The sequence below is a fragment of the Bactrocera neohumeralis genome, chromosome 2 (genome assembly GCF_024586455.1).
Source record: "Bactrocera neohumeralis isolate Rockhampton chromosome 2, APGP_CSIRO_Bneo_wtdbg2-racon-allhic-juicebox.fasta_v2, whole genome shotgun sequence".
Lineage (NCBI taxonomy): Eukaryota > Metazoa > Arthropoda > Insecta > Diptera > Tephritidae > Bactrocera > Bactrocera neohumeralis.
The window spans coordinates 49747837-50036194 of record NC_065919.1 but is presented as its reverse complement, the minus strand read 5'-3'; the positions used below and the strand labels follow the sequence as shown (position 1 = coordinate 50036194).

Here is a 288358-nt window from a genome sequence, read left to right as displayed (position 1 = left end):
GGAGAAGGACCTGGTTTCGCTTGAAATCTTCCTATTGGCGCCACGTTGCGAAAAGAAGAAACGATTGGCGCGCTGTTGTAAACTCGACTATAACCGCGTAAGCGGTGTCTACGTCAATAAAGTAGAAGACGATCTAACATTTACTTTTCTTATTCATAATTAACGATTATAGATACTCTAAAAAATGTGCTCGCACCATATCAAATGGCACATATTAATGCATTAACCAATGTGCAAAATGGAAATACTATTATGACGATGAGAAGAAGTGGTCTAAGGCTCAATTGTATAGCAGAAATTTGGTTAGTTGCTTACAGTTGTTTTTTTGTAGTTGTAAAGTGACCACTCAAAACACAAATTGCGATTATTAAATATTTAATAAACATATGGCAAAAAGGCAGCATGTGGTTTAAAACAATAATATTTTCACAATATGATTTCAACCAAAAAATACTTAAAAAGAAAAAATATAAATTATTATGGAAACATGAATAACATAAAATTTAGCAATTTCACTGCCTAAAACTAGCAAAAGAAGGTCAAAACAACGGGGAAATATACTTAGCCAAGCAAAAACATTAGGGTGCCAGCTATGCTTATATATTCTGTAATGCGGTGACTTTTTCACAAAATACGAGTAAACATATGTATTTGAGTAAAAAATAGAACGAAGCATGTACATTTAACAAAGTAAGTCTCGGACTAGTGCATACGCATCCATAACTTATTTTTGTGTGTTTGTAATGTGACTCACTGCATCCATATGCGCTCATACAAATTTCCATTTGCCATTGCAGCTGCGTTTGCTGAAGCCACGAAGGTTTCGGCTGTGGTCTCTGCAGCTATATAATCTACGGTTAAATCTGCAACAAAATAACCGGATAAACAAAATGGCACAGCAAGGGTTGCGAGAACACGGTGTAAACTTTCAGTGGCGCAAATACATATGTATATGTGGCTGCAACGTGCCTGTGCGAACATGGGATTTAAAAAATATAAAAGAAATTTTAGTCACATTTTAAATTTGAATAAAAAATTATTGAGCACATTTAAAAAAATTAACAGAAACTCTTGAAATATTTTTCGATTTACTAAAATCGTATTTCCAAGTTAAAAAAATAAAATATCTAAACACGAAAAATATATTTTATTTCTCACCTATTCAAAAATCAACGATTTCCATTCGCCTTCGTGCAATTTGGCACCCAACTCGCTATGCTCGCTCATACCCACGCTGCCATAACGCTTTCAACTTGCTGTGCATATGCCACAGTCAACCGTTTTGAAAAGCCTAAGTAAGTCAGTTGTAAAAGTTAATGTTTGTTGACACTGTTTGTTTCGCTCGCCGTTGTTAAATATGTTAAAATGTTTACCGTTTTGCTCTTTGCTTTTGTTCGTAGCAAAAGACACATAAAACATAAGGGTACCACAGGTGGTATGCGCAACATTTATTTGACTTTACTTATTTACCATAAAAGCATGTGCATTTGTGTGTATTATATAAGTAGTTGCGGCGCAGTAAAAAAATACATTTGGTGCACAATATTGACTTAGCGGGTTAGATTTGCGCGTTTTAGTTGAGCAAGTTGAGGCCTTTTAATGCAATTTAAAGTGGTTTGAGAGATTAAAGTCATTTCAAAATGGACGCTAAGACACAGCACGAAGGTACTGAAAAACAAAAAAAAAAAAAAAACAAGAAAAAATGTTAACTTCGGCTGCACCGAAGCTAATATACCCTTCACAGGTGCATTTATTTTAGTAACTATGTGTCCAGTTTGTATGGAAGCTTTATGCTATAGTAATCCGATCTGAACAATTTTTTCGGAGATTATGTTATTACCTTAAGCAGTAATCCATATCAAATTTCGTGAAGATACCACGTCAAATGCGAAAGTTTTCCATACAAGCTCTTGATGCCAATCGTTCGGTTTGTATAGCAACTATATGCTACAGTGAGGCGATCTGAACAATTTCTTCCGATGTTATATTATTTCTATAAACGATAGCTCATACCCAATTTCGTGAAGATATATCGTTAAATGAGAACGTTTCACATGCAAACACTTGATTCCGATCGTACAGTTTGTATGGCAGCTATATGTTAAAGTGGTTCGATATCGCCAGTTTCGATAAATGAGCAGACTCTTGAAAAGAAAATGACGTTTACAAAATTTCAAAACGATATCTTAAAAACTGAGGAACTAGTTCGTATATATACAGACAGACAGACGGACATGGTTAAATCGACTCAGCTCAACATACTGATCATTTATATATATACTTTATAGGGTCTCCGGCGCTTCCTTCTGGGTGTTACAAACTTCGTGACAAACTAATTATACCCTAGAAACGTTAAATTCGGCAGCACCGAAGCTATTATAACTCTTCACAAATAAAAATGCTTCCTTACAAGAACTTGATTTCACTGGTCTACAAAATGTAACTTTTTGTGTGCCTTTCAATTGAATGCTTTATTTTTATATTGCTTTGAGGTTACTTAATAGGAAAACAAGAATATGTTTTTTGAATTAGCTCTTATTTTGGAAATATACCTAATATACAAAATTTGGCTTTTAGTAACACGTTAAAGTACAAACATTTTATAAAAAAAAAACTATAATAATTATTTACTATTATTTTTTTGCTTTTTACTTATATAAAATTGGAAATATTACAATTTAAAAAAAAAAATAAAGTATTTGATTAAGATTTTCTCTTCTTGTTCGTCACTTACATCACCGCAGTTAGAAGGGAAAAAATCAAGATGAGAGTGAAGAAAATGAATTTTTAGGGACATATTGCAACCCAACTGTTGATACTTTTGAAGGAGATTGTTCACAAGTTCAACATAATTTTCATGGTTTTTTTCTCTTATTACCCAAAAAACCATGAACGACTGCTCTGAAACATTCCCATGCTTCTTTTTTAAATCCCTGTAAAACTAAAACAAAGTTTTGGTCCTTTAGAATCTCTCTTATTTGAGGTCCGATAAAGATGGTATTTGAATGCTAGTCCATCCTTGTTGTAGAGGAAGGTGCTGGACGTTCTTTTCTCCAGCATTCAGGCTTAGTCTAGCATTCCAATCTTTTTTTATGTAATGTAAAGATCTAGCCCGACTATCCCACTCACACAAAAAACAACAGTACTTGATATAGCCCATTTGTAAACCCAACACCATTGCTATGACTTTTAGATCACCACAAATCTGCCATTCGTGATCTGAGTATGATATAGCATCTAAAATTAATTTCATATTTTCGTATTTTTCTTTAGTAGTACGAAATCGATGGTTGTGTGTTACCATTATGGAGAAGAACAGCTTTTAAACTTAATTTTGAGGAGTCTATGAACAACCGCCATTCCTGTGGATGGTATTCAATGTTCAAAGCGTTCATCAAGCCATTTACGTTATTACAGAATGCAAGCTGGTTTTCGGATTTGAAATAGGGCATCAAGTTCTTCTGACGATATCTGTATAAACTGATTTTGACATCCGGTTGAAGCAAATTCCATTGCTTAAGTCTCGATCCTAGTAATTCCGCTTTATCTTTTGGCAAATTTAAATCTCGTATAAGGTCGCTGAGTTCATCTTGCGAAATTCTATGAGGTTCGTCACAAAAATTATTGTCACCCACAAACTGTGGCGATTGTGAGGTTGTAGGCTCATTGTAGTCAACTTCCATTGAATTAATCGCTTCTTCAGAATCTTGCTGGTATTCTTCGGGAGGTCGAGGAACAGGTAAATCGATTCCATGTAGTACAGCTTCGTTTCTTTTTCGTGATATACCGTGCTGGATGGGTGGAGTCAAGCAAAAGTAACAGTCATTCGCATGATTGGTAGGTTCCCTCCACATCATTGGTACACCAAAAGGCAATGAACGTTTCTTTTTGTTTAGCCACTTAATCAGATTTGTGGAGCAAGTTGTGCAACTAAAATGTGGTTCCCACGATTTGTGTTGGTTTTTAATTTTAATTCCGAAATAATGGAAGTAAGCAGTTTCTAAACGTTGTGTTATTGAGCATCTTTGGTTAGTAAGGGTCACCTTACCACAAATGTAGAAAAAATTGTCTGCACTATTAACACATTTACGCGACATAACGAAAACTGTAGATTTTTCACTAAAAATTACAAAAAGACGGTAACAATTTCACGTTTTTACTGTTGAACAAAACACAGTCAACGTTAAACACAACAAACAAATGTGAAATAATAAAATTTCCGCGGGTAATCACTAAATATTTTGAGTTATCATCATTAATGTGATAAATCTGTCGCGCTACCCTCTATTATATTTATAAGGAATAAATGCACAATAAGAGCTAATTATGAATTTTAACTTGTATATTTATGTTCAATTAGTGAAATACAATCAATATAGTATATTTTCATATATAAGGCAATTTTGATGTAGACCAGTGTTTTCAGCGATCCATTTGTACGGCAGTTATATGCTATAGTGGTTCACTATCGGCGATTCTGAGAGTTTAGCGGCTTCTTGGAGAGAAAATGTGGCGTATTACAGATAGATATTTCGAAAACTGATTGAGTAGTTCGCATATATAAACACAAATGAACAGACAGCTACATCGTCGTTTTATCTAAAAAATCTCAGCTTGTCATGCTGATCCCTAATTTCTGTGTGTTATAAACGTTGCGGCCAATTTAATGTACTCAGTGGGTGTACTTAACAAGTCAATTGAAAAATCCCCGCCTTACAATAGTAAAACACATTTTTTTTTTTTAAATCGATTTTTTGTTTTTGTTTGTTCAACACAGTTATCTTCAATAGTGATACGCTGATTCTAGCTGCCCTCCAACTTTTCGATACAATGGTTGTAGAACCATTTGATCTTTGCTTCCCAATAGGCCTCAGTTTCGGCGATTACCTCTTCATTCGACGCGAATTGCTTACCAGCAAGCATTCTTTTGAGACAGAAAATAGTCGTTAGATGCCCAATCTGGAGAATACTGTAAATGCGGTAGTAATTCAAAGCTTCATTCACGTTTTTTTTGTAATGGTTTTCACTGACCTGTGACACAGTGCATTGTCTTGGTGAAACAGCACTTTTTCGTTTTTTAAAATTTTTCTGTTTTTCGGCAATTTCGTCCTTCAAACGTTCCAATAACACTATTTATTAATCGCTGTTAATGGTCCTTCCTTTTTCAAGGTAGCCATTAAAAATTCTTACATGTGCATCCCAAAATAGAGACGCCATAAGCTTGCCAGCCAACTGTTGCGTTTTTCCACGCTTTAAAGCGGGTTCAACGTGTGCAGTCGGATACTATCGATTGAACTTCGGAGTGAAATGGTGGAGCCATGTTTCATCCATTTTCACATACCGATGCAAAACGTGGGTTTATTGTACTTGAACATCTCCAAACACTGCTCCGAATCATAAACTCGACGTTGTTTTTTATTTAAAGGTGAGCTCCTGCGGCACAGAGATGGCATGATGTACACGCTCAGTTGATATCTTTAGAGTGCCTGCTTTCTCGAACAACTTCACTTTACGGCCATCCAAATTATTTTATGGACTTTTTGATGTTTTCGTCGGTAACAGCCTTTCCATGTTGTTATATTAGACACTAAAAGATGTTGAGAACAGCTTATTGTAAGGTAGGTTTTTTACAAAATATATTCCAAATTTGTAATTAATTAATTAGTTTAAACATCCTCCTAAATGTATGCGATATTTAGACAAAAACAGAATGAGCGATATGGCCTCGCGCAAACAGTAATTAATTTCTGTATATATTTGGTATATTTATACACACTCTGAACGGTATTTTTAACTTTCGTCCAACACCTCAAATAAAAACCAGAGTTCTTATATAACTGCCTGGTATTAAAAAAATGCTTGAATTGTTGCGCAAATCGCAAGATAAATGTGATTTTGGAAATTTTAGAAATTAATTTTACAACAGTTATCATCACCCGTTCCAACCCAGTACGTTTGCTTCGTCACCTTATATGAAAAGGTGTATGACTCGGATAAATTATCAACAGCGTGCCTAAATGTAGGCAATACACATTTATTTATTTATTTATTTAGTTAAGTCTATGAACATTAAGTCTTACAGACTAATGAAGAATTCGGATGCAAATTAGAATTCTAAAACAATTCAATTACAATTACATAAGTAGATAACTTAAACTAAAAAACAGAATTGAGAGTATTATTGAAGGATACCCTTGAGTGAGAAAAATCTAGAAGAACTTTCTCGGAAATCGAGTTAAACTCACGCATAGCACGCTTGAGAGGAGCATATTCAGCAAAATTAGTACTTTCCTTTTTATAATAAAATGGGGAAATAGATCTGAGACAACGCTGAGGAGTATTGAAGTTAATTTTCCTAATAAATAGGAACAGTCAATATATCCATTAATTACATTGAAAACAAATGAAAGGCAGAGTACGGACCGTCGATTTTCCATTAAACGAAATGTATACGATGGTATTGGGTCAACAAACTTTAAGGAGCGGAGAGCAAATTTAAGAAAAATCTTTTGAACACGCTCGATCCAATTAATTGACGATTTGCAATATGGTCTCCAAATGAACACTGCGTACTCCAAAATGGGCCGAACAAAACAAGTATACAGTAATTTTAACGTGTAGGGTTCGGAAAAATTTAAAGCATTTCGACGGACAAAGCCGAGCACAGAGAATGATTTAGGAGCGATGTAGTTGATGTGATTACTGAAAGAAAATCTGTTGTCAAAGATTACCCAAAGATCTTTGATTTCAGTAACGCATTTTAGGACCAATTAGAAATATTGTAACTTGAAGCTAAGATGTTACGTCCCCTAGCATAAGAGATCTGAGAGCATTTATCTAGATTCAGAAAAAGCTTCGATTTCAGGCACCAATCATGAAAAGTATCAATATCACATTGAAGTTTGAATACATCTTGTGAGTTTTTGATTATTGCAAAAATTTTTAAGTCATCTGCATATAACAGAAAGTTTGCGAAAGAGAAGCAACAGGAAATGTCATTGATAAACAGCACAAAGAGAAGTGGACACAAGACGCTTCCTTTTGGCACTCCCTTCGGGATGAATGAATTCGCAATGAATGAATCAGATTTAATCATTTAAAGGTAGCGTCTTCGAACATCCAAGAAATATAAACGAGTATTCAGATAAAACCAGGTATTTTTTTATTTATGATTATACCCTGAACAGGGCATATTAAGTTTGTCACGAAGTTTGTAAGACCCAGAAGGAAGCGTCCCCTTAATACCCTATAAAGTATATATGTATATATATAAATGATCAGTATGTTGAGCTGAGTCGATTTAGCCATGTCCGTCTATCTGTCTGTATATATATATGAAGCAGGCCCTCAGTTTTTAAGATATCTTTTTGAAATTTTGCAAACGTCATTTTCTCTTCAAGAAGCTGCTCATTTGTCGGAACGGCCGATATCGGACCACTATAACATATAAACTAAACGATCGGAATCAAGTTCTTGTATGGAAAACTTTTGCATTTGATAAGATATATCCACGAAATTTAGTATAGATTATTTTCTAAGGCAACAATGTAATCTCTAAAAAACTTGTTTAGAACGGATTACTATAGCATATAGCTTCCATACAAATTGAACACATAGTTACTAAAATAAATGCACCTGTGAAGGGTATATTAGCTTCGGTGCAACCGAAGTTAACGTTTTTTCTTGTTTTATACTATTTTTGTTTTTTTTTTTTGATTGAGTACTTGCCTAAAAATCAAATCATAAATACTGCTCAAAATTAATTGGACATCATATGGAAAAGGTAAAAATAAATGGTTATCAATATTTGAAATTCAAATAAATTGCAGTTAACTTTCACACATGCCAACATAATAGCAACGCAATGCTTAGAATAGAGGGGTGAAGCGGATTTTATTAATTTAGCGTTAGAATAAATCACGCTGCAAACAAAGGGCAACATGTGCAATTTTTAGCAAAAACAGAAGGCACTAAAAAACAAAAGCGCTTGCGTAAGTGTCTGTCTGTGTGTCTGGCAAAGCTTTTAGTATGTCATGTCACTGTCACACTCACCGTCAGCAGCAGACGTCGCTACTGTCACTGACAGTGGACATTTTCGCCATGATTGCTCTCTCCATTGGCTTTAGCTGTTGTTATGCCTGTTCGGGCCACCACTGAGGCCGTCAATGTTGTCAGCTCAGCACACGGCTCGGCGTAAATAAACGGTTTTCGCTGACGTCACTTGTTCCCGGTTGCGGCTGGGACGCGTGATTGATGGAGTCAAATGCGTCTAATAAAAAATAGGGTCCCAATTTTATGCCATTGCGCCGCACAACCTCAATGCACGACTAATGAAAAGCATAAAAAAGGGACAACCGTTATTTTATATTCCTTCTATTCACATTCTATTCAAATTTGTTTGCCTTTAAGTTATCGTTCAGTTGGCCGTTGACATTTTTATTGCAAAATTTGTGATAAATTTCTTACAATTTGCCAAACAAATTTTTTATTTGTATAATTTTGCTTATAAAGGATTTAGAGGAAACTCCAAATAAGTCACCTTCATCAATTTGTATATTTATTTTACAAATTTATCGATTATAATGAATGATTATTCAGGCAAAAGCTGGTTGTTTGGTATAAGAAAATTAATTGAAATTAACTGTATGTGGGATTAAGTTAGCTTTAGATAGCTGCGATGGCATATGATAAGCGTTATATAGAGATGTGTGAATGAATTTTTCGATATCGATATATTCTTTGACAGATTGTCAATAGGTCTCAGATATTTATAACTGAAAGGTTAAAATTATGCTTCGCAATCAAAATCAAATTTTGGTAATATTTTCTGAGTCCACTCAAAACATATTCGTTTCAATGTTGGGCATTTTTCAAAGTTATCGATCAAGCATCAAGTCTTGCTTTATTTTTTACATAATTACATACTTGGTTACGACGCTGACTTTAGAGTAATCTAGTTTAAAATGATCGGTTTATTATATCGACACACAGACTATATAATTGTCGATGTGTCATGTGCACTATTCGTTAATCTGGTAAAAAAGTTATCGATTTATCGTGTTACCATATATTAATATTATTCCAGTTTAAAAAGTATATATATAGGATATATTTTTTTCTTAGTTTCATAGTAATCAAGCACAAAGTTATCGATTTATTGCAATGACAACACTTTAACATCAAATTTATCAATTTATGGAAGCCGATCATTGATTATCATCAACAGAAATTATATTAAATTTTACTGCCATTATATCATTATCATATTATTAATTTAAAATTTATCGACTTAATTGTTTTTAGTCGAACAATTAGGAAAAGGATAGGTAGTTTAAAAATATTGAAGAAATTATCGATATTTTTGCGATATTTTCTATTTCACTAAAATTTTAAATGTTATTTGAAAATGAAATATAAAAAGTATCGATTTAAGTATATCGATATGCGTTTATTTGTTTACTTTATTGATTATTTACAAGCAACCATTAGGGCCAAGGTACAAAACAACTACCAAAAAATTATTACCGTAAAAATAATATAAAATTTATCGATTTTAAATTTGAAATGTTATTTGAAAGTGAAATAGAAGAAATATCGATTTCAAAATATTGAAATATGCTTATTTGTTTTCTTTTTAATAATTATTTACAAGCAACGACAACTATCAAAATATTTTTTTGTTTAGAAATTATTACCGTACTAATAATATAAAAGATATCGATATATCTAATTCGATTATTTAGAAAATACTTAAAAAACTATCGATATATTTGCAATTTTTTTTTATTTGAAATGTAATTTAGAAGTGAAACGGAAAAAGTGTCGATTTAAAAATATCGATTATTGTTTTATTGATTACGTACAAGCAACCATTAGGTCCACGAGACAAAACAACTATCAAATTATTATTTTTTGCTCAAAAAATTATTACCGTACTATTAATGTGAAATGTATCGATATATCGAAATCGATTATTTAGAAAATACCTTAAAAACTGTCGATATATTTGTATTTTTTACCGAAAATTTCTACAAATTTAATATTTTGTAATTTCGCCATAAAATTATTAGCATACTGTTGGCATAAAATTTATCGATTCAACGAAATCGATGGATTGGAAATAAGTCGTTTAAAATTATCGATATTTTTAGGACTTCTACCCGAATGTTACTAAAATTTAAGTTATATATTAAACTTTAATCAGAACAGTATTGATGTATAAAAATCGATTTTCCCTTTTTTACTGAATACATGACAGAAATAACTTTCAACAATCGTTTGGTTAAGGATACAGTATATAAATATATTTTGTACTCTTTGAAAGAATGTAAATACTACTGTGCCCAAAAAATAAGGTGACATTTGAATTTAAACTGCGCGCGTCGAAGGATTTGGAGAATTATTTTTTTTTTTTAGGTTGGTAGTACTGTCAGTCACATTTATGTCAAATTTCATGTCAAAATATTCATTAGTGTTTGAGATACGTGTCATTTTGTGAGCTGCTAAAAGTGAGTTTTTCGTTTTTTGCGATGTCGAAATTTGTTGAGCAAAGAATTTGCATTAAATTTTGTTCACGGAATCAATGCGGATACGTTGAGGATGGTGCAAAAAGCCTTTGGTGATGAGGCTATGTCTAAAAAAAATGTTTACAAGTGGTATAGTGAGTTCCAAGCCGGCCGTGAACGTGTCGAAGACGAAGAGCGTCCAGGGCGACCATCAATCTCAACCGACGAAGCTCACGTTCAACAAATCAAAGATTTGGTGTTGAAAAACCGTCGATTAACAATTAGAGACCTTGCTGATGAAGTTGGCATATCGAAAGGCTCAGCCAATACCATTTTGAAGGATGTTTTGGGCCTCAAGCGCGTCAAATCTCGACTGGTACCGAAAACATTGAATTTTTTGGAAAAAGGCGTCGCGTTGAAGTGTGTGAAACGATGCTTTCCGACTACCAGGGTGTCATGAAACGCATTATAACTGGCGATGAGACTTGGATCTATGCTTACGACCCCGAAACAACCGATCAATCGAGCGAATATCGTACCAAAAGAGAGCCGAGACCAAAAAAATCGCGCCAAAGTCGCTCAAAAATCAAGGTCATGTTGACTGTTTTCTTCGATTATCGTGGTGTTGTGCATGATGAATTCCTTCCAACCGGTCAAACAGTCAACAAGGAATTTTATTTGAACGTTATGCGTCGTTTGCGTAACGCTATCCGCCTAAAAAGGCCGGAATTGTGGAAAGACAATTCTTGGTTTTTACACCACGATAATGCACCATCCCAAACTGCCCTCGTAATTCGTGATCATTTCGCCAAAAACTCAACCCATATCGTTCCGCAACCACCGTATTCACCTGATCTGGCGCCGTGCGACTTCTGGCTGTTCACCAAACTCAAAAGACCGCTCCGGGGACACCGTTTTTATACGATAGAGGAGATTCAAGCCGCAGCGAAGACGGAACTGAAGGCCATCCCGGAAAGTGACTACAACCAGTGTTTCGAAGATTGGAAAATCCGCTGGCATAAGTGCATTGCATCGGGAGGGGATTACTGATTACTTTGAAGGGGATGAAATTGATTTGGAAGAATAAATAAAGAATTTTCAAAATAAATATAATGTCACCTTTTTGGGCAAAGTAGTATAATAATTTGCTAAAAGTATTGTATTATCAAATCTATGCATAACTATAATAACAATATTAGAAAATCATCATAAAATATATGTATCATTACCTACATTGCTCAGCAATTTTGAGCTTTACTACCTAATAGAAAACAGTCCCCCACATTCCGGAGCGGTGATGAAATATCTGTTTAACCAGGGAATACCCACAACTGGATTAAAGTATAACTCAGAGAAACACCTACAAGCAAGCGCACCTAAGTATGTAAATATGTTTACATACCCACGTACATTTCATATATACATATGTATATGTATTGTGTAAACACATAAATATTTTTCATAGCATTTTCTGCGATTTTTACTTCTACTACTTGCAGCCTTCAACACGACTATATATTTCATTCGCACCACACACCACCACAGTTGATACAGCTACTATATAAATTTCGCCATGCACATATGGCTACCCACGAGTCTACAGCTGTTTGCCTTCGGTCGTCAAGTCTGAATTTATTGCGCTGCGTATTTATATTTGTAAATATTTGATTTACTCTTTCGGCTGTAATGAAAGTCGTTCGCTTTAAAGGCTGCAAGCGTTTATTGCTTGTACAAAGTGTTTTATTTATGTGTTTCTACTTATGTACATACTATACTATATATCATTATGCTTATGTGAATTAAGAGGAATTAATTAAATTTCAGAATAAATAATTAAAAATGCATAAATATGGCAACAATCCATCATTTTACTCATTTTATTTTTACAAGAAATATACTAATTATATTCTCTCTTAAAGGATTACTATTTCCCTCTTCTAGGTCAAGTTTTCGCCCAATTTTATCTAGCTTAGACACAAAGATACAACGTTATGAGTAAAAAACGTTGTGTAAATTTCATTGAGATAACTTGCAGTTCGATTAAGTCCATTTTTGATTGTTACATAGGAATGCTACGTGCTAAATTAAGTCGAAATCGGTCGGTCCGATCTCCCTTTTTGTGGATTGGGCAGATCACACTTAGGTTCCAATCGTCGAGTATGCCATTGCCCCCCGACGCTTTGTTGTACTTCACACTGGTAATTGCTATTCGAACTTCTTCATAGTCGGGCAATGGAACGTCCGCTCTATCGTTATCGATTGGATAATAGGATTCGCATCAGCAGGATGGAGAAGTGTTACCCCCAAAACTTCAGTATGCTCTGAACCTAGTGTGTGATGTTCAGAGCATACTGAACTTTGAGCCCTACAAAAATATACTCCGGCATTGAAACCTTCTGTTAGTCGCCGCATCTTTTCGAGCATTACCCCTATCGGCCAGCTTCTCATACTCTTCATATTCACGCATTTCGGCCTCTCTCTTTTTTGTCTGCATATGCGACTCGCTTGCCTCTTTAACTCTCGATATCTATCCCATTCCGCTCGTTTTGTGGCCAACCGTAACCGTGCGAGGTAGGCTGTCCGTTTTTTCTCACGTCTCGTCCCGTCCCACAACTCACTTATACCGAGTTGCTAATGAGTGCTCCCAGAGAGCAGGAGTGCAAGTTGAGTAGAAAACCGTTTAGCTGTCGGTTGTGATAGCAGTTTCTCGTACGTATGTTTGTTGACGGGCATGATTCGCTGTACAGAAGCGGGCGCGTACCTTTGTTACAACAAGATAGTGGTCCGATATTAGGTCCTCGGAGCGTAAGAAAATCAGGAACACTGGAGACATGTCGTCCATCTATCACAACATACTCGATCTAGTTCTGATGCGGATTGTGACTAGACGCTCATCCACCGGAGAGAATGCCAAAACTCGACGACTGAGTCTTTCACCCACCACGATTTCAACACCGAATTTGCTCTTTTTTATGTGGCCGCTGTAATAAACGTCACAGAGGACTTACTCGTCTTCGTCCTTGTTCCGTCCGAGACCGGACATTCCAGGTGCATGCCTTTAAATTATTATCTTCTATACGTTTACTATGGTCCTCATTAAAAGTGGGGTCTGGGGGTTTTGTTTATATTTCATTGGGAGTGGTTTCTACGTGACGGGTCTAAAACCCAGCTTACAACCTCACTAAGTTTTAAGTTTTTTACACATTTATATAGCGAGCCGCTTGTCTAATGAACGACACCCGCTCGCACCCGCACCTCTGGTGAACAGATGCCGAATTTAGACTTCAGTGAACCCTTAAACCTTAAGCCGAATGTGTGAAAGTGACCTCGCTGAGGCTTCCTCTCTTTTAGCCGTGACCCCGGGGTCCACACCGGTTGGCAACCGCATCTTACATAAGCGTTGTTTACATTTCCAGAGTGCGCGGCGAGGACGCAAGAGAGAAATTGGATATAGCCCTACGAACGCAACTGCTTACTCAGAAGCAGGATTATACCCCATCGCACCCCACACAAGATTTGGTTAAGTTAGAGACGCCTGTCGGTTGAGTTGCTTACAGTTACAGAATACGGATCGAAACACCTCGAGCTTATTTAAAGAATATACGGCAACCGAGAAGCTTCAACCTTGGTCTGACGAAAGCTGATAAGAAACAGTTTTCACATCATCTTTTTCATTGCAACTTTGACAAGTTGCGTCTGCAAAAACTAAAAACAAAGCATCATCGTGTAAGTGGCAATAGAACAGTATCCAGTGAAGTCACCTATCGTTGCGGCCATGTCAACCTTGTTAAGAGCTGGCACGTTCTAGTAATAGAATATTGTGCTACTCCAATCAATCATTAATTTCGGTATGCCATCTGTAAGCATTACAAGTTTTTCACTAGATTTACTTACATATATGTTCACTTGAATTTTTATGTTCATACGCCAAATATCAATTAATGTGTGTTCAGCAGCTGTCTGCTTACGACGTGAACAGTTTCTCTGACGATTTTACCATAGAATTATTTAATAGCGAGTTTGCTTGAAAATTTGAGTTTCCAATGGAATCACGACTATGAAATCGTTGAAAATATAGCATAAGTGTTTTGAAGAGTCATAACATTTGGTAGTTTATCACGATCACAAGTATTTGAGTGGCATAAAGCATTGAGTGAAGGTCGAGATGTCATCGAAAATTTGCCTCATACGAAGAAAAATATCTCTGTTAATGACGCTGACATCTTAAAAGTTTAAGAAACAATACTTGAATATCGTCGCGTTGACATCAGAGAGATAACACAGGATTTCAAAATCTCTTACGAAATGACTCAATACATTTTGGTTAATGTTTTTGATATGAATCGCGTCAACTCTAGACTCGTAACAAAAGACACGAATCTTTTTTAACAATTATGTCGAGTACAGATCGCAAAAACGATGCTCGACAATGTAACTAAGAATCCCATATTCCTCACCAGCAACATTATTGATGACGAATATTCAAATTTATAAAAACATTTAGAAGTGGCAAAATAACTGAAGTTTTGTTAACTAAAAGCAACATCAAACTTTATTTTTTTAAATTATTATATATTACCACACATAACAGTGACGTGGTGCCTTTTAAGCCAATGATAATAAAAAATAATTATTATTAGGTTAAAGGCGGAGTGATTGAGAATCGCATGAACCAGATTGAAATGACAACTGGTTTCAAAAGTGCTCAGTGCCGAAAATACGTGGATAATTTTCTATAATATGATTTTTTCACGCAGAGCTTCATTCAACTAGCCTCAAACACCCATATAAACAAGTTTGGTTTCCGAAAATTATATTCTTGAGTTTGTACGCTTTAAAATATATAGAAAAGTCAACTATATGCTATCATAATCTGACATCAGCGGCTCCGATGGTTTGACAAATTAGCAATTTTGAGAGAGAAATAGACATTTGCCACTTTTCAGACTTATATCTCACAAACTGAGCAACTGGTTCGCGTATATATAGATAGGTAGATAAAAAAATCTACTCAGCTCGTCCGCTGTTCATTTATATACATATATACTTTATATGGAATCCGAAGTTTTCTTCTCAGTGTTACTAACTTCGTGGTGAACTTACATATATGCCTTGTTTGCAGTACAATTAGTTAATGGTTATCCTCGTCCTGTGTAAATATTGTGTTAGTATCTTCATAAAAAATTTAGTTGGTCTTTAAAATTGCCACGCAATCATTATTGTCGATGCAGTAAAGGCAAAACAAATAATTAAGAAGAAAAGTTACAAATTTATCGCCTGTCAGCAGATTTCAATATTTATGATCGCTTGACAGAAATATCGAAAACAGTTGGAAATCGAGAGCGCACACTAAACAGCGCCTTGGCTTTCTCATAAAGACGCCAGCAAGTAAACGAAAAATGTACAAAGCTGAAATATATAAACTGCATGCACCACATGCCACAAACCAAAATGCAACAGAAAATATGCCGAGCCACACAAGCATGGCAGCATTTTTCTCGCTGAACGCCGGCGCTCAACATACCAACAGCCATACTTAGTTACTTTCAACACATACATACTTACTTATATGCTATGCTACGTATGCGGCATATGTTCGTTTGTGGGCATGGGTTTGTGCCTGCAGCTATGTATGTGGCTGTAACGGTGCGCCGACAAGCAGTCAGGCATAAAAACATGACCCAAATAAACTAATATGAAAGCGAGTGCAGCAAGAGTGTAGCTCTTCAGCAGCCAACAACGATATATGTAAGTGGGGTGCAATACCCCTCTCTCTCTCTCTATACGCACAGCAGCCCAAAGGGTAGCAGCGGGTGCTAGTAGGTTGACTGCTAGCCTTACTGCCGGCCTGTATTTTTCGGCAACTCCATTACTGCGCATCAATGTGCAGCGATTTTCTTCATTTTAATTTTCCTTTTATTTGGCTCAACGCCAGAAAGTATGCTACCCAAAAGCCTGCGAGTAAGACTACAACTGTTATATACACATGTAACTTACACACACACACATGCTCAACGCTCGCCTGTCAGATATATCGCTGCATGTTGCCAACATTTGTATCCTGTGCTCTGTTGCAAGTAGCTACCGCCTTCACTTCCGTTATTTTCACAGTTGAGCTTATGCTGCTTATTTCTAAATAAACACATACATACATACATATGTATAGGAATAAGCACTTATGTATGTACCTTAGTTAAACAAAAAAAAAAAAAAACATTTTGCTGGTAATTGAAGAAGCCCTTTTCTCTCCTCCCGTCCTTAGCCATTTCACTTTGCTTTGTTTTGCCGCATTTCCAATTATCGGTTATCGTGTTGTTGAAACCGGCATTTCGGACAACCGGTAGGCGATCTCTGCAAGTAGCAGTTCTAAACAATGCAAGGTTTTCTTCAATTTCATAATTGCCGAAAAGTGCTGAGTCAGCACACACACATTTAATTCAATAATTTCTGGTGTGCGAGCAAAGAAGTTGGACGGCTTTTATTGCACCCCGTAAAACGGGCCTATAAACTAATGCCCAAAATAGGAAAATGTGGTTATTGATGGGCAAACATATTGTATTTCAATCCTTCATCACACCTTCGCCCTGTGCACAACAAACAAGGCTATGACGTTCAAGCGTAGGCGGTTTAATCTTGTCATTAGCGAGGAGAGAACTCCTACGTTCCTTCCGGAATAGAAACATTACCAGCAGCCAATCACTTACTCATCATAAATCTATCGATTACCGAAACCGAAATAAGTAAAGATGATACAAAATGAATAAAAAGAAACTGTTATACATAATTAGGAACCAATAACGTAACCTATTTCAAAATGATTTCACACAAAAATAAAAGATCATTCAAACCAAGGGAAAATGGAAAAGTCTGCTTTCATTTCAAGAATAAGAGATGAAAAGGTTAAAAAGTATACATACATATATTAAATCAAAAAATAGTTGAATATCCAAGTCTTTTAATGACTTCTAATGGACGCAACTAATTTAGCTGGATTTTGCTTATCCCGTGCGGTTCCACTTTTCCTTCAAACAATCTTACCACCTTTTACATCAAAGATGTAGAACTTACTATCATCTGAAAAGATAACGCTTTTACAAAACTCTGGAGACTTGTATGAGTGTTCTTTTGCAAATTCAATTCTCTTAAGTCGATTTACTCCCGATATGAAGGGCTTTCTAAATACCACTCAACCGCAAAATCTAAGGCTTTTCAGAGTTTTTCGTACTGTATCTGGACATAACTTCTTTTAGAATTTAAACTCTATATCTTTTGAAATTTGGCTCGCTGCCAATCGGGTATTACACTTCACAAGTATGATTATGTTGCGCTCTTCACTTTCAGTTAGTTTTTTAGACGTCCAGAACGTGCCTTGGATTCAAAACATTTTGTTTGTTATAATTGTTTAGTACTCTCTGGACTAAGGAGTGATGTCTTCCAACAGCTTTGGCGATTGCTCGATAACTTTTGCCATTTATAGATCTGAAATCTTCACATGTTCTTTTCTCTCCAAGAAGCTGCTCACTTCGTTCAATATTAAGATCATATTTTTATTTGACAAGATGTCATCACGAAATTCGGTATAGATTGTTGACCAAGACAGCTCACATTACTTTTTTACTAATTTATGCTATAAAAAATTGCCCTGTGAAAGGCTTCCGTGCTGTCGAGTTTAACTGTTTACCTATTCTCTTGAGACATTCCTAAAATTTTGTTTAGACTGTGTCTTCTTTACGCAACTGATAGGTTATGTTATGTGTAGGCGGCCAAATTAGGATACAGTAATTTAAACGAGAGTAAAATGTTTAATTTGTTGGGAAGAATGACAAATAAATGAATACTTTTAAAGAACGAAAAGACGAAATTATTAGAAGGTAAAAATAACTACAATGGAACCCGAAGCATAATGCTTCTTTGATCCACATTACTATGGGTCGAGTGCTAAATACTCCCTAAGAAATAGTCTCGAGCTCATCCTAACTAACCTCATCATTCTTACAATAAATCAGTATTCTGCTTTTTTTACAAAAACCGTCTGTAATATGTTATCCTCAGAAGCTCTTCAGGAACACAGTAGACCGCTAAGCCTTTATATAGCAGCTAAACAACACTGCTCCAGGAAAAACAACCATCAAGGATTGATAAAGGGTTGGTATGCTAATTTTAGACGTGGTAAAATGAGCGACGAAGACGGAGAGCGCAATGGACGCCGACACCGGGTTGTTACCGTTGAAAATGTCAAAAAAGTTCACAAAATAAGCCTGAGAAGATGTCGCTGATGAAGGCCGGAAGAATAAGCAAATCCAAAGTGAAAATGATGCCCATTGTCTGTTTTGACATTAAAGGCATCGTCCACCATGAATTTGTTCCTCCTGGACAAACCGTCAACGCCAAGTTTTACGTGGAAGTCCTGAAGACACTCAAACGAAAAGTCAATCGGGTCCTAAAAGACATCGCAGGTGATTGGAAGTTTGCTCCACGACAATACCCCGGCTCACACCGCCTTTCATGTGAACAGCTACCTAAAAAAGGCTGACATCTCAACGCATTCCTTGCTTGAAAATGCCGATGAATGGCAAGCATTTCGAGATGACAGAGGGGAACCAAGCAGCATCCACCTCGGCTTTCAAGACTATTCCGGAGAAAGACTTCCGTAAGGCCTTCAATGCTTGGAAATAGCGCTGACAGCGCTGCATCGACGCAGAAGGAGCCTATTTTTTGTTTTTTAAATAATTGTAACGATTGGTTCAATAAATTTTTAAAATTGACTCAGTGCTATTACTTTCCGGACAAACCCTGTATATCATATCATTCACGAATAAATGGGTATGAGAAATCTCTGTGCAAAGTGGTTGTCGCGCAAGCTTACTTTAAAAATTTTATTGACTACTTTCAAAAAGGAAGAACCATCAACAACGACCAATAAATAGCAATGTTGGTTCATTTGAAGAACGAAATCTCCGAAAAACAGCCGCTTTTGAAGAAAAAGGCAGTGCTGTTTCACCAAGACAAAGCACCTTGTCACAAGTCACGAGGGCAAAATTGCGCTTCAAACTGCTTCCGCACCCACTATATTCTCCAGATCTGGCTCGCAGCGTCTATTTTCTGTTCTCAGATCTTTCCTTATGAATCTTAAGGTCTGACTCTCTACAGGAGTTTTTTTATTATCTCGAAATCTAACCCTAGTCTTACGATTCAACAAATCCTTTATGTACAGATAAATTAAGATCTTTCGCTAAGTTTTTGAGTAATCTCAAAGCCTTTTTATATAGAAGTGAGTGATTGATTTATTGAAATTAAGCCTTTACTGCTCAAAACTTAATCAAATACTATAACAGCTTTACATATGCATAAAGCAAATTGTTAATATATTGCATAGCTTGACTTAACCCGTGTTCAGACTTCACAAAAATGTCGAAAGGCTGAAGCCAACATTCACGCTGCGCAATTCAAATAGGAAATTGACTTTCGTGAATATTCGACAGTTTCTAAAATTCTGAAACTTTTTTTTTTCAAATTCACACCTATCTTTTAGCGGCGAGCAACCCAAAAAGTACTGTTATGCAGGTGGCTACAAAGTCAATCCACACACACATAGACCATGTACACATTCCATTTAGTTAGACATGCTGACCCTTTTCACAAATATTATATTTTTAGGAACTTTTTTCGTAGAAGCCATCAACTGTTAACCACTGCCACATGTTCATAGATATATCCACATATGTATATATATACATTTATAAAACTTTGTACGCGGCATATTCAAAGCTGTCGAAAACTGACCAACATTTATTTTTCATGAACTGCAAAAGCTTTCAACAATCCAAGCGAGTTATCAAAAATTCAATGCAACAGTTATTTCGACAACAACATGCTTTTCCCATTTACGTATATGTATGTGCATATGTGTTTGTGTGCGGAAATATAAATATAGCGATATGTGCCAGTATTTGTATAGGTTGGCTGCATGACTTTCAGAGCTTTGTGGTCGCTCTGCCACTTAGCCGTTTGATCAGTCATTTTTTTTACAAAAATAAAAGGTTGCCTTTCCTTTTGTGTGGAGGATTTCGATTTGGTACATTTTTAATAAGAAGAATTTATTTTTGTTGTTTATTAATTGACTTTTAGTAGCTTGTAAAGGAAGTATTTTTTCCCACTCTTTATTATTGATGTGATGGTATTGAGGATAGACGCATGAAGTTCACGCAAGTGAGGAAAGTTTTCCAAGCACCATACACTTGGAAGGGGCCAGAAACAATTCTTTTATATATGGCTCAAGCAGCTCACGACTTCTGGTCTTAGACCAAGTATTCTCTAGGTAGCCCTAAAAAATATCCGTTTGAAGGCGAGCTAAAGTGAGAAGGCGAAACATTCCCTCCACAGGGTTGTGCGCTCAATTTAAAAAGAAAAATATTGTATTATGAAACGTTGAAACGTTGACCATCTGAACCCTCACATCAACAACTACGATCTCTTATGTGTTAAGGCGCCCCATATCTCGTGTCATCATTTTCTAACTAAACACTCACCAATTTATATGAATTTGGTTCAGATACTTTTTTCATTTGACATTTCTTAACAAGAATTTTGCTTTTTTACAGAAGATTGACAAGCAATTGCTGTTCTGAATATTAGTGAACTTGTGAAACACTTCAATTTCTCATTCATTCTGACCCTTACAAATTATATTGCTAGCTAATTTGAAGAAGTGAATACTATAACATGTAAGGAAAAGCGGCATGGCATAGAAACCGAAAGTTGAAGTGGAATGCGAGACGCATTTGCAGGCAAAACACGAAAGAGGCCGAAATGCGTGAGTATGAAGAGCTTGATAAGCTGGCCGACAGGGGTAATGCTCGAAAATTCTGCGAAAAATTGCGGCAACCAACAGAAGGTTTCAAGACTGGAGCATATTCTTGTAGAACCCCAGAGGTAATCTAGTGACTAATGCCCAGAGCATACAGAAATTATGGAAGGAACACTTCTCCAGCCTACTGAATGGCAGTGAAAGTATAACGCCAGAAGAAAGTGAACGTGATTCCCATATCGACGACGATGGAGCAGAAATGGGCCAGATTTTCACCATGCGCCAAATCTTGGAAAAAGCCCGTGAAAGGAAAATCGACATACACCAAAGCCGCCTTCGACAGCACGAAAATAACTATCTTCATGTCCATATGTCTGCACTTGGTATCCCCGCAAAACTTATACGGCTGTGTAACCTAACGTTGAGCGATCGGGAAAAACCCCTCTGAGCCATTCGATACCAAGCGAGGTTTTATACAAAAATGTACGCCGATGATGTTGATATCGTTGGCCTCAACAACCGCACCGTCAGTTCTGCTTACTGCAGACTGGATAAAAAAACAAAGCGTATAGGTCTGGAACGAAATACTAGGTTGTCAAATAACGCTCTTCGCCACTTTTCACAAGCCTCTTTTGAGTTCAATTTTATACCAACAAGGGCGTTCACCATGGACAGGAACAGGTGGTAATCACTTGGCGCTATGTCCGGGCTATATGGGGCTTCTATCCGAGCTCCCGTAGCTTCTGGAGAGTCATCAAAGAAGTGTGTGGTCTGGCGTTGTCCCGATGGAACACTACAACTTTCCTGTTGGCCAATTCTGAACGCTTCTGGTCCATCGCCTGCTTCAAGCGATCCAGTTGTTCGCAGTAGATGGTAGAATTAAGCGTCTGGCCAAATGGGAGCAGCTCATAGTGGATGATTCCCTTCCAATCCACAAACACACAGCAAAACCTTTCTGGCCGTCAATCTCGTCTTGGCCACTGTTTGGGACGATTCACGGGCCAAAATGGGTTGAGTTCGTTCCGTTTTCACTTGATATTGCCGTATGTGATCCATTTTTCGTCGCCAGTCACCATCCGCTTCAAAATGGGTTGAGTTCGTTCCGTTTCAGCAGCATATCGCAAGCGTTGATTCGGTCCAGAAGGATTTTTTGCTTCAAATAATGCGGCACTCAAACGTCAAGATTTTTTGTGTATCCAGCTTTCTGCAGATGGCTTAAAATGGTTTGGTGACTAACTCCCATCTTCTGGGCGATGTCACGAGATTCCAAATGCCGGGCTAACTCGATGTTTTTCATGATTTGATCGGTATTCGTCGTCACAGGTTTTCCGCCGGCTGGCTTATCCATGCTGTCGTTTTCAGCCGCTCTGAATCGTCGAAACCATTCCAGCGCAGTTCGAAGTGATGGAGTACCATCCCCCAAAACACCATTAATCTCACGGAACGTTTCTCTAGCGGATTTGACAAGAACGAAGGAAAATTTTAGAATACGCGCAAATTTTGGCGTTAGTGAACTCCATGTTTACACGTCTATAACTGTTGAACAAAATATCCAGACTAATCATGCATAACGTCGTTTAGTAGGTTAAGTCAAGACCTTTCAAAGATGTATAGAATTGCCAGACACGAGTTCTGTAGCGCTTTAAACTTAGCCGCAAAGTTCCGAAGATAAAACGGCGGAACAACCTAATATCTCCTATCATCAAACAAGCAGTCGTCGCACTCGCGTCCACAAACAAACACCAAACTCTATAAGTCACTATATATACCTATCTTCATATATGGTGCAGAGGCATGGAAGATGACAACAAATGATGAGTCGACATTACGAGTTTTCGAGAGAAAGGATCTGCGAAAGACTTATGGTCGCTTGCGAGTTGGCCACGGCGAATATCACATTCGATGAAAAGATGAGCTGTACGAGATATACGACGACATTGACATAGTTCAGCGAATTAAGAGACAGCGGTTACGCTGGCTTGGTCATGTTGTCCGAATAGATGAAAATCCTCCAGCTCTGAAAGTATTCGACGCAGTACCCGCCGGGCGAAGCAGAGGAAGAGGGAGACCGCACTTGGAATTTGCAATTGGCGCCAAACATCGAAAAGGAAGAACGATTGGCGTGATGTTGTAAACTGGGCTATAACCGCGTTAGCGGTGTCTACGCCAACAAAAAAGAAGAAGATGCCAAATGGCTAACTGGAAAACACAAGTAAAGGTAGTAAATCGGTTAGCCATTGGCAATCTTCTCAACCCGCCTAATATTGATATGCTCCAACTGAAGCAAATGTTCCGAAATCCCTGACTTCAATGAAAAGAGGCCTCAGAGCAAAAATAATAATAATAATAAAGAATCAAAAGCAATTTTGTTTGAAAGTCCAAAATAAATTTATGAAAATCTACTCTAGCTTAAAGCGCAACAACAGCAATGCCACGCGTGCAACATGCCATATGCAAAATATCCATATTTATATTCTTGTATTTCGACAGCAAATGAATGCAACACGAGCAGACGAGCAATGTGACCAGATAAAGTGTGTTGCCAGAATTTTACAAATTACTACGAAGTTCACAAAGCAAAACGTTGCAAGCAGCTAGGTGTTCTTCCCATTCGCTTGCACAGCCGAAAATTGCCGGTAAAAAAATAGCAACAACACAGCTGTGTTGCCTTAACGAATGCAGGAAGCTACGAGTGGGAATAAGAAGCACAGTAAGAAGCAGTTGAGCGCATTTCGTGACGCACATCCGTGAACAGCTAGTTTTATACGTATGTAACTGTATAAGCACTTAAACAATATATATAAATATGTAATTTATAAGCGACGGATATGCTTGTAAATATGCCACCGCAGTTGGCTTAACTTAAAGACGCAAATCCACAAAATAATTTGCATGCAAGCTTTGTTTATTTGCAGTACCAAATCTAACCACAAATACATATAATATATATAGTATATGCATAATATACATTTATATATACATATACTTATATGTACATTTATTTATTTTCTATTTTCAGTGCCACACATACCACTGAGCATGCAAATTGGTATGGAGGACTCGCAAAATATCGTTTCAACACACCTGCGACGCATGCAAACGAACGTGTTGTAGTAAAACAACAACAATAAAGCTGCAAATTCTTTATTATCCAGGCCAGCGCAGTTAGACTTCAACGTTAACTTTTTGCGAGCTTTATTTGGTTAGCTGAATATATGTATATATGTGTGTGTGTGCGTGTGTATTAGGGTGTGCATTATTTTTCAAATTGACTTGTTGTTTTTGCACTGAAAAAATACATCAACAAACTCTTTGTTTTCATTTCAAACTGCACTTTAATCATTCTCATATAGTTCATCCCCTTCTTAATCCCTTGCAATAATTTTTTTAACTCCAAAGCAAATAAATATTCAACTTTGAAAAAATATTTTTGTCATACAAAATTTTCTGCTCTACCGAGCATGTCTCAATGATTTTTTCCATAAAAACATTGTATTAAAGCTTAAACGTAGTTAAAGTTATACTAAGCATTCATGTTGCTCATACGCCATGGTACCTTAGGCATGCTCTATGCACTTGCTATATAATTTTAACTGTGTATAATTGTTAAAGAAAGGGTTTTATGGGAAAAAATATTGAGACCTTTTTTGTAGAGCAGACAATTTTGTACTTGACTCCTGACTTCTTTGATACAAGCTATTAAAAAAACTCATGTTATTTACTTGTGAAAAGAAATATGATTTAGACACGGCTTGCTTCGAAAAAAAGATTATCCTGCGCTGCACCTAAGCTATTATAGCCTTCGTAGCTACATTCCTTATAGCATAAAAGAGTATAAATATATCCTTATATTGACTTTGTTCGGGTAGTTTGTATGGCAGCTATATGCTATAGTACTCGGATCTAAACAGTATCCACACACTTGACACAGCACTGGCTCCTTTTATCTTCATTGTTTCCGCCAGTTGTTCGTATTCAAGACACCTGAAACAACTCCCGAGATTTTGCTTCGCCCTTATTCTGCACACTATCCAACATATTTTAAACTTGTCTGCATCAAGTAGTAACCTTGCCTCCAACGCGGATGGGTTTACCACAGCAGTTTAGGTTCCTAAGTAAGTCGCTCTGATGTAATGATTCTTAATCGAATTTTCATCTAAAATGCTGAACTCATTTACTTATAGACGTATAACCTCGGCAACGTGCTCTTCACTTGTGATTTCTTCGAGATCACGTTTTTCTTGCATAACCTCGTGAGTTAAAGCCTTTATCTGCGCATTTTCTCCCAGCACTTTGCCTATTTCGGTCTTCAAGATCCCCGTGTTCTTCATCTGTGCCTCTTTCAGCTATAACAGAATTTGTCCTTTGAACGTCTTCTTGAACTTTCACACATTTTTCCCTAGTTTCTACAGAGTATCATTTTTACTAACAGTCCTTAGAATATCGCTATATGACATGTCACCAGTTTCTCCTATTGCTATAACATTGGGTCGAGGTGGCGGCTTAAGCAGTGTCTTTTTTGGCGGCTTACTTTTGACCTTAATCCAATCATCTTGTTTCGCTATATCTTTCTCAATACCTTTGACGGGGTTATGGCATTTTACTTCCTTGTTCAAGGGAATTTCAGTCATACCAGCTCAGTCCTAATGGGTAATTTTATTTTTCTTCGGCAGTGTTATTCTCTTTGGCTGTACTTCATCGCGAGGCCGTGCTTCCTTATTTGCAATGTGCTAGCACACCGAGAAGATCTCTAATGGTGTTGTCGAAAGACCGCTGGTGTGAGCGCATAGTTTCGATCAGCTTCTAAGTCGCATCTTCTAGTTCAGTTATACAGTCTCCACGAGATTGTATCACCTTTGCCAGGGGAGTAGTGTCGTCCAAAATTGGTGGTGATGATTTCTCTCGGTTTGTCAACACCAAGGTTTTTCATCGGGGACCTACCCAGTTTTGGTGTCCTCTTAAAGGGTACTGTTTCCGTCTTTTGGGAAGATTTTTGCACTTTATTAGCATCATCGCTCAAGTTTCCAGTGCTGCTGCTTCCTATGATATCAAAAATGTTGCTGCTGTTGTTGTTATTATTTTTGTTTCACATATATTTGTTTTTACCAGCGCATCGTTTGCAGGGACGGGCCGAAATAGACAGGTACGGTGGAGACACTGCCCCTACCTCAGTTCTCTGAGGCCTTTCCTTCGCTTTACTAGTCCCGGAAAACCCGAACGGATCGGCTACCACCCGGGGAAGCGTATGCTACTGCTCCTGCGTCCAATGCACACTCCTTGACCAGGACCCGAAGCAGCTGGTTCCTGATATACACCGCAGCGGACACATTGGCAGAGCATGCTTACATCACTCTCTCCATTCCGCCAGCAGAGAGGTCGCTGTCGACACTTTTAGAGACTCCCAGTTCTTGATGACACCCGCACCTAACATGGTGAAGAGACGCTGACCAGGAAGACACCCATTGTGGATCCAACGCACCAGCATTTTTATTATTCATCATGTCCATACATGTTGTTAAGGGTGACAACGTCCAGTGTGTTTAACGTGGGTACCTGCTGACGACAGCCTTACCCCACGGCGCTCAAAAGCACAGCGGATCAAATCAATGCATTGATCAGCGCCCTGAGAATGCTAGGCATTTTCAGTACCAATTGGCAGTGTGGAATGGACACACTAACCACCTTAGTCGGGTTCGAGGCCCATATAAAAATTCTGGAGTGCTTTGGGTCCGGCACCCGGTTGCAATGCAACTCCACATTCAACTGACAAAGTCAGTTCTTCCCGCATTTGGGTTTTAACCACAACCACCACGATACTCCCCGAGTGGCCAGTCCGCATGAGCAGGTTGGAGCAAACTCCAAGGGCTCCTGCTCCCCGTGGTACCAGAGTTAAGTCTCCGGTCAGACCTCGTAGCCGAAGCTACTACCAGTTGAGCTTCCATACAGCTCTGGACTGGTGGCCACGGTTTGGACCCCATACACACATCACATACACACAACTGTCACACAAAATCTAACCCTAGTTCCCAGCTAAACGCCTTCGCCGCTTAAACAACTCACTCAAAATGACCCTAATTGTTCGGCATTCTGAATGAATATCACACCGCTAACATCTAAGCGTCTATCAGTCCAGTTGATCGCCACACCACCCAAATCTTTAATGTCCGAGTACATCGGACATTCTGCAATTATACGCAATCAGTCCTCTACTCCCGCCAAACAAAAACAATCCGACCTATCAGATAGGTGCCTCTGATGCAAAAATGCATTCAGAGGTCCATGCCCCGTAAGCAGAAAACCCAGACTCAAACAAAATCTGAAGTCTGGGTTATCCTAAACGAACCCAGCGTCCCGAATGTACTCGTAGGTCACTCGGCCGTGTTAAGGGAGACACATATTTCTATGAGACGGTGTCTATTCGCCACAGCCACAAGAGCTTCAGCGGATCTGCTGGCTTTTTGCCGCATACTCCACTTCTGCCATTCAACGTCGGTGATTGATTATTCTTTTAAACTTATTTCGCTACTGACCTGCTACTACAGGCAGTTCGGCAATCCGCGAACTGCCGACCTTACCGGTAGCTTAGAGCCCGGCTAGAGAGCCAAAATTCAAAAGGACAGAACACTCTGGCCGGAATACCCTAATGTGTATGGATCTACAAGTATATGTGAATGTAATGAACAAGCGGAAGCGGTGCGACGGTTACTTACGAACACTCGTATGAGCCGAGAGATACTCAAATTATGATTTGTATGACATCTTTCACAGTAAAGTTCTGCACTCTAACCTCAATTGCTTGCGTACTCACAACTTTGCATACAATTGAATTTTGCGCACTCACGCACACACAAACAGCCCACATGTGAGTGCTTTAAAATGGGGTTTGTTCGCCACTTTTGTGATTTACAAGTGTTCCGCCACTCGACGCTGACACTTTTTCTTGACTTCATTCGGGTCATAGACTTGCAACTGACAGCATTACAATATGTGGCGGTGAGTGAAGACAAACTATTGTTGTTGGTGTTTTCTGGTGTTGCTGTTTGTTATTGTTAGTGTTGTTGTGCTTTCAGATACACTGCTCGTACATCAAGTTGCTGCTTTCTTCATTGCGCTTCCTTCGCTGGCCATATTATGTCACGTGGCTTGAATGTGTGTGAGTGAGCGTATGTGTGTGTGTGGACAATGCGCTCCGCCTTTTTCTACTCAGTTCACTGCTCAGTTATTTTTAAGTCGAGTGTCATTATTTTATGCTGCTTTTGTTCTCGGTTTCTTCAGGGCACAAGCTCTAGTTCACTAGTGCCTTAGTTGTCTTACTGGCAGCAGTTCTTGTTGTGCTGCCACAAAAAAAAGGTTAAATAAATAAATAAAGATCACACAAATGACAATAAAGTATGCTGGTAATGAAAAAATTATTGTTGAAAGAATTTCGAAAACTAATTTCGAGCAACTGCGAATTTTAGTGTCTAAGCTGTTCTTAATTGATAATGGACAACGAGCCAGTCGTTCTTCCTTTTCGCTGCTTGGCGCGAATTGAAGATTCCAAGCGAGGACAGGTCCTTCTCCACTTGGTCCCTCCAACGGAGCGAAGGTCCTACTCTTCCTTTACTTCTTCCGGTGGGTACTGCGTCGAACACTTCCAGAGCTGGAGTGTTTTACTACATTCGGACGACATGACCTAGCCATCGTAGCCGCTGTCTTTTAATTCGCTGAACTATTTCAATGTTATCGTAGAACTCGTAGAGCTCATTGTTCCATCGACTGCGGTACTCGCCATTCCCAATGCGCAAAGGACTCTATATATTCGGCAAAACCTTTCTCCCGAAAACTCGTAACGTCGACTCACTCTCATCCGAGGCTGTTTGTAATTTTTCAATGGACCCTGCGCACAACCCTGTGGGGGGATGTTTCGCCTTCTCACTTTAGATGGATGGACGGATGTTCTTTGGCTACCCAGAGGATACTTGGTCTAGGACCGGAAGTCGTGAGCTGCTTAAGCCATATGTAAAAGAATTTCTGGTCACTTCCAAGTGAATGGCAATCGGAGAACTTTCCTCACTTGCGAACTTCTACACATACCCCATCCTCCGGATGGATACCGGATTAAGTTAGGTAAAAAAAATCGATCTTGTTACATGCGTCAGCAGAAATCTCATTTGGCCGGCTTAGAAACACCGATCTGTTTTGGTACCTAAAACTGCTATATAGTGATCATAGAGACCCTCAGTTTAGGCTGTGTATCTGGTTCGCTGAAATTATGAAAGCCGAAATGTTGCAACCTCGGTCATACAGTCACTCAGTTCATGCTAGGCAATGGAGGAAAAAATTACTGGATGTTTCAATTTTAACTTCTTTCATAAACCTTTTACAAGTTGCATCCAATAAGTTAGCTTAGCCTATTGGACAATGTCTTGGAATAACTCCAACAATTGCGACAAGATGAACATTGCCAAGTGCTTCTGCTTTCCACTTTAGTCTCGTCTCACATCTGCTAAGCATGCGTTTGATCCACAGGTCCAGTGGTAGCACGCAAGAGCACAACGGAGATCCGACTCTTGCTCATTCCGTTGTGAGTGGGGTAAAGGTGCCCCTCATCGCTGGTTCATACATTTCCAGCTAGCCAGAATACTGATTGAATACCAATAATCTATAACACATTATATTCTTCTGTGCAAAAAATGCTATAAAAAGGTTCAAAGTAAACATAAAAAACGATAGCTGGCGCAAAGGTATGTAAGCTATCCGCAACACTCTAAACATCTTTACGGATGGCGGACTTAGGCATAAGGCAACTTTTAAGTTGCCGGACAACTGCAGTATGCTGCTCTAATGCACCTGCAGGTAATTCAATCGAGGCAGTAAGGCAGTAAGCTCGTATCGCATATTGGACAGAAGTATCTTGGGAAGCGGGGCTGCAATGGAAAGTGTTGCCAGAGCAAGCAACTTCACTTGTACTGGGTGTCAGGCCACAAAAGGAATCGAGGGCAATGAAATAGTTGACGAGAATACCAAGAATGGTGTACGACTAACATCCGAAAACGTAATCAACTTTGGGAAAACCCATGCATTGTCTATACAAAACCTCTGGAGAGAAGCATGGTAAAAAATCAAAACTCGATGGAACGAGCTATATTGGTGCAAAATTGCAAAAGTCATGTGTAAAACGATAGATCCGAGGTACCCAAATTTTCTATTGACACTCGATAGAAGAGACTGTGGGAACATGTTCGGAATACTAACTGGTCACTGGTGACCCATGCCCGCATAATGGAGCTGGCAGATCGAGAAGGAAAACACTGGAGTATCTCTTGCGCACTTGTCCCACATTGGACAACGCTGTAAGCATCTGATGTCACCACGGTATGATACACTGGAGGAGGTATCGATAGTGAGGCGACAGAGTCTGTTAAAGCTGGCGTCTAGCGCAGGCTTCCTAAAAGTTGCCTATCCTCATGGACCTAGTAACTGAACTCTATCTGGATTCGCAAAGAACCATAACTGGTTTATGCGTGACTCATTGGTCTATCTGATTACCAGATATCGGTCTTATCTTCATCGATAACTCTTCACCTTCACTCACTTGATCTTTGCCATTAGTGGCAATCGAATTTCCGAGCCGGATTGTTATCCTTCAATCGGGCTACATACGGCTTATAGTAGCGCAATATCGTAGATTCTAGTCGTTTCCGTGGGGTGCCAAAACTCCTCGCTGTGCGATTTCGTCCACGGTTTCGCACCATATAGAAGAACGTGTATTATGATTGACTTATTGATTATTAGTATGGTTTTGTGAGAGAGGATTACTTTTCAGCTCCCTGCTGAGCTCATGACATTACTTGTTGGAATCTCAGCTAGATGTCGAGGCTGACGTTGATATGGGTATTTAAACAGGACCCTATATATGTAGACGAAGTATGGTAGTAGTAGTACTTAGTAGTAGTATGGTAGTGGTTTTGTCAGATCTTTCTTCGCTGGCAGAAGGTGCTTTGTATTGTCCTCTTTCACCACCAGACCCATCTGCTTAACTCCTTTCTCTAAGCTTGAGAATGCTACACACACGATCCTGTTCTTAAAGCCGACTCTGTCGATAACGTCGTCATAGGCCAATAACTAGTGACTCTTGAAAAAGAAAGTGTTCGTCTGCACAGCGAATTATTATCTCAAGCAATAGATTAAAGAGATCGCTCGATATGTGTTCGCCTTGTTTGAACCCTTGTTTGGTATCGAACGACTCGGAGATGTGTTTCTTTATTCTGACAAAGCTGTTAATAGCGCTCAACGTATTATTATTTCTGTAATTATGGCTGAAGTATTCCCAGTTCAGAATCTTTCTGTCATAAACCTTTAAAAGTTCACCTAGAAAAGCTCTAAGTAACTAACGTAGGTCATTACTCATTAATTACATTAATAAACTTGTCATTTCATAACTCATTTCAATAGCAAATACAAAGTATAAAGTAGTTAAAGTCCTGCTATTTTACCGTACGCACCGCTAACATGCCTGTGGGCTCAATTTTAATGCTGGAGCAAGTGTGTAGTTAACTGCAGCTGCAACTGAAGATGCCCGCAGCACACGAACAGCACTGTGAGCACATGAAAACATAATTTCAAAGCACGAGCAAGTGCTTGAGTTTAATTGTTGCAGCGCTGTTGTTGTTGTTAGTGATGAGTAGAAGACACTTGACTCGTTGCCAGTTTACAATTACTGAAAGGAGGCGCGTCAGGCACGCACTGTAAGCAGCGCAGAAGGATGCGAATAACTGTGAAATTCAGCAGTGAACTCAAGAAAAGCAAAGAGAGGGAGATACAGCGACGCTGTAGAAGCATTAGTTACGTAAATATTTGGAGATGTTAAGAAACAAAGTAAAAAGGCATTTTCTTCTATTTATTTCTGGGTACAAAGAGGTGGAGCTGACTACAGAATGTAAGTAAATATTCATAGAATGGCAAATTTTCCATTGAGTGTTTTTGTGATTCCTTAACGTGGCTTAAGTTTTACCGCATTTGGCTGAATATATGTATGGATGATGCTTTAATAAATGCAATAAAGTTTGCCATGAAGTATATAGCACTCGGAAGCAAAGATCGTACTGCCTATATTGTAAATAATATTGGGTAGTCAAAAAAGTATTTTCGTATTTTTAATCAAACTTCAACTTATTTTTTTTTTTTATATTTATACTAATAACTAAATAAACATATATGTACCATTTTTGTCCACCATTTTTTAGCACTTTTTCGCTAGAGACATTAACTCAATGTAATTGGTAGCACTGAAGAAATACGAAAAGACTTTTTCGTCTACTCAATATAAATGATCAGCGTGGCGAGCTGAGCCTATTTGCCCATGGCTTTCTGTCTGCACACGTCGTTTCGTTCGTTGGACGACTATAGCATATATGTAGCTGCCATAGAAACTGAACTGTCAAAATCAAGTTCTTGTATGGAAAACTTTTTTCTTTGATAAGATAACTATAAGATCGGATAACTATAGCATATAACTGTCATTTAAACTAACCGATCAAAATCAAGATAATAACCTAGAATAAATACACATGAGAAGGGTATTAAATATTAGGTGCAGCCGTTGTTAAAATCTTAAAATAGGTGGTCTTCAGAGGTATGCTATATTTTCTTGGAGGAGTCAAACGGTAAAACATATTAAATATATTGAAGTTAAATTGTAGACACATACATACATAGCTTGCTTTCTATATTCTTCTTCTTCTTAATGGGCGTAGACACCGTTTACGCGATTATAGCCGAGTTAACAGCAGCGCGCCAGTCGTTTCTCCTTTTCGCTACGTGGCGCCAATTGGAAATTCCAAGCGAAGGCAGGTCCCAATGGAGTGGAGGTCTTCCTCTTCCTCTGCTTCCCCCGGCGGGTACTGCGTCGATACCTGTTGCAAGAGCAATCCTGCGTTGGATTTCCAGGCTGACATTGTTGGTGGTGTTAATACTGGTTCCTAAATAGACGAAATTATCTACAACTTCAAAGTTATGACTGTCAACAGTGACGTGAGAGCCAAGTCGCGAGTGCGACGACTGTTTGTTTGATGACAGGAGATATTTCGTTTTGCCCTCGTTCACTGCCAGACCCATTTTCTGTGCTTCCTTGTCTAGCCTGGAGAAAGCAGAACTAACGGCGCGGTTGTTGAGACCGATGATATCGATATCATCGGCATACGCCAGCAGCTGTACACTCTTATGGAAGATGGTACTTTCTCTATTTAGTTCTGCAGCTCGAACTATTTTCTCCAGAAACAGGTTGAAGAAGTCGCACGATAGGGAGTCGCCTTGTCTGAAACCTCGTTTGGTATCGAACGGCTCGGAGAGGTCCTTCCCGATCCTGACGGAGCTTTTGGTGTTACTCAACGTCAGTTTACACATCCGTATTAGTTTTGCGGGGATACCAAATTCAGACATCGCGGCATAAAGGCAGCTCCTTTTCGTGCTGTCGAAAGCAGCTTTGAAATCGACGAAGAGGTGGTGTGTGTCGATTCTTCTTTCACGGGTCTTTTCCAAGATTTGGCGTATGGTGAATATCTGGTCGGTTGTTCCAGGTCTGAAGTCACACTGATAAGGTCCAATCAGTTTGTTGACGGTGGGCTTTAATCTTTCACACAATACGCTCGATAGAACCTTATATGCGATGTTCAGGAGGCTAATCCCACGGTAGTTGGCGCAGATTGTGGGGTCTCCTTTTTTATGGATTGGGCATAGCACACTTAAATTCCAATCGTTGGGCATGCTTTCGTCCGACCATATTTTAGAAAGAAGCTGATGCATGCTCCCTATTAGTTCTTCGCCGCCGTGTTTGAATAGCTCGGCCGGTAGTCCGTCGGCCCCTGCCGCTTTGTTGTTCTTGAGGCGGGCAATTGCTATTCGAACTTCTTCATGGTCGGGCAATGGAACGTCTGCTCCATCGTCATCGATTGGGGAATCGGGTTCGCCTTCTCTTGGCGTTGTGCGTTCACTGCCATTCAGCAGCATTTCAGCCTCTTTCTTCTTCTGTCTGCAAATGCGTCTCGCTTCCCTCTTCAACTCCCGGTATCTATCCCATCCCGCACGTGTAGTGGTCGATCGTAACGTTCCGAGGTAGGCAGCCTGTTTTCTCTCCGCTGCGACACGGCACTCCTCGTCGTACCAGCTGTTCTTTTGCACTTTCCGAAAACCTACGGCTTCGGTTGCAGCTGTACTAAGGAATTTGAAATGCCATCCCACAGTTCCCTTATACCGAGTTGTTGACGAGTTAGTGCAAGCCGAGTAGAAAATCGTTCGGCTGTCTGTTGTGATTGCAGCTTCTCGACGTCGAACCTTCCTTGTGTTTCTTGGCGTGCGTTTTTTGCTGCACAGAGGCGGGTGCGAATCCGGGCTGCAACAAGACAGTGGTCCGAGTCGATGTTAGGACCTCGGAGCTCACGCACATCTAAAACACTGGAGACGTGTTTTCCGTCTATCACAACATGATCGATCTGGTTGGTAGGTTTTCGATCCGGAGACAGCCAGGTAGCTTGATGAATCTTCTTATGCTGGAATCTAGTACTACAGATAACCATATTTCGGGCCCCGGCGAAGTCAATCAGCCTCAACCCATTTGGGGATGTTTCGTCGTGGAGGCTGAATTTACCGACCGTAGTGCCAAATATACCTTCTTTGCCCACCCTGGCGTTAAAGTCGCCAAGCACGATTTTGACATCGTGGCGGGGGCAGCTCTCATAAGCGCGCTCCAAGCGCTCATAGAAGGCATCTTTGGTCACATCGTCCTTCTCTTCCGTCGGGGCGTGGGCGCAGATCAGCGATATGTTGAAGAACCTCGCTTTGATGCGGATTGTGGCTAGACGTTCATTCACCGCAGTGAATGATAGTACTCGGCGACGGAGTCTCTCTCCCACCACGAATCCTACACCAAACTTGCGCTCCTTTATATGGCCACTGTAGTAAATGTCACAAGGACCTATTCGTCTCTGTCCTTGCCCCGTCCATCGCATTTCTTGGACGGCGGTGATGTCAGCCTTTATTTTCGCGAGGACATCAACCAGCTGGGCAGCGGCACCTTCCCAATTAAGGGTCCGGGCATTCCAGGTGCATGCCCTCAAATCGTAGTCCTTATTTCGTTTGCCATGGTCGTCATCAAAAGGGGGGCCTCTCATCCAAGGCTTGTTGCTTCCTTTCATTGGGGGTGTTTTTTTACGTGGCGGGTCCCAAACCCAGCGCACAACCCTATGTAGGGGATGTTTCGCCTTCTCACTTTAGCTCGCCTTCGAACGAATGTTCTTAGGCTACCCAGAAAATACTTGGTCAAAGACCGGATGCTGCTTGAGCCATGTGTAAAAGAATCGTTTCTGGCCACTCCCAAGTGAATGGCGATCAGAGAACTTTCCTCACTAGCGTGAACTTCTACACATGAGTCCATGCTTTTTACATTGGGTAGGCGAAAAAGTCTTTTCGTATTTTGTCAATAGAGGTCTTTGCAGTCGTATATCTCTAGTACTACCTATGACATTGTATCGTACTATATAGTGTTGGAAAGGTGAGATTTCAAACTTCATTCAACCAAAAACAATTAAATTCGGGGAAGTAAAAAAACATACGAAAAGACTTTTTCGACCACCAAAAAAGTTTTACATTATTGATACTAAGAACGTTTTAACATATAATCGCTATTTGTGTGGTTTACACTATCTTAAAATATTCATCTCAGTTAAAAACATGTTTTTGGAAAAATTTGAACACGTTGCAACCACACTATTGAAACGACGCATAATATCAAACGCTGAATGGTATACAACCATTTGTTTGCCAGTTGTCTTTCAAAAAATAAGTAACACCCAACCCCGAAGGCGGATTTGAGCACTCAAAGCATCGCTTTGATGAATCTACTATCGTATAGTCCTGACTTTGCACTAAATTACTTCTTTTCATTTCCGTACTTAAAAAATAAATTTAGAGGTAAACGGTTTTAGGTACCTTCAGAGACGGTTGGGACATTCAGAACGCATGATTTGGAGGTATTTCCAGCAAAGTATCAAAAACGCTTAGACAAAGGCATGTAAAATGTATACATCTTTTAGGTTAATATTTTGAAAAACAATAAAGCGTTTTTCTATTATTAATATTTGTTTTTGTTTTGTAATCCGGGAGTATTGAAGGCAACCCTCGTAATCGTAAATCTCATCATGAAAAATCTCAAATCACTCTCATAGGGTGATAAGCTGCTATAACAGGCCACTAGTTTGAGCTCATTACAGCTGACATTCATTTTCCTGTCTTTGGTTTGGAATAAGACTGCGACACCTCAGGAGTTTATGAAATCCAAAAATACTTTCAATTAATAATTTAAGTAATTATCGTTATATCTACGAGAGAGGTTTAATTCAACTTCAACTACTTCTTCTACTCGCAATCCTTCATTTGTTGAAAACTCCTTTGAAATAATTTCGGTCACCAACACGTATTGACTTGAAATGTCGTTATTTTTTTTATCTTTCATAACAAGCCTAATGATGGAATCTTCTTGTTATAATTTTAAATATACTTAAATACTCTTATTGCAGAACAGAACGACTGAACTGAAAATAGCAGCATATTTCTTGTTTGGATTTTCTGACATCTTTCTCCACTTACTACCCCTCTTCGCTTGTTTATAAGCCATTTATTTTCATCATATACACCGACTCACTTATTTCATTTGCGCAATCGTTAAGCACTTTTTGCTTATATTTGACAACTTCAAGCGCTTTTTGCTTGCCCTTCGCCCAAAATTGTGTGGAGATATCTTTTGAAAAACACACACACAAAAACATTTATTTTCGTATGTATGCGTGTTAGAGTACGACTTAAAAACATAAACACCATTAAGTGAGCATAAAAAATATTATAAAAAGCTGTGCAAACCGTTGCATGTAATTAAAGTGCCAAAAAGGTTACTTATACGCAGCGGCGACCTTTTCACAGGAAGCTTACATCGCTAAATGGGGTTGAATTTTTTCATGGCATTTGCACAAACATTTAAACTTATTATGAAGAAATGGTTTTGATACTTTTATGCGCCGTATACTTTTGTATAAAGCGCCGCAGTTTCCTCAGACATTTCAAGCAGCTCAACAACAGTGGACTTCTGCTGCAAGAAAACCGTAAAAGTATTTCTAAATACACACGTTATACACATTTGGGTGAACTTATGCCGTGCTCAGCTTGTCGGTTAGTGCCATTGTTACAAATGTTTGGTAATTAGCTTTTACATATGGCAACTTTTTTGACGGCAATCATCAACTCACAATCAGTGTCAAAAACAGCTCAGGCACTTACAAAAGCGCAAACAAGTCGACACATAACTTTATGCATAAACTCGGATGAAAATGCTTGCAATTGTATGTGTGAGCCACAAAAAAGGGGAGCGCACAATAGAAATGTCGGAAGTGCCGCGGAAATTTCATTAAACATTTAACATTGGGTAATCATATTCCATTACCGTTTAACCGCAAATTACACCACATTAAATATACAGCAGTAACGGCAAAAAATAGGGAGCGCAAAGAATGGGGAATACGAGTAAGTGCAGAAGTGTTGAGTAGCCACAAACACATGAACTTAATGGGGTTGTAATTACGCTAGTTGGCAACATTCAAGGAGCAACACAGCAGTGAAGCTGCTCGGCTGTTCCGGCTACATTTATAAATGGGTGCTGTGCATGGATTGGACATTTCCTTTACGTTATAGGCAGTTCATAGAGGCTTCTGCTTAATTCATAACAACTGATTAAAAGTCTTAATATGTACCTTTGTTTTGCGTGTTTCTCTGAGGCGAAGGAATTCAGTGTCTATTCGAATTAGTCGCCTAGTTTTTGAGATATCGAACTGAAATTTTGCATACACCTTTTTCTTACCAAAAACTAGCTCATTTGTTGGAACGACCGATATCGCATCACTATAGCGTATAGCTACCATACAAACTGAACGATCGGTATCAAGTGCTTGTATGGAAAACTTTTTCATTTGACGAGATATCTTCACAAAATATGGTAGGGATTATTGTGCAAGATAACACTATAATTTCATAACATATTGATTGTTCAGATCGTACTACTAGAGCATACAGCTTCCTAGCAAATTGACCAATCAAAATCAAGATAAAGACCTTCGCCTACTTCTTTATACTATAACACAATGCTTCGTTGCGGCCGAAATTAAGGTTTTTTCTTGTTTCTTTTTCTTTACAAAAGATAGTAGGTAAGAGGATAAGCGATCTTGGATTATGAAAGGTGTTTTGAAATACTATAAATTAAATTTTTATCATCAAATACAGCAATCATTTTATAAAAGCCCTCAATCTTGGAGATTTCATAACAATATAATTTTTGTAAGGGCTCATAAAGATGCTACAACAACAACAAAAAAATATTATGCAAAAAAATATCAGAAATTCATAATATTCTCAATAGCCAAAGCAAACCAGTCGAGAGATGACTTCAAAAGCAATAATTTAGCTTAAGGGCACTTCGAAAATAAATACCACAAACCGTAATACAAAAATTTTAATAATTGCATAATTTCTCAAATTAATCAATAATATTGTATATTATTTTAGTGCTTTCCTTTTTATTAAGAGCAACCAAATGTATTTAAAAATGTTACGTATACGCAGTGATGGCATATGATTCAAAATTTTCTTACATGCAAATAAAAGCAATAATTCCACGTTTCATCTATTTTGGTCTAATAAGTTTCAATAAAACTATTTTCTTGTATTTATCAACACAAATATTAAAGACAGCCAACCAAAAACTAATGTCGCCAATACAATTATATTGCAACTGAAAATTCATCCAAAAATAGCATTCAAAACAGCAACTCAACGTAATAACTTATACAACTTTCTATACCAGCATATTTTCAGTAATCTCTTTTCTTAAACAATATACTTTTATATGTACTTGCCAGTAATGATCGCAGCTTTCTCCTTCCCTTGTCTAATGTGGTTTATATTTATGTTTTATTTTCGTCATGATTGATGCCAATTTAAAGTTATGAGTAAACTGCTGAACATATCATTATTTGTACCCTTGTCAAAAGTATAAGCTATCTTGTAGTCAATCATTTTGTTGCCACCACCTTGATTTCACCCTTTTCATGCCAGCCTTTGCCTTCAGCTGTCAATCAACTTTGAAAGTTACAGGTAAATTTAATGTATTGGAAAAGGATTCTAAGAACTTTTTATTGAGTTTTTGTTCTTTCGGTTGCACAAGAGTGCTGAATTGTAGAGAACTGAATTATAATGCGTCACTGTTGGCTTAGTGACTAATGTAGATTTCATAAAAAATATGCTATGATGGGAATAAATTTTTCCTTTTTGTAGATAGACCCAACTATAGCGCTCACAAAGTGTCTAATTTTGAAATGAAAAAGGATGGAGTTCCTCGCTAGAAGGATATATTAAAGAATTACTTGAAGATATGATAAAAAAAACAAGATTTCAAATGACGCTTGATAAGCCCATCTTTATCGTAAAACTTTCGACCGATAAAAACTGTTATATTACGATGTATGGTATAGTAGATATGCATACATATCGTCACCCAAAATGCAAAACTACGTATCATCAAAAAAATCGACATTGAGTTTTTTATTGCTTGCAATTCAATGCATCATCTTCTTATACAAGGTCTGTCGCAAAAGAAACAGGACTTTAAAAAAAAAACAACAAAATATTAATATTTTTCAAAAGTTATATTCTTTTATTCAAAGTAGTTACCTTGTGCTTCGATACAGCTTTTAGCCCGGTCAATTAGTATTTCCAATGAGTGTTTAAGGTCATTTTTCGGAATGTTATTGAGAATATCGGTCGTCACCTTTTGGATAGATGAAATGTCCTCAAACCATGGGCAAATGAAGATTTCCAAATAGGTAAAAATCACAGGGTGCCAGATCAGGTGAGTAGGGTGAGTGATTAATGGTTAATATGGAGTTTTTTGTAAAAAAAATCAGTGACAAGCGTCGACCGATGACACGGCGCATTATCGTGCAACAGGCGCCAGGACCCTGCCTCACGGTATTGTGGTCGAGCACGACGAATGCGTGACAAAAGACCCTTCATAACACCAAGGTAAAACACGACATTAATCGTTTGGTCAGGTGGGACGAACTTTCGGTGTACAATACCCTCGGAATCGTAAAAACAAATCAGCATTGTCTTTATTTTTGACTTCTGAAGACGACTTTTTTTCGATGATGGCTCATCTGGATGCTTTCATTCGGCACTTTGACGTTTGCTTTCGGGATCATATTGAAAGCACGACGTTTCATCACCAGTCACAATCGAATATTTGTAGTTTATGTCCTTTCTCGACTCCTTAATCAAATCCTTACAATGTTGGACTCGTAGCAATTTTTGCTCTTCAGTCAATTTGTGCGGAACAAACTTGGAGCACACCTTCCGTAGACCCAATTTATCTATCAAAATGCGATGAATGGAGTCTTTGGTGATATTTAACTCCATTTCCATGTAACGCAAAGAAGATTTCGGCTCATTCTTAATAAATTCCTGCACTTTTTCAATATTGTTTTGGGTAATCACTGATTTTGGCCGGTCCGACTTCTGATCGTCACAGAGGTCCTCACGACCTTCTTGGAATCGCTTAAACCACTCATGCACATTACTACGGGATAGGCACTGATCACCATAAACTTTTTCAATCATTTGAAATGTTTCAGTAAACGTTTTCCCAAGTTTAAAACAAAATTTAATATTTGCTCTTTGTTCAAAAAGCATTTTACGACCGATGACCAAAAGCTGCTGTCACTTTTTGATCGATAACATCGATTGTAGTTATCCAATTGTCTTAAAATTTTTACGAAATGCCAACAAGAGATCAAACTTTTTATTTCATGTACCCACCAATAGGTGGTGCCACTAGAAACAGTTACATATGTATGTATACATATTTAAAAAGTTCTGTTTGTTTTGTGACAGACCTTGTATATAAAAATAAATCGCAAACTGTGTTGCTAAGCGCATAACTCAACAACGCCTGGAATAATTTGGCCAATTCTTTGTTCTAAATATTCGTTGAGGTTCAAAGATGGTTTTTATGGCAAGAAAAATTCGAATAATTGCCAGACAACCCCTAAAAACAGCCATTTTCTGTTTCCCATACAAACGAATGAATGCTTGTTTCTTAGTAAAGGTAATGCTCGAGAACGGCTGAACCAATCTTAATGAAATTTTCACAGGTTGTTTTTCGTGGAAAAGGTCGGAAAATTGGATAATTCCAAAAATTAACTCTTTTTCATACAATTTTTTTTTTCAAGTTTTTTGTTTTGTTTTTCAATTATTTGAATCGTTTAAATTTGTCGTTTGCTTTCTTTATTAAAAAAAAAAAATATTGAAAATTATTCAGTGAAAACGTTATGTGTATTTCACACAAAGTGATCATACATTGCCTTACATACAGTGCCATACATTGGCAGCCCAAGGCACATGACCGAGTACTCCCAGGAAGCGATGACATACGTACGGTATTATGGATCGCGGTCAATCAGCAAGCGTTTGTCACGTTGTCACAGCACGACTTTTTAAACAAGGTTTGCCGCACGCACAGATTCTTCTTTGGATTATGGTTACACCAGATCAAATTGATGAAACCATTTCTGCGGAAATTCCTGATGCATCGAAAGAAAGATCCAGTATTATGCGAAGTGATGAAATCCAATATGGTTCATGGATCTTGAGGACACCACAATCTCACTTCGGTTTGTATGTATGTCTGACAATAAACGCACGAAACACTATCCACGTGCTTTTCTTTCGGAAACACAAACAAGAAATGATGCATATCCACTCTATAGGCGTTGCTCACCAGACGAGAATGACTGAACTTTCAGCATTCAATTTAGAAGAGTGAATATCGAAGTTGACAACTCATGGATCGTACTATATTCACCATTATTGTCTAATTCACATTCAAAACTCATACCAATGTTTGCAAGTACGTCACCAAAGGAAGCAACATGGCGGTTATTGGTCTTGAACGATATGGTCGATACGTGAACTGCAATAAAGGGTTTTTAGGATTTTTACTTTTGCAATTCATGAACGTTTATCGACTGTTGTGCGTCTCGCAGTTAATTTAAAGAATGGCCAAAGAGTGTACTTGTATTTCAACCCAGAGAATACAGTACAGTCGGTGGAAACATTGCCAGCAACAAAATTAACATTTACGAGTTTTTTTCTCAACTTTCGTCAGTGATCCGTTTGCGAGAACACTGCCCTATACGGAAATACCTTGATATTATACATGGAATGCATCGTACCAAGAAATAGTTACGCAGAAAGCAAGGCCAACCAGTAGATGGACAACTAATGCATTAGCACGAATTTACACAATTCACCCGAAAAACGGCGATTGCTTCTACCTTCGGTTGCTATTGATTAATGTACGCGGTTCAACTTCATTTGAGTCATTGCGTACTGCGAATGGTATGGTGTGTGCACATTTTGGAGAAGCAAGCCAGCAATGACATTTGCTGGAACATGATAATCAATGGAATCAAACGATAGACGATTCGATGGCTACTTCGCATGTCATTGAAATTCGCATACTTTTCGCGATGATCATTTTGACATATCAGCCTTCAAATCCGCGTCAATTATGGGATACGAACAAAAATTACATTGCCGAAGACTTTTTACATCGTATTCGCTAAGAATTGGAAATGGGTCAATTCCGGTTGATACTTCCGATGGTTTGATATCAATTCCATCTGCCGTTTATCAATTCGCGAAAGACGAACTCATCACGAATATTCGGACAGTGCACGCGCAATGTTTGCTGCCAAAAATACCGATGTTGTTGATCCAAACTGCAAGATTCAAAGTCGAATTCCCGGAGACTTGCGCTCACACAAATCGATCGATCGACTTGACAATGAAAACGACGCCGTGAATTATCGAGTGGAGTTTCTAAATTTTTTGGAGAGGCTTGGTATGCCACCGCATCATTTACGTCTGGTTGGATCTGTCGTTATTATGTTTCGCAATCTTCATGCGCCGAAACTGTGTCTGATTGTGACACACCTATTGAATACAAGGGGTGCAGAATGCTTGATTCTACGAATTCCTTTGAGTTCTAACGATTTGCCATTTCAGTTCAAACGTATTCCGTTTCCAGTGAAAATTGCATTTGAAATGACAATCGACAGGACACAAGGATAGGCGCATAGTGTGTGACATAAATTTGGAAATGTTATGTTTTTCACATGGCCAGCTATACGTGGCGTGCTCACGAGTTGGAAAACCCATCTTTTCTGTACACCGGAACAGAAATCAAAAATGTTGTTTATCAAGCTGCGTTACATTGAAAAAAAAAATGAAATGATAAATTCAACTTTCTTTTCATTTCAAAACACATAATTTCACGCAGGACAACGGCCAGCAGTAGTCAGCTAGTATTAAATATATTTAGCATAAAATTTTCAGCTTCCGCCGTCAGATACAACTCATATATAACCATTTTATAACCAAAACTCATATTTTGTTTCACTATGAGTGGTTTCTATTATAACGTTTTGTCTGTAAACTTATGAAAAGTGATGTTACGTTATTTTTCACTTTAGGTGATGGCTCGTTTTCCTTTCTCAACATACTTTCAGTTCAGATTGTTCGTTTCTTTAAGTGTTGTCTTCCAACATGTGCAACATTTTCTACCCTTCCAAAACATGAGAGTGACAGTGGCCCCGTGAATTTTTATGTACGGTTTCGGAAAGTTTTTCAAGTATTTTTCAAGTTTTTAGGCGGTGTGCCCTGAGTCGATTAATTTTATTAAAATATTTCTGGGAAAAACTTAGTAAGCATTTTTCATATATGTAGATGCATGTATAAAAGTTACTTATATAAAAATATTAAAAAATATTTCCATAAATTTTTCTTAAATGTACTTCATTTTCTTAAAGAGTTTGTTTACCGTGGAGCTCCTCAGCTTTGTACGTCATGCTCCAGATTAATGACACCTAATTTTGACTCTCTGTCGTTCTCATCACATTCAGCTCACTCAGCATCTGGACAGGTCAATTGAACAGTCCCCGTTCTGAGACATAGATTTCGCTATTAGACTTAAATCCATATGATTTCTAGTTAGCGCGTGTATATATTTGACCGCTTACGTATTATTGATTTGTGAATTACATCATTTTGAGTGAAGCAACTTAAGACATCGTGCAAGCATTGGATAATTGATTTTTGAAGGGAAAAAATACAGTTGAAATAAAAAATTGGCTTGATGACGAGTTTCCGAACAGTGCCCCTGGAAATTCAAGGATTGGTGTGGTAATTTTAGACGTGATGAAATGAGCACCGAAGACGGTAAACGCGCAAAAGTGATTGTTACGAATGGCAAGGTTATGGCGTCTATATTTTGGAATGCGCCTGGAATAATTTTTATTGACTACCTTGAAAAAGGAAGACCATCATTAGCTGACCTTACTTAGCATTATTGAACCGTTTAAAGGATGAAATCGCCGAAAAGGGGCGACATCTGAAGAAAAAGCTAGTGCTGTTTCACCAAGACAAAAACCGTTTCACAAGCCAGTGAAAACGATGGTAAAAATGCATGAATTGGGCTTCGAATTGCTTTCGCATTCACTATACTTTACAGATCAAGAAGTTCACGCAAGTGAGGAAAGTTCTCTGATCGCCATTCACTTGGGAGTGGCCAGAAACAATTCTTTTACATATGAATCAAGCAGCTCACGACTTCCGGTCTTTGACCAAGTATCCTCTGGGTAGCCTAAGAACATCCGTTCGAAGGCGAGCTAGAGTGAGAAGGCGAAACATCCCCAAGGGTTGTGCGCTGGGTTTGGGACCCGCCACGTAAAACGCTCACCCCGATAAAAAACTACCAACAGCCTCGGACGAGAAACCCCCCTTTTGATGACGACCATGGCAAACGAAATAAGGTTGAGAAGCAAAGTCCTCTTTCGACAAACAAAAACCAAACTCGTATAAGTTACTCATAATTCCCGTCCTGCTATATAGTGTAGAGGCCTGGACGATGACATCAACTGATGAGTCGACGTTACGAGTTTTCGAGAGAAAAGTTCTGCGAAATATTCATGGTCCGTTGCGCATTGGCCACGGCAAATTTCGCATTCGATGGAACAATGATGTACCTGATTTACGACGACATTGACATGGTTCATACGAGAAAACAAGTCACATTTTCCATATCAGCTCTTGTTCGATACCCGCCGGGGGAAGCAGAAGAAAAAACATCTAGTAGCGGGAATGTGGTTCATCCTACCTATTATGGAATACTACTAATGCGCACACGTAGCGAAAAACCAAAACGACTGGCGCGCTGTTGTTAATTGGTTTATTCACATAAATTTCAGAAGCCAATTAAGAAGAAGAAGCTGACCTCATGCAGGGCAGTACCATACAAGCTTACATTATGTACTTAGTGTATGCCAGGGCGTATGAGTGATGCGCGATGCGGTGGCTGGCAAGTGCTTGCATACTTAGTATACGGGGAAATTAAAATGATAATTGTAGGTAAACTAGAGCTGTCAGCTGACATCTAGTAGCGGGAATGTGGTTCATCCTACCTACTATACCAAACTATGCGCACAGAGCTGCACCAAACCAAAAAATTTTTTTTGTAGGCCAGTGTAATCATTGTATTACTCTTGAAGGGAACGAATTTGAATAAAAAACGAATTTTCCAAAAAGTCTGTTTCTATGGCAGGCCGAGGTCTTTTCAATTGACCTGTTTAGTATCAAAGTCATATATATATATCAATCTAAACGAAACTGAAGCACAGCATCTGGTGTTTATCATATAATTTTGTTTTTTATACATACATACATTAGCCTAAAAACATGTGAAAAACGTAAACACATATTTATATCGTCGCAGGTGAGTATTGAAATTTAAACAGATCATATGCAAAATACCTATAAACATACAAATAAGTACATATACGTACGTATATCATATAAATACATGCCGATAAATATGCTGAAATGTTTGTTAACGTATGAAAAATATCTGCGAGCGTCCTTTATGCAAATTTGCTGCCTAAGATAAATACCTGCCCTATAAACGTACACACAATTGTGCATATGCAGGTGTGTCACAGGCTTTGTTTCATGCCAAATTTGTGCAACTTCCGAAAAACATTTCGCATACATACACTTCTGTGAAAGCCTGCCATTACTCACTGCAAGCGCCATCCTTAGTTGCAAATTTATCAAGCGACTTTAAGAAAAAATGGCGAAAACGTGACTTCTAAGCCGAAGTGGCTTTCCAAGCAGGAATAAAATTTGGTTATCGTACATATATATGTTTGTTTGTAGTTTATAAATTTGAGAGGCCGCAATGAAACATATTTAGTCTTGTGTTAAAATTCTTATAGAAATTGTTTTGCTGAACTGTGTTGCTGAGTGAATTAATTGCACTAATTTTTGATATTCGTACCAACTCTTTTATCACAATGGCTAAAGCTAACTTTATTGTCGTGAGATCGCTGAAAGCTCGCTAAATCCGTTGCTTGTGAATTTTGTTTAAATATAGAATTTATTAGCATAAATATTAGGGTGAGGCAAAAAAAAATATTTTTTTTCCTCACTAAATCTTTTGTTTAAAATAAGATTTTCTGAAAAGTGTATATGTTTTCTATATTTTGTTTAAATATAGAATTTATTAGCATAAATATTAGGGTGAGCCAAAAAATTTTAATTTTTTTCGTCGCTAAATCTTTTGTTTAAAATATAATTTTCTGAAAAATGTATATACTTTGTATATTTTGTTTAAATATATATTATATTAGCATAAATATTAGGGTGAGCCAAAATTTTTTTTTAAATTTTTTTCCTCGCTAAATCTTCCGTTTAAAATAAGATTTTCTGAAAAGTGTATATGTTTTGTATGTTTTTAATAAATATAGATTATATTAGCATACATATTAGGGTGAGCCAAAAAAATTTTAATTTTTCTTCGCTAAATCTTTTCTTTAAAATAAAATCTTCTTAAAAGTTTATATGTTTTGTATATTTTGTTTAATAAATGTTATCTGACTATAAATATTAGGGTGGGCCAAAAAAAATTTTTAATATGTTTTTCTTAAATACCGTGAAGATAATATTTATTTTATGATTTTGAGGCATTATTTTATTAAAAATATAAAACAGTGTAAAAATTAACCTTCATGATTTAAGATTGGACTTTGAGTTCGAATAACCTTTAAATTTTGAATGAGTCGACTTAGTAAAAAGGCAAATCATACAATTTTTGTAAATCACTAAATTTTCAACAATTTTTTTTTTTTTTACTGTAAAATAATTTATTTATATGTAGTGAGCTTTCAACCAAATCCAAAATCACAATATTCCACCTGTTAATGTATATATTTATAGAATTATCTATACCACCTTACTTCCTTATATAATATCAAATTTTGTGGCTTATGCCAGTTCATGTTCGGTTCACTAGTTTTGTTTCCAATGGATTTAAAGTCTCTTCGCTTCATCGCCTTTTCATTATATCAGTCTTTCTAATTTATCCCAGTTTTTCTATACCAGTTTGATAAGATAAGGAAAAAAATTATAAACCCTTTTCCGGTAGAGAACTGTGTATACCACTTTACAACCTTATATTATATCACATTTTCATTATACCAGTCTTTATAATTTATGCCAGTTTTTTATACCAGTTGCTTGTTCGATTGGCTAAGAAAGAATTGAAAAGAAATGTATGGTATACCACTTTACAGCCTTATATTATATCACATTTTGTGGGTTATACCAGTTAATGTTCGGTTCGCTACTTTTGTTTTCAATGAATCTAAAGCCTCTTTGCTTACTCACTTTTTCATTATATTAGTATTAATAATTTATGCCAGTTTTTTTATTTATATCAGCTGCTTGTTCGTGGTCTAATTAAATTATTAAAAAAAGTATGGACCCATTTGCAATAGAGAATTAAATATTTTTCATCATTTCAGCTGATATTTTAGTATCATCAAGTATCTGAGCAAAAACATTTAAAGTTGTTTTGTTGCGCCCAAGTAAATGTTGGTTATTAATTATTAATTCTTATACGCCAAATTTACTTTCGAAAACTATTATTATTCGCTTCAGAAAAGTCATCATGAGTTTATGGTAGTTTCACTAGTAAATATGTTGACAAAGCAAAAACCCATCCGCACCCTTTAAAAGTGTACACAAAATTACATTAATCATTGACATGCGGCTATTGACTTAAAATTGGGTCATTTTGAAGACATTAATAAAGGTTTTCGCTCTTCATAAAAATTTAAAGTCATCCCCATCTGATAGTTGGCAAATCAAGCTCACACTATGCTTGAACGCTGCTAATGCAAGTCATCTAATATAATGCTTAGATACATTTTAGCCGTCCATGCTTTTATTGCAAAGCGCTCTATGTACATATGTGTGTAAGTCCTAAGTTAGGGTATACTTTTTAGTGTTTTGCTTCAGTTTATAGAAATTTCTTTACCTTTCTTGCTTTTACCTAACGGTTCAATGAGTAATCAATTAGTTTCGTTGTAACAGTTTGCATACATATACATCATCTTCATCTCTTTTTAGTTCCTCTGGCTCTTAGCATAGGGCCACGGTAGCAAATTTATTGCTATGTATACTAAGATCATTTCCAATTGAACGTGAGTTTTTCAAAACCAATTCCGATGTGCCTGCTTCCAGGGCAGGTGGATTCCTTGAAAGGATTGGCAAGCAACTTGGTGACATTCATTATTCATTTGAACTCATTTTTTGATAGTAAGAGAGTAGGAGCCCCATGGAAAGGTTACAAGTCAAGGGTTGAGTCTTGTAATTTCGATGGAAGATTCTCCCACCTGGTCTCGGTCGACAGAACTTCGTTAACAAGGAAGCCAGATAGTAGGTGCGGCTGTGAGTTCCATAGGAGAGGCCATATGCTCGCTTCACTACTCACATATGTTTGTATGTATGTACTTAATCTAATGACAACTCTTTTAATTTTTGTAACTAAAAGGAAATTTTACTTATCATTATCTATTTCTTTCATATTTTTAAAATGAATTTTATAATAAATTCTAAATTTTGGCATTTTAGTACTTCTTTACTTTGCCAACTTTCAAATTTCTTCTTTTGCACTTTCAATTATTTCAAAATTTCAACTCAATGTACTACTATAGCATTTTCACATTGATTTCAATGCATATGTATATATATATATGTATATGCAAGGTCGATGTAGATGTAACCAATATATGGTACATCAGTATGTCTATGTATTTGTACCACGTTTTCCACATACTTTAACTACAGACGTCAGCTGCGTTGGCATTTCAACCATTTTGCCATCTGCAATGCCAGCGCTGGAAAAACTAAGACATGACCGACAAACGGCTTGCCGAAAGTAAAACATGTTCCACATTCGCTGCCTGCGTTGTTCAACTTACCTTCCACATATTACACGTTCCAGTTAACATTGCCTTTCCAGTTTGAATCACAGTGGTTTGGAATAGCAGTGAAAGTGGCTACCAAACTGTTACTGGTGATGACGAAAGCAGCTGTATAACAGTTTAATACACGAAAACATTCGGTGCGTTAACCCCTAGATGGGCGTATGGGCTAATTTGTTATTTATGCGTGTGCACACAGAGGATATTAAAAACAAAATCTAAAATGACTTAAAGCTATATTTTGGATGCAAATTTAGAAATCAAAACTGAGTGAGTTTGAAAATTACTTTTAACTGGATTATATGGGTTTCACGGCTTCAAAAAATAATTTTCTCTAGAATATTGTCCTAAATTGTAGTAGTTTTGGAGAGCCTTAAAAACTTGAGGTCAGCTATATAGTCCCTTAAAACTTTAAGCGTATTACACTTGTACATCTAGCATCAAATTTTCAGTTTCCACTGTAATACAACACTAACCATTTTATAACCAAAACTATTTTTTTTTTTTTTCAATAAGATGGTTTATATTATACCGTTTTTCAATCGCCTGTAAACTTATGAGCAGTGATGTTTCATTATTTTGCATCTTAAATGACGATATACTAACTGTATGTGTGTCGAAAATATTATGGGGTATATCTAGGCCAATGACAAGTCTGAACTGATTGCATTAAATTTTGAAATTACTTAAGCTTACTCGAGAACATGTTTCCATTTCATGAAGTAGCTATCGCGCTTACCGACATTCTCGGCATAAGGTCTTCTTGAATAACGAAAATCATTATATAATACCTACTATATGCGGTATATGGGTCCTGCGGCAATTCGTGGACCAAATATCGCCATTAAATATTATATTAATAAAATATCCAATATTATACTTGTACCTAATTTTTCTAAGATAACCAACATATTGACCGAAATAGGTGGTTGAAAGTCAATCTCAAGTTTGAAACTCTTTATACAAGATATATGTGTATGGTATGAGAACTAAAGGAAGTATTGACTCGATTATATAAACTTTTGACACAAAAAAACTTTTAAAAAAAGTTTCCCTCCGAATTTCAAATATAAATCACAAAAATCAATTGGGTTACTCACACCTCGTCGTAAAAATTATAAATTTTTACACTTGTTTAAAAAAATTGTTGTTGAATTTCATACAAAAATGAGCTTACACATTTACAATTCTCAATGCTATGTTTTCGAATCGTTATAACTTATAACTTTATGAGACTTGTGAAAACCGTAAATGTATTATCGCAGTGAAAAAATCAATAGTTGTCAGCCCATATTTCGGGCCTCTTTTTACGAATAGCTTCGCGCAAACGACGCATAACTCTCAAATAGTATTCATTGTTGATAGTTTGGCCAGTCGGAAGAATTCGGAGTACAGCACACCTCAATAATCGAAGAAAAATGTCCCCATTGCCTTGACTTTCGACCTTCTTTGACGTGGTGTTTCCGGATTCGGCTCACCTTTGCCACGGTATTCGGTCGATTAATCGTCTGTTTATGGGTCGTAAGCATAGCTCCAAGACTCATCACTGTAATAAAACGTTTCATGACATCCCGGTAGTCGGAAAGAAATATTTCACAGACGTTGACGCGCCGCTGTTTTTCGAAAAAATTTAGTGATTTTGGAGCCAATCGTGTTTCCACTTTTCTTAGGTTCTAATGATCCTTACAAATGGTTTTCACTGATACTTCCGATATTCCACGATACCAGTAAGATCTCTGACCATTAATCATCGACTATCATGCGGTCTCGACCCTCTTTGAATAATTTTTACCAATCATAAACACTTGCGCGCGACAAACGATTATCATCGAAGGCCTTTTCCAACATCCTGAACGTTTCGGCACCATACATTTGATTTCGCACAAAAAAATTTTATTGAATTTCTTTGTTGAATAATTTTACTTATCGTAAGAATCGCCGAATGCACTTTATGTACTTCAGGAAGACAAGCGTATATTAAACCCTAATGTTTATTTGGATATGACATTTGCCACAGATGTCGCTGTCAAAACTAATTTGGAGCTAAGCTATAGTACTGCAAAATTTTTCGAGCAACGGCATTTTGTGGGCGTGGTTGTGATTTCATACAACCTAGTTCATACCTTTGCCACTGACCTAATCTCCCCCTGCGGGTACGGGGGACCCCCTCAGGGTTCGGGGGGAAACCGAATATACCCGCGGTAAGGCATGCCTGTCGTAAGAGGCGACTAAGATCCTGGCCACCAGTCCAGGGCTGTATGGAAGCTCAACTGGTCGTAGCTTCGGCTACAAGGTCATACCAAAGACTTTAACCTGGTAACACGGGGAGCAGTAGCCCCTGGAGTTCGCTCCAGTCTGCTCATTGGTGGAGATTCGTGGTGGCTGTGGTTAAAACCCAAATCGCGGGAAGAACTGACTTTGTCAGTCGAATGTGGAGTTGCATTGCAACCGGGTGCCGGACCCAAAGTACGGCAGAGGTTTTAGATGGGCCTCGAGCCCTACCAAGGTGGTTAGTGTGTCCATGCCACACTGCCAATTGGTACTGAAAATGTTTACCCAGTTTTCAAGGCGCTGATCGACGCATTGTATTGATCCGTTGTGCTTTTGAGCACCGTGGAGTTAAGCTGTCGACAGCAGGATCCCACGTTAAACACAATCAGACGTTTACTTAAAAGAACCGATAAAGATTATAAATTCGGAAAAATGTGAGAATACTTCAATATTAGTTTATTGATAAATTAGTATATGTATATTTACAATTTACATTAGATTTTGTTATGCTATTATTTTATTTGAAATATATTTTTCCTTTAATCTATGCGCATGCGTCAATAAGTAAAAATAATACAATTTCCAACATTTTACTAATAATTTTATAAAATTTAAAATAATTTATTTAAGATTTGAGCTAATTTTCTAGAAATTCCAACCGTTTGACTTACATAATGCAGCGAAAGCCAGCTTTGAAATTTACAACAACTACAAGTAATTTGCGTAGTAAAACAATATTTTGGAATAAAAAAGGATGCTTAAGTTAAAACATATAATTTAAATAACATTTTAAGCAATTGAAGTGTTAAATAAAATTTTCTTAACCTCAAAATTTCCATTCTCCTGCTCGTCTACACATTTTCGTTTCAACTTTGTGCAACTTGCAACCTGGCAAATCGACAAAATTTCGCGCGCCACGACATTTCGCTTTCGTTTCGGTAAAAAAAAAATAATGCATACTCACACACATACACATACTTCTGTACATATGCATGTGTATATGTATGTGTCTGCTTATGCAAGATAAAGTCTGATTGAAATTGCATAACTTTTGCTAAGTAACCAAATCTTTCGAACAAAAGTCAATTTAAAGTGTTTCAGTGTTCTTTCGCCTCTCTCTTCTTCGTGTGCTTATTCCTTCCTCCTCTCCGCGCGTCACCGCGAAAGCGGTCATTGCACTAGATTTGCTTTTTATGCCGGCAACGCTGTGGCAACGCTACTCAATTCCAGCATTCGTTGCTGGCGCCGTAAAGCAAATTGTCCAATTTCTGCTTTGCCGTTACCTCAACGGGCGCGCCGTGCCCTGGGCGCCCCCAGAAGGTGTCGAAGGTTTCGAAGTGTTTGCTACAGAGTTCGCGCTCGTTTTGCTGCTCCGCGCACGTAGTCTGCCGCTTCACGGACATTTGTGTGTTCAAGTCGTGCAGATAGCGAATGTCTTGTGCGGTGGCAAGTCTGCTCACACACACGTACACCCATACCATATACACGGCGAACACATGCCACACGTACATACAGGGAAACACATGTCGGCGCGGCAGTGATTTTGGCCAAAAAGGAAGTCATCGGAAATCGATTGAGTTCATTCGAATCGTTGTGTTGTTGTTGGTAGTTATTTGGTGTTGTTTTGGTATTTGTTGGCGTTTGGCGTTGGCGAGTACAGAGAAGACGGTATATATGTAGTTTGCATCAGTGCTTTGGCTGTGTCTAGCTTTTAGTTTTGTTTTTGTTTTATTTTTTTTGCATTCTTTGCTTTGTTTTTGCATTTTTTGTTTGCTTTTGCTTAGTTATTCTAATTTTATTTGCTACCATTTAAAGTTTTCATTGCAGCTAAATTAATTGTTCTATATTATTTTATACTTTCACATTGATTACAATTGAAATTGTTCTGTTTTGTTTTTGTTGTTGTAATTTTACGAAAAATTAAACAAATGAAAAAACAAACCAATAAGCAACGCTAGTTTTGAATATTAAGAAAATTCATAAGTCAAGTTTTTTCTGTGCAAATATTTGGTTATGTGTTGAGCTACATGAGTTGGGTATATGCTTTTAAGTATAGTATATGTATGATAATATATATAAAAGTGATGGGTTAATGTAAAAGTATGATAGAAGAGATTTCTTATTATAATGGCTACAATATTTTTTAACTCTTTTAACTGTTCTCCTTCATTAACATCCACTGCTTGAAAAGCTTAAAATAAGCGTTCAAGGCAAAAGCTCTACTATTAGTAATTATAGGAATTTCCATAGACAAGAGTCTGCGTCAATTGTAATATAATTTGCAATTATATCTTTTTATAATATATAGATTTAGACGGGTTTTAATTACAAATGCTTGAAAAGCTCTAAAAAAAAAGCACTGTAAGGCAAAAGCATTTTCTTATTTATTACGCAAGCGTAATCGAAGTGAATAATTATAAGCCTTTATGCGCTAAGTCTGCTGACCATATGCAAGCAAGACTTGAAGAGAGTATTAGTAAAGCTACAAAGCTTTTTTTGTAATATGCTTGTCAGCAATATATGGCAAAATCTCTATTATATAGCAGAACTAAATTCATTTTAACTTGGTTTTAATTTTCATAGTTTGAAAAGCTTAAAAAAGCTCTGATCGGCAAAACCTGACATTTTATTAATTATAGAACTTATGCAACAATTGTAATCTCACTTTCAATAATAATTACTATTATAGAGAGTTTTTAGGTTTTTAATTATTATATAGTAATAAACTTTAAAAAAGCTCAATTGAAGCTCTGGTCGGCAAAAGCTTTGCATATTTATTATAAAAGCTTGATCGAAATGGATAATTATAAGCCTGAATGCTATTAGTCTGTTCACCTTAAGCAAACAAGACTTGAGAGGATGCAGAGCTTTTTTTTTAACCAACTGGTCTGACATGTAGTATGTCAAAATCTCTATTAATTATCGAAACTAAGTTAATTTTACCTTGACTTTAATTATAATTGCTTGAATAGCTTTAAAAAAAAATTAAAATAAGCTTTGATAGGGAAAAGCTCTACTAATATTATTTATAGAACTTTTCAGTGATAAAAGCCTGCGACAATTCTTATCTCATTATCAATACTGATTATTATAATATTTAGCTTTAGAGAGCTTTTAATTATTATGTGATAAAAAGCTTTGAAAACGCTTAATGTAAGCTCTGATCGGCAAAAGCTTTTGCATATTTATTACACAAGTCTTACTAAAGTGGATAATTATAAGCTTGAATGCACTCAGTCTGCTCGCAATATACAAACAAGACTTGGAAAGGGTATAAGTAAAGCTTTAAAGCTATCAGCTGACCACTTATGTATTTAAAAATATAACTTCAAAAATTAACTAACTTGCTTAGCCAAGCAACTTCAAGGTTCTAAGTGAAAAAAATTTCAAAAAACTTTTATTTTTTTTACATTTAGTCAAAAGTTTTGATCACAATCGTAAAAGCTTTTAACCCTTGTTTAGGTGGAAGTATTATTTGCAAGCTGAGAAGTAAAGAAGCCGAAAGGGGTTGTGAAAATTCAATATAAAAAACTTTTTTAATAAAAGCTTACTCGTTCTTTCTTAAAAACAATTATATATGAAATTAATTTAATGCTCGACTAACTAATAAATATACTTTAAAAGTTTATTATTTCACTAAATATTTAATTGAAAGTATAAAAGCTTACTATAAGCTTATATAGCTTTAACCCTGGAACTCTATACGAAAAAAGAATGGAAGCCGTTTTCGATAACTTCCATTCCATACGTAATTCAACTACGCCCAAAAATTTAGTCCCTATTACGGCTATGATAATACCCCGAAAACAGGTTAAGCCAAAGCATAAACATTGCCTTCATAGCGTTAAAAATCTTAGCGAAAGCTCAAGCATAACTCCGATGTTATTAAAAAGCTTAGCGTATATGCAAAGTGAATTTCTTTAAGCAACATGAAGTGTCGCTGCTACTATTTTCATTACTATTGATGATATTAATGTCATTGCTGTTGTTGTTGTGGCTGAGCGCATTGCTAAGGTTACAAATTTTGTTGGCAATATTGCGTTTGATTTTGCATTTGCTAATGCTGCTGCTAGTCTTATTATTATTGTTGTTGCTGTTATTCATATTGTTGATATTGATATTATTGCTATTGTTGCAGTGTAGTTGTTGCAAATGTTGCAAATATTTGCTACGACTAATCATGTTGCATGCGTACCTATCTTTGGAGGCGGTGCGCTTGGTCACATCCGTGCTGGAAAGGCTAACGGGGCGTGCATTGGCGCGTCGACGTGCCAACAACGGCACCAATTCCACCCCCTCACCACCCGTATTGGCACTGGTCGGCTCGGTATTGTTCGTGTTGCTCGTGCCCAAAGTTGGCGCTTCACAATGGCGTACAAAGCGTGGGCAGTGTTTTTGTTTTATAGCGGCAGTTGTTGTTGTAGTTTGTGGATTTATTGCAGTAGCATGGCTTTGGCCTTTGTTAGATGAGCTTTGATGTGGTTTTTTCAACGCTGGCATGGCAACGGCGCCACCACCACACCCCTTATTGGTAACCATGCCGGGGCAGGTGCAAATGCAGAGCTCACAGCAACGTTGCACCTTTTTGTTGGTGCGCACTTTACGGAATGTTGGCTTCTCAGCTGGCGTAACGGGATTATCCTGATCGAGATCTTTCAGCATTTCCTTGTTCGTCCAACCCTGCAGAGAGGAGATTTTGGTGAAATTATGGGCTTTTTAATCACTTTTAATCAATTGAAATACAAGCTTGAGAGCCTTAAGAACTTTTGCTAACCGAGTTCTATGTATATTTGTTTTAAATTTCTAAAAAAAATTATGACGGAATCGGTTGTTACGTCTATCGTATCGTACATATATTACTTCATATGACTTCAGCTGTTTTTCATGAATGCTTCAAAATTCGGAAGCAAAAATGTCACAGTGAAAAACTCTTAAATTTCAGTTTAACAGAGCTTTTGTACCACTAAATGGATAAGCTGGATAGAGACTATCTCAATCAATCAAGAGTTGCCAACTATTCCACGTCTGCATCGGTCCAAATTCACTATTTAACATTTTCAAAACCTAAGAGCTTTTTAAGAAAAAAATGTGCATAAAAGCTTCGAAAGCTTCTCGGAAAAATACTCTCTAAAGTTTAGAAAAACTAAGAACTTTTAAAGAAAAAGTTGTTTTGATGAAGCAAAGACGACCTTTCATCTTCCTTCTTATGTTAAATAGATCCAGATTCACTCACTAAAGCTTAAAAAAAATTAGATAAGTTTTAAGAAAAAAGTTTAACAAGAAAGCTTCGAAAGTTTTTTAGAAAAATACTTAAAGCGTAAAAAAACTGAAAGCTTTTACAATAAACTTGTTTTGTTGAAGCAAAGACGAGTTTCTATCCTCCTTCTTCGGTTAAAGATCTTCAAATGCACTCTCTAAAGTTTAGAAAATTTGAAATAATTTTTAAGAAAAAAGTTTAAACAAAAGCTTCGAAAGCTTCTCAGAAAAATATACTCACAGCATTTTTAGATAAATGTTGTATATAAAAGCTTCGAAAGCTTCTAAAAAACCATTTTGGTGGTTTGTTGAGTCGTCAAATTCCTTCATTTCCTACTCTTAGATAGGCACACATATTCACTCCAAAGTTTAAGAGCTTAGAGCTTTTTAAGAAAAAAGTTTTGCATAAGATTTTCGAAAGTTTCTCGAAAAAAATGTCGAATTTTGATGGAACAAAGACGAGCTTTTATCTGCCTACGTATTTTCGAGCTCTGAAGTCTTAAGTAATTTGCCTATCCTGTTAACTGGAATATTATGAATGTCGTTTTCATAAATAAGCTTACCAGCGATTTCATAAAAGTGCTACCCGCCGCTTTCGGACTGCGCCACGGTTTACCGCCAGGTCCTGCCTTACCCCAGGGATCTTTACTCAGCTGAAATGAGATAGAAACACACACACAAGAAAACCAACCAATAATATCATTGCATTGTAAGTTTAGTATCTGCAGCTCACCGGCTTTTCCAGCTTGGCGACGAGCCTCTTCTTGCGTGGCGAACCCTTTAACAACGGCTGCGTCTGTACACCTTGCGCCAACGGGCACTTATCGCTATCCGATACCACAATCTTTTCTAGCAATGGCTTACCCTTACCACCCGCAGCGGCGGCACCGGGTTTGTAGCGTACCTCAATGTCGAGATGTCCTTTATTGCGAAACGACATAGATGGGTGATCTTTGAGCGTTATATGCAAAGTCTCACCGTTTTTTGTGGCGCCCAGACCAACACCAATGCCACCAACGCTGCTGCTGCCGGTCACATTGCTCTTGGTGGCACCACCAACAAATTTTGCGCCAACGCCAACATCGCCAACGCTACGCTCGCAAACGGTCAGCACGCCGCCGGCGCCGGGATGACAAGCATCGCTGGTGGTTTGCACCGTGTGTGTATGGGTGGTGACGTGCGGTGCTGGCGGTGGAGGTGCAGGCGGCAATGGTGGTATGTGATGATGTAGATGATGATGATAGCAGGTGGCGGGGTCATGGCATTTTTTACGTTGCGAGAAGTAGTCATTGTAGCGACAGGGTTGCCAACAGTTCAGGCGATGCATGGTGCTCTGGAACGAAGTAGGAAAATATATTTATATTTTATCTATTTTATTATTTAAAAAAATTTATATTTACAATAGTAGGCGTGGAATGCAGGCCAACAGCTGTGATGTCCTTGCGTCTGATATCCAAATTAGGCGCGCCGCCACCAGGACGACCCCAGGGATAATGCTTAACAAACAGTTCGTAGTACTGCGTTGAGAGAAAAGTTCCATTTTTAGTAACTGTGTGTGTATGTGTGCGTGTAACTATGCGAAATAGCTTAACTAGGTCAGTGATACACAATTTGTTGTTGTTTATTTTATTATTTATTTTATTTTCTGCATTTACAGCGTGCGCAAAGTTCTTACCACCACAACAAGATCCCAAACACACACCCATACATACATACTACAACACAACATTCACGAAAACGCGCAAAAGTCTGCACAACTCTTTTGTGGCACAGGCAAAGTCGGAAAGCTCTCTGCCAGACACTCTCACACTCCAACGTCGCGACTTTAATGAGGAAATATGGGCACAAGCGCAAAGTTATTGTCTGTTTTCAGGCACGGCAACTGTCTTTTGCAACGCGCGCCATATTTAACTACCACATACCGTTAGTATCACAAGCACGTGCTTTCTCCACCCTCATCCAGCTCTGCTACTTTTCGCATACTTTCTTGCTGACTTTGTTTATTCTATTTTGCCCAAAATGAAATGCCAAAATTGGCTTCGTTTGTAGGTTGTTGTTATAGTTGCAAATAAATAACAGCACAACAACAACAACATTGAAACTAATATTTTTATTTTTTGTTTTTTTTTGCCTACCTTTATACAAAAAATATTATGTATACTTGCCACCAGTCAGTTCGTCACTGATTTGCCTTTAGCATGCCGCTCCGCAACTTCATTATCAACAACCGTTACAAACACCGTCTCTAACAAACAACTAGGAAGTAGCGCGCAATTCGTAGTCACGCGATATTTGCCTGAGTTCGTTGCTCGCCTTTCTTGTGGTAGGCTGCTCGCGCTTGGCTCTTGGCCTACGATTTCTGCCGACTTTCATATTTGGGTAATTTGTACGTTTGCGCGCCGCTATTTATGCTAAACTATTCCAATCAGCAATGCCGAGACAAGTCAAGTGAAATCACATTGTCAGCCACTGACTTGGCAGCCACTGACTTCCTGGTTTTATTGCTTGCAAATTGCATGGCAATATTTCATTGCTGAATTCGCTGAAGCGCTTGGATTTCCAATTATTTACATGCTTTTATATTACTTGTATATTAATTTTCATTTGGATTGGGGTTTCTAATCATATTGGGTCGTTAACCTCATTTACTGAGACAGATTGTTGCTTCGTTATATGCAAATGACATTAACTGTTAATAAATACATATATAAATATTTAAATAAATATACAAAGGGTGCATGGACTCACTATATTGTGGGTAGACTTAGCGAGGACACCTACCAAAAGCGCCACTGGCACTCGGTCTTTCAATAGACTATTTTTATCAAAATGTTTTGTTGAAAAAAAAACATAACTGACACCAAAAAGTGGCTGAACCCATATTGCACGGGCTTTGTGCCAGACGAAATAACCATTCAAAAGCGGTTTACTAAATTCCCTATTGACCATATATGCTCCGAATACAAGGACTTATTGATTATTCAAAAAAAGCTGTTAGAAACAAAATGAAAATAATCAGAATAATTTTGGAAAACTATAAATTAAGACTAATCAAGGTAGCTAATACTACAAAGAGCCTGTTGGACACAGCGTTTAAGAATATTTGGATATGAAAAAGGTATGTGCCCAAGCCATCGGCTGGAAATTTGAAATCGATTTGAAATCGACTAACAAATTGATTACTTTGGCAAGTTTTATATATGAAAATGGATCCATCATTTCAATACGAAGTTCATACCACAATTCCCATTGAACCGAATACAAGCAGTAGAATAACACAGGAAGGAACAATCCGCCGGTCCGCGAGCAAAGCATTTGTATAATTTTCATTGAATATCTTCAAACCACAGCCAACTGTCGTTGAAAAAACTACCCCTTCTGAAACAAAACACAATAATTTTAATGTTGGTCTATCGAGATAATATTTCTGTATCATTCGTATTCGGCCATAAGTAATCTTGACACTCCCTGCATTTTGAGAAATTGGTCATCTTGAAAATGTAATCATCAAACGAAACTCAGCTCTATTTAGAAGCAAAGACACATATGGTAATCGTACACAGTGTGCCCTTAAAATATCCGATTTTTTTGGATATATAATCAAATCTACATTATGTTATCTTTGAAAATTATTATTGATACAAAATAGGTTTCATTAGACTCAATACAAAGCTTGGAATGATTAACCAGCGCAAGTATAGATTTCTTAGGTGATTTATAGGCATGTTCTTCAGCACCTCGGTTACAGTAGCTGCATGGCTGGGGTATTATCACGTTTTTAGTCTTCATTTATTTAATGTGGAACAAAACACAGAGATCTTTCTTTTCTTTTATTCTTCAAATAGTATTTTTTACTTGTTTATAATCCTTCAGTAAACATTCTCGTAGTAAAAATCGCATTGATGGTAAAAACTTCAAAACCTTTTTTCATGAATTCAGCACGATTACTAGCTTCTGGGCGACCTGGTCTCTAGTCGCTATTCAAATCTCACCAATCACAACCATTTTGTGGGCAAAAAATAGTAAGACTTTGTTCATAATTTTAAAATTCCTAATTTATTCTACAAAAGCTATGTCGTTCCCTTCAAAATAATCTCCATTGGCCTAAATACATTTGTGCCAACATTTTTGCCAATCCTCTAAACAATTATTAAAGTTTATTTTCGAAATAACTTTCAATGCGCTTAGCGATTCACGTTTAATGTCTTCAAGTGACTCAAAAAGGTTTCATGAAATCCTGACAGTCGAAAAGCATTGTTTCACAGACGTTATAGCGAAGCTGTTTTTCGAAAAAATTTAATTATTTTAGAAGATCTCGAACTGTTAATGGTTCATCGTCAACGCGTTCCCGACCCTTTTTTAATAATTTGTACCATCAAAAACACTTGCCATCGAAGGCCTGTTCCAACAGCTTGAACTTTTCGGCGCCAGAAATTTGATTCCGCACACAAAATTTAATTGAACTTCTTTGATGAATAATTTCACTCATCGTAAAAATCTTCGAATACACTATATGTGCTTCAGAAAGACATGCGTATACTAAACACTAACGATTATCCAGATCCAGAAAAAATATTTTTCAAAGATTAGATTTTTTCGCGAAATTTAAATTAAAAAGGCAAACATCTTAGTTATACATATAGCCTCGTTGAAGTCAATCACTAACTTGCTCAAGAAGCGCGCAAACGTGTCATGAGTGAAATACTACCCGTACAGACCGACTATTAAAATTGAAAAGGAATGACAGTGAGAACTATACTAGGAGTGCTAGCAGGTCACTGTCTAATAGGCATACATGTCGGTACACAATGACTATTCTAGAAGCTGTCTGAAGGTAACAGAAGAGGAGACTATAAAACCTCTTCTATGTGAATACAATTCTTTTCAGAGAAAAATCATTTTAACTAGAGGTCGAGGGTTTCTTGGTGTTATTTCGGAGGTTTCACACATAAAAACTTTTGTACTAATGAACTTCAGCAGAAGCACGCATAGTAGAGTGAGGATATTTTAGTGCCGGAAGTTTCACAATGAGGTTACAAAAGACCTAGGTATATTCTCAGACAGCCGCTCTACCTACAAACCTGCAAAGGTGAAATTGAAAGAGAATGAATTTATTTTTTAATACTGCAAATTTTTTATAGATTTCAATGCACGTTTCAAAATTTAAATATAAACTTGAGTTATTTTTGGTATCATGAAAAACGTATCGAAAAATTGGAGGCCAGATGAAGTTTATTTATGACCCTCTATTTTTATTACTCAAAGATATTTAATTGAGTAAAAAACCTTAAATTATATGAATTTCATTTACAGAAGTCTTGACTTTATTGAAAAATGTTAATGAGTACTAATTCATTTAATGGCAATATTCATATTTCTTCCAAATGGAAAGAAATTAATACGAGAGAATATTTTTTTTCTGGAAATGTTTAATTAAGCTTATGATTTAAGGAACACAGACAAATTATCTGAGTAGATCCTTATACCACTCTGTTTTTTAAGATGTAATGGATCTGTAAATCAGCCTCTCAAATTAACTTTGAAGCAATATTTTACTAATTCAGTCATTTAACGAAATGACTGCGCTTTATTCTTAAAAAAAAATTGCTAATTGACTCAATTAAAGCACTTTCTGAGACAATTTTCAAAACATTTATTTTGAAAGTGGCATAAAATACGTTTTTTTGCTTTAATAACCATAATCGGAAGCTAATTATTGAAAATTTAAAAGGTGTCCAAAATTTTCAACGATTTTCTCGCTTTCTTTCAAATTTTCATCTTCAAAATTTTGACACAAAAAAAAATTACCACTACAAATTCACAAACTTAGGTAATAAATTACTCACCTCAGCTTTGTCCTTCTCTTTGCGCGCCACTTCCTCAGCCTTGCGACGCCGCCACATACGCATACTCTCCTCCGCGTTTTTACGCTCCACCAAACGTTTCTTGTCGTCACACCACAATAATGGATGCTCATAATGATCGCGGCAAAATTCATCACTGGTAGTCATTTTGCCAACTGCGCTCACATACACACAACAACACACACACACACAAGTGCACACAGAGTCTAGAGACTACTGCGGCACACTAGGACGCAGCTGGTGCTGCAACACTTGAATCTATGACACTTCCACACTAAAGGATTATTGCACATTAAATGCAGCGGAAACCCTCAATTCAAACCGTGTGTGACGATGCGAGATGCGAATTTCGTGTGGAACGAATGGCTGGCTGAAGGGCTTACGCTGCGCTTACGACGTTCGCAGGAAACAAATAAATCTGCCGGAAATGAATGCTTTGCTCAAGTGTTGCCAAACAACAACTGGCGCTTCGCAGGCAAAATTGCGCGCCGCCAACCAGACAAACTAGGAAATTCCGTGGAAAAAGTCAGCAGTCAGAAGCCAAACATGAATGCGCTGCCTGGTGCCTGGCACGGCGCTTACCATGCCATTTATAATCGAGCGCTAATACACACACACTCACACTTACGTTAAAAAAGCGCACCGTGTGCGCGCCTGAAATCAATACCTACCCGTAGGCGCACCACCTATTTACGGTTATTTAGGTGCTAACGGAGTTTTCGAATGCGGCGCGCGTTGTCTTGGCGCTGAAAGCGGTTTAGCGTTCGGTACGGCGCTTCACTGCTGCAGGTGCAGCTCCTGCGACAACAACTCCACTCGTGGCCCTACGGCACTCGCCTATTTATAGTGGCGTTTTGGGCGCGCGCGCGCTCGCTTACACAGCAAATTGGCATATATTGACATTACACGAAGCGCCCCTATACACACACTCATCGGCGCTTATTCTTGTTGTTGCTGCAGTGTACTTTTGCTCAAGTTTCGACTTCCGTGCGCGTTTGGCAAGCGTCCTTGAGGGCACTTGTTTTTTGCTCCGCTGAGATACACATTTTTGTTTGCCACTTCGCTTACACCGCATCGCAACACATCGCACTCGTGTGTTTGCCTTATTGTTCGTGCGTTTGCACTGCAAACTGGCTGCACTAAAAGCTCTGGGTTATCGGGCCAGATAAATATTTTCCCATTCGACTTTGCACACGCTCGTGCATTCTGCTGTGTTATTGTTTACAATTTTGAAAGTAAAATTTTAAAGTGTTTAATTTGTGTATGTGTAGTTGAAAACCGCCAACTTCACCTTCCTCGGAAATATGAGCGCTTTCGTAGGGGGTATTCCCATTTACTGTAAACTCGTATAAAGGTGAGCAAAACTTATCGAAAACATACAGAAGCTAGAATTATATTCGTGTGTATTGAGCCCCAACGAATATTATTATTAACCAGGTACTAATGATTTTCGGAATCACAGATTACCAAATCAGCTTCTCTCTTGGAGTAATCGAAATTAGTTCGACAAAAATGATTACAACAAAATTTTGAGAAATTATCAAAATAATCGTTTTGCAATTGCAACTTTTCGTGGGCTTTTGCTATTTTATGGTCCTAATAATCATCCACCTGTGCTCGCTATTCATCCAAAGAGTGAATGAGTGAATCTCGTCTGGCGAAGTAACTCTCGGGTGTATTTCTTCTTCTTCATGTTTAAAATCTATTTTCGATTTGAAGATTTCAAAAGCTTTAAGATCCCCACTTTCGCCCGGTAATTATAATCTGTATAAATATATAGCTCGTCGTATAGCTCGTACTCGTACTCTTAACGAAATTTCCTGGAGGGTGTTAAAAACTTCCTGGCAAACAAATAAAAACAATACCACTTTGAAAAATATGATTATTTAAAATAAGAGAAATGAGAATCCACGAGATTTTTTGAAGAAATATAAGGTTGTCAAATATCCTTCTTCCGCCCTTTTTTCTTTTGAATTTCGCGGCTATGTATAAAGCGCTACAGAGCTCGTATCTGGCAATACTATACATCTTTGAAAGGTCTAATGGTGTTTTGGGGGTGGTACTCTATCACTTCGACGATTCAGAGCGGGTTAAAGTGACACCATGGCTAAGCCAGCCAGCGGAAGACCTGTGGCGACGAATAACGGTCAAATCATGGAAAACATCGAGTTAGACCGGCATGTGGCATCTCGTGACATCGCCCAGAAGATGGGAGTTAGTCACCAAACCTTTTTAAACCATCTGCAGAAGGCTGGAAACACAAAAAAGTTTGATGTTTGGATGCCGTATGATTTGACGCAAAAATCGAACTCGACACATTTTTGATGCGGATTGTGACTAGCGACGAAAAATGGATCACATACGACAATATCAAGCGAAAACGGTCGTGGTCGAAGGCCGGTGAATCGTCCCAAACAGTGGCCAAGCCGGGATTGACGGCCAGGAAGATTTTGCTGTGTGTTTGGTGGGATTGGAAAGAAATTATAAGCCAGTCGCTTAATTCTACCATCTTGCGAATAACTGGACCGCTTGCAGGCGATCGACCAGATGCGTTTAAAATTGGCCAATAAGAAGGATGTAGTGTTCTCCTGTCTTCAAACAGTCGTCGCAGTCGCGACTTGGCTCTCACGTCACTGTTGACACTCACAACTTTGAAGTTGTAGATAATTTCGTCTCTTTAGAAACAAGTATTAACACCACCAACAATGTCAGCCTGGAAATCCAACGCAGGATTGCTCTTGCCAACAGGTGCTACTTCGGAATGAGTAGGCAATTGAGAAGTAAAGTCCTCTCTCGACGAACAAAAACCAAACTCTATAAGTCACTCATAATTCCCATTCTGCTATATGGTGCAGGAGCTTGGAAGATGACAACACCTGATGAGTCGACATTGCGAGTTTTCGGGAGAAAAGTGCTGCGAAAGATTTATGGTCCTTTGCGAGTTGGCCACGGCGAATATCGCATTCGATGGAACGATGAGCTGTATGAGATATATGACGACATTGACATAGTTCACCGAATTAAAAGATGTCGTCTTGTTGCCCGAATGGACGAAAACACTCCAGCTCTGAAAGTATTCAACGCAGTACCCGCCGGGGGAAGCAGAGGAAGAGGAAGACCTTCACTCCGTTGGAAGGACCAGGTGGAAAAAGACCTGGCTACGCTTGGAATATCCAATTGGCGCCACGTAGCGAAAAGAAGAAACGACTGACTTGTTAACTCGGCTAGAATCGCGTAAGCGGTTTCAACGCCAATTAAGAAGAAGAAGAAGTGTTCCACCAACGCCAAACTACACACTTTGTTGATGACTCGTCAGAAGCTGCTGGAGCTCGGATGGGAGGTTTTATCGCATAGCTCGGACATAGTGCCAAGTGATTACCACCTGTCCATGGCGAACACCCTTGTTGGTGTAAAGTTGAACTCAAAAGAGGCTTGTGAAAAGTGGCTGTCCGAGTTCTTCACAAATAAGGAGGGGGCTTCTGCGAAGGGGGTATTATGAAGTTGCCGTCTAGATGGAAACAGATTATCGAATGAAACGACGCATATTTAAACTAAATCCGATCACTGTAACACTTTTTATAAAACATTGAATGAAGAGCAAAAACGCGGAAGGGAGATATTTCACAACCTTATGTTTCTTCAAAAATCTCGTGGATCCTCATTTCTCTTATTTTAAATAATCATATTTTTCTAAGTGGTGTTGTTTTTATTTGTTTGCCACGAAGTTTGTAACACCCACCAGGAAACTTCGCAGACCCTATAAAGTGTGTATATAAATCTGTACATGGTATATACGAACTAGTTCCTCAATTTTCAAAATGTCAATCTGAGTAGATTTGCACACGTCCATTGCTCTTCAATAAGCAGTTCATTTGGCGGAGCCATAGATCAGGCTATTAAAGCATTACAGTTCAACTGAAAAGGCCCGGCCTGCAAAAACTCAGTTTTTGGCTAAATTTTTCCTTTATTCAAATTAGTTTTCTTCAAGGGTGATAAACTAGGCCACCTTTTCATTCGATCAAAATTTTTCCAAGCGATTATTCTTTTGAGATCTGAGAACGAAAAATGAAGAATATAGTGGATGCCGTTTTTCGACGATTTCGTCGTTTACATGGTCCATTAACACTATATAATATACAGTAGGTATTGATTTTCTTCCTTTTTCAAGGTAGTCCATAAAAATTATTCCATGCGTATTCCAAAAATGCAGAATCCAAAACCTTCCTAGCCGATTGTTGCGTTTTTCCACGCTTTGTAGCGGTTGCATCGTGTGCAGTCCACTCGGATGACTGTCGATTGAACCTCGGAGTGAAATTATGGAGCCACGTTTCATTCGTTGTCACATATCTATGCGAAAACTCGGGTTTATTACGCTTGAACATCTCCGAACACTGTTCCGACTCATCAACTCGTCGTTGTTTTTGGTCAAAAGTGAGCTCGCGCGGCACCCACTTTGCATAGAGCTCAGTCATACCCAAATATTCGTGAATAATTTTATAAAAGTACACATTCAGCTGCTATATTGAACATCCAAAAATAATTTGTTGACTTTTTCGATATTTTCGTCGGTATCAACTTCTTTTGGGTTCAACGTCTTCTCTGCTCATTTCTCATTTGACCTTTTATACTTCCCCAACAACCCTTCTCACAATTCCGCACCTCCAGGGTGTCATTTCGTCCCATGCCTCTCCGAAGGTATGTGAGCAGAGAAACGATAGTCAGTGCTTGGCTCGGTTACCTGATAATCCTAGTATTTTGGAATTAAATTAAAGTGTGCGAGGATTCCAGAATGCCCAGGCTCGCAGATTTGCCAAGTCAGAGGGTTTGCGGCCATACACGCCACGCGCTTTGAGCGGCGCTATAGTTGGTGCGATTCATAATGTGCCACAAATATTGATAAGAGCAACGGGTCAATATTGTCGTGCATATGGTTGTTTTTGTTGTAGAGGAAAAAAACATTTCTGAAGCAATTACGGATAAAAATCCGAAATCGTTCCTGTTACTTATACCTGCCTACAGTGGGAACGTGCATGGAGTTTTTCCAACACCCTTCACTATAGAAGGATATAGGTTTTCTTTAGTTATATTGCCGACCTTTTAGCAATGGATACACTGCAGCCATACAGAGCAACTGATCCCATCCTTACCCCTTCCTCGATGTTGGGTTTACAAGAGAGATTTCTGTCTAGGATGAGCTCTAGGAAGTCAACGCTGTCAGCATACCTAACTCGGGTTCCTCTCATGAATGATATACTCGCCTCCGGCATTTTGTACTGTCTAGTGAATAAAACCAGTTCGGTTATGCTGGGATTCATGGAGAGAACGTTTTTAGGTGCCCAGTTGCTTATAATGCAAAAGTACCCCTGAATTAGCTCAAACGAGGAAGGTTACCACCCGAAAGTCGGTTTCCTCAAGCTTTTTGAGAGGATCGTTGACAACCATGATCCAGTAAAGTGAACTCCCCCTTTTGAGGGTCCTTACTCATATTCTGTTAAGTTAGTTAATATTTACTAAATTCAAGACAGAATCTTCTATTTTCTATTTAAATACTAAAATCATAAACCCCATTCATATACCCTTGTGTCCAATATTTTTCCTCTTTGAAACGTTTCCTCGCCTTCAGCTAGTCCTGCGATTGCTCTACTTCCGATTGCTTCATTTTATATATCCGCAACATTTTATTGCCCCGAGCACTTAATTGAATCACGCCATCGACACACACTTGAACAACTGGCCATCTACTTAGTTAGCTGCAAGATAAACAGTACTTGTTGATATTTAGAGTGCACACAGCCACACACGCACATATCTTGGCACATTTCAATAATTACCCGCACACACGCACACATCTACGAGTGCATATGTGAATGTATGCATGACGAGTTAAGCACTCTAAGCCGGCATTAAGCAGCGAGTGCGGACAGTAAGTAGGACTTCCGGCGCGTTGTGCTCATCCATCAATGCTCACGAGTCAATAACTACAACATCCTGTACTAAGAAATGAAGATGGTAGGGGGATTGGGGGATAATGAGTTGAACTATTGCGCGCTTGTGCGCTGAAGCGTTGACCCACATTTCCAACCATCCACACAGGCTCTTAGCTGCCTGACTTGTTCCTACTGCTGCCTTTGGCGAGAATGTAAAAAATGACTCGGGGAGTTTTCGAATGGCTTAAAGCTTTTTTACTCTTAAAATACTGTATATACACTCTTACATATGGTACATGCAAGGAGACGACAGAAGGCCGTTTCATAAGATAATATAACCGAGACAGAGATTTGTTAGACTTAGCAACAGAAAGTATAGGTTAGTTTCCATAATATGATTTCAATTTATTAAAAATTCTTGTTTTTCTTGCCCATTCCCCATCTATGTATATTTGTGAATTTTTACAGATAAGATCTTTTCTTGGAGACTTCTGCAACATATTAATTTTCTTAAAACTGTTGAAACACGAATTCTTGAAAAAAGCATTCAATTCAATTGAAAACTCCGAGTTCATATCTTTTTTTGGTTTTACTAGCGAAATTCGAAATATTCCTTTTCTTTAACCGCCTTCATTTAAATATTTCTTTTTTTAGCTGCTGAACCTCTTTGCTATTTGTATTTCCAACGAAGGTATATTCTCGTCGGGGAATGTTGAACCGTAGGCGCAGAGAGCAGGAGAGTAAAAACATCATATATTTTATTTCTGGTGTTAAGATTTTTTTGTCTGCTATAAGCCGGATATATACCGATAGTTGAAGAGGGAAGCGAAACGCATTTGCAGACAAAAAAAACGAGATAGGCAGCTTGACAAGCTGGACAACAGGAGATAATCTGTAAAAAATTTATTGAAGATATATTGTTCATGCTCAAATGGGGAAAGATGCATTTTCAGTTTGTATTTCCAAAAAAAATGAGCGAATAACAGAATCCTTATAATATATTTCAAAACCGACAAAACAGTTAATGATTGACTAAGTACAGTTTTTATTGTTCCCCAGAGATGAAAAAAAACGAGTAATATATGACCAGCTCATACTAAAATTGCAACAACTAAGAAACATTTTCCAGGCTGCTCTATGGCAGTGAATGAAGTTCGAATAGCAATTACCCGTCTGTAGAACAACAAACCGCCAAGAGCAGATAGATTGCCGGCCGAACTATTCAAATACGGCGTCGAAGAACTGGTAAAGAGCATGCATCAGCTTCTTTGTACAATATGGTCAGACGAAAGCATGCACAACGATAGAAATTTAAGTATGCTCTGACCAATTCACAAAAGGAGATAAGCCTCCTAAACATCGCATATAAGTTTCTATAGAGCGTAAAAGATTAAATCACACCGTCAGCCAACTGATTGGACCTCATCAGTTGTGCTTAAGGTCTGGCAAATCAACAGCTGATCAGATATTCACAATGCGCCCAATCTTGGAAAAGACTCGTGAAAAGAGGATCGCTACAAACCACTGACTTTGAGCATTACCAAAGCTTCCGTCAGAATCGAGAAGGACCTTTCCGAGCCTTTTGATATCAAACGAAGTTTCAGACAAAGCGACTCCCTATCGTGCGACTTCTTCAATCTTCGGTTGGAGAATATATTTCGTGCTGCGGAACTAAATAGAGTAGGTACCATCTTCTATAAGAGTGTAGAGCTGCTGGCGTACGCCGATGATATTGATATTATTGGTCTCAACAACCGTTAGTTCTGCCTTCTCCGGATTGGACAAAGAAGCGAAGCTCACCTCAATGTTGACAGTCATAACTTTGAAGTCTGGGTAATTTCGCCTATCTTGGAACAGGAGTCACGTTGGCTAGGTCATGTCGTCCGTATGGATAAAAACAGTCCAGCTCTGAGAGTATTTGACGCAATACCCGCCAGGGGAAGCAGAGGGAGAAGAAGACCTCCACTCCGTTGGAAAACCAGGTGGAGAAGGACTTGACTACACTTGAAATCTCCAATTAGCGAAAAGGTAGAACGACTGGCGCGCTATTGTAAACTCGGCTATAACTGCGTACGCAGTGTCTACGTCATTAAAGAAGAAGAAGACGATTTCGGCAAGTGCTTTTTAATGTAGAAAAGCAAAACTGTGCGGCAAGTTGTTGATCCGAGTTGGATTGGGTTCTGGTAAGGTATGTGCGTATCAAAAACTGTATATTTCCAGAATCCAGAAAGAATTTAGTTCCATTTATTACTAACAAGGTTCAGCTTGCTGTGTTTTGTTGGATTGCGGTGCCGTAAGAGAATTTTTCCTATACCGCCAAAGATTCCTTCTCGTCATTCACACCTCCCGAATTTATCGGTCACAGAAGAAAGTCTGTAAAATACAACTCATTGTAAAACTTGACTTATCAAATAGCTCTCTTTTACAACAACATAGCAGGCCCATGCACTATCACGAGTCATTCCTTTCAATCTCGACACCGGCAGTCTGTTTGTTTTTAAATTCATCTCGTTCAGTTTATAGAGTGCCAATGAGCTGCTAGTGCTGCCTCTGCGCGTTTTACTGAAGCCTAGAGCTATTTGCCAACAACAAAGAAGTTGTGTTTGAAGAATTCGCAATGCTCAACAAAAGCGATAGGGCGTCAGCTACATTCTAGACTCTTGCTTAAAACAACAGCTGCCATTATTTGCTCTGCTTCAGCGATGGACTTGGCACTTTACTCGTAATACAAGCACACATGCACACATGCATGTCTCAGCGTTACGTTGCAGGGCTTTGAGAGCAAACAACGCATGTCATTCTTTGTCGGAATCGCACTAAACAAAAACAATAAGCACACTTAAGTGATGTGGCCTTTTATGGAAAGGATTAAATATATGAAATATTCAGTTGAACAAACGGCAGCTGCTGCCAACTCATCGACACTTTCCACCATTTTAATACACTCACACACAGGCATGCGATGAAAGCGCTTCGTGGAGGAAATGTATTTGACCTCTCACACTGCTGCTTTGTACATTAACTGGGGCACTGGCGTATGTACTTACAGATCAGTCATGCGGTCAGGCAGCCGTTGAATGTAAATAGTATGCGCAACTTATTTTGACCCTTTTCTGTAACACTTTTTGCTTCAAATTACGCATTGCAATAATCTTTAATCCTTTGGAAAATATACTTGAACTATATGTGGTTTTTCAACAAGAATGATAACAGATGTGAAAATAGCGGCCAACGTAATTTTATGACGTCCAACTAAATGGCATTTAGGGGCACTGGCCGACATAAGGCAATCCCGTTTTGCTATTACTTCTCGCCGCAGTTGACGTTTAAAGTGGACACCGAGACACCGACAAGAGCCTGCAATTTGAGATTACAAATTTGTATTGATTATTGGATTGCATCATGGCTGACTATGAACGACTTCATAGTATTCATAAGTCCGAAGAATAAACCAAACACCAGAAAACCAGGACAGCAGAGGCCGTAAAGGAGCTGCTCTATCGGATCAAACGCAGCTTGGCAGCATCTGGTCGAAATTATCTTGCATATTTTTCTGTAAGTCCTGTCGTCTAATACTTCCTTCGCCATGTCTTCTGGCCCATTTTGCAATACATGGTTCAATTTGGTCATTTGTTGTCTGTAGCGATTAGTTTCACTAGGTTTTAGACCACCTGGCTTATGATATACCACACTCTTCTGATCCCACCAAACACAGAGCATTGCCTTCTTACCGAATCGATCTGTTTTTGCTGTCGAGTTTGATGGTTGTTCCGGAGTAAACCATGATATTCTTTTGACATTTTCAACACAATGAAAAAATATGTTTCTGTTTGTTCATTGACTGTAATGTCATTGAATATGTTTAACAGATGTCATGCCAACCAAACCGAAAAAAAACGAATGCCTGTTCACAACAAATGTTCCCTACCAACACATTTGTATCCTAAAGCTCACTACATACCGGTACACTGGTAGTTCCAGATGATAGACAACCTACTCATAAAATAAACAGAGAGGTCAGCACCATCACTCCATAAATTGATGTGATAGTCGACTCTATGTATGTATATTTGTATATGCAGTATTTTTTAAGTGATGCTGTGATGATCAAATCACCACCAAAATTAGTAAATGACTCAGGTCACCTTACAAGACTCGATTTTTGCAGATCAAATTACAATACTCGTAGAGACGACTTAAAGCTAACCACTGGTTACTGTTAACAGGCCATTTCACTAGTCTGCCAACAGGACTTCAACTGGTATAAGTTTAAACTGTTAAAAACTTGAACTGGTATAAATTGGAACAAATAATTAACTCATATAAGTGGCTATATTAACTGGTACAAATTTTATATTTAAATACCCATTAACTGCTATAAATTTTAACAACTAATAAACTGGTATAAAAATGTATAAACTTCAATTGGTACAAATTTTTATATTATTTGCTAATAATATACTGCCATAAATGTGTATAACCTTCAACTGGTACAAATTTGGCAACTAGTGAACTGGTATAATTGTGCATAACGTGCAAGCGATACAAATTAAGCAACTAGTGAACTAGTATGGACACTTACTGCTTTCACCTAGTGTGAAGTTTAACAATTATTAAACTGGTATAAACATTAATTTCCTTAAATTGGTGTAAAGTTTAACAATTAATAAACTGGTGTAAAAGATAGAATCGTTAACCGAAATAAATTTCAACAATTATACCCAGAATTACTTTTTTAATAATTGAACTGGTCTAAAAGTGCATAACTATCAACTAGTATAATAATAAATAATTTTAACAATTTGTAATCTGATATAAAGAAGTATAACCGTTAAATAGCAATAAATAAATAACAATTAATAAACTGGTATAAATTGGTATGATAAATAGTTCATCAATTGGTATAAATAATTTCAATATTTAATAACCTATTAACCCTATACACCCATTCTTACCAGTAAATAATATTAATAATAAACTGGTATAAAGTGGTATAATAAATAATGAATAGACTGGTATAAATATTTTCTAAATTTAATAGACTAGTATACACCTACTTTTATGAGTAAAAATAATATTAATAAACTAGTATAAATATTTTCAGTACTTAATAGTCTAGTATACACGCATTTCTATCAGTAAAAACAATTGCTTTTGGTTTTAAAAACAGTTTATTATTCTTTAGTCAGCATAACAATTCGTACATTTTATTTATTTTGTAAAAAACAATTATTTGTATTTTGCACCTGTCATGCATACATACAAACATATATTTAGATATCTTAATATTTTGTGTAAACATACATACGTCACGTGCTTGTATAAATTTACGCGCAATTATAAAATTTTCCTTTAATTAAATACACTTTTATATAGACATTTGATTTAGTTTTGTAATTATTTAATAATTGTAAATTTTTCAAAATATCAAAGAATATCAATATTTCTTAAACAAAACTTTATTTGGACATACAATTTTATTTAATTTTTAAACAATTTAATTGCAGTACAATAGAAAACAAATTATATTTTTGACTAAATTACAGTAATGTGCGCATGTCGAAAGGTAGCTTAAAAGCGGTCAGTTGGAAAAATTTATGTATTTGAATGTGGTTTTTCGAAATTTGATGTTTTATTAAATATTTAATGTTTGTTTTATTCACAATTTTGTATGATTTATATTTTTTTTTTTTTTGAAGTGAAATCGATGATACAAAATTAAAAACTAAAATTTATTTCACATTTATTCAGAATTTAATTTTTTAATTTTGTGTAATATATGTACATACAAAATTAAAAAATTAAATTAAAATTTATTTCAAACTTATTTAGAATTTTATTTTTTAATTTCGTATATGTGATTTCGCTTTCCATGTGGGCTCTAAATCTCTCCCGTCTGCCATTTTTTCTTCTCAGCCAATGTTTCTGGTTGTAAATAGTTTTTTATTATTGTTCAATAGTTTCAAAGATTTTTTCTTTTTTTGGTGCGCACATTTCTTTCATTACTGATTTTTATTTTATTTAATTAAAATTGAACTCAAAGTTTCACTTATTTTACCGTACACTTGGGATAGTTGCTCTAATAGACGAGGATTGCACCGCGACCTTCGGCCTGTTGTGCCCTCTTGCTCCAAACAAGTAATAAAAAAATATTTTTCGCTTTAAGAAATCATGAAATTTGTTGCATGCTATATATATAGTTCGTTAACATTATATATACATATAAAAATCTATCAAAATTCCTCCTCAAATATCTTTAGTGAGTTTTTTTTAGTATTTCAAGAACACATTCGTTATATTTGCTTGCATAATTATACTTTCTAAGTTGACCGCTTCAACTCGCTCATTTGTACAATAGTTATGTACATGCGTGTGTACAGTTATTTCTTGTCTCTCTACATATATAATTATTTATTTTCTTTTTTTTTTTGCTGCTTTTAATACAAACTAAATTCAGTTTGCACCAACCTTTCTCCCGTTTTGTCTGTTTGCTTGTTTATTTGCTGGCCTTTTAAGTATGTCAGTTGCTGTTTTTGTTGTTTTGTTTTTTTTTCGCATATAATATATAAACATTACTATTTATTTAGTTATATACACATTAAATATTTTCCGTTTGGTTTAACTTATTTCCTGCGCATACATTTTGTTTCAATATATATTCATATATGTATATATTTATTTGTATTTTTTCTGCTTTTCGAACTCCTCTTTACATTACCATAAATTATTTACAATGTCAACAAGACTTACAAACTAATGCATAAAATTATTAAATAATATTTCTGTTTGTTTAGACTATATTTATGCTTTACACAAGTTAAGCAAAAGAAAAAAATAATAACAACAATAACAATGGAAGCATAGTTTTTGCTACGCTTTGTTGTTAACTGTAGTTTTGTCTGCAGTTATCCATGCAATATACACAGTTATCTTTATATAACACGCATACAATTTTTTTTCTCATTTTTTGCGCTTTAGTGTGTCTACAACAACAATTATTTACTTAATTTGTGTATTTTACAGTATTTTTTTTTGTTTTTTTTTATAACATATTTTTCAATTTGCTGCATATGTGCATATAAAATCTATACATAATTTATTTTGGACTTGTTTTTATCGTTTTATAATTATTTTTATATAGTTACAAATTATATATTATATGTGTGTGTGTGTATATTTATAAAAATGTATATAAGTATATTCCAATTATTTAACATTTGTTCTTTTTTTGACAAATGTTCTTTTTTTGAGTTGCGTATGTTGTTTTTTTTTTTTTAATTTTTGTGTTTTATGTTATGTTGCACTATTATATGTTGCACCAGCTGCCCCCTGCACCCGTAACTTAAGCTATTATTTCATACGATTAATGACTAAATCCGCGACCACTTGCAGACCCTTCTGGTATGGCGACTCGGTCAGCTCCTGCGCCAATCGTATCGCTTCGATGCAGTGCTTCTTGGCCAAGAAGCGCGTCTGTTCGAGTCCGTGCGATTTGTGGACTAGTTCGAAGGCACGTTCAACATCGCCGGGTTCGCTGAAACGGCGCATTATCATCGGATTGAGTTCGGGATACTGTCGGAGAGAAGAGAGTTAAATTTTATTTTAATACAATTGCTATTTTCTGTTTATATTGATATTACTAGAAGTGTATATGTTTTATTATGCGGCTATTAAGCAAAACACCAATTTTATAGACTACATGTAACTAGAAGAACAAAAAAAAACAACAAAACTAAAATAAAGCAATATTTTTCCCAGTATATGCGGTCAGCATCTGTCAATTAATATATATTTCTTTTATTTCCCTCATACGAGCGTAATATCAGCGGGTTTACATACATGTTATTATCATATTGGGTGTGAAACTTTGCTAAATGGTTCGCCTAAAGGTAGGCAACATTTTTATTATTTTCAGGAATAAAACGATAGCAGTACTTTGAAAAGCGGAATACCACCAATCACTAGCAAATCGTAAAACTTAGTTAAAATATTTTATATACTCTAGAATTTGCCGAGTAGCTTACTAATATAGACTTGATGAGTTAAAAGATTAAAGAAAAAAGTATTTTTAATACGATTTAAGACCTTGTCAACTATAATGAATTTATTTTGTTCTCTACAACATATTTTTTTGCTGAAACAAATTTGGAAACTTCAGCCAAAATACAAGATTCGCCTAAAGGTAGGCAACCACTTTTATTATTTGCAGCAATAAAATGGTTGTACTTTGTAAAACGTAATATCATCACTCACCACCAAAACGTAAAACTTATTTAAAGCATTTTAAATACTTTAGAATTGACCGAAGTTTATAACTAATATGGACTTGGTTAGGTTTAAAAATTAAAAATAAAAAAAATGTTTAATATGACTTAACACCTTGTCAACTATAATGAATTTATTTTCCACAACATATTTCCTTGATCAACTATTGGGTGGGAAACTTGGAAATATAAGTTTAGCCTAAAGGTAGGCAACGATTTTACTATTTTCAGTCATAAAATGCTGCTATTTTATAATATTGAATATGATCGCTTACTAGATGATTGCAAAACATTTTTACATGATTTTCAAAACTACAGAATAAGTCAAAATTTACCACTATTACTGCTTCAGTTAGATGCAAGAAGTAAAAAATCAATATTTTCACAAAAGTAAACTGGTATATAATCGCGTAAGCGGTGTCTACGCCAGTAACGAAAAAGAAGAATTTGGTATAAGGAAGTATAACCGTTAACTGGCATAAAAATTAACAATTAATAAACTAGTTGAACTGGTATAATAAATAATAAATAAACTGGTATAAATATTTAAGAGAATAGTATACACCCATTTTTATCAAAAGATATTTGAAAACCAAAAAAAAAAAAAAATAGTACAGACTATCTTAATCACAAAACAATTATTACATAGATGCAAGAAATACTAATTTCATGATTTAGGGCGTGGAACTTCGCTACAACTTATGCTTCGCTTACAGATAGGCTCTGTTTTGCGGCAAAAAAATCCTTTTGTTCCTTAATAAAGAGTTAATTTTAACTTAAGCCAACGCCAAATTAGAACAATTTCAAATTTAAAGTAATATTCACACCAGCGAATAAAATCCTCCCGAAGCGTCATAACATTTTCCACAGAACACACCGTAATCCGCCACAAACATAAGTGATATACCTAAAGCGCCTAAAAGCAGACAATTTTGGCGGCAATTCAGTGGCAGGACTCGATTTCGATAAAGCGACAACAATGAATAAGCGCAGTGCAGCCATCAAGCAAACAATGGTACGACCGGAAGCGGCGCTTAACCACAAAAACACGACAAACTCACAGGCATATTGAGGTGCACAATAATTGACGCTCTGATCAAATGTATAACTACACCCATTGAGCGCCCCCAAGCACAGACAGAAATCACAGATTAAACTGAACCATTTCACGCCGAATGAGTGACACCCTACAATGCTCTAACAGACATTGTCATTGTGAGCGATGCGCTACCGGTGTTATTCCATTTTTATAACTGTCACAGCGCACCTGTCACAACCGTCACAAATGTCAACGGTTGGCACGTACACATACCCACACACACATGCGCGCAATTCGTTTGACGCATAACACAAGTCGCTCCTGCCACTCTACTGCCTCGCTTCTATTCGGCGCTCACCGGCTGCGGATTAACAACCGCCTCACGTCCAAACAAATTGCTTCGCATATCAATTTTCGAAAAACTATTCAATTTAATTGCGTTGCGTGGTGAGTGGCACAGCAGAGTGTTAGCCCCGTAATTAGTGCCAAAGGAGGCAAGGCAGATTTTGTGGCGGTGTTAAAGGGGTGTTGCTGCAAAATTCCTTAATATATGTACATATGATGCCAACTAAGTAGCTTTATGATGCACTGCTGGTTTTGGATTTGCGTAGCATCGGTTTTTGTTTTTTTGTTTCGAGTAAATAGGTATGCACATATTTGATTTGAATTTGAGTCATTGCTATTTTAATGCTTTATTATCTGTTTCAACTTGAATTGCATTTAAAGTGCCGCAATGCCTTGTAGGAATTTCTTTTTGTGCGTGTGAGAGAGAATATCATACGATTGGGTTATGTTATGTTGATCGCCGTTAGTAACAGATGACATCATTATTTTACTAACAGTTGTATGTTGAGCACAGATTAACTGACTGTTATTAACAGCTTTTAACCACGAATAGTCAAAATTGTGAGAAAATATGTATAAAAGATTTAATGTGACCTTTTTCTTTTCGAAAGTTTTCTGCACTGAACTGTAAAAATGCTTAAACAGTTTCAGCTGAACTTTAGTTAAAGAACTGAACTTTAATTTGATTACAGGTAAGAGCTATACCGTTTGCACTTCTTTATTATATTATTTTTCTTTTAATTAAAATTTTCTAACAGGAAACTGGTTACAGGCAATGAAAAGTGGATCATAACTGAGTCGCAGTGAGGCGGCACAAACGGTGCCTAAGCCAGGACTGGCGGTTATAGCCTTGACAGACAGCAGCGTTAATCCGGATTAACTGCGTACTTAGTCAGATCTAAATTTGTAGTTGACAGACGGCAGCTATGCGAGTTTGAAACTCTCGTACACAGCTGATTGTCATTTTTGTAATATTTTCAATGAAAATGGATAGAAGATAAACATTGCGGTTGTTAGCCGACCAATTTTTATAAAACCATTTTTTATTATAAAAACATATTATTTTTAAAACAATTATTACAAAAAAATATTATTTTTAAAACTGCATCATAACATAACATAAAACCTATTGTTTTATTATTGAAAATTTGAAAAAGAGCTGTCAGAGTTGCTCGTTTTTCATTCACAATAGATAAAAATTGGCAATTTTTAAGAATTTTGCCAACGAAAATGCAGCTAACTCTCTAAAATTTTGAGGATTAAATGGGAGTTAGCAACGGAGTTATGATCACTAACTCCTGAATTAATCCGGATTAACACTGCCGTCTATCAATGCTATTAGGAAGCTCTTGCTATGTGTTTGTTAGCATTGACAGGCAATCATCTGCTATGAGCGGCTCCCCTACTGCAAAACTCTTAGCTCGCACTTATGCTGTCAACAATTGGATTGTATGAAGGAATCAATAGCCCAGAAGCGGCGAGCTTTGGCCACTAGGAGAGGGATTAAACATCGATAGGTAATCACAAGAAGTTCAGCGAGCTTCGTTGTGACGCTCTTATGTATCCAAATCATAGACCGAACCTTGCTTAAAGTGATTACCACCCGTTTCCGTCTATGAAATGTCTAAATCTGTATAGTTTGAATATAATAAATGAAACCTTCACAATACTGAATTCCTTTTTAATATAATTACAATATATTGATATAACTTAAGAGGAGGCAGGAGTAAAGAATGTAATGATTTCATCCATAACTGGCAACGTTTAGTTTCCTATATATTTCGGGATTTGGCCATTTTCGGTGATAAAAATTTGTTTTTTTTCTCGTATAACGTATCGTCACATTTCAGGTTCACCCATTTTTAGTACGAGGCCAAAATTTAATGTGTGACAGGTTTTGACATCTTCATCAATTTTTAGTATCAAAACACAATATACCAATGAAAATGGGAAGACAAGATTTCATTAGGATATCTTCTAAACTGACTAATATATATAAATATATGGTATAAAATCGGCTGAAATGCCGGAGATCATGGTAATCAATCAATGAAGCATTTGGAAAGGTATTAAGAAAATTATACAATTTTTGGTTCAGTACATCAACTAAACAACCAAAACATATTCTAACTTATATTTATAACTGGATCGAGTATAAACTACAGGCTAGTAATTGGTTGTCTCAAGCTTAACATCATCTTAAAATTTTTTTCTTCGCAAATGAAGATCGATAGAGGCTACTAAGCCTCCTCTACCTCCCGTATACTTACATACTACATTCTACACACTACAAATTTTATTGCGTACAAATTAAACGTCATAAATCTTAGCCCTCACCGCAACATTGTATTTAGGTACATACATATGTGTATAAATATGTGCAATGAGACAATAAACGCATTTAAGTGCAATAAAGTGCAAAATTCAACGATCAATATGCGTCTGACAAGCCGAGCTAGAGAACATAAGGAACTGTCTTATGGCGAGCATGAATGCAACCGTGCAAAAGTGCATAATTAAGTGTTTATGTCGAGATTTATTTGACTAGCAGCAGCATTAATCTGTCATTTATTTGACACTTGTATGCAACGCGTAGCGGCTCATAAAACGAAGGCGTGTTGCATGCACTTTCGAGAGAGTGTATTGAGGGAACGGGAGCTGAATAAATGCTCTGATGTTATCACGCAATAAACATGATTTGTTGTTGTCAAAATTCTTGCATATAAAACGCGTAGAAATAAGAAATAAGGAAATGCCATTTATAGCGCGACATTGAGATTGATGTGCATTCAAATATTTGCTTTTTAGTTGTTTGTGCAATTTCGAATTAAGCAAATGAAATTACTCGGGGGTTGTGATCATTACGAAAATCGTGATGGTGTGCACTTCGAAAAAATGTGTGTATGTCTTTTGAAAAAATTATATCAAAGTAATATCTGCTAGTTAATAAGAAGCTCACCTTTTCGCATGCGAAGAGCACCGGCGCTGTGGCGAGGCCCAACTTCAAATCGGCAGCCGTTGGTTTACCCATTGTTTCGGCGGTTGAGACAAAGTCCAGCATATCGTCGACCAGTTGAAACGCTAAGCCCACATTACGTCCATATTGGAATGCCAATTCGGCGATGTTTTCATCTGCATCAGCGATTACAGCCGTCTGTAGGTAAAAAAATACATGAAGTTAAACATTAAATACATTAAATATAAACAATAAATGTTTGAAAGCAAATGAAAATCAGAGAATTTCGATAACAAAAATTTCATATTTTTAAAATTAAAACCAAAAAACCAAAAAAAAATAAAAGTAATTCAAAAATATTTAAATTAAAACTAAAAATATTAAAATAAAAACAATATTAATAATTTATTAAAATAAACAAAAAATTAAAATAGCATTAATTAGTTATTTAAATAAATAAAGAATTAATTAAATATTAAATAAATGAAACAAAAAAATGAAATGAAATAAAAAAATTCACCACAGCACAAAAAGCAAGTATAAACTGCAAATTCGGTTGTTTATTACAAAAAATTTTTTTTTTTTCAATGATGGCCTACGCTTGACTGCAACGTCGGTATTTTCGTTACTAGTTTCGCTACATTTCAAGTGCTTGTTCAAGCAACGATTTACCAAACTGCAGTGTAAATATGTGTACGGTATATACATATGTACATATATGTGTATGCAAGCACTTGTGATCACCGCTTTGTTGCCTTCTGCATGCAATTTTTTAGTGGCTATAGCGCCGAGTTTACCGCTTGCCCGCGACCCTTGCAATATACTTACCGCTTTCAGCGCGTTCGCTATGAGCGAGGCCGTCTTCCTGTATGTCTTCGTTAAATAGTGCGCGAATCGTTCATTTTCAGTTTCCTTTGAGCCAAGTTGCATGAATTCGCCTTGAACCAGATCGGTTAAAATCTACAGAAAGGTAACAAGGTGAATAAGTGAAAATGTGTGTAGCTTTTGATTGTACATATTTGCAAATTATGTACATTTTAAAATATATAAAAAAAGGATGGTGTGTTTGCAGTAATTATTAGTATGATAGTGAAATATAGTTATATTAGATATTGAAAAAAAATATTTACTAACTAAAAATAGTTAGTTATATTGGATATTGAAAAAAAATTATTATATTTAAATAATAATATTAATTTAATATTAATTAAAAAACAATAATAATAAATAAAACAAAATATTATTTTCTGTGATACTAAGTAAAATTAAAAAAAAAATAAACTATTTTTATTAAAAAAAAAATATTTCTTTAGTATTGTACTTTAAATATCCATAAACATATTTTTATTTTTATTTAAAGAATATAATAAATAAATATATAATATTAAAAACTTTATAATAAAAAATATTTCGTTTTTATTTAAAAAATATGGCTATTTCTTGGATATTTAAAATAAAATATTGAAAAAACTATTTTCTTGGTTAAATAAAAAATACATTTTTCTTAAATTTATAATTAAAATCTATCCTTTAAGTAAAAATATTTTGAAATTTGTTTAATTATATTTTTTTTTTAATTTTATAAATCTTTTAAAAAAATATGTAAATAATAATAAAAAAACTTTTGTCTGGGACATAAAAAAATATTAATATATATTTTCAAACATCTATTTTTATTTAAAGAAAAAAATTCTTTTTAATATTTTATTTTAAAAAAACAATTTTCTTATTTAATAAAATAATAAAAAATTATAATAAAACATATTTTTATTTTTACTTTTATTTTATTATTATTTATTATTTAAAACATATTGTTATTTCTTGGATATTATAAAATAATAATAAAACAAATTTACAAAAAAAAAAATTATTTAAAGAATAAATATTCTGTTTTAATAAACTTAAAATATTACAATTTAACATATTTTTATTTTTATTTAAAAAATATTGTTATTTCTTGGATATTTAAAATAAAATAATAAAATAAATTTACAAAAAAATATATATTTCAGTACTTCATTTTAAATAAAAAATATTTTTATTTTTATGTAAAAAATATAATAAAAATAATTTATAATAAAACATTTTTTTATTTTTATTTTGCTTTAAAAGATATTGTTATTTCTTGGATATTAAAATAAAATAGTAAAAAAATAATTCATGTTCAAATAGAATTTTTTTTAATTTTATAAATATAAAAAAATGTCAAAAAATAATATAATTTATAAAGGAATATTGCTTTCTTGGATATTAAAAAAATATTGTTGTTCTTATTTATACAAAAATATTTTTTAATATTGTATTTAAATAAAAAATATGTTTATTTTTATTTAAAAAATGCTTTTATTTCTTAAATACTGTAAAATACAATATAAAAAAATATAATTAATTTATACAAAAATAAAATTTTTTTAATTTTTTAAATAATTGTTTAAAAAGAATATAAAAATATAAAAAAAAAAAATTATTAAAAAAATATAATAAAGAAATGTATTATAACAAATTTTTTTAATTTGCAATAAAAAATAGTTTTATTTAAAAAAAATACTAATTTTCTTTGATATTTAAAATTAAATATTAAAAAAAAACTGTTTAAATAAAAATATTATTTTAATTTTTTGTTTGTAATTTTTTCTTTAATTTTCTTTAATTTTTTTAAATTTTTTTAAATTGTTTTAAGGTAATAAATATTAAAAAAAAAATAATTTTTCTTGGATATTTAAAATAAAATATTAAAAAAATTTAATTCCCAAAGTTCTACATGTTGAAAACAGTATGAACGTGTGGTCAACGTATTCAAATAAATGATAATTTTATTAACATACTAACAACATTAATGAAAGGAGTTCTCATTTATATTGCATTAACGACTGAAATAACCACAAAATTCAAAGGCATTATTAACAATTACATAAAAATCTACAACAGTTTCATTGCCACTGTAGTGCATACATACTTACAATTAATTCGAAGATTCAAAATTGCAATATACTCCACTCAACGAGTGGAAGTGGGTTAATGAGCACAAATTAACTGTTTATTAGCATATTTACAAGTACATAGAAATCCAATGAGTCACATTACAACAAATATTTGAATATTTGTGTAGCTGTGTGTGTAGAATTAAGCAATTAGCAGAGTAATTAAAACTATAACTTCATTATATGCGGTACAACAAAAGTGCACAACAACAACAATAACAAATTAACAAGCACAAACTCATTACAACGTGTCCGAATTCGCCAAGCCACACGCCAACTGAGCAAGGGCGTGGCGGCTACTACCCACTTGGAGGCGAGTGCGTAGAAACTTTAATGCCAAACCATCATAAATCTAAATTTGTAAATATATACTTACAAAAGTATTACAAGTGCATGTAAGCAAGATTATTTGCACATTACTACAGGCGTAAGTGTTGCATGCACACGCCAAAATGCAGCAAGAGCGCTTAGGCTGCAATCAATTTTTATTGTCTTCGCCTTGAAATAGAAAAAGTTCGAAGACAAAACGCAACGCACGCAAAAACACTTAAGTAGCTGGGTTCTCCTGCAATTGGTGGAAGAACAAGGTTCAACGGGGCATAAACTTGCACGCATGTACAGACATGGTCATTGCAATGGACACCACACAACTAGTAGGTGTAATTGACCGCTTCAAGTACACAACTAGTAGGTGTAATTGACCGCTTCAAGTTCATGTGGAATGAAAAGCAGCCTAAGCTTCGTCTGTTTGCTCAACGCAATAACTTTTTTGATTAATATTTGTTTAACAAATTTTGAATATCGTGGCATTGTGCCTACTTAAATGACTGTATGTGTATTCAAAGTTTTAATATGCTAAGTATTTTATTTGCCAGCAATGCATTTCAATGCTGTTTACAAACTTTTAGATGCCACTGTAAGTTTTAAATGCAAAAGTTCGCACCACTTCGCTGTAAGTTCTGACAAAAACATAGCTAGCTGTCACCCACGAGTGGAGAGAACACGTTAGGGAGCGTACAAGAATAAGTGGATCGATTTTTTTTTATTATTTTTAGGGGAGGTACTAACACTAAATTTGAGCGCAAAAAATAACGCTTAATGAAATTAAATTCTAGACAAAAAAAAAACGCATAACAGAGAAATGAAATTTAACGATTTTAAATGATAAGAGTTCAAATTCTCCAACGAAACATATTAATAAAGTCAACAAAATTTGTTTATTCATCCTTGTTTGTCTGTCTATTCTTCTCTGTCTGAAGTTTTTTCATGGAATAAATGCACAACTTTTAACACCAGGGTCTTCTCTGGGATGTGTGTATTATTTTCGTGTTGCCAGTATTAGACCATCAGTTGGTTTTTTCTGCCTACCAGGGATTTTCTCTACTATATAATGATTATTGTCATGTTTAGAAAGTTTTTTTTACACTAGATGAGGTACAAAATAAAACTACGGCGCCAAAATGTAGGCAACATATTGAACTCATGCCGAATAATTACATACATCAAGAGGTGTAGGCAATTGATAATATATTTTTTTTTGTATAATATGTGCTAAAAAATTAATTGTCATGTTGTAAAAGTCCGCTTAAAACAGGTGGCATATAAAATGAAAACTACGGCGCCAAAATGTAGGCAATGTTTTGAACTTAACCCGAATGCTTTGCACACATTAAGAGGTGTAGGTGTGTATTTCTAAGATATTTTTAGGTTCAAATAATTAGGAAAGCGGATGCTTAAAACTTCAAAGTTTTAGTATGCTAAATACTAAGCTTTTAAGGATTTATATGCAGTAGCGAGCCCGACAAACCACGTTTATTGCGAATTTTTATTTGTAGAGACATTTATTTAATAAGCCTATAAAAAAATATATATTTATGGTATATAAAATACGTTTTAAATTATTTTAAACCTGAATTGGTGATGTTGTCACTTAATTAAAAAAATATTAAAATAATTCCATTTCATAATTGATTGATAATTGGTATATAGGAGTTGAATAAATATCTTTATAAAAAATATCTTTATAATAAAAGTCTTGTGCGTTATTTTAAATATTAAAAAAGCGTCTAAACTTTTTAAAGTATTGATTACAATGAAATAACTGAAAAAATATGTATATATACCTATCAGTTTATTTTATGTGGATTTTTTTCCTTAATTCGATTTATTCATTAATAAACTGGCACAGCATTAAGAAAACAAATTAAAAGAAAATAAAAAAAAAGTAATGAATTATTTATTAAACACAACAACTGTCAATTAAATGTATTTTCCTACGTGTTTCTGTAGACTACTTTTTGCTCTTTTACAAAACGCTTCCTTTATAAATAAAGCGCTTATCTTAACATTTGCCGCACATGGAATTTATATCATAAACAAATCACAGGCAATTCACACAGCATTTTAATAGCTTGCAGCTTGTTTATAGCTGTGCAACTATTTGCAGATAAACATACATATGAACCTATTTAAATAATTTATATATATATGTATATATAATATATATTATATGATAGCACGGCTTCACAGAGCAAATACCCTTTAAATCACAGAAAGCGATCAAGCGTAAGTTAAACAGTAGCATTCTAAGCTTTACGTGAGCAGCATGAAATCAATCAAGCAAATATCTTTTGCTACTCTTTTGAGGAGGGTGAGCTGTTTTTATTAGATATATGCTGAAATATACACAAATAAATGTGTATATGAGCGCCGTTATACCATGAACAAATATAGCAATAGATGTATATTTCTTAAAAAACAAAAACGAAAACAACTGCGAAAAAAATGCGAAAACTAAACAGTTAAATAGCGAAAACTACAAATAAAATTAAAAATTGTAAACAAATAAGAAATCATAAGTTATTTAAGTGATTTTTTTGGAAAGTCCGTTTCTCAATTAACATGCCAACAATGTCGCTTTCCGTTGTCAATGCGAGCATAACCACGCCTTAGATGTCTGGCCATAATCTAAAGTAGCGAAGAAATTAGAAATTTATTTGTCAAAAAGCAAAAAGGTTTCTTACCTACAATATTCAAATTAAAAAAAAATAATAATGGGAAATAAAAATGTTATTAATCAAAATTATGAGAGCAGAAAGCATTTAGAAGAAATTTGAATTCCGTAAAAGTTGCAAGCAGAGAGCACCTTTTGTGAAAAATATTTTACGAGATATGAAAGCAAAAAATATACTGAAAAATATTTGTAAAATATTCACCAGCAGTTCCGGTTGCTGATATGATATGCAATAAATATTATTATAATAAAATGATTAATAAAGTGAAAATATTACTTGTAAATAAAAGCGAAAATGTTATTATCGGTATATGAATCGAAGTCAATGTACTTGAGCTGTAATTTTGAACATTATTGATTAGTTTTCTATTTGGCTATTCATTCAAAAATATAATTGTTATTAACACATGCACAGAAAAATATTATTTTTATTTATGAATTGTTTTGACTTTCAACATAAATATTGAGTTATAAACAAACCTATATTCTAAGTTGGATCAAACTGAACACAGTATGCTAATTTTGGTTACAATCAGTTTAGTAGTTTAGGAGTTTATCCCGGACAAAAGGTGGTACGTAATTCTTATACGTGCAAAACATATTTATTTCCACAAATTTGTATTGAGTTAAAAAAATGTTAGGATTTGCGTACCTAATAACAAAATTCCCGCGCTGCTTCTACGAATTTCCGTTTAGATATGAAATAAGAATGTTTATTTTTTGCGTGGACAATTTCTGGGATAGTTATGCAAATAAAATGAAGATTTAAATTACATTTAACACCTTTTAATAGTCAAATCATATATGTATGCATATACAAGCATACCCAAATATATAAGCGCAGACGCTCATATACTTGTTTGCAGAAGATATAAACAACTCTGGGTACTTTGGCTGGGGATTTACCAATTTAATTTATGCTGTTCTAGGTATGTACAAGCAAAGAAAAAATAAAAGCCTACACGCAGCTGTGTTGGAGACACATATCCATAATTTCTACGTAGACGGTTATATAAGAAGTAGAAAGATCACTTTGAGAGAATGAACTTTAAAGTCAAAAGGGTTGTCATATTTACTTAACTCGTCAGTTAACGAAGATTGAATTTAGTGCGTAAGCTTGCAAACTGGATACAAAAATAGCAAATGCTAATTTTTCCAAAATCGAAGACTGTTACTTGTCATATGACTGATTTAGAAGAAAAAACAAGAAATATGATTCGGAAATTAATTTAGAGACATCAGATTTCATTTAAGAGATGTTTCTTATGGATTCAGATCATTTTTTTCTTCTGTCTATCTTTTTTTTATATTTCACTATTATGATGACGAATAAATTTGTAAAGTTTGAGAACAAGACGTACAGAACTTTGGGATACTACTCGAATGCTGGAATAATGTCGAATAGGGCAACACTAATGAATATTCAAAAATCAAAATATTTTAGTTTAACTTAGTTTGGAAAGCCCAATAAAAAGCATCACCACTAGGAAAGGAACTATAACATACTAACCCCTTAAGTGCTCGAAATGATCCCTAAAATCATACAAATTATTGACGCTGAAAATCTTTCATGGTATAGTGCTTTAATGAGACCTATCAGAAAATAGCCCACAAATACTAAAATTTAAATATTTTTTTTAAATAATCAATTATTGTCAAAAATTTAATCGTAATACATCGTTTATGAACATAATTTAGGGTTTTATTTATGAATGAATTGTGATGTTTATCCAAACATGAACTTTGAACTCGACAGCATTCGACCAAGACTATCAAAAATTATTTATGCCACTACAAAAACAACAAGTATCACATTTTCAACATTTATGAGTCTATAATTAATTTCAGCGCACGTGTCTCACTCAATTTTTTCCGTAAATATTGAAAAATTAGCCTATAACCGATACTATTTGATAGACCAGGGCCAAGATAAAGTGGTCCTATTTTCTTGTAACATATCTATGTATTTGAAAAAACTTTGGGTTTAAATTTGTTTAAAGTATAAATAATTAAATAAAAATAAAATAAATAAATAATATAAATTTTTTCCGATATTTATCGATAATTTTATATATATCGATAACATCATATTTATCGCAAACTTTAGATTAACCGATAAATTTGTATTTGTCGATAACTTTAGATTAATCGATAAAATTATATTTATCGATAAATTTACAATTACCAATAATACATATATGTAACTATCGATAACAATGCGATTTTCGATAAAACTATATTGACCTAGCGCATTACATTTAACAATAATACAACGTTTGTCGGTAATATAACATTTAACCGATGTTTAATAGACCAGGGCTTGTGAAATAGTGGTCCGAATTTCTTGTTTTATAACACCGAGTATTTGGGCAAAACTTTGAGTTTAATTTTGTATAATGTCCGTGTATCGATATACCTATATTTTTCGATAATTTTATATTTATCGATAACACCATAGTTATCGATAACTTTTTTCATCGTAATTATCATTAATATTATATTTATCGATAACTTTATAATTACCAATAATATATTTATCAATAATATTATATCTATCGATACATAAAATCTAAAAATAAATGTAGTTTAATAACTAAAATTATTGAATATCCAATTCATATTTTATTTTAATAAAATTCGTAGTTTTTATACTTTTGACGAAATTTTTTCTACCCTTTTTTTACACTTTTGAGAGTTTTGTGAGCGGGTAGCTGAAAAATTTTATTAATAACTAGCAGCACCGCTCGCTTTGAACTGCAACCACAAACCATAAATTTCTTTTCAGTTATTACACGGTTACAAAAAACATATTTGTTGTAGCAGAGTGTCACCGCAGGGCAGCATTTAATATAATGAGCTTCAGTTTTAAATTTTTACTTAATATTTGCTTGTATGGTAGGTTCACATATGTACATATACATGTATATACATACATATATACAAGCCTAAGTTATACATTATTTATATTCGACACGTGTTATGCGAAAACCATAATTTTAGTGTTTTTTAAATCGCCCCAAACAAGAAAACAATTTATTTTATGCGATAATAATACCACTCGTAGGCATATGAAAATTTTCCAAACTAGAAACAAGTCAAATATTTCATTATGGCTGAATAAAATAGCTTTTACACACATTTCAAAAAAAAATTGCGAAAATTCGCAAAAGTTCGCACTCATTTGTGAAGATGCTAAGCGCTGCTCGCACACGCCCACAAACAATAAATATATGTATGTAAATACACGAACACTCAACGTAAATCATCAAGCCGGTATTACATAATGTTTGCATTTGAATCACGTTTATCGACTTCTAGAACACAATCATACAACCCACAGGCACAGCAAACACCACACTTATGTATGTTCTCGCGCCTTTCTCAGATAATTTTTTTTTTTAATAATGCTCCAAGCGACAGCGAGAAAAATCCCCGAAACCCACAATATGAATGCGCTAATTTGGGTTTTTCTTCACAACAAAGAATTCAAATTTGTTGTAATTTTGTAAAGGAATTATTTTTAGGCATTTTTTAACATAAAATCTTGTGGTTTGAGAACTTGTTGGTCAGAAGCCTTATTTGCATAAATTCTAATTTAAGGAAAATAACCGAAACGACTTTGACAATAACCTAAGCATGAATTTGATTATCGGGAATCAGCCGGAAATTCTAGTTAAACTCTTATACTCGAAATGGGAAAAATGGAATCATAAAAGAAAACCTGTTTCTGCGCTAAAGCATTCCAAAAGGTCATGTGATGTATACATAAGTGAAATGATGGTCAACGTACGCAGTGAACTAAGGAACCTGTTACTAGTACTTTTATACCTTTGGCGTTTTCAAATTCGCTTGAATGTATAATTTTACAAAAATAAAACAATGAATTTTAAGTAATTTATTTTAATTGCAAAACTTAATTATATTTACACAATAAATTTGGCGATTCTTATTTTGAATAAATTTTGTAAACCTAAGTTATTTAAGCTTACGAAATAAATAAAACGTTTGATTGCTAGTGCGAGTAAGAATAATAACAAGTAACAAGCTCTAAAATTCAAATATTTGATCATTAGTATTTTTATTTTATTTTTAAAAACTTTTATTTACTCTATTCATCAATTCGCTGTTGTGTATATTTAACGCTTAACTACTTCACTAAATCGAAGTATTTCGAACTTAAGGTGTTAATTAGTTAAAATTTCCGAATTCTAGTGATGCCTAAGTTTTTGGAACAAATCAATTCATTCATAACAAAATTTTGTTTTCCGCTTGGTGATTGAAAGCATAGCTTAGTCAGCAACAGATGTATGGTGACCTTTGGATTTGCCTAATTTTTAGTGACAACTTAACCAATGTATTAATGAACATCTTTGCAGACTATGTTCTATATAAAGTTAGGTTCCAATCAGCAGCTATGAAACAGAAACAATAAAGTATGAAAGCAATATTTTGTTATCGATATAAAAATATTGATTACCGAATTATCGATAACACTTTGTGATTTTTTCAAGAAATTTATTTTAATTCCTTAAGGTCATGCTTAGAAAAACGTATACACATACATATATAAATTTCGTCCGATATTTATCGATAATTTTATATATATCGATAACAGCATATTTAAGTAAATCTTTAGATTAATCGATAAATTTATGTTTATCAATGGCATTATATTTATCGATAGTTTTTAAATTACTAATAATACGACTATCGATAAAATTGCGATTTTCGAGAAAAGTATATTTGAAGTGTGATTTCTCCTGGCGTATTGCTCGTATTGTTTTCGTTAAGGAAAGGAATAAGTACACGTAGCATTATTCATTAATGGGAGTGAAATGATATGATCAGTTCCAGATATAAATTTTATTTTTAAATACTTATTTGAAAAATAATTTGTAAACGTATCCATAAATTGATATTTTTCGATAACATCGATAAACATGTCGATATATTTCGATCTTAATTTTTCGCTTTAAGTGAGTCGATCGATAACTGCTAGCTGTAACAAAATCAACAAAGTCAAAAGCATTGAAGCCTAATTTTAATATTCTGTATATTTCAATGTTTCTTTCAATTAGTATTCTTTTGTTTTTACCAATACGAATAGTACCGCGATAATCATGCGTATATTGGATTAATCTTGACATCGCTAACTCAGCCTTATTTTATATAGTAGATTTCTTGAGAACAATTACCTTAAACAATTTAGTTCAAAGAAAACTATTGTTTAGGAATTTGGCATTTTTTGTGTTAGTAAATAAAGCCAGCTATTGTTAGTACAGAACTTATTTATTATTTTTCTTTGTGTTATACATATGTACTATATACTATGTATGTACATATATATGTGTAACTCTATACAATGCGAATATTGTTTATTATTATAATTTTAACAGATGGCTGCATGAGAACATTTGGAGCTAAACAGTAATTCTGTTGAAATTAATCGGTTATCGATTTTATAAATTATCGATAATTCGATAATTTTATTTTTCCCATAATTAAAATAATTCGATATTTTTGCTTTTACCATTATGTTTTTGTTCTTGTGTCGGTTTTAAAATTTACCGAATAATATATCGATAATTCGATATTTTTACTTGAACCACAATGTAGTAGATAAAACGAAAACGAGCTACAATTTATCAAATATCGATTTTAAAATTTATCGAATGATATATCGATATTTATCTTACTTTATAACTATTATTTATATTTTTTTTTTACAACAGCTTATTGATGCATTTTTAAATTCTGAAAAACAAAACAAATCAAAGAAGAACAGAGCTATAATTCATCAATTAACGATTTTACAATTCATCAACTAAAATATCGATAAAATACGATTTTTTTTAAATCAATTACAAAAATTCAATTATTTTGACGACAGTTTATTGCAAACATTTTAACAGTTCATTGATCGATTTTTTCGATTATAAAATTTATCGAATAATATATCGAAAATTCGTCTTTTTTATTTTAACCCCAGTGTAAACCAATGACAAATATTCAGTTATCTATTATCTTTACAACAGTGTAAAAATTTAAATTTGTAAAAAAATTTTAATTAAGCCCCACCCTCACTCTCAAAACATGAAAGAAAACGAAAAGTACTATTTAACAATTCCCGATTTTATAATTTTTCATAATAAAAGATCGATAAAGTACGATTTTTTTAGTTTAACCACAATGTAAATATTAAAAAAAAAACTTTATTAAAAATTTTGATTTTCCAAAAAAAAGTTAATCAAAAAAGAAACGAGCTACTAATTACCGATTCTCGATTTTATAATTTATCGAAAAAAAATTGGTAAAATACGCTTTTTTTTCTTTAACCACAATATAAGCAACTATTTTTAGAACAGTTTGTGAAAAATTAAAAAAAAAAAATTAACAAAGATCATTTGAGAATAATAATAATTTTTTTTTATTTAATTATAAATTAAAAATATTTCTGTTTCATTTATAACGCAATTTTGAAGATTCTATGAAGGCCGATGCTTACTAATCTGCTTCTAATCTTACTAATTACTACAATCAATTACCTGCAATGAATGCGCAATGCCGAATGTTACGTATACGCAATGACGCATTCCTAACAAACAGCTATCAGAAAATTCGTATTGATACACCACTTTACTTATTTGTAGTTTAAATTTAATAACGCTTACGCATATAAACTTTTTTCCGCCATAATATTCCAAAAAGAAAAGTCTGTCTACCCAACCCTTACAAAAACAACAATGTTGACACCCTTCCAACGCAACTTTTACCGAACACAAAAAGTGTTTTGGCCAAAAACTTGATTAAGAAACCAAATTTGTTATGACCAACCAAGCAAATCGCATTTGTGATGCCAAAATCTTTATGTAAATATGCGGAAACAAATGACGAGACAACGAAACTGCGTAAGAAATGCGATGAAGAAACCAATACACAAACACACGTGGGCAATAACTGAGCAAAGCTTAATGAATATTTGGAAAATTTTGCAATAATTTAGTGAGCAATGCTTCTGAGGCGCTGCTAAGCGGTGTTAGCGCGTGGTTAATAGCTTAAAACTGTGAAAAAACCAATAGACAGCGCTACTAAGTTCACAAGAGTTTGTGTATGTGTATGTCTGTGTTTGTGCGCCGAAGATGAGTGGTTTTAACGGTGTTGTCGGTAATTTGTGCATGCAAATGAATGTATGGGGACAAGCAAGCGCCGATTTGTAAGACGTAAAATATGTAAACTTAATTTTGGCACACCCTTTGCACTAAACGCGCATGGCATTCCAACAACAACGCCAACAGGGATTATGTTGTAGACAAATATGCGTACACATATGTACATATGTATATGGATATGAGGCTAAAGCTCAAACTGTCAGCTAGCAGGGAATGAATAACTGCACCTACAACAACAACGACTACTACTGCACTAAAAACAACAACTACAGGCCCAACAACTGTATTAACGCGCCGCTTGCAAGGTAAATAAATACAAATAAATACGACAAATCATAGGAGCAGCAGCGCGCCATCGGTATTTGTGGTCAACAACTGGCAGAAAACTGTAAAATCGACAATTTTAATGGGATTTACAAAACGCGGCGACAGCCAGAGTCACTTAAACACATGACACTACACATGTTCGCAGCGATGAGTGTGCGCCGCGATATTTACATATGATGTACTATATATATATATGTGTGTGCTTACAAACAGTAATAACAAATTGGGTGAGTAGGGCAGACATCAAACGGTGTAACCAGCATGGCCCCAAAAACCTCAAACGCACACACACATACGGGCACACATGCATGTATTCGTGTGTTGTTTTGCGAAGCGCTTGGCTGCGCTTTAAACATTGACCAAGTCGCCAGCGCCGCCGCAGCCACCGCCGCCACCAATTTACAGCTGCAGCCACAAGCCATTTCATTACATTTTATTTCATTTAATTTCATTTCGTTGCGTTGCGCTTTGTTTGTTTACATTCGTAAATTGTCTACACATGCAAAATTTCATAGCGGCCGAGTGTCATTCAAATTTGATGGGATTTTCGATGTTTTAAGCAAACAATAGAAACACACGCACACGCGCACGCACATAGATAAACATACATACAAATGTATATGCATTCAGTATATATGTATGTATGTATGTAAGGCATTTTGAACGATTTCAAACGCACGGAAGCGATTTTCGGCACTAAAATAATTTCATTTTCATTTTTATATTTGGATTTTATTAAATTTGAAAATTTACTGCTATGCTACTTAACAACAAAACTGCATGCATATCACACACACACACACACACGCAAGCATATTTGTACTAATTTCTAATATTGACACGCTGCTGATAACAATTACTATTATTTGCATTCGATTTTATTTGTGAGTGGAATATTTTTTTTTTTGTAATTCATTGCCGCGGTGCTTATGTAATTTGACGCTGTTACGTGCTTGACAAATTAAGAGCAAATTTATTAGAAATATATTATTCGCGCTCATTAATAGGCATGTGCGAGTGCTGATTGCGCTGATAGTTATTTGCTTGCATTTATTTACAAATATGCATAAGCCACTCATACTACCAATAATTATACATACATACATTCAATATTTACATATGTATATTACGCTTTGACTAAAGGAAAAATGTGAAGGTGCAAAAACAAAATGCAAGAGTAAATATTATACTACATTGCAATGAGAGACAAGTGTTTCTTAAAATCAATATGAATTTTATTATTTGAATAAAAAAAGAATTAATTATTAGGCAGATCTGAACAAAATATACTTAAATTCAAAAAAACGTTTAAAATATATCGAAAAAAATTAATCTGTATTAAAATTATATTATTTTTATCAATAAAAAATTGTCAAGACTAACGATAACTTATACAAAATATGCTCACATTCAAAAAATGTTCAAAATGTATCGATAAAAATTAATCGATATTAAAATTATATTATTTTTATCGATAAATAAATTGTTAAAAGTATCGATAACTTCATACAAAACATATCTAAATTCAAAAAACGTTACAAATATATCGATACAAAAGAATCAATATTAATAATATTAATTATTTTTATCGATAAAAAATATTGTTAAAAGTATCGTTAGCTTCATAAAAATATACTTGCATTCAAAACACGATAAAAATATATATATCAATAAAAATTAATCGATATAAAAATTATATTATTTTTATCGATAAAAAAATGGTTAAAAATATCGATAACTTCATACAAAACATACTTAAATACAAAAACGTTACAATTATATCGATACAAAAGAATCAATATTAATAATATTATATTATTTTTATCGATAAAAAATATTGCTAAAAGTGTCGTTAGCTTCATAAAAAATATACTTACATTAAAAACATGATAAAAATATATATATCAATAAAAATTAATCGATATAAAAATTATATTATTTTTATCGATAAAGAATATTGCTAAAAGTGTTGTTAGCTTGATAAAAAATATACTTACATTCAAAAAACGATAAAATATATATATATATATATATATATATCAATAAAAATTAATCGATATAAAAATTATATTATTTTTATCGATAAAAAATTGGTAAAAAGTATCGATAATTTCTTACAAAATGTGCTTGAATTCAAAAACCGTTCAAAATACATCGATAAAAATTAATAGCTGTTCAAAAATCGATACTTTTTAAATAGATAGAGAAATAGTGGAAGCTACTTATTATCAATTTGTTTCATTTTATGAGTTAGAATAACATAATACACCACCGTTTCTAATTAAAACGAAATTGACCATATATGACACGAAAATTTGGAATTATTATTAACTTATTTATCGATAAATTTACTTATCGAAACGTATCGACAACTTTTTAGCGCACAAATACCCTTTTATAGAAATTTTTCTAATTTTTTTTTTTTGGAAAATTCTAGCTTTAAACAATTATTGATAAATTTACTTATCGAAACTTATCAAAAAAATTTTAGCTAAAAAATAAATGTATATATAAAATGTCTTAAATTTTTGTTTTTTAGAAAATTCTAGCTTTAAACAATTATTTTCAATACGAAGAAGAAGGATCCAAATGACCAACTCAGTTGAGAAAACAAGAGTTAATGTGCTACAAGAAATATGCATTACTACATATGTTCTTCTGAATTCATTTGTAGTAATATATTTGATATTCAACTTTTCGCAATCGCAATAAAACATGCATTACACAAACACTTCAGGTAAAATCAGGCAAAACGCACAAATGACATCGAGTAGTCGTAAGATTAATGAATCGAGACAACAGCAGTAAACGAGAACATATAACGTATAAGTAGAAACTGATCGGCAAAATGTCTTTTATCGTTCGAACACACAAATTGTAAATCAAGAGATGATTTAATTATATATGCATAAAGTTTTTGTATTTTATTGCACTCCGACTGCAGCTTGACTGAGGAACGCATTCATAAGGTGCGCCAACAAAACGAAAATAATAGCAAACAAAATGCTGTGAGAACACCGAGGAATAAAAAATAAAGGATCACAGGCACAAATAATGCCAAAGGAATACTTTAAAGAAAACACAATGACGAGCAGTCGAATAGTTGTCAATCAGGTAACCCACCCATGAATGGCCTCCAAAAAGTTCAATAACAATGAACTCGTAACCCTTTAAGATATTTTTAAGGCATGTCCGGCAACAATGTGTCTTTTTTTTACAAAAAAAAAAATAAATAAAAAATATATACATATATTATTGAAGGAATAATTCTAAAGTCTATGTTTACTCATGTGTCTACGCTTGCAAGGTGCAGTTGATAAAGCAATATTGAAGGCTGAGAGGACAACTGCATTTTCGGGTTTACACAGGACAGAATCACTGAAGTGTGAGCGAAGAAAAAGACGTAGAATTCAACACTGCGGAAGTAATGCAGCAAGCAGGCGGCATTTCAGGTTTTTAGATCGCAATCGTCGAGACAGATAAATGGCGCGTAATGCACTTGATGCTATTGTCTTACAGAAAACAAGCATAAAGTATCATTTTAATAGTGAAGAAATAAAAAATATATATTTATAGTACAAAGGGAATCACAAGCAAAAAGGAATCACAGATAGCCTTTCTGCAAGATGTTTAATTCGCAGAAAATTTATCGGCGATCTTGTGAGGCAGGAGCATATGTAATGATTATAATCTTACACATACAAGTATAAATACAAAGGTGTATTTAATTTCATAAAATATGATGAAATGTAGAAGTGCTGGCAACGTAGTTAATTGCAAAGTATTTTTGTATTATCGTTTAGTAAAGATAATATAATTTTTATACATAAAAAGATGAAGAAAAAATTATGAATAATCGAAAATTAGTAAAGACAAAGAAATCAATATACTTTTAACGAACTGCTGAGCCAAAAACAAGACTGACGGAGAACATTTTTTTTAATGCTTTGCAATAAAAACAACAGCAAATAGTAAAAAAAATTGATATTTTGTAATCGAAAAAAATTTAAGTTTATTTTCGATAGATTAATAATAGAAAATTAATCAAATATAAATAAAGAATACAAAATTTGCGTGAAGAAAAAGTAGACAAAAGAGACTTTTTAAGTTTATGCGATAAAAGATCATCGAAGTATAGAAAATATCAATACTTTTTAAACGAAATTTAAAGAATAAAATTATTGCGTAAAGAAAATAAATAAAAAACCATCGAAATATAGTGAAAGAATATCGAAGTATTGTAAAAAAAATTCAATAATTTTTAACTTATGCGATGAAAAATCATCGAAATATAGAAAAAATAGATAATTTTTAAGCGAAAATCAGGAAAATAAATCGATATAATTTTGAAGCAGAAAATTATTGCGTCGAGAAAAGAGAATGATAAAATATTTTTAAGCTTTTGCGATAAGAAATAATCGAAAAAAAATTAAAAAACGATATTTTTCACCGAAAATTAGTAAAATAATTTGACTTACTTTTACGGTTAGGTTAAGCAAATAAAAACAACTAACGAAACTTAAAAATTTATCGAAATATAGTACAAAAAATCGATAAATTGATAATTTTTTATCGAAAAACATATTTTTTTGTCACAAAAAAAAGATATACATAAGTAAAAAATTGTATGCGGTGAAAATAATCGAAAATACTAAAAGTTCGATATCTTTATATCGAAAAAAATAATGTTGTCAAGAAAAAAATGTTATGAGTTTTATAATAAAATCCGCTTAAAAAGCAAAAAACCTACAATAAATTTTTGTTTTTCATACTACAGTCATAAGTCATTTTTCATACATACAGTCTGGTTCACTTGATTAGAGGCAACAATTTTTGTGAAAGAAAATGTTGACTAAAGTTTCTATATTTGATCTTTCATCAAATAGTTTTCTGCTAACTCAAGCTAAGACTGTACTGGTTTGAAAATACAAACACATCGAAATATTATTTCAGCTAACGGTATTTCGTAGCGGTAAAAGTTCGGCAGCTGCAATTCTCTGCTTGATTTATTGGTTCACTTGAATAGAGGCACTTAGTTTGCTTACATCATTTGCGCAATAAAGGTGTGAAGCTAAATATTTTTTTAAGCATTTATTGTGTTAAGTCGTAAACTTGTAAATTCGAATAAAATGGGAAAGCGGAAAAGTTTATCAGAGCGAGAAAAAGGACAAATTGATATATTGACCTCTGAAGGACTTTCGAATCGCCAAATTGCCAAAAAGATTGGTCGAAGTCCAAATGTTGTTGATCATTATGTGAAAAAGAGTGCCTCCTACGGTAAGAACTACAAAGGTAGGACTGCGATGGCTTTAACACCAAAGGAAACCCGGAAAGTCCTTAGGATTGCATCCAATTCCGCACTTTCAACATCAAAAATTATAAAATTAGCTGATGTTGCAGCTAGCAAATCCACAGTTAGAAGGGCTATTCTGAAAGCACCACATCTGAAATATAAAAAATTACAAAAAAAACCGCCTTTGAATAAACTTCGCAAGCAAGGTCGCCTCGATTTTGCAAGAGACCACATGGCTTAGAATTCTGTCACAAATAACGACCCTGGTGAATGGAAAAAAGTTGTATTTAATGACGAAAAGAAATTTAATCTGGATGGGCCGGATGGATACAATTACTATTTCCATGATTTAAGAAAGGAGAAGAAGTACTTGAGTCGCCATCACAGCCGTAAAGATGGAGTTATGGTATGGGGAGCAATATCGTACTATAGCGCGTTCGAGCTGAGAATTGTAGACTCCAGAATTACGGAAAACAGCTATAAAACGATATTGGAATCATCTTTTCCAGAGATTCGGGAAACATTTGGACCAATTCCATGGATCTTTCAACAAGATAATGCTCCTGTTCACACTGCAAGATTGGTCAAAGCTTGGATGGCGTCCCAAAACATTGAAACCTTAGCATGGCCCCCGTATTCCCCAGATCTCAACATTATAGAAAATGTATGGGGATGGCTAACTCGTAAGGTTTATGAGAACGGACAACAATTTGAATACAAAAATGGTTTAATTCGAAGCATTAAAGCGGCCTGGTCTGAAATTTCGGTAGTCTATCTCGAGAGTTTGTTCAAATCCATTCCCCAACGTGTTTATGAAGTAATTTACAAACAAGGTGGCAGCACAAAATATTAATATTTAAAAAATAATGGTTAAAAAACTTTGTTCTTGTATCTTTTAATAAATTTTTTTAAATTTGTAAGTGCCTCTATTCAAGTGAACCAATAAATCAAGCAGAATATTGCAGCTGCCGAACTTTTACCGCTACGAAATACCGTTAGCTGAAATAATATTTCGATGTGTTTGTATTTTTAAACCAGTACAGTCTTAGCTTGAGTTAGCAGAAAACTATTTGTTGAAAGATCAAATATAGAAACTTTAATCAACATTTTCTTTCACAAAAATTGTTGCCTCTAATCAAGTGAACCAGACTGTAACATCTGTATCCACTTTATTGGTTTAGAACTCTTCAATCGAATTAAATGACTGGAAACAAATATTTGTTAAGCAAATTACTGCAGGAAACACACACTCCCTTCAATGACGACATTATCGCTATTTTTCTTTACTCATTGTTATTTTTTGCTCACCTGACTTAGAATAATTGTCACATCATCGCTCTTGAGACGAGCAATCATAATCGAAGCTATGGAAAGTACATAATCACCAGCCATTGTAACCTGTAATGAATAATAGTAAATGAATTAGTAAAAAACAATAACAAAAAGAAAAAATATGATAGAATGCATTTCCACTGTCATGTCGGTAAAATAATCAATCATTTTGGCAATCAGAATAAGTTTAAATTTACGAAGTTAGTTGACGGGTTTCATGAAATAATATCCTGTATACCAATATCCAATGTCAGAGACCAAAATGGCTGAAGTTTAACATATGCAACCGTGCAATAGATCATAGAACATATATCATATCATATACTATATATCTACTACGTTATTTTTCAAAGAACAAAATTGTGAGGTTAGATGAGAATAGATAGAATAGGTTAGGTTTTTTTTTATAACGGGTTTATCAATAAGAGCGCTACTAAATAAAACAAAAACAGTTTGGGATATCACTGAAATTCTTTATTCCTGTGAAAGTACTTTCGATGCCATTATGCATGGAAATCGATTTCTTTTGCATGACCACCACGAGCACGCTTACAGAAGTCCAGATGCTGAACGAAATTTTAGATGGTTTTCAAGCATAAATTGGCCGATACTGCGGCAATTTCACTTTCGATATTCGTACGAAGTTCATCAATCGTCGCTGGCTTGTTGGTCTAAACCATAGACTTGACGTAGCTCCACAGGAAATAGTCTAACGGCGTCAAATCGCACGACCGGGGCGGCTAATTGACTGGGTCATTTCGTAGGATAGCACGTTCGCCAAACTTGGTTTTCAATAAATCGATTGTGACATTCGCTGTGTGACTTGTGGCGTCATCCTGTTGGAACCACTCATTGTCCAAGTTCATATCATCTAATTCAGGCCAAAAATATTCAGTTATCATTGAGTGGAAGCGATTTCCATTCACAGTAACATGCTGGTCTTGATCATCATGGAAGAAGTACGGCCCAATGACGTCGCCGGCCTATAAACCGTAATTTTTTCAGGATGCAATAGTGACTCATGGAGTACGTGTGGATTGCCGCCTGACCAATAACGCATATTTTGCTAATTGACAAAGCCATTCAGCCAGAAATGAGCATCATCTCTGAATATGATTTTTCGGGAAAAATCCGGATCTTTTTCAAGTTGTTGCTCAGGCCAAGATCTTTTCGCAAAATTCGCCACGACGAGATGATGTTAGGAACGACGTGTGAGAGACTGATTTGGGTCTTCCGCAATCGATGCGCCAGCGGCAGCAAAATTCTCGACACTACGGGCACTTCTTTGTCCAAATTGGACGTAGCGCTCTTAAAGTTGAGGCCACTGACTCCGAATTTCGGTAGCAAATTTTAATAATTTCAACTCGTTGTTGGATCTTAATCTGAAAGATTGTATAAGCCTTAGAGTTGGGTATAAAACACACTATGACTTGATGATGAGTTTCCGGACAATGCCACAGGGAAATCAACCAGCAAGAATTGGTATGCTAAGTTTAGACGTGGTGAAAGGAGTATCGAAGACGGTGAACGCAATGGACGTATCACTCTTGAAGGGAGCTACGTTGATTAAAACCAAAACGAATTTTGCCAAAAATATGCGTTTGATTACCGTAGGCCGGAAGTCTTCAATTGGCTTATTATGTATTTATGTCAAAAAGGTTTCTATCAAATTATCGACGAAAAAGTTGCATACATTTCGGCGCCATGAACATAACTTATGATAATAGAGGATTTATTTATAAAAAGGAAATAAGCAATGACAAGTATGCAAGTGTGAAATTCATTATAATGTTTTCAACGCTTTACTAGCTTATTTTATTTATTTTTTTCTCTTATTGTAAATACCAAAAATTTCGAGCTAACTAAGCCGTCATAAGACACGCCAGCTTTTAAGCGCCTAAACACATAAATTTGTCAGTATTCACGTAATGCTAAACGTAATCATGCTGAACGAATGCTGCTGTTGGTCACTGTCTGCCGCCTGCTGTCTGCTGGTTGTCAGGCCGTCAGCTACCGCTATTCCGCCCTGTGCGCTCGCCGCTAATTCGATTTTGGTATGGATAACGCTGGCTGTGTTGTTTACACGCATTGCGTAATTTGCGATTTTGCTATGCAAAGTGCAAACTCAACGTGTTTTTTCTTTATCTTCTTTTTCTTCTCGATTTATCTTTGCGCGGTGTTAGGCCATTTTCGTTAAATATTTTGCACATAATTGATATCTGTCTATTTTTTACTGTGTCTTCGACTATTTGAGGTTAAGCTATATCGGATTTAAGTTCAACACTCATTTAAAGTGTTAAGCAAGTTGAACATAAATTGAAAATTGCGGAAAAATATTTGGTTTTCATGTCAAGTGTTCGACGGCTTTATCGGTTTTGGTGAAAAAAATTTAACAGTAAACCAATGGTTTTGTAAACATTATGTACTACAGTTATACGAGGTGTGGCTTGTAGGTAATGCGGTTGCAGCCCAGATTTCAGAATGTGGCAATACGCAGCCCTAAATTCATTGAATATTTGCAGTTTAAGAAAACATTATATCTAAAGTCGTGGTTTCTTGAAAGTGTACTTCGAAATAATTCTAATTAGATTATTAACTAGAAAATTTCTTTTTTCTATAAAATATAAAGCGTTTTTAATCATATTTTAACCTAGCTACCTTTAGCTAAAAAGTCGAGTTTTGACTCTCAAGTGTTAAACACTACTAAGAAAATTGGAGTTAACCATATTTTGGTTAACATTTTATGAGCCAAAGAAACACTTAATAATCGTAATAAAGACAAAATGTTTAACTCGAGTTTATTGACTTTTAAATATTAAACACTACTATTAAACTCACTACTATTAAACTCATAGTTTTTTTAGAATAATTATTAAACTCACTTCAATTAGAGTTTCTCAAACATCCAAACAGAACATGTTAGTTGTTAATAAACACAAAATGATTAACTCGAGTTTATTGACTTTTGAATATTAAACACTACTATTAAACTCAGAGTCTGCAATATATAAAATATTAACTAGCTTTAACTAAACACCCAAAAGGAAAAGTTGTTGATTGTTTATAAACTCCATATATTTAACTCGAGTTTATTGACTCATGATTGTTAAACACCATTAAAAAACTTGGAGTTTACGATACAAAAATTTGTTAACCGCATCTTTTGTACATCGAAAAATGAATACTTGTCAATAATTCATAAACACACAATTATAAAATGGAGTTTATGGAATTTTTTTAAGAAAACTCATTAATTAATAACCAACCCTCGTACATGCAACACTACCTAAAAATTAATTAGCTTTTGACTTGGCAGTCACTGTTTTTATCATAGATTCTAAGTTATTATTATTAAAACTGAATGACACAGACGTTACGAAATAGCCGCTAAATATTCGAAATATGGATTTTAATAGATTTTATGGAGTATAACCAGGGGCTTATCCAAAAACCACATCTCTTATGGATCAACTCAACACATGTTGGTTAATTTTTCAAGAAGTATTTTTTCCCTCAGTCCGGGTCAAATTTGATCGCATGTCATATCATACATTAAAAAGCTTTAAATTTCTAATGGTAAAAAACACTTCTAAGTGATAAACACCGTAAGGCTCGATAGGAGCTCGTCAAAAAATTTGAGCATTTCATCATCGAGATTATTGCAACAAAATTACTGGCTCCGTTAAAACCAATATTAATCGAATAAGATTAAATGGGCTCGCATAGATATTTACTGATAAACATTTGGTGTACAGGTCGCAACATATGCCCAACCATGAAATTTGGAGGTGAGTCACTGAAGGATTCTGAATGTTTTCGCGGAAATGAGTTGGATTTACTTCGGCGGATCGCTGGTATAATGCGCGTCACAACTTTCATTAATATTCTGGAGAACTCATATCTACTAAGCCTGGATTTTTCGGACTCAAACGTAGACAAGGATATATTTTCATTCAGAATAACGATCCGAAACATACCGCAAAAATTATCAAATCGTGGTTTTGGGATATTGAGATTAAGCTGCTCGACTTGCCCCTCCCCACCCCACATATTTTAACACCATTCAGTACCTATGGGTCATTTAAAAATGGAAAATTTTAGCCGAAAGGAAAAATTCAAAGACTATAAATGAATTGTGGAAACGAGACCTCCTAGCCTGTTATCCAATTATAGAGAACCTTATAAATAGTATGCCAAAAATGATGGAAGCAGTAAAAAGTCGTCTGCTGACTACACAAAAAATTGAAAAAATGTGAACCGAAATTTTGTTTCAATGGACATCTTTTCAAAACACAGTATTTTAAATGAATTAAGTTTGAGTTTTGAGTTTTTCGTTTCGGAATTTTTTTACATTATAACAAAAAAGTACTCGGAAATTGTAAATAAGACGGCAAATATTTAATTATTAGTCAATATTTATTTTGCCGCCTTCAAAGTATTCCCCAGCTGATGTAATAAACATACGCCAACGATTTTTTCAGTCTTCGAAGCACGTTTCTTAAACACTTTTTGTGATGGCCTTCAGTTCCTTCAGCGAATTTTGATGTCTTCGATCGATTGGAAACGAGTTCCACGGTGCGACAATTTCAGATTGGGGAACAAGAAAGAATCACACGGAGCCAAATCTGGTGAATACGGTGGTTAATAGATGGTATTCATTGGGTTTTTGGTTTTAAATTCGGTCACAACCGAGCCTCAATGCCCTGATGCATTATCATCGTGTAAAGTCCATGAATATTTCTTCCACAATTCCTACCCTTTTCGACGGATGTTCTCACACAAATGCTTTAATACGACCAAAATATACCGCTTATTGACCGTCTGTCTCTCCAGAACAATTTCATGATGCACCAAACTACGAATATCGAAGAAAACAATGGGTATCACCATGAGCATAACTGTGTTTTTTCCCCTCCATTCCCATGATTGTTGACTTGTTTGCATGTCAAACTCATAAGCCCATGTCTCATCGGCAGTTATAATGCTCTCCATGAATGTGGGATCGAGATTCGCACGATCAAGCATGTCCAAAGGTACAGTCGAGTCTACGTAACCGGAACGGACGCGGATTTTTATCCGGTTAAGGACTCTCAACAGTCAAAAAATCAACCAAAATCATTCGAACGGACTCTCAAGAGATGTCGAGCTCTCTTGCCATCTCTCACTTCAAATTTCCGGATGCATTTTTGTCACAATGTATAACAACAATAATACAGAAAATTCAATAGTACCTAATAAACATTGTTATTATTTTTCCACCCTGCTACTAAACATACTATATTACCATAGTTTTTTTTTAATAATTTTTTAGATGTAAGAAACATTATGCATCTTTCGCGTGGCAGAGAGACAAACAGCACAGTAAAACCTTAATTTCCATTACCTAACACCAGACACTTTTCAGCTGCAACAAGGTAGGCAACTTTTCTGTAGAGCTCCAACCAAAACAAATCACTTTTAGGTATATGGTCCACCACTCCTAGAGTATAACCTGCTTAAGCACACTATTTAATGCCATCAGTATTATGCATAGCCGAATTTCGTAATCGCTTGCGATAGCCATGGAATTGACAAGACAGCCAAATTTATAAATATGTCTATGGCTATGAGTATATATCAAAGTAAGTACATATGTATATGTATATGTATGTATGAATACATGTATGTATGTATGTACATACCCACTGCTTTCCGCTTTTTGGCAAATTCAGGCGAACATGAACACCGAGTTGAACACGAACCCGTTTTTAGGCGGCTAAATTGCACATTTTCGATTTGTGGCACATGTACCAACAACAACAACAACTGCAGCAAGTGCAACAAAACGCTTACACATGCAACGTTTGGCGGCAGCAATAAAACAGCTAAATAATCGACTTGCCAAAAATGAGTGCAATTATTCCAAAGCGAGTCGGTCCACATATGGCCCCGCCAATCGAAGACTTGCTATCAGTACCGCCGTGGGTAGGGGCATGGTGACACCAGCGGCTACCGACAATTTGTTGCAACATCGACGTAAACTTGTTCTCATTTCCCATATCGGCACGGCTCGACTCGACGCAGCAGCTCAGCTCGGCCAGGGACCTTCAGCGAACGTTTAGGAAATTTCTGCCAACCGAAAATGGATACTTGCGGCCAAATCCAGCAAAGATCGGACGAATTAAAGTAAATAATAAATAAATCGTTGAAAGGCCTTAAACGCCAGTTGCTTGACCACGCAATTGGCTGACAGTTAGTCAGTTAACTCAGCTTGTTGCTGGCAGTGACAACGAGTTTGCCCATTTTGACGTTGATTTTCAGGCGGTCAATACCACAACACTTGGCTAATTTCGATGTTGCAACCAAAAGCGACGTGGAGTAATGAAAACGTTTCGCGCAAAAAAAAACCAATAAGCAAAACCAGTCCAAAGTAAATTGAGAATTTAGAAAAATTGTTGGTTTGCAAATGGGACGTAAATGCTCGTATAATCTTACACTATTAAACAATTACGAAAATAACTGCACTTTTATTAACAGCAATTAACACGAGCGCTGAAACGGTATTTTAGACAATCGCTTTTTGATTGGCTGTCAATTGTCTCCTTGAATTGAGTAATAATATGCACTTTGTTTGGAATGGTGTTAATAACGGTAATATAGAAGGTTTGAAATCGGGTTATAGCCCACTCAGACTATCAAGATGTAAATTTTGTTACTGTCTGCCGAAATGGCGATGTGGATTCCATCAATAATGGTAGTATTTAGATACCATGATGACCATGATAATGTCTTTGCAACGTTTTAATGAATTTCCGTTCGACTTTCCGAAAATCAGTTCATATCTAGGAGGTTATGTCAGCTAAAATAGCAAATTGAGGATAACAACTTAAACGAAGTATCAAGTGTTTGCTTGAAGATAGAGAGGAACGTATACAACTAAATTGTGCTTACTCTTTCCGAAAGAAATCTAGCAAGAGTTCTTATTATTTTTAGTTTTTCTACTTACATCAGGTGGCAAGGCCAAAATAAAACTAAATTGAAAAATTTCCGGTAACTCGTTATGTTGGGCAATCTGTAGTATTTTTCACAGATTCACTTTCTGAATAGGTGGCAACGCTATTTTAAAAAATATTGTAAATTAAGACTATTGGGAAGCTTTTCTTAAATTTCTCATGCTTGGCATACTGTAATAATTTTTTTCAGTTTTACCTGTAACAATAGGTGGCAACTCTGTGCCAAAAGATATCTAATTTGATAATTTTTCGGAATATTTTCTTAAATTCCCTTATATGTATAAAAAATAAAATTTTTATCTATTTTTACTGTTCTCAACAGATGGCAACGCTATGTAGATTTTATTGTAAATTCAGGACTTTTCGAAAGCTTTCTTAAAATCCCTATGTATACCAACATTTTGTGCTACTTTACATTTTACTTTGCATGTACAATATTACATGCTTGGATATATGGCAACACTCTTCTAAAAAACTTTTAAGTAGAAGCTCATCTCAGTACTTTCTGAAGCATATTTTTAAATATCGTATGTTTGATTAAGCTTTCGTAATGTTTTCGGACTTTTCTTACCTTTTCTGATAGATGGCAGCATAGATGGGCATACTTTAATATGTTTTCAGTTTTATTTTTATCGATGGGTGGCAACTCTGCGCCAAAAAAATTTAAATTTGAAGGCTTTTCGGAATGTTTTGCAATTTCTTTTATATTTTACACAATGTAATTTTTTTCATGTGCCACTATTTTCGATAGGTGGCAACGCTATGGCGATTTTTTTGCGAATTCAAGACTTTTCGAAGGCTTTCTTAAAATAAATACCGATACACTTTGTGCTACTTTTTCAATATTACTAGCTTGAATATATGGCAACTCTATTTCAAAAATTTTTTTAATAGAAGGTCATCTGAATACTTTCTAAACGATATCGCTAAATATCGTATAACTGATTAAACTTTCGTAATGCTTCGAACTTACTTTTTTTCTATAGATGGCAGCATTGATCTACATATCGATCGAGTATTTTTTTCAACGTGTGGCAACCCTGTGCAAAAATATATCTAATTTGAAGAATTTTCGAATATTTTCTTACATTTTTTATGCTTTATTTTTCTCTTTTTTACTGTTTGCGATAGATGGCAATCCTACCTAGAATTTGTATGCCAATTAAAGACTTTCCAAAAGGCTTAATTAAAATGTTTGGTATGTATGTATCTGATGTTAATTTTTCAGTCTTACATGCTTTAATAGATGGCAACGCCATTCCAAAACATGTATATGGAAAGTCATTTAAAAACTTAACTTCCAAATATTATTTTTCAACATCTTGTGCTTGACTAAACTTTATACCCCATTTTATAGGTGGCAACCCTGTACAAATATATATTTCATTTCAAGACATTGCTTTACTAATATTTTGAATTCTTTCTGTCCACAATTACTTTGCTGGATAGTTGGTAACTCTGTTTCGAAATATGTCTAATTTGATACTTTTTGAAATGATTTTTCAAGTACTTCATGGTTGATACAACATCTTTCTTTTCAGAAATTTTTTTAAGATATGTAACAAATATATTCAAAATTGTTCCAATTCAAAAATATCAGCTACGTTATCTGGCATTTGACTATTGATTACCATCTGTTCTGAGCTGTGTCCCTCTTGATCGGTTCCGCGGACATACATAATATTATATCTGCCTCGAATTCATCTAGAGAGGTTCCTGATTGAGCGAACATATCTGTATTTTTTTTTTTTTGCCGAAAATGTTCCTGTGGCCGAGAACTCAGATTGTGGACACGTGGAGTTAACCTGTTAGTGAGCTTATAGCCTTCCTATATTTTTTGACTACGCTGCTAATAATCTTTGACGACGACAAGGCTAGCAAAGCTATCTCGCCAGCTGTGCCTTTGATAGCTTTTTGAATACTTCCGTGGTTATTCAGTAGCACTCCTCAGGACTTCTCCATGCTTTATACTTCCGCTTGGAAGATGCCAGCTGAGTTTGGTATGCAAATAAAGTGAGAGATATCAAAATACTATGCCATAGCCCCGTCTCTACTCTGCAGTCCATTTTGGGCCCGTAATAAAGACAGCGATAGTATCTCCGTGCACTACTAAACCTCTTTTTCATTCCCGTCTAGCGGGTGTGCTGAGCTGTGAGTAACCATTAAAGTCCAACTTTGGTACCCAACTACTTAATTTTTATAGCTAACTTAAGCAAAATAGTAGTTATACTAAAGTGTGCTGTTCAGAGTTCTACGAAACTGCGAAGCTTATAGCCATATTTCGACGGTTTTAGACCTCTAAATTAGTTTTAAATAAGGTAGTACTCCAAATCTCAGCGTGTGATGTAATACCGCCTATACAAAAGATTTTCCAACAAATTGTTGCTTTTATTCTACGCAAAAATATTAAAAATACTTTAGAAATACCACAAAGCCACAACAAAATTTAGTGTATGTCTTTTTAATTTGCCAAGCCTTGAAAAGGCATACCATTATACCAATGACCTTCACTAAAGGGCAAAGCAAATCCACGCAAAAATATTCCCCTGCTGCAAAATAAATAGACAAACAAATGCTGACTGACATTAGCGACTCACCTTTTTGTGATTCCACAGCGCGTTCACGCTTGGCTTGCCGCGACGAATATCCGATTGATCGATGACATCGTCATGCACCAGACTTGCCGAGTGGACCATTTCCGAGAAGAGCGAGATGAAACGTTGTTTGTTCACTAAATTGCTAAAAAAAAAGACATTAAATAATAAAATAATAAATAAAAGGCAACAAACAATGGCGGAGAGCCGCAAGGTAGCAGAGAGGCACACAGCAGCGGCAGCTGCCAGGCAACAGTGAAATGAATGAAATAATTTCTGTTTAATTAGCACCGTTACGCTTAGGCCAAACTAAAAGCGAAATCGCGCACAACAAACAAACAAAGCCGCAGCCAGCGCACGAACACACTTACACGTGCAAGTGTGCAATGGTGGTAAAAATCGTTAGTAATGGTGGTGTTGGTGCCATTGGCGGCTTCGAGGCGACCGTGTAACCTTTCGCAAACACCTTCAACAGGCGCTATTATAGCCGGATTTATTGGCCGATGCGCATTTACGCAATGTTGCACACGTTGTAGTTTTTCTTTGTTAACAACAACAAACATGTAAATGTTAACTAACAGCAAAGCAAATAAATGCTACCCATTAACAGCATGAATTTTTCGGCAGATCACTCATACGCCCCGCGCACCAAACTCAATCGAATGAGGCTTTATGTAGCTTTTCAGTGCTGTTGCTGTGCTGGTGGGTGCAAAAATGCAACAACAAACTGCTTATTAATACAAGTCTTGAAATTTCAAAATGAATGAAATTTTTAAATGTGTATTTATGGTACTAAACGCGCCAAAATGAATTGCAAAGCGCATTAATTGCGCATTTCATCGAAATAAATTGAAATTATTTATTTTCTGCACATTTTCAAGTAATTTTAATTTAATTCAATTATTTGTTGTTGCTAATTTTTTTCCTTTTTGCGGTTTTATAACATTTTATCATATATTCAGTGAAACTCTTTTAAAATTTGTGCCTTTATTATATTCAATCGCTTGAGCGCTTTTAATTTACTATATTTTCATTTAATTTGTTCCGCTCTGCTATGCCACAAGTACACTGCCGCATAAAGTACGCTTTATGTGCGCGCTTACCTTGATTCCTTATTCAAATGGTAGTTGATCGCTCTGGCCATCAGCATGGTAACCATTGGCCGCAGCGCTTTGCCCTGGCCGTCGAAGTAGTACGAGGCGATCTTATCGAGTTCCGTCTGACTCGTGCCCTGCCGCAGGAGCTGCACAAAGAAACAACAATAATATGAGGTGAATGAAAATGAATAATAATAGAAAAATATATATATTCATCACATGCCCCACTAACTAGCTAAATTTTATTGACAATTAAAAACTCATTTTGCATTTAGTTAAGGGGCAGCAAAATTGCGTAGTAAAAACTGCAGTTCCTACACTCAAGCAACCAAATAATTCTCAAATTTGAATTTCAACTATTTGCGTATGCTAAATTGCGCTTTCAAGGTGTTGCGCACACATAAACACACATATACATATGTACATTTATGTGTATAAGCAAATAAACCCAAAATGATTTACTCATCCGTTTGAGGTCTAAATAACTTCTTACCATATTATAGCGCGACAAAATTCCCACAACCTCACATCGCATTCATCAAGTCAGCAATTTAAAAAAAAAATCAGTCATCTAAATGCCGAAAGCGTCCTATGTTGTCGCTTTTGTGCGCCAACTATTGCCGCACTTGGCGGGTGTAAATAAACTTAAACTTAAACTTAAACTTAAACTTAAACTTAAACTTAAACTTAAACCTAAACTTAAACTTAAACTTAAACTTAAACTCAAACTTAAATTTAAACTTAAACTTAAACTTAAACTTAAACTTAAACTTAAACTTAAACTTAAACTTAAACTTAAACTTAAACTTAAACTTAAACTTAAACTTAAACTTAAACTTAAACTTAAACTTAAACTTAAACTTAAACTTAAACTTAAACTTAAACTTAAACTTAAACTTAAACTTGAACTTAAACTTAAACTTAAACTTAAACTTAAACTTAAACTTAAACTTAAACTTAAACTTAAACTTAAACTTAAACTTAAACTTAAACTCAAACTTAAACTTAAACTTAAACTTAAACTTAAACTTAAACTTAAACTTAAACTTAAACTTAAACTTAAACTTAAACTTAAACTTAAACTTAAACTTAAACTTAAACTTAAACCTAAACTTAAACCTAAACTTAAACTTAAACTCAAACTCAAACTTAAATTTAAACTTAAACTTAAACTTAAGCTTAAGCTTAAACTTAAACTTAAACTTAAGCTTAAACTTAAACTTTAATTTAAATTTAAACTTAAACTAACTAAAGCCCACAAAATACAGCTTGTGCAAAAACTGAAGCGCTCGTCCTTCCAAAACGACATCGCTTCGCTCTATGGGCTCTTGAAAAGTTTCAAGAAAATCCGACCTTTTCGATTCACCTATGAGGCCCCCCATTTCTGGCTCAACGGCTATATAAACAAACGAAATAGCAATAGCAAACAAACAGGCAACGGTTTGCTGCGGTTTGTTGGCCGGTGGAATCATAGGTGCATATTTCTTCAAAATGATGCCAATAAGAACGTAACCGTCAATGGTGACCGTTATCGCGCCATGATAATCGAATATTTGAAGCTTGTTATCTCGCTGGCATTTGGTTTCAACAAGACGGCGCCACTTCCCACACATCGCAGCAATAAGTGGATTTATTTAGAGAACACTTCGGTGAGCGGATTATTTCACGTTTTGTGCCGGTCGATTGGCCACCAAGATTGTTTGATATTACACCGTTAAACTTTTCATGTGGGAATATGTAAGCCTACGCGGACAGTCTCGCTTCGATTCACGCGTGTCATTCACTATTTACCAGTCGAAATGCTCGAACGAGTCATCGAAAATTGAACTCAATGAACGGACCATCTGAGACGTAGCCGCGGCCAACATTTGAAAGAGATAATCTTCAAAAAATTAATGCTAAAAACTGTTCTTTCGAATGATAATAAACTTTCCCCATTAAATGTGAAGTTTATGTATTACTTCTTAAAAAAAAAGTAGGCAGCCTCGAAATAGATAATTATTTTTATTTTTATGTTATGAGTTGCCAAATCCCGAAATATAAGAAACAACCCACGTATTAAAATCAATTGAAATTTAAAAATTGTATACTGTTTCTAATAAAAATCAAATATGCGCAAAGAGAAAAAAAAATTTATTAACTTTTACTTCGTGCAATTCGTTACATGTAAGGATCGGCCGAGATCCAAAAATTAGTTCCTAAAAGAGCCAAAAATTATACAAATAAAAAAAATACATAAAAGGAAATATTTTCAAAGAAATTATTATCTGTAGACATTTAGTTTAGTAAGTTCATAAACATCTCAGTAGAATTTAGCCACTAATTGGTGGGACGTGGTGGGATGTAGTGGGCAATTGATAAAAGAGACAGAACATATTTACAAATAATTGTTTATAAACAATTTAAAGTTAATTTCTCCTGAGTGGTATGTGGTAAATAACTTTAGTTATATAGAAGTAAGTACTTAATAGTAAGTAATTAATTCGAGTCATTAGTATACTAAAACTCATGCTCATTTCTTCATTTCACACACACTTAGACGCCTAATCATCGAAATGAAATTGCAATAAATCATTACATCATGTTACTAGAAATAGCTGAGGTACATTTCTCGAGAAAGGGAGTGATTCATAACTACACTTACGTCTCTGACGTCATCGTAGAAATACTTCAGATCGTCTTCGAGTATGATGTACGGATCGATTTGGATCTCTCGCACGGGACCAGCCGGCTGTTGTGTGTGCACCGAGCTGTATTGGCGGCAATTTCTTGTTATTATTGTAGAATTTGAGCTTTTATTATTTATATTTGGGCTGCCAGTGGTTGTTGTGCTGGTGGGGCTGCTGCTGCTGCTGCTGTTGCAAGCTGTATTTGTGTGCTGCAGAAAGAATGAAGGAAGTCAAAAATTAAAATTTATATTAAACAATATTTCAATATACAAGTATAATACACATATATAGATATACGTATGTAAGTAAGTGTGTAAATAATATGATGAATGCTAAATAAGGCTATTAGCAAATAAACAAATGTGACACGGGTGCTAAAAAGTTACGAAATTACTTTAATTTGCCGCAAATGAGAAAAGGTTAAATAATTTCATTTGCTGCCGTAAACTCGACGGCATTGCGACAACAAGGAATTAGCAACACGCCAAGCCCACAATTTGCAAGTGTGTACAACAAAAACAACAAAGCTGCCGATTAAGAAATGACACATCATCTTGGCGAAACCATAAAAAATCGGAAGATTTTGAAAAGACTAAAACAAAAAAAATCGCACACATACACACCCACAGCGCTTTTTGTTGCCACAACCGCCGCGCAAAAGCGTGCCAAACTCATTGTAGTATTGCAAAGGTTTTTTTGTTGCTTTCAAAACACACAACTCCGCACAACAGCAACAACACAAACAATCAGTGCCGCAGTTAAGTGTTGACGAATTAGGGAAATTAGTTTGGCATAGCGAGATTAATAACTGGAAAATTGCACCGCGTCACACACCCAACGCAACACCCACCGCTACACCCATGCCTACCGATGTACACACCTACATATGTACATATTTTGCCGCTAAGGGCATTGTGGTTGGCAATTTGACGCACATTCTCTTTGCGACGCAAACACAATTAGCGAGTGGTACACTGAAGTGGAGAGTGGTTTTAGTCTAAAGGCAGGTGCACAAAGAAGGCTTTAAGGAATGAAGATTTTATAGATACACAAGGTGTAGTATGTAACCATTTTACTCGACTAGAGTGGCAAATCCAGAGGCTGTGAGTCTATACTAATACTATAGGCATGTAAAGGCTGAACCACTTCAAGGTTTCCTACTTTTTTAAAGAGAAAACAAAAAAAACTTCAAATTTAATGGGGAATGTTAATTAACATTCGAAAGAACATTCTTTGGCATTTCACATCACATGATGTTGGTGGCCAATCGACCGGTCCAAAACGTAAAATTATCTGCTCACCGAAGTGTTCTCTCAATAAATCCATTGATTGATGCGTTAATTTTGAAGAAATATGGACCGATGATTCCACCGGCCTACAAACCACAACAAATCATTGTTTTTTTTCTGGATGAAATGACAGCTCTTGTATCTCTTCAGTTTGCTTTTCATCATAAATGCGTTAATTTTGTTTGTTTACACACCCATTGAGCCAGAAATGGGTCTCATCGTTGAACAAAATTTGGTTTGAAAACGCCGGATCTTCTTGGAACTTTTTTAGAGCCCATAGAGTGAAACGATGTCGTTGGGGAATGTCGAGCGGCTTCAGTTCTTGTACTAGTTGTATTTTGTACACTTTCAAGATATCTGCGAAAAATGCGATAAGTCGTTCCATACGTCAGTCCAAGTTACTGCGAACGGCACCAAATCGACTCTCAACGATTCACGCATGATCTGTCAGAAAAAGGCTATTGAAGAAGTACCTATACTTGGATCACCCGTTATTTATATGCATGTTTTCATTTATCAGCCACACGACGACCTTGAATCAAATTTGCCAATCACGAATATATATTTATTTATGAGGCTGACGCGACTAAAGGTAGATCAAAGGGTTACTGTAATATTGGCAAAAGTAAGAACAGTTCCGTTATAAATTGCTAAATTATGGATAACCAAATGTAGAAATCAATTCCATCGAGCAACTGAACAACTTATTCAAACTCTATAAGGCTCCGCGTAGAAGGCTATAAACGCCTAGACTCAAATGATAAACAACCTAAAGTCATCTATATGACATGGATCCATTATACTTGTTCAATTTTTATTGATTTTCCGAAAGTTCAACGAAGAGCAGCCAACTTAGCATGAAGTACTTAAGACTTAAGTAACGTAAAATTAGACTAGAGTTGTTTAATCTAATAGCTCGATTGAGAGAACGCTAGCACAATTTTTTGAATAGATTGCACAGAAAACCAGTGGAATGTCAACAGATTAATTTACAATCATTATAAATGTCAGCAATGATCAATAAATACTGATTCAGCTAAACGAAGAAAGTGTGTTGAGATAGTGGAACAGCTTTGCAACATATACAATTTAGCAATTAATAAAGAATTGTATAATACAACTTTTACTAAATACAATTTATTGATTGTGACAGAAAATCAAAACTGTATTGTATTTTTTGAGATTGAACAAAATCATTTTTTTCGAGAGATCGAGTCATCAAAAAAAATTGAATTTCCATTTTTCGAAGTTAGCAGCCAAAAGCGAAACATTTGTCTTCGATGTTCGAAATTTGAAATACTGAAAAGCGTTATTATTATCAGACTGGACAAGGAAGCAATGCAAATGGGTCTGGCAGTGAACGAAGGCAAGACGAAATATCTCCTGTCATCAAACAAGCAGTCGTCACACTCGCGACTTGGCTCTCACGTCACTGTTGACAGTCATAACTTTGGAGTCGTAGATAATTTCGTCTATCTTGGAACCAGCGTAAACACCACCAACAATGTCAGCCTAGAAATCCAAGAGTTATCCTGCGCTTTTACCAACAGGTGCTACTTCGGACTGAGTAGGCAATTGAGAAGCAAAGTCCTCTCTCGACGAACAAAAACCAAACTCTATAAGTCACTCATAATTCCCATAATAATATGGTGCAGAGGCCTGGACGATGACAACAACTGATGAGTCGACGTTGCGAGTCTTCGAGAGAAAAGTTCTGCGAAAGATTTATGGTCCTTTGCGCGTTGGCCACGGCGAATACCGCATTCGATGGAACGATGAGCTGAACGACATATACGACGACATTGACATAGTTCAGCGAATTAAAAGACAGCGGCTACGCTGGCTAGGTCATGTTATCCGGATGGACGAAAACACTCCAGCTCTGAAAGTATTCGACGCAGTACCCGCCGGGGGAAGCAGAGGAAGAGGAAGACCTCCACTCGGTTGGAAGGACCAAGTGGAGAAGGACCTGGCTTCGCTTGGAATATCCAATTGGCGCCACGTAGCGAAAAGAAGAAACGACTGGCGCGCTGTTGTTAACTCGGCTATAATCGCGTAAGCGGCGTCTACGCCAATAAAGAAGAAGAGAAGGAAAGCGTTATTATTGATTACAGCAAGAAGGTCCTAAGAATGAAATATGGATAATATCAATGTTTTCTTCTTATTTCGATTGTGTATAACATTTTTCGAACAAGCTTATAAGACGCACACTAAAAGCTTTCAAAGTCGGACCGGTATTATTGAAATAAACATTTTTTGATCGAAAATCTGATTTTAGAATAAGAAGAAGAAAGCGTTATGCGTTTGAATGAGAGAGTGTAAGCGGCAACTACAAATACAACTTTGATTCTTTGCCATAACTGTCAATGGTGTATAACCTTTTTCGATCTTATAAATCGGACTAAATTCGAGCTTCTAAAACAGATGCTACAAGGTTTCAAAGACGCAACGGTATTTTTGAAATAGTTTTTTCTAAGAACAGATTTTGTTTCCATAGAATTATTCTCACATAAGTTAGACCCAAAAATATTAAATTCGCACTGTTTCTACTTCATTCACCGATTCGCCTGTTAGTTAAAATTTTATAATTTGTTTGTCATTTCCGTTCTGGTTATTGCATTTTTTATTGCAACCAATCAATGTGGTCACATTTATATGGCTACCACCTGTAAAGGCATAAAATTAGCAGGCTATTTGTCTGGCTGTGCGCCGCCATTAAATGCAGCAATCAATACAAATCAAAGTACTTGTGCGCGAATGAAATGAGGAAAACGCTACCAACAACAACAACAACAAATAAGAGCAACACAAATCGATTTCGGTTACAAAAACGGCGTCTGGGTCGCTCGTGGTGCGCGGCATGCATGGTAACGACTTAATTTGCACCCACTTTGTTGATAATCAATGTTGCTATTACTGTTGTTGTTGTTGTTGTTATTAGAGGCATTTGCAACAACTTGTATGGTGAGTTGCCAACAACTTGTTGTTTTTGCTATTAGCTGTTAGCATGCATTTTAAGGTTAACACACACACATGCACTTGAGTGTTTATTTGTTTTGCTCATCTTCTATGTATTTGTGAGTATGTATGTGTGTGTGTGTGCTCGCTCGTGTGCATGTGTTTATCACACTGCTTGGGCAACAAAATGCTATGTAGGCAACTAAACAAAAGCCCAATGAGCCTACCAATAGCTATTGCCAAAGTTTGTCCAACAACAGCAACAACGATAACAACTCTAGATATTAATGGCAGCAATTTCATGTATTTTCCATTAATCAAAACGCCAAATGATGCAAGCTTTACATTATCTATGCAAAGCATCGTGTTGTTATTATTAGCTTTGTTGTTGTTGTTGTTAGCGCTTCTGTAGTGTATTTCGTTATTTTCTTTGTTGGCGTTGCATTCAGAAATTAGTTTATTTGTATTTGTTGTGTCAACAGCCCAGAGCGCGTGCACGCATGCGCAGCAGCCCAAAGGCAGGCGGCCAGGCGGGCAACAGGCAGCAACAAATGTACGCAATCCGTGTTAATTCATTCATCATTTACATTAGCTATAACATTGGCAATATTAGCATAGCAGCAGTGGCAGCAACAACAAGTTTGACGATCGCATAAAATGTGTGACAACATCATGATCACAGCAGCTGGAGTGTATATTTCTTCCTTAAATAAATATTTGCGCCCGTGATTCAAATTTGGGGAACACATACATAACTACAGACATACATATGTTTATATGTATGTAAATGGATATGTAACAGATATTTAAAAGACCATCATCTAGATAAATACAAATGCAATCTCGGACCATTCCGTAAAATACCAATTTCGGGATTTTATATAATCATTTTCAGGATCCCGAAAATTTCTCGATTTCTGTATTTTATAAATATTTCATATCTATCATTCAGGTATGTACATACATACATATATCAGATCATTCTCCAAAAATGTAATTTTGGTATGTATTTTATATGCTCATTTTCGTGATTCCGAAAATTTCGGAATTTTCGTTTTTTCTACTTAAATATATGATCATTCAGATAAATACAAATGCAGTATGCAATCTCAGACCATTCTCCAAATATCATTTTCGGGATTTCATCGGACCACTTTCGGGACCCCGAAAATTTCGGGATTTATTTTTTTTAACTTGATTATAGCAAGAAAAAAACTAATTGCGAAATTTTTTGGAACTTATTTTTTATACTTAATTATAGTAAAAAAAGCCAATAAGAAAATTTTAACAATTTCGAAATCATAAAACTGTACGCTCTCATCACCAAATCAATGTACATATGTAGTACATACATACATACAATGTCTAAGACGTTTTTGCTATTTTCTCCAGCTTTTTCTATGACTCTACACTATATCATTACAAGCGTGGCCAAACTAGCACACATACATACATATGTACATACATACATACACATGTATGTCCACACATTTAACGTTTGGTGAGACGCTAATCAAAAGGACCTTCATCACTACGCGAAGAGATCACAGCAAGTGTAGTGAACTCAATTAAGTTTTCTATTGCGTTGCGCGCGCATGTCAACTAACACTCGCATACATATTTATATGTATGTACATACTACATACTTAAGTATGTGCCTCTGTATTACATGCTTAAACAACAAATATTTAACTTTTAAATTTGGCAAGAGCAACATGATTAGTTGCACAAACATAAAAGACCTCTAAATTCCACTAAGATGCGAAAGAGAATACATACAAGAGCGTATATACATATGTACATATGTATGTACATACATATGGATATATATTTATAGTTATGAACGTATATACATACATGTGTATGTATATAACGATTGCAGTAGTTATTCATAGCTTTTATTTTCTGGAATATTCATAATTAATTGACAACAATTTAATAGGTACTATATAAAATTAAAAGTAAAATGTCATTGTTTCTTTAGAAAATTTTCAATATTCGACATACAAAAAACAAAAAAAGTATATTTTATATTTACCTTTAACAAGAAAAATTGTGGATTTTTTTTTCCGGGATCCCGAAAATTTCGGAATTTTTGAATCCCTTTTACTTGACATACAGAGAAAACAAGAAATAATATTTAAATTTAATTATAAAAATTGTAAATTTTTTGGTTTTTTTCGGGATCCCGAAAATTTCGAGATTTTTAATATGTACTTTTAATTATAATAAATTGGCATACAGAAAACATATTTTAAATTTGATGTTAAAAAAATTGTGACATTTTTTTTTCGGGATCCCGAAAGTTTCGTTATTTTTAATACCCTTTAATTACTTTTAACTTAGTCTTAACAATATAATTTTTCGCATTTTTTTTTTTTTTTTTTTTCTCAGGATCCCGAAAATTTACTTTTAAAATAAATGTAGAATCACAATGAACAGGCAACTACATGTTTGGGGATCCAATATACAAGAATATGTAATATATAAGAAATACAACTTTATTTTCATCATCATTTTCATCGCTTTTATGTTTGTCAATCTGGTCTCGACTACTTGATTTATCATTTAGAATGAGCGGATTCTTCCCGCCAAGTATGTAATTTAACTTGCGCAGTAAAAATCGGATTAGCTTATGCATAAGAATTACAACAACAAAGTTCCAACCAACCTTGACCGAAAGAAAGTCTGCACTTACATACATATGTATGTATGTATGTACATACATATGTATCTTTTGTATTACACACCGGCTTTTGGGTTTCATGTCTTTGATTTGTGGTATTTAGTGATTCAGAAGAAGCGGAAATGCGTGTATAAGGTTTACCATCTGCATGAATCAATGTCTATGACTCACAGCTTAAAGATAAAGTAGCAGACCAAATAATTATGTGTAAGAAAGCGGTGAATATTTACCGGCAACTTTACTGGTATTATATTATATAAAATGAAAAATCCAACAACTGAAGATAATTAATTAATTTTACAGTAAAATGTGTAGTGAATGAATCTTTAAAGGGCACCACCGATATGAGGCACCGACCAGTTGTTAAGAGCAATTTAATAATATACAATAAAGCATTTTTTTAGTGATACTGGGTGTTCTCAAAACTCAAACTAAGTCACTGCTGTCAAAGCAATTGAATTTTGACAAGTAGAGGTCAGAAGTGGAATGACAAGCGATTTTTAAGGTGTGATAACTTTGTGTATAGGATATTAATAACTGAAAGAGTTAAAAAGCAGTTGAATACAAATATGGGATGCAACGTCAGACCATTCCGTTAATATATGTATGTACATCCGATTTCGGTATTTTATTTGATTTTTAGGGATCCCGAAAAGGTTGAAATTTTTGTTTTTGTTCTTAATCATATTTAGAGAAGCAAATTTTTGCATATGACCACTCTACGAAAATTTGTTTTCCGGATTTTATATAATTTTTGCGTTATCCCGAAAATTATGTGACTTTTGCTTTTGTGCTTAATCATATCAAGTAGAAGCTAATCTATGTATGTGCTCAAGAACATCTCACTCTCATCTTTTCGGGATCCCGAAAATTTCGGTATTTATGTTTTAGTTCTTAATTCTATCAAGTAGAAGCTAATTTTTGCATTTGCACCACTCTACGAAAATTTAATTTCGGGACTTTATAAAATTTTTCGGGATCCCGAAAATTATGGGACTTTTGTTTTCGTTCTCATTCATATCAAGAAGAAACTAATCTATGTATATGCTCAAGAACATCTCAGGAGTATGCGATTTCGGGATTTTTTATGATTTTTCGGGATTTATCAGAAGTATATCTATGCGGAAGAATACTTCAAAATTTGAATTGCGTAAGTTTCGATATCACAAAGTGCTCTAAGTTGTAGCCAGAGCTTATAGTTTAGTAATCATTACATATTTGATAAGTTGCGGAGCATCATATAGAGTTTATGTAGTTTTTACTAAGTTCACATGCAGACTGCTATAAATCAACTTTCATAATTCAATTATCAAGTTTCCGCATTCAAAAGTCTGTGAAGTAAAAATCTCAGCAATTCGAAGAGTATTGCAGTAATTAATTACATATTTTTACACATTTCCAATCAAAAAATGCTAAACGAGTTTTTTTTGCCACAAAATGCATGCATCGAGTGCCACATCTACACGTGACCCACACCGTGAATCGCAAAAAGTATGAGAAAAATTCCAAAAAAAAAAACAGTCTATGGCAGCAGCTTTGCAATTCGTTGAAAATGAGCTGTCTTCCATGTTCCATGCTTTCCCGTAGCTGAGACAGGCAGTTTGTTAGTAACCACAAAAAAGCATTTCAACTGGAGGGCAACAAAGGCGCAGGGATGCTGAAGCGCATTCCATTGTAAATGCTTGTAAGACCGGTTTTGGTCACATTTTTTGCTTTTTGTAATTTTTAAATTTTTGTTTTGGGTTTTTTTTTTTAATATTGTCTTTTGAATTTCGAATTTTTTTCGCTTTCTTTCCCTCTTTTTACAAAACAGGTCTGCAGAAATGTAGCGAATTTATTTCACAACCGCATTGTCCTTGGTATGAATGGTTCAGAGACCAGTGGCCATACCATGGACGGCATCTTTACGCATAATTGGTTTGAGCAACAACAAGAAAAACAACAGCAACGCTGACAATGAAGGAGAACGCCAAAGCAAAATTATAGCCCTATAATAGTTAAGTGTGCGGAATATAATCAAAAATACAATGGCAATCGCACCAAACCGCGACACTGAGGATAATTACAACAACACTAAATCATGTGGACACACACACACATACATATATACAAATGTATATGTGCATATAAATAACCGGCTTGTGTACACATCAGAAAGGGGCAGGCTGGCAACTACTTGACCGCCACTGGCACCAACAAATAGGCCAAGCCAAACCTAAAACGAAGAAGAAGCGCACGCTACAACATAAATTACAACAAAGGCATAGGAGGCGAAGTACAGCCTCAATAGCTGCAAAAGATGAAGCGCAGCTGCCTGCGTGCGTGTGTGCCTTTGCATGTTTTCACACTGTCAACGTGCGTGAGCGTGAACGTGTGTGTCGAACATCATCGGCTGTCTACATACAAGTTGTGGGTTGGCCGGTTGATTGCACCGCAAAGTTTTCATCTTTCTGCCATTTGTTGTTATTTATTTATTATCTTAGCATTTGGTCAGTGTCAAGCGCTTTGACTTTGCGCGCGACACCAACACTTGACTCTCTCTGTCTCATCACCAAACACAACATTGAACTCAGCTCAACTCAACTCCAGCCTACGACGACTTAACCTGACTTGACGTGACTTGACGCTGGTCGGCCAGTTGACTGCTTGAGACGAGACGGGACGTGACTGAAGCGATTCGTCCTTGAGAACACAAAGGCCTATCAGTACACATATATGTATATGTACATATATGAATGCTAGACAATGTACTCGTATGTATGTAAATATATGGCTTCAAGTGAGACTGAAATTTTAGTACCCAGCCGCTAAGGCTCTGATGTGTCGTAGTTGTCTTGCTATGTGGGGAAATTTTATCATTTATTTTTCTGACGTTGATTTAGTAAACGCTAATAATAACATAATTCCCTCAATATCTCTAGCTCATCAACGGCAGTAGACAAAGAATTAAACAATGTATTCCAAACGACCAGCCGAATCAACTTAGCGAAGTCTAATTTTATTAGAAACTAAGATATTTGCTTAGAGTCCAAACTAAGCTATTTGCATTAAGTCTAAAGTTCATAAAGAAAGACTGTCGAGTTCATACTTTAGTCGAATATAAATTCGGTTTCCGTCATGATCAACGTCAAAACCCGGTTGCGTGGGAATGGTATACCTTATGAAGCTTTATGCTAATGAGAAATGTCTAAGTAAGAAAGCTCAAATGTAGCAAATATGATCTTTTAATAGACTAACTTATGGGTCATATAAAACTAGCTGATCAAATTTCACCCGGACTGGTCGATGCAAATTTTTTGGTTGAATTGATACAATCTTTTTTTTGAAGAGCATTCAATGGAGGGCGGGAGGTCATCGAAAACTTGCTTCGTCCGACTTATCCAATCACGTCCATTAATGAAGATAATATTGAAAAAGTTAGAGAAAAATCGACGTGTTGGTATCAGAGAGATAACAAAGGATCTCAACATCTATTATGGATCGACTCAACACATTTTGATTAATGTTTTGGGTATAAAGTGTATCAATGCTAAGCGACCAACTTATGGGTCACATAAAACCACCTGATCAAATTTGACCCGGACTGGTCGTTACAAAGTTTTTGGTTAGATTGATTAATCTTTTTTGAAGAGCATTCAGTGAAGGTCGTGAAGTCATCAAAAACTTGCGCCATCCGACTCGTCCAATCACGTCCTTTAATGAAGATTACATCGAGAAAGTTAGAGAAACGGTGCTTAAAAATCGTCAAAGAGTTAACAGAGGAACTCATCATCTATTATGGATCGACTCAACTCATCTTGTTTAATGTTTTGGGCATAAGTGTTTCAGTGCTAGAGGCGTCTAAAAGACCTTAATCTTTTGCAAAGTCGAAGTCGAGTAGAGATCCCTAAAGAAATGCCTTTTTTAAGCCCATAAGAAATATTTTTATTAAAATGCGTGAAAATGTTCTTTTTGTTCGGTTCTGGGCTTTGATCAGATGGTATATCGATGTGTTATCGGACCGAAGGAGGGCCTTACAAGTCAACTTGGAAGCGCAGATGGAGCTTTCAACAAGTTTTTGGCATTGCCGACAGAACGTCTGCAACTATTGGGAGAAATGCTTACCACATATGTATGTATGTCTGTAGATCTTCGGTTAGGCATCTTGTTTTAGTACCTAAACCGCCGTCGTTACTATATTAAAAAAATTTCTCTTCTTGGCGTTTTTAAGCAATTTAACGCGATTTTCACTCGCACGCGCTTATTTTTTATATTTTCGTCTTTCTCTGATTGAATGGAAATTTTGATAATCGTCATTATTATGCTAACACGTTGCTTTGATGCTGGCGCGGCGGCGTCATACGTATTTCTTTTGTTCTATGCCTCTTATAGGCACTAATTTTTATTTTATCGTTAACTTTTTTATTTGTAACAAAACCATTCAGTGACTAGTTGACACTTAATCTTTAATCAATTCTTAGTTGATTCTAGATTCCAACCATCTAGACTTAAGCTCATGTAGATTAGCGTGCCGGTGAGTCTGCGTCTCTTGTCAAGCTTATAAATGGCCGCTGGTTAATATGCTGAAATACACACACTTATTCTTTTTTTGTGTGCGTGCCTTTGTATTCCATTGGATTTTTTATTATTTTAGTCTTTTTCTGCTTGTAAACAATAGGCAGCGCAGCGCTCTAAGCGACTAGCTGTGGTTCATTAATTATTTATGAGCGACTACTTAACAGAGATTGGCCGTTTTATCTGTTATTTTTTCACTTATCCACAGACAATGTGGCGACCTCATAAAATAGAAGCAACAAAAATTAAAATCTTCAAAGGAAAAAATCAAAGCTTGACGTACTCTCGTTGCATGGCTTGAGGGAATATTTTTTTCGATTGATTGTTAGTTTGAAAACGTAACTTGCATATTAATTTTAAAATTTTGTAAAAAAGATAAAATAAAATTAGCTTTGAAGTGAAGTTAAGTTCTCAAAAAACAACTTTTGTGTAAAATTATAGTTACTCGTGTCTTATTTGGACCCTTTCATTTTGAAGTCAGTGTAGTTTGCTAGCATATTCAGTTCTATTCGCCTAAGTTAGACACAATCCGTATATGAAGAAAACCTCAGCCGATAATTAGCGTATTTTGGAGTAAAGTGAACATGAGCTAACTGAACAAACGTGTCAAAAGTGTTTTGCATGGTTTGAAAGTTGCGATTTTAACCATCCATTCAAAGACAAGAAACTTTAATGTATATGTACATACGTCTATGCTCAAGACCATTTCAGCAGAATTTTATTTCGGGATTTTATATGATTTTTCAGGATCTCGAAAATGTCGGGATTTATGTTTTTCCTCGTAACCACATCAGAAGAAATTAATGTATTTATGCAGATAATATTTCCAAATTTTTATTGAGTAAATTCGATATCACAAAGTGCTTTAAGGCTTTAAGCATCAGGTGCCTTATGAATTGAAGCCTAGAGACGTGGAAACCCATTTTGATTGTCAGAAATGCTGTTTGACCGCTACAAGTTTCAACGGATTTTGTGTGATATTGGCAATTGATTACATTACGACAACCGCAAACTGAAAAAATCTTATGTGAAACGTGGCCAAACTGCCAAATCAGCGGCAAAGCACAATATCTGTGACGCCAAGGTCGCAGGTTACGCTGTATTGAATCGCATCTGAAAGGCGTGCTGAATTATGAAATTCTATAACCAAGTAAAATCAATAATGCGTAACCGTATCGACAGCAACTCGTCAAACAGAAACGAGCGATTGCCAGCACGGAATTTGCCACTAAACTTGAGGCAATTATATTTCGTCATCAGAACGCTCGACCTCATGTTGCAAGACTGGTTGAAAATTCTCTCGAAAACAGTGACTGAGAAGTTTTGTCTCAGCCGCTTTATAAGACAGAACTTTTTTCTTCTGACTGCCACTTTTTATGGTTATTGCAACACAACCGCACTGGAATATGGTTCACATCATAATAGGGTACCAAGAATTGGCTTGATTCATTCTTAGCCACCAAGCCGACGTAGTTCACTTGGGATAGAATCCACAAATTGCCATAAGGATAAGGAAATGTAATAGCTTCAGATGGGCCATACTTTGAATAATGCTATTGTACAAATTTTTAAAATAAAACGCACGAATATAGTTACAGAGCCAATAGAAAATAGAAAACTCAAGAGAATATATAAAAAATAATAGTTCAAGTAAGTAAAAAGCAGCTATTGACTTTCAATCATTGGCTCCTAACCATAACTGTAGAATAAGCTATAATGGAAAGTTAATGAGAGGGTCTCAAACGTTTTGTTAGGCACTAAGCGCTCAGCCAGCTGATCTATGCTAATGATTTTATAAAATTTCCAAATATAAAAAAAAAACTAAAAATCAAGAGTAAAGGTAATGGAAAAGCAGTAATTACATCTGTAGATAGTAGATAATTACAAAGAGTATTAGAAATAAAAAATGCAAACAGTAAAATCAGCAAAGTACAAAAGTGTCTGCAATAATGAGCACTTTACCAAACAACAACAATAAAAACCTCTTTAAAAAATATTGTCTTTACAAAAAATTGACAGAAAAACAAGAACAGAGAAGCGGCAGTTAGTAGTAAATAACAGTAAATGCCACAAAACACATTTGTAGTTTATGGCAGCGAATGGTGGATAACGGAAGCGTAACAATAAAATAACACGAAATATGCGCAAGTGTAGGAAATGGAGGAAAAACATAGAAAATAACGGAAAGTACTTTAAAATGTAGCAAAAGGTAAAATGAAAATATAAATAAATATAGTAATAATGCAAAATAAAATAAAAAAAGAAAAATGCTTAAGAAAAGTAAACACAAATGAAGTTGCCACAAAACATGTTCAAGGTAGTAACTCCCAACCATAAGCTAAAAATAAATCCGCTAACTGGAAAATAGGAAGAAAATGCACTCGCAAATTTGTAACGCTTCGCCGATTTGGTGTACAACAAAAAAAAACATCGCTGCCACCATTTTTCATATATTTCATATTTTTTTTGTTTATTTTGCTTTCTCGTCTGCGCAACCTGTTCCTTACCAGCCGCACAACTTGTCAAAGTGGCAACACAGTAATTTGGCGATACTTTTCCGGCTAAATTGTACATATTTTTTAATAATTTTCACTTGTTTGCGGGTTTTTTGCTTAAAAATCGACTGTTGCTAATGGAATATTTGCGCAGCTCTGGGCACTTTACTGTTATTTCAAATTTTTGCTAACTTCATTTCAGTTTAGTTATGTTGTCTGACCCATTTTTTATTTTTTTTTAACTTTTTTTTTCTTAGTATGTGTTATTGTTTTTTACTATTTTTTCAATATATTATTTTCGTCACTTCGTTGTTGTTGTTGTTTTTTCGTTTCTTTGCGCACATTTGTTTGCTTGACATTCGGCAATTTGTTGGCTTTACGGTTAAAAGTTTAAGATTTGCTTAAGTGTTTACAATTCCTTGAGACAGTTCGTCAGCCGCCAACCCGCTGCGATGCATTCAACCGAATTTCAGCGCTCAATTACCTCGTTTTCAGCAAATTCAACGTCTTCGCCCGCTTTGTTGTCAACACTAACGTCGTTTGGAGTGTTTGTGTGGGTTGTTAGTGCTGGCTGTGCGCATGTATGTGTGTGTGTGTGGGCCGAGCGCGTTGGGTCAATGCATTTTGGAGGATTTTCAAACGACTATTGGGGCTTTTGCGACAACAAAAGTGTATCATTGAAAATGAATTACTTTTGTCAGCAGTAAACTAATGACCCAATAGCCTCATGACTACCTATTAATATACAACAATAACAAATAGTTTATATAACAAAAAGACAATAGCAAATTGGTTTAGAGTAAGAAAAAAAAATATGCTAAAAACTGTGGTAAAAAGTGGTAGCAAAAAAGTTTTCTATGAGTGTCATAGAAAAGTTGCAAAAAGAGATTTTTTGGCATAAGAAATTCTTAAAAATTTAAAGGAGTACGAGATTAATGAATTATAATAAAAAATTACAGAAAGGCTTAATTAGATGAACAATTTTGGAATTATCACGACGTATTATATAATTCAATGAGAGGAACTTATTCTTCGTCTTTTGAATGCAATATCTTGTATAAGCTGAAATTATTGGATTATTTAAAATTTATGAAAAATTTCTTTTCATAGAAAGACATATGTATATGGCGCAGCTAAGTCTGACGACTAATAAGAGTATCGAAAATTTGTAAACAGTTAACACAATCCTCGCCATTTTGAGCTTTTAAAACAATCAATAAAAATAAAAATATAAATAAATAAATAAAAAGTAACACAAAATTAAAAAAAAAAATAAAATAAAAAAAGAAAATTAAAAAATAATTAAAAATGAAGAAAAAATATTAAAAAATAAATAAATAAGTAATACAAAATAAAAAAAAAGGAAAAGATAAAAAAAAAAAATTAAAAAATGAAGGAATTAAAAAAATGGAAAAAACAAGAAAAATGTTAATTTCGATTGCAACGAATCGTTAATACCCTACACAAGAGCATTTGTGATAGCATAAAAGGTTTAAATAGATATTTATCTTGATATTTATCGATCAGTTTGCAAGCAGCTATATGCGATAATGCTTCGATCTGAACAATTTCTGCGGATATTATTACCGTTGTCTTGGACAATAATCCATACCGAATTTCGTGAGGATATCTTGTCAAATAGAAAAGTTTTCGATGTATATATATGTATAATATAAATATGAATAGAAAATGACATTTTTGAGGCAATTAATTTTTTAGCAATTTCTAGTGAAAGAAAAAATCAGCTATGTGCTTAAAGAAAACTTATTTAATTTCGATTTTTTATTTTATTTTATTTTCCTTAAATTTTGGATTATTTTGTTTTATACAGATTAATGTTTTTGACTATTTTTCAATATAATTTTATATATTTTTAAACATAGAAAACTTTTGGCAAATTAATATCTGTAACATATGTAAAAAAAATATGCATAGAAAATGACTTTTTTTTTAGGCAATTTTATTTTGTTTAAACATTTTATTTTATTTTATTTTAAAGAAAATTTTATTTTATTTGATTTTATTTTATTTCATTTTATTTGATTTAATTTTATTTGATTTTATTTTATTTTATTTTACTTTATTTTATTTTATTTTATTTTATTTTATTTTATTTTATTTTATTTTATTTTATTTTTTTTTTTTATTTTATTTTATTTTATTTTATTTTATTTTATTTTATTTTATTTTATTTTATTTTATTTTATATTACTTTATTTTATTATATTTATTTTATTTTATGTTATTTTTTTTTATGTTTTTTATTTTATTTTTTTTTTATTTTATTTTATTTTATGTTATTTTATTTAATTTATTTTATTTTGTTTTATAAGATAAATGTTTTTTACTTTTGTTTTAAATATTAATATTAATTTTTTTTAAATATATTAAAGATATAATTATATTTTAAAGATAGGAAATGACTTTCAGGGGCAATTAATTGTTTATCGATTTCTAAAGAAGTAAGCTGTAAGCAAAAAAAATAATGTATTTAATTTCGGCTTTATTTTATATCATTTTATTTTATTTTATTTTATTTTTATTTTATAGCATTTTATCTGATTTTTTATTATATTATTTCCTATATTATTTTTATTTTTTATTTTGTTTAAATTCAATTCTTTCCTTAAATATTGTTAATCATTACTTAAATATAAATAAATGACAAAAACTGTTTATTTTAGTGTCTTATTTGCTTTTAAGTACGTTTAAAATGTAAAGTTTATATAAAATAATATTCACATATATTTGTTAATCTATTTTAAAATTTTAATATTTTATAAAACTACGAATTTTGAACTTTTTTATCTCTTATGACCCACAGTGTTAAAAAAGATATCAAGCTACTTGCATAGAAAACAAAAACAATCGTTACTGTATTTCACAGTTATCAGTGCTTTATTTTTTTGTTTTCATTTGTCTATTTTTTGCTTATTTTCGCAATTACTATTGTCATAGACGCTTTACCGCATATTCTGTTGTGCCACACCGCACTTCCCATTTATTTTCTTTATTAAACAAATTTGGACGGTTTTACTTTCACATTGACTTTCAGCAGCAGACAACAAAAAAACACGAACAACAAAGTATTTTACTACCATAATGACACATACATATGTACATACCCACACACACACACTCACAAATATTGCTCGTAAACAAATGTAGCGGCACTTTTTGCAATGTCTCCGCTATTATTTTGATTGCACGAAATTTCTTTGAACTTCAAACTCCTTTATGACTGTGATTTTTTGCGAATGCCGCAAAGCAAATTATTTCGCTAATTTGTTTATTGCATTTCTTCTTGTTCGCTGCAGCGTGAACTTTAATGAAGCTTTGCTGCGTGAACTGTATTGTTATTTAAAAAAAAAAAAAAATCAGCCCGTCTCTCAAAGCTTAAACATAAATACAATTTCTTCCTAAGAGTTCTAAATCGACAGCCCAACAACAAAAATCCCAAGTCATCAATCCACTTCGGTGACTGCTCTGCGATCGATCACTAAGTCAACGCGCTAATCCTCCCGTGCTCGCTACTCCGCACTCGTCACTCATCACTCGTAACTCGTCAGTTCATCAGTCAGTTATTTAATTGGCCAATTTGTGTGTGTTTGTAGTTAGTCACTTTAGTCACTTGCGCTTTCGTTTTGTCCATTCATTGATTCATTCATTTGTTATTCACTCATTCAGGCATTCAAACGATCGATTACATAAGCGCCGCTGCGCTATCGGATGTAAACGGTCCGCTGCAATCGAATTGGGCAAACAAAGCCAAATTCAAATCCGTTGCCGATTTTATAATACGGTTGATAATAATGATGCTACTTTTGGTTAGATATTTATTCATTGTTTTTTTTTTTGTTTTTCATTTTTTGCACAGCATTTGTTTATACAAAAATAGATATGTGCATATGTAAGTGTTGACGGCATTCAAAAGTTTCGGTATGTGTGAAATAAGGCTTATATTCATGTTTTAAGTTTGATAGCTTTGAATAAATATTTGCGTTGAAAATTGTGTAAGCCTTAAGTATTACCGATGTAATAATTTGGAAGTTTTCCATAGGAAATTTTATAAATAGGGTAGATATACACATGCGTATATATTATATATAAAATTTATTTTAGTCGTTAAAAAATAAATTTAATTTCACTTAATTTGATTTTGATTTAATTTAGTTTAAATTAATTTAATTTAGTTTCATTTAATACAATATAATTGAACTTAATTTAATTTAAATTGAATAAAAACTGGAACGACACGTGATTTTGGAAACGACTTCGAAGCTTTCGGTAAAATAAAGCTTGCAAAGCGACCGACTGATTTTTAAATCAAGAATTATCACCCAAAAAATTAATAAAAAGTGGAACGACTCGTGATTTTGGAAACAGCTTTAAAGCTTTCGGTAAAATAAAGCTTGCAAAGCGACCGGCTGATTTCTAAATCAAGAATTATCTTCCGAAAAATGAATAAAATCTGCAACGACACGTGATTTTGGAAACGAGCTTAGAGAGAATTATCACCCAAAAAATCAATAAAAAGTGGAACGACTCGTGATTTTGGAAACAGCTTTAAAGCTTTCGGTAAAATAAAGCTTGCAAAGCGACCGACTGATTTCTAAATCGAGAATTATCTTCCGAAAAATGAATAAAATTTGCAACGACACGTGATTTTGGAAACGACTTCGAAGCTTTCGGTAAAATAAAGCTTGCAAAGCGACCGACTGATTTCTAAATCAAGAATTATCTTCCGAAAAATTAATAAAAACTGGAACGACACGTGATTTTGGAAACTACTTCGAAGCTTTCGGTAAAATAAAGCTTGCAAAGCGACCGACTGATTTCTAAATCAAGAATTATCACCCAAAAAATTAATAAAAAGTGGAACGACTCGTGATTTTGGAAACAGCTTTGAAGCTTTCGGTAAAATAAAGCTTGCAAAGCGACCGACTGATTTCTAAATCAAGAATTATCACACAAAAAATTAATAAAAAGCGGAACGACTCGTGAATTTGGCAACAGCTTTGAAGCTTTCGGTAAAATAAAGCTTGCAAAGCGACCGATCGATTTCTAAATCAAGAATTATCTCCAGAAAATTAATAAAAACTGGAGCGTCTCATGTTTTTGAAAATGGCTTTAAAGCTTGTGACATTTTAGCTTTTATGCACTCGAAGACAAATTAGATTGTTATGGCGCTAATTTTTTGGACATCTTTCTAAGAGATCGAACGAAAAACTCTAAATTTTTCAAGGAGTTAAAGGTTCCAGCCGGACATTCGTATATTCTAGAAACATGTTCGCCAATAATTTGCACTTGAAGCTGCTTAACATATAAAAAGTGCAAGAATTTTGACTTCACTGAAATAAAGCTCAAACGTAAGCTTTAGAAATGTCTACTTTTGCAAGGTCAGAACACTTTTTTCTCCAAGCAGTCGGTACTCTTTACTTAACTGAACAAATTTTAACCATCAAGAATGTTTGATGAAAACTTTCTGCAGCATCAACAACAACAATAATCAGCTAATTATACAAATTATGTGCTTGAAAAGTTTGTAAAAGCAATACAAGCCGGGTCACATTGGCTAATCTAATCATGTAATTTTCCAAAAAAAATTCTTTATTGCCGATGGTCGATAAACCAGTCGCTCAGTCAATAAAAATGGTATTTTATAATTTAAAATTATAATCAAAATTAGTAAATAAATTTTGAAAATGTCCTCAACAATCTAACAAACATTTTATGCTAATAATGTTTTGCTGTAAATAAAATACACGCTCATGAATACGTTTGAGCAATGTCAAATTTACATACGCCAAACCAGTCACAATAGCCACACTGTCTGCACGGCGCTGGGAAACTCAAAGCGAGGAAATGCAATACGCTTATGAATTTGGAATGCGTTTGGGCAGCGATTCGGCTTTTTGTAAACAAGTTAATAAAAGCGGCGGCTTTAATGGGACGTCAATGGCAACCGGGTCATAAAAATGGCACAACCAAGACTGAAGAGGCATAACAACAACAAACAACAAAAACAAATGCAATCAAACTAAAAAAAAATAATAATACATTTTTTTTTTAATACAAAAAAATATTAAAAAAACAATATAAATAAAAAACGCTTGACACTTTGGGCGGCACGAAGGGTGTGCTCTTATGTGCATGTGCGTTAGTGGTGCACCTGCAATAAAGCCCACTATGGATGCTTAAACCTAAAAAAAGTTAATAAAAAGTAGAAAATATTACAACAAACACGCAAGCATAGGCATTTCATAAACTCTGCGCCATATGCAAATGCGCAGGCGCGCACAAAAGGAAGATAAATAATGCATTGCAACCACAACTAATTCGATTGAAAGCGTTGAAAACGAAATGGAAGCGAGAAAAATTTAACTGAACTTGAAATACACAACAAAATCGATGTGTAATCTAACGTTTGTAGGTATGTGTGTATGTGTGTGTGTATGAACAAATATGGTTAAATTAGCATGACCATTATTGGATTAATGCAAGCGACCACACATCCCGAGCATTGATTAATGGCAACTGCGCCACACTGCAACAGCAGCAAAAACAACAACAATAACAACTGAATGAAGACGCTCCCAACTGGCCATTCAGGCTAATGTTCGGCTGATTAATGGCCGCGGCCGCGGCCACAGCCGCAGATGCTGTGATTGACTTGCAGCGCCGGTTGCTGATGCAATAACGGCATTGACGTTGACGTAGGTAAAGGCAAAGGCGAATGCAAAGAGAAGGCGAACCCGTTGCGGTTGAGCTGTGCTGAGCAGCACTGCGGCGCATTTCCCCTAAAACTTGTTGTTGATGCAACCAATTTGTCGGCGGCTGCAAGTGTGCGCGCGCTGTTGTAATATGCAAAAACAATAACAAAAACAGAAAAATAAATAAAAAACATGTCAGCATGTCCAAGCGCGGAAAATGCAGATGACTTGCTGCAAGAGCACCAGCTTTTGTTGTTATTGCTGTAATTATTATTTTTGTTGTTATTGTTGTTTTTACTTGTATTATCATCTAATGCAGCCGCCGCACATTGACCATGATCGGCCATGAATGACTTCAAAAACGCAATGTACGTGAATGCGTCACAAGGCTAGCGTCAAATGCTGGTGCTGCTGCAACATGTTGCTGGCTGCCTTAAATGTTGCGACAAGTCGTAAATGTTGCAATGAAGTTGCGCGTTGGCATGGCGAATAGTGACAAGTGATAACGTTTGTGTATGTGAAGATGCGCAAATTTTCTTGTTGTTTATTGCACTGTTGTTGTATTTGTTGTGGCTGTTATATTGCTGTGCGAAAGTAGCAAGGTGTCGTTATACTATAATATGTGGTAGCTTACGCAATCGCTTGGTGGCCAATAAAGAAAGTAACAAAAAGGTAAATTTAAGCTTAAGTTAAAATAAACAACAGCAACAAAAACAAGTTAGGCGTAGAAAAAGGAAAGATGATGCAGAAAACGAAGAATAAAAAGCAGAAAAAAGATGTATCAATGGGTTGGTTGAATGAAAATATTGTTGTTGTTTTTTACTACTTGTGTGTGTGTGTGTGTGTGACAACTTTGTTTTATTTTCTTGCTGCCAATAACCAATTTTCAATTTAACCGCTTTTTAGGCTGCCACTTTGTACATCTGCTTATGGCACTTCTTTCGCAATATTTTTCACTTTTTTCTTGCTTTGTTATGACATTGATTTTTCTTAGCGATTCTCATAAGCTTTGGTGTCTTTTGCTTACTTTTGTAAAAAAAAAAAAAAAGCAAACAACAACAACAATGTATTGAAATGAAAGGTGATGCAAATGTTGTCCTAAAGAAACCTGTTTAGGCATAAAGCAACAACAACCAGCCAACAGCATGTATGTATCTTCGTCAATTACAACAACAGCAGCAACAATAAATGTAACAAAAGCAATGGCAACGACATCGTTATCTTGGAATTGGGTCAGCAAGTACATACAATCCAGTTCAAAAGGCGTTGCTCGAAATTGTTTTTTTTTTTGTTTTTGCTTTTTCCAAAATTTATTGAAATTTTGGAATTTTGTAGCTTCTTATATATAAAATGCACACATATACATTTCTGTGGTATGTCTTGAACGCAAGCGGACAGGTGCAATGTGAAAGACGAGCCAGCGCATATGATTCGCACACACACACACAAACATACTGACATGCACATGCATATGTACATATACATATCTTCATACACAAAATTATGCTGTTTGTTGCTTTGTGCACACTTTGGTATGCGCTTACCAGCTTTCAGCCAAATATAGTTTTACTGTTTCTCTTTGCGTTATTTTAACTTTTTTCAATTTTGTTACTCTTTTTAATTTTTAACTTTTTTATGGCTTTTTTACTTTTATTTTAATTTTAATATTTGTTGTTTTTATTTAACTGTTGCTTTTGTTCACTTGGCTCACAATGTCGCGTCGTTGTCTTGCTGCGCATACGCATGCGCAACGGGTTCGAGTTCGTCTGCACGCTCTGCTACATGTACATGTAGCTTATCTGCGCGTATGTGTGTCTGTGTGTGTGTGATTTGTTGGTTTTATATTTTCTGCGCGTACAATGCGGCGGCGAAAGTGGTAGAAACGTACATCGGCGCGCGATTCAAATGCGCAAATTCGAAAAGACAACATATGAAAAGAAAAGCAACAACAACAACCATAATAAAAAGCATAACAAAGAGTTTGGCTTGTGCTGTGAGGCGAAATGTTGCCAACTCAATAAAGCCAAGGAATTTGTGTAATGAAATTATTTTTAAATATTCATAGATACCATACACACACACATATGTATGTGTATGTGTTTGTTTGCATGCCTGCACCACAAATACCTGCAAACAATGCCTTCGGCACGCAACTTACAATTCGAATTGTTGTGTCCGTCCATTTTTGTTGGCATGCAAATCAGAACTCGTCTATTGCGTAATCAAATAAAAATCAGAAACAATGTTCACTTTGACTGCGGCGAAGCTATAATACCCTTCACAGGTGTATTTCTTATAGCATATAAAAAACTTTCTTTTGAATTGTCAGTTTGTATGGCAGCTATATGGTTTAGAACTTCAATCTGAACAATTTGTTCGCAGCTTACACCGTTGCCTTGGGCAATAAACCACGCCAAATTTCTTGAAGATATCTCAACAAATAAAATAGTTGCCCATACAAGAACTTGCTTTTAATCGTTCAGTTTGTATGACAGCTATATGCTACAATGATCCGATATTGACGATTCCGACAACTAAACAGCTTCTTGAGGAGAAAAGCACGTGCGCAAAATTTCAGAACATTATCTTAAAAACTGCGAGACTTGTGCGCGTTTATACAGGCGGTATTGCCTACAATCAGGCGCTTCCTCAAGCTTTTCAACGCATTTTGCTTTTCAGCGAATGTTTAGGTAGCGAGCTCGGCTATTAATATTACAACCAACAACATGCAGATTCGCATTCCAGCACACTCGCATTTTCATCTGTTTGCATTAAAACTTTTAATTCGCCTGCTTGGCGTGATAAGCGATCACTTCGACTGGCGTTTTTGACGCGCGACTTGTCTTCCTTGCATTATTCGTCGAGAGATGCTTGCATTATTTATTATATTCATATTTACATATATATGCATGTATGTATGTATGTATATTTAATAAGCATATAAATAAATACGTCAGTCATTTCACATGGATTTTAAAGGCAAAAAGTGAAAGTGTTGACAGTTTTGTGGGTTTTTGGTTTAGCAGCCAATTAAATGCAAAAACTCATTACAAACTAATTTTCCCACAATGTTTCGCGTCCAAAAACTATATTTATTACAAAATAAAATATAGTTGTGCTAATTCACTTGTATGTATGTATACAGGGAATATGTGTTTAAGCGCTGTGTGAAATTTAGTGCAACAGTTGTGGAAATCGGTGCTTATAAAGGGTGTTTAAGTAGATGGTTCTTGAATTACAATACATAATTTGGTATTTTATTTAAATTGCTAATAGTTAATGAATGTTAAAAGTGCAAAAAAAAAGGTGAGTTGCTGAATTTAAACGTGGTCGTACAAGCCTTGAAGACCATCCACGTGGTGGACGTCCAAAAAGCGCATCAACACCAGAAATCATAGCAAAATACAGAATATGGTTTTGGAAGATCGTCGATTGACTGAGATTGATTTAGTAGAGGCTCTACACATTTCAGTAGGCTGTGTGAGCCATATTTTAAGTGAAATTTTGGGTCTTAGAAAGCTGTGCGCCCAATGGGTGCCGCATTCGCTAACAATGAAACAAAAACACATTCGAATGCGACTTTCTCAGCAACATTTGGAGCGTTTTAAAAAGGATAAAATGGATTTTGTGCGTCGATTCGTTACAATGGATGAGACTTGGGTTTATCACCATGATCCTGAATCAAAACAAGATGCTAAAGAGTGGTGTGTACCTGGTTGTTCGGCTTCGAAAAAAGTTCGTGTCCGGAAATCGGCCAAAGAAGGTTATGGCATCAGTTTTTTGGGATGCGAGAGGAATTTTGTGTGTGGATTACTTGCAAACTGGTAAAGCAATTAATTCTGAATATTATTGCAACCTTTTGGACCAGTTGAAAGAAAAAATTATTGAAGAAGACCCGGTTTGCAGAAGAAAAAATCCATTTTCATCAGGACAATGCACCGTGTCACAAGAGCATTTTGACAATGGCTAAAATCCATGAATTAAAGTTCGAATTGTTGGAACATCCACCATATTCACCAGATTTGGCCCCCAGCGACTTCCATTTGTTTCCGGTACTCAAAAAATTTATGAGTGGCAAGCGTTTTTCATCAAATGAAGAGGTCATAACGGCTGTTAAAGCGTATTTTGCAAACCTTCCGGGTTCTCACTTCAGGGATGGGATCCACAGAGTGGAAGACCGTTGGAGCAAGTGTATTAAGGTTCAGGGAGATTATTATGAATGGTAAAGTGTATTTTGAATCAAAAAATTGTGTTTTTCTTATCAAACGATAAAACTTATTGAACAACCTGGTACTTGAGGACTAATTCAAACCGAGCAACAAACCGCAATCAAAAACATGCTCACTATCCAAAAAAATATATCAAAACTGCCAATATCGGAAAAAATATATGACGTTGCGTTAATCAGAAGAGCCTCTTGTGAATCCAAAGACTGGTCTTTCAACAGTAAGAAGTAACTAAAACCCGTATTTAACGAAATGAAGCCACGAAAAAATACTCCTTGGAGTCTTTCGGAAATGCTGTACTCAGACCTTCTAGGCGAGTGCAGCTTTCTTTTTTCTTGTCACATTCAAGGGCTTCAGACCAATCAGTCTCTCCTCATTTCAGTATTCATTGAATTGTTTTTGTGGTAAATAATAGATTTAAATACATTAGGTAGAAGTAATAGTCCTATTCTTTCAAACGAAATATAACGGTTCTCGCTTATCAGGACACACACACAACTTGATCCATATATAGTTCCGACTAATGAATTGTTCACAGATGGATTCCGACTACTAGATGCTGACAATCGTGTAGTTCTACCTTTAAATTTAAATTTTATATGAAAAAGAAGCTACATTTACAACACTTCTGAGGCAGCTCGAAACAAATTTTAATAAAACAGACAATATCCTCCCAAGATTGGATTTCAATAGTTACTTCCAGGTAATACTGTCTAGACCTGAATGGATAAGAGGTTTAGTAGGGGACTGCCGAGTAGGGATGGGAGTATACTCCAAGAACCTTGAAAGCGCTCGCTCAATCCGAAACCAAACTCAACTAGAATCTTCAAAGCGGTATTAGTAGGCATAGAGAAAGTCTGTGGAGTTGTGCTGACAGCTAGCTAGTCAGCTTTGATAGCCTTTTCCTTGCTATAGATTAATTACAGCGTAGTTAACAAATGTAGGTAGGCTTTCAGCTCACTGGCCCGATCACAGGAACATTTTCGACAACTAAAAAGCAGATGAATTGGCTAAGTCAGAAGAATCTCTAACGAATCTGAGGCAGAGATAATATCATGCCCGCTGGGATCAATAAAAAGGGAGCTCAATACACAATTGGAAAAAATCGCTCAGAACAGATGGTAATCTATAACCAAATGCAATATAGCACAGCAGATATAAATGATCAAAATATGACAATGTAAGAGCTAAGGACTTATTGAATAGGTTCAGCAAAAGTATACATAGAGTTACAGCTACCATAAAAGGGAATAGACCAATTGAAGAACATGCGTTTAAAAGTAGTTTCATTGAGGGCACCCAACGGTTTGAACACAATGATAAAACACTAATTGAGCCCGAAGGAGTCACATCACATAGTAAATATAATTCTCAATTTTTACTGCGCGCTACGACTTGAAGTTAGGTGCTGTGCACAGATGTATCAAGCCAAGCTATCAAACATTTAACTTATTTGGATAAAGCACGGATATTCTACTTATTGTTATTTACTTATTTGCTTAGCTTGTGCTAGAATAGAAGAACTTTGAGCTAAGCCGACTGGGAAAAATTTGCCATAACATATTATGCTTTACTATAGAAAAATAAGTGGAATATTTCAGCTAAGGAATTCTTAATTCTTTTTCTTAAAATTTCAAAACTCAAAAAGTAACAAATGAACTATACAGTCGAAACTGGTCATATATCCACTGCAGTGCCCAACTCTTTTACCATTTTTTCTTCTAATTAAGATTAATATTTTGTGTGCCACTTTCAATTATAACGGCGATCAAATGCAACCGTGCGTGAATATTTCAAAAGTTCTGCACTTCACTAACATAGTGATTAACGATTTATGATTCAATTAGGTTTGAAAAATAAAAACCCAAAAGCAAATAAAATGAAAATAAAATGAATTTTGCGAAGAAAAAATATTGAAAAAAATACGAAAATCAAGGAGTGTGGCAAATAAGCATCCGCAACAATTATATTTGCTCGTGAACAGACGAATGAGCTTGCAGGCAACATATAATAAATGCATGTGTGTGTGGCAGTGCAGAATGAGCGCTTAAAAAGCTCATAAAATAATAATATCGTTAATAACTCACAATTTGGTGAAAATGGTACTGACTATTACAACAACAAACATTGGCCACAACTCAAACGATGAACGAATGGGAAATAACTGAGTTCATATAGATATGTACATATGTACATATGTCTGCATAAACATATACAATTGTATGTACATATGTATGAAGGAGTTTTCGTGCGTTCAAGTTGCAAGTGTAAAATTTGTAATTGAAAATTGAAAGCGAAAAAAACCAACAAAACGCGTAAATACCCAGAAAACTAAGATAATAATGAGAGTAATCATTACATGAAATGCAATAAGAAGAAAATAAACAATTGTGGAAAATGCGGTGTCGTTGTGGAAACCAGTCCAGTCGGCGAGCTTTATCAACAACAACAAATATGAGAGTGGCAAATTTACAACAACAACAATGATATTCGGAAAATATAACAAAAAATTCATAAGTCCGAGAAATATAACAACAATAACAATAAATATGTTGCTAGCAACTCTACAACAACAACAATAATGCGAGTAGCAAAATTACAACAACAACAAGAACAATATTATTCGAAGAAAATATTACAAAAAAATCATTAGTCACAGAAATACAACAACAAAACCAACAACAACAACAAATTTGTTTGCAGCAAATCTACAACAACAACAGCAGCAGCAACAACAATGTCAGTCGCGATCTCCTACAACAAAAATGGCGTTAGTCGCAGTAGCACAACAACAAAAATGTCTTTAGCAAAAACAACAACAAAAACAGTTTTTACCAAACATATTTGTGTTAGCCGCTTGGCTACTTGCGGCACTGCCTCTCGACCGTCACCGTGCACAAAGTCAGTAATGACCACAATTTGCAATAACGCTGAAAGCTGACTGCAACACTAACTTGTGGCACGCGCCAAACGCGCTCGACACACGTTGCAAGCTAAATGCCAATGGAGGGCACTCGTGCGCGCAAGCAATAAACAGTCACACACACACGCAGGTGTATATCTTATTTTTACATGTGCACATTCATCTACATGTATGTGTGTGTGTATGTGTTGTTGACACTATAATAACTAACAACTGTTAAAATTGTCGACAACGCGTTTTGAGTTTTCATTTATTTTTTCCTCTTCTTTAATTTCTTCCTCGAAACTCGATGCATTTGAGCGACACATGCGCACATTGACTTTTATAACAATGCCAGTACACACACACACATACCATACAAGTGCACATTTTTTGTCATTTTAAGTAATTATCAAAGAGTCTGCAGTGCCATTCGTCTTTTACATTCGCTAAAATGCTTTTTATTAAGCCTTTTTATGCAGGTCTGCACGACAGTGTATTCAATAATTAAAATTTTAAAATGAAACAATTTAGTTTTTCAGGTAATAAATCATTATGTGTGGTATGAAAATGGTGCTTTTAATGCTTTAACGTTGAATGGTTTGGCTACAAGCAAAGAGAACCAAATGTTAACAGTATTTATGTACATATATGTTTGTTTGCTTATAGTCACCGTGGCAATATTTTAGTTATTACTTCTTAAGTTTTTATTGTCATAACTTCATTACCAAAAGTTCTAATCAACGTAATTTTAATTTTTAAAAATATTTCATGAAATAACCATTCAAAAATTTGGCATAAAGAGCCACAAGGCTATGCACAAGTACTTTATTTCTAAAATTCTTTTATGAAGGGAAACCACTTTAACATAATTAAGGAAATAGTAAAACTTATTTTGGCATTAAATTTGGCAAAATAATTTAACAATTTAGGACAGCTCTAGAATATAACAATTTTCTATATATACCATTTGATCAAATTTGACCCGGACTGGTCCATTTAAACTGTGCGTACAAACTATGTCGATAAATGTTTTTTTTCCAATTTAGTACAATCTTTGAAGTTTGTTCTTCATATGTCAACATTTTTCTGTATATACCATTTGATCAAATTTGACCCGGACTGGTCCATTTAAACTACGCGTACAAACTATGTCGGTAAATGTGTGTTTTCCAATTTAGTACAACCTTTGAAGTTTGTTCTTCATATGTCAACAATTTTCTATATATACCATTTGATCAAATTTGACCCGGACTGGTTCATTTAAACTATGCATACAAACTATGCGTTTTTTAATTGAATACAACCTTGAAATTTGTTCTCCATACGTCAATTAGTGTGCTCTTTATTAATGAAGCGATAAGTCTAATGTGGCGATTTTTACAATAAAAAATAAAATTGAACAACGAATTTGAAATTTTGTGCTTTCAATGGAATTACGGGTAGGAAAATCGAAAATGTTGAAAATATTGCAGGAGTGTTTTGAGGAGACCGCTTTATCACAAACACAAGTATTTGAGTGGCAAACCGAGTTCAGTGAAGGTCGAGACGCTCATGCGTCCATCCACCCCCTTCAATGACGATAACATCGAACAATTTAAAGAAACAGTGCTTGAAAGAGAAATTTCAGAGTATCTCAACATCTCTTATAGATCGACTCAACACATTTTGGTGAATGTTTTGGGTATGCTAGACTCGTACCAAAAAAACTGAATATTTTGCACGAACGACGTCGAGTAGAGGTCGCAAAAAAGATGCTTGTCATAGTGGATTCTCAACTATGGTAACGAAAAGTGGTTTTACGAACATAACGTTGAAACTATTCAACAAACTCGAGAATGACGCTCCAACAATGAGCCGGAACGGAAAAAAGCCAAAATTCACTGAAAGCACTGAAAGCCCAGCTCCCAGCTGAGGCTTCTGAAAAATGTAGGGAAAATTAGATTAAAAGTTGACATGCTTGTTTTGGCTTAGGCGCTTATTTTGAAATCGTTTATAAAGATTTGTAGCAAAATATGTAAAATTTTTTTTTCGAGTCTAATTTGCTGAGACTGTTTACTACTAGTACTGATAAAAACTTTCAAATTTGTATATGAAAACATTGTAATTTCGAGTAATGCATTAATTTTCAAGTTGTCAGTGCATCTGCTATAGAATTGCATTACCAACTACGCAATATAAGAGTGTACCAAAGACTTAATTGTTTCACCGATTTCATAACCGATGCGTGCCGTGGTCGTTGCGTGCAGACATGTGATCAGCAAGCAAAAATATGGAACCACCCACACAATTAAGTTGGCCAGCAGGCATTACAACATTTTTATGCTCCGATTTTTAATTGTTTTTTCTATTATCGATAATCAATGTTTACTCTTCATTCGCCCGCCACTGCTTTGAAAAAATCTTCCGCATACCGTTAGATTGGCAAAGCAACCGGTAAGTATTACGCAAATTTATAGGCAAAGACAAACGAAAATTAAGAAATGACGAAAGTAAAGGAGACAAAAAAATAAAAAATATATATGTATATTTATAAAAAAATTAAAAAAAAAAATATTTATATTAAAAATGTAATAATTTCATTTTGTTTTTAATTTTGAAATAGATATGTATATTTTTAACTCTTTTTCTTTAAATTTTTTGTATTAATTTTTTTTAAATTTTGATAATTTTTGATTTTTTTTTATATAAAGTTTTTTTTTTAATTGTTTTTACACATTTTTTTTTTAAATTTTGTTTACTTTTTTATAATATTTTTTATAAATTTTTATTATTTATTATTTTATTAATTAACAAAATAAAAAAAAAAATATAAAAACAAAAATTATAAAAAAATTTAAATAAAAAAACTTTAAATAAAAAATTTTAAAAATTAAATAAATTAAAGAAATTTAATAAAACAACAAAATTTTAACTCTTTTTATTTAAATTTTTTGTATTAATTTTTTTTAAATTTTGATAATTTTTAAATATTTTTTTATATAAAGTTTTTTATTTAATTGTTTTTACACATTTTTTTTTAATTACTTTTTTATAATATTTTTTATAAATTTTTTTTATTAATTAACAAAATAAAAAAAAAATATAAAAACAAAAATTATAAAAAAATTTAAATAAAAAAACTTTAAATAAAAAATTTTAAAAATTAAAAAAATTAAAGAAATTTAATAAAACAAAAAATTTTAATAATAAAAATTACATAAAACCGAAGAATTAAAAATATGTATAAAACTTTTTTCTTTAATGGTAATTATTCCATTTACAAATATAAATGCTGTCCAAAATTATATACTATGTACATATGTATGTATGCAACACCAATACTTGTCATCGAAAAAAAAATATTGCTGCTGTAAATAAATGTAAATTCGGGCACGCGCAAACACGTAAGTATGTACACGTGTTATTACGTTTGTAAATGGCTTTTTAATTGCAGATTGCAGCTTGTGTTTTGCCATGTTGTTGTTGTTGCACCTTACGCTTGGATATCCAAAATTTGGCTTAGCTATCTTTTTCACCACTCTTTCTTTTGATTATTTTCGCTTTTGGCAGAGGAACAATAATAACAGCGTGACACGACGTTTTTCGACTACAAATCAATCGATTTTCGATGTGAATAATGTATTGGGTTTGTTTGTTTTGCAACAGACATGGGGCGCAGCGGTAGCGCATGCCACAAGCGCCAGCAAAAAAAGCAACAAACAAGTATAAAACAGAGAAATTATGAAAAAAATTAGTCGCTGTTAGGTTTAATATTTCGCTCGTCTGCAATTTCAAACACGTGCAAATACAAAAACAATGCAAGAGGAGATGAGATTTAGGCATTCGAGGCAGAAAAAAGAGCTTTCATTTTTAATTTGATTCCTTCCAATTTGCAAAAATATTCACATTTACATACATGCATACATACATAAAACTTTAATAAAAAATTTCGGGATTAAAAAATTAATATTTGTAATTTTAAAATTAATATTTTTTAATCCCGAAATTTCGGGACTATTAAACAGTTTCTTACACCACAATTTAATTTTAGTAATAAATTTCGGGATCGCGAAATATTTGTTTTGTAATCCCGAAATTCGGGACTACACCACAATTTAATTTTAGCAATAAATTTCGGGATCACGAAATATTAATTTTGTAATCCCGAAATTTCGGGACTATTAAACACTTCATTACACCACAATTTAATTTTAGTAATAAATTTCGGGATCACGAAATATTAATTTTGTAATCCCGAAATTTCGGGACTGTTAAGCATTTCACTACACCACAATTTTAGTTTAGTAATAAATTTCGGGATACCGAAATATTAATTTTGTAATCCCGAAATTTCGGGATTAATAAACACTTCACAACACCACAAACATCATAGGATACACACCCTTATTGACTTAAAAAACCGCCAAAAATTCAGAATTCAGCTGCCATGGTATGTGATTAAGTCCAAATATTTACATAGAAACTAGCTTCACTATAACTTGGCTAACTAATAAAATATACATAAATGTATGTAAATATGTACTGTGTGCATAGGCACAAGCCGTAGCAGTTAAAGTTGCTACTCAAGATCTCGATAAGAGAGAATTTTGTGAATTTAAATTTATACACACTAAATATTATGCAAATAAATTTTGTAAACTTGGGTGTGTTGATGCTTTAGCGGATCGCATTAAATATTTGAAAGCGAAATCAATATGCCATGTGCTATATTTGATATACATATGTACATACATACATATATAAAACTTCCATTTGAGTGTATTTAATGAAGAGCTGTAATTTGATTGGAAGTCTGCATTTTTATGGCGGCAAATTCAAGTTCACATTTTCATCCTAAATAAGGTCATAAAGTTGGCATTTACAAAGCCATCAAACCAAAAACTTGTTAGTGATATAATGTGTTGATTGAATTTAGGTTATATGAGAAGAGTTAGGTTATGTAACTAAATGCAATGGACAGAAATGTGTTTATCACTTAAAGGTTTGTTATTGACCAAAAATTATTCTATCGTAAAATATTAACATTTTATTTTATTGATTTTTAATTGAATACATATAAACTTTCCGTACTTCCAAATTGAAACATTTTTATCTTATAAGATTGAGATTTTCAAAATTATCTAAGCAAATGTCTGAGGTTTAATGGTTGACAATTTCATGTTTTGATCTCATTTATGTAAAAGTTACTATCGACATATTCAGTCGGGTGCGCTCCATGAACTCTAGCTTCAGGCTACCACTCCACTGTAGCGTCACACAAGCGAACGTGGTTGCCAACAATGTGGTGGTTGCCAAAGATGTACTGCTCCTAAAGTGCACCTGCTTTCGGAGAGTTGTGCATTCACTTCGATTGCAGCTACACTGGTTTTGAGTCCGCTGATTGTGTGCTTAAAGCGAGTCAAGTGCATGATCTTATTAGCAATAGCAACAAGCTGCTCCCGTATTAGACTTGTTTTTGTGTCCGGTCACAATGGAATCGCTAGAATCGCTGTAAAGCCGATGAACCAATTTCATGCAATTAGAAGCGAGTCGGTTCTCCATTGTCTTCTTACGTTCTAACGCTGGACTTTAGGATCTCTCGAGCGCTGATTGAGATTCAGTACTTATGCGACTACAGTATCCATCTAAGTTTCTAATAATCGAACATATTTATCAATGCAAAGATTTGTTGTGAAAACCATCAGCTGTTCTGAGGCGACTTGGTATTTACAAAAGCCTGACTCTGTTGATGAAAATAAGAAACACAAATGGAAGAGAAAATCTACCCAGTGAATATTAGCATCTGAAAGTTTAAGCTATGCGAATGAAATGGATTCCGTTGTTTTGTTTTTATGTTCCGATTTCAGCTAAGAAGATAAATGGAGATAGCAACCTCTAGACAGTCGAATTCAGTAACCATAATATTATAGAATCTGAACAGTGCCTTACAAATCGGTTATGATACGTGAGTTAAAGAGAGGTATTCTAAAAAGTAATTAAAGATAAAAAGTTCGATCCAATAGCCTTTTTGCGGAACCAAAAACCAGTTGATCCAGTTGATCCAAGTAGAATTATCTTTTTAATTAGCCATATTTTGACAGATCACGCGTGAGTAGTGTCAAGCTGTCATTTTATTTTTGTTCAGTATTGTTTGACATTTCATCATGGAAGGACAAATTGTTCAACTTCTTTTACGAAAATTCACGTTCTGTTACGAATGTATTTCGCGCGCTTCGTACAACTTGTAGTCAACATAATCGGCTTAGTGAGCGCACTATTCGCAACACCATCACCCATCTTGAGACCCAGCGTCCATTATTGGAAAATGTTCGAACGAATAGACCACGTCCAATACGCAGTGAACAAAATATAGCTGAGAGTGTACACGAAGACAGTGCAGAATCGATTCGGCGTCGTTCGCAGTAACTCGGACTGAAGTAAGGAACGACTTGGCGCATTTTACGTCGAAATCTTAAATTGAAAGTGCATACAAAATACAGCTTATGACCCTCCAAAGCGGCATTGCTTCGCTTTAATCGCTCTTGAAAAGTTCCAAGAAGATCCGACGTTTTCGAGTCAAAATTTTTTCAACGATAAAGCTCATTTCTGGCTCAGTGGGTATGTAAACAAGCAAAATTGTTATAATGTATTTGGGCCGGTGGAATCATCGCTCCATATTTCTTCAAAAATGATGCCGGTGAGAACGTAACCGTCAATGGCGACCGTTATCGTACCTTGATAACTGACTACTTCATACCTGAAATTAAAGCTCATGATCTCGGCGACATTTGATTTCAACAAGACGGCGCCACTTCCCACACATCGCATCAATCAACGGATTTATTGAGGGAACACTTCGGTGAACAGATAATTTCACGTTTTGTATCAGTCGATTGGCCACCAAAATCGTGTGATATCACACTGTTAAACTTTTTCTTGTGCAGATATATATAGTGTAAAGTTTATGCGGACAATGCCGCTTCGATTCATGCCTTGGAGCAAATATCACGCGTGTCATCACTAGACGGAATGCTCGAACGAGTAATCGAACAATGGACTCAACAGATGGACCAACGGAGACGTAACTACGGCCAACGTTTTGAAAATGTTCTTTTGAATGCTAATAAACATTTCCCATTAAATTTGAAGTTTCTGTTTTTACCTTTAAAAACGTAGATAACCTCGAGTGGATCTCCCTTTATAATCCACTTAACACTCTCTTCTGAATACCGCTGGTAAATCATTAAAAAAAAATTAATTTTCAATAAAGAAAAATGCAAACAATTTAACTCAATTAAAAGCATGATTAACGACAATTCACGACAGAAACCGTTATTACAAAAACAATTGCATATAATAGGTAGTCGATATAGTAAGTACATATATAAATACTTTTCAGATTAATTACATTAACAATTATGTACATATGTAAGTATGTAAAGTATATATTGGTTTGAATACTTTTTGGTTTTTGGAAATGTTGAAATGCGCAACCACATGCATACATAATTAAATTAAAGCGATTAAAGTGATTTGGAGGCATACCCACATACACACATGCACATGCAGGTAAATAATTATATATTTAATGTCAGTATGCAGTTTGCATGAATGAGTACGAATACAGGGTAAAAAAAAAACTAAAATAATAATAATTTTCGAAAATCAAGTGGATTTTTGGCGCGTTCGAAGCCAAATTGAAATTCAAATTGCCAAACGTGCCAAAAATATGTGCGCAACGGTATTTACGTGCCGATTTCTTCTACTTACACGCAAGCGACAGTTGGACAGCGGCTTGACGTAAAACACCAAAAACTGACACGAAAAAGCAAAGAAAATTTTATTTAAACAAAAGTTTAAAAAATAGTTACAGTTAAGAAGCCACAAATGCCAGCAGCGAGTCATCAATGGCAGCAAGAGCGTTATAATGTAGTAAAACAACAACAGCAATGACGGAGAAAAAAGCTAAAATGAAATAGCGTTCGATTGTTATGTCAGCAAAAAGGGAAAGTAAGACTCATCCACATTCGTGGTATGCTGGTGTAAATTGTGGACGCAGCCAATGTCGCTGGCCATGTCGCTAGCGTGCTGATAAAGACGAAGCCAAGAGCGGTGCGGCGCGCTAGCTTGGCTGCCAAGCGAACTGAGGAGTGGTGAGTAGCGACGATCAGAGCTGCGCAGGGCAGTGCTGGCTGAGTTTGGCGCGGCTTGTGTGGTCAAGTGGTGAGGTGTGATAGGAAGACCACAGCTTAGCATGCATTTCTTCTTCTTCTTTTTTGTGTGTGTAAATTTCAATCAATGAGTGAGAGCTTCGCGCTTTGTGCCAAGCGCTGCGAATCGAGCGCGACGACAACGCCACCAACGCGGACAGCGCCGTCAACGCGCTGCGAGGCCAGTTAGATATTTGCCTAACTGACATTTAGTGGCATCTGCATGCGGTGTCGTATGTAAACACGCTTTGGATTGATTTTTTGGCAGCCGAAAGTCTTCCGAAAAATACCAACAAGCGCGTGATATCAGAATGAAAGTGGCAAGTGGCGGGAGCTTTGGCCAGCGACTGCGGCCAACAAAATCAGCATGAAGTTGACTTTATTCGGCGCTAATTGTAATGCGCCGTGCATGCGTCGTACTGTGCGCGTTGTGCGCCAGCACTGTTAGCGTTTCTAGCTGTTTTGTTTGTTTGTATGCTTGTGTGTGCTTCAATATTTATTTTTTATTAATTTTTCGCTTTTTCTTTGGCACTCGGCACTGACGTGCTGCTGTAGCGCAGTGGAGTAGCGTGAAAGCAGCAGTCAGCAACCGGCGAAGAAATGAGAAAGACACACACACACACAAGCACATACAAAATGGCAAAGGTGTGTATAAACTTTTTCAAATACTTGAGACTGGACAGCGTTGGTTTATTGTATAGTTATTTAAATTGAGTTATATGCCAGATTGTGTGTATGTGTGTGTGTATGAGTGATTGTGGTGTCGAAAATGGTGTGCAGCGGTTCCGGTTCGATTTGATATTCAGAAAAGCGCGTCACGTTTAGCTACTGTAAAAAAGCCTGAAACCCACAATTGAATTTAATTTATTAATAATGCAGTTAAGGAAAGTGTGCAATGAGCGCATTTATGCATGCGCAATGGAATCGAATATGATTTTTGCTTTAACATTTTTTTAGGACTTCCAAGTGGTTTTTTTTTCACCGCTAACTTTTTTGTTTGAATTTTCAACATTTTTTTTTAACTTATGTTTTTACTAATATTTTTTAATTTTAGCTCTTTCTTGCTTGGTTTATTTTAGTTTAATTAAAAAAATTAATTGTTTTATTGCGTAATTCTTTTATTTTTTTTTAAGTTTACTTTTTGTTTTTTAAACTTTTTTATTTTTTTAATATTTTTTTTAATAATCTTTTTTTTAATTTTTTCTTTTTACTTTTTGTTTATTGTGTTTATGCGTGCGCAATGGAATCGAATTTGATTTTTTTCTTTAATATTTTTTAGTACTTCCAAGTGGTTTTTGTCACCGCTAACTTTTTGTTTTAATTTTCAACATTTTTTTTTAACTTATGTTTTTACTAATATTTTTTAATTTTAGCTCTTTCTTGCTTTAGTTTAATTAAAAAAATTATTGCTAATTCTTTTATTTTTTTTTAAGTTTATTTTTTTATCTTACTTTTTTTTTTTTTTTTATATTTTTTTGTACATACGTATATTTATTTTATATATAAATTTTTTTTTTAATTTTTTCTTTTTATTTTTGATTATTGTGTTTATGCATGCGCAATGGGATCGAATTTGATTTATTTTATATTTTTAAATGACTTTAATTTGTTTATTCTACGCTAATTTTAGTATTTTAACTTTCTAATGTTGTTTTAATTTTTTTATTCAATTATTTTTTAAACTTTTTCTAAATTTTTTTAATTAAAAATTTAATTTTTTGATATTTCATACGTCATTCATTTAATTTTTTTTTTTAATTCAAAAGTTTTTATTTAAACTATCCTTAATTAATTTATTTATTTTTTAGCTTTTTTTAATTTTTTTAGTTATTTTTTATTTATTTTTTAGTAATTTTATTTCTATTTTTTATTTTTATTTTTTGTAATTTTATTTTTTTGTTATTTTATTTTTTATTTATTTTTTTAGTTATTTTTTATTTATTTTTTGTAATTTTATTTATTTTTCTTTTTTTTGGAATGATATTTTTTTGTAATTTTATTTCTTTTTTTTAATTCCAATATTTTATATTATTTTTGGATTTGTTTTTCAGTTTTTTAAATTTCTTATATTTTTAGGCATTAATTTTTTTTTAATTTACGAGCTAGCAACCGAAGCACCAAGCAACGTTTTCGGCACTTTCAAAAAGTTTTAAATCATCTCAGGTACTTGTAAATATCACAGTTACAATATAATTTTATTTCGGCCAAACAGTAATTACACACATGCACAACCTTGCCAACACAACTGGGCACTAAAAAGCTCAATAACATTCGCGAATTTTTACATACATACATATACATATGTACATATATACGAACACAGACGTGATTTGCACATGTGTACACATTTATATACTTATATTATGTACATATGTATGTACATAAATGGTGCAAACATAAAAATGACTACACGTTCCAAGCACTCGTCATTCCGTTCATTGCCAATTGCAAACGCTATCAGCAACTAATTGTAGACTTTTACGGATTATGCCGCACTATGTTGCATACAAGTGTTTGTATTATAGCATTGTTGTTGTTGACTTTTTTGCTGGCTTTATTTATGTTGTTATAATTTGTTGTTATTTTTGCTTCAATTTTGGCGGTGTCCACTTGAACTCTATGGCCAAAAGCTAACATACATACATACATGCACTATATACAGTTATGTACACACATTTATACATACATATCAAACTCATGCCAGTTTCAAATTTCAATAAAGTAGCTTGATCCCGAGATAATGCAAATCATTACACTCATTCATAGGCATTTCAGTTAAAGCCACAAAGAGATACGGTGTCTATATATTTATATATAATTTATGTTTATTGTATGCGTTCGAATTCGCAAACTTTCGAGCATCAATACAATTTTAACCGAATTCCCATCGCATTCCATAGCATACGTGCACACTCAGCTCATCGAGGCCTACTTCACAGCTGGCTTTTGACACCTGTAAACTGTTTTCGTGTCTGCGGCAGGCTTTTAGCTCACTTTTCATTCCAATTGTACGCGATCGTTTGCAAATATGGATGAACTTGTGTTTGCATTTCTTCAAGCCGTTACTCTGCAATGTGATTCACACTTGACGTCTAATCTTTTGCACACTTGAGGCTCCGCAATTACTGCACGATTACACCCATTGGAGCATACTCAAACCACAAATTTTTTTCAGGCATTCGCTGAAGATTACAGCTTTTATTATCACTTATTTGTTTGTTTTTCAGATCAATTACAGCTGAAATGTGTTGAGTTTTGCAAAGTGCGCGGTGTTCGCCTTGAAATGTCGATTATAATTTAATATCACTTGAGCTATCATTATGTTTATTGTTTACAGACATTTCTATTACATTTTTGATGGATTCACACTATGTTAAATGTATGTTGCATTGATATTCGTGTGAAAGTTGAAAGTTGTCGGAAATTTCATTTTTTTTTTACAAAAAATTAAATTTTTTTGGAGGAAACCAGCATTATATTTATGATTTCCCAAACAATAGTTTACGTTGGCTCTTAAACTGTTGCATGTCAACTGAACGATGTGTTGGAAAGAGACCAACTTGTCATGCATCAGCTGATAAATAGAAATATAAATTAATCAAATTCTATTTTATTAGTTTTTAGCCACATTATTCATTTCTCAAGTAACAATCTTAAGTAAAACAATTTGTCGGTGCAATTTCAGCTTTTTCGTTGGAGTTAATTGCATTCAGTGGAAATGTGTTAAAGTGGAAAAGTTATTTGTAGTTTTTAGTGAATATCAAACAACGCTTGTTATGTTATAATATTTGAGCGTTTACGGATTTCATTTTTATAATTGCTATTGAATTTTGCCTACCCTTATATTGTAGTGTGTTCAAACAATAGGTCTTTTACTGAACGTTGCTTCGAAACAGCACAGCTGATGCTTGCAAATATAATCGAGAAACCTATACTATATCGACTTAGTAATATCACATATAATTAAAAAATAAAAACTTTAACTTCTCTTACATCGAAGCTATAAAAAAAAAGTTTTCCATACACGGACTTAATTTTGATTGGTCATTTCGTATGACAGCAATATGAAATAGTATGAATTAAAAAATATGTTCGAAGATTGTAGCGTTTTCTTGAACAGAAACACATGCCAAATTTTGTGAAAATACCTTGACAAATGAAGAAGTTTTCCATACAAGCACTTGATTTTGCTCGGCCAGTTTATAGGGCAGAAGCTAAAGTGATCCGATCTGAACAATTTCTTCGGATATTGTAGTGCTGCTTTGAACAATAATCTATGCCGAATTAGGTGAAGATATCTTATTAAATAAAAAAGTTTTCGATGCAAGGCCTTAATTTTGAACGTTCAATTTATATGGCAACTATACTTAGTAATAACTGTCCAATATCGGCAGCAGGATGAGCAGTTTTTGTGAAGAAAAGACCGTGTGAAAAATTTTAAATCGAGATCGAACTAGACAGACGTTTCCTTCTGGGTGTTACAAACTTCGTGACAACCTTAATATATCCTATTGAGGGTATAAAAATGGCAATAACACCTAACCAATAATGTTCTAAAATTGAGATATTTATAAGAACTAAAAAGGGCAACAATACTAGCCAAAATAAATTTCAATTTTGTGCAATAAATTGTATTTTAACACCCAAATAATTATCTAATTAACTTCATACATATATACATACATATGTACATAGACAAATTATTAGTTCGACAAAGTGTTGTAATTGAAGCCATGAACAACTCATTAAAATAACCACACAGTTCATGGAGTTCGAAAATGTTGTAATACTTACATACATATGTATGTTTGCAGTTTATTTATGTATGTACATAAGTGAACTATATGCAATGCATTTGCATATATTAAAATGAGAATCAAATATGCATATATCCACTAAAATGTTATATTATGATGCCACAGCTGTCGGGCAACTGTAAACACTATTAACATTTGAACTAAATGATTTGCAAGAACAACAACAATAGCAACATATACACATATACATATGTAGATTACAACTTGACAACTTCACTAACTGATGATGATATGGACACCTCAGTGAACTCCGCTGCAAGCAAATAGTATACACACACATACACCTAAGCTCAAATACATATGTATGTAATGAAGTGTTAACACCTAAAAGCGTACAGCAAAAAAAAATAATTTGAATTTATAATATAAATGATGTCAACCACAAGTTACACATGCGCACAGCAATACATATACATACATACATAAGTACATCTAAATAAAAATGCGTGTCTTGCAATGTCGGTCACAATAACCAGCAGTCAGCGACACAAAAGTTGCTTGTAAGAAATATTTAATAGAAAAAGGCAACACACATACACGTACGCATGCGCAGTTAACACAACAGCGAAGCACTTTCATTTTTTTAATAAATCAAACGCATAAATACTCAGCGCAAAGGCATGTCTTATGTTTATATATGCATATATACTTACTTACGCATACATATGCATGTGTTTAAATGTGTGCAATAGAGAGTTTGGCCCCATCGTGCCTAGAAAGACGCATTAAAAATGTACAGCCAAATGTTTGGAGAAGCGTTTTTTTACAGAAACGCTATGGAAACAGCAGCAAAAGCAGTTAGAAAACGCAAATAGATCACAAGCATACATAAATACATACAAGCGCAGTAGCTGGCACTATAAGCATACAAATCGTTGAGGAATTCAATTCACACATAATTGTTAATATGAACTAATTTTAGTTATTGTTGCTTTTATTTTTTTGTTTTTTACTTTCCAGACTGACTTACATACATATATATTTTTCACATTTTTGCCAACCTTTAGTGGGCGCAACCAATAAGTGAGCTGAACGTTAGACGAAATCGAAAGCTATGGAAAGAAGATGGCAAAGAAATCGGCACAAATATTCCAAAAAATATATAAAAACAAAAAACATTAACTTCGCTTGCGCCGAGCTAGGATACCCTTCACAAATACAAAAGTTTTGATACCAGAAATTGATTTTGATCAGTCCATTTGTATGGCAGCTACATACATACATTTATGCTATAGTGGTCCGATATGAACAAATTATTCGGATTAAAAATATATATTAAAAAAAAAAAATTATATTAAAAAAGTAAATTAAAAAAGCAAATTGTAAGCCAAACCAAGTTAAAAATTAGTAAATAAAAATAAAAATATTTTATTTTTCCGCTCAAAGCAGCTCAGCATTAATGGATTTTTGTGGCACTTAACGCACTACTGCGATTAGAGAAATCAATTTGGTAAAGTGTGGAGAAATAGTAGTTGCATCAAGGTTCCGGCATTGAAGGCCGCTGATTCATTGCTTTGGATGACAAAACTATTCAATTTGCTAACGGCTGACTGTCTTTTAAGTTACATCGTTCTTTTATTGGCAGCGAGCAAATAACCAAATTTGTTGTTTTTGTGCAGTCAACGCTTTCTATTTGCGCTTATATACATACGCTTTTGTTATTTGATTTTTAATTTTTTTATAGACGAATTTAGTTTGATAACTGAAATTTCTTTTCTGTTTTAAGATGCATGCGAGGAGTGTTTGTAAATATATATTTGTATACATTAAGACACATGCATACATACAAATATGAAGGTCTCATTCTTTGAAAGTAAAAATTCATCAATTGCTGTGAGATCCGCCAATTTGTATGCGCCTGCGCGCGTTCACCTGCCAGACCCACAACACGCTGTACAAAAATTTCATACAAATACATTTGTAGGCATTTACTGTATGTACATACATACATATGTAAGTATGTTTGTATATTGGCACCACCCTCAGCATACATATCGCTCATTTGCTGCAACGTCGTCATAACTCAAAAAACGTGATTTTTGAGTTAAGGATGCAGAATTGTTCGTTATATCATACTTCATGTTGAGTGAAAAATTCATATGAATACCTCTTATATGCTCCGCTTGAGAAGAGAATATGATTCCTGTCTTCCGTGTAAGGTTGGAGTCAGTTGAAAACTTTTAACGCGTTTTCTGGCAAATCGATTTTTTTGACTTATGCCGGTCTTGCAGCAAATGAGCGATATATGTACATATATATGGGAGTGTTATGAAAGCGCTTTTGAGTTTATTGCTGCATTTCTTATTGGCTTCAACATTTATTAACAATGCTTCATTGATATTGGTATACTTGTATAAGCGTTTATTGATGTTATTATTTCGGCGTTTATGTCCAATACAGTTTTAATTTGAGTATACTTTATAATACCGTCCCAGGATTTCGAGGATAAAATGGGTATGGGCGGATAGAGGAGTTATTCCAGATCAAGAATATAGATCTAGTCGCAGGAAACTTATAGTTTTTGAGATATTTGCATTTAAAGTTGAAATTTTTACTTTACTTTTTTAAAAAAGTATTTTACAATTATATTGATCACTTTAATACACTCTAATACTTCACCAATCTGTTTGTAAACATTTATTTTAACATACATAGGTTGTGTATATTGTTCAATAATTTAATAAATAAAAATTATAATATTATTTTCATTTTTCGTATGAATTTTATGTATCTTTGTATTCCTTAAACAACGAAAAATGCAGCATAAAAGTTTTGATGCTAGCAGCAAACTGTTTGAATAGCACTGTATTAGCAACAATGTAAACAAAGCTACAAGTGCAATTGCACCACAGGCAACCACACAAACGCACATGCTTTCTAAGACACGCTCTCTCGGCAGGCGCACTCTCTCAATTGTTTGCAAACCTAATGGTAAACAAGTAGAACAAGAATCCATGCACCAAAACAAAAATCAGCTGTTGACAAGAGACAGCGTAGTGAAAAAACAGAAAGTAGAGTATGAAAGCACATGGTACATTTTATTTTTAAGAACTTAAATTATAAAAATGAGAAACGAAGTGAAGATGGATGACAGCCGCTAGTATAACAAAAGTATAAATGCACAAAAACCATATTTTTATGGCAAATTTAAACTTTTTATATTTTGAAGCGGTTACCAAAATGTTAGACAATTTCAAAAGTGTGTGTGTAAAACAAAAACAAAAAATAGTGGAAGCCGCAAACACACCTGTCTCACATTTGGCCAACGACTTTTCTCACGTCATTATCACCGTTTTCATCATCAACACGATCGTTGGTAGACAACAACAGACAGTGCATTGCTTTTCGTTGCTCCATTCACACGCAAACACTGGCATACAGATGTATGTACATACATATATACTATGTATGTGCGCACTTTCTTACCAAGAGCGCCACTTCATGTCCACACTTTTACGCTTAATGCACAAACAAACCAGAAAACACCAGGCAAACGCATGAATTAACAACAACCGTCAGCCAAACTATCATGGCCAACGAAAGCGAAGTTTGCGGCAAAGAAAGATGCCAAAGCGAATGAAATAACTGCCAACAGCAATAAATGAACAAACGATAAAATAAACCAAGACAAAGTAAAATTAAGAAAAAAAATAGTCGTTACCAACTTAAAAGCCAGAAAGCAACAAGCGAGTGCATTAATTTCACTTTCGTTTGCAGCAACTTTTGCGCACAGTGTGTGGTGATGGTGGTGGTGGAAACTTTGTTTGTGTGTATAATGCTGTAAGTTACTACCGCACCAGCGCAGCAGCACCGCAGCGTAAGCACAGCAAACAACTTCCCAACCGCAGGCAATGCACTTTGCCGATGAGGAAGCAATGCAAAGCGACGTCATCGCACACAATATTAAGGATGATAATGTTGTTGATGCACACGAGTCGTTGATAATGATGACAAATGCTCTAAACCAACAACAACAACAACAACAACAGCTCCAACTTACTAATGTAGATACATATACAAATGCATGTGCATTTGAAGGAATCAATTGAGCATGGCGCAAAAAAACAGCTAGATAAACCAATTGGGAATGCGCGCCGTCGACGTAATGCAGTGATACATGCTACTTTATATAGGATTTTGAATCACAAACTTCAAACGACCGCAAAAAATTGGCAGCATGTGGTAGCAATACTCTCTAAAAGGTAATAATCGAAATGGATTAACGACTTCTTGCAAATGAGTGCTGACATTGAGACTTGTAACTGTTGAAATTAAAAACAATTAAATATATTAGTTTATAGATCTACAATATTGGAGTTTACAACGTTACATTGTTGTGAGAGAAGAAGTAAATACGAAATTCCCTGGACATATTGGAAAGTCGTAATGATAAAAACACAAGGAAACCAGATAATATAAAATGTTTTTCTGAAAAAAACTGTCTTGAAATATATGAGTATAACCATACATATGTACTTTGGAAGTCCAAGCAGTTACTAGCTTTGAAAAATCCGTTAATTTGAAATACACATATGTACATTACAGATTTTTTAAATGCAAATACACAAAATCATTAATTTTTGCACAACAGCTTACCATATTGGCAAAATAATCCTGTCCTGTTGTTATGGCCGTGTTACGTTGCAATAATATGCCCACTCCGTGGAAGTTGCGTTGTGGCAAAAGCGAGGACATGCTGTTCGCATTATTTTTGCACAGTAACGCAGCTGCAATGGCTGCGTTTGAGCAAAAGGATCTGCTAATTTTTTGTTGCCAAAACAATTTGCAGAGATGTTTTTGCGTTTGATGGTTCCGTGTACCGACGACCACGTTAAGTCCTTTACGACCGGAAGTGCTTAAACAGGCCATTTTTATGTGATTTTTTTTTTTGTAAATTAACTGTTAAATTAACAACGATTTTTGAATTATAAATTAGCACTTTTGAAAACACTTTCGTATGCGTTTTTAAATACTTTTGTATTATTGTTGATCATAAACTTTGTCAAGTCAAGAGGTTTATTAAATAAAATTTGTTTGCTTCATTGATTTACACTTTTTTGTTTTAATATAATATATAAATTTTGGGTATGATTATGAAACGCCCGATAGGTCCTGTATATGTTATCGACTTCAGTATTATATATACGAGTATATCTTTAAATATTTTTGGGAGGAAACATGTCACTCGCTTTTGTTTTCATTGATTTTAAGCCAAGCTTATTATTATTTTATTTTTTTTTTCAATTTAACTTGGAAACTCACTACTGGTTTATTTTTCACAGATATTTAATTGACTGGACACGCACAACGCTGGTTAAGTTAAATCAAAACGACGTTATATTAATTTAATTTGATTTAGTAACTGAAAAACGGCAAAGACAACCACGGAACGACGATAACTTACGTCTGACTCCAGCAGCTCCAACAAAGTGTCTGTTGTCGCTGTCAACGATAGTGGCTTACGCAGGTTATTACAATGTGGCAGCAGCCAAGTATTTAAGCAGACTTGAAGAGAGCTTAAGAAACGACTGCAGCGACAGTGGAAACTCGTTCACTTAGCTCGCTGAGTTATGTATTGACGATGGTTACGGCTGCGCTGTGGTGAATATATGTGTATTAGAAAATCATTTCGTACTCGGAACTGCATATGTGGTAGTGCAATGAAACCGCGCACGTCGTGTTGGGTTTCTAGCGCTTCATTTGAACACAACTATTTTAAGACTGGCTCTAATTTGAACGAAGCTATTGCCGCATTCAACAAGTATTTGTCCTTATACAGTTTGCACCGGCTTATCACGTAGCGATTAAGTTATTATTCAGCTAAGATTACTGTCATGGCTCATGCTTTCGATCCATCAACCTTAGAAGCACCTTAGAAATAACACAAAGGATTAATTAAGTTTTATTTACAACAGCTCCAACTGAGCATTGTCACTACAAACTACTTTTTGCTAAATTTTCTTTATGATTATTTAACTATTTTATAAATGAATTGGAAATTGATTTGACGTAACTTGCATGTTTTTTTTATTTTACTTTCACAATATGCAAAACATCTGTAAGAACAGCTGATTGACGTTGCCATCCATAGTAGTTACGTTTTAGGAGCGCCATCTACATGTAAAGTTAGGGAGAACTGGTAACGAGATATAAACTTGCAAATGGGATCATAATTATATTATACAATTTCTTTTTTAGTTAGCAAAATCGATTTATAGAAACACGACATTAATCAATCGATACAATTTAGTATTTCGTTCGTCAACTCGAAAATTCACATTATACAAATTGTTAGCAAATTCTTCATAACTTGGTTCGATTTCTACTTGGTCATTATTGTCAAATCGCAGCATGCATGTTGCCGATGAACAAAAAAAATACAGAACAGCTGTTTGTGCTGTCATTCAATTTTTCATTTACTGCTTGAATTTCTTTGAAAAATTGTGTATATTTTCTCAAAATAAAAATATTAGTAAAAATGTCGCGAAATATCTATCAAAGTCTAAATTCCTTCCTAAATCGCCTTGAAAGGTTTATATTTTTCGGACACCGCGGCCAACCGCCATGTATGTACATACAATTGGAATACGACAAATTGTTGGTTATTTAATCATGTTTTTCTTACACAGTGGAGTTAGCTTTAGTCGGCATGCCTAATGTTGGATTGAATGCACCAGTGGATACATCAGACAACAAGAAATCTGATAGATTTAGCCTTAAGAATCTGTTAGGTGATGGCATTTTGTGGGCTGTGCCGAAGCATCGTCGTACCATTGAGAAACGATTAAATCGAAAATTTGGTTTGCCTGGATATAATTGGAAGCCGTTGGTTGCTAAAACCAACTTGCGCTCATGCAATCAATGTGGTCATGATCACGAACTGGGAGTACTATGTCGTAAGTTAAAACTATTTGATTATTATGTAGGAAATAGATAAATAATATTTAATTCTAGCTCACTGTTACAAAAAAGTTGAGCAGGAAACACGATTAATGCAAGAAAAAATTGAACAAAAGTTGGGACTGGAGCCAATTGAACACGAAGTTGTGGTACTTTACCAAGGTGAACAGCTCGATAAAAATGAAAACGGAAGCAACGATCGGAAAGTGCGCGTAGTGGAAATGGAAAAGCCACGTCCTGTTTGGTTCAGTAAAAATCTAATGCAAAAAACTACAGCGCAACCGGCAGATACAAAGGAAGTTAAACCCTCTAATCTAGGTTGAATTTCGCACATCTTTATAAAAAGCAAACTGATACACTATGTAGCAACATGTTGCAAGAGTATAAAAAAAACCTATTATCGTCAAAATTGTTAAAGTAATAAATTCTTGTTAACAAGTCAAATGAACTTTATTTACTTGTAAACGACAGTATTTTAGTGGAATTTATTTGTTTCAGGAATCCGTTATTAAATTCTGTTGCAGTCATAATTTTTTTGCCTTCGACACGTAGTTGATGTATTTCCAAGTGTGTGCTGTCGGCACAACGGACTGTAAGCACACGTTTATTTCGATCGTACAAAAACGAGCCACATTCCACATTAGCTAAAGAAGTAGGGATCTCTTTTACAGCAGGTAGTTTAACATCAATCAATTGAATGTTTTTATTCTGAAATCTCGTATTTAAGTGCTTAAAGCCAAAAAGTGCACGAAACCTACGATGTACTTGTTCTGCGCTCAATTGAGACCAATTCACATTCGTAATGGCCGATGTTATTTTGGGTGCTATAGAAAAACAGTATTCGACATTAATAGAAAGGTTCAACATAATATTGAATTATTACCAAATGTAACAAGCTCATTATTTTGCTTTGTTGCAGATTCCAAACAGCTTGAGAAATTATTTAAAGTATTAATCAGCAAGTTAGCGCCTTCTTGTGCGAGTTTTGTATGAAGTTCCGGCATAAGAATATCTGCTCTTATTGGTATTTCACGTTGCGCCAACACCTTGAGAAAAAATCTTTGAAATATAAATCAGCTGGAATAACCACGCCGAAAAACTTACATCACCGACGTCGAAGTGTTTTGGTTCAATTTTCATAATAGACACTCCAGTATGTGCATCTGCTTGCATTATAGCATAGATAATGGGCGCAGCACCACGCCAACGAGGTAATAAACTGGCATGTACATTAATCATACCACTGAAAATTAAAAAAGGTATTATTTTACTAAATATATTTATTTCCTAACCTTTTGTTTAAATATTCTTCGGCCTTCTGAGTGACAAAACTAAGCCAAAAGGAATATTCACAGTTTTAAATCATTTTTTAAACACTTACTTTGGAAAAGATTTAATGATCTTCTCTGGTATTAAATGACCAAATGATACTACAACACCTAAATCATATCCTTGACAATCTTCTGGAAGTACCGGCCAACGATAAAGTGTCAGCTGCTTCTGTTCTGCATAAGTACGAACACAATTTGCCGGATTTTTAAAAGATGTCACTACGCCCAGTAAGTTGCTTTCTGTTCTAGAATAACTATTAAAAACTATTTATTGCAAATATTCTTTTAAAACTAATGTTTTAGCATACTAGTTATTATGTAGCGCCTGCAGACTGGGTAATGAAAATGTGTCGGTGCCGAAAAATAACACTTTCAACTTGGAGTTTTTTATTAACTGTGCTGACTGTGACTGTTGACATTTCCATCTGTTTTGACTGAGAATTAAATTAACGCTTTCATTTATTTTTCTTCGATATTTAAAGAAATTTAGTTTAAAATTATTTATGCAAAGCATATTTGACTAAAATTAAAAGTTACACAAACAAACAACTAACAGCTGACCATGGTTTGGCATTTCCTATTAAACACAGTCGATTACCTGTGTTAGCTTAACAGAGTTGTTAAAAACGATATAAAGCAATAAAATTTTCGCTTTTAAAAAGATTCTTCTTTCTAATTATACTTTTTGTACGTAACCGTTCAGATTAAAATAACTAAGAAGGGTTTTAGTTTTCTTTTATTAAATTTTTAGTGTTTTCCGATCCGGTTTGCATATTAAATGTTAAGACCCTTCTGTTATTTTCACTAAAGAAATATCTAACATATATTACTCGCAGGCAAATTTTGAAATTTGGAATTATTAGACCCTTCTGAAAATCGAGAATGAATCATATTATTAATTATGATTTTAACATTGATAAAATATTTTTATATCTAATGCTTGACAAACCACCTTAGTAGGTGTTTATTACGAATGGGAGATACAACGAAATAAAGACAATGCTATGTGTCAAAAATGAATAACAGTTAGTGCATTTTGTCTCACACTCAAATTCTCTTAAGCTTGTTTTCTTATTGTATTTAATATTCTATGTTTTACTTAGATTTTAATATATGTTTAAATCATAATCTGCAATTACAAATGGTAATTTAAAGCCGAGAGCCAAATAAACATCACCACAAAACAACAAGCAGCAATGGAATCAGGGCCAAACTCTAGCAATGTACTTGCTTCTGAATATGCACTACGAGTTGCACTACAAACTATGAAGGAAAGATGCCTTGCACTGCAACGTCGATTGACTGAGCTGGAAGAAGATAATGAAGAACTACGTGCACGTTCTGACCGAGCTAAACAAACAAACACAACACTAACTAGCAATGGCAGTGTCAATACTGAGGCGGGTGAATTGCTGCAATTGCGCGTGCAGGTCGAGGAGTTGAATCGCCAAAAAGAACAATTAAGCGAACACATCAATATGGTTTCAAATGAAAATCGAAAACTATGGTCGCGGCTGTCACAAATAGCCAAAGATAAAACCGGACAACGCGGTGCTACTATTGAGCCAGATTACACAACCGGCAATGAGCCAGATGATAATCCAACAAGCCCCCGTAATGGTAGCGGTTCAAATCAAAATCTTATACGTTCCAAAACATTTACACAACATTCGCCAAATCCTAATTTACGCCATAAGCTAATACCGAATGGTAAAGAACTTAGTATGGAGGAAGTTGCGCTTGAACAGAAATGTGACGTGGTCGAAGATAATGATTATGTACTACCAGCAGATGGTGACTTGGGATTCGCCTACTTAAATGTAGACGATAATAATATCGATGACGCAGACTTCACGTCTGTGGCTAAAAAGTGTATGGAGGGGTTGCAGGAAATGCAACGTGAGGCGCTCAAGCAGCAACAGGAACTAAATTCTGCACTTACTGTTATCGAGACTAGAATTGGTAAACCGTCAAAAATTTGATTTGTAACAGCACATACATTTATTAATACATTTTATATATACTTACAGCACTGCAGCCGTGCGCAGATTGTGCGAAGAAATCGCAGAAACCCGAAATGGCTGACAAAAGTCTAGAAACTGACGAAAGTCTTAGTGAAATAATGCATATAAATAAGAATAACGTGTCCAAAGGCAATAAAGCATGGTCCGGATCTAACGAAGCAGTAGAAGAAGACCTGTCATGCACCAATGAAGCGGAGGAAGAAGAAACCTTCTTAGGCGTTGATGCATATTATGACAAAGTACAAAATGTACTCAATATGGATGCCACTGAACGTGTGTGTCCAATGTGTGGCAGAAAATATGACGGTTCAATTGCGTGGGAAGCATTCCAACAACATGTCGAAGCGCACTTCCTCGACAGGGACGATATTGAATTCTGACAAAACCCGAAAATCTACTTTTCCTCAGAATTATGAGATGCACAGCGATTTAATGAAGTTATACTACTGCGTGCTTGTGGCTATAATGGACTGATTTTGTTGAAGAAATTCATTGATATAATAAATAGTGTGTTGTTTTGTACGAAGCCAATGGTGTAATACATTTACAATATTAATTATTTAAGTATTTTATGTAATATTATACGATGAAAATTGCTTTAAAAAATATATGGGAAACCGTCTAGTATTCAATATGAAGTACTAAATTATTCTACATAAATTTAGCTAACTCAAATAAAATGAGTAAACATATGTTATTAGAAATAAATTACTTATCTGTGCATTAAATATGATTGGTATGTTATGTAAAATTACACGAAATTTTTAAATATATACATATGTATTTAAACATTTATTTCTCTCTCAAATCTAAAAAAAAAGTGTTTTTTTTCTTTAGAATATTAATAATTTATAAAAGTTATATAAATTTTTATATGAATTCAAGGCCAAAATGAAGTCGAAACCCTTTTGGGATCGGTAAGTAACAAGTAACCGAATGAAAAAAATACGTAAATGCGAAGACTTTGAAATGCTGGCAGTCAAAACGTGGAGCTCATAGTATTGAATGATATATGAGAAAAGATTTTCAAAATTCGGAGCACACTTTTTTAGGTTATCGAGAGAACAGTTTTTTCAATGTACTCCATTGAGATCGGAGTGAAAAATCCAAATAAGTAAGTTCAGAATTCTTGAAAAAATATGTAAAATATAATTTTTTTAACCATCCAAACGTGGTTAGATCTTCAAAATAACAGCCTTTGACTGAATAAATTCCGGGTCAAATGCAGTAACGTAGAACCGGCTGTTTTGGGAATTGAAGTGAAAAGTATGTATGGATGTATGTCTTAAGAGGGCGCTCCGATACATGCTTAAACTGCAAAAGTGGGAAGTTTTGTAAAAATTGCATTTAGTTCGCAACACCAATTCTTCCTTTAGCACAATACACTTGTCTCAGCAATACGCCAACTTTTTTAACTCGTTTGAAAAATATGGTTTCTGGCAGTATACAAAGTAAGCTTTCATGGCGCCGCTACTCTCCTCATTTGACTTAAATTTCTGACCGTCAAGTGACTTTTTCAAGTTTTCACAAAACAAAAAGAATGGAGAATTCGGTTGATGAGTTAGCACTTCGTAGTCTACCATAATTCGATCAATTTAGACCTTGCGACAAAGTGTCGGTGTGTTGTCATGAAGGCAGAGCAAGTTTTTCTGCGGCTTTGCATGAACTTCATAATTTTTTGACCATGTTGCCTTCGTCCAGTTAGTCAGTGTAGATCACACTTTGAGTTCATATTTGACATATGTACATTGAGAACCACAGAAAAGGTTGGGCATCACAATTTCTGACGGGTGGAATTTTTTTCGCATTCTTTGGAAACGGTTCTTCCGGTGAAGAAGATTATTGGTCTCTGGTGAGATAAATACTGTCTCAGCTTACTCTCTCGCATCTTCAATCGTTCGTTTGTCAGTACGAAATCAAAGAAATGGGTCAATTTATTATCCGTGCTAGCCGTATTCAGGGCAAAAAAATCAATACAAGATGTTTTATGATCGCCATCGAAGGGCAGAATACCCATATATGTATAACATCCAAGCTTAAACCACTTTTACACGAGCCAAAACTCATATTTTATTTTATAGAAAACTGATTAACAAATTCAGTGAGTAATAACGAGTTTCTAAACACAATTTACCAAAAATTATGCGTGTCTATGATTAGGCTCCCATGACTAAATGGGAATAACCCAAAGATGGCCAGCATGACCATCGGCATTTTTGCTTTGTAAAATATTGAATGAAAATTTTACCAGCCAAATGAATAGCAGGGCTATTTAGTAAGCTAAAGTAAGTTTTTTTTAATAAAAAAATACATACATATGTACATACACACATAGTATATAGGCCCACATGTATGAACACACATTCTTAAACCTTAGCAACTAATTGTATTTGCTACAATTGAGAATACACAGCATTTTTTACTCTTAACATTTGTGCTATTTTGTCATAAATTGTATATTATTAGCAATTAACCGGTTTTTTTTTTCTTTATATCGCACCAGAAAAACTTTTGACCAAGTGGTTGTTGTTGTTGTTGCTACAAACGCAAGAATTCTCATAATTATATCATACCTTTCACTTATACGCGCTCACCTGTGCATGTGGGTATATACATATGTATATGTGTGTGTGTGTGAACTGATAAGACAAAACTCGGCGGCTTGAGACGCCTACTTTTCGGCTACCGGAACCGCTGCAAGCAATAACCGCAGGGCTACAACAAACACACACAAACAAATGTAAACACATTTCAGTGTATGCATATATGCGCATATGTGTGTGTGTTGTACATGAATACGGTAAACCACACCATTATCTCCGCATATTCCAAAACAGAATCCGTGCGGCGGCGCAAAAACAATAAACACTTCCAGGCGTTTTTCGGCGCTCATACGCACACACACATGCATAATCTATGTATGCGTGTGTATGTGTAAATGCCTATGAGTTTAACTAGGCACACACTTGTTTTTATGCGCATACATTTGCCGGCTTCGCAGCTTGGTCTGATCTCTTGCAAATTCAGGTGCTTCCGGCCACTTGCGCGCGTGTGTGTGTGTGTGTTCGCTCAAGCAGCGCTTGGCTAGCCGGCTTGGCGTTGCTCTGTTTTGCTTCTTGTATATAAATTGATGCAGTCGCCAGAGCAGTGCTTTAGTTAATCGCACCAATAACCGATCTGCAACGCTCGCTGGCATGATCGCATTTTAACTGTATTTAGTTTAGTTTCGTCGATGTCAACGCGGTCACAGCGCTATTGAGCTTCTTAAGCAAAATTAATTTTGAAGTGAAATTCTAAAAATTCGAAAGTTTACAATTATTTTTTTATAAATAATTTTCGCGTTAAAATGGTGCTAAGAAAACCGTTGTTGCTGTTTCTGCAGCTTTTGGCTGGTAATTGTTGCATTTGTTTTTGAAGGACTCACACAAATTGAAAAATTGCTCATAGAAAGGATAATTATATATGGAAATGGTGATATATAGTTATGTGTGAATTAAATAAATATTTAAGAATATTAATATTATTAAAAAAATATTAATATTAAAAAATAGTTTGTGCTAAACTAAAGGAGCTGGAGCTTGAATAATCCCAAAAAATTTAAAAAAAATATGTGAAATGAAATATTACAAACGAAAATAAAATAAAACAATAAAAAAATTAATAATAATAATTACCCTATTTTGCAAACAAAAAAATTATTAAAAAAATAATAAAAATAACATATAATAAAATTTTTAAGCGGAAAAAAGAAAAATATGTAAAAAAAAAATAATATATTTATGTGTATATTTTTTTAATTTATATATATACATATGTATTTAAAAATAATACAGGAAACTAATAAATATGAAATGAAACTTTCGAAGCGACAAAACATAAATAATAACAAAAAATATTTATTTTAATTTATTTTTTTAGTATTTATTTAAAACAAATATTAAAAGTTAAATGTGAATTATATTACAACTTTTAAACAAAACATAAATAATAAAAAAATAAAATAATTTGAAACATAAATAAATTAATAATAAAAAAAATTAATTAAAATTATTAAATGTATACATAGATTATTTAATTTCCAAACAAAAAAAATATGTTAAAAAACATAATTACATAAAGTAATATTTTAATTTATATTTATATAATAAAAATTATACATACATATGTATGTGAAATGAAGTATCATTACTTTTAACGAAAGAAATATATTTTTGTTTAAAATTATTAAATATTGAATATGAAATGAAATATTATAGTATATATATTAATATCATATAATATTATATAGTTATAAAAAAAATAAAAAAAAAAATTACTTACAAAAATATTTTTAATTCATATATGTTTTCAAACAAATATAAAAACTTAAATATTAAATGAAACATTATAACTTTTAAAGCGAAAAAATAATAATAATAAAACTTAATTAACACATAAATTTTTTAATATTAAAAATTATATGTGAAATTACATATGTATGTATTATAAATTTTAAACGAAACATAAAGAATAACAAGCAATTAAATAAAAATATATTTTTGTTTTTAATTTATATTAAAAAAATGTTTAAAATTTAAAATTTTATATTAAAAAAATGTTTAAAATTTAAACGAAAAAGTTAAATTAAGCACAAGGAAATAATAATATCTTTTAAAATTATGTTTATTTTAAAAATATAAGAAATTATACGTGAAATGAAATATTATAGTAAATGTATATAATTACATACATAATATTATAACTAAAAAATTTAAAAAACGAGGAAAAAATAAATTTAATTTACTAAAACATAAATTTTTTAGTATTAAAAAATATGTGTGAAATTAAGTATTATAATTTTTAAATGAAACATAAATAATAATAAAAAATTTAATAAAAAATATATTTATGGTTAAAATTTAAACAAAAATATTAAATAAAATTAGTTTTTGTTTTATTAATATATATTTGGTATATAAAATTACATATATAATATAATATTATAGCAAAAAAATATTAAAAATCAAACAAAAAAATATTCTTTTTTAATTCATCTTTTTATAAAACAAATACGAATGATTAAAATTTTAATGAAAAAATAAAATATATAATATAATAATATAAAAGGAAATAAAATACAATTTTTAGTCCATTTTTAATTAAATTGTATTAAAAATTAAATGTAAAATTAATCATTATTGGACGTAGGTGCGCAGATGTAGCAAAACAAAAAAAAAAAAATTAATCATTATAATTTGTAAACAAGAATGAAATAAAAAATAGTAATAATTAATTAAATAAATAATTCAATTCCTATTTATTAAATAATATAACAAAATGAAATTAATAATAATATTAGAAAAATTTTGCAAACAAAAAAAATTTGTAAATTTAATTTAGTAATATTTAAATAAGTTTTGAAATTGGAGGAAAAATTACAAACAAATGGCCATAATATTAAATATTACATAATAAAAAATTTTAATTACATACATATGTAAATATATCCCTGAAATAATTTTTAAATGATTCTTGTATAAAATTTTAAATTATTATTAACTTCACATTAAAAGTTCATTTTAAATATTATAACGTTTAAAAATAATAAAAGGAAATAAAAATAAATAGTATATATTTATATTATATATATTGAAAAATATTAATAATTAAATTATAAAAAATATATATGAAAAAATCAATTATTTAAATTTATTTATTATTTTGCAAAAATAGTAAAAGGAAATAAAAAGAAATAAAATATGTATATATTTTTAATTAATATACATACATATATTGGAAAATAATAAAAAATTAAATTAAAAATCGTAATTTATAAAATTTAAATAATTTTAATCTCTTATAAAACTGCTCGCAAAATTTATAAAAAATAGCTATTATATTAAATATTGTAAAAAATATAAAAGTTATATCCATAGGACGATTTTTAAATTTTATTTAACAATACATGTATCTATTTCTATTCTTCGTTTACACCGCAGCCATAATACCCTACATAAGCAAAACAGTTTTCCATATAAGGATTTGATTTTGATCGCTATGTTATAGTGGCCGATCTCAACAATTTGTTGTAGCCTTGCCTTGGACAATAATTCATGCCTAATGTCGGGAAGATATTTGGCAAAAAAATTAGTTTGTAGAACAACTCGGTTTCGAGAAAAGGGCGTGGACTAGCAGATTGACTTAGCTAAATCGACTCAGTTCGTCACGAAGATCATTTACTATATATATATAGTTTATAGGGTCTCCGACATTTCCTTCCGAATGTTAAAAACTTCTTTGCAAATTTTTTATTAAGAAAAAGCCCTTCATATTTACAAATACCCTACATATATACAAATATATTTAATTCCGGCGATAATAAAGGCTGATATGGAAGTTCCCTACTCTTTTAAAGAAAAAATACCGAAACTTCAAATTTAATGGTGAATGTTTGTAATTATTCAAGAGAACATTCTTTGACATTTATTTGTTGAAGATTATCTTTTTCAAATGTTGACCGCGGTTACGTATCAGATGGTCCATCCGTTGAGTCCAATTTTCGATGACTCATTCGAGCATTTCGACTGGTAACTGGCGAATGATACGCGTGATGTTTTGCTCCAAAACCTGAATCGAAGCGGGAGAGTCCGTATATACTTTAGATTTTACATATCTTTATAGGAAAAAGTCTAACGGTGTGATATCACACGATCTTGGTGACTAAAAGAACCGGCTCATAACGTGAAATTATCTACTCACCGAAGCGTTCTCTCAATAATTAAATTGATTGAGGCGATGTGTGGGAACTGGCGCCGTCTTGTTGAAATCAAATGTCGTTGGAATCACGAGCTTCAATTTCAGGCATCAAATAGTCGGTTTCGTAGCACAATTTTTTACCGACATCATTTTTGAAGAAATATGAACTGATGATTCCACCGGTCCACAAACCATACCAAATCGTTATTTTTTCTGGTTGAAATGGCAACTCTTGAAAATCTTCAGGTCTCTTCGTACCAAATGCGGCAATTTCGCTTGTTTACATACCCATTGAGCCAGAAATGAACAAAATTTGACTCGAAAAATGTCGGATCTTCTTGGAACTTTTCAAGAGCCCATAGAGCGAAACGATGTCGCTTGGGAAGGTCGAGCAGCTTCAGTTCTTGCTGTAATTTGTACGCTTTTAATTTAAGATTTTGACGTAAAATGCGCCAAGTCGTTCCATACGTCAGTCCGAGCGAACGGCGTCGAATCAACTTCCACGGTCTTCGTGTACACTCTCAGGTACGGCTGCTGTATTTTAGACCGATTATGTTGACCATAACTTGAGCCAAGCGCGAAACACATTCTCTACAGAACGTAAATTTTCGTAATAATATTTAATGTTTTCTAAAAGTTGTTCAGGCGTAAGTCTTGCCATGTTAAAATGCCAAACTAGACTGAACAAAAAAAACATGACAGCTTGACACGACCCACGCGTGATCTATCAAAAAAAGGGTATTGAAAAAAGTACTTATACTTGGATCACCCGTTATGATTATGCGAAATGAGTTGTGTATAAATAACTAAGTCTCAAAGCGCAAAAATATTCATTTTCGATTCGATGCTGAAAATTCATTATCTTTGTCATAATCAAAAATTTTGATTTATTACTTTCAAACACTTTGGTATCTTAAATTGAAATATTATTTTTAAATTAATTTTATTATTGTTTTTTAATTATAAGCACTTTTTAATTGATATTTTATTGAATTAAAATGAAACATTGTATTATGTCTGTACAATATTCTTGCATATCCGAATTTAACTCCATGGCAAGGAATGGTAGAACACTTAATAATTATTTCTAAAAAATAGTATCAAAGTAAAATTCCATATAAGGTATCCCAACTTTAAATTTGCTGAAATGAAAATTGTTTGCTCGGTGTAATGACCCCGTTAAAACTTGGTCAAAAGAAATGTAAATAAAAAGCTGGTGCCCAAAAGGTTTGCTTTGGATTTTCCAAGTCATCATCTCAGCTTCGTAATTTTCAACCGGCCACGCGGTGACTGTGTAATTTACCGGCAAAAATGTTTGGTTTTCGTTTTGTTATTGTGTTCTCGATTAGCGGTTTAATTGCCAAAAAAAAGCTTATCAATATGACATGGGTTTTACCAAACCGCATGCTTTTACCGATATGAGCTATGGAACGAGTTTCGAAGCATTGTTAATTATATTAGACAATAATTTATTCAATAATAATTTTTTTTTTGTAATATTGTTGCGGTAATTTTCTCACGCCTCAAGGTTACTTTGTTTTATTGCTATTTTGGTGGTTTTGCACTTGAGCCAATGTTGTAATAAAGAAATGATCTTTTTTTATTTTTTTATACTGGTTTTGGTAATACACTTTTATTCTACACTTTTTTTTGATATTTTTAAATGGCAAAGAATGAAAATAAAATTATTTTTTACTGTAATGATATTTTTCTATATCATTAAAAAGGGTAAAAAGGGACAATTGTCACGACCCACGCGTGATCTGTCACAGTTTGTTATAAGTTATACGTTATTAACAAAATAATGTGAAGCGGCAACACATTAAAGCTGTCAAACTTATTACCAAAAATCTTTTCTTTTAATTTATCATGACGTCACGAATCATAGTTTATTGCTGTCAAACGCACACCAAAAAAGTACCGGCACGAAACTGTCGTGATCCATATTTCATACTTTCTTCTTGAAGACCTAGTAAACATATTTAATCATTTCTCAGCTGATCGTTAATTTATTGCTTGTTTGAGAAAATCCTCTTAGCCAATATAAACGCAACTCCACACACTTTCACTTCCCTATTTGTTATCTTTTTCGAAAATATCGTGACCTACAGTTACTACTAAGTCACTTAATCTATAAAAATAGTAAACATATTTTACATTTCCGCACGAAATCGCTTCGTGCCTATTAATTATTTAATAAACCTTTGAAAAATGGTCAAAACCCGTCAGTTAGAGTTTAATACCGTAAAAAAAAATATATATCAATGTTAATCATTTACTACGTTTTACAAAAACCATCAGCAACTTTTTTGGGCATGGAATTCCATTCATAAATATGCAAATATATTCGCAACTATTAAAAATTGTCCAACTAGCTGAAACTAGTGCTAAAATACCTTTAGTGTCATCGTAATACGTTGTGACAAAAACATACCCGGAATATGTAAATAAGAAAATATTTAATTATTCATCAATATTTATTTTGTCGCCTTCAATCAATCACCACCAGATGTAATACACTTATGGCAACGATTTTTCCGGCCCTCGAAACACTTTTCATAACCACCATTTGGGATGGTCTTTAGCTCCTTCAGTGAATTTTGTTTTATATCTTCGATCGACTGAAAATGGATCCAGGGTTCAACATGAAAAAATCACACGGAGCCAAATCTGGTGAATACGGTGATCGATCGATGGTATTCATTGTATTTTTGGCTTTAAATTCGGTCCATTTCTTGACTCGTTTTGCCCTCCCTCACAAAACTCCTGCCTCATCAGCAGTTGTAATGCTCTATATGAATGTGGGATCGGAATTCGCACGATCAAGCATGTCCACGGTACCGTAACTCTTTTCCAAAAGAATTCAGAATCGAGCAAAAACGCGTTTCATACCCAAAATATTCACCAAAATCACTCGAACGGACTCGCGAGAGTTATCGAGCTGGCAAAAGAATCTCTCTAACACTTGCCTGACGATTTTCAAGCACCCTTTCCTTCATTTTTTATTGAACAGGGTATATTAAATGCGAAGTTTGTAACACCCGGAAGGAAGCGTCGGGACATTATAAAGTATATATATAAATGATCAGTATGTTGAGCTGAGTCGATTTAGCCATGTCCGTCTGTCTGTCTGTCCGTCTGTCTGTATATATACGAACTAGTCCCTCAGTTTTTATACTCTCGCAACAAAGTTGCTAAGGAGAGTATTATAGTTTTGTGCACATAACGGTTGTTTGTAAGTCCTAAAACTAAAAGAGTCAGATATAGGGTTATATATACCAAAGTGATCAAGGTGACGAGTAGAGTTGAAATCCGGATGTCTGTCTTATGTCCGTCCGTCTGTCCGTCCGTCCGTGCAAGCTGTAACTTGATAAAAATTCAGATATCTTGATGAAACTTGGTACACGTGTTTCTTGGCTCCATAAGAAGGTTAAGTTCGAAGATGGGCAAAATGTGCCACGCCCACAAAATGGCGGAAACCGAAAACCTATTTCAAAAGCCATAAATAAAGATTCATGAAATTTCGAAGGATCGCATTAGGGAGGGGCATATGTGGACGTAATTTTTTTGGAAAAGTGGGCGTGGTCCCGCCCCCTACTAAGTTTTTTGTACATATCTCGGAAACTACTATAGCTATGTCAACCAAACTCTATAGACGTTTTCTTCAGGCATTTCCATATACAGTTAAAAATGGAAGAAATCGGATAATAACCACGCCCACCTCCCATACAAAGGTTATGTTGAAAATCACTAAAAGTGCGTTAACGGACTAACAAAAAACGTCAGAAACACAAATTTTACGGAAGAAATTGCAGAAGGAAGCTGCACCCAGGCGTTTTTTAAAAATTGAAAATGGGCGTGGCCTCGCCCACTTATGGACCAAAAACCATATCTCAGGAACTACTAGACCGATTTCAAAGAAATTCGGTATATAATATTTTCTTAACACCCTGATGACATGTACGAAATATAGGTGAAATCGGTTCACAACCACGCCTTCTTCTAATATAACGCTATTTTGAATTCCATCTGATGCCTTCTCTGTATAATATATATAGTACATTAGGAACCAATGATGATAGCGGAATTTTACAAAAATACGGTATTTGAAAAATATGTAAATGACGTATAATGAAATCTCGATTATCACTTTATCATGCGAGAGTATAAAATGTTCGGTGACACCCGAACTTAGCCCTTCCTTACTTGTTAAGAATCATTTTGAAATTTTGCAAACGTCATTTTCTCTTCAAGAAGCTGCTCATTTGTACGGCGATATCGGACCACTATAACATATAATGTCATATAAACTATCGGAATCAACTTGTATGGAAAATTTCACATTTGACAATGTATCTTCACCAAATTTGGTATAGATTATTTTCTAAGGCAACAATGTAATCTCTGAAGAAATTGTTCAGATCGGTTAACTATAGCATATAGCTACCATACAAACTGAACGATCGGAAGCAAGTTCTTGTTGGTATTTGACAAGATATATTTACGAAATTTGGTATAAATTATTTTCTAAGGCACCAATGTAATCTGTGAAGGGTATATTAGCTTCGGTGCAGCCGAAGCGTTTTTTTTATTTTTAATATTTTTATCAGTTGAAGAGATCGAAGGTCGTCCAGAACGAGGCATGTCTTCGACGATCTCTCAACCGTCTTTGAACAATTTGTACCACTCGTAGGCTTGTGTTTATGATAAAACTGAATCACCGTAAGCCTTTTCCAACATTAACAACGATTCCGCACACAAAATTTGATTAGAAATACAAAATTTGAGATAAAATTACAATTTCCGGGTGCTTTTTGTCACAATGTGTATGAAAAATGTTTGCATATTTAGTTTGTTCTGTTGTTGTTTCTGCTAAAATGAAGAAGCTTTTTTAAATGTTGACAATTATGGCTCTTAATGGATAATAAATAACTGTATTTACGTACATGTGTTCATCATATTACCGTAAATAACTGCTTTTATTTATTCTTGAAATATTCTAATAAAGAGGCTTATTTAATTTCCACTTAATCATGCAACATTTTTTGGAATAAAAGCGCGTGCCACACTTTTTCCAAAATTCGAAATTGAAACAGATTTCTTGGACAAAATTGCGTCACTGGCTGACTAAGCACAACTAAGTATTGCTCAAGATAGTCACACATTCTATAAATATTAACAACAGATATGCATATACCATACATATGTACACTTGCGTATAACGGTATACAAAATGAGCCAAATTTTTATTGAAATCAACTTGGAATTGTGCAAAATTGAAATCAAAACCACAAATAAATCTCAAAAGAATGAAAATAACAATTCTTCCAGAAAAATATTATATGTGCGCATAAATTATAAATACCTATTGTATACGAGTATATACATTCGTATGTATAAATAAATATTAGTATGTAAAAATGTATGTTCATATGTCGTTGAGCATAACATAATTTATATTTTGGAGCGATCTTCTTTCTTGACATTGTTTTTGTTCGTATACATTTACTTTTCTATGTGCCATACATAGGTAGGTAGTGAGATACAAGTATATGGTTCACTTTCCATTTCATGCAACAACAACTCGCACTCGCGTTAGTGATCTACAACAGAGCGTTACGTCTCATTAGAAATGCATAAGTAAATGTTTGAAGATGCTCCAACTCACACATAAATTAATATAAACCGAGTCAAACGTCAAACTCGCAGCTGTTATGTTAGGTCACGCTTAATTTATTTCCACTTTTTTTATTGCAAATTTTTTGGCAAACTACTATTGCCTTTATTAAGTAATTATTGTTAAACAAGTTTTATTTATTATTTATGCACATGTTGTTTCTTCTTTTCAATTGCATTGCATTGTTCAGCCCGCCAAATAGCGGATCAGAGTGCGCCACAGTGGGATTACCGTGATACAAATAGATGGATCGCAGATTATCCAACTTGTGGTGGATCGCAACAGTCGCCGATCAATTTGGATCATTATACGGTAAGTTTTGTGTATTGGATACTTTTGTAGCTGATTCTTAAACGTCATTGTACATATATACCATATATTCAAATATACCATAACTAGAACTTTGTTGATAGCAAACCACAATTTAAGTGGTTTTATACAGGCCGAAAAAAGCGAACGTTCCAGAATTTTTTCTGAGAAAACCTTTCAATTTATTAATCCAAAAATGTATACAGATATTATGGTATCTTTTAACTGTATTTTAAGACTTAATATTGTAAAAATATTTATTTGGAAAGGAACTACAGCTTATCTCCCGGAGCTCCACTCAAAAAAATCCTTTTGCGGCGATCACTATATGTCTGAATTGCATCCTCTGATATTAAAAAACCGAACAGATTTCGTTAAAGTAATGTTAAAACTAGTAATTAATCTAATAGTAATTAATCTAATAAAATAATAAAAATAAAAAGCAAAACACAATTTTTGGACAAAATGGCGGTTTCTCAAAAAAACAAAATAGATTTTTGACTAGAACTTCGGCCTTAAATTGTTTATAAAAATATTTATTTTATATATTTAAGAAACTCGTGTTAAAATTTGAAATTAATCGGTTTAGCTGTTTTCGACTTTGAAAACACCATTTTGAAAAAAATGCGTTTAAAGTTTGAAATTCACTTCCAAGCACTCTCAAACGCCTTTTTTGTACGTATTCTTAAATTTATGTACATTAAGAAAATATAATAAAGAATAATCGATTTTTCGAAAATTCTAACTGTATATAACCCTTTAAGAAACATCGGCTTAACTCAAAAGTAAGTCTGCTTTACCTTTGTATAAGTCTTCTAGATTACTACGACTGATTCAGGTTGACTCTTTGCATTATTACACTGTTCAATTTCCCACATTCCCCATCGGATAATGTGGCGAATCGAATAATTTTGAATAATCCGAGTACCAAAACTTAAGAAACTCCGAGTACGATGCATTCCGAGTACTCGGATTATCAAAGTTTCATCATTAATCTAGAGTTACCTGAATTTATTTTATGGTTTCCCAAGTACTTATGTATATTATTTTGAAAACTCTAGAAATTAGCCACGAGCTATTCAGAAGTAATACACGACGTCCTCGATTCGTCAGTTCTCTACTCGCTATGATTGCGTTCTGCTCTCTTATTAAAACGTTGACAGCAAAGTTATCCATTTGAATTTAATATTTTAATTTTTTGTTCTATTCGCTCTTCAAAACCTTTGGCGAGTCGAAAAAAGTCATAGCGTTTTGGAAATGTTTTTTTAATTCTGTTTTGAGAAAAGGTTAGCATTACGGCTTCGGCAGATTAATATTGATCTGATTTGCCAAACACCTAATTAAGCTATTCTATAGAACCGATTGAATCTACCGATGACTTCGATTGACTCTGAAACATTTCCAATAATCTGTGCCTTCAGAAAACTCTATAAAAAGGACAACAATCATTGTGATTTACGTGAGTATCTACCGTCGATGATCTAACCTCACGGTGCTTAAAAGCACATAAATCAAAACAATTATTTGGTTCCAATTGATCGGGTGTAAGGTACACCTTTAACGCCTTGACCGCGTTCGAGGCCGATCTAAAACCTCTGCCGTGCTATGAATCTGGCACACGGCCGCAGTGCGACTCCACACTGAATAGCATTTTCAATTCTACCTGCTTTTAGGTTTAAACCACATCCACCACAAATCTCCACAAAAGGCCAAAGCCAATGAGCAGATTGGAGCGAGCTCCAAGAGCTAACTACTCACCGTGGGACCAGATTTAAGTCTCTGGTCAAACCTTGTAGCTTTTACAACTAAACTAACGTAAAGACTGGTGATATTTGCCGCTTGAATTTCAAATGTTTTTTCATTAAAAAGAATCTCATTCAAAGTCTATAATAACAATTCAAACTGAGTATTACAGCACTAGACAAGACTATGCTGAAATTTCGAGATAAGCCCAAAAACAGACATAGTGCAAATTTTTCACGTTTTCTTCTTTTCTGGCGCTATGGGTTACATTATTCACGTTTTAATAATAGTACAAAAAAAACTGCATGAGATCTATTTTCTCCTATCTATTTCCCAACTCAAAAATAGAAAAAAATTACTGAATCCTAACTAGATGACAGGAAACATGACATTATTTCTAGACCCGTTAGCAACTAAGCACTGCGAAGTGATATCAATATAACAAAATGTCTATCATTAAACTACACGTAGGTCATAATTATACCCTGAACAGGGTATATTAAGTTTGTCACGAAGTTTGTAACACCCGGAAGGAATCGTGAGAGACCCTATAAAGTATATATATAAATGATCAGTATGTTGAGCGGAGTCGATTTAGCCATGTCCGTCTGTCCGTCATCCGTCCGTCTGTCTGTATATATACGAACTAGTCCTTCAGTTTTTAAGATATCGTTTTGAAATTTTGCAAACATCATTTTCTCTTCAAGAAGCTGCTCATTTGTCGGAACGGCCGATATCGGACCACTATAGCATATAGCTGCCATACAAACTGAACGATCGGAATCAAGTTCTTGTATGGAAAACTTTCACATTTGACAAGATATATTCACGAAATTTGGTATATGTTATTTTCTAAGGCAACAATGTAATCTCCGAAGAAATTGTTCAGATCGGATTACTATAGCATATAGCTTCCATACAAACTGAACACATAGTTACTAAAAGAAATGCACCTGTGAAGGGTATATTAGCTTCGGTGCAGCCGAAGTTAACGTTTTTTCTTGTTTTTTTTTTATATAGCAGTATCTCACCCTCAAAATTAATTTCATTATTATCTTCAAGAGGAGGAGCCTCTGAAATAATAATTAGAGATATTTCATAATTAAATCAAATAATTTATACCATCATAACATCTATACAGACTATTATTTTTATTGTCATCACGTATGACATAATTAATTCTATGTCATAACATTTGCATAAATCTGTCATATTTGCTAAAGCAAATAACTCAATTTCAAACACAACCAAATGAAAACTTTAGTGTACCATAGATCTATGGTATACATATATAACATACCGACACATAGTGAAGTGTGTTCGTTTCTTAATTGTCAAATTAGCAAATTGCATAATTAATATACTTACGTGTTACCAGTTTTGCGTTGATATATTAATTCTAATTACTGACATATTAAGTGACGATATGGGATGCTTCAATTCTTTTATAATTTTATATTTGTATCTCATATTTCATACTTTTTGTTTGTGTTCACTTTCAGTCTATCGGATCGCTTAAGCCGGCTTTGAAGTTCAGAAACTATGCACAGCCGTTCGCTGGCCGACTGACGCTCGTCAATAACGGTCACACAGGTAACCCATATACATACTTACATACAAATTTCTTTATAGCAACAACAAATTCCAAGACTGAATTGAATAACACTCTGTCATACTTAACAGCTGACATAGCACTGCCGGAGACTGTACGTGGACCGCGACCAACTATCACAGGCGGTCTGTTGGATGGCGTCTACGAAGCGCAGTCGGTGCATTTTCATTGGGGTGCGCCAGGTGGTGCTAGGGGTTCGGAGCACACCGTAAATGGTTACCGTTACGATGTGGAAATCCACATTGTGCATAAAAATATGAAATATGGCAACGCACAGGAAGCAATGCAACATCCAGACGGTTTGGCTGTGTTGGCCGTTATGATTAACATTGTGGACGTAAGTGTGGCGTGTAGCTGGAAATGTTTATTTCTTACGCATAATAAATGTCTGTGCTTCATAGATTCCGCAAACTTATTACCCAGGCCTGAATATAGTTTTCAATTCATTACCCAGAGTGCGGGCGGCCAACACGAACACGACTATCATTAATCAACTTAGCTTGAATCACTTTCTGGGTGATGTGGATACCCGAAACTTTTTCGCCTACAGAGGTGCCTGACACACATACATACATACGTTTATTGTTTAATGATAATTTGATACCAAACATTTTCAGGCTCACTGACCACACCGCCCTGTTCGGAAGCGGTTACCTGGCACGTTTTTCCCAGACCGCTTTTGATATCACGTGAAATGGTAAACAACTGTACATAATGCTTAATTTCATTTTTTTCTTAATGCCCCAACGCTTTTGCATAGATCCAAAGATTCTTCGAACTGAGACAGACCAATGGTGCACCGTTATGGAACAACTATCGGCCATTGCAAGCATTGAATAGACGCCAGGTTTATCGGCGTAAAGGCGGCATTTAGCGTGCTTTACTGAACTGACCACTACAATGGCATCCATTGTTGAAGACTAAAGCCGAATCTAATTTATTTAATTTAGTTTTAATTATTTAGTTTTGAAACCGATTTTTATTGTAATAAAATATACTTATGTAAGTGCACATCTATTTTACCTCACAAAAACTTTGTTTTTGTTTTATTAACTAGAGGGTATTTAGTGGATTTGCAAGAGAGCTCGCTGACTAGAAGCCAGTCTGTATTTCTTCAAGGGATGTTCAAGGAGTTTGTACTTTCAAATACATATATGCTTTATGTACTGAAAACGCTAGTAAGTTCTAATTAACGTTTTTGTAAAACTCTGTACAACGATGGTCTTCGTTCGGATTTCTAGAATTATTGCCCTTATTTCGGTGAAATGAAAAATTCTTAAAGGGATTTCCTAAGCCGGTTGTAACATGTGAGGAAATATTTTAACATGGCAACAATCGGTGGGCACTTCCTTATACGGTAGGATCTTTAATTTCTGGAATCACATAATAATGCAAACAAGAAGCAAAAGAAGAAGCCTAACGAAACACTTACTATTGGTGCAAGTAGCAAATATTTCTGGTATTGTAGGTTGAATTCTGTTTCAGCTTGGACGCTTTGCGCCCGAAGTGCAAAACCTATAGAAACTTCAGAAATATCAATTGACATCTGTAATGCAGGAAGGTTCGATCAACTTTTCCAACCCCAAACGACATGGAATCTATCCTATCTGCGTGTGCGATTGATGAGGTTTTCAGCTCTGTGAGTAGAACTACTCTTGAAAGCTACTGCCTTTGAAAGCTCAGAAAGGTAAAGGGAAGCCTCTTTGGTGGGCAACGTAGATTTAACGGAGATCAGATCTTCGAACAGAAGACTATTCAACAAAGCTCGTATAAGTGGCTCTTTCCACCATTGCAGATAGACAGTGAGAGCGTATTTTGATATTTTATTTTAAGAAGAAATTGTAAACCTGTGTGGAAAATTTTAAAAGAATAATTATTATTGAGCGGCTAGCCTTAGTACTTGATCGACCGAAGGATTCCTGTTGCATCCAAGAATATAATTGAACTGTATCTTAAAAACATGTCTAGATTGCATCGAAATTCTTACAAATTTCTGTTCTTTGTAAAATAATATTTTGCGTTTTTGAAAGATTTACTGATATTAATTAACGACGAACCACATCCAGGACGGTCTACAAAATCAACTGATGAACAGCACGCCATAAAAATAAAGGAATTGGCGCTTGAGAATCGACGATTAATAGGCAGAGATCTTACTGCCATTGTTGGAATATCGGAAGGATCAGTGAATCAGTGATTTGAAAGATCATTTGGGCCTAAGAAAAGTGAAAGCAGCGTCGCGTAACGTCTGCGAAACAGTGATTTTCAACTACCAGGATGTCATGAAATGTATTATTACAAACGATGAGTCTTGAATCTATGCTCGCGACTTGGAAAAAGACGAATATCGTGTAAAAGGTGAGCCGAAGCCAAAAAACCACGTCAAAGCTGCTTTCTTTGATTTTCAAGATGTGCAAACTGTCAACAAGGAATACTACATTATTTATTTACAACAGTTTACACAGTTATGCATCATGTTTGCGCGAAGCTCTTCGTAAAAAGAGGCCGGAATTATTGCGGAAAACTCTTGGCTTTACAGCACGATAATGCACCGTCGCCGCCGCATTGATTCTTCGAGAGTTTTTCGCCAAATTTTCAATCAACATCATGCCGCAACCATCGTATTCGCCTGACTTAACTCCGTGTGACTTTTGGCTTTTCAGCAAACTTGAACGACCGCTCCGGGGAAACCGTTTTTAGTCAGTTCAAGGCATTAAACGTGAATCGCTACGCACATTGAAGGCTATTCCCGAAATTGACTTTAACATCTGTTTCGAGGATTGGAAATAACGTTGGCACAATAAAATAAGTTTTTGCCAAGGGGGTTTACTTTGAGGGGGCCGACAAAGGTTTTGAAGAATAAATTAAGAATTTAAAAATTATGAACAAAGTCTTACTATTTTAAAATGCTATAAACTATTGAATTCGGTGTAAATATTATTAACAAATAAAGACGAAAACCTTATTGCTTCCTGCTGGTATAAGAATCTAGGAGATTCAACTTGGGTAGAGATTTGTAAAAGATTCATAAAAAATTTTACCCATAAGAAAGATTAATTTTTAAAATCTAAACCGCAAATATATATTTTTGGCTTTGAGACTTATTTATAGGCATTGTGAAAGTTGAAATAATCGAAAACTGTAGCCATTGGAAGGGTAAGGTAGATTCATTGAAAAGGAATGCAATAGCAACATTTCTCCATTGAACTTACCAGTCAAAATGATTGCTTCAAAAATATTTCCGGTAATATTTTTGTTAACCAAACGTTTTCTGTTAAGATCTGTCTGAAAAAATCCGACAATAGTCTGACAGCAACACCGAAAAGTTTATTGTTTAAATTTTCAAGATTAAATCTTGCATTTCTCTAGGCAAATGTTCACTCATCTCAAAGTTTGATTGAAGTTTTTTGTAATATTGCATCTATACCGCAATTACTTAATCTCTTGCAATATATACTTATATGACATGTAATTTAACCTTTAATAGAGCGCAAGCTACTTAATCCTCAGAGATAATTACCTTACATCGCCATCTGTTAGACTACCTTTTGTCATATAATAAACAAATAATTGTCAATAAAATAATTTCACGCCTTCATATTATTATATAACATTTCTTATCATCTGAGTTAGAATAAGTACGCTAGAACTGTTTATAATAGGTTCAGGGCTTAGGAATTTACTGCGAACAAACAATCGACAAGTAGGTTTTGTAATATTTATATATATATTTATAGATAATAAAAATGTTTAAGATTATTTTATAATATAATATAAATTCGCGTAGTTGGACCACAGCCACGCCCAGAAAACGCTATTAAACGAAAATTTATAAAGTGTCCTAACTAAGCACTAAATTAAGTAATAATACTAAGTTAATTTGACACGTATCACGGTATTGCCATCCCAATAGGCAATCTAAAAGGTTGAATGTACATATCTCCTAAGCTACATATAATACAGCATCCAAATTTGCTCAAAACAAATCTCTTGGGGCGCTTAGCCAATGTGGTAAAACTGGATGAAATCGGATGATAACCCAGCTCCCTCTCCATATTACAGTTTCCTTAAGAGCTACTAAAAGTGCGATAAATCCATAAATAATATAGTAAATAATAATAAAATAGTATGTTACAAGAGGACTTTATGGAAGACGGCGTCAAAATGCCACCGTGCCACCGCCCACATTTCAGTAAAAACCCACATTTCAGGACCTGCTCGACCGTTAATGACCAAATTTAGTATATAGTATAATCTTAACATTACTGATTTTTCAATTCCATCTGATTCTTTGACTTTCCAGTATGTGGATCAAAGTTCCAATTGCGAACTTATTAGTCAATCGGTGAGATATATAATAGACATTCAAAGAGAATCCTTTTCTAATGTTTTACTTTTAACATAAATGAGATATAAACTAGTTTGTCTCTTTTGTTGAATCAAACTGTACACAGTGTGCTAAATCTTACTACAATCGGTTCAGTAGTTTATGAGTTAACCCCGGAGAAACATGACACATACATAATTTTTATACTCTTGCAAACTTTTGCTACAATGTTCGGTTGCACCCGAACTTAGGCCTTCCTTAATTGTTATATATATGTATATAGATTTTGTCACCTTTTCTTACAACTTCAGTACTTTATTGAAATATAAATTTAATAAAGCATACTAAAATAATACTTTTTTATTATTGAAAAATAATTCATTGTTTTAAGTGGCGGAAACAACATCTTCGAAATGAATTCATTAAACTTTTTAGCAATAAAAGCCTTCTATTTGCACACTTGTGCTTTTTGATATTTTATAAAAACAAGTATTATGCACTTTATATTTTAATTCACAAGGTAAAAACATAAAAATAAATGCTGGCTGGGGGTTTCCTTTGTGTGTTTTATTAAAATTTTAACTAAAATTATTTTCCCCCATATTTTTTAATAATTATAGCTGATATGACAAAAGGAGCTTACTATCATAAAAACCTCTTAATGGAACAATTTCAACAAAAACTATTGTAAAACATGTTAAGCAATGAACCATTATATCTACTTTTAGTATAAAACCTTTTATTATTTTCTTTCTGCTTAAGATACAATCAGGGCATTCACAAATTTTCTGTATCATTTCATTGCAGAATGTTGTTCAGCGCTTCGCGGTCGAATGGGTTCACCAGCTCTTGGTGTTATGCTTTCACTGCCATTCAGCAGGTTGGAGAAATGTTCCCTCCATAATTTCAGTAAGCTCTGGGCATCAGTCACTAGATCACCTTTGGGGGCTCTACAAGAGAATGCTCCGATCTGGAAACCTTTTGTTAGTCGCCTCAGCTTTTCGTAGAATTTTCGAGTATTACCCCTATCGGCCAACTTCTCATGCTCTTCGAACCCATGCATTTCGGCCACTCTCTTTTTTGTCTGCATGCTTCCCTCTTCAACTCTCAGTATCTATCCCATCTCGCACGTGTTGTGGTCGATTGTAACGTTGCGAGGTAGGCAGTCTGTTTTCTCTCCACTGTATTCCACATCGTACCAGCTGTTCTTTTCTTTTGCATGGTTTCATTTGCAGCTGTACGTATGGAGCTTGAAATGCCGTCCCACAGTTCCCTTATACCGAGTTGTTGACGAGTGCTCTCAGAGAGCAGGACGGTGCAAGTCGAGTACAATTCCGTTCGGCTGCCTGTTGTGACTGCAGTTTTTCGACGTCGAATTTTCCTTGAGTTTGTTGCGTTCGTTTTTTGCTGCACAGAGACGGGTGCGTATTTTGACTGCAACAAGACAGTGGTCCGAGTTAATGTTAGGACCTCGGAGCGTACGCACGTCTAAAACACTGGAGACGAGTCTTCTGTCAATCACAGCATGTTCGATCTGGTTGGTGACTTTTCGAACCGTAGACAGCCAGGTAGCTTGACGATTTTTCTTATGCTGGAATCTAGTACTACAGATAACCATATTTAGGGCCCCGGCGAAGTAGATCAGCTTCAACCAATTTATGGATGTTTCCTAATGGAGGCTGAATTTCCCGACCGTTGTGCCAAAGATTCCTTCTTTGCCCATCCTGGCGTTTAAGTCACCAGACACGATTTGACATCGTGGTAGGGGTAGCTCTCATAGCTGCGCTCCAAGCGCTCATAGAAGGCATACTTGATCACATCGCTCTTCTTCTCCTTCAGGGCGTGGGCGCAAACCAGCGATATGTTGAAGAACTTTGCTTTAATGTGGATTGTGGCTAAACGTTCATCCACCGGAGTGAATGCCGGGTCTCTCCTACCACAAATCCCACACCAAATTTGCGCTCCTTTATATGGCCACTGTAGTGAATGCCACAAGGACCTACTCGCTTCAGTCCTTGTCCCGTCGAACGCATTTCTTTGACGGCGGTGATGTCAGCCTATCCTGAGGATATTTGGGTCTAAGACCGGAAGTCGTGAGCTGCTTGAGTCATATGTAAAAGATTTGTTTCTGGACACTCCCAAGTGAATGGCGCTCAGAGAAGTTTTCTCCTACTCGCTTCAGTCCTTGTCCCATCGAACGTATTTCTTGGACGGCGGTGATGTCAGCCTATACAGAGGATACTTGGGTCTAAGACCGGAAGTCGTGAGCTGCTTGAGTCATAAGTAAAAGATTTGTTTCTGGACACTCCCAAGTGAATGGCGCTCAGAGAATTTTTCTCACTTGCGTGAACTTCAACACATGGCTTCATCCTAGGCTAAAATAAATATTTTAATATTAATAATAGTTGAAATAGTAAACGAAGCGGTAGAAATAATTACATAATTACAGATTCACCAGCTTTTTATGTAACTTCGTGAATACCCCAAATTTGTTTTATTATTGTTTTAATGACCTAAATACGAGCTAGTCTTGCTTTTTATTGATTATTTGTTAACAAAAAGCTATTTAATTAAAGAATTATTCTTTGAAATTCGAGAAATCGAATATATTGGTAAGATAACAGCTATACATTTTGGGATCAATAACCAGTAATTGAATGATTTTAACTAAACAAAAAATGTGTGTTAATGGAGTTCTTAATATTTTTGTTATTTTTAGTATATGGATGTGGGTACAAACGTAGATTTATTGCCGAAATTTCGCCGCTAATGGCACAAACAACTGATTTATATATACAAGTTTAACCATTGATAGAATCTTCAATTGCTGGTTACGCTTCAACAAGACTGGTCCCAACTAAAGACTGTTGACTATTCCATTAGTTTGAAGGTCAGCAATGAAGTGCGCATAAACAATAACATACCTATGTGCATAAATAACTGCATATGTTAGCATATACACACCTATATACATATATAAACATACGCACAACTGATGATGATATCTACCATATACATATGTACATATGAGCATATTAGTTGTGGGGGGATAAAGAAGCGGGAAGCGCTAATGCAAATGGGGATTATAAAAATCTCGAATTGGTAACTTGAATTGCAAAGAAACTTGTGCAAGAATTCTAAAATTATAGTGTTCTTGTTTTTTTTTCGGAGCACAAACAAATAAATGTAGCACAGTAGTGCCAAGGAAACACGTCAGTATGTACGCTCATGTATGTGTGTGTGTACGTATTTTTAGTCATGCAGACGTTTTTATGCAACGAATAATTTCTTTATTTGCATAAATTAGCACCGACTAGCACAAAAAACCTGCAGCTCGCAGTAACAGTGAAATACACTATATTAAATGTATATATAACACATATACATACATATGTACATACGTACATAAACTAGTTGCAGATGTTTGTATATGTTTGTATGCGAGCGCAAACAGGTCATCTTTAAAAAGAACACATTTAATAAATAAAAGTTCTAATGCCATTTCGAAATTTAAGTTGTTTCACCAGAACCAGAAGTGGTGTCTGGAACGTCTTCTTTATTTGCTGAATATTCATACAAATCTGATATTTGTTGATTTGTGCGCATGCACAACGCTTCATAGATATACATGTGTGTGGGTGGGTGGGTGTGTAAGCCTTCATAAGCTTGTAAGTTGGTTTTACTGTTGCGCACGCGCACGTGCTACTTGCATTTACATCACATGTCTTATGTTACACATGAGGTAACTTTACTCCATAGTAAAAACGAATGGATCGCAAAATCATCAGGAACCATTTTCTTCTGCTTATATGACTAACTTTCTTCGACTGCAGCAGTTAGACTGATGTCATTGTCTGCGACTTTCTTTGACATTCGCCGGTTTTTGTATAAATCTCGTACTAATTAGCCGGTTTCGGTTGGCAACTGATGTTCGCTTAACTTCGTTGCTGGTGCGAATGGCTTGGTTGGCGCAGAAACCGTCATCTGCTGCATATTAGCACGTGTTCTTACCAGTTTGAGGGTTGTGACGTAACGGGTTGTCAGTCAGCTGCTACGGTTTTCGGGAGACTAACGCAATTTTCGTTTGCTAAGTAAACGAAAACGAAAGCGCTAAAGTCCAGTTGTTATTCAGCTGAAATATTGACAATTTATTGCTGACACTCTATTGCTTTACGCTAACTGTTTTTGATTATTGTTACTTTTGCATTTAATGCATCAAAGCTGAAGCAATTGTGATTGCATTTGTGGTGTTGAAACCAAACCAATAAGCGTAGAAGTTTAGCTGTTACGCTCGGACAGCATTAATATGTGAATTATATGGTATATGCTCAGCCTTGAAATCCAATTGAAAAGTAAAGTTCTTTTCCGACGAACAAATACCAAAGTCCCTCATCATTCCCGTCCTGCTATATGATACGGAGGCATGGACAATGAGATCTGATGAGTAAGCCTTAGGATTGTTCGAGAGAACATTTTTTCGGAAGATTTATGTACCTTTGCGCATTGCAAAGCGAGTACCGCAGTCGATGAAACCATGAGTTGTACGAGTTACACTATATGACGACATCGACATATGTACTACAGCGAATCAAGAGACACGGGCTGCGCTGGCTAGGTCATGTTGTCCAGATGGAAGAGAACACTCCAGCTTTGAAGGTTTTCGATTCAGTACCCACCGGTGGTAGCAGAGGAGGAGGTAGACTTTCACTGCGTTATAAAGATCAGATGGAGAAGGACCTGGCTGCACTTGGTTTCGAATCGGCGCCAAAAATTTTGATACATCGCAATAAAATGTTTATCTCCACAAAACCCTCTTAAAAATGATATTCTAATACTAAACAAAATCAGCTTGGAAAATAACGAAACCCATAAAACCCATCTACTTTGTGGTGTATGCGTTCATAATATTTAATGAAGACGTAAGTAAGCCTAAGTTCGATCTGAATTACACACTCTCATAAATTCGAAGAATTTTGAAATTTAGAGACATTATTCCATCAGTGTGAAAATGCGACAAGTAATTTTCATAAACTTCTCTTGAAGCCAATTTTACTCCATTAAGAGAGTTCTGCATTGACAGAAACAAATGGTAGTCCGATGGTGCTAGGTCAGGGCTATATGGTGGATGCATCAAAATTTCCCAGCCAAGCTCTCTTAGTTTTTGCCGAGTCATCAAAGATGTGTGTGATCTAGCGTTGTCCTGATGGTAGACGAAGCCCTTTCTGTTGATCAGTTCCGGCCGTTTTTTCAATTGCTTGCTTCAATCTCATCAATTGTTGACAGTAAAATGTAGAATCAATCAGCTCACAGTGGATGATTTCTTTCCAATCCCATCAAACACTCAGCATAACCTTTCGAGGCGTCAATTCTGGCTTTGCGACAATTTGTTGAGCTTCACCATGCTTGGACCATGACCTTTTTCGCACATTATTGTCGTAATTGGTCCACTTTTCGTCCCTTGTTACGAGTACCATTCGCTTCAGAAATGGTTCGATTTCATTTCGTTTCAACAAAGAATCGCAGATGTTAATACGGTCCATTAAATTTTCCACAGACAATTCATGTGGTACCCCCACATCGAGCTTCTTTTTGTAACCAGCCTTTATTAAATGGTTTAAAACCGTTCGATGATGAATGTTAAGTTCCTTGGCGATGCCATGGCTACTTATGCGGTGGTCCTGTTGAATCGGTACCATAATTTCATCGACTTATTCAACGATAGGTCGACCAGAGCGAGGTGCATCTTTCACATCGAAATTTCCATAAACAGAAGCGAGCGAATCATTGTTGTGCTCCACGAACTGACACAGCATCGACTCCGTAAACTTCACAAAATTTCTTTGGTGGCTTGTGTGGCATTCTTCCGTTTTTTATAAAAAATTTCAAAATATAATATAAAAAATAAAATTCTTCATTATTTTCACTCATTCTTAAACAGCTGTATCTTTTTTTCAACTTCTCCGAATTTTTTTAGGTTAAATGAAGCTTAAAATCTCACCTTTCCAACAATATATGGTATGAGACATTTTTTAAATTTACAAATTATTTTGGTTAATGTTTCGAGTATGAAACGTATCCATGTACTCGACTCGTAACAAAATACCTAAGGAATACTTGACGACGTAGCTGAGGATTCTACATTCATCATAAACATCATTACTGGTGACAAAACGTGGATTCCGAGAATGGCGCACCAAATATGAGCCGAAAGAAAAAAAAACAAATTCACTGAATGCACTGAAGGCCGTCAGAGCCGAGGTTTACAATAAATGTATGGTAAGTTGAATTAATCATTGGCACACTTGTGTTGGTGTAGGAGCCCTGAACTATTTTGAAGGTGTTAATAAGGATTTGTAATAAAATATGTGAAAATGTTTTTTGTTAGTTCTGGTCATTTGTGATCACATGTTAGGTAAATGTTATTTCATTATTTTATTGAATATGTTAAAAGCTTTTAACTAAGCTAAAGCTATTCGAGATTATAGAGAAAGTTAACATAAATAAAAGTTTTTTGTACTAATTTATTCTGCAATAATGGCCTCATAATATTATTCACGAAGTTTGTAACAACCAGAAGGACGCGAAATCAAGTTCTTGTATGGAAAGCTTTCACATTTGACAATGTATCTTCACAAAAGTTGGCACAGGTTATTTTTTAGGGCAACAATGTAATCTTCGAAGAAATTGTTCAGATCGGCTTACTATAGCATATAGCTGCCATACAAACTGAACGATCGGAATCAAGTTCTTGCATGGAAAACTTTTGCATTTGACAAGATATATTCACGAAATTTGGTACAAATTATTTTATAAAGCAACAATGTAATCTTTGAAAAAATTGTTCAGATCGGATTACTATAGCTTACAGCTTCCATATAAACTGAACACATAGTTACTAAAAGAAATGCACCTGTGAAGGGTATATTAGCTTTGGTGCAGCCGAAGTTAACGTTTTTTTCTTGTTTTTATTAGAAACAAAAATTCCATATTTTGGAAATAATTTTTTGTTTTTTGAAATCTATACAAGGTATTTCAAAATTTTTCTCCAGTCGTTTGCTATATAAATGGTGCAATGGTAAAAAAATTATCTTTCTATTAACTTTCTGAGCTTGAATCAAAAGATCTTAGTTTTCGTTTTTTAAATTTTTTACTAACACTCTTATTTCATTGTCAGCTGTCAACTTTCTTTTTTATATGGCCATATACATGTCGACTCCTTTCCGCTATTAAAACTTCCTGAACTTTTAAGTTAATATTTTTATTTATTTTTAGAACGGGCTCCAGTTGTCTGGAGACAAAAAAAAATAGATTTATTTCACGGAAATATTTTAATGACAGCTCTTAAACAAATAATTGGATTTTGAGTGAATATATCGTTAAGCTCTTCTTATCTGTTGCTCCGCCTAAGACGGCAATGCAAAATGACAAATGTACAATTTTCCAAATGAATTACAACAGCTGACTGCGCAGGCCTTTTCAACTAGACGTATAAAAGACAATGGCTTGATAGCTGGCAGGTTAGTAGCGTCTGTAAAACCTATTACGATACTAACGACTTTTACAACGCCAACAAAGCACTCGTCTGGCTCATAAGTAACGGAAGTTCAGAGTTGTTCTCCAAATATCAAATAAGTGCTTCTTCTTGTTGTATTGTACTCTAAGTGTTTGTGAATCTAAAATGCATTTCGCCGAGTTTTTCAAGCTTTGTCAGAAGTTGCTATTCTTCTTGCCCCTAACCACCGCTAATCATCCAGAAACAACTACAACTGCACAGCGCGGTGAGTGTGATTTCAAATTTTGTGTGTTTTTGTTATTGCGGTATATCACTTTTACAGAAAGTGAAAGAAATTTTGAAAAAAAAATTTTAATTCTGAAAAAAAAAAAAAAAAAATTTAAAAAAAAATATAAAATTTTTAAGGAAATTTCGAAAAAGAATTAAAAAAAAAATTAAATTAAAAAAATTTTAATTTTGAAAAAAAAAAATAAATTTTGACAATAAAAGAATTTAAACGAAATTTACAAAAAATTTTAACGAAAAAAAAATACAAAAAAAAATTTGAAAACAAAATAGCATATTATTATGCATTTACTGCTGCATTCTAATTACTTTTGCATGCTTTTAAACAATTTTATTTATTTTTTCCCCGCTGAAGTTGTTTTTCGCTGATCATTGATCATTTGTTTTCATATTCTGCACACTCTCTTCACCCTCGTTACACTTGAGTAGCATTCGAAGAACAGAACTCAAAATACCTATGTGTACCACTCACTCATTCATATAATTAACCACCAGTAGCCGCGTATTAAGCGTTCGTGCTGCCCTGTTGCCGGTATAAGTAGTTCCGTAGCTGTCAAAGATTTCCGTAGGCGTGCCTTGTATCTGTGCAAATATCTACATATCTATGTATGTATGTATTTATGCAAGTGCGCAGTTAATCTCAACAAACGTAGAATAAGTTTACCAGTATTTAGTGATTTATGATCGATTGCCCTAATGACCGCCAATATTTCTTGATTTCTATGTTCTGTTGAATTTTGACAAATTATTAAGTGCTGAGCTAGAAAATGTACGTAAGTGATTACATATCATTAATTAAGTTCTCAACGAATCTAAATTTATATTATGGTCATGGTTATGTTTTTCGCAGGGTCATAAGAGTCATTAGGTGTTTCTTGAGCATACATAAAATCCCGATAGACAAAAATCCCTGAAGCCTAATATCACTTTATTTTTTTTTTTTTGAAAAAATAAAATGATGTCGATAAAGCATGATCGAGAAAGAAATTTAAAAATTAAGTTCTTTCAAAAATAATAAAAAAAAAAACAATTTTTTCTGCTTTACAAAAGTAATACATTTTACAACATATTTCCATCACTCTTCTTCTTGTTTGTCTCGCTCCTACTTAATACTAAAAATATTATATGTTATATATTGTAAAAACCTAAGCTATAATACGCTCCACAAACACAAAATATTCCTTACAAGAACTGATTTTATTAATTCAGCCTACGCTGTACATTTGTTATAGTGATGCGATCTGAACAATTTCTTCGAAGATTGCCTTAGACAAAGAGCCATGCCAAATTTTGTAAAAATATTGGGTAGCCGAAAAAGTCTTTTCCTATTTTCTCAATAGATGTCGTTGCAATCGTAAATCTCTGGTGCTACCAATCACATTGTGTTGGAAAGCTCAGATTTATTTAACCATTCATTTAAACAAAAAAAAATAAAATTCGAAAATTGAAATTGAAAAAATGTCACAGCTGTTCAAAAATGAGTGAAAATAATGAAGAAATTCGCTATATTTTGAAATTTTTTTATAAAAAAGGGAATAATGCCACGCAAGCCAGCAATGAAATTTGTGAAATTTACGGAGGCGATGCTATATCAGTTCGTGTAGCATAACAATGTTACGCTTGCTTCATTCTTTCATTTACTCGGATGAAAGTTTTAGAAGCTGAAAAATGGCAAAAAGTGGTCTACCAAAATGATACATATTTTTTTATTTATTTATTAGTATAAATATAAAAAAAAATAAGTTGAAGTTTGATAGGAAATACGAAAATGGAAAGGTTTGCCATGCAAGCACTTGCTTCCGACCGTTCAGTTTGTATTACAGCTATATGCTATAGTGTTTCAATCATCTCTGACAAATGAGCAGCTTTTAGTGGAGCAAACGACGTTGGCAAAGTTTCAGATCGTTAGCGTAGTTAAGTCAACATTGAACATATATGTATGTGCATATTAAATTTATAGCAAACTGTCCAGGGTATAAAAAATTGATAAAAATATCGAAGTTAAATTTAAAAATTATAAAATAAAATTTTTTTCGTATAAATTAAATTTGCACTATTTTTTGTAAGAAAACCCAACACTCAGCTGTATTAGTATAAATATTTGCACTAACACGTGATCAGTCACTCACGTTCCTAAAACTGATATAATTGTCTGGTAATTAACTATAATTAGTGATAAAGATTGTGAAAATATGAGTATTAAGAAATTTTAAAATGGAATATACATTTCTATAGTTAACTTCAACCAGGAATACTTAATGTGAAATGTACTAAATGTACTTATCTCCATATAAGTAGTCAATGATTTTCGAAGTGACGTATACGCCACGGCGATCTATTTCCTGATTTACTTTGATAAAATAAGCGTTCATTTTTTCGAGTAAATGTTTAAAGTTCATTAGCATATACAACAAAAGTTAAGTAAAACATTTAAAGCACTTTAAGAATATATGAACTTGGAAAACACTTGAAACTTCCCGATATGGATTTGAAGAATTTAAAGAAAGTAATTAGGTTATATTGCAGCCATTCGTCACCTAAAATGCAAAATAACATATGTATCATGAAAAAATCGAAATTGCATTATTTATTGCCTACAATTCACTACAACATATTAGATATATGTAGTATAAAATTTTCGTCTTCCGCTGTCAGATATAACCAATATAGAACCATTTATAACCAAAACTAAAAATTTTTTCAATATTAGTGGTTTCTATTAAATTGTTTTTCCTTCGTATGTAAACTAATAAAAAGTGATATTACGTTATTGACGAATTGTAGATGTATTTGAAATTAAAAATTTTTTTTTTTAATACACAATTTTAATTTATAAAAATAAAATTAGCATTTTTTGTCCAAATAATTATTTTGAGAACTTTTATTACTGTGCATTTTATACATTATATAACTCTTTAGAAATTTATATGCAGCCACTTTAACACTTACCGGCTTCTTTGTGTAAACAAAGTAATCGTAAACTCTCAATACCACCAGCTTAGCCGGCGATCAATAGCTGCAAAGCTTCTAAAAGTTTTATGACGCACTTAAACTACTCATGCTATAGAAAATTAGCTTGTTATTGTTTCTTTTACTAACTGCCAAACTTGCAATTTAGAGTTATTTAAGCTCTCTTTTTTCTATTCACACTTTCTTCCATTAAGGCAATTTTCAAACGATTTTTATATTTTTTAAAGTAGCTTGACTAAAAGAACATTTACAAAGACAGTTGAATGGTAATTTGCAGTGTTATTAATGCTTAATTTAATTATTTTGTCGTGACACATTTATTTGAATGGAATATTACATTTTGTCGACTTATTTTGCAGAAATTCGTTTCAGTGGTATTGTGTGTTTGGATAGTGATAAGTGAGTAAACGTTGCCTTAATTTTTTTTTTAATTCATAGGCAGCTATACCAAAAATAAAAAAAAATTCGCTGAAGATAGCGAAGGTCATCATCCCATTATATATGTATGTATATATATATATATTTTTTTTTGAAACTCTATTTTTTAAATCGTTCCACTCACATCGCTACCGAAAGTATCCGCTTGAAATTTTAACTGTAGCTTCACAGTAATACAAGTCTTATCTAATAAATAACGTATGATATTTTTTTTATTACTGCACTTTATTCTTATATACAATTATATATATTGCACACTTATTGGGAGAAAAACTTAACCTTAAAATTTAGAAGTTCGACATTAAAGTAAAAATTTGTTGTAAATGTGGGTTAGAATCCCATTTATTATTCAGATAGCCGAAATACTTAGAATCACCATCGAAAAATGTGCTTCCGCAAAAGAGTCCCACCCGTCGCCATTTTGTATATAAAATGTCAATATAAAATTCAATTGGTTTCTCCAAACTCTCAGAATAAATTGTTGAGCTTTTGAGGGCACTCGACCAGCCTAATAGCCTTGACAGACGGCAGCGTTAATCCGGATTAACTGCGCACTTAATCAGATCCAAATTTGTAGGTGACAGACGGCAGTTATGCGAGTTTGAAACTCTCATAAACAGCTCATTGTCCTTTTTATAATATTTTCAATGAAAATTGATAGAAGATAAACTTTACGGTTGTTAGCCGACCAATTTTTACCAAACCATTTTTTATTACAAAAGCATATCAACACATTATTTTTAAAACTGCATCATAACATAGAAGTTTTATTGATATTATGTTGAGAATTTGATAAACAGCTGTCAGGGTTGCTTGTATTTCATTCACAATAGATGAAAATTGGCCATTTTTAACAATGTTGCCAACGAAAATCTCACAAACTCCCTAAAATTTTGAGAGTTATTTTTGGATTCAGCAACGGAGTTAGCTGTGGTAACTCCTGAATTAATCCCGAAAAATGCAATTAATCTGGTTTAACGCTGCCGTCTGTCAATGCTATAACCTCTTTAGACATGCAACGTGTATCTGCTAATTCTCTAACATCAACATACATCCTTTCAAGCATAATTTCTTCAAAATTTTCAATACTATCGTCGCTTTTAGAGGTCACATTTTCAATATTTCATAGGAATATAGTTTTTGTGAAACAAACGATTTATTCCATATATCAAGTTCTCAGAGGCAATATTTTGATCTTAAACATAATAAGACATCTAGACTTTACTAAAACATCACCTCTGGATTAAGTGTGGTTCCTGCTTCTTCGCTACTGAAATTTTTAAGTAATTTAAATAGCACACTTAGTGTGACAACCTAAAAAACGAATATTTTTGGGAATTAAAAAAAATTAAATACTATATCAATTATTTTAAAACTTTTACTTTTATGCACAGCGAATTTTTGAAGACGTGATCTTGGACTGCGCTAAAATAAGGCTCTCCACTGCTTCAATGATTCCGGCTTTCTCCGTAGATGAGACCTAAAAAAATCTTTGCTGTTGATATCACCTACGGTCGAAAAAATATTAAAAATTTACAAAGTGGCGGCTTAAAAAAAGCAGAAGAAACTATTTGTGATATTGATGAAAAGTTTTAGGAGGTAATATTCACAGCTATGACCTATCAGGTTAGATTAGGTTAGGTTAATCTGGCAGACCAATAAGCCACGCATAGACCAGTTTGAACATGAAGAGTAGTCTTCCTTTAAGATACCTGCGCTTGACGCGAATTTTAACAGACTCTGCAGCCTCACTATCGATACATCCTCCAGTGTATCATACCGTGGGGACCCCAGATGCTTACAGCGTAGTCGTGCCAATGCAGGACAGTGCAAAAGAGATGCTCCATTGTTTCCCTGTTGCCTTGCTCTAGACATTTCCCGCAGTCTTCTCGTTCTGTCAGCCTTATTGCTCCATTGGTTTCCTGCAGCCTTGCTCTAGACATTTCCCGCAGTCTTCTCGATCTGTCAGCCCCATTCCGCGAGCGTGTGTCGCCACCAGACAGTGAGCAGTTCGTATTCCTTTCATGTTCCTATAGTCTCTCTTATCGATTGCCAATAGCAGTTTTGTGCACTTCCGATCTACCGTTTTGCACATGACTTTTGCTGTTTTGCAACCAGGAAGCTCGTTCCATCGGGTTTTGATTTTCTTTAACATGCTTCTGTCGAGATCATCGTATAGAAAATGCATGGGTTTCCCAATATTGATCACGTTTTCGGATATTAGCCGCACATCATTCTTAGCAATCTCACCAATCTTGCTTGGCTGTCTATGTAGATGCCTGCCGGTGCATTAGAGACCAGCTCCGCTGCTTTCGCTAGTTTCCTAACTATGCGCAGTATATTCCCGCACCAACTCCATCGTCCATTTTCAAGCCATCCGTATAGATGTTTAGAGTGTTGCGCATACCTTTACACCAGCCATATTTTTCTATGTTTATTTGGAACTTCTTTCCCAGTTGAAAAGTGAGGTCATATAGTCGGTGTTTGCCCAACCGCCAGCACCCACCGAGCTATGTATGCCTAAATGTTCTATATGTTATAAACTATCAAAAAATGGGTAAAATATATTTTTTTAATTTCACATTAGGGGTGCCCCTTTTTTTAAACAATTGAAATATATGTACATAATAATGGTTGATGGCTAAAGATAAAATGTCAATGTATCGTTGGAATAAATATTTGTATTGTTGCTTTTTTGTTCTGCTTTTTATTTTACAATTTTTATATTATTTACAGTTACTGAGGTAATTTAATATTGTTATATTTTCTGTTACATTTTTTTTGTTTCTGGCAAATACTTTTACCAAATAAATACCGATATTTACACACACTTGCATGTATGCACTGCCGATAACTGTAAAGGTGCTAAAAAAATAAATAATTCCGTTGCTTTCTTACGCTCATACAAGCATGAGTATCACTTTGAATTTCCTATACACTTTGTGCCTTAACTCATTTAGCATTAGTTTTAGCCGATTTGTAAGCACAAAATGTGGCCAACACACCGAGCCCTGTATTGAGAGCGCGCACCGGTTTGCTCGCCCCCGACAACGCACGCATACCCAACGGCAAACCCTTGCCACAACGCGTGCGAAATCCATTGAAGAGATACATATTATTCGAGCTGGCATTCATGATGGCGAACTCTTTCTTCTCGCCCTTGGGCACCAAGCGGAATGTGACATTCTTGGCTTTCAGTGGCGTCACACGATAGTTGAATGTGTGAAATTTACACTTCTGTGTGTCATCACCGCTTTTGGGCTGACAACAAGGGGTGGGCGCCTTATAGCTTGGTTTCTTGACGCATGCGCCAGTCGATTTGCCACCCTTGCCGCCTTTGCCCTTATCGCTTTTTTGCGTTTTCACCCTGCAAATAACGTAGAAATGCTTACATTTGCATAACAAACTCACTACAAATACACTACTTGGTAGCATAACAACATAAGCCAATCTGCAACTAAAGTATGCGTGTGTTACTTTGTGAACTCGGTTAGTGTGCGATTTGTGTGTGTTGGCGGTTGGTGCGGGTGTGCGTGTGCGCGCGTGCAATTGTACCAATTCCCGAATTAGTATTTACTGCATGGCTGCTTCCGCTACTTGCCGCTTATCGGTTAGTTTACATAATGGTTGGTGATGTGCCGGCGCATAGTTGTAGCTCTGGCAGCAAGATGCGACGTTAAATACATACCAAGAAAATGACATCTCCACTCTCGGTCGGGCCCCTAAGAAAAAGTACGCGTGCGAAATGTCGGATCTTATAAACGGCAAATCTGCTTATAAAATAGCTGTTCGTACTGTGTTATTAGTACGAGTATGTAATACCGCTTGGTGTAGGCATATGCAAACAAGTGCTCGAACCCAGCAGTAAAACGAAGTGACTCAGTACGAAGCTATTTTTGTTTGCTGCGACACTAGTTCACTTTTCATGCTTTGCTGCTGAAAACTGTAGATTGGCACAACCCTCAGACGCTATTAATTATTATTTAAATTATTTTATTTTATGGCCTGTAAAAACGTATGCAAGTGAACTATTATAGTCGAAAAAGCAGGACCTAAATTATGATGGTTAAAATAGTCTTTATTTTTTAAATGTTACAAACTGGTAAATACCATAGAAAAAAATAGATAATCCATGTGCTATCTTACACTTAAAAAAGTTAATGTCAAATTTTATTTTTATACTTAAGGACCACCCTAATAGTTTAATTTTTTTTTTAAATTTTATTTATTTTTTTTTAACAATTTTGTAGGCATTCTGCTCTCTGAGTTATTGAATTTCTACAGGTTACGATAAAGTACCGCATATGTACATATGTCTCCCACTAAAATTATTTAAGCAAACATTTTCACGGCATCCCTATTTCATAGTATGCACAACTTCTTTGAGATTGCCCCAATTTTCTTCATTTTTTTTCTCTTAACAACAGGTTATTCACCTAGATAATTATATTACCATATATGCCGTTACTTTTGTGAACTTCGAGTCACATGTATCTCTAACATCTGATTGACATAAGCGCACGACGGCACAGGCACAGTGCTTCGTGTGCGTGGGACAAAATTTAGACTAATTGTACCGGCAAAAAGGTTATTACGCGCATGCGCCATTTATAAAAACACACAATTATGCGCATGTTTGCTAAATTTCAGTGCTTACAAATGATTACTGAGATCAAACGCTCCACAGCACTTACGCTTTCATATGATTTTGTTAAAATTTCTTCAAATATACGATGTTAAAACGTTTACTGACGTCATATCTCATTGCTATTGTTGTTTGTGTTATATGCAAGCATTTTCCTCCACATTTGCTTAGGTAACTAAGTGAGCGTTTAATTGCAAAATACATTGAATTATATGAGCGGCATTAGCGAAATTTCATGCGCGCGTGTGATGATTTTTTGAGGCAGCATGGTGTGACATTTCTTTTGTTTATTTCAATTTTGTTTTTACCTTTCAGCTGGTTCTTTCACCTATGACAACCCCGCAGAATGGCAACTGGAGTATCCGCAATGTGGTGGCCAAAAGCAATCGCCAATTGCCATTAACTCAAATAAGGTGAGTGATAGTATATGGGAAAGCAAGTAGGAACTAGGGTTAAAATAAATATTTAGAGTTACTAATGAATTTAACATTTCGAACTAGCTTTAACGCTTTGTCTAGTTAAGCGCTTAACCAAAACTTTATCGGCAAACTTGTTGAATTTTGTCAAAGTGTACCGGCATGAAATGAGCGTTTTTTGTGAAAATGAAATACTAATTTTGAATTGGAAAGCAAAAAAAAATTATTCAAAGTATTGACCACTGCTTTTTGACCACCTTTTTGGCAATTTGTGGATACCATGCCAATAGAAATGTTCGACTTTAGAAGCACACCAATGAGACAGCCAATTTTCGACTTCTGCGTCTTTGATGGGTCTGTGTCCCATCGATGAAAACGAATAGTAATCGGAAGCGGCCGAATGTGATGAATACTGCGGGTGGGGTAGCAGCTCCCAGCCAAGTGCTTTTATAGTATCCTGAACCGATTTTGCTTTGTGTGCAGCTGCATTGTCGTGTAACAAAATTACTTTGCCGTTTCTTCTGGTTTCTTTTGGTAATTTTTCGATCAATGCATAGTTCAAATCGATCATTTGTTGTCTGTAAGTACAAACAGTTTCACTCTTCTGATCCCACCAAATACAGGGCATTGACTTCTTAGCGAATCGAACTGTTTTTGCAGTTGATAGTTGTCCCGGTTTAAGCCGTTCAGAATTCTTAAAATAAATTCATTTCCATTGTAAGATAAATAGTTGAGGATTGCACTTTGATCTTAGGTCTATTGTGGCCTCTTTGTTTTGTTAGTGACAATTCGACGCAGAACCGATTTTCTTTCGTGCTTTTGAAGCAAGCTTTTGTTTTTTCGGTTTTCCATTTGTCTTTGATTCAATTCATGTGGCACGCATTTTCGATAATTTTACCTTTCCCATAGCTTTCAAATGGACTGAAATTGTTTGTTGTGCCACATTTAACATGGCTGCCATTTGCTTTTGACTTAAGTATCAGCTTCATCCAACATTGCTTGTAGTTCGGCGTTTTCAAACTTTTTTGGTGGTCTTCAAAGTTCTTCATTTCAATCCAAATCATTATCTTTGAACCGTTGAAACCAGATTTTGCATGTTGCTTCTGAGAAAGCATGATCACAATAAGTGTTAACTGTGCAGCATTTTTCTTCCAAAGAAAACAAAAAGTGAAAGACTTCCGCAAATCATCACTTTTTGATGCAAAATTTGACATTTTCAACAGAATGAAAAAATATGTATGATATTATTTGTTCAATGACTGTAATGTTATTGAATATGTTTGACAGATGTCCGAAAAAAATAAGGCTCCTTCACAACAAATATTCCCTACCAACACATTTGTCTTTTAAGGCTCACTTCATGCCGGTATGTACTATATGGTGTCTCCAACGTGATACATCCAGTACAAACTTCGTGACAAACTACCTGTTCAGGGTATAATGAGGCCCAAAATTGTATTAAATTCGAGTATAACTTACAGATCATTCACCGTTACTTAATTTACTCTCGTTTATAGATAGTGAACGTCGATATTCCAACGATTGTATTCGGAAACTATGATGTCTTTCTTTCCAACTATGTTGTTTTAGAGAACAATGGACACACTAGTAAGTATAAATACTAATAAAAGTAGTAACTAAAGGCCCTGTAACTAGAGGCTAGTCATTTAAATTCAAAATTTGTTTGTCTTCGTATCAGTTTATGAACTTTAAGCCACATTAAATTCGCTATAAAGTATTATAACTTAGTATCTGTTTTTTTTTTGGCTCAACTATGCTTCAATAAATAACTTCTACGCACATAGTCAAATTCAATGTACCACCAACAATTGAACACCAGATACCGTACATTACAAATGGACCACTTAAGGACATCTACGAAGCCGTGGAGGTACACTTCCATTGGGGTTCACCATTGACGAAGGGTTCCGAGCATCAACTCAATGGCAAACGTTATGACGTCGAAATGCATATAGTACACAAAAACTCCAAATACAGCACTGTGGAAGAGGCGCGCGAGTTCGAAGATGGTCTGTCGGTGATAGGCGCTTTCTTTAAAGTCGAGAAGGTAAATGACTTATTGTACTTTTGCCGCTTGCATTTGTGTTAATAAATTAATTTCGGCCTTTTCACTATTTAAAGACTATTGCCAATATTTTCTTCCCTGGTCCGAGCACGGTCTTCAACACAGTGCCGTTTGTGCTTCGCTATAATTCGACGGCATCGACACGACAATTGATTACATTGGGCTCGCTGCTGGCGAATGTTAATCGTGACAACTTTTACACATATCAGGGTTCACTGACAACACCGCCCTGCTCCGAAGCAGTCACATGGATTGTGTACCCAGATGTTATACCCATCTCTGTATTTAATGTGCGTAACGAATATTTTTGCTTTTGTAATCGTTTGCTGAATTTCATTTTTTAAATATGCTCTAATTTACAGCTGAAAAACTTTTGGTTTGTGCGCGATGAGCAGGGCCGGAAATTACTAAACAACTATAGACCCTTGCAACCGATTGGTGATCGTAAAGTCTACTATCGTTCCGATATGGCTGTAGTGGATTATTACTATTAGATTCGGATTTTTGAATGGATTTCCATAAAAAGCTTGAAAGCATGCATTTTTTAGAGACTAAATATTAGAAAAATTTAGTTACAAAATAGCCAATAATCCATATTTACATCTTGAATGCCTTAAATTATTTTTATATTGTTATATAATTTTGTTAATACTAAGAATAAAACAGTAAAATGTAGAAAAAAACAGTTTTGGTTATCCTTATTTATGTGATTATTTAAATAATTACAACAAAAGAGTTGCACAATTGAAAAGAAACCGATCTTTACTCGCTATATTAAAAAGTTTACACAGAAAACGTAGTATACATTTAGGGTGATACTGATACTGCGTACGAGATCAAATCACTATTGGTGCGGGAGTTTATAGAACGGCTGAACAGTCTATCAGATCGTAAGCAGGTGCATCTTATCTGGGTGCTCGGTCAAAAAGCTATAGCCGGGAATGAACTGGCTGCTGAGTATCCACCAACACGATAGGACCCGAACAACTGCTAGGCATGCACTATGCCAAGTTGCTAACGGGTTTTTACAAGCTTGAAAGATTTAAATATTAAACTCCTAAGAAACAAACTCAAGCTACTTATTTCCTTCTACACTAGCCATTGCAAGGCTCAAGAAACACCTACAAAACATGGGTCCAGTTTCTTGTACGAATTTGCCGGTTCTGCCAGATGGAACCTGAAACTCTAGAACACTTGCGAATTGACTGCAGAACAGTCTGTAGGCGCAGGATAAAGGCCCTTGGATCCATGTTTCTAAATAGGTATCACATCGCCTCAATAGCACCTAGCAGTATATTGGAATTTAGACGTAGACAATAGACCTTAGGTCGCGGTGCAATTCTCATTTATTTATCTAATCTAATCTAGTGTGATACTGAACTAAGTGACGTATTTTCATAAAACTATATAAAGATATTTATTCCCCTGAAAAGAACTTGCTTACAAAAGGGTTTATATAGACTTCAGATTTCCTAAAGGAACTTGAAAAGGAGAACTCAAACAAGTACACATAAGAAGCCTGTATAAACTTGATATAAAGATAGCATGATGAAAAGCGGTCTAGAAAATAAATGCATGCGCTCAGAACACTCCATAAACCTTATCTTATCAGCAAATACTAAGCGGCTTATGGCTTTGTTGATAAAAGAAGGTTGCTGGATTAGTTTGCTCTCTACAGTTTTGTGAAAACAGCTGATTATTTAAATCTACTATAAGATTCCATGAGTTACATCTTCTGAATGACGTTTTATCAGCTGTAAAATAACAACGGAATTTTCAGAATGATCTACAAACTTTTTTGAATTGAGTCTTTTACACTTTATCTTGCGGAGTTTTAGAAAGACGCAGGGTTTTGGTCATACTAATATTATCAAGCTTATTCATTTCATTGACTCAAACTGTAAATGAAGTCCATTTTTGAAATAGTTTTATATTTTAATACAAGATAACAAACAAAATAAATGTTGATCTTTAAATAAATTCGAAAATGTATCTTAGCAAAGTAACACTTCGACCCTACCATCAACCAGTATTGATTATATATAGTATAAGCACCAGCACTCCGCAAAAACCAGGATTCGATTCCATTCGCCAAACGTAATCACTTCGGCTGGAAATATCAAACCTCCAGGAATCATTGGTTCAAATTTCTTCAAAAATAAAACAGGTCATAATGTTACAGACAATGGGGAATGCGATAGAATCATGGTGAATGCCTTTTTGTTCCTATCTGCATTGGAGGATGTTGATGTGGACGACCTTGGGTTCCAATAAAACCGTGCTACATGCCATACAGCCAACGAAGCAATCAATTTATTGCTGGAAACTTTTGGTGAACGCAACATTTCGTCGTGCGTCTGCGGTGTGGTCTTCAAGATCGTGCAATTTAAAACCGCTGAACTATTTTTTGTGGAGTTGTCTGAAGTAAGCTACGCAGATAAGCCCGATTGACGATTGACAACATGAAATAGAATATTCGACGTCAATTATTGGAAAAAGTTGTCTAAAATTGGGCCGGTCGGCTAGAATTTATGCGAGTCAGCCGCGGCCGTCACTAACCCGAAATCATTTTTAAAATATTTTGATCATAACATTAAATTGCATGCATTTCACGTCTTTTTAAAAACTGCATGTCTAAGAAAAACACCCTTTATATTAAAGTTTGTAACACGCTCAATCAAAGCGAAAATTGCAAAAAAGTTGAATAAATTCGATTTAAATTTGTTTAAGTAAAAAAACGCCGCAATTTCGTGTGTTGGTGTCTTTTATTTTGATTTCCTTTATTTCCATATTTTTATGAATCTTTTTCTTAAACTGCTCGAAAACCATATGTGTGTATATCTGACAGATATGTTGCCACCAAAATATATATTTAAGTTAATAACGGTTGACTAACTTATTTTTATACACATCCTATTTACAGTTTAAAATCTGCCTTTTATTATAATTTTGTTTCAAATGTTTTTTTTTTGTTTTTGTTTTTGGTGGGTTGAGAAACAACTAGCAGTGGTATTACTTAAGCTCTAAGAATTTAGGTACATTTTCGCGTTCGAAATAAATATATACAAACAAAAGTGGCGTTGAAGGCGCTTCTAACTGAAAACAAAACATTTTTATTTCTAAAAATATTTAATTTTTTAACTAACTGAAAACAAAAAAATATATTTCTAAAAATATTTAATGTTTTTAACTAACTGAAAACAAAAAAATGTATTTCTAAAAATATTTATTTTTTTTTTAATAAAGTTACTGTTGACTGTGTGCAGAGCAACTGAATAAGTCAGTGTCTTTTATTTGTTTTTGTTATTATTGAGTTTTTGTCTAAATACGTAAAGTGGAGTTAGGCAATTTTTGTGCAATTTAACCGCTAACACTAACGCTCTATATACAGTATCCGACAAAACTATGTATACCCCATGAAAGTTGAAAAGAAAATTATCATATCTTTTGAAAAGTGAAACTTATTTTTTTGCATGGTTTTTGTTTTTGCTTATGAGTATACTACATACAAAAAATTAAATAAATTTTCTGCATTTTAGTGCTAGTGACTGCAAAATACGCGGTAATCTGAAAAAGAGAAATTCTTAGGAACGACAAAAGTATGTATACCCGAATAAATTTTGAGGTTACCTTCACACTAGAGCTTCAATATTTAGTGTTGCCACCCTTTTTGCTGTCAACCAAGTTTTTTCCCAGGAGTCTTTCAATTTATTAGAAATCTCGCCTTTATTTGAACGGCAGGAAGAAAAGCTTGTCATCCAAATATTGCCATAAGCTCAATGGGGTTTAAGTCGGGGCTTTGGGCAGGCCATGGTAGGAGTTCTAATTCTTTTGCAACCCGACTTGCATGCTTGGGATCGTTGTCCTGCTGGTATATGAAGTTATCCTGTATGCCCATTTTTTGCGTAGCTTGCTCCAAATTGGTACTTAACATTTGAACATAAACTCTCCCGTCATTTTATTTCATTATTTGAGAGACCACTGTTAAAACAACCCCAAACCAATACATTTCCGCCTCAAACTTTATGGTGCTTTGAATGCATTTACTCTTTCTCGTGGCTCTTTCGCCAAACTTTTTGCCGTCCTTTAGTAATTTTTAATTCTAATTTGCTTTCATCACTCCAAATTACTTTTTTTCCAAAAATTTGGTGGCAGTTTGTAATACTTTTTTGCAAACTCCAATCGTGCCTTTAAATTTTTCTTGCTGATGAACGGTTTTTTAATCTTGTAGTGGCTGGAATACCCGTCCTCTCGAATTCTTCGTTGAATTGTTCGCTCGGAAACATCTATTTGAAGGCTCTGCTTAATAAATCGGGCTGATACAGTCGGATCTTTTGTCACTTCTCTCACTATTTTTGTCTCTTCGCGCACTGTAGTTACTCTAGGACGGCCTGATCTTGGAGCACTCTCTAGCCCACCATTTTTTTGGTAATTTTTGATCACTTTTTGGATTGTGGCCTTGCTTTTAGAATATTTGTTTGCAATTTTTTATTTCCATCTAAATGATCATGAACAATTTTTTTTTTATTTCTGCAAAATCTTGGCATTTCACTAAATAAAATATTTATATTATTTACCCAAACACTTTTATCGAGTATAAAATGATGAAATTTTACCTTTGTCCATTTGTTTCTAAATATTTGCAAAAACTATTTTTTTAGCACTACGCACAAATATTGCCACGGTATACATAATTTTGTCGCCTGCAAATTTCAACTGATCATCAACAAGTGCACATTTTAAAATTAACGGTAAATATTACCGTTATTTTTGTCATACAGTGTGCACTTACTGTATGTACAAATTTTGAATTGTTGAACTTTTGAAAAAAATATTCAAAGAACAATATAAAATGTGCTTATACATAGTTTTGTATACTGTATATGTATTTGTGTATATCTGCATCGTCTACTCAGCTACCGTTTTACAGCACCATCATTTTCATCGATATTTATTTTTAATTTTTATTTTTTTTAATTTAAAATTTTTTATTTTTATTTTTTATTATTTTTTTTTTGTATTTTTATTTAATTTTGAATTTTTATTTTATTTTTTAATTTCAATTTAATTTAAAATCTTTTATTTTTATTTAATGATTTTTTTTATTAAAATATTTAAGCCTTGAATTTGGATGCGCGTGGATTTACTGGCCATTTCACTGGTTTTTTGGTTTTTAGGCGTTAAAAACAAATCACAGTTGTATGCGCTGCAGCTGCAAGGTACCGGGTACTAGGCACAACGCTTCAGGTTTAGTGGCATGGCTTTAAAATTAACACATTCATTTAAATAATTAAAAGAGAGAATTTTAAAATTGTTCTAATGCAGTAATTTGCAGTTTTTCTTTAGTTTTAAGTTTTTTTTTGTTTTTTGATTAAATGTGCAGTGCCGTTATTTCTCGGTTTCTGTCACACATATCATTTTTGCGTTTCTCAACAGTTATCATCTACGTATTGTGTATATTTTTGTGTATGCGTGTGTGTGTGTGTGTGTCTAGTACATGTCATGCATTTGCATTATATACCGCTTACATACATATTTATTTAGAGATTTTGCCTGTGAAATAGAAGACATAAGAAGAGAGAGAAAAAAAACAATAATATTCAGCATTGCACGTCATAAATTTAGTATTTCAATATGTGCTAAACATGCCAATCGGAGGGGATAAAACCAATCTGTTGTCAGTCGAACTATACAAGGGGTATTGCATACATACGTTTAGTGTGTGTCTTCAGCAGCGGTTTAAATGAAAATCATTTCCAATATTGTCATCAATTTGTTTTTTGTTGTTTTAATTTTTTTTGTAATTATTTTTATTATTATTTTTTATTTTGCTTTTAGGTTTTGCAGTATAAAGCATAGCACATCACAGGGCAAAGCATCTTCCTAGACGTTTTGTGGAAAAATAAGTCTGCAAAGGCCTTCTGCACTTGCAGTGGCGTCTAGTTTAGCGCATAAAACATGAAATCATTGACATTGAGAGTGTTTACGAGCTTTATTTTCATTGGAAACAAGCAAATAAGTATGTAATGGCAGGTTAAGTCTAACGAGAACAGGTTGATAGCATGAGTATGAGCGATTTTTATGGTTATGTGATGTATATTACGAATTTTTAACTTAAAATTTCTATTTTAAAATTATATGCACTTAGAGCCAAAATTAACAATGGGAGGATGCTACCAAAACTATTTCGGGAGAGTTAAAAAAACTATCACCTCCGCGAAATTCTCTTCAATTAAAAGACTAATGATTATGCTACCTTTGCCAAGTTAGAATACTGCGGCCATTTAAATAATTTCAGTGGGCAGATTAGGACTTACTCAAAGAGACATGTTTGGTTAAATAAATTTTTCCGAGTTCTTTGTATAAAGTTATCATACAAAATTGCAACAATAACAAAATGAATCAGAATATATGTATGTATACATACACTTCTAACAAAAAAAAATATTTTGAGCGCAACTGGAGCTTTAACTATTAGTTACAACAAATACAAAAAAAATATATTATTATTTTTATAATAATTTACTATTATTTTTTGAATAAAATTTATTGAAAAAATATTTTTTTAAGCTGAGAAAATTTGTCTGAAGCACTTTAAAACCCAAAAATATGTTTTTTATTACTTAAAAAAATTACATTGAAATTAGTTTTCGTAAATTTTTATTCATAAATATCTTAATTATAAAGTTATCGATTTAGTTTAAATACACATATGTACATACAAGTGTACGTATGTATGTATATTTTAGAATTCCTGTCATCATTTTCAATGGGGTTTTCCCCGTCTGACATCGATCTGTTTAGAAGTAACGGGAATATTAAAACTACGAAAAAAATCTTGATTCGATATAATAGACGGAATTGTCCATAATTCAATATTAAGTTTCACATATTTCGTTTCAAAATATTTAAGTGTGCAATTACTATGTGTTCGCAATTGTAATAATAATGACATAATAATAATAATAAAATGAAATAATAATAAAATAATAATAAAATAATAACAAAATAAAAATAACAAAAAATGTCTCTAAAGAAATAATGTGATAACAAAACAATTTGAAAGAAAAAATTCTTTACTTTAAAGTTTTTAATTAATTATCTATTTGTAAGAACTGCCACCAGGGTTGCGAATTTTATAATTAAAAAATTTTAGATTCTATATTAAATTTGTATTTTTTAATCCCGTAATTAAAAGTCTAATTTTTGATTTAAGATTTTTGGGAGTAAAAAGTAACAATTGAGATTTTTTTTAATTTGACTCAGATACGCCAACACAAAACAATTAATTCTAAACAATTTCTTTTCTCAATTCTAAATTATATTGCTTTAAATTATTAAAAAAAATTTATAATCCAGTATGTGGGATTAATATTTTTTTATTATTCGTTCCGGAAGTTAGGATAGAGCATACAAAAAAATTTAAAAAAAATTAATAATTAAAAATAAAAAATTAAAATTAATTTCTAATGCGGTTTGTGGGTTCAAATTTTTTAATCCCATATATTAATTCTTAAAATTCTTCTTTTTTATTTTTCAATACCGTTGTTGCGATTAAAAAACAAATAAACATTAAAAAAAGTAAAAAAAAAAAATTAAAAAAAAAAAATTAAAAAAAAAAAAAAAAAAAAAAAAAAAAATTAAAAAAAAATTAAAAAAAAAAAAAAAATTAAAATTAAAAAAAAAATTAAAATTAAAATTAAAAAAAAGTAAAAATTAAAAAAAATAAAGGTAAAAATAAAAAAGATGTTAAAAATAAGAAAAGATTAAGATTAAAAAATTGTAAATTAACTTCTAATACGGTTTGTGGTTTGAAATTTTTTTTTAATTTTTTAATATGGTATGTGGGAAACACTTCACCTACTAAAACTCTGAAAATTGTGAAAATATGTTTGAAAATAATGTGGATTTCTACGCGCAACACCTATGAAACATTTTTCACTGAGCAGTTAACTAATGGAGAGTGCTTTCGAACATGTTGAAATGATATGTAATATGAATGATTGCAATGTTAGATTTTTTTACAAAACCATTTCTTTTTATTATTAACATTTTTGTTATAAAATTAATTTTATCAATATAACAATTATAGAATTAAACATTCAAAGCAAATATGATTTATAGCTATTTACAAATATATCTTGCATTTATATATACATATATGCATATACATACATATATAGCATATATATAGACTTCATAATATACAATAACTGCAATAAACGTAATGTATACAAATACACATAAATCGCACTGCGACAGATCAATGCATTTTGTTAGTTTTTAGGCGCAGGAGCCACGAAAATTCGATCCTTCTTGTGCACACTTATGCTGAGGGGAGATGAATTGGCGGCATACGCTCATGAAACAGTTGTAGGCTGTGATATTGATTCGTGGAAGGAAGATGAGTGAAGTGCGACTGCGGAAATTTAAAATTACAATTTGTTTGTTTTTGTTGTTAATTATTTTGCGTTTTTAGTCCTTGTATGCGTCAGAGAACAGTGTTTAAGTAGGCAAGTGTGCATTTTGGAAACGTTCTCTTTATAGTACACGCACCGTCGTTCTCTTTCTCTCGCGTGTTTTTGTTAATTCTTTCCAGTAATCCAATTAGTTGTGTGACTTTTATATATATATTTAAATTTATATATATTATTTTTGTGCAAACGCTGTAGGAATTTACAATTTTGGTTGCACAATAATGGGCTCGTCCCTAAGAGAAATGGGAAAATGTGTAAACATGTGTTTAGCGTTACGATGTATGAAATTCTGGACAATCTTAGAAAGTTGATTGCTGCAAGATTGATTAATGATTAGTTGTTTTATGGTGCTATGAGAAGGTTAAACGTAAAATGGGGACAACACAAGCGACTTGGTGCATGCATAAATGAATTTAGAGCGGAAAAATGTTTGTGGGATGATATCTGCAATAAAATTATATTTATTAAACATATATGAAGAGATAGTTAAAGCGAACAAAAAAGGTTATGGAAAAAAAATAATAAATAATCAAAAAATACAAACCTTTGAGCAAAAAGCAAATGTGACCGCGGAAGCACTTTTCAACACTCAAACTCAGTTTAAAAGAAAATTGAGTTTTGTATTTATAAATTATATACAAATATTGGCACAATAAAAATTAATCACTTGTATTAAGCACAGGCAGTAGAAGTAAAAAAAACAAAAGCCTCATCATAAAACAAAACAAAAATTAAAAATATATAAAACAGTTTCACCCCCCAAAGCACTTTGTAAAATTGCTCGCAAAGAAGAGAAAGAGCCATAAACATTTATATATATACAAGTAAAATATAAAGCAAATGCCGACAACAAAAGCTATATATAGTATGTACTATATAGATCCTTCACTTTTGGCCGCCACCAACAATCATGCGTGCTTAAGCGCTGCCGTCGCAAAAGGCAGGCAAAGCAGCCTCCTCGCTTCCATATTTCTCATAAAATATACAATATAAATTTTGTTTCGAATTTTGAGCATTGTGCGTGTGCGTGGTTAGTAAGTAGGCTTGGTAGTGTGGCAAGTAAATAAAATAACAAATTTTGGTGTCCAACAGCAGTGTATTTTAAGTTTTTTTTCTATATACTTAAAGTTAGTTAAGAAGTCAGCGTACAATAAGAAAGCTAAGGCTAATTATTTACGTTTTTAAGAAACTAACAAAAGCAAATAAGTACAAATAAACAGTAAAACGTGCAACAACAAATATTAGCTACATAATTGCAAATTATATCACAAAAGGAAAGGCAAATTTTTACATAGCGGAAGCATTGAATAGTGGCATAATTTTACATTAAGAGGAAGTTCTTTTTTTTTTTTTTTGAAAGTGGGATTATTTGGTTAATTTCGAGCTTAGGAATTTAGGAACGCTAAAGAACACAATTAACTTACATGTGCTCGGGATGATTACGTATGCAATCAATTAAATCTTGAACTTTCAATTGATTTGTGCAGATTTTGTGAATGGCCGTAAAGAGTGGGAATCTGTAAAGAACAATTGAAATAAAAACATTAACAGTAAATAAGCGTATTTTGGCAGCGAAAAAATGTGTATGTTTACTTGTCTTCCAAGCCCTTATTCTTCAACATGTAATTCACTTCCTCAGCCGTGGGTGGACCCTGCAATTTCTGGCCATTGAGCAGTTCGGTTTCTAGTTCCGCAATAGTTTTGCCGGTTTTCACGAAAGCCTCAGCAACACGACGATTGCGGCCACCTGGTGTAGGTAAAAAAAGAATAATAATCGAATGCTTTTTTTATTATTAATATATTTTTAACGAATAAATACCATAGCAGGTGGTGATCAGATCAGCAACGCCGCAACTTTCAAAGAACGTCGACAATTTGCTGCCTGGGTAGAAGACATCCACAAAGCGTACCATTTCCATCAGACCCAAACGGATAACAGCCGCTTTGGTGTTATCACCCAAACCAAGGCCATCGACAAAGCCAGCGCCGGTGGCAACAATGTTCTATATAACAATAAGGGAAAACAGTTGCTAATTAAATTTAGTACTTACTGAAATTATAATTGAATTATTAAATAATTATTGAACAGTGTACAAACCTTGAGCGCACCACAAACTTCAACGGCATCAGAGTCGTCTACCACAACCACGCGGAAGTTTTGCGATTGGAAGAGATCACGCAGTGTTTTGGCATACTTGATGTCCTGACAACCAATGGTGGTCTCGCAGAAATTACCCTGTGCCACTTCATTGGCCAAATTGGCGCCCATCAGCACAGAGCAGGGAATCTATAAGCAATAGAACACTTTTTAAATAATACGTTTGCTAATTAAATGGCAGATGTGCGCTTTAACCTTCAAATGGCGGGTAATGATGTGGGAAATTAGATCGATGCCACCACCCTCGGCCTTATCGAAACCCTTGATGAGCGAAATGGCAACGGCATTGGGCTTGATTTTGCCCAAAAGTGTTTTGCAGAAGTTCGGAATGAACTGATGTGGCACGACGAAGATGAGTATGTCGGCATTCTTGCAGGCGTCAATTAGATCGGGCACAGCAACCTGGAAAAATTTGTAAAAATTCAAGTTATTAATGCACCATGGAGTGATTTATGAATAGCAAATATTCCTACGTTGATTGATTGCTTAATAAAGAGCACGTCATGAAAAAAAATATATAAGTATAAAAAGATTGATTGCGGCGTCAAAATGTCTAATTTACCTTTGCAAAAAAACCCAAAAAAAAAAAAAAAAAAACAGTAAATGAACAAGTGTTTTTTGTTAACGCTCTTAGTCACAAAAAAGATTAGAGGATATGCTTGTGAGTATGCATGTTAATAGAGTTGGCGCCGTTGACCTACCAATAACAATAATCGTAAAGGCAGTATATTGGCAAACAATATGTGGTTCTATGGCTTAAATCGATAAGAGCAAATATTTATTTTATTACCTACTATGCATGTGGATGCATGTGTACCATATACAAGTAATACTACCGAAAAGTCGTTTAAATGTATGTATATTTCAAAAGGAAAGTAAAATAAATTAGAATTTATTACAAAATGCCACCTTTAAAATGCCTTATATAACCCTAATTAGGTATGAAAGGCATGCATGGTGGTTTCATATTTATATTTTATGGAAATTTTTATATAAAGTAAAGATAGGATTTGCATACAAATATATTTAAAACCACCGCATTGATGCAGTATCTCAAAATAAAGACAGAATCTTTTGTCTTTATAGCGATAAAACTTCGATAGTGGCCAATCGAATAAACAACTGGTATAAATCACTTAGATTGGCATAATATAGATAGAATAGAAATAGGTAATGAAGCTGTATATACTTATACTCTTTTGTACTGAATTCAACAGTGGCAAAGGGAACGTGGTGAATATAAATCATGCTTCATATCCTAGATTTTAGTTGGGGATAAATTTTTTATGTCAAATAGAAATTGGACATCTTGAACATATGGGTTTTTCAATCATTTCTTTAGAGTTTGTGGAATCAGAAAGGATCGGTATTTCAATTTTTCAAGAAATTAAACTAAAAACTATTGATTTTAAATTACTGTTAAATTAGCGAAAAAACATTATAAAACCAAAAAAATGTATATATCGAAATATATGTATATGAAAATCATAAGTAGTATCTATATGATTTTACCTATTAGCTATTATCATGCCTCATACTAAAACATGTTCCCTGTGTTTCATTAAAGTGTTATATGGGTTCACGGGTTTCAAAAAATCGATTTTTTTATTGTCTTACAACACCTATAGAATATTGTCCTAAATATTTTCAAGTTGATCCGAGTAATAGTTTTGGAGATACAGCGTTGAGGACTTGTGCGCTCGAGGCCAGCTGGGCTAAGTGCGCCGTCTTTAAACGCGTTTTTCTCAAAACTGCATTTTTAAAGTCGGTTGGCAAGATTTCTCCAGAATTTTCATGAAATTTTACACAGCTCTTTGAGATACAATTCTTAAAGACTTGGACGAAGGATTTTTTTTTTTAAATTTTCGCCGAAATTTTCATTTTTTTTTTTTTGCAAAAATGCCTGCCAAAAATCAAATATTCAGTTTTTTTCCAAGTTCTAAGTTAAGGTTTTAACTAAAACACGTATTTTTTCACTTTAGATGATCCTGTAAGGAGTTATTCTGGCAACGCGGCTCCTTTTTCCGAGTAGTCGCTGGAAATGTTGTCGCAACGGCCGGGTTTAAAATATTTTTTTTTCTAAAATCTTCAGAATTTCTCAGTTAATAGTGTATGTTTGTAGCAATAAAATTCTAATTAAATATTTCATTTTTCATATGAGAAAAAAAATTGTTGAAAAAATACTGCTTTTTTTACCCGAGGAAACCCATGTAACCCTTTAAGTTTGCCACGAAATTTTTAACACCCAGAAGTAAACGTCGGAGATTTAGCCACGTCCGTCTGCCCTCAGGGGCAGAAATGGCTCTGAAGTTTTGGAGACGTCCTTCTCGCCCAAAGAGGCGGCTCATTTGATAGAACCGACGATTTCAGACTATAGAATATAGCTGCAATACATACATACTGAATTATCAAAATCATGTTCTTGTATGGAAAACTTTTTTAATTGACAAGATACCGTCGCAAAATTTGGTAAAGATTATTTGTCAAAACAGCGCTACAATCTCTGAACAATATAATCTGTAATATATATACAATCTCACAGATCAAAGACAGGTTTCGAAATCAAGTTCTTGTATGGAAAGTTTTTTATTTATTTTTTTTTTTGCTTCGGTGCAACAAACACCAACATGTTTTCTAGCTTTTATTAAAATCTACATGAGTCAAAGTCTTTTTTTGCTTAAAAGGGTATATCAGATTAATTTATTATAATGCTGCAATTTTGTGCAACACTGTAAACATTTTTTGAGCATATGCTAAACTCAACGTAATACGAGTTTGTAGATATGTAAGCAAATCTTGATATCCATTGCCAAACACACAACTAATTTGAAATTCAAAAACTGATAAGCCAAAACGGCAAACGTCAACACACATGATCAGCACGAGTAGTACGTTCATAGTACAGAGTACAACTTAACGGTAAATAAATAATAAAAAATCGAACGAGAATAATCAATTAGGTAAAGAGCCGGCAAACAAGCAAACAAACAATAACAACACGATTATCAATGCGGTGCGTTTGAAACTGGCTGTCTGGCTGACTGGGAAAGTTCCATAACATAGACAACATAACACTACTAAAATAAGTACATATGTATGTTGAAATGTTCACAGACAATTTGCAAATATATAGTTTAGTAGACGAAAACGATTGTCATAATTATTGAAATGATGTAGCAATATTACCAATACAAATGTACATATGTATATGTAGGTGTGTCTGTATGGCTTTGGTATCATCTTTTGGTTTTTGAAAAAACACTCGGAAGCTTGATGATTTTGCAAGTAACTCCGCTTTAAGATGTGCAAATTTTAATTGGTGAAACATTATATAAGCTCAGCTGATTAACGACGGCAATGAAACAAAGTATCATATCGTAAATTGTCTCATATATCAGGCTCTCACTTAAAAGCTTAGTATAGGTGTATGACGGCGTTAAAAGCCTGAGCGTGGAGCGTGCAAGCAAAGTGATTAGCGCTTGTTCGTATGTCTTTGTTATGTAATTTGTTATTGTCTTTATTAAATTTGCTTTTGTACTATTTTATTTATTTTTGGTCTCACTTTGTCATGTACATATACATATGTATGTATGTATGTATTTACACACGTTTAATAAATTAGGTGGATAGAAGAATTTTCTTACACAATACACACATACATATGCAGAGAACATAATTGAATAGCTTTGAAAAGGGGCCAAAAGAAACAGCTGTTTGTGAATATGTATGTATGTACATATGTATTTAAAAGTGTGTTTTTGTATTTAAAATTCAAGTTCATGCTAATGAGGTTTTACAAATGTAAAATAAACTGTTTTCGGTGGCAATGTGTTCTGTCTTATTCAGCGCAAATGGATGTATATAAGCATTTGCTGCCTTTCAGGTGTGAAATAGTGTTATTATTATTGTTTTTTGAAACAGAAAATCGAAAAGTCTGGTTAGGTTTGAGAATTTCTTAATTCAAACATTTTGGTTTGCGCTTGGAAATTAGATATTAATTTTATTTTTTAACCCAAGGTGTTTGGAATTAAAAATTATTTTTTTTTATATCTTTATTTAAAAATAAAAAAATAATAATTTTTAATTTTCAATTCGGAATTAAAAATTGAAAAAATATTTTTTAGTTTAAAATTTGGTGTTACAAATAAATTTTATTTTTCAAATTAAAAGCTGGCATATAAAGGGATAAACAAGAAATATTCACATATTTACTATTTACTGAAACACTGCAATTAAAAGTAATTAAATTTAAGTAAAACAAAAGTAAAAATAAGCTTTTTTCCAACAGATAATCAATTTGATAGAACAAGAAGTACGCAAACGTGAAAAGTTTTAAATTATAAAACATTTTTTTATTTTTATTTTTGGTTATAAACATATACATAATTTTAAATTTTTCATTGCGGTATTTTGGTATAAAAATTTATTAATTAAAATCGGATTTTTAGAATTATTTTTTTATTTTATTTTTTACCGGTTTAAGAATATTTTTCAATCCGTTATTTAGAGAGTGGAGAGTCGATTCGTATTTTATGTCGAGATCTTAAATTGAAAGCATACAAAATAGCTTGTGCAAGAACTGAAGCCGCTGGACCTACCCAAGCGACATCGTTAATCTCTATGGGCTCTTGAAAGGTTCCAAGAAGAACCGACGTTTTCGAGCCAAATTATGTTCCGCGAAGACGTCCATTCCTGAATCAATAAGTATATACATAAGCCAAGTAGTCTCATTTGGGACGAAAAGCAACCTGAAGAGATTCAAGAGCTGCCATTTCATCTAGAAAAAAACGTTTTGGAGTGGTTTGTGGACCGGTGGAAACATCGGTCCATATTTCATCAAAAATGATGCCGGTGAAAACGTAATCGTCAATGGCGACCATTATAGCGCCATGATAACCGACTATTTGGTGCCTAAAATTGAAGCTCGTGATCTTGGCAGCATTTGGTGTCAACAAGACGGCGCCACTTTCCATATATCGTGTCAAACAATGGATTTATTGAGAGAACACTTTGGTGAGCAGATAATTTCACGTTTTGGGCCAGTCGATTTGTAAAGTCCATGTAAAGTCCATGACCTTGGACAAAACATCCGCGCGTCAATCGCCAGTTACCAGTCGAAATGCTCGAACGAGTCATAAAAAATTGAACTCAACGGATAGACCATCTGAGACGTAGCCGTGGCGAACATTTGAAAGAGATAATCTTCAAAAAATTAATGCCAAAGAATGTTCTCTCGAGTGATAATAAACATCCCCCCATTAAATTTGAAGTTTCTCTGATTTTTCTTTAAAATAGATCGAATGGGTACCTCGAAATGGATCACCATAAGAACCATGTAGTTATCTTACAAACATATTTGTATATAAAGATCTTGTAAATACATACATACAAATGTACTTATGCACTTCTCTTCACATTTCTTGTTATTTCAATGGCATATTTTCAAATTAGGTATGTATGTATGTACATATGTCAATATTATGATAATCATTGGCTGTAGATGCATATAAATATGTACATATGTTTGAATGAATGTTCCATATCTATCGAAATTTTTCTTAGCAACTTATCTTGACTTAGCATTTTTATTCGTTCATGCTGTGAATAGAATTACGCTAATCAAAATTTCAACTAATTTACGATGCAAATGTGTTTTCTAACATTTTTTTTGGAATTAAAGCTTAATTAATCTATGAATAAATTTAATACGGTCAAATGATAAAGTTAAATAATTTATTTTTTAATTTTTTTATCAAAAATTTAGATTTATATGTATGTATATCTACCAGATGTGTAAAAATTGTAAGCATTAGAAAACTATTAAAAAAAATATAGGCCAACAACCAAAGGGCTGTCAGAGTGACACAAACACACATACTGCGCTAAAGCGTGCAATTGTAAACAAACGCTTAGGCATGAAATATTGAAATCGAGTAAATATTCCATTAGCGTGACTGATAGTGACTACAAATTAAACAACTATGAATAATTATACCCTGAACAGATTATATTAAGTCTGCCAAGAATTTTATAGCAACCAGAATAATGTACTAATTAATAACTGTTTATTTCACAGCATGACTACACCGTTCCCAAGACAGTCGGGTCTAAGTTACCGGAACGGACACGGATTTTTATCCGGTCGAGGACTGTCAACTCGATACCATGCACCGAAATTCAGAAGTGTTTTCTGCAACAACAACAGGATGAATACAATATCCAAAGAAAATGTGCAGATCGGACCACTTTAGCATAAAGCTACCATAAAAAGTAATCTATGAAAATCAAGTTCAAGTATTGAAAACTTTTGCATTTTTGAAAAAAATATTTCGAAATTTGGCATGGGTTATTGTTCAAGGCAACGCTACATATATAATTAGAACAAATGATTCAGATCGGACCACTCTAAAGATAAGCTCCTCATGGAAGATATATTTTTTTTATTAAGTAAACTTGATTCGGTTTGAAAATCCTTGAAGTTAGCATATTTTTTTTGTTTAATTATACATTGAGTCTTAGCTCATATTATTCTTGTTAAAATACAGCTCTCTTATAAATAGAAGGGATGAGCTTATGCGTTTTCTTATCTACTACTGTACCCAAAAAATAAGGTTTTACATTTGAATTTAAACTGCGCGCGTCGAAGGATTTGGAGAATTATTTTTTTTTTTTAGGTTGGTAGTACTCTCAGTCACATTTATGTCAAATTTCATGTCAAAATATTCATTAGTGTTTGAGATACGTGTCGTTTTGTGAGCTGCTAAAAGTGAGTTTTTCGTTTTTTGCGATGTCGAAATTTGTTGAGCAAAGAATTTGCATTAAATTTTGTTTACGGAACCAATTTTCTGCTGCGGATACGTTGAGGATGGTGCAGAAAGCCTTTGGTGATGAGGCTATGTCTAAAAAAAATGTTTACAAGTGGTATAGTGAGTTCCAAGCCGGACGTGTCGAAGACGAAGAGCGTCCAGGGCGACCATCAACCTCAACCGACAAAGCTCACGTTCAACAAATCAAAGATTTGGTGTTGAAAAACCGTCGATTAACAATTAGAGACCTTGCTGATGAAGTTGGCATATCGAAAGGCTCAGCCAATACCATTTTGAAGGATGTTTTGGCCTCAAGCGCGTCAAATCTCGACTGGTACCGAAAACATTGAATTTTTTGGAAAAAAGGCGTCGCGTTAAAGTGTGTGAAACGATGCTTTCCGACTACCAGGGTGTCATGAAACGCATTATAACTGGCGATGAGACTTGGATCTATGCTTACGACCCCGAAACAACCGATCAATCGAGCGAATATCGTGCCAAAAGAGAGCCGAGACCAAAAAAATCGGGCCAAAGTCGCTCAAAAATCAAGGTAATGTTGACTGTTTTCTTCGATTATCGTGGTGTTGTGCATTATGACTTCCTTCCAACCGGTCAAACAGTCAACAAGGAATATTATTTGAACGTTATGCGTCGTTTGCGTAACGCTATCCGCCTAAAAAGGCCGGAATTGTGGAAAGACAATTCTTGGTTTTTACACCACGATAATGCACCACCCCATACTGCCCTCGTAATTCGTGATCATTTCGCCAAAAACTCAACCCATATCGTTCCGCAAAAACCGTATTCACCTGATCTGGCGCCGTGCGACTTCTGGCTGTTCACCAAGCTCAAAAGACCGCTCCGGGGACACCGTTTTTATACGATAGAGAAGATGCAAGCCGCAGCGAAGACGGAACTGAAGGCCATCCCGGAAAGTGACTACAACCAGTGTTTCGGAGATTGGAAAATCCGTTGGCATAAGTGCATTGCATCGGGAGGGGATTACTTTTAAAGGGGATGAAATTGATTTGAAAGAATAAATGGGCACAGTAGTATATACCCTGTGTGGTCGTTTATATTTTAGATACTCTAGTTGCTACTTCATTACTTCAATCAATTTTCTATCTGCATATCAATTATCGACATTGTTATGTTACCAAGAACATATATGTACATAAGTGATCATATGTCATTGTAAGTGTTATGAACTCAATATAGAAATATTATACTATGTGAATTTCAATACGAACATGCTGTTTTTAAGGTTATGGGGACAATTTGAAAATTAAAATATGTGCAGCGGGCAGCAGCAGATTGATAAAAGTATTAAATTATATCAGTTTTAGTACTCATCTACAACCAAAATAAGTTTTAGTTAACAACTTATTTTAAGACAGTACAGATAACGGCATATTATATATAACAATAGTTGACGTAAGTGAAATGATAAAAAATATTTTATATTTCTGCAATTATAATAAAATTGGTGCATAATATACGTATATATGTATATACATTTACAATTTTATTTATTTGCATAATAAATTTTTTTTTTTATTAATTTTTTGCCATGCCTCTTGGAAATGTCAAATAAATGAAAATAATATTAAAAAAGAGCAAATATTTATATATAGTATCTAGGTATAGCCACAAAAAAAAACTCATACAACAAAAGCGAAACGCAACAGATAATTAAAAACTGCTTGTTTAGTCTAAAAAACAAAAACAAAAAAAAAACAGATACAAACAGAAGTAAAAAACCGAAACAGGAAAACTTATAATGGAAGCGTTTAATACATAACGATGAGTAAATATATACATACATATGTACATATACAACTATCCATATACATACAAATATGTATATGTAACTAGAAGCGCGCATAGCAATTGCTATAATTTGAATACGAAATTTATGGGTATAAAAAAGGTGTGCGCTGTTTTATGCTAAACAGAAGCAAACAAAAAATGCAAACAATAACCTGAAATATAGAAAACATACAGATATAATGTGGTGAACATATTGAATAAGCATTAGTGCGGCTAAAAACGCCAACGAAGCCTTTATTTATTTTTTATGCGACGTTAAACGTCGTAAGTGTAGCTACTAGACGGACGAGTGTGCATTACGTAGAAAAAAACACCATAGCAATTACTAGCAATGCATTTGAGACGAGTTCAATCAACCAGCAGCGGTCAGTCAATGACTTGTTACGTACAAATTAGTAGCAGTATTGGACGGTTTGTCCGTGTGTAACACACCCACTTATCAATGTCGACAATTTAGAGGCAAATACATGTTGTGTTTTGTTTCTTCTCCGACTGTAGCATTTGTAGTTATTAATGAATGTTCTAACAGTTCGAAATTTTGACATTTTTGTTTATGCGCTTTTTTTGCCCCCAATTCATGAAATTCAATTGCTGCCAGACCTTGTGCAACCTAGAATGTGGCATAGTGTGGTTGTTGTTGCATAGCGTGTATATGTTTTGATGTTGATTTGACTGACCACCGAATGATTGTTTTGGGGCTAGGGAAAAGTAAACGAAATTTTATTTTGAGATATAAAAATAAATTTGGCAATCAAATGATGAAGTTCATCAACTCGTGTTGAATGCATTGAATTTTTTAATTGAATAAAAAAAATTGTTTGTTTAATGCACCAATTTCCACATATATTTGTAGATTTAGGCGGGATTAAATATGCCATTGCAGCAGATAAGGCGGTTTTTGGCTTAACGCCAAAATAAATCAAAAAATACAAGACAAAAAACAATACATATACAAAAAAAAGTATTCTTATAATGCCTATTTGTATAATTTTTTATATATTTAAAATGCATAAGCATCTCTTGGCCATTGTTTACTGTTGCTAATCAACTAAGAATCTTTGGAAAATAACAAAAATTCAGTCGACGACTAGTCACAGTACACACGAGCTTATCAGAGTGATTGTTTGAACCTTTTTCTGCTTATCGCACTCACAAGTCATATTAAATAGAAGAATACTATCACCACATACAGAAAGAGTCACTAATCGCAAGTTCCAGTTTAATTGTTCTTATATGATTGTATGCTATCTTTAGTGCATGTGTAAATATGTAAATAAATTTATTCACTTGGTTGTTTGGCAGAAAAAAAGACCTATAATGCAAGTGCATAGTTCATAGTAACAACAATTTTATTATTTTCGATATTACCGGAAAATGTTATCAAAAGAAAGACTTTACTTGCTTTTGTTTTTACACTCTTCTTATAATTTAAACAAACATTTACAATATAAAACAAGAAAAACCGTTAATCGGTTGTATATACATACATACACATGTATACCCTTTACTGATTTTAATCGGTCAGTTTGTATGGCAGCCACACATAGTATATGATATAGGGATCCGAACTGCAAAATAAGTTTTTCACACAAGAACTTGTCGTTGATCGTTCAGTTTGTATGACAGCTTTAAGCTATAGTGGCCGATCTGATTTTTTCGGAGATTACATCGGTGCTTTGGACAATAATCCGTGCCAAATTTCGAGAAAATAGCTCGTTAAATAAAAAAGTTCTTCACATAAGCAGTGATTTTGATTGATCAGTTCGTATGGAAGCCACATGTTATAGTGATCCGCAATCCTGCTTCTTGGTCAGAAAAAAACATGTGTGTGTGTAAAAGAACATGTGCTAAATTTCAGATCGATATCTCAGAACTGAGGTACTAAAACGCGTATATACAGACAAGCGGACATGGCTAAATCGACTCAGCTTCTCATGCTGATCATTTATAGTATATATATTCATATATTCTAGTATATCCTACGTTTGATTCTGGCTGTTACAAAATTCTTGACAAATCTAATATACATTTGTTCAGGGTATAAAAAATACTTTCCTTTACTCTCTTCCTAAAGAATAAAACTTATTCAGGCTCATCCACGTAACAATGACATTGGCAAACGACAACCTTCGGAAACCTGCAACTTGCACGACATTAAAAATAGCAGAAAACGTTAGAAAAAATCAATTGCAAGCAACTACATTGAACAACATTTACCATGACCCACACATGACACCACCCACTTAGGTAAGACGAAATAAAAAAAGAATCAAAACAAAAACACAAAAGTAAGAGTAAAAGCAAAAGTAAAAGTCAAAAAGAAAATCGCAAATAAACTCGACTATAGTACGGAGGAGAATATTCATACATACACGTAAGCGCCACACGGCCTTGACCTACACGAATGAAAAATGTTAACTAAAACCAATACCACAAATGGGAAAGATATGTATTTGTAAACACTTATATAAGAACACATAAAAACTTTCTTATGAAGTTAAATTGAATAATTAGTGATTAAAAAAATAAACAAGCTTTAAACGAAACTCTGAATTATTGAAAGAAAATTATTTTTTTTTTTTACATTTATTCAAGGTTTTTCTTTTAAGTGACGTTTACAGGTGCTGCAATGAAGAGAAAGTCAGCCAGCGAGCGAATTTAAACTAGACAAAGCAGTGCATTACAGAGGTTTTGCGGTAGCGTGGCAACCGAAGTGCAACTGTGAGACAATCGTTGCATGTCAGCTGCTCAACTACACGAATGCTCTTGGCCAACAGAACGCAATGCACTAACGATTATGCATTTTGGCATTGAGACGAGAAACCAAAATAAACTCAATAAAACAACAACGCGAAATAGATTTCATTGTCAGTGACTGATTAGATAATAAATTCTAAAAAGAAATACTTACAGTTTCTTTCTTTTTCTTTCTTTTAAAAATTACACAGAATGAAAAGTTAAAATTTATTTTATAGCATATGTATGTACATATGTTATTCGTAGATATTTGGTGAGAAGAGCGAAAGAGCGTAAATTTTCTCTGCAAGCAAATAGTTATTTTCAAAGTGCAGGCGAATTGTTTATATTTTTATAATTAATTACATAAACATCTTACATAAATTATCTGGGTGAATATATTTACATATGTAAATATGTTAACATTGCAACTGATGCAATGAGCTTAATCTTAATTGATGTAATTATATTCTGTTGGCAGAGCAAATTTTATTTTGCACAAATTAAATTTGTATATACAGGTATGTATATGTACACATGTACATATAATGCCTTTAGAATGTATGTCCCATCAGGTATGGAAACTTAATCTCAGACAAGTCAACTGCAATCCATATCATATCAAATTAATGTCTGTTATTAATCGGTATTGGTCAATTAATTTTTCCATTAAAACGATTAACAAGAATTCTGAGTCATCAATCATTTAATGATAATAGAGCACCGGCAGTATGACATATGATCGACCTCTGCTTTAATTTGCAGTGCACACTATTTAATTTACTAAGCCCTTCAAATATTCCACTGCTTTATCAAATGGTCTAGACTTTTTGTATTTTTTTGGTAAATAAAGAAATCATGCTCTAAAGCAAGGGCACACGATATTCTGCATCACGCATCTAACACTCACAACTGATAAGTAAAAAGAAAGGTAAGTCCAATGCGGGACACTTAGAATCCTCCTACAAACACCTTTTTATATATCATATTAAGGTCATTTGCCAGCATTTGGCAACGTGTTAGTATAATTTTGTTATCAGCAGTGAATTTCCTACAAGTAATTGACGTTATCGCACTATCTATATGGTACATTCAAAACCGAAATATGACTAAACACGAAATATTAAATAACAATTTTTACACAGGCTGCAGACATTAGCTTAACACTTACCACATTCTCTGGCAATTTATGTCCTGGCAAATATTTAACATTTTCATGGGTAGTATTTATGATTTCAGTCAGCTTTTTGCCGTCGATCATCTCTTCATAAACGTACATTGTCACACATTTTTCGAATTGTGGCAGGGTAGCACAGTTTACACCCACAATTTTAGCAATTGCAGAACCCCTGTTTTATAGAAACATAAAGTACAATTATGAACGTTACATAATACTGCATAATATAATGCTTAAAATTTTCTACTTATGTACCATGCGTGGGAGTTGCATTGTTCAATGCGCCATAATCGCGTGCATTTCATAGATGCGCGCCAACAGCTCCGCGTTGGCCATGCTGCTCAACAACATACAACACGATTATTGGACACTTGTGTAACAACTCACACCTACAACCACTTATCAAATACACGATAAAATAGAAACTTACCAATTTCCAGAGCCTACAATGCAAACGCTGATTTTGTCGGACATAATGTATTATTTTTTTTTAAAAAATATGTGCTTATTTAGAATATTATATTGTACGCAATAACTTCCGTTCGCTGCGAGCGTGATATTTTTTGCTTTTTTTTTTTTGGTCAACAGTTATCAAACTGTTTCTGTGTCAATTGGAAGTGGCACGTTTAACGCGAGCAAAGTGGCGACGACAACTGAACTGTTGGGACGACAAATACCTAGCTTCAAGCGTTTAGGTGTAGACTCTTGACGTTGTGCCTTCTGATTTTTATCTTGACACTCGCTCCGTTTACTCAGTTGTACTCAGCTTTATTAACCAGACGAGCGAAACCACGAAGTATTTCGTGTTTTGAGTGTGATAATGAGAAGTTACGGCGTTTTTGATAAGTGTGTTTGAACGATAATAATAATGTAAACACGGCGTCCTATTTTGCAATTATTATGGCTATTTTCTAGCTAATAATATTAGCCAGGTTTCTGAAAAGAAAGACAAACAGATATGTTTATGTAAACATCCAACTCATACCAAAAATATTCCACAATGCATAAGAGGTTAAAAGGAACTATTCATTTAAAATAATGCCTCCAAATTCCTTACACTCCAATTTGCTAAATCTTTTAATTTGTAACATACTTACTATTGTTATTGTTGCACTTAATTTGGAAGAAAAATAGTTTAATAATTTAAGCAGTGCCAAATTTCATTTAGTTATGATTGAAAAATAAGCGGAAGAATTTATTCCTCCTACCAAAAATTTTGACATATGCCTTGGATTACTTTTCTTTATTTTTCTATTCTCCGATTTTGTTTTCATTCATGAAAGCTGATACAACCTTGCCATATGATGAAATAAAGAAAAATGTAGCAGTAATTCGTTATACTGATGCACGCTGCCGGTTTGACAGTCCTTTGCCGGATAAAAATCCGGGTGCGTTCCGGTTACGGTAGACAGTCGCGCAAACGGTATTTCGATAGCATTACTCAAAATTACTTCTGAAATGTTTTTACCCCATACAACCACAACAACTAATTCGTTGTTTTCAAATATATGCAGAATTCTCTAATCTTATTTTAGCAATTTCTCTCTAAATAAGTAAAATATATAATCGATTTATACAAATAAAAGATATATAAACTTAACCCAACAATAACAATATTATTATTATTAACGAAAATGATAATAAAATTAAACCTTAACAATACAAAAAGTATCAGCAGTAACGACGAAGACCCAACAATAATATATCAAATCGAATATGCAGAAACCTGAAACTACATATCTTGCTTATGTTTGACAGATGAGTAGATTCTAACTAACGTTCATATATTTAAACTAAAGTCTTTTCTACTACATGCGTTGCATTGCATATTAAAAGAAGGACTGTGACGACCGGAACACATAGAGCCCGACAGACTGCAAGCGACATCTGTAAAATTTTAAAATACACACGTACTTAAGGACACAGTTATTGAGGCAGCTGCACAACTACATAACTGTGTCCTTAAGAACGTGTGTATTTTAATATTTGACAGATGTCGCTTGCAGTCTGTTGCGCTCTATGTGTTCCGGGTCTTTTCTACTACATGCGTTACATTGCATATTAAAACAAGAACTGTGACGACCGGAACACATAGAGCCCGACAGGCTGCAAGCGACATCTGTCAAATATTAAAAATACACACGTACTTAAGGACACAGTTATTTACTGTGTGTGCGGCGATGTGTATTTTAATATTTGACCATAACTGTGAAGCTGTGTGTGGAATTCTGCGCAACTGATTTTTTTATTCTCCTACGTTGCTCTTTCGCATACGTAAACGCGAGTTATGTAGTTACAACTTTATTCAAAGTGGCAAACGTTTTTTTATATATGTGGCAACACTTTGAAATCATATGGTAGGATCATTCCGCGTGCAGACAGACTCCCTATACTTTTATTACAATTATTTTCAATAACATTTAATTAAGAACGCTTATTCTGAAGGAAATTTATTTCCACAATATCTTTATTTGCGATGGGTGATCAGACTGGTATTGAAAAATCATGGGACAGTGATCCTAAAGCGTGGTCCAAACCCATTAAACCACTGGAGGAGAAGTGGAAGTTAGTGCCGGCATTTTTGCAAGTTAAAGGCCTGGTGAAGCAGCATATTGATTCTTTTAATCATTTTGTAAATGTGGATATTAAAAAGATAGTTGAAGCCAATCAAACTGTAATTAGTGATGCAGACCCGCTTTTTTATCTAAAATATTTAGATGTACGTGTTGGTACACCTGATATTGAAGATGGTTACAATATCACAAAAGCTACTACACCACATGAATGTCGATTGCGTGATACAACTTACTCGGCACCTATCACAGTCGATATCGAATATACGCGTGGAGCGCAGCGTATCATCAGAAATAATCTATTAATAGGTCGCATGCCGGTGATGTTGCGATCCTCGAATTGTGTGCTAGCGGGGAAATCTGAATTTGAACTAGCCAAAATGAATGAATGTCCGCTAGATCCAGGTGGTTACTTCGTGGTACGTGGACAAGAAAAGGTTATTCTTATACAGGAACAGCTATCATGGAATAAAATGATTACCGAAGAATTTAATGGTACGGTACAATGTCAAGTGACTTCGTCTACACATGAAAAGAAATCGCGTACCTTAGTACTGAGTAAACACGGTAAATACTATCTAAAACACAATTCCATGACGGATGACATACCGATTGCGGTAATTTTTAAGGCTATGGGAGTAACTTCAGATCAAGAAATAATGTGCTTGATTGGTACAGATACTGAGACGCAAAATCGATTTGCACCCTCTCTTTTGGAGGCATTTCAGTTGAAAGTGTTCACGCAACAACGGGCACTAGAGTATATGGGTAAATTAGAAACAAAATAAAAGTGTTCTTCCTCAAATATAATTATAATAATTAAATTTTCAGGCTCTAAGTTGGTAGTAAAACGTTTTCAAAGTGCAGCGAATAAAACACCGGCAGAAGAAGCACGAGAATTGCTTACCACAACCATACTGGCACATGTGCCAGTTGAGAATTTCAACTTTCAAATTAAATCGATTTACGTTTCGTTGATGGTGCGACGTGTCATGACCGCGGAACTGGATCCAACTGCCTTTGATGATCGTGACTACTATGGCAATAAACGTTTGGAATTGGCGGGTTCGTTAATTTCGCTCATGTTCGAGGATCTCTTCAAACGTATGAATTGGGAATTGAAAATGATCGCTGACAAGAATATACCCAAAGTGAAGGCTGCACAGTTCGATGTCGTGAAGCATATGCGCGCTGCTCAAATAACCGTGGGCTTAGAGTCGGCCATTTCATCCGGCAATTGGACAATTAAACGTTTCAAAATGGAGCGCGCTGGTGTTACACAGGTGCTCTCACGTTTGAGTTACATTTCGGCGTTAGGTATGATGACACGTGTCAACTCGCAGTTTGAGAAAACGCGTAAAGTTTCTGGACCCCGTTCACTACAACCAAGTCAATGGGGTATGTTGTGTCCCTCCGATACGCCAGAAGGTGAAGCTTGTGGTTTGGTTAAGAATTTAGCCTTAATGACACATATAACGACTGAAGTGGATGAAGGACCAGTTATCTGTTTAGCTTTTAATGCCGGTGTGGAAGATATACGCTTAATTGGTGGAGATGTAATCAATAATTCCAAAGTTTTCTTGGTATTTATAAATGGTAAATAACAATAGCAAATATTTGGTTTGATTTGGATACTTAAAAATAATTTCTGCTTATAATTACAGGTAATATTCTTGGCATAACAATTAGCTACAAACGGTTGGTGCAAGCTTTTCGTATGATGCGTCGTAAAGGCCGACTTGGACCATTCGTTTCCATACACACATCGCACACGCAGCGCTGTGTGTACATACACACAGATGGTGGTCGACTCTGTCGTCCATATATTATTGTCACTAACGGCAAACTAGCTGTGGAACAGCGTCACATTGAAGAACTGAAACGTGGTGTACGTAAATTTGAGGACTTCCTGCACGATGGCTTAGTGGAATACCTTGATGTGAATGAAGAAAACGATTCATTTATTGCTTGGAATGAAGCTGATATCACCGCCGATGCTACAACACATTTGGAAATAGAACCATTCACATTGTTGGGTGTCTGTGCGGGGCTTGTACCCTATCCACATCACAATCAGAGTCCACGTAACACATACCAATGTGCTATGGGTAAACAGGCGATGGGCGTGATTGGCTATAATCAGAAAAATCGTATCGATACACTTATGTATAATCTAGTATATCCGCAAGCGCCTATGGTTAAGTCGAAAACTATTGAATTGACCGGATTCGATAAATTACCTGCTGGTCAGAATGCAACCGTGGCGGTCATGAGTTACTCCGGTTATGACATTGAAGATGCGCTCATCCTCAATAAGGCGTCTATAGATCGCGGTTATGGGCGCTGTTTGATTTATAAGAACTCAAAATGTACCGTTAAACGATATGCAAACCAGACATACGATCGTATTATGGGTCCTGTGAAGGACGCACTCACCAATAAGGTTATTTTCAAACACGATGCATTGGATACCGACGGAATTGTCGCACCCGGCGAAATGGTTGTAAATAAACAAATTTTGATTAACAAGGAAATGCCGGCAGTGACCTCTATTAATCCGATAGAACAGTCTGGTCAAACATCGCAGGTAATTATTATAAAACAATAAAATGTAAGAACTATTTATACTAAATAGAAAACATTACTTGCAGATTCCATATACGGCTGTGCCGATATCATATAAAGGACCAGAACCTAGTTATATCGAAAAGGTAATGGTATCAGCAAATGGCGAAGAAGACTTTCTTATCAAAATACTTTTACGCCAAACGCGGCGCCCCGAAATCGGTGACAAGTTCAGTTCGCGGCACGGTCAAAAGGGCGTTACTGGTTTGATTGTCGATCAAGAAGACTTGCCATTCAACGATTATGGCATATGTCCTGATATGATTATGAATCCACACGGTTTCCCGAGTCGTATGACCGTTGGCAAATCGCTTGAATTGTTGGGTGGAAAGGCCGGTTTATTAGAGGGCAAGTTCCATTATGGCACCGCATTCGGTGGTTCCAAGTGCAAAGACATACAAGATGAACTGTTCAAGCACGGTTTCAATTATATGGGCAAAGACTACTTCTACTCCGGCATTACGGGTGAATCACTGGAGGCTTACATATACTCCGGTCCGGTGTATTATCAGAAACTGAAGCATATGGTGCAAGATAAAATGCATGCACGTGCGCGCGGTCCAAAAGCGGTGCTAACGCGTCAACCCACGCAAGGTCGCAGTCGTGAAGGTGGCTTGCGTTTGGGTGAAATGGAGCGAGATTGCTTGATTTCATATGGTGCCAGTATGTTGATTATGGAACGTTTAATGATTTCATCGGATGCGTTTGATGTGGATGTCTGCAAGACTTGCGGCCGCTTGGCATATTGTTCGTGGTGCCACTACTGTCAATCATCGGCGAATGTGTCGAAAATATCCATGCCATACGCCTGTAAGCTACTCTTCCAAGAATTGACCAGTATGAATGTCGTGCCGAAATTGAAGCTGCAGAATTATTAAGTTTTTTTTTAATTCTAAATTAAGTGTTTTTTATTGATAATGTTTAAAGTAGATGTAAGACATTTACTTTACTGCGAAATTACATTATAATTTTAGAGAATAATAACATTGAAACATAACAGAAATAATTGCTTATATGAAGAAAGGTGGTGTCATAACTTCAACACGTTTTCGAAATATTGATAATGTTTATTTTTGAGTTATTCTAACTTGAACTTAACTAGTTGAATGTTTCTAATAATTTTAAGAAGACAATAAGTTATTTTCGGTTGTAGCGATGCTAAAATACCCTACACAGGCTCCTCTCTTACAGCGTAAAAGTTTATGTAAAGATCGTTATCTTGATATTGAGCGGTCAGTTTGTATGACAGTGGTATTCTGTACTTCTCCGGTCTGAACAATCTCTTGTGAGAATACAGTGTTGCTTTGGACAATTATGTACGCCAAATTCTGTGAAGAAAACAAGATATCTCCACAAAATTTAGCATAGAGTATTGGCCCAAGCCTGCGCTACAATCTTTAAACAAATTATTTAGATCGGGTCACTAGCATATACATACATACATACCTGCCATACAAACTGACCTTTTAAAATCTAGTTCTTGCATGAAAACTTATCTACATATAAGGCAGCGTTGGAATATCTGAATAACTTTCTAGATCGGATCACTATAGCATATAGCTGCTATACAAACTGGGCGACCAAAATCAGGATAAGGGAACTTTTAATACCCTTTTATGCGAAATGAAATGCAACTGTGAAAAGCTATAGCTTCGGTGCGACGAAAATTAACGTTCTTTTTTATTAATGTTTTTTGTAGTAAGTTTTTTTTGTAGTAAGTTTTTTTTTATTTTTTTTTGTAGTAAGTTTTTTTTATTTTTTTTTGTAGTAAGTTTTTTTTATTTTTTTTTGTAGTAAGTTTTTTTTATTTTTTTTTGTAGTAAGTTTTTTTTTTTTTTTTTTGTAGTAAGTTTTTTTTTTAGTTTTTTTTTTTTTTTTTTTTTTTGTTTTTTTTTTTTTAATATTTTTTTTGTAGTAAATTTTTTTTTTTTTTTTTTTGTAGTAAATTTTTTTTATTTTTTTTTGTAGTAAGTTTTTTCTATTTTGTTTTTGTAGTAAGTTTTTTTTTATTTTTTTTTGTGGTAAGTCTTTTTTTATTATATTTTTTTTTTGTTAAAAAAGAATGAATCCATAATTTTGACATCAACTAGTTAAGCATATTTTTCATAACATATGATCTGCTAAATTTAACTATTTGTTTTTCTCCTCCAACAGCATACACTTGCTGCTGGCAATGCCATACACAAAGTTCCCTCAATGTATAACAGTTTCGACACAGGTGGGATATTTCATTTGCTCTGCGCCTAAAAACAAACCAATAAATGTGTCAAACAGAGAATGCAATTTCTTGCTGCTTCTTCCCGTTTCGTACGCGTATCGTGTGTGTTGTACTTTTCCTCATCGTCGTTGTTGAAATTAAAAATCTATTGTTTTTAACTTCATACATTTTCTGTTTTTCGAACGAACACAAAAGCACAAAACAACGAAATTGTTTCTTCCTCGTAATCGCCGACAACGTAAAATCGTTAAATTACTCGAAAATGTGGCCCAAACGAATTGTGAACAACGAATTTTTCGCCGTGTGTCGGTTGTGAATCTCGGAACAAACGAATAAACGAACAAATCGACAAAAGAAAAATTAATCGAGTCAACTTTTAGGCGTATATACGTCAGCTGAAAGCTGAAATCTGCAAGCTGCTAATGTGCGGCATGATAAACAAGTTTGCATATTAATTTAACACATTTTCATATGTACATATATACATACATACACAATGGACTCGACACATTATTTATAATGTAATTGGTTCATTTCAATTTTCTCTACTAGCAAAAGTCACTCACTAAACACCCACAAAGCATACACGCACACTTGTACAGACACATAAACAAACACGCCCGCTTTGGAGCGCAGCAACCGTACAAACCTTGAAAAGCCAAGAAGGTGGTCATAATATGAGAGAAAAGTGCATTAGGCATGGATTCTTTTGTCACCTTCAACTCTCGATGCGGTGCCAACTTCAAGGGTACAGCGCGTGGCAGCACAACACACACACACCTACACACACACACACGCATTGTTGCTTAGTTATAGGGGTGGTTCCGGTGATTGCGCTCTGTGCGAAGTGTGACATTTACTAGGTGCATTTCTTCATTACCAACGGCCACGCATTTGCGTGTGTAATTAATACTCCTACTTAAGTCTCATAATCGCGCAGTAACTCTCTAAACCCCCGCATCCAACGCTATCGAACACGCCGCCACCGCCTGGCCTGCCGCAATAGTCCAGCGTATGCGTATTTACTTTCTGTGTTCCTCGGCAACGCCAACCAACACCCCACTCACCCAACAAATACATACGAAAAATAAACACATACACACACACTAACGCCCATTCAAAGGCATTTGTATTATTATGGCGATTTGTTTGCGCGTGTGTGTGTGTGTTAAGAGCCAACCTTAACCCACGATTAATGCCACTTTCCTAAGCATTAGGTGCTATAAAGTGGGGTTCTCTGCCCATCACCACTACAACTGTAAAAACAATAACAACAATATTTATCTAACACAAACACCACGCAAAGACACCCGCTATCAGCTGTCATTTCGTGGGAAATCAGTGCAATAAAGTGCTTGTCGTAGTGAGCTTTTAGGAGTAAGGTGAAGCTGAAGCTGAATCTGAAGCAGCAAAGCAATATTTACGGTAAATGTGTTGACAGCCAGAGCACTTTTGCTGGCAGAACTATTGAGCTCGACTTAATAATTAAATAATTATTTATCAATGCTTTAATGAAAAATAATCATAATCAAAACATTTAGTGCTCAATATAACAATGGAAGGAAATATATTATTGTGAAGAACAAATAATAATAAACAAAAAAAAACTGTGACATATGTACAGATGCGTGCAACTAATTAACAACGACTTGTCCCTATAAATTAATAAATTAAATGACGATTTCTGTAAAATTTTTAAAGGTAAAAATATAATTTTATTTTGAATTATCTTCTATGAAAGTATGGTCAGATTTAACTGACAAATTTTTTTGAAAAAATCCCGTTATTCTGAAATGGTTGAGGTCTTTTATGTAATAGTGAGTAAAAATATAATTAGCAAAGTGTACGTTACTATTAAGAAATTAAATAATTTTAGTGAATAAAAATGAGTAAGCACAAGTCTTGTGATAAGGACACTAGGGCTGTTATCGTACAGATGTACAAGGATGGGAAATCTTATGGAGACATTGAAGAGACCCTAAATTTCCCCAAGCGGCTGGCTTTTAATTAATGCAGTTAGGTATTTCAACAAGAATAAAATGACAAAACAAGTTCCAAGAAAGAAGAGAGGTCGAAAATCTACTCTTCGGAAGGACGAGTTAATTATCCGCGATTCAAAAAAGGATCCCCACAAGACGGCAAAACAAATTCGAGTTGCAATTTTTGGAGAAACCCCAGATGCACTATCTGTAGTTACCGTAAAAAGACGTTTATGCGAGGTAAGACTCTTTGGAAGAGTTTCAAGTATGAAGCCATTACTCTCTGAACGCAATCAAAGGAGCCGCTTAGAGTTTGCAAAGAAATACCGCCATTGGACAGCAAAATAGTGGAAAAGAGTAGTATTTTTCGATGAAAGCAAGTCCTATTTGGATTTATTCAGAGGGAAAAACTTATGTCCGCAGGCCTCGATGCAAGGAGTTGGACCCCAAATACACTAGGCTAACTTTAAAACATGGTGGCGGTTGCATAATGACTTGGGGTGCCATTATCGTGATGAGGTGTTGGGCCTATTTGTAAAATAAATGGGCGCATAGACCAGTTCAAATACGTTGCAATCATGGACAACGCAATGTTACCACATCCTGATAACAATATGCCCGTAACGTGAATTTACCAGCAAGATAACGACTTGAAACATACTGCGCGTGGTACAAAACAATGGTTTGAGGAAAACAAGGTGCTTCTATTAGGCTGGCTTTCATGCATCCCGGACTTAAACTTAATCGAAAATCGTTGGACATATTTGAAGAAAAGAATTCGTTCCCATAAAGTTAGGAATTTCCAGGAATTATCTGAAAAGGTTAAACCATAATGGAATAATATTCCAATGGACATCTTGTCAAAGTTTAGTAGAGTCAATGCCTCTTAGATATCAAGCCGTGATTGACAGTAATGGGTTTGCAAACAAATATTAACTATAAACCAGAAATAAAATAATTTTTCCAAAAAAAAAAGAAAGCGTTGTTAATTAGTTGCACGACCTATTTTTGACTTTGAAGTGAGAAAATGCCTTTATTTTATAAAAGCTCTTTATAACAAAAAAAAAAAAATAACTAAATATATGTACACAATTTATCTTTAACAATACAAAATTTTTTTTTCGGAAATAAAAATATCAACCGATTTGGATTTTTCCTACTGGCGCTGTTAATTAGTTGCGCGCATCTGTACATATGTATATATAACAAAAAAAAAAAAAAAAATAAAAATAAAAAAATGTATCTCACATAAATAAAATAATGAAATAAGAAATTTAATTATTTAATTTTATTATAAATATATAATTAAATCTAATACAACAAAATAAAATAAAAAAGAATTTAAAAGTTTTATAAAATTAAGAAAATATATTATCTCTAAATAAATAATCAAACAATTTTTAGTACATAATATATCAATAACAGAAAGTAGTTGAAAACGAAAACAAAAAAAAACAAGAAAAACATTGAGTTTGGTTGCACCGAGGCTATAATATCCTTCACAAAGGATTCTTTACAAGAACTTGATTTTGATTGGTCAGCTGGTATGACAGCTACAATGCCATAGTGACTCGTTCCAAACAATTTCTTCGGAGATTAGCTAATAATATGGAATTAATTATATCGCACCAAAAAAAAAAATAATAATAATAAAGGAATTATATCAATAAATAACAAGAAAACAAATCAAAGCAGAAAGAAAATATCCTTCATAAATAAAAAAAAGTTTTCCATATAAAAACTTGTTTATTGATCGTTCAAGCTAAGGCAGCTTTATGCTATAGTGTCAAATCTAAACAACATTTCGGAGATTATACCGTTGCCTTGAACAATAAGCCATGCTAAGGTTAAGTGAATATATCTTGTCGTTTAAAACGTTTGCTATGCAAGAACTGGATTTTGAGCGGACAGTTGTATACTTTAGTAGTCCAATCTGGTTTTATCGAAGATTATAGGTTGCGTTGGAAGATAATGTTGTTGTGAAGTTTCGTGCAGATATCTTGTTAAATAAAAAGTTTTCCATACAAAGGCTTCGTTTGGATGGATCAGTTTATATGGCAGCTATATCATATAGTAGTCCGATATCGGCAGTTTCAACAAATCTACAGCTTCTTGGAAAGAAATAAACGTGCTCGAAATGATCAGATTAAAATCTCGAAAATCGAGGGATTAGTTTGCGTATATACAGACAAGACGACGGACATGGCTTAAGGGGGGAGCCTGCTTTAGCAGCCTCAAAAAATCGAATTTTTTTTTCTTAAATCTCTTTAAAAATAGTCTAAGAATATGTCCCCAAAGTTATAAATGGAAATTCGAATTATTGTCGAAGCTAGAAGGGAAATAGTGACCGAGCGTCTAGCAGATATATGAGCGCTTGGGCAAAAAGCGAAAACTTTGACGCGTGATTTCTCGATTTTTCTTAATTGGCGGGCAGGATAGAAAAAAACTAAACGTCGTATGAAATTGGGGCAAAGTTAATTACCTTTGGCATTAAATTATCCTCCATTTAAACTAAAAAAAACTACGAAAAGTCAAGTTTGAACATATTTTTAAACAACCTAAAGTAATTTTTTTTTGGTCAAAAACCACTTTTATTTAATTAAAAAAAAAATGTAAAATTTTACACTTTTTTTGAAAGTTTTTTAGTTTAACTAGAAGATAAATTATTAAAAAGTATGAATCTCTTTGAATTTTTTGTTTCCGATAAAAATTGCGAACTGCATCCTGCCCGCCGTCCGACGAATGCGCATGGGAGGTGCATCGGGCAATTGCTTCCCAAAGGCAGAATATAAAGGACTTCGCATCCAACAAATTTATGAATGATGTTTAAATATATAACTATAAACCATAGAAATTTCGCTTGAATCAATTATTTCTTTCCTTCCCAAAAAATCGATTTTTTGAAGCCTCTAAAGCAGTCACACTGACATATATGATATATTTTCAATTGACTCAAAACGTTTTCCACGGAGCGATCGTTTGAGTTTGCTGAATAGCCAGAAATCACATAGAACTAAATCAGGCGAATACTCTGGTTGCGGCACGATTGGATTTCACGAAAAACTAACGAAGAATCAATGCAGTATGCGACAGTGCATTATCGTGGAGGAAAAACCAAAAGTTGTCGGCCCATAATTCCGGCCTCTTTTTACGAATAGCTTCGCGCAAATGACACAGAACATTCAAAAATTGTTCCTTGTTGACAGATTGGCCGGTCGGAAGGAATTCAGTGTGCACCGCACTTCGATAATCGAAGAAAACTATCAACATAATCTTACTTTTCGACCTGTTTTGATGTGTTTTTTTCGGCTTCGGCTCACCTTTGCCACGATATTCGGCCGATTAATCGTCAGTTTCCGGGCCGTAAGCATAGATTGAAGACTCTTCGTCAGTAATAGAATATTTCATGACATTCTGTAAGTCAGAAAGCATTGTTTCCCAAACGTTAACGCGACGCTGTTTTTCGAAAAAAATTAGTGAATTTGGACCCAATCGTGCTTTCACGTTTCTTAGGCTCGAATGATCTATCAAAATGGGGTTTACTCGGCCTTTCGATATTCCAACGATGCCAGTAAGATCCCTATTTGTTATTCGTCGATTCCCAAACACCAATTACTTTATTTTATTGACGTGTTGATCAACAGTTGATGTTGATGGCAGTCTTGTACGTGGTTCATCGTCAACGCGCTTTCGACCCTCCATGAATAATTTGTGCCCATCATAAACACTTGCTCGCGACAAACAATTATCACCAAAGGCCTTTTCGAATATTCTGAACGTTTTAACTACAGAAATTTGATTCCGCACACAAAATTTAGTGGAACTTCTTTGTTGAATAATTTCATTAATCGTAAAAATCGCCGAATGCACTTTATTTACTTCAGAAAGGCAAGCGTATATTAAATACTAATGTCTTTTTTGATGGGATATTTGGCACAGATGTCATTTCAATCTAGAGAAAAAACATTTCGACGAACGGAAACGAAATGAAAAAGTTTTAATATATTTTGCTCACAGTATTGAAGGGTCCGGAAAGTAATAGGACTGAGTCGATTTAAAAAAAATTATTGAACCAATCGCTACACTTCTTTAAAAAGCTTTCAAAATATGCTCCTTCTGCGTCGATGCAGCGCTGCCAGCGTGATTTCCAAGCATTGAAGACGTCAGGGACGACATTCTAGGGAGTAGTCTTCAGAGTAAAGGTGTATGCTACTTAGATCCCCTCTCTCGTCTCAAAATACTTGCCTTTCATCGGCATTTTCAGGCAAGGAAGCAAAAAAGTCCGGCATGTCTCATCTGGGCTACAGGGCGGCTGCGGAAGCGTTGAGATGTCAGCCTTGATTAGATGTGAGCAGGGGCGTTGTCGTGGTGCAACTTCCAATCGACTGCGATGTCTTGTCGCACCCGATTGACCCCTTGTTTAAATCCCTTGAGGACTTCCACGTAAAATTTGGCGTTGATGGTTTGTCCAGCAGGAACAAATTCATGGTGGATGATGCCTATGATGTCAAAAAAAACAATGAACATCGTTCTCACTTTGGATTTGCTAATTTTTCCGGTCTTCACCAGTGACCCCTTTTCCGGCCCTCCAAAAAGGCCTGGTTTCACCGAAACACACTACTTCTTGCTAAAGCAACATCTGGATAAGCCTGCTTGATCACATTAAACAAAATTATCACATTAGATAATGGTATCTTCTGTCGGGCGCAGCCACTACTCCATTCTTCTTGGGTTCGAAGTTTAATTTGAAAAAAATTTCAAAAATATTTTAAGCTAATAACTAAATTGAGGGTAAGTTGTTGAAGAACTGCTGCCAGAAATCTATCTACCTTTGATGGTAGTTAGTTTGCTAAATATCTGAAGATTCGGAGTTAAACTAAGACTCAATTTCAATTTTATTTGAGATGCAAAATAATTGTGAAATCAATGCGAAAAATGCATTTTAAAGCCACATTACATATTAACGGATATCAATATATCTAATGCAATATGCGCATATGTGACTATAAATACACTATGTAAAACAGTAAGGGGTTGTCAACCACAGCACTCACAAGCTAAACAACTTAATTTGTGATTTCGAACCGAACTTGTAATGCAAAACCAAAATTCAAACCCTTGGAGATATGATTAGCAGTTGGCGACACGACCATGCATGAGCATTTGGCAACTGGCATAAGGACTGCGGCGGCAGTGTGTCAGAGCAGCCAGTATCAGTGACAGCGCTGTGGTCGTACACTAGTTGGCTTCGGTTGCGGTTGTTGTTGTTGTTGGCAAAGCGTGTCTTCCTACACACAAAACACACACAACGAGCACGCAACTATGTATGTACATAGCCGTGCTGGAACACAGGAGCGCAGGCTCGTCCCTACAGTTGGCAGCCGGCTGTGTTGGCTTACAAACACAAGCACACATGCACACACACATAAGCGCTTTTATGTATATTTATCGTATTTTGTATGTAATCATGTAAGTTTCAATGTTTCGCCAATTGCATGCGGACACTTTGCGTGAATCCAGAGTGTGGAAGTGAATTAGTGAGACGACCGAACTCACCGAAAGCGCACGACAATCACACGCAATGCTTAAGTGTCCATTGTAAGCGGTGAAGTGTAATCATTTAGCTGGTGTGAAGTGAAATAAGCGCAAACACATTCGTTGTAGATAAATTTAAATTAATATTTTACGAAAAATCAAAATAAAAATGAGCGCTTATCGAAATATAAAATATCAATTGGCAACAGGCGTGCAAATTGTGAACAAAGTGTTTCAACAATTATGGAAAAAAAAATGTATAAAAAAATTATTATTTTCATTGTAATTTCTTTTTAGAATTCAAAAGATGGCAAGCATTAGCTGAAGTGAACAAATTTAAAGCGTGTATAAGAACAACAGAAACATAGTAAATAATTTTATTAAAAAGTAATTTAAGTAAATTATTGAAAGCAAACAGTGTTTTATAAAGCAGAAAGAAAGCAAGCAAACACGGGCGATACTTGCTTTACTTTCACAAAAGCTTTTCGAAACTCCCGTTGTACAACGTCTCAACGCCTCAACGCCTTCACCGACACCAACAACTATTGCCTTTGGCAAACTACCGCATCGCTAGTCGAATTGTAACTCAGCATCTGAGCAGTTGTCACGATGGCCGATAAAGGAAAGGAACCCCCCAAAAATACGGAACAAAAGAACCAAGTGACCCGCGCCATGCCCGAACAGAGCAATGACTATCGTGTTGTTGTGTTTGGTGCCGGTGGTGTGGGTAAGAGCTCGCTGGTCTTACGTTTTATTAGGGGCACCTTCCGCGAAACGTACATACCGACCATTGAGGACACCTATCGGCAGGTAAATGATTTCCACAACATTTATTTATAACGGTAAAAAGTGCAAAAATATATATATATTTTTTTTTAATCTGTGTATTGTTTCCTAATATTGCACAATATTTATATTTGAAACACAATATAATGTGTAAATAACACATTGCAGTCCTTTCTTAAGTGGTTACGTGGGTTTTGAAATTTCAAAAATTGTTTTTTTTTATGTTTTTTTTTTAAATACTATGACTAGAATACCCAAAGTTTCAAGGCAATCTCAATAAAAGTTTAGCAAATAGAAGCTTTGGGTGAGCGGGACTTCAAAATAGACCAGTCCGCTACTTTCATATTTAATCCTGCTTTTCTCGAATCATCGCTTTCAAAGATTTATCAGAAACTAGTCAAGCGACCTTTTTCCGACTTCTTCTAAATAGGATGACCTCTGATTTAACTAAGGAGTTTTTTTCGACTACAACTGATTTTTTCAAGGCAATTTGTGCTAAAAATGATACCTAAAATTATACTGTCTTTTCGCAACTTTGACAAAATTATTATTTTTTCTATATCCTTTGATTAATCACGACCTATACTCATCTACTACCGATGAAACTTGATTTTTTTTTTTTTGATTTTAAATGAATCCTTCGTCTCTAAGGTAGATCATCGCTAGTAGACGTTTTTGGACGGTTGACGTTTTGACCAGCTGTCAATGGCAGATTTTCCACAAATTTTGTATGAAAACTTCTTTAATTTACTGTATGAAAAACATAAATTGGTGAAAATAGACATTTTTCGGCCATCAAAATCCACGTAACACCTTAAGTCGAACTAATGAACGAATTGATCTGGTTCATTCTTAAAGTTTTTAAAATACCTAAAATATACGAGTATAGAGTTTCGTAATCAAAATGAAGCAATTTTCGAAAAACGGACACTTTGTTTTTCTTGCAATGCAGAAATAAATAGAATGTAACTTTTTGACGGTGTGGCTCCCACATCGCAAATTTCGCCTCATCTACTGCATTCATTGTATATAGTATGCCTCCCCCAGGTTTATTAAACATAATGAGACACTTTGTGTGTGATTTTAATTTGCCATAAGAGGAATTTACTTCTGAACTACGTACTCAGTCCAAAATTTATGAAATGTGTTGACGATGGTCATAGACATTTATATTCAGTTTCGACATTATTTTCGTAAACCTCGGTCTGCAGCTACGTTGTGAGGCATCTCTAGAGATCGTTGCGTCGATCCATGAGAGATGTTGAGGTGCCCTGCTAACTATCTGATGCCATCAAGATGATTCCCAAGAACTGTTTCTTTAACATTTTCGCATCTTTTACAAAATTATGCAAAGTACATTTTACTTGACATATGGATATCAAACTTCACGCGAATTTAGGAAAGTTGTACATAATCTAGGAAACACATATTTATCGGTTTGCGCGCACAGTTTAGTTAATCTTTTCGACACCATTTATGTAGGATTATTGGTCCTTTTCTTCAAAATAGGACGGCTGCCTGTTCTCATTCGTCAAATTTCTTTTTAACGAGAATTTTATTGAAGTCTGGGAACAAGAAAGTGTCGCTGGAAGCAGACGAGGTTAATGTAGCAGAGATGGAGGCAAAAAAAAATCTTTATCGATCTCATTTACTCCTTTTTGTTGTTTTCTGCTTACCAAGCGACCTATTCGAAACTTATATAGTCAACTGCCAGTTGCCAATTCTCGTTCCGCAGAGCCTTAATGACCATAATCAAGCCACGTTTTGGTATCAGCAGCATTTTTTTCAAAACTTGAGCCAAGTATCTGTCAACTCTTCTATTATCTATTCTTCACATCGACACGAAATGCGATTTTGGTAATATAATTGGTTGTCCGTCTAGCCGAGTGTATGGAGTATTAAATAAGATGTTAATTCAGAAAAAAAGGAAGAAATTATATTTATAGCCATCAGGCACAAGTTCTACAAGCTGTTCTTCAAGACAGACCGTGTCAAATGTTGGAGTGCTATAAATAATATAACTAAATTACTTTTTTTTTGTTGGAGGAAACTTCCAGTGATTGTCATAGCATACCTTAGCTAAATTAACAAAATTTATTATATGAGGGAGGACATCATAGGGCTTTTGTATATGATTTCGCTTCTGTCATACAGCGTCGTTCCTGACATAATTGTGGAGTACCGGCTTTATAAAGCAGTTTTCTTGAACTAAACTTTTTACAGGAATATAACTTGTTTTATCAAAACTTATGGGCTCAAAATTATTATTATTATTTTTATATCCTAAACAGGGAATTTTAGTTTTGAAGCACCCAGAAGGAAACTTCGGAGAAACTATAAATAAATACTGATCTGATATTCTTCCCTCACCTTTTTCTCCGCAATAAGCTGCTCATTTGTCGGAACCACCGATATCGGGCTACAGCATATAGTTGCTATGCAAACTGTACGATAAAAATCAAGTCTTTGTATGGAAAACTTTTTTATTTGGCGGTTACCACCGTTTCGTTTGCATATCTGTACGCGTTTACGCCAATTTTTGATGACCCGGTGTAGCATTTCGGCTGGAATTTCCGCTATACTGAGCTAAATGTTGTCTTCGAGCTCCTTGAGTGTTGCTGATGAATTAGCTTAAACTTTTGGCTTAAGAAAAGAGACAGAAAAAACAATCTAGAAGTGGACCATCTCTAGAAATTACCGAGTCGCCAAACTTTTTCACGCAAAGTGTCCATGTTTAGACGTCAAACATGAGGCGTGGCACACTTCTTGCAGAAAATAGAAGTCGTCCATCAAATAAAGGGAAAAAAGTCGATCAACATCGATCAACTTAACGTTCGCCGTTGATAGTATTTTCTGCCTCACTTCGAAAGAAATAAAACCTGATGATGACCGTAAAATTTTGGCGTTTTCTGAACCACACGAGAATTTGATTCACCTCAATAGTGACAACTTTATTCCTTTATGAAACCATTAAGCCAGAAACGAACATCATCTGAGAAGATGATTTTTCGAAGAAAATTGTCTTCGTCGCTTAAAAAATACTTTAAATTTCGAATTTCACCCAAAAGACCTTAAATTATTTACTTTTGAACATTGAATGCTTAAACTGCAAACGTTTAAATTTCTAATTAAGTCCAATAAAACCTTTTATCTAAAGGGAGCGATTTTTAAAATACTTCTTCTTTACTGGTGTAGACACCGCTTACGTGGTTATAGTCGATTTAACAACAGCGCGCCAGTCGTTTCTTCTTTTCGAAAGTTGACGCCAATTCGAGATACCAAGTGCAGCCAGGTCCTTCTCCACCCGATTTCTCCAACGGAATGGTGGTCTTCCTATTTCTCTGCTTCGATCGGCGAGTACTGAATCGAAAACCTTAACAGCTGGAGTGTTCTCTTCCATCCGACAACATGATCTAGCCAGCGCAGTCGCTGTCTCTTGATTCGCTGAACTATGTCAATGTCGACGTATATTTCGTACCATCAAATCCTTCCATCAAATGCGATATTCGCCGTGGCCAATGCGCAAAGGACTATAAATCTTTCGCAAAGCTTTTTTCTCGAACACTCTTAACGACGACTCATCAGATGATGTCACTGTCCATGCCTCCACACAATATAGCAAGACAGGAAAGATGAGCGACTTGTAGAGTTTGGTCTTTGTTCGTCGGAAGTGGACTATACTTCTCAATTGCCTCAGTCCGAAGTAGCACCTGTTGGCAAGAGTGATTCTGCGTTGGACTTCCAGGCTGACATTGTAGTTGCTGTTATTACTGGTTCCAAGATAGACGAAATTATTTACGACTTCAAAGTTTTGACTGTCAACAGTGACGTGGAAGCCAATTCGCGAGTGCGACAACTGTTTGTTTGATAACAGGAGATATTTCGTTTTGCCCTCGTCCAATAGGTTGAGGAAGTCACATGATAGGAAGACATCTTTTCTGAAACCACGTTTAGTATCGAACGGCTCGGAGAGGTCCTTCCCGATACTGACGGAGCTTTTAGTCTAGCTTAACGTCAACTTACACAGCCGTATTAGTTTTGCGGGAATACCAAGTTTAGACATAGCGACATAGAGGCAAGTTCTTTTCATGCTGTCGAAGTTCCTTTTTACAATTGCTTTGCTAAAATTTATTTTGAAATTCCGATTACGCGCTTGGTATATGATTCTGCGTTTAGTCGCTTACATAAATGCATATTTAAATGTCAATTTAAAGAGTTGTCTCAGTTGTCAGTTGAAAACAAGTATACGTACTACTGTGATCAAATTGAAAGGTGAATTTTGTCCATTTCATCTCTTTCAAAGTAATCCTCTCCCGCTGCAATACACTTATGCCAACGAATTTTCCAATCATCATAGCGCTTGGAAAAATCCTCCATCGCCTTCTTCGATTCAGCTTTTATATCCTCAATTGAGTCAAAACGGTGTGCTCGGAGTGGTCAATATTTTAAGATGAAATTTAGCATAGATGTCACTAACAGTATTACCAACTTACAGAGAAAAAGTTACCAATTCGAAAAACAATCGTAATGTAAATTAAAAATTCACCTTTCAATTTGATCACATATCTCCATATACTATAAATCAGTATATAACTATCGAGGCCTGTGCACAAATCTTGTGTGAAAACACTGAGCCTCAACAAGTTGTTTATTTAATTCTTTGTTTTGCTGATTGACTGCCATTTACTCACACACACACACTGGTACAATGGCACACAAGCAAGCAAAGCTATGAAACACGCAGCGTTTAACACTCGAATCGATTATCTTCTTTAACGGTGAAATATGGCAAAAGCATGACTGTATACAGTTATATACATATGTATTAACTTAAATACATACATACATATGAACATGTATGTATGTAGCGTGATACTGAGTGGGAACCGTCAGCCTGGCTCCGAATTGTTCGGTTATAAATAAGCCAGCACACGCAACGTGCACGCATAGAATTTAATTTAAACCATTTTAATAGGTGCAATCATGCATACGTTTACATGCGGCGCGAAAGAAGTATCTCCACACATTAAATATATGTGTTTAAGTGATGACAGTAGACGCTTGTACAAGGAAATTGAGATTTTCGAAAATATTATTGTTGTAAAAAAGTATGCATACATATGGTTGTTGGTTCCAGTCGCGTTGTTTGATATTAAAAAATAAAACTTTCAAGTCAAATTATGCTAACGGAATAAGGGAAAAAAGATCGTTTACGAGACTTTTCCTTAATTTGGATCGATCAGTTTGTATGGCACTTATATGTCACAGTGGACGATTCGAATATATTCAAAGAATATAGCGTTACCATATCAAATGAAGATAGCTCGTGAAATAAAAAAGTTTTCCACACAAGCATTTGATTTTGACCGGTCATCTTCTATGGCAGCTATAAGATAGATATAATAAGATCAATGGTCGGCGGCTCTGACAAATGAGCAGTTTCTTGGGGAGAAAGAGTCGCCGGAAACATACCAAATCGATATCTTAAAAACTGAGAGACTAGTTCACGTATATGTACGTATATGAAATAACTATACATTGTGCAGTGGGAAAATGTACCCGGAAATTGTATATAAACGCAAACTATTTAATTATTCATCAATATTTATTTTGTCGCCTTAAAAATAGTTTCCACCAGATGTTATACACTTATGTCAGCGATTCTTTCAGTCCTCGAAAAACTTTTTGGAATGGCCGTCAGCTCCTTTTTCGTTCGACGGAAAACGGGTTCCATTCCGATAATTGTTAACTTGTTTGCTTGTCAAACTCATAAGCCCATGCCTCAACGACGGTTATAATACTCTTCATATCTGTAAAATCAGAATTCGCATGACCAAGCATGTCCAAAGAGACCTGTTTACGGTACTCTTTTTGAAAAAAAAATCAACTTTATCCGTACGAGTCGAGCAAGAACGCGATTTATACCCAAAATATTCACCAAAATCATTTGAATGGACCCGCAAGAGATATCGAGCTCTCTAGCCATCTCTCTAACACTTGCCTGATGATTTTCAAGCACCATATCCTTCACTGCACTTTTTTAATACTATCATCAGTTCAAGAGTTCGAAGGTTGTCCAGGTCGAGGCATGTCTTCAACGATTTCTCGAGCGTCTTTGAAGGCTTTGTATCACCGTAAGCCTTTTCCAACATTCGCAATGATTCCGCACACGGCATTTAGTTAAAAATACAAAATTTGAGACAAATTCTTTGTTCGATATTTTTATCCAATGTAATAATTACAACGCACTACTTAGGTGTACCGACTTAAGCAGGTGCTGTAGGCAAACTGGTTGACAGATCGCGCTCATATTCGGCATAGTAATTACGAACAGTCCTACCAACTTTACCCGGTGAATTTAATTACAATTTCTAGCTGCTTTTTTTGTCACAATGTACTAACGTCATGCCACTAATTTATATACCTAAATACTTTATAAGGTCTCCGAAGTTTCTTTTTTAGTTTTACCAACTTCATGACAAACCTTATCTTTCCTGTTTGGGATAAAAAAACCACCGCCTTTGAAATTTGAGATAGCTTGATTTAATGTTTTTAGAAATTATCAAGTGGGTGGCTAATTAGGCACAGCCAAATTATCTCTCGAGCGGTAAAGGGATATTTAAGGAAGATTTTTTGTAGTTTATACTTTGCTCTTTGATTAAATATTATATGAATATACATATATTTTGGGGAATCAAATCAGGAGATGTAGGTAGGTGGTCATCGAATGCTTCCTATTTTTAATAACAGACTGTTGGATGTAAAGCTTAAGCACTTTGGATGGTGATACGAAACTTATGAATACATATTAAAGCTGTCCATAAAAAATTGGCAAACAATTTTAACTATCGTTAAGACTTAATTTTGTAAAGTGAAACGGGACCAAGTGTTACTTCGACTTTTATATATTAGTTATTGCTTATTTGATATATTTTTTCTCAGTATTGCCAATTGATTTAAAATAATAGAAAGTCTTCTTGAATTTAGAGTAGTATCCTCTTACGCATTACTTACTTTTGAATTAACTAATTTCATGTTATATTATAAACTCACCTGATTTTCTTTAAGTATTTTATTTTATATTAGAGTTCCTTGTATCGCGGTTGTATTGTACTCACATGTACATATATACCTACACACAAAACTATCTGCGAATGAGCATAATCGACTCGTCAATACATTATTCATAGATCTGCGTAGGTGAAGCTTTTGTGCGGCATAAAAGCAGCACCCAGTAAGCCACAAACAGTGAGATAGCGAGCAATGCAGACTTCAGCCAATAGAGGAGCCGTATGGATTTTCATTGAGTTAAATGAAATCTTTGAAGATTTGATTTGCTATACACTCGATTGATCTAAGAGCGAATCAAAAATTCTTATTAAACGCACAGTTTTAATTAAAAAGGCATAATTAAAATATTATCTGACGAAAGCAGAAACTGGTAGTATTCATCATACAATTCAATTATTTAAGTAATCATTTTCTCATTTAATCAATTTCTTTTGAATAAGTATTGGCAAAATGATCAAAAATTGTATTAAAACTAAAGTTTTGAAAAATATACTTTTTAATTCAATATTTTTGTTTGAATGGTTATTTACTAATTATACCCTGAAGAGGGGTATGCCACGAGGTTTGTCATGTCCGTCTATCTTTTGCATATACGCGAACTGGTTCATCAGTTTTTTAGATATCGATCTGAAGTTTTCGAAACGTTTTTTTCTCGCCAAGAAGGTGCTCACTTGTCGCAACAGCCGATATTGAATCGAATATAGCTGCCTTAAAAACTGAGCGATCAGAATCAAGTGCTTCTAGGGAAAACTTTTTTATTTGACAAGATATCATAAAGAAGTTTGACATTGATATTTCCCAAGATAATAGTACAGATCGCTCCATTACAGCATGTATCTGCCTTACAAACTGATCGATCCAAATCAAGTTCTGTATGAAAATTTGTTTTTATTTGAGAAGGGTATTCTAGCTTCGGTGTAAGCGAAGCCAATGTTTTATTTTGTTTTTCTTTTTTTCGTGTTATTTGCGGCACATTGCTGCTTTAAATGGCATTAGTTAATTTACTGTAAACAAACAAATAAACACACCTACGCATGTTGTTGCAGTCTTCTGTAGGCTTTGATTTGGTTTATTTTTAGCGAACATAAATATTTTGGAACTCTTCGGTTTCTATATAAAGCGAATATTTATTTTTAATTTGTATACCATGTTACAATCACTTGGAGCGAAATGTGACTGTTTGTCTAATTAACCACTTTTGAGAGGAAACTAATTAGGTTTGTGCCCAAATGACACTAAATATAGAGCTTGTGATTGCTCATGTGAAATGATATAGAATAATATTGCAAACTAATTAGTTGCAAATAAATATGTTTTATTTATAATTGCACATATGAATGGAATAAATTCAAAGAGTTTACAAAATTTACGCTGAACATTAAACCGGAAATTCGTTAATAAAAAACACATGTTTTGGTTAGGTTAATCTGGTAGGCCAATAAAACACGCACAGACCAGTTTGGTCCCTTGCGATACCAGATGGAGTTCAGTTGCTAGGTTTATGAGCAGTAGGCATCTTTTAGAATGCCTGCGTTTGACGCAAATTTTAACAGACTCTGTGGCCTCACTATCGATACTTCCTCCAGTGTATCATACCGTGGGGACTCCAGAAGCTTACAGCGTAATCGTGCCAATGCGGGACAAGTGCACAAGAGATGCTCCATTGTTTCCCTAGTGCCCTACTCTTCTCGATCCGTCAGCCCCATTCTACAGGCGTGTGTCGCCACCAGACAGTGACCAGTTAGTATTCCATCATATCCCTAAAGTCTCTTCTATCGATTGCCAATAGGAGTTTTGTATACTTCCAATCTACCGTTTGCACATGACTTTTGCAGTTTTGCACGCAGGGGGTTCGCTCCATCGGATTTTGATTTTCTTTGCCATGCTTCTGTCGAGATAGCAGTATAGATCATGCATGAGTTTCCCAATGTTGATCACGTTTTCGGATGTTAGCCGTACACTATTCTATTTTATTTCTATTTCGTCCACTATTTCATTACCCTTGATGCCTTTGTGGTCTGGAACCCAGTAGAAGTGAAGTTGCTTTCTTCTGGCAATACTTTCTACTGCCGCCCTACTACCCAAAACACTTTTGGCCGATAAGCGATACGAGGTTACTGCCTTGATTGCTGCTTAGCTGTCTACGTAGATGTTGACTCTGGAATTGCCTGCAGATGCATTAGAAGCTAGTTCTGCGGCTTTTGCACTAAAAAAAAAATCAGCTTGAAGTATACTGCAGTGGTCTGGCAACTTGAAAGCTTATCTTATGCCTAACTCTGGACAGCATATTCCCGCACCAACTACATCGTCCATTTTCAATCCATCCGTATAGATGTTTAGACTGTTGCGCATACCTTTACACCAGCCACCTTTTTCTATGTTTACTTTCAACCTTCTTTTCCAGTAGTAAAGAGGAATCATGTAGTTGGTGTTTGCCCAGCCGCCATGACCCACCGAGCTATGCCCAAATATTAGATAGATGTTTAGACTGTTGAGTATACCTTTACACGAGCCATTTTTTTCTATGTTTACTGTGAACCTTCTTTCCCAGTTGTAAAGTGGAATCATGTAGTCGGTATTTGCCCAGCCGCCATAGCCAAAGATTCTATATGAAAATTTTCCTGCAGCCAGTAGTCGTCCCGCCGATTTTGCTGCGCAGTTTTCAGCGTAGAGGTCTGTAGGTAAGAAGTTTAGAACCAGTTCAAGAGCCGCCGTTGGAGTTGTTCTTAAAGCTCCTGTTAAGCACAGCGCTGCGAACCTTTGAACCTCTTCCAATGGCTTCCGATAGATGGATTTTCGTACGCCTGTCCACCACACTACTGCACCGTGGAATTGGTCTTACAATAGCTGTGTAGCACCAGTGCATGAGAGAGGATGGGGGCTCTCTTCCTGTTGTGCCGAGCATCTGCCTACACGCATATAAAGCATTGCCAGCTTTCTTCACTCTTTCTTACACTTTATGCTGCCGTAGCAGTTTGCTGTCTAAGACTATCCCAAGGCAAACGCATTTTACACCCTGATATATATATATATTTTTTTTAAATACTGCATAATGATTTTTAAATCTTATAAAAAACCGCTCGAAGTCATGAAAATATTGCTGCCGTTCGGGCAAATGTTGCTGAAGACCGCAATTTGTCGATTTCAAGCCTTTCACAAGAATTGAGACTGTTTCAAACAACAACCTGGCAAATTTTGAAAAAGGATTTGCGCTTGCATCCAAATAAAATTACTCAAGAACTGAAGCCGTTGAATCACCGTACACATCCTGAATTTACAGATTTTGCCTTGGAACAACTTCAAAACGATAACGACTTTTTTAAGAATATCATATTCTCCGATGAGCTTCACTTTTATTCGAATGTTGCGGTAAATAAGCAAAACCTGTCAATTCTGGTGCGCAGAAAATCCACAAATTATTTATGAACGACGATTACATTCACCTAAATTGACAGTTTGGTCTGGTTTTTGGTCTGGTGGAATCATCGGTGCGAACTTCTTTCGAAATGAAGCTGGTGACACCATTACTGTTATTGTCAACGGCGTGCGGTATAGATCGATAATAACCAACTTTTTATGGTCGCAATTGGAACAAGTTGATCTTGACAACATCTGGTGCGCCCAATAGGGTTCTACGTGCCACACAGCAGAGCCGAATTATTGCCACAAAGATTCGATTATTTCAAGCATTTTATTGATTCAAAATACACTTTATTGTTCAGTATAATCTCTCTAAACATTAATACACTTGCTCCAACGATCCTCCAATCTGTGAATCCCATCCCAGAAGTGAGAATCCAGAAAATGAAAAAGGATTTTTTTCTTGGTGATAGAGCCAAGTCTCATCTATAGTGATGAATCGACACACAAAATCCACTTTCTCCTTTTTAAAAGGCTCCAAATGTTACTAAGAAAGCCGCATTCGAATGTGATTTGTTCCACTTTGTTCCCAAAATTTCACTTAATATACATATGTCTCACACTGCCTAATGAGATGTGTAGAGCCACTACTAAACTGCATCTCAAAGACCTGTGTAAATTTTCAAGAAGATCGGTTGAGTAGTTCTCGAGAAATCTTGCCAACCGACTTCAAAAACGCAGTTTTGAGAAAAACGCGTTTAAAGACGGCGCACTTAGCCTAGCTAGACTCGAGGACACAAGTTCTCGAGGCTGTATCTCTGAAACTATTACTCGGATCAACACATTTAGAACAATTTTCTGGAGGTGTTGTAGAATTTAATTAGACAATAAAAAATTAGATTTTTTGAAATACGTAAAGCCATGTAACACCTTAATAAAAAAACGATATTTTGACTTTTTGATTTTCGATTGAAAATTAGGCTCCGATATTAAGTTTAAATAACAAAGTAACAATAAAAAAATAAAAACTCGATTATATAAAATTTTCTTTTAAGTTTGAGTATACGTGAAAATTGAAACCTTTTATTAACCACAACTTTGCCATTTAATATTTTTCCTTCTAGTTTTTCCGGAAATCGAGATATTTCACTCTTAAAAATTTAACCACCCGTTTTCAGATCGCCTATAAATAATGTTTCCTTTCATTGTTGGTGATATTCTCCTCTTTGTCTAATAATTTTATCATAGTATTATAATTTTTTTTTCAAAAATTATCGATCCTGATCTAATATTTTTTTTAATTCTTATTATTGACATTAACATAAAAGTAAAAAAATTGACTTTTAGTCCAACTCACCATTCTTTGGCATCAATCCCTATTTATTTGTTAGCAAAATAATATTTTTGGCATTGTATTATTATTGAGCTCTGAAAGCAAATTCATGTATGTGCATGGCGTATAAGTAACTTTCAGGCACACCGCAGACAACGTGGCGTATGAGTGATATAAATCACAATTCGCTCTTGTAGGTCAGCCAATAACAATGCAAAGTGCTCAATGGAACAAATTAAGAACTCAAGTGTATTGCATTCATTTCAGTCATCCTTTCGGAGAGCTGTAAAGCTTATTTAAATGACTCTATCGACGGATGACTAATGCTCATCCATTTATATTATATTAGACATTTATACTGCACTCACTTTATCTACATACATACATATGTATATACATAGGTACCAGCATATAATTAAAAATGCATTAGTTCACATAAAATACACATTTGCGATATTTTACAATTATAGCGCTAAGATATTGGGCTTAAATTACTTTCGAATAAAAAAAAAACAAGTTCTCAATTACCATTTCGCTCATGCTCACAACTCATTTCCATCAGGTGATTAGTTGCAATAAAAATATTTGCACACTGCAAATAACGGACACAACAGGCTCACACCAATTTCCGGCTATGCAAAGACTGTCGATAACCAAGGGTCACGCGTTCATATTGGTCTATTCGGTGTGCTCCAAGCAGAGTTTAGAGGAGCTGCGACCAATTTGGCAGAATATTAAAGACCTTAAGGTAATTGCCAATAATTGCTACTTTAATTAAGTGCGTCATGTGTATGTATGTGTGTGTGTATATGTGTATTGCAAATAGCTAATGTCATTTGCGCTAACTTGAAATTTCTCATTTCCAAAATTTTACTCATGCAAAGGGGCCGGACGTAGTCAATATACCGGTGATGTTGGTGGGCAATAAGAACGATGAAAGCACTGAGCTACGTGAGGTGACACAAGCCGAGGGGCAGGCACAGGCCACCGCCTGGGGCATATCGTTTATGGAGACATCGGCCAAAACCAATCACAACGTCACCGAATTATTTCAGGTAAGTGCCAAATGGCAAAATGAATGCGTGGAAATATGTGAACAAAGTGTTGTTGTCGGCAGCACCGGCACACCGCATGTCTGTATATACATACACACATAGGTATGTTCAAGTGTATGTGCGCTTGCTATTAGCGTTGCGTGCGTATGTTTTCGGCAATATTGAAAATGAAATTATGCTAATTTGGTCGAAAGACATTATGACACGTGTGTACTTACCCAAACCGTTTCATGTATTCGCCTATATGTAATTATGTGTGTGTATACATTCGTACCATACAGGAGCTGCTCAACATGGAAAAGTCGCGCATAGTGTCGCTGCAGTTGGATGTCAAAAAGCATAAGAAGCAGAAGAAGGAGAAGAAGGTCAAAGAGAGTAATGGTGCTATACCGGAAAACGGCGAGGGAGCAGCCGGTGCCAAGGAGAAATGTCAACTCATGTAAGGCTGTCAGCGTGTAGCGTAACGTCTTCACGCGTCAACTGCGCTTAGCAGAAGTAACGGTGTTGTTGGAGTTAGTGAATGAATGGCCGCGTTGAAAGCCCAACTTGCGCCTTACCGGAAAATGCAAGTGTTGGTAAAAGCGCCAGCGGCACTCGGGCAAGCTTGTTGACAATTATACTCGTTTTGAATTCACTTCAAATTAGCTTTAAAAACAAAACAATTTTAACTTATACTCAAATGTTACATATTTTAGCTATTTATTTATATTTAATAGTAATTTAGGCTAATCAAGTGCATATTACACAATTATTTAAGCATTATAGGTGTATATACCTATATATGTATATACATATATACATTATATATACTGCATATAGCTGCATGTAGAGTGCATTTGTAAATTTTCATATATGTTGTTAAGATTTATTAGAGCAAACCAAAGAGATTTTCAGGGGCCATTTCACAATTACATAGAAATACAAAATAATTTTTGCACACCGAGTGGTGAAGGAAGTGCACGTAAAGAAAAAATGCGTGAAAAATACATTGATCTACATATGTACTTGCAGAGAAGTTTGCTAAAAGTTCATAAATATTTTTATTTTTCAAAGCAAGCTCTCAATGCGCCAAGAAACTAAAATTAATATATAGCGTCATTTCATTGAGTCTTTATTGCAGAGCGCAAGCCGGCAAAGATTTTGAATTCCGCTTTCTCCAGCATAGAAATTAACACTTTAAATAATTTTTACAAATATTATTATTTTTTAGATGAGATTTTTCCAAAAAAAAAAGTTTACAAATATTATTATTTTTTAGTTGCAATTTTTCCAAAAAAAAAGTTTACAAATATTATTTTTTTAGATGTAATTTTTCCGAAAATTAAAAACAATATAATAGTGCCAATCGACTGCCGTGAACTGTAGAGCTTTCAAATCGATAGTCGAAGCTATTTTTCTTCAAATTTATTTTCTATTTTTCTGAAAATAGAGCGCCTTTCAGTCAAAAAACCAACAATTTCGTTTACAAAACTACTGAAAAACTGTGCCATCAATTTAAATCCACTTGAATAATATTTATGTGGAGCCATATCCAAGATTTAAGTAGAGATTATTCTAAATTTTTCTAAATATTTTTTCTAAATATTTTATTCAATAATTAAATTTCCAAAAATTTGTTTTTTAATATTTTATTTAACAATTAATAATTATATTAATACATTTTTATATCAGTAAAATTATGCAATCAATATTTTTGTTCCAAATGTTCATATTATTATATTTTAAGGCATACCTTTAGGCGAGCATAAACTTGAAAGAGATGTTTGATCAGTCATACGTCTATTTCTGCCCTTTTCTCTCTTTTTGCGAGATCTATGAAGAGTTTCTCCTATGATTTTCAAAATTTTTAAAAACAATACATATATAACTTAATGATTGATACTTAGTACATTAACACGTTATTGTACCAAGAAAATCATGCAATCAATATTTTTGTTCCACAAGTTCATATTATTATACATTAAGGCATACTTATAGGCGAGGATAAACATGAAAGAGATATTTGCTCAGTCATCCGCCTATTTCTGCCCTTTTCTCTCTTTTTGTGAGATATAAGAAGAGTTTCTTTTATGGTTTTCAGAATATTTAAAACAAATTTAAAGAGGTTTTTTAACTATTTTTCAAAAATACATAATTAGTGTAATTATTAATACTTACATATTTAATTTATTTATTAATGCTTACATCAATACATTATTATACCAAAAAAAATATTTTTGTTCCACAAGTTCACTTTTTTCACAGCACCTCATATTAGTTAAGCATTTTAAGGCATACTTATAGGCGCGTGACATTTTTAAGGAATAAACATGAAAGAGTTATTTAGTCAATTGCCCTCTCTTTCTCACTTTATTTATATATAATCAAGTAAATAATAAAGTTTAATCCAAACGCTATAAACTTTTCGGTTACAATAACGTTCGTCGTGCGCCATTTTTCCAACTTGATACTCAAAAAAAATTAATAATTCTATTATTTTGCAAGAGGATGCCATATTTCTTAGATTTACTACACGTGCTTGACGCTGTATTCAAAATTGGGCTAAGTGGTTGGTTTTTAAGAAAAGTTTTAACTTCTGGGAAAGCTGTAAATTAGCTTCAAATATGTATTAACGCGTGTCTATAGTGTGGAAAAAATTTAAAAATTTTCTCCAATTATAACTTTACTTTTAAACAAAGCTTAAATATTGATAAATATGATTTCTTAGTAATTTCTAGTTTAACTTTTGACTTAAAATTCATCGAAGAACTCACTAACATCAAGACACATACACACACACTTATAAACATACATATCAAAATCTGCTGTACTTTTTTCTTCGTCAAATCCTAACTATTGTTTAACTCAAGTCGTTTGGAAATTTCATAAAACAACAAAATTTCAATAAAATTTCGCTGAAAATACTAGACAAACATATATAAATTTGTATATACTCGTATATAATACATATGCACATATGTATATAGTGTGTTGCAGCTGTTTGCACAAAAATTGGTAAAATTAAAAAAAAAATATTTCTTGATTTTTTAAACAAAATTTTCTATAATAATGTGCCATATTATTTTTGTATCTAATGTAGGTAGCTTGCTTTAATTATATACAGTTAAAATGTGATTCTTGTGTATTTTTTTTTCTTATTTTTTTTTTATATTTTTTTAATATTTTTAATTTTTTTTTAATTTTTTTTATTTTTTGAAACCAATTTTAATATAACAATATTGATTTGTTATCCGGAAAATTTCCTGAAATGCAGATTTTTAAATTTTCATATTTTTATCTAACGCAACACACTATGTATGTATTAATTTTTAATATTATTTAATATTTTTATTAAAAATCATATATCGCTATACATTGACAAAATCTACAAATATATCTACCTATAACTGTATCTGTATATATCCGAAACTGTAAACTATAGAACAGCTCGCTAAACGATAGAGAATCTATCTAAGTAAATACATAGCAGGAAATGTACCGTTGTCTATGTGCGTTTTTAAAGCACACACACAGCCATACATACACACAAATGGTATTTAATCAATATATGTATATATATACACATACTATGCAATCATATATATCATAATTGATACAAACATATACAATATACATACATATACTTATATATACATATATATATATATATACTACATATAAATAGTGGCAAATAATTAACGTACATACAAACCTATATATACATGATATACCTAAACGAAATGACATAGTTATACTACAATTACCAGTACTTACTACAATTACTAACTGCATCTGAAAGCCAAAAAATTACTCTAAACAAATAAAAGGAAAACAACAACAAATCGTAAAATATTATCAAATACTTAGCAATAAATTATACATACATACATTAACTATTACTACCACACATAGCACATCCTTAAGTATTTTATGTAAACACACACACACACAAGCATAAGTGCACTGGCATTCGGCCAGCAAGCAGAAGAAGTACCAAAGAAAATTGAAGAAATTTTACAAACAAATATGCATAGATAAATATACAGTTAGTAGTTGCAATGGGCAAGTAAATGTATGAACAACGGTGCTTACAAGCATGAATATACATTAGGGTGTCCGTTATTTTTCAAGTTGATTTTTATACCCTGAAGAGGGTATATTAAGGATATATTAATAAAACGCCAGAGACCCTACAAAATATATAGCTAAATGATCAGCATGGTGAGCAAAATCGATTTAGTGATATGCGCCTGTTTGTCTGTCTGTATATATACGAATTAATTCCTTAGGTTTTGAAATATCGATCTGAAATTATGCTCAAGCTGTTTTCTCCCCAAAAAGCTGCTCAGTTATCGGAATCGCCAATATCGAATCACTATAGCATATATGGTGAAGTTGCCATACAAAATGGACGACACCATGTCGGATGAGTAACACAGAATGTATAAATTACTTGAATAAATGAGTGATTTCTACATTCTGTGTTACTCATACAGCATGGTGTACTGTATGAATGAAATACATTCGATGCATAACTTTAACTGCCTATAACTTTGAAATAAGTATTTTTATTGAAAAAATTATTAAGAACTTTTTGTTGAGCGGGAAATTTAGAATATTATAGTTTCTGAGTCGTGCTTATTTTCTTGTGAGTTAAATTTAATGCAAGCGATCAAACAATCCCTCGTAAAGTGTGTGGGAAAGTAAAATTATTGGTTTAAATTGAAAATAAGGAGCATCTTAGCGTTAAATTCTGTTTTTTGGATCAAAACAGCAACTTGGGAAATGACTGTCACCCTAATGTACATACACACACACACACGAACGCATATCTGAGGCATAATTTTCTTATTTTTGGATGCACTGCAACTGTTAGCCATTTTAGTTTAGCGGGGTAAAAGGGTCAAATGTACGATTAACACAAACTAAAATTTGCACACATATACATGCATACATACATACATACATACGAACTTTATCAACTCAAAGGCTTGAAAAAGAAGTAAAATTAGGTAATTTGTACATGTACACATATATTTATTTTTCTAAGCAGCACAGCAACAACAAATTAACCCTACATGCACACAAACACATATATATATATATATATACAAGTACATAATACATGCAAACAAATTGATTGCTACAAAATACTCAATAATATTTACTAAGTTTAAGCCGGTAACGACTTGCGTGCGGAGCCCCCGATAAAATTAGTAAATAATTCAAGAGAATTACATACATACATATGTATACCCTACATACATACATACACACAAGTATATTTTTTAAATGTAAGCAAACCAATAGGTGAATAAAGAAAGCTTTTAAGCTTTTACGGCTCTTATACAGTTAAGTTAGGCGTATCAATAATTTGTGTAAATACGTAAAATAACAACAAAAAGGTTAGCAAAGTAAAATGAAAAAATTAAGGAAACAACATGTGTAATACTTATTTGCTGAATTAACTATTTAAATGAAAATCGAAAGAGTAAAACACTTAAATTGAAAAAACAAAAACAAAAAACAAAAACAAAACACGCCTTGTGAGGTAAGAATTGGAGTTTTTAATTAAGAACTAATAAGTACTGTTATGCTATTTTAAGCTGAAACTCAAATTTTATTAATTGTTATTCATTATTTGTGCTTTTCAAAAAGCATTTTCATGCAAATACTTGCAAAGCAATTTTTTTTTGTATCTCTTATAAAACTTATTGTAGGTAAAATGCAATTTTTTTAGCATTTATGTTAATTAAAGTGAAATAAATTATAAAGGTAAACAATTGAATTGAAATTTGCAAAGCTTTAATTGTTAATATAATACTAAAATTAATTAAAACAAAAAACAAAAAAAAAAAAAATAATGCTATATTAATTATACATAATGAATTCTTTATTCTTGAAGAAAACCATTAAAAAAATTAATTAATAATAGTAATATTTAAACTTTTTTTTTGCGCTGATTTAGGCAAAACTAGTTTGTAAGCAAGACAGTAAACATCGAAATAAAACCAAAAAAGAATTAAATAATAAACATATATTTTATGAATAAATGCACCCGATATACATACATACATATAAGCATACATATTTAAAGCGTAGTTTGATTAAATATTGATAATTAATAGAAGAGTGCTTTTTTCCCGTATTCTAACGGATAGTCGAATACTGTGCAGAATTTTTAACGGTAAGCAGTTATTAGCATGTAATGATTGCCAATGTATATAAGTATTATATAGAGGCAAAAATAAATAAATAAAATATTTAAAAAATTGAAAATAAATTAATAAACGAAAAATTAAAAAAGCTGTATATTAATAAATAAAATTAAAAAAATATTATTTGTAAATATTGAAAATAATAACAATAAAAAATACAAAAATACAATAATGAAAAAATAATAAATAATAAATAAAACTGACAAAAATAAAAACAAAACAAAAAAGTAAAAGAAATTATAAAGATGCACATTAATAAATAAATTTTGAAAAAATATTGATAAATGTTAAAAAACAAAATTATAAAAAAATAACAACTAAAATTAACAAAAAAGTAAATAACAATTATTGAATAAATAAGTTTAACAAAAAACATGTAGCAAAAACAGCTTACTAAAAAATTTAGAAAAAAAGGGATTAATAAATAATAAATTATTTTTAATTAAAAAAATTTAAAAAAATAAGAAATAGAAAATTAATAAATAAAATTTAAAAAATATTACTGATAAAATATTAAAATTAATAATACCAAAAAAATATATCAATAATAAATAATATTAACAAAAAAAGATAAAAACTAAAAATAATAAATAATAATAAAAAAATATAATGATAAATAAAATTAACGAAAAATTAAACAACAACTTATTCAAAAAAAAAATAAAACAAAAAGTGATTAATAAAAAATATAAAATAATAAATAATTAATTATTATTAATTTAATCAAAAATTAAAAATAATAATAAGAAATAGGAAATTAAATTAAAAATAAATTAATAAATAAAATAAAAAAATAATAAATAAATTGTTAATAAATAAATTTAACAAAAAACCATGTTTAAAAATCTGATTAAAAAAAATTAAAACAAAAAGAGATAAACAAATAAATTTAAAATAATAAAAATTAAATTATTATTAATTTGATCAAAAATTCAAAAAAAATAATATTAATAAAATAAAATATAAATAAATAAATAAAATTATCATGTCATTAAATAGCGAAAATTATCGTTAAATAAATTTAATAAAAAAATAATTATATTAATAAATATAACTAGCAAAAAATTAGTATTAATAAAAAATATTACCAAAACGTATATATAAAATATATTGAAAACCAAAAGCTTAGCTTCAATTCTTTACATTTATGTATATACACAAACTGCTTCACAAAAATATAAAAAACTTGATTTCATTACCTAGTAAACCAATATTTACATTAAATTGTCACTGCAAAAGAATATATGTACATACATATGTACAAAAATATTTCGTAATTAATGCTAAAAAAAAATTATTTTCTTAAAAAAATACGGTGTTAATGAAGTACTTTAAAAAGTAATATAATTTAAAGTTGAAATCCTTATTTCGAATTAAACTTTATTATTATTACCATTTGATACTAATTTTGAGGTTATGCCTATCAGGGTTGCAAATACTGCACTAAAAAAATTATTGAATTAATATTTGAATTATTTTTTTTTTTTGTAATTCCAAATACGGCATTAAAAAACAAAAAACACATTTTGAATTAAAAAAATCCAAAAGCGGTATTAAAAAATAATTTTAAAAATAATAATAATATTTAATAATTGAAGTTTTGATCTCAACACCGGTATTAAAAAATAAAAATTTAATTTTTACTCCCAAATTTTTAAATTAAAAAATTGGCAACCCTGACGTCAATGCACCGAACATTAATATTTCAATTCAGCATACATTTTTCTTTTAAAAATGCATTTGTTTCTTGTTGTATTACTTTTATTACTTCGATTCAAACATTAAATTAAATATTAAAAATGTTTCGATACTAAAAACAGTTACTTAAAGTTCTGCTATAATTTTTTTAATTGTAATTTTGTTAATATTTAACAGAGAATTCTCTAATACATGCATAATATTTTCTAAGGTCATAGCTTAAATTTGAGTTACGGCCGTAAAAACTCTCAAGGCTGTACGCATGCGCAAAGTCAGCATGCAAAATTTCGTGCTATTTATAAGCTAGCACATTTTTAAATTAAGTAAGCGATCGGCTTTTTGGTATAAAATGAAAGAAGCTAAGCCTTCGAATGCGTCGAAAAATTATATCGTAATTTCTATTATCTACTAACGGTATTCCAACCAGCGCCGTCAACCGGAACTGTAACTGTTGCTAAGTGCAATCTTTAAAGCGCTAACTTTTGGCGCCTTTACAACCACTCAAGCAAACTTAAATGAATTATAATAAAGTCTGAGCTTCGAAACCAGCTACCACAAAGGTTTCGGTTTGTGTTATTTATTTCATTTAAATTGTTTTATGTTAACAAATTCGCATTACATTTATACTGTTACAATAACTTTAAACAAATTAACAAATTCGAAAACTGCTTAGCAAAAGCTGTGTTTAGTTGGTTCAAATATGTAAATAAATATGTGTCTGATAGTAGTTAATCCGTATGCACTGGCGTCTGGCGAAAAAAGAATACTTTATAAATTCGCTAAATGTTTACGTAACTGAAGTTAATTAAAAATGCCGCAATGCAATGTAAAGGCCTCTTTGTGTGCAGTTATGTTACAATTATGTTGATCAAGCAACAAAAAAGTTGAACTCGAAGCGGTCAAATGCGCCGATGACCGACGTCATACACCGTGTTTTTGTAAAAATACAACGAATAAATAGAAACTTAGTTTATACTTATAAATTGCGTAAATTATATTATATATATATACAAATGCATGTATTAAAACAAATAAAAATTATATAGATTATAAATAAAAGCGTTAACGTAATAGACGGCAAAACAGACAGAGATAATAACTCACAAAAATGCATATACAAATGATAAAGTTTGACATTTTATGTTTAATTTTTTTCGATAAAAAACTGATTACATAACATTTTTTAAATATACATATATATAGCTACTTTATGCGTTTACTTTGCCCTAACCGCACTTCATGTCACTTTTGCATATTCATTTTACTAAGTAAATTTTGCAAATGTATAAAACAAGTGCGCTTCAGCATATATAGATACAATACTAGCACATTCACATACATACATATATAATAAAATTTTTTTCGCAAGCTGCTGTACAGAGATAAAAAAGTTAAGCATATTAGCTGCTTATTTCGAAATTTCGAAATGAATGAATTTAAGTACTCAAACAATTAATTAAGTTAAACATAACTTATACGTAGCAAATATATAACATTAAGAGTCGACACTTATACAAGATTACAAGATATATGTATGCATTTGTTGAGAATGCAGTGACCAATAGCAGTAAGCGAGAATGACGGTATGTATTGTACTTGTTTGAGCTAATAATAAACATAAACATACTACACACAAATGCTAGACATAGCTTTACACTAATACGAATTATAATATATGTATTTATATATATTATATTATACTTATATAATATATATTGTAACAAACAACTTTAAAAATAATAGTTGAAATAAAAATCCAATAATCCAATTAAAAATAATTGACGCATTTTTCTTATTTCATTGTAATAGCTATTTAGCACAGCAAAATATTCGAAAAGGTAATTAATACACACAAACATTTTTGCTTTTTGGTCGCAAGCCATTTGTAGTTCTTTTAATGTTGCATAATTATTTTTACTTTTTATATGTAGTTGAAATCGTTTACAACTTTTGTGCAGAAATATATGTATAAAAAAGTAAATTTTAACAGTATTATTTTCAATCCATATCACATTGTTTCCTGCCATAATTACTAGTTGCCTGCTTGTATCTTAGAACATAAATAACGTACTTTACTCTCTAAGTTAAAATTATAATATTTAACAAGCTTCGCTTTTGCATTTTGAAATGGTGTATAACTACATTGCGTTTAACTGTAAACCAATAAGCGTTGTGTTAAATTGTTCACACACAGCGCTACTAGGAAAAAGTGATAAATTAAAAAAAAATAAATAAATTATATTATTATATAAAAATAAATGTTAGCAGTACTACGCTTGTTACGCTTCCTCATCCAATATGTTCTTCCAACTTTATATCATGGGCTTTTTCAGCGCTCTTCGACACATCCTGCTGCTTTGCCGTTGCATTATTGTTAGCGCTTTTATCTGTTTGCTTCTGTGGGGAGTTTTCCTTTGATTTCGCTAACTTCTCGGACATTGAAGAGTCAGAGGCTGTATCAGCGCTACCGTTTTCTAATGACGCCAGTACTTCCTGCACACCAGAACCCTGCTCGGTTGCTGGTGTTAAAGCCGCCGTGGCGGTTGTATTGCTGATCGAAATCTGGTTCGACGACGTCGCGCCGCTAATGGCGTTCAAAAGTATTCTTAAATTTTCACCAGAAATACGGTCTTCATGAAGTGCCGTACCTGTGCTTGCAGGGAGGCCACCGCGATGCGTTGTGTACTCATGTTGCTGCCATACGCCGTACCAAGCACGTGGACTTAGAATATACTTGAATGTCAATTTTACAAAATAGCCAATAAGGAACACTAGCATTCCGCCGGCTATATAATTGAATGGGAAGCTCAAACTGTCTGTAATTATAATTATTATTACTTTTTTTATTAATTGTGCATAGCGTTATAAAGTGGGCAATTACTTCGAAGTGTTTCCATTGTTTCAATAGATTTGTCTATTAGAAATGATAGTTGCTTTAAGAACAAGTCATTGACATACAGAAGAAACACATGATCGGGTCGACAGAAATTCAAATTTAATTGACTTGCTTGTCTAGTTAAAAATAAATATAGTTAATTTCAATAATGTACAATTAATAAACGAATACAAACTTGATATATTCCTTTTTGGTCTTTTGGGCCTGTTGCTCGCTGAAAGTAAAAAATCTTACGATGGGCGTGTACCATCGGGGTTCTTGCGGTGCTAACTGCTCATGACGTGCAAGCATTTCTAATAAACGTTCAGCTTCCAATTTCTATAAGTTTTCAATAATTAGTTATTGAGATGAACGATGAAAATATGAAATACTTACGCGATTACATTCCAAATACGTGTGGAAATATCCAAAGCACACAACGGCTCCGACAATCATTGCAATAATGCCGATGCTATATTTTCGATGACAATACCAACCAATCAGTAGCAAACCACCAGCTCCAAGTAAAAATTGCACCTTGAAAATAAACGAAATAAACATGAGACATTTAATGTTGTATGTATAATTTTCTATTTCTACAGTGAATATGCAATTTCATGTAAAATCTAAAATAGCAAACAACATTCCATATGGAGAATTTACAACCATATCAATATGTAGGATATGAAACGGTAAGCTCACTCACCTCGGAAACTTTCAATAACTGTCCCAAATCCTTGATGATATCCCAAATAAGGGCAAAAAAACTTTTACCATTTGCTATGTTTTTTTTAACAAAATTATAATAATCTGTTTGAGTAGGCACTCTTGCCTTTGACAGAATTTTTGATAAAATCATATCCAAATCGCGTGGGTCATTTAAGTTTTTGAGCTGTTCTAACTGAGCTGGCAGAGCAGTGAATATTAATGGACGAGTCAATTCTCCAGTTAAGTCATCATGCTAAATAGGAAGGTATAAAAATACAATAAAATAAACGAAAACATGTGCATAAACTGTAACACATTGCCAAATGCCGGCTTGCGTGTGGGGCTATGATGTCATCATCTACTTACATCTATATCTGTAACTACCAAATATTTGTGTAATTAATGACGCACCTTGAAAAAGTCGCTATTAAATAAGTACGCAATGAGTCTTTTATAATACATCAGTGCGACGGCTTCTTCACTATGGTTGCCGTCCTTACATACGGGGCATTTCGAGTCTACCGTGGATTCATCACTTTGATATTTATTTTTACTCTGTTGAGGATTTTGAAGATATTCTTCACGTCCCCAAGCATCGGGATCGATCCAGCTATCTTCATCCTGTGTGCTCTGCACCCATTGATTATTGTAACCGGCACATAGAAATATAACAAAAAGCCACAAGCTGTGATATTTCATTATTAATAATCATTAATATCTCTGTTATGAAAATAAACTTGAGCGCAAATCGCAACAAGAACTCCACCAACTTGAACGAATTTGATTACTTTACAAGTGCACAACTGTGCAAAAAATGGCAGCATCAGAGTGAGAACAGTTCATTTATATTCTAATTTGGCAGCACTGATACGATCGTAAATGTCAATCAGTATAAACAATTTATTATTATTTTATTTAGCACGTTATTATTGTTTTCTCATTTCAATTCCCAAAACATGGAAATCGACGAAAATAAATTAGGTAAATTATCAGAAGAGTCTCTAAAGCGTAAGGAACGTTTGAGGCAATTGCGAGAGAAAGCAAATAAAACTGATAAAGACACAAACAGCGAAGGAGCAGAAAAACTTCCTAAGTATGCAACCTTTTTCTAAATGGCTTAACTTAATAATAAGACGTACATTGATAAGCTTTATTTGTGCAGACCCGTTTTCAGAAGTTATAAACCTCAAAACGAAAATACTGAAGGTGAAATTTTAGAGCAAGAACCATCTGGTGACATTGAAAAAGCTGTGGAAGATCAACTCGAAATTTTGCGGCAACCTATGGTTATTGACGAAATTGATATAGCAAATTTGGCACCTAGAAAACCTGACTGGGATTTAAAACGTGATGTGGCAAAAAAATTAGAACGGTTGGAACGGCGAACACAAAAGGCAATTGCAGAGTTAATACGAGAACGATTAAAGAAAAACCAGTCCGACCAAGAATTCTTTCAAGCTGTTAATGTTGGCACAGCACACGCTGGTGAGACCGCTGTGGGCGACGATGACTAGTTAGTATTTCAAATATAAATTTTGTTTTTTTATTTATTATATAAAATTGTATTAAATAACAAAACTTGTACAAAATTATGGTGGGTATTAAATTGCAAATAGAAATAACCAATAGTCAATCATTTGCGAAGGGTAGAGGTCAGTGGTGTGGTTGATACATGTTGTGGTATATTCTCTTTTCCAGTTGAACTTAATTTATCGCGCAATGCATTGATTTCTACAAAAATACTTTTTTATGAAAGCAAAATACAACAAATATGACAACTTACGTTCACTATACTTTCGTTCCAGTGTATTAGCAAATTTTCGCATAGAATCCAGTTGCTGTGGTATTTCTTCGCGCAAAGCTTCGATAGTGGTCCGTGCTTGCGACAACTCTTTTTCTCGCAATTGCAGTAGTTTATCTTTATCTCCGATTGCTTTCTCCTGTTGAAGTGCAACCTCGGTTCGCCAACTAACAGTCTTTTTGAGTTTTATAAGTTCTTGTGTTTGTTTTAAAATGATCTCATTTGCCTTAGATATTTCTTCTGCGGCCATTTCGAGTGCTTTTCGTTTTGCTTGTGAAATTTTCTTCTCCGCCTCAAGTTCAGCGACAACATCAGCCTAACGAAACAGTTAATTATTAAAAGTTTTTAAATACATATATCGCTCTATATGTTACCTTGGCTTTGTCATATTTTTTAATTTTTTCTTGAAGCTCCGAAATATGATTTCGAGCATCCACTAAATGCATCTCGTTTTTGCGCTCGGTATTCTTTAAAGATGATATTTCTACGTGCAACCTTTCAATTTGTTCTTTAAGCGTTGAACTCTGTGATTTAGCGCTAGATAATTCTTCCTTTAGAATCTCAATGTGTTTTTGCTCTTTACTAAAATAAAAAAATTGATATTGTTAATGACAGATTTTTTTCAGTAAAATTCATATATAAATTGTCTATTTTCATTTAATGTCAAATTTATAACTCACATTTTTTCTGCTTGCATACTATTTTTGTCAGAAATTAACTTATCTATTTGCAATTGTAATGCCGTAATTTTATTTTGGCAACGTTCATTTTCGATGTGTTTCTGTTCCGCTGTTTTACGCAAATTTTCTTGCAAATGTTTCAACTCTTCGGTGTGGCGTTGATTTAAATTTCTTGAGTTATCTACCAAATTCTCCCTCAGCTTCCCATTTTCTGCATTTAACTGGTCAATAGTGCGCAAATGCATGTCGACTTCTTGTTGCAAGGCTTGTATTTGATTTTCTTGTGACTGAGTTCGTTTCTAATGAGTTAGAAATATAAGTAGATTTAACAAACTGTAGCAACCAAATAAAAAAATACCACATTACCTGTATGACATCAAACCTGCTGCTCATATAGAATAGTACAACATTCAAGGGGGCAATACGACTAGGTAGACATAAATGGATGAGATTCTTAAAACTACGCATTTCAATAAATTGCAACTGATAGCCAACGGATTCATCTACAGAGTTGCACTGTTTTTGTACCAATGCTAACTCAAGCTTTCCCGACCTACAGTCTTGAAGCATTCTTGCCAGATTCTCTATGAAACCAGCAAATGTTACATGCAATGACTGATCTTGTTTCAATTCATTAAATGAACAACCATCCACCGTTGTAATGTACATGCGACGTTGATCACTTTTCTCCGTCAACCGTAATTGCTGTAATTGATATATTTTTGTTGGAAACAATTTGTTTTCGATATTTTAAAACTTACAAGCAGTCCTTTGAATGCAATCTTCTCGGCACACATAATGCAAGGCTTCTTCATACGTTCACCATCCAAACGAAAATTTACCATCAGTTCCACTGTTGGTAAAATACTTTCAGTATTGTTGCTACTATTATAATTACAAAAATATTCTTCGTCGGCTGCGGCATACATTTTATACAATTGTTTATAAATTTGTTTGTTTACTTTTGTTATTCTTTACTATCGCCAACCACATTTCCTCCCATTTCTTCTTCAGAATAATGTTGCCAATTTATTGTTATTTATGGAGCCCGGCTATTTAAATAGTTTAATAGCGGGATTCTGTAACCAGTTTCTAGTCACTAATTGAGACATTTTAAGGTAAAGTCTCAATTTGTGACTAGTTACTATTCACTAAACAGTCTCTGGCGTTAGCCTCAAAATATTGCCTCAAATTTGAGACCTAATAGTTAGCAGGTCACAAAACTAAAAAGAACTCTTGTCTGCCATTTTGAATACACTGAATAGAGATCATCACAGATATTAATCTATTGTCGTTTTTTATATTTTGTAAGCGACTCAAACACGAAATGGTAAAAAAAATAAATTTTACATAAATTTCGTATATGTTAAAGTCAACATATATTTTTATTTTTATTGATAATTATGTTTTTTCACTATGTTATAAAAAATTTAATATTTGTTATCGACATATTTATTCGCATTCAAGTGTAAAAACATCTCTGAATAATGAAATGTAATAGATTTTGTGACTGTCACTTACAGAATAGCCAAATCGTCTCAAGTCTCAAAAATTATCCCTACCTTAAAATCTCAAATTTAGAGACTTCAGACTGTATCACAGTACAGAATCGAACGGTAATTATGTTTGTTTAATTTAATACCTTAAAGTTTTTCTAATAATGAAATAAACTAAATGAAGTCTGAAAATATTTAAAGACTCATAATAAATTAATAAATTATTAGCAAAATAAGTTTTGCTTGTATAGACGTTCGTGGCGAAATCCATTGATTCGAAGAGCTTTTCAATCATAAATTCAACAAAATTTTATACGCTCAATTTTTTAATTTATCTGTAAAATTATTTACTAATGTCATTGCAGTTTGAATTGCCAAAAATCCAGCGTTTCCCTAAAGGTTTTGATTTTATCTTTGTTGTTCAGAACTGATGGCAACGCTGTTAACATAAAAATTATGTGGCACTATTTCATTTTTCTTTCTTCGCCATTTTCACAATTTTCTAGCGGCATTTTTTGTTAATCATTTATTAAGAAAAGTTTTGGCTGCATATACAGGTGAAAAACGCTAATATTAAATACTAATAAAGGCCCAAAACAAAAACACTTTGAAGTCTAAACAAATATCTCAACAACCCACCGAAATGGCGGTAAGTATATCAGCGCACATTTTTGTAAATCTTTACGCAACGTTGAATAATTCTTTTACTTGTGCTATGACGTTCGTGTATATAATTTTTTCTTTTACAAAATTTGGGATTTTTAGACAAAAATATTTGTGGGTAACCTCCCGCCCGGCACAAAGCCTGAGGAATTACGACGTTTATTTGAAGATTATGGTGTCGTGGTGGAATGTGATGTTATGAATCGGTGTGGATTTGTGCACATGGAAACAAAAGAAATGGCCAACACAGCGATTACTGCACTACATGCATCCGAATTCAAAGGACAAATGATTGTTGTAGAGCTGGGTCGGCCGAAAGATAGGAAAGCAAATGCAGACAATGGACGAGGGGGAAATATAAGGTCACGCGGTACAGCGCGTGCCGGAGGTAAAATTGGGATGTTTAATATATTGAATATTGCATTTATTAACAATTTTATAAATTTAACTATGTCAAGGCGGTAGGAATTCCGGACCAGGAAATCGTGGTGGCAGACCAGGAGGAAGGGATAGTGATATGAATGATGGTGGCAATAATAGACAAAACTTTGGTAATAATTCCGGACGTGGCGCACCAAAAAATAAATTTAATCAAAGTAGCGGTGCTATACGTAATGATCACTTCAAGCCACAGCGTAACATGCCTTATAATCGAAGAAATGATGGTCCGGGTGGAAATTCGACCGACGGTGGCGGAATGTTTGGTGGTAATCAAAGAGGCAACTTTAATAGTGGTAATGCCAGCGGCTCTAGAGGTTTCGATCGTGGTGTAAATGATGGTGGACAGCAAAATTTCCATAACTGGGACAAACAAACGTTTGATGGGAACAGTCATTTTGGTGGCATGAACAATTTCAATGACAATGAGGGATATGGCAACAATTCGGGCGGAGGTTATGGCGGTAATAAGGGTTTTGGAGGTCAGGGTCAGGATAGAAGAGGTTTCGCCTTACCTATGGGCGGACGTGGGGGTGGTGGTCAACGCTTTGGTAATGGTAATACTGGTTTTGCTGGTGGTAATTCTCTTGGTACATTTGGTGGAAGTGGAATGCAAAATAATGCTGGCCCAACAAATAACATCACCGATGGTCTTTTTAGTCGAAGAAATAACAACGGTTCAAATGGGTGAGTTAGGTTGTGAGCTTTAGAATGAAATGCATGTAAAAGCTTAAATGATTAGTGACTTTTGGTTTTAAAAATGCTTACTTTCTCTAGTTTTAGCCATGGAAATAATATGCCGGCTCGTAGTGGATTTCATGGCGGTTTTGGCAATGGTCAAGGTGATGGCAACGCAAATAGTGGCGGTCGCGGCGGATTTAGGCGTGATGGTGGAGGCAACAATGAAAGATTTTCTGCGCAAAATAATTACAGTAGTAATTTCCCACCACTTGGAGCACAGGGATTCGGTGGCCGCGGAGGTGATGCGCGTGCCGGTCGAGGTGGTGGAAATCAACGGTAAGATTTTATTGAGATTAATTTTCTTTTAACAGACAATGCAATAAATAGGAAATCGGTTCAAAGTTGTTTTAAAAGCCATGAAAAAGGTTTGACAAACGAACGAAAATCTGGGATTTTGTATAAATGTGTGTTTCTCATTATATGCAAAATATGAATGAACAATATACCGTAAAGTGGCTACTGAAAATAGTTTGGCTTATTAAAATATGATCTCTAAATAGTTTTATATATTCTTGACATAAATATTCGTTATTATATTTAAAATATATTTTACGATTTCTCTTCAATACAGCAATGGCCCACGTCAAAATGCGATGCCCTATCAACGTTTTTGAAAATAACCCCTAGTAAGCGAGTTCACCAATCCGTTTATCTGAGTAGATAATGTGGAATTCGTGTATTACAGTTAGACTAACTATATGAATAGGCAATTCATAACGAGCGCACATGTGCGAGAACTTTACTACGAAAAGTTGATGTGTGATTCGAAAACAAACTAAATTTCACGGAGTCATGTAAACTACTTCAGTTTTATAATAATTAACAATCAACAAATATTAGTCTATAAGCAACGCAAGGTCGTCAATATTTTGTATATACTAACTATCAAATGTAAAGTACATAGCATATTCTAAATATAGAACAAAATAATTAAATAGGAAAATTACAAATTTACGGACAAATTACGCAGATCACTTTTTCAACTACTCAATAAAATATAATTGCAAATGGCAAGAAGATTTTAAACGAAATTAACCTACAATCACGCCGTACATAACGTAGCGTAACAGATTCTATGTGTGAAAATGCATTACATTTACCTGACCGAATATTGATATGTTTATTTTCAATTGAAAAATATATACTTAAGTTTGTATATAAATAAACAACAACAATGAAAATGCCCAAGTTATTGCAAATATGTTTTTCGCACATATCTATTTAAAATCTTGCTTTAGTTATAGTACATCATTTTATGCAATATAATTGAATAAAGAAACACTTAATTTTTTATGTAAGAAAAAATATATGTAGTTTCAGTACTGTTATTTTAGATAATAAAAATTCTTAAACCGTAACTACTCAACAAAATTAACGTCTAACGAATCAGTTTAGTACACTTAACAAGGTAAGCCGTTAAGTGTTTATGAGTTTTTGATACAAAGAAAATAAAGTGTGCTGCATCAATTTAAATTAAAGGAGTAGATGTTGTTGTAGCGCCAGAATTATGCCGGCCATCCTTGGCCGGATAAAAAGTCCGGGTCTATTCCGGTTACGTAGATCCGACTGCCGTTGGAACAGACAGTTCAGCGAGTCAACTAAAGTCATACACATGGGTTATTCTTCAAAATATCCTTTTTTTAAATTAATGTACATTTTTTTAAGTTTTTACGCAATATTTTTTGTTTTTAATTTGTTTTTTATATTTTTTTATTTTTTTTTTTTAAATTTTGTTTTTTATTTTTATTTTTTTTATTTATTTTTTTTTATTTTGTTTTTTTAATTTTTTATAATACTGTTATTTAATTTTTTTTGTTTGCGTTATCATTTTTTTGTAATATCTTTTTTTATTTTTTTTATAATTATTTTTTATATGTACATATGTATGTAGTACATATATGTATGTATAGTATGTATTTTTTATATATTTTTTTTGTTTATATATTTTTTAAAATTTTGGTATACATATGTATGTATGTATGTATAATTTTGCTAAAATTTTGTATAATTTTTGTTTTTTAAAATTTGCTTTTTATATATTTTTGAATTTTTTTTTTAATTTACTTTTTAATTTATTTTAAAATTTATGTTTTATTATTATTATTGTTATAAAAAAATCTGTTTTACTTTTTTCTAAATATATTTACTGTATTTAAGCTACGTTGCAGATAATTTCACACTTCTTAACTTTGTGTTGCATCTTTTAGGCGTATATTTAAATTTTATACACATTTATGGCAATTATATTGTAATAATTTGTTTTAAGTAAGTGCAATAGGTGCAACGTTTGTAAATCTAGGTCTAACTGTATTGTTATATCAATCTTGAACAAATCGCTGTTATAATTAATTAATTTACAATACTTCCAAATCGTTTTGTATTAAATAACGAAATGTTTACCTGTAATGGAAGCGTTAATGCTCAGTTGTATAATTCAACTCTCTCTCTTTCCAAAATATGCATACTCTCCGACGACGCCGTCACTCACTGCACTCATATGCATATGTACAATATGCACGCATGCTGCCATATGCATAGTGGGAGCGCTGCAGTGCAATGCTCTCTGTATTTTTCTTTGAAAACACAGTGTAGTGACTAGTAGCTGAAACGAATTTACCAAAACAACAAAAAATACAATATTCTGATATTTGTCAAAGATTATTTCAAGGCTTTTATCAGTTTTTTAGCTGTCACTGATCGGTGGCGAAAGCGGTTTGGAGCGATTTTTTTTCCAACGCATACACTCTCTCTTTGCTGTAGCTCTACCGCGAGTCTGTTGAATTATTGCGACTGCGAATCTTCGCACAGTTGCTGTCGTCGTGTTCGGTGTCAAAGTCACAAACAGTCTTGACTCGGCGCACTGCCACAACAAGGGAATTGAAGATTACTTCATTATTTTGTGATTTTGTAAATCTTTATTCATATACATTACGGCTTTATTGAAATAATGGGCAAGATTCAAATGCAAAAAAGCAGCGACGACGGTACAAAATTGCTTTGTGCGAGTGCTTTGTTGAAGTGAACGCAAAATAACAAATAAAAAATCGCGTTAACAAACAAACAGAGGCCAACGGGTACTCGAAGAAGTCGGAGAAGGTGACGAAGGCAACAACAACAGCAAACATACACACACAGTCGCGTACAAATGCAGAATATTGAATTACAGGTAAATTTATAAAATCGCAATTACTAACTGTGCGATATCCAACGAAGAAGGCCGCACACAAAAGTCTCATGTAAACTTGCCTCCCACTTGGACACAGGCAGCGAACCATCGGTAAGCAAGCAAGCGAGCAGGAAACGGGAACACAGCGCATTGACAAACCACTGCGACAAGATACCAAAATAAATGAGCAAAACGAATATCACGAATCGCCCTACCTACGTACACACATACACGCATATATATTCATTTATTTATTTTCTAACTTTAACATTTGCTTTTGCGTTGAGTTTTTGTGAAACGCGCGAATAAATACACGATTATTTTATAACTTGCCGTGAAACAAGTTGGTTGTGGCGGGCTAAAAGCTGAATAAGAAGCGGAAATACGCGCAAAACAAAAGACATAAAATAAACAAGAAAAACAACATTGCAAACACCTGCGAACGACATGCTAAAATCACCAAATATTTTTAAGCCGCTGCGGCTGTTCCAACACAGGCAGCTATTCTTCGTCTTCGTGTTCTTCACTTTGTGTTGTGCTTCACTAACTTTGGCGGACTTGGAGCTGCCAACAACACTACAACAAAGCGGAGAGCAACGTGGAATTAGCAATCCGTTGCCAGCTGCTTTGAAGGGAAAATTAATATTCTCACATGTGGTAAGTGTGTACTCCGTGAATTTGGTTGTATGTATGAACATTTATCGGTCAACAGATGGCCTGGTTAATGACCAACAATGCCCAGTACGCATGAATTTTTAATAATCAACTTTTTTGTTTGTTTGTGCACTTCTACAGCTCTTCCGACACGGCGACCGCACGCCAATTGAACCATATCCCACAGATCCGTGGAAGAATCGCGAGTACTGGCCGGTCGGCTGGGGTGAACTCACAAATGTAAGTGCGAAAATCATAGTTTGTTTTTATTACTTTGTTAGGGCAATAATTAAGTTTCTTGCTGAGTGTTTGTAAATTTAGCGAAGCTGCCATATGGCAGCTGATTTGTCTTCGCAAGCGTTGCACTTCGCTTAGAACAAAAAAAAATATGATTTTCTTGATGAAACACTTAAAAATTATCATTGGAAACCAATGGTTCATTAGAGTATGACATTTGAAGATTGGTGTGTTAAATTTGCATTATGAAATATTAAAAATACGCCAATGACAGTAATTACTCTGGAGTGTCTCGGAAAGAAGTTGAATTGCGGTGCCTCTCATAACTCGGTGCTGGATCACCTGAAATTAAACAAGCAAAATAATATCATTAGCTAAATGCTTTTACCAGATAAAGCCGATAGACTTTTTCGCAATTCAATTATTTCAATTTTTAAGAACACTTGGAAAGAAAAAATCGATATTTTGACCCAAAATCGACTAGCTTGTTATTGTAAAATATTTTTTTTTTTTAATTTTCCTGTGTTACTTTGTAAATTGTGTACGTTGTGAAAGTCCTTGACTTTGAAAACATGAGTTGTGGGAAATACGCTTTTAAGTTTTAAAATCTAATGCAAAAGGTTCATAAGGCTGGTATAAAAATACTCTTAACGATTCGAAATCCAAATGGAACACAAATGCATTCATTTAAGACAAAAAAAACTCTATAAAAAAATTAAAAACCTTAAGTTAAGGGTTTAAGGGGGAGTTAAATTATATGCATGTACGATAGTTATAAGATATTTACAGGAGTATGAAAGCTTGATTTCGAAATAGTAGTATATAATATATGTTAACATACTCGTACATATGTATATACATATGTACATATTTATTTTTATCAGAATTTGAAGACCGTTCCTTAAAGAATCGCTCAAAGATACTTCTGCTACCTGAGTACTCGATATCAGCATAACCTTTTATATTTTAACTTATTTATCATTTGTAATCCTTTATCACAGTGATCTATGAAATGTATAAAATGCTAAAAAATTAATTTTTGTGCTAAACAGTGTAAACTTTTTATCAGTCTATCGTTAATTTACTGCAATGCAGGCGGCGTACGAAATTGTCTTTCATTGAATCCGAAAGTGATAACGAATGTGCGAATACGTAAATATGTTTATATATAATATATATATGTATATACATATATGTAAATCTAAATTCAATTTCTCAGTAGAAATATGAAAATTATACAAAAATTTTTAAAATGAGGTTATACAATGTATTCATTTGGGTGCATATAATAAAAAAGCACATATTTACATACTCAAATGTTTAAATTTTTTTTTTTCTTATTTAGGTTATGTTAAATTTTACTGACTTTAAGTTATTTCGTTCGTTATATTTTTACTTTTTTTGAATTTTTTTTTGATTTATTGTCTCATTGAAACTTTCATAAAAACAAGAAAAAACGTTAACTTCCGCTGCAATACCCTTCGCTGGTGCATTTCTATTAAAAGAAGGTTTTAGCAAAAGAAATTCAACATTCTTAAATATATAAATATATGTATGTATATGTGTACATACATACAAACATACGTACATATCAAAAATAAAAAACGATTAAGGAAATAAATATTGTGGTGCTGGATACAGACTTTGAATATACATACATATAAATACATGCATACCATATCTATATATGTACATTAGAGCGGGTCGATTTTTTTTTCTATAAAATCGCGTTTGCGTGAAATGTTCTGCGGATCATACTGAACCACTTTGCTTAAGAGACTATGGTCTAAAACCGGTTACGAGTCAGCGAGATTTAAGGCGAAGTTTAAATTTTTTAAATCTGAATAAGCGGTGGTATGGAAGATATGACCGATATTGGTCGATTCCGTCAAATGATCAATAGAATATCAAAATGTGCTTAAGTTTTAAATTTCATTCGGATATCTCAAAAACTGACGAACACATTTTTACAATCCCTAAAACTTGCTGGTTCGAAAGCATTTTTAAACGCATAGTCGCTCAGGCAAAGTTGTTCAGAATGATACGTAGAACATTTTCCGCATACGCTGATGTTTCCGTGTTTTTGGCTCCCTGTAACCTGTCGATCCAGTCTAACGTACATACTATACATGCATGTGAAGCATATGTTTTCTTTTTTTATATATACTTATACCTATGTATGTATGTTTGTATGCATTTAGGTATCTTAAAAATGTGTTCGCAAGTGTGACAATTTAATCTCTAAGTAAAGATATTTGTAGAGCATTAGCTGTCGGTTTTTGAATTGACATTAGGGTGATCTGTATTTTTTCAACAAAAGTATTTTCAGCTGTTCTTTAAATTTTGAAAAATTCTTTTTATATAAGAGAAGTATTATCTAATCAAGTTATTTAGCAATTACTTAACGGTATCAGATTTATAATTAAATTTTTTTCATTTTCAACTTTCTAAGATGATAAAATATGTTTGGCGAAAAATTTTGATATTTTAGTGAATAAAGATAAAATAAAAAAAAATATTTTTTGCTGTGTAGCTTAACAAAAACAAATCAAAAAAAATAATATATAATATATACATATGTATATATACATATATATATCATATACATATATACATATATGAAATACAAATTTTAAGGTTATACATATATAAATACATATATATATATATATGTACATATAACCTTAAAATTTGTATTTTATTCATGTTGTTGCATACTTTAATCTCAATCAGTTCATTAATTAGTCCATTTTCAGCTGATAATGGCGGTAGTATATTTTCTATTGAGAAATCATTAATTATTCATTTTTAATGATTACCAGGCAGTAGCGTTTCGTAATTACTTAGGTTCAATTACCTCCATTTGTTAACGAAATCCACAACAATGCGCTGCTGTTGTTAGTATCTTTCTAGTATGAGTTTGTATGTAGCTAAATATGCCAGTATGTATACATATATACATGTACATATGTATGTATATTTATTTGTATGTATGTATGCCTGTGTTTATGTTTGTATTTATATGCTCATAATAACCGAGAAGTGCTTATTGGCTTATCACAATTCCTATTAATAAATGACTAATATTGTGGATGGACTTCAATGCATATGCCTACATGATTGCTTACAATAAATGCCATTAGGAATTGAATTAAGAGCGCGCATATAGTCGTCCAGTATTGTCATATGAACATACATATTTGCAGCCAACAATCAGTGGCGTTAATTTCCGTTTAATGAGCACAAACAAGACACTTGTGTACATACATGTATAAGTGTATATAAATAGAGTCTTATTACTATTTCCATTATAATATTGTCGGTCAAATGTTTGCCGCTTCAAATTGCTTACAGTTACATTGCAAGCAAAACATTTGTATGCACGAGTATCTAGTGCGCACGAGTTTGACTGCTGACTGCAAAGACGCCAAAATTTATGTGGCGATAATGGTTGATAGCCTGTAGGAAAAATTTGAATTGCTGAAAAAAAATAAAAATAATTTATTTTTATAATATAAATGTATGAAATCAAGCTAAATTAATTATTCTTAAAATTATATTAAATATTTCTTAATTAGTACACGATTTTTCAGCAGAAATAAATACTGCTGCAATCTCGAAAACTGAAATTTGAACAGCAAAAATAGTAAAACTATGATTTCTTATTAATAATAAAAATATTATTATTTTAATTTTGAGCAAAATATCAAATGGCACCTTAAGTTTTTTTTTTTTTGCAATTGATTTAATATTTGTATCAAGCATTTTCAAAATTACGCCTCAGTTCCTCAGTTTTTAAGATATCGTTTTGAAATTTTGGAAACGTCATTTTCTCTTCAAGAAACTGCTCATTTGTCGGAACTGCCGTTATCGGACCACTATAACATATAGCTGCCATACAAACTGAACGATCGGTATCAAGTTCTTGTATGGAAAACTTTCACATTTGACAATGTATCTTCACAAAAGTTGGTACAGGTTATTTTCTATGATAATAATGTAATATACGAAGAAATTGTACAGATCGGTTAGCCATATCATATAGCTGCCATACAAACTGAACATATAGTTACTAAAAGAAATGCACCTGTGAAGGGTATATTAGCTTCGGTGCATCCGAAGTTAACGTTTTTTCTTGTTTTGTTTTGCTTTCCTACAGGAGTTGTTTACACAAGCATATTTATCAATGGTATTTGCAAACAACAACAAGCTTGCATATGTAACAATAAGATCAGCAAAGAGTACTTTCAAAAATATTATCTGCATGTTTCTTGTAAACTGATAAGTCACGTGACGCTGAAAATCGGGAAACAATGGTCAGATGATAACAATGCATATTTCATATTTTGCTGCCCTAAAGAAATGTAACACAATTGCTATTTATGAAATGTATATTTATTTAAGATTAAACCTTGGTTCGTACAAAGGCAGATAACGGCACTAAAAAGAATAAATTAACTTATGGCCATAATTTTATTATTTTATATCTTATTTATGAATTTTATGGGGCTTTATTTTTCATGTACATACACAAATTTTGTTTGATAACTGTAATTTTACTTGAGAATGCAATAAAACCACACACCTGATTTTTAGCTTGGTTAAATATACGTTTTTAAACCGTTCTCACGGTGGTCGTGCTTACGTAACTGGAATATATAGGACTGCACTGGACAAGGACTGTCAACTCAGCAGTATTATGCCAAATTAATTGAAAAGGAATGTTTTCCTTATTTACAACAAAAAAGACTTCCATTATCGATTTCTCTATATACAATTTTAATTTAGGTGTATGTATAGTACGTTTAGAATATATATGTATGTATGTAGTTTTAGAATATTTTAATTTTCTCTTAAAGTAAAATCAATCTATCGCAACTTTGAAATCGGCGAATAGAACAAACAAGTGGCATATAACAGATAAACTGACATTCAAATAGGGATTCACACATCACTCTCTGCTATTGAATTCAACCGTTTAATTTTGTTGTTGATTATAAAGCTATCTATGGTTAACTAAAATGTAAAATAACGTAACATCACTTTTCATAAGTTTACAGGCGAAGGAAAAACAATATGATAGAAACCTCTCAAATGTATACAAAATTTGAGTTTTGGTTATAAAACAGTTATATATTGGTTATATATTGGATATCATACACTCATATTATATTTGTTATATCTGCCAGCGAATATTTGATGATATGTTGTTTTGCATTTTAAGTGACGCTATGTATGTAAATATATAGAAAAATTCGCCGCTAAGTGTCTACCAATAAATACCCACACCTGAATTAAAATTTAATTTGACAAATGAGTCTTTAACTATGATATTCGAGTAATTTATATATGTACATATGTATATATGTATATGGGAGTGTTATCATATCTGCATATAGTACGTACAAAAGCGAATTCATATTACAAATTGATAATGAAAAAGTGAAAAAAGTACAAGCACATGTACCTCTTTCTAAAGCGAATTTGCTAAAAGTTTTCCATTATAAGGCATATAAATAGATAACCGTTATTGTATTCAACATCTATTTATCATATTTATTTAATGATTTTATTTTGTTTCCGACTTTATTTTTCAACTAAACGAAGAAAATATGTGAAACAGTTTGCGGTTTGAGTTTAGCACCTGTGTTCTGTTGTTTTGTGTTCCACTAAAACTTTTTTCGAAAATTTTCTAGAAGTTTATTGTTTTTTTAGTTACTAGTATTACATTTCGGTTTTTATTGCATTGCCCCTGCTTTTTAATGCTTTTTATAAGTAATTGGTTCAGCGTGCGTTAACCCTTTTGAGTAGAAAATCATTAAAATACCGTCAGAACTTTAAAAATTTGAGTTAATTAATTTTTTTTATTGCTTATTCCAAAGGGTGCTAAAACTGGGTTTTTATACCTTGAACAGGTGACAAACTTAATGCCAAGAAGCCATGTCCGTCTGTCTGTCTATATGCGAACTAGTTTCTCATTTTAAGAGATATCGATCTGAAACATGTTCTGTTCTCTGCATAAAGCTGCTCATTTGTCCGAATCGCCGATATCGTACCACTATAGCATATAGCTGCCATACAAACTGAACGTTTGAAATGAAGTTCTCCGAACAATTTTTTTTTTTAATCAAATCACTATATTATACAGTAGACATACACACCGACCGATCAAAATCAAGTTTTTGCATGAAATATTTTTTCATTTGTGCAGGGTATTGTCGCTTCTGTGTGAGATTTTAGCCCAGTGCCGGCTATTGATTGCAGTTACTAACTGCAACCACCCCAGATCGTAATAAAATAAAATCAACCTTTAGAAAGTATATTCAAGTAACATGATCCAAGTAGAGATACTTTTTTCGATAGCCTTTTTTTTGACAGACCACGCGTGTGTCGTTTCAAGCTGTCATATTATTTTTGTTAAGTATTTTTTGACATTTCTTCATGGAAAGATTTACGCCTGAACAATGTTTACAAATCGTTCAACTTTATTACGAAAATTCACGTTCTGTAAAGAATATGTTTCGCGCGCTTCGCTCAACTTATGGTCAACCTAATCGGCCTACTGAGCGTACTATTCGCAACACTATAAACCATTTTGAGGCCCAGCATTCATTATTAGATAATATTCGACCAAATAGAACGCGTCCAGTCACAGTAAAGAAAATATAGCAGCCGTATGTAGCTAAGCGTAAAAACGAAAACAGTGGAGGGTCTATTCGACGCCGTTCGCAGCAACTCGGACTGACGTATGGAACGACTTGGGGAATTTTACGTCGATATCTTAAATTGAAAGTCTACAGCTTGTGCGAGAACTGAAGCCGCTCGATCTTCCCAAGCGACATCGTTTCGCTTTATGGACTCTTGAAAAGTTCCAAGAAGATCCAAGATTTTCGATGGCTCAATGGGTAACAAACATAGTTGTCGTATTTAGGACGAAGAGTAATCTTGAGAGATTCAAGAGCTGGCATTTTATCCAGAAAAAACGGTTGAGTATGGTTTGTGAGCTGGTGGAATCATCGGCATATATTTCTTCAATAATTATGCCGTTGAGAATGTAACTGTCAATGACGACCGTTATCGCACCATGTTAACAGACTATTCAATGCCTGATGCCTGAAATTAAATCTTGTGATCGCGGCGACATTTGGTTTCAACAAGACAGCTGCACTTTCCACACATCGCATCAACCAATGGATTTATTGTGAGAACACTTCGGTGGGCCGGTTGATTGGCCACCAAGATCGTGTGATATCACACCATTAGACTCTTTCCAGTGGGGATATGTAAAGTTTAAAGTTTATGCGGACAATTCCGCTGAGCAAAACATCCCGCGTATCATTCGCTTGTTGCCAGTCGAAATGCTCGAACGAGTCATCGAAAATTGAACTCAACGGATGGACCATCTGAGTCGTAGCCGCGGCCAACATTTGAAAGAGATAATCTTCAGAAAATAAATGCCAAGAATTTTCTTTCGAATGATATAATAATTAAAATTCCACATTAGTTTTAAAGTGTTTTCTTTAAAAAAGTAGAGAAAATAGAAACCATTACCATTCTCTTTGGCAATTTAGATTATATGAAATATAACTGTAGTTTATTTCAATACTTACATAGTATATAATTTACAAATACATATAGATTTTAATATTAAAATCATTACATTGTGTTTCAAATTAACACCATTTTTGGTTTTTCCAATTACAGGCGGGAAAAAACCAGCACTATCAGCTTGGCAAATGGTTACGTCAACGCTATAACACGCTATTAAATGAAACCTACTCCGAGAATGAGATTTATGTGCGCTCAACCGATGTTGATCGCACGCTGGCGAGTGCGCTATCCAATTTGGCCGGACTGTATCCCCCAATAGGCGCTGAGATTTGGAATAAAGATATAGCGTGGCAACCGATACCGGTGCATTCCAAACCCGAGAGAGACGATAAGGTGCTTACACACTTTTTTAATTTCAAGTGTTTTTCTATTGAAGTTTACAAAATATTTCGTCCTTATCTTTTAGGAATTGGCTGGTAAAGTGCCCTGTCCCGCCTACGATTATGCGCGCTCAGCACTTTTGAATTCGATTACCTTCCAACAGTTGAATCAACGCTATCAATATTTATTTGACTATTTGACCAAGTATTCGGGTCGCAAAGTGGACACATTAGAGGCTATACAACGCATGAATAATACATTTTACATTGAGACACTCTACAATCGTACGCTGCCCGAATGGACCAAGAAGGTGTACCCCAGCGCCGATATGACATACATAGCTGATTTCGCCTTTTCGATTAACACGTATACGCGCCGCATGGCACGCTTAAAAGCCGGACCGCTGATAAAAGAAATGCTACAACGTTTCGGTGAGAAGGCGCGCGGTTCACTCAAGCCCGATCGGTCGGTGTGGATTTATAGCGCACACGACACAACCGTGGCGAATGTTTTGAACACACTCAAATTATACGATGTGAGTATGCTCTGCCGCATAATAATGCGCTCCTACTTATCGCAATTTGATTATAACGTATAAAATATTTTGAACTTTCAGATGAAAAGTCCCGGTTATACAGCTTGTTTACTATTCGAATTGCGCATTGATGAGCAGAATCAACCTTTTGTGTCAATATTCTACAAAAACACTTCGGCTGAGCCCACACTACTGAATATACCCGATTGTGGCGTGTCATGTCCACTGGCGAAAATGCACACAATTTACAAAGATATTTTGCCGGTAGATTGGGAGAAAGAATGCAGACTGAGCACCATGATGATGCCCTACGATGAGGCTAATATCGGCTTGGCTATGGGTAAGCCCAGCTTTACAAATACAATGCGGCCGTATTATTTGCTAATATCAGGTATTTTTCTAACCACAGCCATACTGGGTTCAGTTATCTGCTTTATGCTACTGCTCTCCTACACATTCATGCTGTACTATCGCCGCCGCCGTTATAGCGCCTATTCGTATGCGCAAATGGCCTAATTGTCAATAAGTGATATACATACCTATTTATAATGCTTTAGTTTTGCCCAACAACATGCAACAACCAACCAGCTCCAAAGTGTATGAGCACAAATCGTAATGTTCCTCTGTGTTTCGATAATCCTAATACATATGTATATATATGTGCGAGTATAATATGCATTTGATTTTAATATTTGACAAATTTGATATTTAGCAATTGAATTGCATTTGCATTGTATGTTAACTGTTATATGTGTGTATGTATGTAAATTTATCAATTGTGATTCGCATTTCTAGCTGATAGTGTTTGCTCTAATATCAAATTAATGCATTTTCAATTAAATAATTAAATAAACTTGTACCTACCTAAATACCTACACACACATGTATATAAACTCGATTATGTGCCAGTCATCGGTCTGTTCGTTAACCTAACTGTTTTAAGCAATATTTTTTGTGCTTTAAAGGAAGTGCTTAAGTCAAAAATTATTATCATTGATATATATAAATGTCTACCAACAGTGTATCCTATTTTTTGTGTACATACATATATATATATATATTTATACTACCGTTATTCAATGCTGATTAAATGTCCAACGAGCAGACTGTCATGCGTTATACATAATTTAGTTTTAAGGTTTTTTAGTTAGAACGGTGCTCACTTATCACATACATATTTACTAATACATACAAGTGTCAGACATGAAAATTACTTCAATCAAAATAATGTGAAATATTATTTGAGTCGTTTTATTATAATTAGTTCCATCGAAATCCTGCGTAATTGTCCTTTTATTTTTTTTGTTTGTCCTTGAAATTTTTTGTTCTCTTTTTGCCATTTTAATCCCATGACATCCCAGCCACATTGTACGTAAATATATAAGTGATTTGCATTAAATAAAAAAGACTGTTGTTTAATAGAAATGATGTTTGAAAAGAAAAAAAAACTTTTTTACAAAATTGTTATCAAACAAAGAAAAAAATAAATAAACAAAATTGTGAATATAAAATATGCAAAATTTTGTAAAAAATATCGATTTTAATAACAAACTAAGAAAACATTAAATAAATTATAATTCCAGAAGTCAAATAAAGATTTTTCATTGTTTTCGATTATTATTTTTAATAGGTTTTATTCGGTTGACAGCAAGAGACGACCAATTAACGCTCTCAATATTTATTTGACTAGCATAGTCATATGGAGTGACTTCATGGATGTTTTCTGCTGCTACAACAACAACAACTGGCATTAATATACACCAGCTGTTCAATTTTGACTCGGGCTGGTCTATTTGATCGAATCGATAACATTATTT

General features: G+C 34.3%; 15 protein-coding genes across 26 annotated transcripts; 9 read left to right on the top strand and 6 right to left on the bottom strand.

The window, feature by feature from the left end:
* Positions 1 to 52473: 52473 nt before the first annotated feature.
* LOC126750953 (uncharacterized) lies at positions 52474 to 63956 on the bottom strand. 5 transcript variants are annotated; one of them, XM_050460815.1, is made up of 7 exons: positions 63143 to 63816; positions 58697 to 58813; positions 58275 to 58629; positions 58030 to 58217; positions 57860 to 57949; positions 56236 to 56720; positions 52474 to 53492 (listed from the first exon to the last, which is right to left on the bottom strand). In XM_050460815.1, the coding sequence occupies exons 1-7, from the start codon at positions 63305 to 63307 to the stop codon at positions 53261 to 53263; spliced, it is 1632 nt and encodes a 543-aa protein (XP_050316772.1). In that variant the 5' UTR covers positions 63308 to 63816; the 3' UTR covers positions 52474 to 53260. The 5 variants fall into 5 exon arrangements, with proteins under 5 accessions (XP_050316772.1, XP_050316774.1, XP_050316771.1 ...); XM_050460817.1 differs by lacking the exon at positions 63143 to 63816 and adding an exon at positions 63832 to 63956 and having other exon boundaries at positions 58030 to 58629; XM_050460814.1 differs by having other exon boundaries at positions 58030 to 58629.
* A 12391-nt stretch (positions 63957 to 76347) lies between these two features.
* Positions 76348 to 162017, bottom strand: LOC126750963 (all trans-polyprenyl-diphosphate synthase PDSS1). Its single transcript, XM_050460832.1, has 8 exons — positions 160587 to 162017; positions 115134 to 115367; positions 112496 to 112635; positions 111396 to 111537; positions 101783 to 101872; positions 82520 to 82651; positions 81695 to 81889; positions 76348 to 76659 (listed from the first exon to the last, which is right to left on the bottom strand). The coding sequence occupies exons 1-8, from the start codon at positions 160857 to 160859 to the stop codon at positions 76438 to 76440; spliced, it is 1428 nt and encodes a 475-aa protein (XP_050316789.1). The 5' UTR covers positions 160860 to 162017; the 3' UTR covers positions 76348 to 76437.
* Positions 162018 to 162378: 361 nt separating this feature from the next.
* Positions 162379 to 163334, top strand: LOC126750995 (39S ribosomal protein L32, mitochondrial). Its single transcript, XM_050460884.1, has 3 exons — positions 162379 to 162556; positions 162620 to 162886; positions 162945 to 163334. Exons 1-3 carry the CDS (start codon positions 162469 to 162471, stop codon positions 163211 to 163213), a joined length of 624 nt encoding a protein of 207 aa, XP_050316841.1. The 5' UTR covers positions 162379 to 162468; the 3' UTR covers positions 163214 to 163334.
* On the bottom strand, positions 163316 to 164888 carry LOC126750973 (methionyl-tRNA formyltransferase, mitochondrial). Its single transcript, XM_050460854.1, has 5 exons — positions 164530 to 164888; positions 164272 to 164475; positions 163995 to 164133; positions 163774 to 163936; positions 163316 to 163714 (listed from the first exon to the last, which is right to left on the bottom strand). The coding sequence occupies exons 1-5, from the start codon at positions 164733 to 164735 to the stop codon at positions 163341 to 163343; spliced, it is 1086 nt and encodes a 361-aa protein (XP_050316811.1). The 5' UTR covers positions 164736 to 164888; the 3' UTR covers positions 163316 to 163340.
* A 356-nt stretch (positions 164889 to 165244) lies between these two features.
* LOC126750971 (protein spindle-F) lies at positions 165245 to 167034 on the top strand. The gene is made up of 2 exons (XM_050460850.1): positions 165245 to 166183; positions 166252 to 167034. Exons 1-2 carry the CDS (start codon positions 165418 to 165420, stop codon positions 166623 to 166625), a joined length of 1140 nt encoding a protein of 379 aa, XP_050316807.1. The 5' UTR covers positions 165245 to 165417; the 3' UTR covers positions 166626 to 167034.
* A 2557-nt stretch (positions 167035 to 169591) lies between these two features.
* LOC126760315 (carbonic anhydrase 2-like) lies at positions 169592 to 183195 on the top strand. The gene is made up of 7 exons (XM_050475915.1): positions 169592 to 169637; positions 178848 to 178969; positions 182212 to 182302; positions 182393 to 182658; positions 182723 to 182873; positions 182939 to 183018; positions 183082 to 183195. The coding sequence occupies exons 1-7, from the start codon at positions 169592 to 169594 to the stop codon at positions 183193 to 183195; spliced, it is 870 nt and encodes a 289-aa protein (XP_050331872.1).
* Positions 183196 to 194160: 10965 nt separating this feature from the next.
* LOC126750977 (carbonic anhydrase 2-like) lies at positions 194161 to 205686 on the top strand. The gene is made up of 6 exons (XM_050460858.1): positions 194161 to 194426; positions 202815 to 202912; positions 204433 to 204523; positions 204721 to 204983; positions 205058 to 205291; positions 205364 to 205686. Exons 1-6 carry the CDS (start codon positions 194327 to 194329, stop codon positions 205493 to 205495), a joined length of 918 nt encoding a protein of 305 aa, XP_050316815.1. The 5' UTR covers positions 194161 to 194326; the 3' UTR covers positions 205496 to 205686.
* LOC126750960 (glycerol-3-phosphate dehydrogenase [NAD(+)], cytoplasmic) lies at positions 200516 to 229399 on the bottom strand. Of its 3 annotated transcripts, none has more exons than XM_050460824.1 (9): positions 229283 to 229399; positions 228616 to 229121; positions 228180 to 228357; positions 215832 to 216038; positions 215577 to 215765; positions 215298 to 215481; positions 215072 to 215225; positions 214903 to 214995; positions 200516 to 201221 (listed from the first exon to the last, which is right to left on the bottom strand). In XM_050460824.1, exons 2-9 carry the CDS (start codon positions 228657 to 228659, stop codon positions 200807 to 200809), a joined length of 1464 nt encoding a protein of 487 aa, XP_050316781.1. In that variant the 5' UTR covers positions 228660 to 229121; positions 229283 to 229399; the 3' UTR covers positions 200516 to 200806. The 3 variants fall into 3 exon arrangements, with proteins under 3 accessions (XP_050316781.1, XP_050316784.1, XP_050316782.1); XM_050460827.1 differs by lacking the exon at positions 200516 to 201221 and adding an exon at positions 209977 to 210554 and having other exon boundaries at positions 229283 to 229396; XM_050460825.1 differs by lacking the exon at positions 200516 to 201221 and adding an exon at positions 213002 to 213711 and having other exon boundaries at positions 229283 to 229396.
* Positions 229400 to 230553: 1154 nt separating this feature from the next.
* On the top strand, positions 230554 to 234406 carry LOC126750939 (DNA-directed RNA polymerase III subunit RPC2). The gene is made up of 4 exons (XM_050460787.1): positions 230554 to 231526; positions 231590 to 232354; positions 232423 to 233345; positions 233410 to 234406. The coding sequence occupies exons 1-4, from the start codon at positions 230662 to 230664 to the stop codon at positions 234259 to 234261; spliced, it is 3405 nt and encodes a 1134-aa protein (XP_050316744.1). The 5' UTR covers positions 230554 to 230661; the 3' UTR covers positions 234262 to 234406.
* A 1052-nt stretch (positions 234407 to 235458) lies between these two features.
* Positions 235459 to 262859, top strand: LOC126750987 (GTP-binding protein Di-Ras2). 4 transcript variants are annotated; one of them, XR_007665835.1, is made up of 6 exons: positions 235459 to 236043; positions 243413 to 243925; positions 256228 to 256413; positions 256550 to 256720; positions 257002 to 257953; positions 258002 to 262859. XR_007665835.1 is itself a non-coding variant. In XM_050460872.1 (5 exons), exons 2-5 carry the CDS (start codon positions 243725 to 243727, stop codon positions 257161 to 257163), a joined length of 720 nt encoding a protein of 239 aa, XP_050316829.1. In that variant the 5' UTR covers positions 235459 to 236025; positions 243413 to 243724; the 3' UTR covers positions 257164 to 262859. The 4 variants fall into 4 exon arrangements, 3 of the variants coding, with proteins under 3 accessions (XP_050316829.1, XP_050316828.1, XP_050316830.1); XM_050460872.1 differs by having other exon boundaries at positions 235459 to 236025; positions 257002 to 262859; XM_050460871.1 differs by having other exon boundaries at positions 257002 to 262859.
* Positions 262860 to 265148: 2289 nt separating this feature from the next.
* Positions 265149 to 268999, bottom strand: LOC126750959 (uncharacterized). Its single transcript, XM_050460823.1, has 6 exons — positions 268610 to 268999; positions 268197 to 268451; positions 267887 to 268027; positions 267687 to 267829; positions 267497 to 267627; positions 265149 to 267431 (listed from the first exon to the last, which is right to left on the bottom strand). The coding sequence occupies exons 1-6, from the start codon at positions 268895 to 268897 to the stop codon at positions 266905 to 266907; spliced, it is 1485 nt and encodes a 494-aa protein (XP_050316780.1). The 5' UTR covers positions 268898 to 268999; the 3' UTR covers positions 265149 to 266904.
* An 84-nt stretch (positions 269000 to 269083) lies between these two features.
* Positions 269084 to 269787, top strand: LOC126751006 (coiled-coil domain-containing protein 12). The gene is made up of 2 exons (XM_050460900.1): positions 269084 to 269291; positions 269361 to 269787. The coding sequence occupies exons 1-2, from the start codon at positions 269155 to 269157 to the stop codon at positions 269710 to 269712; spliced, it is 489 nt and encodes a 162-aa protein (XP_050316857.1). The 5' UTR covers positions 269084 to 269154; the 3' UTR covers positions 269713 to 269787.
* LOC126750961 (spindle assembly abnormal protein 6 homolog) lies at positions 269719 to 272000 on the bottom strand. Its single transcript, XM_050460828.1, has 6 exons — positions 271441 to 272000; positions 271046 to 271384; positions 270680 to 270978; positions 270374 to 270581; positions 269982 to 270315; positions 269719 to 269929 (listed from the first exon to the last, which is right to left on the bottom strand). Exons 1-6 carry the CDS (start codon positions 271606 to 271608, stop codon positions 269832 to 269834), a joined length of 1446 nt encoding a protein of 481 aa, XP_050316785.1. The 5' UTR covers positions 271609 to 272000; the 3' UTR covers positions 269719 to 269831.
* Positions 272001 to 272652: 652 nt separating this feature from the next.
* LOC126750969 (uncharacterized transmembrane protein DDB_G0289901) lies at positions 272653 to 275324 on the top strand. Its single transcript, XM_050460848.1, has 5 exons — positions 272653 to 272824; positions 272941 to 273226; positions 273297 to 273963; positions 274054 to 274293; positions 274589 to 275324. Exons 1-5 carry the CDS (start codon positions 272819 to 272821, stop codon positions 274629 to 274631), a joined length of 1242 nt encoding a protein of 413 aa, XP_050316805.1. The 5' UTR covers positions 272653 to 272818; the 3' UTR covers positions 274632 to 275324.
* Positions 275325 to 276626: 1302 nt separating this feature from the next.
* On the top strand, positions 276627 to 287966 carry LOC126750962 (prostatic acid phosphatase). 3 transcript variants are annotated; one of them, XM_050460830.1, is made up of 6 exons: positions 276627 to 277183; positions 277281 to 277840; positions 277979 to 278077; positions 285779 to 286018; positions 286092 to 286541; positions 286623 to 287966. In XM_050460830.1, the coding sequence occupies exons 2-6, from the start codon at positions 277631 to 277633 to the stop codon at positions 287055 to 287057; spliced, it is 1434 nt and encodes a 477-aa protein (XP_050316787.1). In that variant the 5' UTR covers positions 276627 to 277183; positions 277281 to 277630; the 3' UTR covers positions 287058 to 287966. The 3 variants fall into 3 exon arrangements, with proteins under 3 accessions (XP_050316787.1, XP_050316786.1, XP_050316788.1); XM_050460831.1 differs by having other exon boundaries at positions 276631 to 277840; positions 286623 to 286881; positions 286951 to 287966; XM_050460829.1 differs by having other exon boundaries at positions 276627 to 277840.
* Positions 287967 to 288358: the final 392 nt, after the last annotated feature.

Coding starts and splice junctions, on each gene's coding strand:
- LOC126750953 (XM_050460813.1), bottom strand. CDS start 63,307: ATGACTACCAGTGATGAATTTTGCCGCGATCATTATGAGCATCCATTA. Junction 57,950..58,029: donor TCGCCAAGCTGGAAAAGCCG/GTGAGCTGCAGA, acceptor ATCTCATTTCAG/CTGAGTAAAGATCCCTGGGG. Junction 56,721..57,859: donor GCACTTTTATGAAATCGCTG/GTAAGCTTATTT, acceptor TCCTCTCTGCAG/GGTTGGACGAACAAGGAAAT.
- LOC126750963 (XM_050460832.1), bottom strand. CDS start 160,859: ATGGCCTGTTTAAGCACTTCCGGTCGTAAAGGACTTAACGTGGTCGTC. Junction 81,890..82,519: donor TAGCGAACGCGCTGAAAGCG/GTAAGTATATTG, acceptor TTTTACCTACAG/ACGGCTGTAATCGCTGATGC. Junction 76,660..81,694: donor TGCTCTTCGCATGCGAAAAG/GTGAGCTTCTTA, acceptor TCTCTCCGACAG/TATCCCGAACTCAATCCGAT.
- LOC126750995 (XM_050460884.1), top strand. CDS start 162,469: ATGTCGCGAAATATCTATCAAAGTCTAAATTCCTTCCTAAATCGCCTT. Junction 162,557..162,619: donor ACACCGCGGCCAACCGCCAT/GTATGTACATAC, acceptor TTTCTTACACAG/TGGAGTTAGCTTTAGTCGGC. Junction 162,887..162,944: donor CGAACTGGGAGTACTATGTC/GTAAGTTAAAAC, acceptor ATTTAATTCTAG/CTCACTGTTACAAAAAAGTT.
- LOC126750973 (XM_050460854.1), bottom strand. CDS start 164,735: ATGCTTTGCATAAATAATTTTAAACTAAATTTCTTTAAATATCGAAGA. Junction 163,937..163,994: donor AACACTTCGACGTCGGTGAT/GTAAGTTTTTCG, acceptor TTTTTTCTCAAG/GTGTTGGCGCAACGTGAAAT. Junction 163,715..163,773: donor TAATGAGCTTGTTACATTTG/GTAATAATTCAA, acceptor GTTTTTCTATAG/CACCCAAAATAACATCGGCC.
- LOC126750971 (XM_050460850.1), top strand. CDS start 165,418: ATGGAATCAGGGCCAAACTCTAGCAATGTACTTGCTTCTGAATATGCA. Junction 166,184..166,251: donor TGTTATCGAGACTAGAATTG/GTAAACCGTCAA, acceptor ATATACTTACAG/CACTGCAGCCGTGCGCAGAT.
- LOC126760315 (XM_050475915.1), top strand. CDS start 169,592: ATGGTGCTAAGAAAACCGTTGTTGCTGTTTCTGCAGCTTTTGGCTG. Junction 178,970..182,211: donor TCAATTTGGATCATTATACG/GTAAGTTTTGTG, acceptor GTTCACTTTCAG/TCTATCGGATCGCTTAAGCC. Junction 182,659..182,722: donor TTATGATTAACATTGTGGAC/GTAAGTGTGGCG, acceptor TGTGCTTCATAG/ATTCCGCAAACTTATTACCC.
- LOC126750977 (XM_050460858.1), top strand. CDS start 194,327: ATGCATTTCGCCGAGTTTTTCAAGCTTTGTCAGAAGTTGCTATTCTTC. Junction 204,984..205,057: donor CTTTCTTTAAAGTCGAGAAG/GTAAATGACTTA, acceptor CACTATTTAAAG/ACTATTGCCAATATTTTCTT. Junction 205,292..205,363: donor TACCCATCTCTGTATTTAAT/GTGCGTAACGAA, acceptor TCTAATTTACAG/CTGAAAAACTTTTGGTTTGT.
- LOC126750960 (XM_050460824.1), bottom strand. CDS start 228,659: ATGTCCGACAAAATCAGCGTTTGCATTGTAGGCTCTGGAAATTG. Junction 216,039..228,179: donor ATAAATTGCCAGAGAATGTG/GTAAGTGTTAAG, acceptor AAATTTTTCCAG/GTTGCTGTGCCCGATCTAAT. Junction 215,226..215,297: donor TCTGATCACCACCTGCTATG/GTATTTATTCGT, acceptor TACCTACACCAG/GTGGCCGCAATCGTCGTGTT.
- LOC126750939 (XM_050460787.1), top strand. CDS start 230,662: ATGGGTGATCAGACTGGTATTGAAAAATCATGGGACAGTGATCCTAAA. Junction 231,527..231,589: donor ACGGGCACTAGAGTATATGG/GTAAATTAGAAA, acceptor TTAAATTTTCAG/GCTCTAAGTTGGTAGTAAAA. Junction 232,355..232,422: donor TTTCTTGGTATTTATAAATG/GTAAATAACAAT, acceptor TTATAATTACAG/GTAATATTCTTGGCATAACA.
- LOC126750987 (XM_050460872.1), top strand. CDS start 243,725: ATGGCCGATAAAGGAAAGGAACCCCCCAAAAATACGGAACAAAAGAAC. Junction 243,926..256,227: donor TTGAGGACACCTATCGGCAG/GTAAATGATTTC, acceptor CATTTCCATCAG/GTGATTAGTTGCAATAAAAA. Junction 256,721..257,001: donor ACGTCACCGAATTATTTCAG/GTAAGTGCCAAA, acceptor CGTACCATACAG/GAGCTGCTCAACATGGAAAA.
- LOC126750959 (XM_050460823.1), bottom strand. CDS start 268,897: ATGAAATATCACAGCTTGTGGCTTTTTGTTATATTTCTATGTGCCGGT. Junction 268,452..268,609: donor TTAATAGCGACTTTTTCAAG/GTGCGTCATTAA, acceptor CTTCCTATTTAG/CATGATGACTTAACTGGAGA. Junction 267,628..267,686: donor ACCAAAAAGGAATATATCAA/GTTTGTATTCGT, acceptor ATTTTTAACTAG/ACAAGCAAGTCAATTAAATT.
- LOC126751006 (XM_050460900.1), top strand. CDS start 269,155: ATGGAAATCGACGAAAATAAATTAGGTAAATTATCAGAAGAGTCTCTA. Junction 269,292..269,360: donor GGAGCAGAAAAACTTCCTAA/GTATGCAACCTT, acceptor TTATTTGTGCAG/ACCCGTTTTCAGAAGTTATA.
- LOC126750961 (XM_050460828.1), bottom strand. CDS start 271,608: ATGTATGCCGCAGCCGACGAAGAATATTTTTGTAATTATAATAGTAGC. Junction 270,582..270,679: donor AGTATGCAAGCAGAAAAAAT/GTGAGTTATAAA, acceptor TTTTTATTTTAG/TAAAGAGCAAAAACACATTG. Junction 270,316..270,373: donor AAAAATATGACAAAGCCAAG/GTAACATATAGA, acceptor CTGTTTCGTTAG/GCTGATGTTGTCGCTGAACT.
- LOC126750969 (XM_050460848.1), top strand. Junction 273,227..273,296: donor CGGTACAGCGCGTGCCGGAG/GTAAAATTGGGA, acceptor AACTATGTCAAG/GCGGTAGGAATTCCGGACCA. Junction 274,294..274,588: donor CGAGGTGGTGGAAATCAACG/GTAAGATTTTAT, acceptor TCTTCAATACAG/CAATGGCCCACGTCAAAATG.
- LOC126750962 (XM_050460830.1), top strand. CDS start 277,631: ATGCTAAAATCACCAAATATTTTTAAGCCGCTGCGGCTGTTCCAACAC. Junction 277,841..277,978: donor AATTAATATTCTCACATGTG/GTAAGTGTGTAC, acceptor GCACTTCTACAG/CTCTTCCGACACGGCGACCG. Junction 286,019..286,091: donor AACCCGAGAGAGACGATAAG/GTGCTTACACAC, acceptor CTTATCTTTTAG/GAATTGGCTGGTAAAGTGCC.